The sequence below is a fragment of the Crotalus tigris genome, unplaced genomic scaffold (genome assembly GCF_016545835.1).
Source record: "Crotalus tigris isolate CLP2741 ecotype Arizona unplaced genomic scaffold, ASM1654583v1 scf7180000019298.7629538967:1458412, whole genome shotgun sequence".
NCBI lineage: Eukaryota > Metazoa > Chordata > Lepidosauria > Squamata > Viperidae > Crotalus > Crotalus tigris.
Window position 1 is genome coordinate 866,199 of NW_024097474.1, and position 286,027 is coordinate 1,152,225.

Below are 286,027 nucleotides of genomic sequence, written 5' to 3' on the forward strand. Positions count from 1 at the left end.
CTTTAAGAACCCTGGGCTGCACATTATGCACGCTGCATACTTTCCTTCCTAAGCATTTTTGGAAACGGCTTGTTCATTGCTTTTCAGCTATTAGTAACCTTTGGATGGACACGTTGGTTTTTTTTTTTTTCAGCACCAGGTGAGTTGGCTTTGATCCGTAGTGAAAGAAGTTTGAAATAAAAGTGTAAGGACTTAAAACAACCTCTGTCTTTTCTTGGAATAAGCACCCAAAAAGGTCATTAGAAGCAGGACTTGAGAAAGTTACAAACAGATTAAGAATCCAGATGGATTACCCAGAGAAAAGAATGTATTTAATCTTGTCTCTATTTTGAAATTGCTTCCGGATTTTGTGCTTGCAATGAGGAAAAAAAAAAACCCGAAACTTTGATTCTGTTGTTGTGAACTAGATAGGCTTATTGTTATAGAAGTGGCTCGTACATCTATTGTGTAAAAGCAAAAAAATGTGGCTGTAATGTTGTTGCCTTCTATTGTGCCAAAGAGAATCGGAAATCAGTGCCTTTTTATGCTTTCTTTTATCCTTTACACTATTCCCTCCTTCCCCTTCTTTTAGTTTTCCATGCTTTTTTTCTTTGTATATTATACTTTGATTTAAAAAATGCCCCTTGCCAGCTACGCCTTGGCCGGCGCAGGTTGGGGGTCGTGGCATTAAAAAGGTTGAGAACCGCTGCTTTCGAAGGTGAAGCTTCACTTCTGGGGGTTAAGCATGTAGCTTCTCGTATCCAGCACTTTAAGAATAAGTTTCTCTGCTTGGATTCACAGGCAAGAAAAAGCTTGGGAAACTCAAAGATACAACAAAATAAATCTTAGAGAAGTCTTTAAAAAAAAAACAAAAAAACGAAGACACTCCGTGATTATAGGACAGGAACAACCCTTGCGTAATTATAGAATAATCTGCATAGCATTTCCCTGCTGCCGAAAAAAAGAACAGAATGGCCGGTGGAGAAATTTGCTTTGGCCTCCAGAAAGGGTTGTTCTGTCCTTTCTCTATGGTTTCTTTCTCATTAGACAAAGAACCAGAATGTTTTTTTAAACAAAACAAAACAAAACAAAACACCAGATCATTATGGCAAATTTAATACGCTGCGGTGCTTTTAGTCTATCCTTCTGTTCTTTCCTTACTGCCAATTTTGCTAGGTGGAATTAAAAAAAAAAAAATTAAAGCACACACTATAAAGTTTAAATTAAAAAAAAAAACAAGGCAGGGGCAAAGTCTGCTTATCAAAGCAGATTCATTGTGAGATGATATTTATTACGCAGGATGGAGTTGGTTTCTCTTTAATTCCAGGTTGCTTCTCTCCTTGATTAGTTTCCATCCATTGTTTCTTGTCCTGCCTTCTGGTGCTTTGGAAAATAAGTTGACCCCTTCTTCTATGGGGCAGCCCCTCAAATTCTGGAATGATGCTATCATATCTCCCCTAGTCCTTCTTTTCTCTAGACTGGCCAAACCCAATTCCAGCAGCCGTTCTTCGTATGTTTTCGTCTCCAGGCCTTTAATCATTGTAGTTGCTCTTCTCTGCACTTTTTCCAAAGTCTCAACATTTGAAAAGATCCTTCCTTGAGCTTAAAAATTCTGAGCAGTTGTTGTTGTTATTACTATTATTATTATTATTATTAAAGATATGCAGCTGCTTCTTTGTGAAGCATCTTGAATAAGGTTCTACTACACTAAGCACAACTTCACTGGAGCTCTTTCAATCAAAATAGAGCTGGAAGGGACCTTGGAGGTCATCTAGTCCAACTCCCTGCTCAGGCAGGAAACCCTATACCATTTCAGATAAGTGGCTGTCCAGTCTCTTCTTAAAAAGCTCCAGTGATGAAGCTTCTGAAGGCACAGCCGTTCCACTGATTAATTGTTCTAACTGTCAGGAAACGTCTCCTTAGTTCCAGGTTGCTTCTCTCCTTGATGAGTTTCCATCTGTTGCTTCTTGTCCTGCCTTCAGGTGCTTTGCTTATGCTTACTTGCAACGTTAAGTGGTTTTGCATTAAGGGACAGAAATTCTCTTTCTGCAAATAATAAATGTTCCCTGTGGAAATTATGGCATTCTCTCTGTGTACCCATGCTGATATAACTGCATCCTAAACAACGGAAACGTCCAGTAGATTTCAGATGAGTCTGTGCGGTCATTAGCCAGCACAAGAATAACTAATGATATGAATCACCACTTCTCTACGGTCTGTTTTTTTTAAATTAAACCAGTGACTGTCAACTTTCATAAGCCTCCTTTCTTTATTCAGAAGCAGGATGAAGAAAAACGAGTTTTTCCTCGTAGTGGAAAATAATCCGCAGCCTTATTAGGACATTACATAAGAGATGGGCAGATGGGCAAGTGTCAATCAGGCAATGAATACAGGTGCTGTAATCCTCAATTGACAATCATTTATTTAGTGACCATTCAAAGTTGCAACAGCACTGAAGAAAAGTGACTTATGACTTACTCTTTTCATCTTTCAGAATAGTTTTGTGGCTGGCTTTTGCAGTTGTATGAGGCTAGCTCTTATTATGATTTGTTATACACTGACCTTGCAGCTTTGGAAAAAGGCACGAGAGACCTATAAATAGTTACACTTTCATCCCCATTTTCAGAGTTTAAATAAAAAAACCTTTTTACAGGGGTAATGATGATGATGATGATGATGAATGATGATGATGGTGATGATGTTGGAAGGGACCTTGGAGATCCTAGTTCAACCCTTTACTCAGGCAGAAAACCCTATACCATTTCAGACAAATGGTTGTCCAGCCTTAGTTCATTTGAGCCTTAGCTTTCCTCACTTCATCTTTGCAGGCTCGGACTATTCGCTGATATTCTGCTTTAGTTATGTGCCCCTCTTTCCACTTTTTATACTCGTCCTTTTTATCTTTCAATTTATCAGGGAGTTCTTTATGCAGCCATGAATAGAATAGAATAGAATAGAATAGAATAGAATAGAATAGAATAGAATAGAATAGAATAGAATAGAGTAGAGTATTGTAGAGTAGAGTAGAGTAGAGTAGGAGTAGCCGAGTTGGAAGGGACCTTAGAGGTCATCTAGTCCAGCCCCCTGCTCAGGCAGGAAACCCTATACCATTTCAGACAAATGGCTGTCCAGTCTCTTCTTAAAAACTTCCAGTGTTGGAGCATCCACCACTTCTGGAGGCAGGTTGTTCCACTGGTTAATTGTTCTCACTATCAGGAAATTTCTCCTTAGTTCTAGGTTGCCTCTCTCTTTGGTTAGTTTCCATCTGTTGCTTCTTGTCCTGCCTTCAGGGGCTTTGGAGAATAGCATGTGCACCTGAGCATGTGTATATTGCAGTTTTCAACAACAAAAAATCTTTGCAACGTGTACTATCTTTAGGAGAGGAAAACTGGATTAAATGCACGTGGACATTGTTCGTGACATCTCCAGTTCTTTACAAATGTTTGTCTTTTATTTTCTAATCTGATTCAGAACATGCCTACTGTACGGTTAGGGTTTCTTAGAAGAGGTAATATCCATAGAATAGATGGTCAAGTAATTTGGGTCACTCCCTCTAATCCAGTGGTTCTCCACCTGTGGGTCGGGACCCCATTTGGGGTCGAACGACCATTTCACGGGGGTCGCCAAACAACGCACTCCGCCATTTTTTTCCCCCTTTTCCTTAGCTGTGCTACTCCCTTTTATTCTATTGGCTTTTGAAAGCCAATAGAATAGACTCTCTTGAATAGAGTCTAATTCTATTGGCTTTCAAAAGCCAATAGGAATTGTCCAGGCTGTCTCTGCCCTGCTGAGCCCGCCAAAAGTCCAATTCTGCAAACGGTGCTGCACCAGTTGAGTAGTCCTCAACTTACGACCGGTTGAGTAATCCTTGACTTACGACCGGTTGAGGGTCGCGGCATTAAAAAGGTTGAGAACCACTGGTCTAATCAGAGGGTTTACAAGACCCACTTCCGTTTTGACTGTGAAACAGACTTATAATTTGGGAAGAGGTTTACTTGAAATACACTCCGTGGTGGTCCTTCAAAATTCATCAGGAACATCTCTTAAGAAATACAACTGTTGAATATTTGCCCGTAAACATTCCTGGCCAAACTTGATTTGCAAAATTGGGGCACTGAAAGGTGCTTGAACCCTAGTATGTATCGTTACCCTCTAGCAAAGCAAAATCTGCACAATTTCTGTTGACACAAAGTGGGAGCCGTGAACATACATGCCAACTACAGCTTAGTGACTTTTTAAAGCATACTTATAAATCAAGCCTTGGGAAGAATGCTTCCAGTCAGATTTTCAACTGGTGCAGCTTACCCAACCACTGAATAGAATAGAATAGAATAGAATAGAATAGAATAGAATAGAATAGAATAGACTGGGATGGGATGGGATGGGATGGGATGGGATGGGATAGAATGGAATGGAATGGGATAGAATAGAATAGAATAGAATAGAATAGAATAGAATAGAATAGAATAGAATGGAATAGGGAATAGAATGGAATAGAATAGAATAGAAGCAAAGATAACTTTCTTTTGGCCTCCGTTTCTTAGGTTACTCATATGATATAGAATATAGAATATAGAATATAGAATATAGAATAGAATAGAATAGAATAGAATAGAATAGAATAGAATAGAATAGAATAAGAAGCTTCATATTGATGTGGTTGTTACTTGTAGAAATACTAGAAAAATGCCTACATTCAATTGTTATCTACAAAAATACTAAGAAATGCACTAATTTAAGGTTGACAAAAGCGAACGTTATTGGAAGAAGAGAAAATCAAGGAAAGCTACTATGTGGAGCGTGGAATTACAGAAACTAATTGTTATCGATTGTTTGTAAATATAAAACCAGACAACACGCTGTTTACCAAATATTAATGGTGATTATGTTTAAAAAAATAATGAAATATATTTTAAAAGAAAGAAAGAAAGAAAGAAAGAAAGAAAGAAAAAGAAAGAAAGAAAGAAAGAAAGAAAGAAAGAAAGAAAGAAAGAAAGAAAGAAAGAAAGAAAGAAAGAAAGAACACCTGCTCAGTGCAAGCCTGCCAGGATTCCTCATGGGATTCTAGACACGACATCTCTTCAGCGCTAACTGTTTTTTGAACACCCTTCAGAAACAAAACTGTACAGGACAAAGACAGATGTTACAGGTTCTGGGCTTGGCGTGAGTCTTGTGCGTGCCTCTGCGGAGTTGCCACAGAAAGCTCGCCTTACCCGCCCTGATTGCAAAAGGGTGACATCTCTCAGCCTAACCTGTCAATTATCTCTGGCAGGGTTTCTCTCAAGCTGTCTTGCCCCATGTCGTGCCACCCTCGGCTCATCCACCCAATCTGGAACATCAGGCTGGCTCAAATGACAGTCCACCTTTGGCAAGAGATGTTCACATTGAGTCAGAAGAAGAGATGCAAGGCAGGGATTTCCAGGTGCTGTGAAAGTCAGGCTGGCTGGAAGTCACTTTCCTTCCTTCCTTCCTTCCTTCCTTCCTTCCTTCCTTCCTTCCTTCCTTCCTTCCTTCTTTCCTTCCTCCTTCCTCCCTCCCTCCCTCCCTCTCTCCTTTCTTCCTTCCTCCCTCCATCTCTCCTTCCTTCCTTCCTTTCTTCCTCCCTCTATCTCTCCTTCCTTCTGTCCTTTCTTCCTTCTTCCCTCCCTCCATCTCTCCTTCCTTCCTTCCTTCCTTCCTCCCTCCATCTCTCCTTCCTTCCTTCCTTCCTTCCTTCCTTCCTTCCTTCCTTCCTTCCTTCCTTCCTTCCTTCAACTCAGTGTCTAGCGCAGATGCTACCATCCAGGTGTAATATTGGGCATTTTATACACTAGTCTAGTCTAGTCTAGTCTATTTCAGTCCAGTCTATATTCTATATTCTATATTCTATATTCTATATCATATGAGTAACCTAAGAAATGGAGTCCAAAAGAAAGTTATCTTTGCTTTTTGATTTATGTTAATGCCTAACCTTTGCATTAACTTATCAGACTGGAAAAAATATTCTATTCTATTCTATTCTATTCTATTCTATTCTATTCTATTCTATTCTATTCTATTCTATTCTAGTCTAGTCTATTCTAGTCTAGTCTAGTCTAGTCTAGTCTAGTCTAGTCTAGTCTAGTCCAGTCTATATTCTATATTCTATATTCTATATCATATGAGTAACTTAAGAAATGGAGGCCATAAGAAAGTTATCTTTGCTTTTTGCTTTATGTTAATGCCTAACCTTTGCATTAACTTATTAGATTGGGAAAAAAATTCTAAACCCTGGAAAAAGAGTTAGGGTTAGGGTTAGGGTTAATTAAATACCACTGTATAAAACTATATATTATATCAGAAGAGAGAGAAGACCATAGGAGGCCACTAGGAATTGTTTAAGTGCTGGGTGGCTTAAAACTGTTGGATATAAATTGTGTAGCTTTCCGCACGCACTTTCTCACGCTTGCACAATGCAGTGTTGCTAATATTGATTGGTATTTCCAATAGGAATTACGTTTCATCCCTACGTTCTCCATCTCCCTAATCCTTCCCAGAAAAAGTCTGAGCAGTACAGATATGATCCTTGAATTACAATGATTCATTTAGCGTCCGTTTGAAGTTACAACAGCCCTGGAAAAAGAGATTTACGACAGTTTTTCCACACTTATGACCACTGCAGCATCCCCTTGGTAATGCGATCAAAATTCAGATGCTGGACAACTGACTCCTATTGATGACCCTTGCAGTGTCCCCAGAGGGGTCACACAATCTCCTTTTGCGAGCATCTGACAAGCAAAATCCAGGGGGAAGCCAGATTTACTTAACAACCGTGTTACTAATTTAACAATGGCAGTGATTCACTTAAGAACCGTGATGAGAAAAGTCGTAAAATGGTGCAAAATCCACCGAATAAATGTCTCGGAAATTTTGAGCTCAGTTGTCGTCGTAACTCAGGGACTACCTGTACTTAATCACCACTGAAGTTTACCGGGGAGAACAATTAACCGGCGGAACAACCCGCCTCCAGAAGTTGTGGGTGCTCCAACACTGGAGGATTTTAAGAAGAGACTGGACAGTAAATTGTCTGAAATGGTCTAAGGCAGGGGTGGGCAACCTTGACTCTTTTATGACTGGTGGACTTCAACTCCCAGAATTCCTGAGCCAGCCATGCTGAGGGGAAAGGGAGAGGTTTCCAAGCTGAGCCATGCTGGCTCAGGAATTCTGGGAGTTGAAGTCCACCAGTCATAAAAGAGCCAAGGTTGCCTACCCCTGCTCTAAGGTCTCCTGCTCAAGCAGGGGGTTGGACTAGAAGACCTCCAAGGTCCCTTCCAGCTCTGTTATTCTGTTCAGTCTCAACAAAGGAGATGGCAGATCCAGTTTCACTGAAACCAGCTAAAGGAAAAGCCTTGAAACAGATGTGATCTCCCATCATTCCAAGGCGGGCACGTCATGCCTGGCCCCAAAATATGAATCACGGGACATGTCAAGGACCAACACCTTGGCTTTCTGCCGTTCTAGTAATGCCAGTTAAGGAAGATAGAGGTTGCCAAGTGGTTGTTAATTTTTTTTTTTTTACTCCCCTTCCAGGATGCGGGAAAGCTTCCTGATCCAGGCAAAAGGAATGATCCTTGATCTTTCAGATTAGATTAGATAACCTTTATTGTCATCCCCCCCCCCCGTGGGCACAACGGCACACATGAAAAATGAAATTTAGTTGCTTCCTCTCAAAGGGTACAAAAAACACACTCTGAGAGCACACTATATATACAACATAGGTCTAGACCAGGGGTAGGCAACCTTGGCTCTTTGATGACTGGTGGACTTCAACTCCCAGAATTCCTGAGCCAGCCATGCTGAGGGGAAAGGGAGAGGTTTCCAAGCTGAGCCATGCTGGCTCAGGAATTCTGGGAGTTGAAGTCCACGAGTCATGAAGGGGCCATAGTTCCCCCACGCTGGCTCAGGAATTCTGGGAGTTGAAGTCCACGAGTCATGAAGGGGGCCATAGTTCCCCCATGCTGGCTCAGGAATTCTGGGAGTTGAAGTCCACGAGTTATAAAAGAACCAAGGTTGCCTACCCCTGGTCTAGACCTTCACCCGTACATGTAAGTCACATGTAAATGTTATTATCTATTATTTTATTCAGTCTAGGCGGTGCCGAGGAGCTGGGTTCCTAAAAATAGAAACAGCCCTGATGCAACCCGGAGCTGATGAAAGAAGAAGGATTTCTCCATCTATCTATATTACTGGCAATTACATGACTGGATTCCAGCCTTGCTTGTTTCTGAACTGCCCTTTGTTGCACTAAAGCATAAATCATGATGTTTATGGAAACGAATCCAGGAGAGAAGCAACCTAGAACTAAGGAGAAACTTCCTGATAGTCAGAACAATTGACCAGTGGAACAACCTGCCTCCAGAAGCAGTAAATGCTCCAACCCTGGAACTTTTTAAGAAGAGATTGGACAAGAATTTGTCTGAAATGGTATAGGGTTTCCTGCCTGAGCAGAGGGTTGGACTAGATGACCTCCAACATAGTACTCAAATATTGTCATGTCCTAAAAGTGGTACAATCTGTGAAAAGGTTGAAAAGCCCTGCTCTAGATAGAGTGCAGAGAAAAGCAATTAGGATGATTAAAGGACTGGAGGCTGAAAAATATAAGGAACGGTTGCTGGAATTGGGGATGTCTAGTTTAATGAAGAGAAGGACGAGGGGGAACATGATAGCAGCGTTCCAGTATCTCAGGGGCTGCCCCAAAGAAGAGGGAGTCAAGCTATTCTACAAAGCGCCTGAAGGCAGGATAAGAAGCAACGGGTGGAAACTAACCAAGGAGAGAAGCAACCTAGAACTAAGGAGAAACTTCCTGACAGTGAGAACAATTAACCAGTGAAACCACCTGCCTCCAGAAGTGGTGAATGCTCCAACAGTGGAAGTTTTGAAGAAGAGACTGGACAGCCATTTGTCCGAAATGGTATAGGGTTTCCTGCCTGAGCAGAGGGTTGGACTAGATGACCTCAAAGGACCCTTCCAACTTTATTATTATTATTATTATTATTATTATTATTATTATTATTATTCATTAGACGTGAACCTCAGTCAACTGAACATTCAAATTGACTGGGGGTGATTGTTGACATGGGTTGCTGCCAGCATCCTAGGTATCAACCAGGTACCTCCTGAAAATGTAAAGGGATTGCGTGATCCCGGGGTGCTGCGACTGTCACAAATAGTAGCCAGCTGCCCAGTGCCTTAATTCTGAACACGTGACCACAGAGACGCTGCAACGGTTTGGAAAATTAGCCGAGCAAAGGCTGCCTTCTCAACATGCAAAGGTCTCTCTTCATGTTATCTTTTTTATTATTATTGTAGTCAAAAGTTTTCATTTTACACACACACACACACACACACACACACCAGTGGTGGGATTCAAATAGGTGAACAACCGGTTCTCTGTGTGGATGCTGTTTCCGGAAGTCCATTCCGGGCCTCGGCCACTAAAAATTAGCTACTGGTTCTGCCAAAGTGGTGTGAACTGGCTGAATCCCACCACTGACACACACACACACACACAAACAAATACCAGTGGTGGGATTCAAATATGTGAACAAGTAGTTCTGTGTGGATGCCGCTTCCGGAAATCCATTCTGGGTCTGGGCCACAAAAAATTAGCTGCCGGTTCTGCTGAAGTGTTGCGAACTGGCTGAATCCCACCACTGACACACACACACACACACACACACACACACACCAGTGGTGGGATTCAAATATGTGAAGCAGTTCTCTGTGTGGATGCCGCTTCCGGAAATCCATTCTGGGCCTGGGCAACAAAAAATTAGCTACCGGTTCTGCCAAAGTGGTGTGAACTGGCTGAATCACACCACTGATATATACATACACACACGCACACACACACACACAAAAAATACCAGTGGTGGGATTCAAATAGGTGAACAACCGTTTCTCTCTGTGGATGCCGCTTCCGGAAATCCATTCTGGGCCTCGGCCCCCCCCAAAAAATAGCTACTGGTTCTGCCAAAGTGGTGCGAACTGGCTGAATACCAGCAGTGACATACACACACACACACACACACACACACACAGAGAGAGAGAGAGAGAGAGAGAGAGAGAGAGAGAGAGAGAGAGAGATTTTTTGACTTTCTAGGGAATCTCACTCGGAGGACAAAGTTCTTTCTTCTCTTGTCTCAGATTAACTGTCAAAGCTGACTCAGCCACATCATTGCTCACACCTTTCAGCTCCCGTTTTGCCAAACAGAACGGGGAGGGGAGGGCTAGTCAATTACCTAGGGAGGGGAGGAGGGCTAAGGAATGCACCAGAGCGCCTGGGAAGAGTTATCCGCCAAGGTCACATTCCGAGAACTGTTCGAACGGCAACCGACGGCTTCCAAGTTGGTCCCGTTAATTGAAAAAGTAGCTGAAGAGAGGCTAGCCCAAAGTTTGTAAAAGTCTTCGTGGTTTTGGAATATGTCATTTCCGTCGCTGTCTTGCCTTGCCTTTCTTTTTCGTCTTTGATATTCTCCGGCTTTTTCGATTCGGTTGTACGTCTTCTTATTTCTTAGAGAATAGCCAGAACCAGTAGACCCAAAGGTGCTTTTTCAAAAGGCAGCCATGAACTGGATGACTCAAGATCTCCACAGACATCAAGAATCAGTAGAGTTCAGTGGGGAAGGTCTGACTGGCCAGAAGAAGGGTGGAGTTCCTCCTCCTAGCTATGGAAGCTCCTTGGGTGATTTTGGCCCAGTTCTTCCCTCTCAACCAAAGATCAATGCAATGCAGTGGTGAAGATGTTGGATTCGGAACGGAGAGACCTCAGCTATGGATGTTCTGGGGAACCTGGAGTCATTCTCCCTCAGCCCAAGAACTAGCTTGGGTTGACGTGCTAAGCTATCACCGGAGACACCTAAGTTCACGTCCACCCTCACTGATGGAGACTTTGACTCAATCTGTCTTTCGGCCCAAAAGCTGTGAGTGTGTGGGATACGGTAGAGGAGGTAGTGATGGAGAAACAGGACCAGCAGTGGGTGGCTCAGCCCTTCCTTACTCTCCTGGAGAGCTGCCAATCTACAAAGGGAAAGAGGACAAGACCAGCTTAGGTGAGAGACAAGGAAAGCACCCACGATTGAGGAACACTCGACAGAGTGTTCCAGGAACATCTACAGATAATAAAGGCAATCTAACTTCTTCTAAAGCACATCGTGCCCACGTGACCTCTTATTTACCAAGGAATTGAGCAAGGCCAGTTGGCCTTTCTCTTCTCCACCCACGTTCTCCTTTAGCATCAGGGGATGAGACAGCAGAGAAACACGGGGGCAGGAGAGAAGTGAGCAACAGTTTAATTGCCACCTTTCCAAGTATTTCTCTCTCTCTCTACAGTTCCTAACGTTAATCCGGGAAGTTCTCTAAGTGAGAGGCTTTATTTCACTAGCTGGTGACTTCAAGAAATTTGTATCAGTCACAATGAGCTAAATACTCCCGTTGCCAGTTTCCCAGCTATTGTTGCATTGCTTAATAAAGAAGATAACATGAAATGAACACCCAAGGCTGTGATATGTGTGTGTACATGTGAGTTTGATGGGAAGGAGTGGATCAGTAAAATGATTGGCAAAGATCTGGAGATATTTAAGACACGTCTATTTTGAAGAGTTCCAGTTTCTACAGTGGCTAAGCCAGAGATGTTTGGTATTTTTTTTGAAAAAAATCTGATTTGCATCTATATTCTTGATGAGTCTGCTCTTACAAATGCTGGAAGTTCCTCCTAGCTAGCTATTCAAAACCAGTTCCTTGTTTAGTTCCTCAATAAATCCACATGATTGACAGCAATATGCTAGACCCACCCCAATCATCTTCAGAGTTTCCATTACAAAGTCATGCTCAACTGAAAAAGCAAAAAAGTGTCCTTCAGCTGACATTTGACTTTTGACCGTTTTTATGACTGTGGTTTCCTTGAAACCAACACAATGATCCTTAACTAAAAACAATCCTTTCTTTGAATCAGGCTCAACATGTATCCATCCGTGTATTGTCTTGGCAATAACATGGAAGTGGCTGGTCATTATCTAATCTTTAAGCTCTGAGATTGGTCCCTCATCCAAGCACTAACTAGTTCAATCCTGCTTAGCTTTGGGGGATCAACTAAGATCCACAAGAGACAACAAGACAATTGGCTGCCTCAGTAGGATGAAAAAAATCAACCAGTGGAACAGCTTACCCCCAGAAATCGTGGACGCTCCATCACTGGAGATTTTTAAGAAGAGACTAGATAGTCACCTATGAGATGGTATAGGTTCTCCTGCTTGAGCAGGGGGCTGGACTAGAAGACCTCCAAGGTCCCTTTCTACTCTACTCTACTCTACTCTACTCTACTCTACTCTATTCTACTCTACTCTAAAACCTACCTGCTCTATCTATTCAGCACCTGTCAGAACTGCCATCATATGCTTGAGCTTCGCATCTGCTAGTTGCCAGTCTGCCATGAACTATGGGGAGAAGAGGGCCAGAGGGGAGGGGGAGGGGAGCTAACTACTCATCATATCTTCCAGAATGCCAGCACAAGCTCAAAAAGCTGGGAACGGAATGTAACAGCTCACCAACTAGTCCACCCCACTGAAGACACCATTCTCAAAACAATTTATTCAAATATAATTGGACAATAAGGGTCAATTGGGTAGGTCTAGTTTAATGAAGAGAAGTACGAGGGGGGACATGATAGCAGTGTTCCAAAATCTCAGGGGCTGCCCCAAAGAAGAGGGAGTCAAGCTATTCTCCAAAGCGCCTGAAGGCAGGACGAGAAGCAATGATGGAAACTCATCCAGGAGAGATGCAACCTGGAACTAAGGAGAAACTTCCTGACAATTAGAACAATTAACCAGTGGAACCACCTGCCTCCAGAAGCGGTGAGTACTCCAACACTGGAAGTTTTTAAGAAGAGACTGGACAGCCATTTGTCTGAAATGGTATAGGGTTTCCAGCCTGAGCAGGGGGTTGGACTAGAAGACCTCCAAGGTACCTTCCAACTTTTATTTTTTATTATTGTTGTTGTTGTTGTTATGCAAGGGGAAGGAACTGGGGAGGAACTGGAGAAGGAAAGTTAACCAGGAAAGTTTGGCGCAAGAACTTCAGTCCTGGCTTTGCTCTACTCTCATCCACTTGGCCTTTAGTAAAGTACACCTTTCACGCCAAATGGAGTTGAGGATCGTTCTTGCTTAAGGGACCAAGTTGGGGCAGGATTGACAGCCCCTCTGCTCTTTCCTGCATTGTCACAATTTGATAGAATCTCCTTTGAACTGAGATCAATTTACTCCAGCTTTTTTTAAAAAAAAAAAAAATCAATGCCACGATCAGTGAGGGCCTGTTTTTCTTTTTTTTTTAATGCCTTGATCTATCCCACGCTTCTATTTCCTGGTGTTGTGGTTTTCCTTCCAAGTACTGGGGGGGAAAAAACTAACACAAAGGTTTGAACCTTTTCCCAAGGTTGGCCAAGGGCTGTGCAGCAAAGGAAATAAATTTCCCCCTTTAACCAATTAAAACACGCACGTGCAAGCCGAGCGAGAATGTTCCCTTGATGTATTTGCTTTCGGGAAAAGCAACTCTGAGAGATTGAGGCTGTCTTCATGCGATAATTTCCATCGTTTCTCAAGAATTCGCCACGTTTGGGTTTGCCTTGCGCCACGAATTCGGTTTCATCAAACTGGGTTTGGCTCCACTGACTGGGTGGTTAAATTCTTGCCCTCCTGGCGCTTTTCTGATAGTCAACTTTAGCTGTTCTTTGGAGGTTCGGGTGACCCCACTCCCTACTGTTACTGATGATGTTACTTAGTTGGGTCATGAAATGTCTGCAAGAAAACAACCCACTTCAGAGGACATGAAGGATCCTTCATTTCAAGCCTGAACTACCAATATTGCCCTCTTATCAATTCTAGGGACGATTTGATCCTGCTCATCCACCTTATCTAATTTGGGTCATGAAACTTCTTCTTCTTCTTCTTCTTCTTCTTCTTCTTCTTCTTCTTCTTCTTCTTCTTCTTCTTCTTCTTCTTCTTCTTCTTCTTCTTCTTCTTCTTCTTCTTCTTCTTCTTCTTCTTCTTCTTCTTCTTCTTCTTCTTCTTCTTCTGCTCCTCCTCCTCCTCCTCCTCCTCCTCCTCCTCCTCCTCCTCCTCTTCTTCTTCTTCTTCTTCTTCTTCTTCTTCTTCTTCTTCTTCTTCTTCTTCTTCTTCTTCTTCTTCTTCTTCTTCTTCTTCTTCTTCTTCTTCTTCTTCTTCTTCTTCTTCTTCTTCTACTTCTTCTTCTTCTTCTTCTTCTTTCTTCTTCTTCTTCTTCTTCTTCTTCTTCTTCTTCTTCTTCTTCTTCTTCTTCTTCTTCTTCTTCTTCTTCTTCTTCTTCTTCTTCTTCTTCTTCTTCTTCTTCTTCTTCTTCTTCTTCTTCTTCTTCTTCCTTCCTCCTCCTCCTCCTCCTCCTCCTCCTCCTCCTCCTCCTCCTTTCTGCAAACTCCACTCCCTTCTAGCACTGATGCTATTACCTAATTTGGGTCATGAAACGTCTGCAAGAAAACAGCCCAGCTCAAAGAACATCAAGGATCCCTCATTCCAATCCTGCGCTACAAATATATATCCTCCTCCATCAATTCGAGTCATGGTTTGATCCTGCACATCCACCTTACCCATGTTCTTCCCACACCTCTGCTTTCCTTAGCTCTGCCGAGGACAATAATTTCCCCAGTTTATTCTCCACTCCCATCACCCGCCCATAGCCGGTGAGTTTCTGCTTGTTGATCATCACCTGGAAGGATCAGCCTGGCTTTAATTGCTCCAAAACTGAGTAACTGGTTCTTTCTACGTTTCTTAAACCATCCAGGATTCCTTATCAGGGAGGTTGGCATCCCTTGCTAGTTGCCGGCTGGTGTTGGCAATTTGGAGACGCCTGACAGCTGGTGATTTAAGAGCGGAGAAACGTTCAGGTGGAAGGAGGCTGATGAAAGGAAGAGATAGAACAGGGGTCTATCTCTTCCTTCAACTCCCAAGTTTGAAGAAGAAGAAGAAGAAGAAGAAGAAGAAGAAGAAGAAGAAGAAGAAGGAGAAGGAGAAGGAGAAGGAGAAGGAGAAGGAGAAGGAGAAGGAGAAGGAGAAGGAGAAGGAGAAGGAGAAGGAGAAGGAGAAGGAGAAGGAGAGGAAGAGGAAAAAGAAAAAGGAGAAAAAGAAAAAGAAGAAGAAGCAGAAGAAGAAGAAGAGGAGGAGGAGGAGGAGGAGGAGGAGGAGGAGGAGGAGGAGGAGAATGACTGTGGGATCCTTGGTGCTCTCTGAGCTTGCTTGTTTTCTTGAAGACGTTTCATGACCCAACTAGGTAACATCATCAGTGCTAGAAGGGAGGGGAATTTGCAGACAGGAGGAGGAGGAGGAGGAGGAGGAAGATGACAACTATGGGGTCCTTGGTGCTCTCTGAGCTTGGCTGTTTTCTTGAAGACATTTCATTACCCAAACCAGGTAACAACTAAGCCCTGACCCACTGACAATTCACACCCTCCAGCTATCCTGACCTGAAGTAGGTGCCCATCACAAGCCTCTCTCTAATGACACACACCTGGCCCATCACAAGACCCTCACTTGACACACCCACACCCGAAGCCCTTATATAAGTAGGACCCTGACACAGATGTCCCCTAAACTCCGCTGAAGATGTTACCCAGCCTGGTAACTAAATGTTTGGAAACCAACCTGCAATCTTTACCTGAACGAATCTTCACTCTTATCCTACACCCAAGCTATTGTGTATTTGTTTTCATAATTTCCTTCACAACGTAGTAATATTTACGAAACTTTCTCTAAAAAAGAAAGAAAGAAAGAAAGAAGAGTTCCCATCAGCCTGAGCACTTATACTTGCTGGCAAAGGATGCGAAATAGCAGCAGATACTATTCAGAGTCAACGTTCAATGCGTGTTGTGGTTCATACTGGATTATCACAACATTCCAACCTTTTTTTAAAAAAAAAACAGTGATTTTACAGCTCTTTCTTGAGTATGCCCAGTTTTACGAAGCCATAAAAGAAACAATTGGACCTTGAGAGAATCTCTCAGGATGATATCAATGTAACTTTTTCCCCCTGTGACCCACCTTCGGGGCCTGAAGTAGGTGAAAAATAAAGACCAAAGGTAAGGAAAACTCAGACCAAACTCATGGATGTCCGCTGAAAAGCAAAACCGGAACAAGTTGTATGCCGGAAGAGAAACATAGGAAATTTATTTCTCTCTTCCGATGAAACTGAGCAAACCTTTAAAGTTTCTTCGTCTTGACTTACCTGTAGCAATCTCCGTTATCCTCCGAAATTCACGAAACTCAAGAAATCAGCCTCTCCAAGATGAAATAAGTTCCTGATGAAGGACTGGTCCAGTTGCAGCTTTTGTACTTGTAAAATGAGTAACCAATCAGAAATCTTGAGTCTTTGCTCAGTATCATGGGAAGAGATGAGCCATATTTCCTTTGTGTGTATGTGTGTATGTGCATGATAAAACTCAGGTCAGGGACCAAGAAGTTTCAACACACACTTCTGAGGTCTTCCCTGTCTCTGACTCTTGACGTTGATATAAGCAGAACTTGGATCAACCTGATTCTGCTCCATCTACTTGTAAATACTGAGTAATTCACTTCATGAATCATGGAAGTAGATGGCATTAACATGACGGATTAAACAAACTAGCAGCTGAACTTATTAGGAATAGCCATTTGCCATGTTTAGATTTCTCCATTTTAAAAATCGCATCAGCATGTGACTTTCAGGGGAGAAGAATTCTATTCCATAAGTCTCCATCAAGAAAGAGAATAACAGAGCTGGAAGGGACCTTAGAGGTCATCTAGCCCAACCCTTGCTCAAGCAGGAGACTAGTTTATACTGTGCCAAACAAAGCATTTTAAGAGCTTAGACCAGGGGTAGGCAACCTTGGCTCTTTTGTGATGCGTGGACTTCAACTCCCAGAGTTCCTGAGCCAGCATGGCTCAGCTTGGAAACTTCTCCCTTTCCCCTCAGCATGGCTGGCTCAGGAATTCTGGGAGCTGAAGTCCACGAGTCATAAAGCGGCCTAGTCCTACTGCAGGGATAGGCAACCTTGGCTCTTTTATGACTCGTGGACTTCAACTCCCAGAATTCCTGAGCCAACATGGGGGAACTATGGCTCCTTCATGACTTGTGGACTTCAACTCCCAGAATTCCTGAGCCAGCCTGGCTCAGCTTGGAAACCTCTCCCTTTCCCCTCAGCATGGTTGGCTCAGGAATTCTGGGAGTTGAAGTCCACCAGTCATAAAAGAGCCCAGGTGGCCTACACCGGGCTTAGACAGAACTACAGGGAGCTGTAAAGGACTGGTCTGATTTTTCTCGTTTTTCTCGGAAGATGTTTGGCTGCTCAGCCAAGCTCTGACTGGATGGTGGGGAATGGAAGGATTTATATTTTCAAAGAAAAACAAAGGAAGTCCAATTGCCTCCTGAAAAAAAGCACCTTTGGGACAACCATGACCTGGATGAAGGGGAGTCTCCATGGACATTAAGCCATGCAGTTTGGGATGAACACCCTTCGAACGGTGAAGGAATATGAACAGATTTCCAGAAAACATTACAGATTACGGGAACGGTCTGCGCTTCAGTTTGCGATGCAGACAACACAGATTCATCGCCAACCTCCTGTGCCCATCTCCAACAGGGAAGGGATCCAGGGCAGAAAACATCCTGCAGCCAAGAAGACTCCACACCCATTTGCACCACTCAGGTGACCCTGAGGACATAGATAAACCTCCAGGTGGCCTCAAGGACTCTCTAAAAGAAGGCAAATGACCAGCTGTCTGCAAGGAGTTTCCATTCCCCACTATCCAGTCAGAGCCGAAGAAGCTTCTGGGATGGGAAGCGAAACACCTTCAAAGAAAAAACAAAGTCCAGTTGCGTCCTGAAAAAAGCTTCTTTGGGAGAAGGATGAAAGGGAAAGAGGAAAAGGAGGAGGAAGATGGGATGAAAGAAAGGAAGGAGAAGATAGGAGAGAGAGAGAAAAAGGAGGGGGAAAGAAAAAGGAAGAGGAGGTGAAGGATAAGAGAAAGGGAAAGAAGGAAGAGGAAGAAGGAAGAAGCCTTTTCAAATGGCCTCAATGACTCTCTAAAGGATGCAACTGACCAGCTGTCTGCAAGGAGTATAAATCCTTCCCTTCCTCCACCATCCAGTCAGAGCTGAAGAAGCTTCTGGGATGAGAAGCGAAAAATCTTCAGAGAAAAACAAGAAGGTCCAGTTGCCTCCTGAAAAAGCTTCTTTGGGACAACCTTGACCCAGATGATGGAGAATCTCCATAGACTGATCTGATGGCACCTGTGCTAAAGTTTTCCCAGTTCAGGTCGGCCACAACAGTTCAAAGGATCACTTTCTTTGGAAAACCATGCCAACAAAGAGGACAAACTCCCTTTGTGATGTCTTCACAACCTAAGGATCTTAAAAACAACCTGATGCCCACCAAATAGTCCTACAGTTAATACAGGGCGGTTGTCATTAATTTAACCACTCCATTATTGTTGTGAGTGCCATCTGTAGCTCAAGATGTTTACACAGAAATGGCTGAGTCGTTGCCCTTTAGCTAACCTATTCTGTCCTCGGTTCAACAAGTTCTTGATTACACACCGACGCAATTCCTGAAAAGCCCAATTGATTCAAAGAAGAAATTCTGGATTTCACCATGGAACAGCCTCACATTGAACGTTACTTCACCTTCGACACTCCAGTGGGTTGTGCTTACAACATCCGGCTCTTTGTGGACCACATGCTTTGAATGAACAAGAGCCTGATTCAGTTCTTTGTGCAAAATTCTAGAGAAGATTGAGGAAAACGGGTTGACTCAAGATCTTCCTTCCCTTTGAACACAACCACAGTCCAATTGGGCCATGATTGGATAGCTAGTAGCTGCCCTTGTCTCCCGCCCATCCATGATTTGAGATGAAATTGCCATCGCCAACACTCCCAATGAAATATCATAAAAGGTAACAGTTGATGAAGCGAATATCAGAATTAGAATAGGGCTGGAAGGGACCTTGGAGGTCTTCTAGTCCAGCCCCCTGCTCAAGCAGGACCTTTACCATTTCAGACAAGTAGTTGTCCAGTCTTATTTTGAAAACCTCCAGTGATGGAGCACCCACAACTTCTGAAGGCAACTTCTGTTCCATTGGTTAATTGTCCTCACTGTTAGGAAGTTTCTCCTTAATTCCAGGTTGCTTCTCTCCTTGATTAGTTTCCATCCATTGCTTCTTGTCCTGCCTTCAGGTGCTTTGGAGAATAGGTGGACCCTCCTCTTCTTTGTGGCAGCCCCTCAAATATTGGAACATTGCTATCACATCACCCCCTAGTCCTTCTTTTCTCTAGACTGGTCATTCCCAAGCCCTGCAACCGTTCTTCATATGTTTTAGTCTCCAGGCCTTTGATCATCTTAGTTGCTCTTCTCTGAACTTTTTCCAAAGTCTTAACATCTTTTTTGTAATGGGGTGACCAAAACTGGATGCGGGATTCCAGGTGCGGCCTTACTAAGACTTTATGAAGCAGTACTAATACTTCACGTGATTTTGATTCTATGGCTCTGTTTATGCAACCCAGGATTGTATTAGCTTTTTTGGCTGCTGCCGCACACGCCTGGCTCGTGTTTAAGTGATGGTCCACTGGGACTCCAGAGTTGTCTCTCCCAACTGGATCAGAAAGACGTTCTCAGGAACAAGTGTCTTTTCCAATTCTAACTCACCCATTGGTTAAAAAAAAAAAACAGGGTTGTCCTTGTAATATTATGTTATTGTTTTGTTGTTAGGTTTACACTGTGGCTTTCCTTTAGGAAAGACATGTCAAACACAAGGCCCGGGGGCCGGATGCGGCCCGCGAAGTGGTTTCATGTGGCCCGCGAAGCCATCCTGGAAACAGTGAGGGAACAGCCCCCTCTGCCTTGGCCCTGGCCAGCTGGGAGCCAATGTACAATTTTGTGGTGGCCATCTTGGCACTTGCCCAGTGGACCATGCCTTGGCGCTTGCCCTGGTCCCATCCCCTTCTGCCAGAGACCCTCAGATCTGTCCCACTCCTGCCCAGGCCCCCACAGGCACCCTTGACGCGAACGATGTAGAGCTGGCCATGCCCACCCAGTAGGCCACACCCACTCCATCCATGCCCACCCAGTAGGCTGCACCTACTTTGGCCACACACACCCGACCCCCCAAGGGCAACCACAATGCTGACGCGGCCCTCAGTGAAATTGAGTTTGACACCCCTGCTTTAGGAGCTGAAGAGAGCATAACTAGTGCTTCCTCCTCCCGTTTCCACTGTCACCACAGCCCTGGTGATAGAGTTATGGGGGGACTGGTAAAGCTAAAACAGCCGAGTAAATATACTTTGCCATTTCAAGTGTCAGACCAAGCCAAGATTAAGTATGATTTGTGGTGGGTCATAGAGAAGAGGAAGCGGTCTTCAAAAGTATGCGGCGTATCTTCAGCATAATTGAGATTAAAATGACAGTCCTGTCGGACAGCAGGAGAGCAGGAATAGCTTCCCTTTTTGCACTTTTTTTTTTTAGGCCTCCGTTCAGTGGTTTTTGAAATGCCCCAGCGATGGAGAAATAAAACATAAGATAATATTGCGCACCGTAATGAACGATGAGGAAAAATATGTATGTTCCCGCTGCACCACAAGGGGTTCTTTTAGAAAATGGTTGCATTTGTCCGAGAAGATATTTCAGTAGCTTTGTTTCCCATTATTTTGCTTTTATGGGGCTGGTAGCTTTGCTTTCCCCTCCAAAAGGAAAAAAAATATATAGTGAAATCTTTAGATAGATGTGTGTGTGTGTGTGTGTGTGTGCGTGTGTGTGTGTGAGAAAGAGAAAGAAGATAGACAGATAATATACACAATGATACATACATAGATAGATAGATAGATAGATAGATAGATATAGATAGACATAACAGATATAGAGATGATAGAAAGATGAGAGAAATGATAGATAGATAGATAGATAGATAGATAGATAGATAGATAGATAGATAGATAGATAGATAGAGAAGATAAGAGATAGGAGACAGTAGAGAGAGATAGATAATAGAGATAGATATAGATGATAAGTAGATGACAGACAGACAAACAGATAATATAGATAGATGGTAGGTAGACGACAGATAGACAGACAGATAATAGATATAGATGGTAGGTAGATGATGGATGGATAAATAGATAGATAGATAGATAGATAGATAGATAGATAGATAGATAGATAGATAGATAGATAGATAGATAGATAGATAGATAGATAGATATTTTTTTCCTTTGGAAAAAACATCATACATCATATATAATACATCATGCACCATGCATCTTAAATATATACCTTTATTTTACCAAAGCCCTTTAGACAGCCTTCAGGAACCAAGTGGTTAGAGTTACGAAACATTCTGCATTTTGTTTTGCACGAACAATATAAAAACCTATTAGCTTTATTTCCTTAGCCAACTTTTGGCCCCAAATGTGTCACACCCACCTGATGGATTGCTGCAACTGGCTGTTTCCTTAGAAGGACAAAGTTAAGCAGACATTTATTTTTATTTTACTTTAACCATTTACATGGCTGCCCACTTTACGCAATTCTGGGACCGTGCTCGGATGCTGGAACGCCCCTGCAGAAGCTATTTTGCGCCTATGGGGATATCAAGAACGCCCCAGCGTATAATTTCCCACACTTAATGGTAGATAAAAGCTAGGATGCGTGACCTCCATTGTTCAAGGGAACTAGATTTGTAATTTTATTTATTCATGCGCACTTTCCTCGGTTACAATTGCTCCTTGATCCACCCTGGCCATGTTCGTTAGCCCAGGTGATTATCACAAAGGTATAAACACCCCTGCATCCTCACTGTTATTGTTCAGGTTGTTTGAGGTGCGCAGTGAATAAAAAAGTAAGATTCACACACCTTTTTTCCGTGAGCTCCAATCTCCATTAAAAAGAAAAAAGAAAAAAATAACAAGGAAGACACGGGTAGGTTTTTCTGAAAGAGAATCACTGACTCAGAGAACTTCTCTAGCTGAATTTGACTTGAACATGACTTTTTGAGCTTTTAATCCAGGTGTCTTATTCCAGCCACTGGATCATGATCGCACTTGCTACTGGATATCATGAGACACAGACTTGAATCAGCAAGCATGTATACCCATCGTCAGCTATTCACACCGCGGTACATCCCAAATATTGGTCAATGACAAACGCACCATTTTAGCTATTTATTTGGAGCCGGAAAATAGAGATGCATATTTGAGAAGTGCCCAATTTCTCTTGCAGGTGGTCACCTGAACTCCAGAAAATTGTCTGACCTTAAAACAATATGTTTCAGGGTTGTTAAGATCTGTAGGGCATCTCTGAACATTGATCTAGGGACCGTGAAGGTTTTCTATTCCACCACTCCTTGTCCAAGGCAGGAATCCTTACCCCCATCTTGAACAAATGGCCATCCAATCTTTTTCTCAAAGCTTCCCACGATGGAGCACCCAAAACTTTGGAAAGAGGCAAGCTGTTCCATTGATTAATGGATTAATTAACTCCTTAGTTCCAGATTGGATCCCTCTTCCAGCCGTTACTTCTCGTCCGGGGCTCATATTTGGAGAATAGGTCAAGTCCTTCTTTTTTGTGAGAGCCCTTCAAGTACCAGAAGACAGCTATCATGTACCCCCCCCCTCCCCAATTAACTAGTTGGGTAATGAAACTTCTTCAAGGAAACAACAAATCTCAGAGAGCATCAAAATATGACGTATTTTCTCCTATCAGGTTTTGCTCCAATTTCATGCTCAGTCTTAGAATACCAGGATTACCAGATTGTAAAACTGAACATGAAATTGAGACAAAACTATTGCATGCGCTCTATGTTTTACTACACTTCCCAAATGCCATCACTTAATCTGGCTGCACAGCTAACTTCTAATAGCAGGCCAGGCTGGCTGTCATCTTCCTGTTCCTCTAAATCAATGGTTCTCAACCTTTTTAATGCCGCAACCCCCAACCGGTCGTAAGTCGAGGACTGCTCAACTGGTGCAGCACCGTTTGCAGAATGGGACTTTTGGCGGGCTCAGCAGGGCAGAGACAGCCTGGACAATTCCTATTGGCTTTTGAAAGCCAATAGAATTAGACTCTATTCAAGAGAGTCTCTTCTATTGGCTTTCAAAAGCCAATAGAATAAAAGGGAGTAGCACAGCTAAGGAAAAGGGGGAAAAAATGGCGGACTGCGTTGTTTGGCGACCCCCGTAAAATGGTTGTTCGACCCCAAATGGGGTCCCGACCCACAGGTTGAGAACCGCTGCTCTAAATTCTCTGAAATCGATCAAGATTTGGACTTTCTGATTAAATCATAGAACTCTAGACCATTAAGATTTGTAGAGAAAGGGTTTGTGCTTCTATTATTCCCCCCTCCCCAAAGATCAACTACAGACATAACCTTGTGCCAAGACATGTAAGAATCTCAATCTTATCTCTTTTTTCGAAAGCAATACAATTTTACTACTCTTACGTTGGTGGAAAATCTGGGTCAATCTGACATTTTAGTTTAGAACAAACAAGTCACCGTTTGAAGTGTGCTACTACCTTTGCTCTTGAATGCTTATCTGTAGGAATTATTCTGCAAGATAATGTAAAGATCCAAGTGCATTCTAGGCCACTCACGTTGCTTGACAGTAGACAGGCAAAAAAAAAAAAAATATCTTCCAATCTACGAATATTAAACAGAGACGATCACTTGAAACGCGCTTATTGATTTTCAGCGAAACCAAAGTCAACCGCCCCCTGCCTTCCGGGCCAAGAAATACCTTTCTTTTATTCATAAAAGGATCAGGATTTCTAATTCTTCTTCTAAAATTGAGTTGTAGACTCACAAGATGGCTTTGCAGCGAGAAAAATTGATCAGTGGACTTTATTTCACTCCATCTGCAATGATCTTATGACTCTGCTAAATTAGAAGTCTGGTTTGTCAAGTTAGAGCCACAAGCTTTTTCTACATCTGTTTCGAGGACAGGTAAACACTTGGATTAATACTTCCTTAAGAGAGAGACAGACGTTCTGGCAAACTTGAAGAAGGCTGGAGTATGTTCCTTTCTGAAGAGGCCAATCCTGGATACAGGAGTTTTAGATGATTACATTCAACCCTTCTTAACCTGTTGGAATTCATTGTTGGACTGTATATTTGTGCAACAACTAGAGTTGTATTCAGCCAGTAGATGGCAGTATTTACAAGTTTGGGTCTATGGTATACTCTAAGTATCCTGTTTCCTGTTACAGACAAAACAGTTAAGCAGTAAAGCACATGGTGACAGTACACTTTGATCAATCTATGGTGCTATATATAAACAGAATTTCTAACATAACCAGTTCTACAGTACCTACATGAAGCAAATGACCTGGGCCCTTTTTGAATTTGGTTTCCAAACTGGGCAGAGGTTACATTAGCATTAGTTGCTCTTCTTTATGGACCTATTTTGGAAAGTAGAAATCTTTTATCCTTTTGGACCTCTCAGTGTCCTTCAATACATGGTATCTTACTGGTCTGCCTCCAAAGGGCTATCACTGTATAATACTGGGATAGAATAGAATATAGAATAGAACAGAACAGAACAGAGTAGAGTAGAATAGAATAGAATAGACCTCGGAGGTCTTCTAGTCCAGCCCTCTACTCAAGCAGGAGAACCTATACCATCTCAGACAGGTGATTGTCTAGTCTCTTCTTAAAAATGTCCAGTGATGGAGCACCCACGATTTCTGGTGGTCAGCTGTTTCACTGGTTAATTGTCCTCATTGTCAGGAAGTTTCTCCTTAATTCCAGGTTGCTTCTCTCTTTGTTCAATTTCCAACTATTGTTTCTCGCCCTGCCCTCTGGTGCTTTGGAGAATAATGTGACCCCCTCTTCTTTGTGGCAGCTTCTCAAATACTGGAATACTGCTATCATGTCTCCCCTATTTCCTCTTTTCTTTAGACTGGCCAAACCCAAGTCCTGCAGCCACTCTTCATATATTTTAATTTCCAGGCCTTTGATCATCTTAGTTGCTCTTCTCTGAATTTTTTCCAAATTCTCAACTGAAATGTATTGTCTTGATGTTCATGTAGGTACAAAGCTATTTCAATATCTATGTTGTTATGCCCAATTGTACCTTACCTGAAAATTTACTATATTCTGATTATAATTCTGTATCAAGAATTCTTTGACATTAATTAATCTTGTCCCAAGAGCGCTCCTTTAAAAATCCAGTTCAGATAATTTTTTTTTTTTTTGCTAGTTTGGAGTTTCCAGGAGAAATTGTACTGATTGATTAATATTAGTCGTCTTAGGTTAGAAATCAAACATTAACTAGTATTCGACACACACTTGAAGTAATTTTCCAACCTGAATTTAACTCACTAGATTTTTCTAGTTTGCATGGCATCTCAAGCTTTCAAACCTTAATTGTAAAAAAAAAAAAACCACACACACACACCCTTCATAATTCTTGACACAATGCTGGAAATTACCAGAAACTGAATGATGAAGTTTCTCCGAAGTTATCTAAAATGACATTCTTTTGAGACAGGTGACTACTTTTTTAGCAGCAGGCAAACACTAAAGTTGTAAAAGGACATTTGTTTTGGATTAAAGCAGCTGAAAAATAATTTGACGATGGAAGTGTCGATGAGACAGGGATTGTGAAATGAAAAGCGCAACCGAAAAGCACAATCACAAAATAATCTCTGTATTTTATTTTCCTTTACACCGCATTTTGAATACCGCCAAGGGTGATGGTGGGGTCATGGTTTAAGACAGGGGTCTTCAAACTTGGGCCTTTTATGACTTGTGGATTTCCACTCCCAGAATTCCTCAGCCAGCGTGCCTGGCTGAGGAATCCTGGGAGTTGAAGTCCACAAGTCATAAAAGGGCCAAAATTTGAAGACTCCTGGTTTAAGAGACTTCCCCAGCCATTCTCCACGTTACTCTGGCAAACTTGGGATAGTGACACATCGACAAAAAAACCGTGACATCTAAAAGAGACCACTTGTTTAGAAATCCAGAGAAGCAATGGAGTTTAGGAAACGGCGGGAATATCAAAAGCTGGACCATGTTGGCAGGAATATCTGAAGACTTGTTTGTTTCCAGTTGTGTTATTCAGACAGTGGACCATAACACAAGAAAGAGAGGTTGGCAGAATGTGAGTTTTAAAAACCAGACAGACGGAAAAGCACACAATTCTTCCATAACTTCATTTTCCAACAGAAGGACCACATGCCCAGTTCTTCTGCCTAATGTCCAAGACCCCGAAATGAACATTTCTTTCCATCTTAGAAGCTTGGTTGAGACCTCATCTACCAGCTCAGCTGAGCCAAGTGATGCACTTATTCTCCTTCAACCGTGTCTGTTGACTGGTTGAGTTCTTCTTGAGGTAGGCCGACAGCCTGAGGCACTTCCTCCTCTTCTTCATCCTCAGCTTCTCCATCGTCTTCATCCATTTCAAACACCCGGATGTGCCTCAGGTTTGAACTTAGCTAGGGAAAATACGAAGAACGGTTGAATGTTAAAGCCATTTGCCTCAGAACTGAACTTTCGGTACTTAAGACAGAGAGATGTCACCAGCTGGATGCTGTCACCCTAAAATTAAAAGTGATTTTTTTTTGCCCCAAGGAAGATAAACCGAGATGACTGAGATGAGGTTACAAGAACTGGTCCACTGGACTATTTATATCGTTCAAAACCAACAGCGCGTTAAAAAATCTTACAGATAAACAAAAAAAGCAATTATCAGAAAAAAAAAACAGAATTGTAAATAGTCAAAAAGGTCAAATACTTGGGAATATATTTGACAGCAAGATGTTCAACAGTAAAAGGAGATAATTACATTAAATTGTTAAATCAAATAAAGCTTGATTTGGAAAAATGGAAGACTCTTCAACTGTCGATGTTAGGAAGAACTGCTAGGGTGAAAATGAATATATTACCAAAAATACTATTTTTGTTTCAAACGATACCTATAAAACTGGAGAAAAAATAAACCTGATTTTTTTTTACTATGTATGATGCCAGAAAAACTTGATAAGCAAAATACATATTTGATTCTACGTGTGATAACAGTGGCAAAAATTATATTTGCACAATATTGGAAGAACGAAGAAACATCACCAGAAGAAGAAATAATCAAAAAAATACTAGACTGTGCGGAAATGGACAGACTTACTTTAAGGCTGAAAGAAAAAGAAGAAACAGAATATTTTCAAACTTGGGACCTATTTTATTAATGGTTAGAGAAAAGATTTAGGGATTAGGAATTTAATTTGTATTAGTGAATAAGATACTCAGACAACACGTTTTGCTGAATAATTATTATTGAATTCTGTTTAAAGATAAGATAAGATGATAAGATAACCTTTATTTTCATTTTTTATACTGTGGGCACAACGGCACACATAAAAAATGAAATTTAGTTGCCCGCTCTCAAAGTGAAACACATACATGACACACACCTAAACATACTATGAACAACATATGCATAGACCCACATCCCTACATATACGTAGCAAATAAATATTAAATATTGTCCATCTTGAATATAGAACGGGAAGCTTGAGAGTTCACAAGGTTAATGCTGTATGGAATGAAACTATGGCTGAATCTGGATGTTAAAAAAAATAAAACTGTATATATATAAAAAGAATTGTAATCCTGAAAGAGGGTAATAAATAATAAAAAATATAAAATCAAATCTGAAAAAAAAAATAAAGTAGAGATTTTGTATTTATTCTCTTTTTTTTTTCAAACTCCTTTCTGGGAACAGGCTAATTGCAACTCTCTTCACGGATAATGGAGAAGCTTAAGAGTGGTTATTTACAAACCAGTCCCCTGAATTGTTATCAGCCTAGGTCCGGTGATGATGACCACCAGTGTGTCTCCTGAAGTAAGCTTTTCAGCCTTTGTTGTTCAGAAGCAGTCCAGTTTTTATAATTTGTTTTTATTTCGGCCACAGGCCAGCGTGAAACAGAGGAAAATGAGTAAGCGCTCCAAAACAGAAGCAGAGGAGGAGTGAAATCTCATGTTGATGAAATAAGATAAACCATGGGTAGCTATGTAAATAAGATGGACATACTTCTCCTCCTAGTTCTTGACTTACATTAAACGGTTTAATGACCATTTGAAGTTACAGCAGCGCTGAAAAAAGGAACTTATGGACATTTTTCATACTTACGACCGTGGTCACGTGATCAAAATTCAGACGCTTGGCAACGGATGCATATTTATGACGGTCAGTGTCACCTGATCCCTTTTTGCGACCTTTTGACAAGCAAAGTCAATGGGGGAAGCCAGATTCACTTAACAACCACTAACTTATCCACTGCAGTGGTTCACTTAACCACTGTGCCAAGAGAGGTTGTAAAATGGGGCAAAACTCACTTAACTGTCTCGTGTAGTAATGGAAATGTTGGGGTCAACTACAGTCATAAGTCAAGGATTACCTGCAAAGGATTCTTCCTCCCCAGGAACCCCTGACAACGTCAATTCTCCTGAGGCTGATGGGCAAATTTTACGGCTTCCTGACGGGTCTGGGACAACTGAGTTACAATAATATCGTAGGAATGGTGGAATAGAATCGTTGGAGAAAGGATGCCGAAGGAGGGACAGAATGAAAGGGGAATGACAAAACTGAAATAACCTTTTAATTACTTTAAATACAGCAGCGAGCTCGCCTGCAATGAGTTGGCCACAGAGTGTTGTCCATTGTGAGTTGGGCACGATGAGTTGGCCATAGTCAGTTGGCCATGGCAGTTGGCCAAGGTCAGTTGGCTACAGCAAATTAGCCATGGTGAGTTAGCCACGGTAAGTTGACCATGGCAAGTTGGCCACGGTGAGTTGGCCACAGTGGTTTAACCACAGTGAGTTGACCATGGAAGTTGGCCACAGTGAGTTGGCCACAGCAAGTTGACCACCATGAGTTGACCATGGCGAGTTGACCACAGCAAGTTGGCCATGGTGAATTGGCCATGGCAAGTTGGCCATGGTGAATTGGCCATGGTGGGTTGACTACGATGAGTTGGCCACGGCAAGTTGGCCATGGTGAATGGGCCATGGTGGGTTGGCCATGGCGAATTGGCCACAGTGGGTTGACCACGGTGAGCTGGCCACGGTGAATTAGCCATGGCAACTTGGCCATGGTGAGTTGGCCCCACCAAGTTATCCCATTCTGCTTCCTAACAACCCAACCATCAAGGAGACAACCCATTTGTACCATTGGACAAGTAAGTCATCCTTGAAGGTGACACTCACCACACAAGACACCTTCCGAATACCGTTCACGGTGACATAGTGAGCCTTCATATTCTCCAGCACCCTGCACTGAGTCTCCGCGGTGACCGTACACGTAGGGATGCCGTCCCGCTGCAGGTCTAGCCTGGCATACAGACGAAAGCCAAATGAGAGGAACGTTCACTGTTGACCCCCCTTGCCAAAGACGTCCCAACAACCTTACAGGCAGTCCTCCACCTACAACAGTCTTGCGAGAGCCGCAGATGCTCGTGGCCTCATTTGCATGAGCGTCACAGGTGCTCTCAGCTCCGCTCACGCAAGCAATTGTGTGCGCATGCATCGGCCCCGGCCACAAAACCATCCCCTCTCCCCCCCCCGCCCTGCCCTGGTTGGGTTCACCGGAAAGGTTGGGGAACCCTGATAAAGAGACCTTTCAAATAAACAAAGGGCCAGTTAACCTGAAAAGGCTAAATGGCGTCCCCGTTTTGTCTCTCTCACCTTTGACCAGAATTCCAGTTAAACTCCATTCCCTGGTTTTGCTCCCTACAGATGGAGGACAGAGGCAGCTGAGCCAAAAGCCGTTCCTTCCCCTCCTGTTCTGAATTTTCCACCAGGATGACCGTGATGGTTTCGTTGTCGTAGAAGTGAGCATCCAGACAGCTGTAGGAGCTGGACTCCAAATAAATAACATCACGTTTCACACAGAGACATATAGATTTGGGAGAGTATCATTTAGTGGCCGTTCAAAATTACAGCGGCACTGAAAAAGGGCGTTTTTTTCACACTTACGACCGTTGCAGCATCTCCAGGGAGGGTCAGGCGATCAAAATTCAGCCAGTTGACAACGGGGTTCATATTTATGATGGTTGCCGTGTTCTGGGGTCATGTGACAGACTCCCTTTTGTGACCTTCTGGCAAGGGAAGTCAATGGGGGAAGCCAGATTCACTTAACGACCACATTTGAGTTCAGCATTTCTGTCGCTAAGCGAGGCAGTTGTTAAGTGAATTTTGCCTCATGTTACGACCTTTCTTGCCACAGTGATGAACTTAATAACACAGTTGTTAAGTGAATCTGGCTTCCCCCTTGTCCGAAGGCCGTAAAAGACGGTCACGTGAGCTGGGACACTTCAACCGTCATAAATACAAGTCAGTTTCCAAGCGTCTGAATTTTGATGACATGAGTACCAGGATGCCGTGAAGGTCGTCAGCATGAAAAAAGGTCATAAGTCATTCTTTTCAGTGTGCCGTTGTAACTTCAAATGGTTACTAAACAAATTGTTTAGGGTAAGTCGTATTTTTTTCCCCACCTATTCATTTCTACATGTTAACATTATTTTTTTATTATTATTTTTTTGCCAGGTTTTAAGTTCTTGGTTGTAGAGCTGAGCTAGTCTTCATTAACCAACACACCACAACTGAACATTTTTATAATTCAACGAATCATTCAAATTAAGTTAGTCGGATTTTGGAAGGTTTTCATAGACTGACCTTGTTTCCTTATTTTCGTTAACACTTTTGTTCAGGAAATTCCCAAACTCCACAGCAAGCAGCCCGTTATTAGCGGATCTAAACATCAGGGGGGAAAAAACAACACAAAACATTTGCACAGTATTGGAAAAATGAAGAAACACCAACGGAAGAAGATTTAATTAGAAAAAAATTTGGACTGTGCAGAAACGGACAGGCTTACATTGAAAATAAAAGGGAAAGAAGACACAGAATATTTTCAAACAAGGGATAATTTTTACAAATGGCCAGAAAAACGGAGTAGAGAGTAGGAATGGAAGATGTATTATTATTAATGCTAAATATGTGGACCCAGACAACACTTTGTTTATGAAGCACTAAAGATTGTAACTGTAAAAACCTAATAAAATATCTATTAAAAAAAAACACACACAAAACGGATACTGGAGGTTTTTCCAAAGATGTTTTTGGCAGAATTGTGTTTGAAAAAAGAAAACAAGACACGCTCAGTGCTACGGTTACCTTGATATGTCGGTGTGCCTTCTCAAGATATAAAGTTTGGAAACCGAGTTCTCTAACATGGTGAATAAAACGTAATGCAAATTGTACGATTTGTCGTGCCACCTGCAAAAAATAATTTCGACCGTTTGTGAGCAACGAAGCACCCGTGATGTATGGAACCGACCGTAATAAAGCACACATATACTCACAAAAAGGGCAGCTTAAGCAGCTGAGGGGTCGAGTCCTCACTAAAACAGGGAAGAAAAAATTAGCAAAGGATGTGGAGTTTTCATACGCGTACTGTGTATGCTAAAGGGGGACTGGAGGCTAAAGCATATAAGGAACGGCTGCTGGAATTGGGTATGTCCAGTTTAATGAAGAGAAGGACGAGGGGGGACATGATAGCAGCCTTCCAGTATCTCAGGGGCTGCCCCAAAGAAGAGGGAGTCAAGCTATTCTCCAAAGCGCCTGAAGGCAGGACAAAAAGCAACGGATGGAAACTCATCAAGGAAAGAAGCAACCTAGAACTAAGGAGGAATTTCCTGACAGAACAATTAACCAGTGGAACAACCTGCCTCCAGAAGCGGTGAATGCCCCAACACTGGAAGTTTTTAAGAAGAGACAGGACAGCCATTTGTCTGAAATGGTTAGGGTTTCCTGCCTAAGCAGGGGGTTGGACTAGAAGACCTCCAAGGTCCCTTCCAACTCTATTGTTGTTGTTGTTGTTGTTGTTGTTGTTGTTGTTGTTGTAAATACTGTAGGGATTTTTATACAGCCAGATCAAGTCTATTTGTAAACATAAGGCAGTAGGCTGAAGGAATGTCAAGATTTTGAACCCAGTAAAATATTTAGGAAAAAGGGGCCCAGAAATTGTCAAAATAACCTACTCAACGGTATAGGCTAGGTAGACGCAGAAAACTGATTCCCTACAAGCAGTTCTCAACTGACAACAGTTTGTTTAGTGTCTGTTTGAAGTTACAACAACGTTGAAAAAAAAGTGACATGACTGTCTTCACACGACAGCAGTAGGTAGGATGAAAAAATGATTGTAAGTCACTTTTTCCCCCAATGCTGTTGTAACTTCAAACGATCAGTAAACAAATGATTAGTGGTGAATGGTTGCAAGTCGAGAATTATCTGTAAAGGTGCTTTGATCTTTATTGGACTGAGCAGGATCATGAACTGTAGTATGAGAAATAGACAAAATAAAATAAAATAAATTGCCCACCTTTTTGAGGCTCTATACAAAGGCATGCAAATGGCCTGATGGACGGTTTTTCCGATCACATCCTGGAGAAGAGAACAATTTAAAAAAATAATCTACAAATCTGTAATAAAAAGAATTACTTGCAGCAGCACTAACAATAGCCCTGGCATAGTAATAAGGGAACTGGCTCTGTGGGAATAAAGGAAACTGGAACGCCTGTTAATTGTTGTCAGTGCTTCCTTCTCAAGGATTTACGTAAGTCAGAAATCTACAACGAATCTCTGATTTAACAGACCCCCCATTTAGTGGGCTTCTGATTCAACGGACCAATTTCCTTTCCAGCCCATCCACCAAAATAACGGCTAAGTTCACTACAAGTGAAGTAGTCTGGATGGCACAGTTAAATTTATGTTAACCTTGTCTTAGTTTTATAGCATTGGTGATGTTTTACGCCGTTTGTGTGATGATGTGAACCTCCTTCCTAAGAATGGCCTTACCTGAAGGAACGGTAATATTTTTGTGGAATCTGCTAGAACTGGGGATAATTAAAAAAAATGGAACTGGGCATTGTTGTTGTTGTTAATTGCGAAGTCGTGTCCAACCCATTGCGACCCCATGGACAACGTTCCTCCAGGTCTTCCTGTCCTCTACCATCTTCTGGAGTCCATTTAAGTTCACACCTACTGCTTCAGGGACTCCATCCAGCCATCTCATTCTCTGTCGTCCGCTTCTTCTATTGCACTCAACCTTTCCCAGCATTAGGCCCTTCTCCAGTAACTGGGCATTACTTTTCCTAAATCTGAGCTTTCTTCAGCTTGAACTCAAGGACAGGACTGTGACCTCGTTGTCCTATCATCTGGGAAGGACATCCAGAAGACAGAAGCTCAGTGAGTGCAACAGAGTGAGGAAAATCTAAATTTAAGGCCAATCTTTCCATCAGTTTGCAACGTGAGAAACCACCTTCTCCTTAACTTCGTTTTTATTCCATGCTGGATATCTTCTAATTTCCTTTCAAAGTAACGCAAGGTAGATTTTTCAGGTGTCTCTACCCTGTCCTTATCTCTGAGGGCCAGAGGCAAGTATTTTATTTATGCCGTTCCTTGTCTAAGAATTCCCAGCACTTATTAACAGCACCAATTCTAAGTTACTTCCTGGTTGGATCTGCCTCATTTTTACACCACTCTCCTTTAATCAAATCTGGATATTTCTTAGAGAGACATATCTGGGCCTATGCTTAGAAGTAATCAAATGGATTGCAGGTGACCCATAGATTTAAGCCCAATTCTGCGGCTCTGTTTTAAAGTTCACCACTTCTTTCATGAATTCTTCTTTCCTTCCGTGTTTATTTATTATACATTTAGTGTATGGCATTTACGGAGGTCAGGCAATCACGGATATGCAACACTAATAAAAAGCATGTGTTTAAGTAAAGCAGATAGATAGATAGATAGATAGATAGATAGATAGATAGATAGATAGATAGATAGATAGATAGATAGATAGATAGATAGATACAGAGAGATAGATAGAAATGATAGATGATAGAAAGATACAGAGAGATAGATGATAGATAGATGATAGAAAGATACAGAGATTGAGAGAAATCAAGATAGATAGATGATAGATGAAAGATAGATTGATATCAAGATAGATAGATAGATAGATACAGAGATAGATTGAGAGATATCAAGATAGATAGATGATAGATGAAAGATAGAGATAGATTGATATCAAGATAGATAGATAGATAGATACAGAGATAGATTGAGAGATATCAAGATAGATAGATGATAGATGAAAGATAGAGATAGATTGATATCAAGATAGATAGATAGATAGATAGATAGAGAGAGAGAGAGAGAGAGAGAGAGAGAGAGAGAGAGATTGAGAGATATCAAGATATAGGTAGGTAAGTAGGTAGGTAGGTAGGTAGGTAGACAGACAGATAGAGACAGACAGACAGACAGACAGACAGAAAACTATGTGGATAATACAATATATGATATAAAATATTTAGCGAAAGCAAAATCCTAATAAAATCATCTTAATACGGCACCATGGGATTGCAATAGGACAGATGTTATAATTCCTTGTGTATGAGAAACTTTTTTTTAATCTCCTTGGTCTTGGACCATAATAAAATTATCTATATTTAAACAAGCTGCGCTCAATTGGACGGCTTGCCGTACCCAACTCTGATAGACCTCCAGATACTCACAGCTGGTTTCTGGAGACACTGATCAATGATAGCTTCCATCCTCCTCTTTACAAAATGCAGCGATTTCTGAGGGTAGTATGGAAACAGCAACGGGCTTTCTAAGCAACATTTCAAAAAAGAAAAAAAAGTCAAATTATCGACACATGCGAGAAAAGGTTTCATTTTTAATAACACATTTTCTGTTATGAGATACATTATGGAAGACAACCAGTGTGTGAACATAAGCAAAAAATGAGCTTTGTAACGTTATAGATCAGGGGTGTCAAACTGCCGGGCCGGTTTCATCACACGGAAGCGCGCCCACCCCATTGCCGGCAAGGGAGTCGCGATACGTCACGACACGTCACATGACATGGCGAGTTTGACAGCCCTGATATAGATGACCCTTGACTTATGATCCTAGTGGAGCCTGCCCATCACGGTCATGAAGCCTTGACGGTCATACAATGACCTGATCTGCTTTTGACTACCTTTTTGCAGTGGTCACAAAACGAAAACTACAATCGATAGGCAAACCCATTGTTTGTATGGGCCATTCCCGCTGAAAACTTTAAAAGGCGTTTCTTCAGCCAGCCAGCCAAACAAAGTTTGTTTTAAAGGTAGTCGGTTCCACACTATCTCAGCCTAATGGTTGAGACTCTAGAAAGAGTGCAGAGAAGAGCAACAAAGATGATTGGGGGCTACAGGCTAAAACATATAAAGGATGTTTGCAAGAATTGGGTACGTGTGTTCTAATGAAGAGGAGGACGAGGGGTGACATGATAGCAGCGTTCCAGTATCTCAGGGGCTGCCCCCCAAAGAGGGAGTCAAGCTATTCTCCGAAGTATCCGAAGTTAGGACAAGGAGCAACGGATGGAAACTGATCAAGGAGAGAAGCAACCTAGAACTAAGGAGAAATTTCTTGACAGTGAGAACAATTAACCAGTGGAACAGCCTGCCTCCAGAAGCAGTGAATACTCCAACACTGGAGGTTTTTAAGAAGAGACTGGACAGCCATTGTCTGAAATGGTATAGGGTTTCCTGACTGAGCAGAGGGTTGGACTAGATGACCTCCAAGGTCCCTTCCAACTGTGTTATTCTGTAATCAATTCCTCCATCCAATAATTAGCCACATTTAGTAGTATGCCCAGTATCTACTAGATTATTTTTCCTACTCTAAAGTAGAAAAGTTTCTTCAGGTCTTTATTTGCCTTCTCTATTATACAGGTACAATGAGAGAATGGTTTCCCTTTCAGAATTAATCTCCGTTACATAATGGGTCAGAATGTACAATAACTCAGAGGCAGTTGTGGAATTCATTTATTTATTAAAAGTGCCTCCAACAAACTGGGGTTTTGCGGCCAAAAATATGGCTCAATTCCTCCCATGAACAGAAGCAGCTTTTCTTATACCAGCGACAGAATATTAAATTTACTTTACTTGTTCTAAAGGCTTAGGGTTAGGTCACCATGAACTCGTAGAGCAAAATGGACATCGCCAACAAATTCGGGGTGCTTGGGTATGGTTAGGAGGGCACTGACTTTTCTAGGCTGCCCTATCTATGTTTCCTGGTAAAATACATGGGAAAATCCCATTGGAGGAAAATTCCACTTAGGGTTAGGTCACCATGAACTCGTAGAGCAAAATGGACACCGCCAATAAACTCGGAGTGCTTGGGTATGATTAGGAGGGCACTGACTTTTCTAGCCTGCCCTATCTATGTTTCCTGGTAAAATACATGGGAAAATCCCATTGGAGGAAAATTCCACTTAGGGTTAGGGTTAGGTCACCATGAACCCGGAGAGCAAAATGGACATCGCCAACAAACTCGGAGTGCTTGGGTATGATTAGGAGGGCACTGACTTTTCTAGGTTGCCCTATCTATGTTTCCTGGTAATATACATGGGAAAATCCCATTGGAGGAAAATTCCACTTAGGGTTAGGGTTAGGTCACCATGAACTCGTAGAGCAAAATGGACATCGCCAACAAATTCGGGGTGCTTGGGTATGGTTAGGAGGGCACTGACTTTTCTAGGCTGCCCTATCTATGTTTCCTGGTAAAATACATGGGAAAATCCCATTGGAGGAAAATTCCACTTAGGGCATGGTGTCCTGTGTAATTTTTTTTTTCCTGAAATAAATCACAACTGCCTGTAACAAAACTCACACTGCTGCTTTGAGCACTGCATCTGGTATTCAATTGAGTGAAACCAATTGAAGGATTCACAGAATTAATTCCTCTTATAATTTTATAAGAGGTTCAGAGAACAGCAAGAAGCAACTAAGCCCTTGGAAGAGTAAATGAAACATTGCAAAATGTTAACTTTGGGAAGGCCAATGGTTAGAAAAGTACAATCCAGATTTATTTACTCTCGTTCCAAAATGCAAGACCCTGCATAATGAAAGCAGGAGAACCAAAGGATCAGCTAACCCATCTCCTGAGACCTTCACACCTCAACACCCTGAACCACCCCAAACTTCATCTCTAAAGGACGCACAACTTCCTTTTTGCTTTGGCCATTGTCAAGGATCTCGTATTAAAACCAGGCTGTACCTTTAAGGCTGTTGCTATTTTGAAGGAAATTAAACCACTGGTTTCCATCCGTGTTGGGCGGAGATACAAGATCATCGTCTTCATCTTTTAAATACTGAAAAGAGAACGGTTTTAATAAGTATCTGGGGGGGGGGGAATACGCCAGGACTTCAGTTTGCAATAAAATAAAATAAAATGTCAGATCTGATTTTACTCTTCTTTTCAACCGGGAAGCAGAAAAGCGGTTAAGAGGTCTAGTCATTTTGTGGTAAAGCCTTTGAAAACTGGTTTATTGCCCAGTTTTAAATCTGTTGATCGCAGCTTTTTCTCCAACCGGTCTGTTATCTTCGCAGAGTGGAACAATTTATCAGAAATGGCTATAAACCTGTGCTCCGTGAAACCAGCGGCTACAGTGCCTTGTGACTTTAAGAGTTGTTCATTAAGTGACACATTTTATGCTTCGAGAGGCACTGGCCATTCGGCCTGGCCACGGAAGAAACGCACAACTTTTCTCCGAGCGTTGTCGCCTTCACAAAACCCCACTTAGCCAGGTTCCAGAAGGCCGTACGTTTACATCTATCTGCAGGTTGTCCTCGGCTTACGGCCACCACTGAGCCCAAAATTTCTGCTGCTAAGCAAGACACCTGTTAAGTGAGGTTCGCTTCGTTTTACGACCTTTACGTCAAGCGAATCGCTGCGGTTGTTTAAGTTAGTAACGCGGGTTTTTTAAGCGAACCTGACTCCCCCATTCTGACCTTGCAAAAAGGGGATTGCCATCACAAAGACAAGTCAGTTTCCTAGCCTTTGGTTTTTGAACATGTGACCGTGGGGATGCTGCATGAAAAACGGTCGTAAGTCACATTTTTCAGGGCCGTTGTAACTTCGAACGGTCACTAAACAAACTGTTGTAAGTCAAGGTGATTCATAGTTATGGCGGTCATGGTGTCCCGGGGGGGGGTCACGTGATCCCCTTCTGCGGACTTCTAACAAGTGACGTCAACGGGGGAACCCAGATTCACTTAACAGCCAGGCTTCTAACTTTAACAACTGCAGCGATTCACTTAGCAACGGCGGGAAGGTCGTAAAATGGGAGATACCTGACTTAACGAGTTTCTCAGTTAACCACATAAATTTGGGGCTCAACTGTGATCGTAAATCGGGAACTTGGCTGTATCTCTTGTCGGGACTCAGGCTGCCCAACTCTTTGTTTCTCAAGGACTTCCATGGCCCAGACCGTCCCTCAAAAAACAAAATGGCGGCACCTTACCTGCCCAACTCTTTCCACATTAAAGTATTTCCCTTTACGGCTGTAGAGCTCTGGGGCCTAGAAAGCAAACAGGGAAGATGGCAGACAGACAGATGGCTTAAGGAGAACGGAGAGGCAATGGTTTTATTATTAAATTCTGAGAATTGGGCGAGCCTCGAATCAGCGGTCAAGACTTGACTGGGAAGTCGGTTTAGTCCCCAGCCTTTGTTTAATCAGTCAACAAATAGAACGTATATATATTTCATGCCTTTTTTTAACTGGGTTTTAACCATCCTACATAGCAGGGTGTGCCAATCTTGGCAACTTTAAGATGCGTGGACTTCCGCTCCCAGAATTCCCCAGCCAACCATGATGGCTGAGGCATTGTGGGAGTTTAAGTCCCTACGTTTTAAAGTTGCTAAGGCTGCTATATCATCACAAAAAAGAGCTTTAAGGGAAGTGGCATAAATAAATGTTTAGCTACGTCAAGATGATCTGAACATGCTCTTTTGAAAGGAAAATATCTGCAAATAAATAAAATAAAACAAAGAATAAAATAAAAGAATAAAATAGTAAAGTAAAATAAAATAAAAGAATAAAATAAAAGAATAAAAAATAAAACAAAATAATAAAAGAGTAAAGTAAATAAAATAGAATAAAATAATATAAAATACAGGATAAAATAAATAAAATAAAAGAATAAAAAATAAAATAAATAAAAGAGTAAAGTAAATAAAATAGAATAAATTAAAAATAAAATAAAGAATAAAAGAATAAAAAATAAAATAAATAAAATAGTCAAGTAAATAAAATAGAATAAATTAAAAATAAAATAAAGAATAAAATAAAATAATAAAAATAAAATAAATAAAAAAATAAAATAGTAAAGTAAATAAAAAGAATAAAATAAAATAAATAAAATAAAAGAATAAAATAGTAAAATAAAATAAATAAATAAAATAATAATAAAATAATAAAAAATGTAATAAATAAAATAATAAAATAGTAAAGTAAAATAAAATAAATAAAATAAAAGTAAGCTTACTTCATTGAAATGCTCCGTGAGAAAATCAGCCACAAAAGTAATGTCTTTCTGTGTCATCTTTGAGAAAAAGAAACGTAACAAATCATTACAACCACAAATTTACATTTCACGCAGCTACACAAAACGCAGCACAACCGAAACCAACAGCTGTCCCAATTCTGCAAATCGACAAAGCGCCAGGATGACCTTTTCAAATAACTTGGACAGGGGAAAAAAAACAAACACCCAAAGCAGTAATGCAATAATATTTTGAAAAGGAAACGTAACGAAAACATCATTAAGCTAATCCTAAAATCCTTTCGACGGCTTTTGTATTGAGTCGGCTTTTAAGATGAGGAAAACATAGAATCATTTTCTAAGAATAGAAACAGCCTGGCCAGTTTAAAAGGCTATTTTAATGTTTCGTTTACGAAAGGAACTGCTTGCAGATTGGAAGACACGGAATTTAACAGCAGGGTGACTTTGCAAGAAGCTTAGAGAGGGCTGTGAAGCGGTATATAAGTCTAAAGCAGGGTAGGCCACCTTGGCTCTTTTATGACACGTGGACTTCAACTCCCAGAATTCCTGAGCCAGCCATGCTGAGGGGAAAGGGAGAGCCATGCTGGCTCAGGAATTCTGGGAGTTGAAGTCTGCGAGTCATGAAGGAGCCATAGTTCCCCCATGCTGGCTCAGGAATTCTGGGAGTTGAAGTCCACGAGTCATGAAGGAGGGCATGGTTCCCCCATGCTGGCTCAGGAATTCTGGGAGTTGAAGTCCACGAGTCATGAAGGGGGGCATGGTTCCCCCATGTTGGCTCAGAAATTCTGGGAGTTGAAGTCCACGAGTCATGAAGGGGGGCATGGTTCCCCCATGTTGGCTCAGGAATTCTGGGAGTTGAAGTCCACGAGTCTTGAAGGGGGGCATGGTTCCCCCATGCTGGCTCAGGAATTCTGGGAGTTGAAGTCCACCAGTCATAAAAGAGCCAAGGTGGTCTACCCCTGGTCTAAAGGCTGTTGCTATGGCTACGGATGGACCAGAAATATTAGAAGCCTCTCATCTGTGCACATAAAACGGAGGACATGACGATTACCTTGTTCAGCTCGGGAGGAACATGATCCTCTGACATTCGCAGCATGGCTGAAAAATAAAACAAAAACAGTGCGACCCACCATTGGAACCCTAAATCTCCCTTTGCTAAAGGCGGCAGCTTTGCTCCCTTTTTACGACTTTCCTTGCCACAGTTGTTAAAGGAAACCACGGCAGTTGTGAAGTGAATTGTGAACTGTGCGGTTGTTAAGCGAATCCAGCTTTGATTTTGCTGGTCAGAAACCGGCTGGGAAGATGACAAACGGGGAATCAAACGACCTCGAGACAAGGCAACGTTCGTAAGCGGGAACCAGTTGCCGAGTGCCCGAATTTCGATCACAGAGACGCAGGGGGCTGGACTAGAAGACCTTCCAGCTCTATTCAGATTGATTGGTTGATTGATTGATTGATTTGAAATGATCCCTTCCAGCTCTATTCTGATTGACTAACTGATGGTCTAGGGTCTCTGCTTGAGCAGGGGGTTGGACTAGAAGACCTCAAAGGTCCCTTCCAGCTCTATTCTGATTGATTGGTTGATTGATTCATTGATTGGTTGGTTGGTTGAAATGGTCTAGGATCTCCTGCTTGAGCAGGGGGTTGGACTAGAAAATTTCCAAGGTCCCTTCCAGCTCTATTCTCATTGATTGATTGATTGATTGATTGATTGATTGATTGAAATGGCCTAGGGTCTCCTGCTTGAGCAGGGGGTTGGACTAGAAGACCTCCAAGCTCCCTTCCAGCATTATTCTGATTGACTGATACAAACAGACAACAAAACCCACACTCCTGTGCACTACTGATGTTATCAGTTGGATAAATAATATGTTTGCAAGCACACAACCCAGCTCAGGCAGCACAAAGATATCCCAAATAATATTGCCTTTCCTTTCACATACACAGAGGAACCTCAGTCGTTATAATTGGTCACTGAACTCAAAAGGCAGCTGTAAAGACCACTGTGTACATATTATTATTATTATTATTATTATTAGCGCTAATAATAGTAATAATAGTAATAACGATGATGATGATGAAGGAAGGGATCTTGGGGGTCTTCTAGTCCAACCCCCTGCTCAGGCAGGAAAGCATATATAGCAGTGGTGGCGAACCTATGGCACGGGTGCCAGAGGCGGCACTCAGAGCCCTCTCTGTGGGCACATGTGCCGCCGCCCCAGTCCTAGGCCTTCAGCTGGGTTTTATAAAACCTTTTCGCTTTAGGCCTCCGCCGCCGTGTGCAAAAAAAAAAAAAGGTTCAATCAATTTCAACTTCTTGTGGGAAAAAAAAAGATCTTGCAAAGATGGAATTGATTGATTGAACTTTTTAATCCCACCCAGTCTGCCGTTATCACGGTGGCCACGCCCACCCATTGGGCCACGCCCACCTGGCACTCGACGATGCATAAGTGGGTTTTAGGTTGCAGTTTGGGCACTCAGTCTCTAAAAGGTTCGCCATCACTGATATATAGCATTTTAGACAAAATCAATGCCTTCTCGTTGGCACAAATCACCATTAACTTAGATTAACTTAGTCAATCTAAGAAAGCTGGGCAGCACTTGCTTTGAAGCCAGCTTTTTAAGAGTCCAAATGGACAGAGAGAAGGCTAGGAGAAGAAAAAAAAGAGAGAGAGAAGTATTTAGAATTAGGAGCGTTTTTCTTACCTACATAAAGCCAACGGAAAAAAGCCTTGAAATTTTTCATGCTGCTGTCTATAACTCTGGGGGGGGAAAGAGAGAGAGCAATGTAAGGAGTATTCCTCCCCAGCCGATGGGATTTATTTCTATCAATCATTCACAGGTCGGTCTCAAGTTACGGCCACAATGGAGCCAAAACTTCATGCTGCTAAGTGAGACACCTTTGCAAAGTGAGTCTGGCCCCATTTTACCATCTTGTTAAGTGACTCACTGCAGTTGTTAACTTGGTCACCCGGCCGTTAAGCGAATCGGGCTTCCCCCATTGACCTTGCTTGTCAGATGTTCGCAAAAGGGGATTGCGTGACCTCGGGACACTGCGACCATCGTAAATATGAACCAGTTGCCCAGGGGTTGAATGTTGATCGTGCGATCGTGGGGGCACAGGAAAAGTCCTAAGTTTGCAACGATGGCGAATATCTGGAAAACATTCGCCATCGAGTCCGCACTAAGTCCTGCTATAAATACTTCGAAACCTCCTCCCAGAGGGGAACAAACGAAACAGACCATGAAGTGAGGTGTGTGTGTGTGTGGGGGGGGGGTGTCTCTAACAATGCTTTGAGCTCTAAGCACATCTGAGCACTTATAAGCAGCATGCTGAATACCAGGGAACGAGCTTCCTATGATCTTCTCGCTGTCCTCACCACTCTCTGCATGATGGAGGGGGGTTTTGCCAATCCTTTCAATGACTTACTGGAGCAGTTCGTTTGCTTTCAGAATGAAGGAGCCCACCGCAGTGATGGCGTCTGGAAAATGGAGAATAAATGTGAAATAAAGGCCGGCTGAAGGCACTCTCCACATCGAGCCAGCGAGAAACGACGCAATTACCTTCTATTCCCGATGCGTCCAGCCCGAGGGACTCGTACTTCTGCTTCCACAGAGCCATGCCTTTCAGCTCGCTTAAGTGGTATAGCAAGGCCTCCGAGCCGCTGTCAAAAGCAAAGTGCGAAGCCCATGAGCAGAGGTGGAAAGGAAGGGTACCGAAAGCAAGGCGTAAAGGCCAGGAAGGGAAGAACACACACACACAAACAAAATTGTGAATTTTTTTCTTTCTCCCCCTGGACTTTGTCTGACAGACTGAGAAAACAAATCAACATGAAAATAGGTTTATGAGGGTCTTCACTTTTCTCTTTCTTTCTTTCTTTCTCTTTTTTCTTTCTTTCTCTTTTTTCTTTCTTTTCTTTCCTTTCATCTTTTTGCTTCCTTCCTCCTGTCCTTTCCCTTCCTCTCCTTCTTCCACTTCCTCCTCCCCCTTCCTTCTCCTCCCCTTCTCCTCCCTTCCTTCCTTCCTTCCTTCCTTCCTTCCTTCCTTCCTTCCTTCCTTCCTTCCTTCCTTCCTTCCTTCCTCCCTCCTTTCCTTTCCCTTCCTTCATGACTTGTGGACTTCAACTCCCAGAATTCCTGAGCCAGCATGGGGGGAACTATGGCCCCTTCGTGACTCGTGGACTTCAACTCCCAGAATTCCTGAGCCAGCATGGGGGAACTATGGCCCCTTCGTGACTCGTGGACTTCAACTCCCAGAATTCCTGAGCCAGCCACGCTGAGGGGAAAGGGAGAGGTTTCCAAGCTGAGCCAGGCTGGCTCAGGAATTCTGGGAGTTGAAGTCCACGAGTGATAAAAGAGCCGAGGTTGCCTACCCCTGGTTTAGGGCCATAACTGAGAAAAGAGCAATAATAATAATATTGAGAACACTCCAAGTTAAAAAAAAACATCACAAACGTTATCTAAATCAACGCAGCTCCTGAATTTTTACCTCTGCAAGTGACTTATCACCAGCTTTTGAATACTGGAGTAGGAAGATTCCATGGACTGGCCCAGTTTTTTTAAACCCTGTGGGAAGAAATAGCACTTTTTGTCTGGCTTGACAAACCAACACAAACCACCATAATTTCATACTATATAAGCTGGCCTACCTTTACTGTTAGCTGATTCATTAGCAGTGCCTGAAGTTCAATACTTTTGGGAGAAGGAGAAGAAGGGGGGGGGGGAGAGAAAAAATGGACACAGCATTTTTTTTTCCTGTTGGAAGAACAGTCAAAATCTGGCCAGGGTTTGAATGCTCACCTTGCTTTGCCCCACAAAAGTAACTCCATAAATTCATCTTGCACAGAGGTGGTGGTATTCTTCTCCTAAAGAAAAAAAGAAAAAAAGAGAGATTGTTGCACCCAGGCATTTCAATCGCCACAAAAGAATACAGAGAAGGCAGATCTCAAGGTTTATAGGCAAGAAAAGAGCAGGCTGAGTCACCATCCAAATATTATCTCTGAATTTTACTCCTTTCCTGTCTTCCATATGAATTTTCCATTGTTATTCCCAGCTGATCTCCCAATAGCCAAGACGGTCGGACCTGACTGGGATGGAGACTTACAGGAAATCTCAATCTAGTGGACTTGACTGACAACGTCAGAAGAATCCTGGAAGATGGCACGGATAGGTCACCTTATAGGGGAGATTGCTAGCATAAGATTTTAATAAAATACAGGTAATCCTCGACTTACAACGGTCAGAACGGGATCACATGTCTCTGGGACGCTGCAACTGTCATAAGTACATGTCAGTTGCCATGGATCTGAATGTTGATCACGTGATCATGGGGTTGCTGCCGACGGGCATAAGTGTGAAAAACGGTCATAAGTCACTTTTTTCAGTGCTGTTGTTAACAATTCACTAAATGAACTGTTTAAATCCAGGACTATTTGTAATTAAAAAGTGTACTGGGTAATGCAGGATTAAAATAATAATTGGAGGGGATCGTTTTTTCACCATACCTGCACAAACTTGGTTAATCGCGAATCCATTTGCATCAATATTTCTTCCCAAGCTTCACACATACAACTCAGGGAAAGCTTGATGTACTGTTCACAAATAGGAGAAAAACCATCGTTGTTTTTTAAATAACGTTTTATTGATTTTCTATTATTACATTTCATTAGTGCTTAGATTTGTGATTTGCTTTGCTTAATAATACAAGTTAAGCTCTTTTTCCAGCCATTGATAAGTTCCACATATTTTGTATCTTCTTTTTCTTTAATACTCAGTTCATCAAATATTAGTGGGGAAAGGCATCAATTGTACATTTCCTTATAATCACATTCTGTTTAGCTTTCCCTTTTTTTCAAAGGGGGGGGGGGAACCCAGCGCACACAGCTATTACAGGATAAAAGAATTACAAATTGCAATAAACCCCCTGCTAAAACTGGCTTTATCATACCAAACTCATCATAATCTCTCTATAATGGATAAGAAATATTAAATGCCCACGTTGCATTGCTGACTTGAAAACACTGTAAAGCTTAGAGAGTGGCACGTCAGAGTGTGCACAGTCTTATCGCGCTGAGATAACCCAGGAGTAAAGACAGTAAGCAGTGGTTTGTATTAAATGGTGATTTATCTTACACTATCCACAATATACACTAGGAATAAAATACATACATGTGCTAATAAAGCAAGATCCAACACACAGCAGTTACAGCAGGAAAATGGAAGAGCGCAAGCACAGCAGCTGAACCTTCCTTTTTATACAAAAGCTCTTAAAGAGACACAGACCCTGCTGGCTCTTAAAGAGACGCAGACCCTGCTGAGTCATTCCCATCATTACATCTTACATTACATCAGCTGACATGGATTTTTTTTTAACATCCCCCCCTTTATAGAATATCTTTTGGTTGGTACAATATGCAAAGGTGTGAGATTTTATTACCGTACCTGCAGGAGAGTTGAAATGTGTGTAAATTTTCGGGCCATTCGAGTCACTTCTGGTAAATAGGTTGAGAGCAGGCTGGTATCCATCTAAATTAGAGAACTAGTTTGTAATCTGACAAATGGTATAGGGTTTCCTGCCTGAGCAGGGGGTTGGATTAGATGACCTCCAAGGTACCTTCAAACATCATCATCATCATCATTGCTTTCCCCTCCAAAAGGAAAAAGATAGATAGATAGATAGATAGATAGATAGATAGATAGATAGATAGATAGATAGATAGGTAGGTAGGTAGGTAGGTAGGTAGGTAGGTAGGTAGGTAGGTAGGTAGATAAATAGATAGATAGATAGATAGATAGATAGATAGATAGATAGATAGATAGATAGATGTTGTTCATCCATCAATTTCGATGAAGACCTTGACATCTTGTGGGTTGTGGGCCATCAACGATGTGTCCGTAGGTGGCTAATAAGACCGATGTTAGCACGGCATTCCGTGCTAACATCAGATAGATAGATAGATAATTGATGGATGATATAGATAGATAGGTAGGTAGGTAGGTAGATAGATAGACAGACAGACAGACAGACAGACAGATAGATAGGATAGATGGAGGGATGGATGGATGGAGGGATGGATGGATGGATGGATAGATAGATAGATAGATAGATAGATAGATAGATAGATAGATAGATAGATAGATAGATAGATAGATAGATATTAATAGATGGATGGATGATAGATGACACAGAGAGAGAGAGAGATGGATGGATGATAGATGATTAGGTAGGTAGATAAGATAGATAGACAGAGAGACAGACAAACAGAGAGAGAGATAGAGAAAGAAAAGGAGATAAAGATATTTAAAAAAGAAGTTTTAGCCTTCCTGTGGAGTTGATTTCTTGGTCTGGTCTACACAGCGGAGCTCACAAAACAAGCCAACCTAGGAACAGGATGGGAGTCACATAATCACATCCTGCTGGTGAATTTCCAGAAGTCGTTGGCTGAATAGCTTCAAAAGTAGCCTCTGATGGTCTCATCTAAATCAGGCCTGGAAAATTCTTAACAACGTCCATGAGAAATCAAAGGACCATTCAACTGGAAACACTCGACCCTTCCACTCACCTGGAAGTAGGTTATTTCTGGATCTCCATCCGGACCGGTGTCGACTTCTGTCACAACTGAAAGCGATTTCAAGTCACTGGATAAGCACAAGGCCAAGCAGGAACCTCTCACCTGGAACAACAGGGTCACAAAATGATAAAACCACATTTTCTTCATTGTTAAAAACCGTTCACAGCGCAAGCGGTTGAATTTCTTTGTCTCTCTTCTTATCTCGGTCATTAGCGATTTGTCATCATTGATCAAAACTTAGTTTGTTTTTATAATATTTTATTAATTTTCCAATTTTTACATTTGAATATTTAAAAAGCAACGTGGTGACTGGGTTAATCAATAGTTCAATAACAAAATCTTAGTGCAAATCTCAGGTTATAACCTCAAATATTTCTTCTCTTTTCCCCTTAACATTTACTGTCTCATATTCAGGTTAGTACATTTTTAATTAAATATTATGAATATGTTTGATTTATTGATTAACCCAGGCTATCTATCTATCTATCTATCTATCTATCTATCTATCTATCTATCTATCTAGTGGTTTTGATTTATTAAAGGGGATATTGTGTGATTAGGTAGATGATTTAATATGGTGGGAAATAGATAACTCTTAGGAAACAGAACAAGATTGTATTAAAATGTGTATTTTGGATGTTATAGTTTGTTATGAAGTGAGATAAGGGAAATTTTGGCTACCCAAAGTCTGAAAATTATAAATATCAAAGGTTAAATTGGAATATTAATAAGAAATTAAAAACTGAGTAAAAATCAGTAACAGGAGATGGATTGTTTATAAAGATTGAATATAATTAAGATATGCGCAAGCTAAAAAATTATTGATAAATGTAATAATGATGTTCTTATTGAGTTGATATAATTAGAAATGTACTAACCTGAATATGAGACAGTAAAACTTAGTAGTTTTAATCAGTGATGACAAATCTGTGAGTCTTTATTCCCGTCTTTATTGTTTATTCTGCTGTGTTTAGAGGTGCAACTTACAAACGTAACTGAGCCCAAATTTAAGGTTAGCCCAGCGAGATATTTTTAAGTGAATTTTGCCCCAATTTAGGACCTTCCCTGCCACCGTCATTAAAGTGAATCACTGTAGTAATTTAAGTTAGTAACACAGCTGTTAAGTGAATCTGGCTTCCCCCATTGAGTTTGCTTATCGGAAGGTCGCCCAAGGGGATCACATGATTCCCTGGGACACTGCAACCGTCCTAAGTACATGCCAGTTGCTAAGCCTCTGAATTCTGATCACGTGACCCTGGGGATGCTGCAACGGTCGTTAAGTGTGAACTCTTCTCTTCTGAAGAAGTGAAGAAGCTTCTCGAGATGAGAAGCGAAATGTTTTCGAGGTAAAAAAAAGAACCAATAAAGACCAGCTGACTTTTGGAAAAGCATCTTGGGGATTCTGAAGGGAAGAATGTTTTTATTTACCACCACCACCACCCCAGCTGAACAAGTGTGAAAGTGGGACCACATACCCCTGTTATCGTCGCAATCTTGTACATTCCGTAAGCATAGATCTCAATAAACCCATTGACGCCTCCGAGAACGAGAGCATTAAGCCTACATAGAAAAGGGTTTTTTTGTAAAAGAGAGAGAGAGAGAGAGAGAGAGGGAGAAAGAAAGAGAAAGAGAAAGAGACAGAGAAAGAAGGTAATCATGGATGCAGTCAGGTTAGAAAAAAGATCTGTCAGGCATGTATTATCATGTTTCGTGAACATGAGACAAAGCAAAGAACTATTGGAAAAAAGATACATACTTGGTATTATTTTTAATAGGTATAATGCCAAAAGACTAATAAACAAAGCTTATACTTGACTTTGCACGTTGCAATACCGCAAGAATATTTGCGCAAAACTGGAAGAATGAAGGAGTACCATCAGATGAAGAAATAATTAAAAAAATACTAGAATGCGCAGACATGGACAGATTGACTATGAGACTGAAAGAAAAAGAAGAAACGGACTATGATAACAAACCTGAGATTTATTTTACCATTGGCTAGAGGAAAGAATACCCAGTGATATTTAACTCAACGGTTATTTTAAAAGGTGTCATACCACTTTAGGTTAATCAAACTAACTGCTGCCGATGTCCCTTTTCAGCATCTTGGCTTGGAGTGCAAATGATAAATTTTTACTACACACCCAGAAGTCCTACCCAGCCTACGTTTGTAGTCCAAACCCCCAGACCCTCTAAAAGAGAATTTGTAGGAAGTTTTATTCCCTTCCTAATCAAAACTTGCTGGCTTTCCTATTAGACACCCACAATCAGAATCTAATTTCCCCCCCCCCTTTGGGGAAATAATAAAGAAGCTCGGTTACCTGACGTCGCCCATGAGTTTCATAATTTCATCGGATTTTTCTTCACTAAAACATAATATAGTCAAGATCAGTTAAAAGAAGCAAAAATCAGGAACTTTTATTTTGGGTTTAGTGGATAAAGACTTGGAGGGCGGAATAGAACTTGGATGTTAGATACGTTGACGGCAGCAAGATTACTTTATGCACAAAAATGGAAGGACGCTTTGATTTCCCACAATGGATGAATGATGGAAAAATTGACCGAGTTAAAAGAGGGGGCTAAATTGACTGCTTTGATTAAAGGGAGGGGGGGGGACCACAATTAGTTTTGTTTCTACTTGGAAACCACTTCTGGACTTTGTGCTCGAGGTGGGGGGAAAAACGAAACTTTGATTTTGAGTTTTACTGGCTAGATTGGTCTGTTGTTATAGAAATGGCTAGTTTATATTACTATGTAAAAGTAAAAAAAATAGAGGTTTGATGCTATCATCATATTCCACTACACCAGGGGTAGGCAACCTCGGCTCTTTTATTAGTCGTGGACTTCAACTCCCAGAATTCCTCAGCCAGCCCGGCTCAGCTTGGAAACCTCTCCCTTTCCCCTCAGTATGGCTGGCTCAGGAATTCTGGGAGTTGAAGTCCACAAGTCATAAAAGAGCCAAGGTTGCCTACCCCTGCTCTAAACTAATAAAGTCTACATTAATTAACATTAATTATGCTTTCATATGTTCCTCTAAGTGAGGGGTCTTCAGCCTTGGCCCTTTTATGACTCGTGGACTTCAACTCCCAGAATTCCTGAGCCAGCCACGCTGAGGGGAAAGGGAGGGGTTTCCAAGCTGAGCCATGCTGGCTGAGGAATTCTGGGAGTTGAAGTCCACAAGTCATGAAGGGGGCCATAGTTCCCCCATGTTGGCTCAGGAATTCTGGGAGTTGAAGTCCACCAGTCATAAAAGAGCCAAGGTTGCCCACCCCTGGCCTACACCAAAGGGAGTCAGAAACCAATGGCTTTTCTTTCGTTTTCCTCCTCTCCCTTCCCTTCTCCCTCCCTTACTTTCTCACTATTTTGTGTTTTATATTAGAAACCAGTAAAAAAAAAAAAAGATCAGTTAAAAGAAACATATCTTGTTGTCCAAATTCTCAGGAATTAACAAACAGAAGATGAGTTTTACCTGAAAATCTTTGCTGTGGTGCTGTAGCTGCATTAAAAAAAAAAAAAAAGGAAGAAAGAGAAGCAAATTCAGGGAGTGATGCCAAAGTTAATTAAACAAGGGAAGGAGAGATGAATGGATAGATCAGTGTTTCCCAAACTTGACAATTTTAAGGCATGTGGACTTCAACTCCCAGAATTCCACAGCCAGCGTTGCTAGCTGTAGAATTCTGGGAGTTGAAGTCCTCATGCCTTAAAATTGTCAAGTTTGGGAAACACTGGGATAGATGGATAAAACATCTTCATCTTCCCTGCAGTTATTACAACATAGCATACAAGTGGCATTATCATTTAGGATAAGTCAAGACTTATTCATTCTATTCCTGCTTAAGACTAAGGCAAAACCTCTTCTAGGCGATTCCATTCCAAGATAATCTGGAAATTTCCCCCCCCCCCAAAAAAATGAATCTTCCAAACTTGACCTATAATCACGAAACTGTCCCCAGAATGGTATGGTCCAAAAACATCTCTGACTATTCTTGTACCGGTGAAAAACCATCATGGATTTTAATAAACTGTTGCTAAGGTTGAAACACTATTTACCGTATTTTCCGGCGTATAGGACAACTCGGCGTATAAGACGACCCCCGACTTCGGCACCGATTTCCATGCCTAGAAAGTCGTCTTATACGCCGGAAACTACCGTAATTTCCGGCGTATAAGACGACTCGGCGTATAAGATGACCCCCGACTTCGGCGCCGATTTCCATGCTTTAGAAAGTTGTCTTATACGCCGGAAAATACGGTAACTCAACCAGGTTTATTCGGAGCCTCTGCACTGCCTAGGACAGGGTAGGCAACCTTGGCTCTTTTATGACTCGTGGACTTCAACTCCCAGAATTCCTGAGCCAGCCACGCTGAGGGGAAAGGAAGAGGTTTCCAAGCTGAGCTATGCTGGCTCAGGAATTCTGGGAGTTGAAGTCCACCAGTCATAAAGTGGCCTAGGCCTAGGCCAGAGGTAGGCAACCTTGGCTCTTTCATGACTCGTGGACTTCAACTCCCAGAATTCCTGAGCCAGCCATGTTGAGGGGACAGGGAGAGGTTTCCAAGCTGAGCCATGCTGGCTCAGGAATTCTGGGAGTTGAAGTCCACGAATCATGAAAGAGCCAAGTTTGAAGACCCTTACCCTAAGCCTAGAGTCTAGACCAGGGTTAGGCAACCTTGGCTTTTTCATGACTCGTGGACTTCAACTCCCAGAATTCCTGAGCCAGCCATGCTGAGGGGAAAGGGAGAGGTTTCCAAGCTGAGCCATGCTGGCTCAGGAATTCTGGGAGTTGAAGTCCACAAGTCATGAAGGGGGCCATAGTTCCCCCATGCTGGCTCAGGAATTCTGGGAGTTGAAGTCCACCAGTCATAAAAGAGCCAAGGTTGCCTACCCCTGGCCTCAGAGTAAGCCCATTCTACTCAACAGGCTTACCTCTTGCATAATACATGGTCTATTAAAAAAAACACCTGAAATCATAAAACAGCCAACAATCAGGGCACAAATTCAGCCGTCTGTTCAACGTCGCAAACAGCCTTCAGTTCCAAAAATGGCTTCCTTCAACTCTCAAAGGCTTGTGAAGCCGGCTCCGTACACACTTCCACAACCTCACTCTTCCCTCCCGACAACTTACTTCTTCGGCAAAGGAGGCAACTTTGGAAGGAGAAGGCTGGCTTCGTCTTCAGCGTTATAAAACGAAATGAGGACGCTGAAATGAAAAGAACAATTCTTGGATTTAGTTCCAGGAAGATCCTGGTGAAAATAAAACTACCTTTAGTTGTTTTTTTTCCCCCCAACACGATTCTCTTTCTAGGTGTGTTAAGGTTACAAACAGTCCTCAATGTGAAAAATGGTCGTAAGTCCCTTTTTTCAGTGCCATTGTAACTTGGAACAGTCACTAAGCAAGCTGTTGTAAGCCAAGGACCGTCTGTATAAAACAAACTGGAGCAGTCAGGAGACCAAAGACACATCCCAAAATTGTGGGTTAGTGACCCTGACGCACAGGATGGTATGGTCCAGATATTTGCCAGTTCTAATTGTAGTCTTGGGACTTTTCTTTTAAATACAGGAAGGCTGAAGAACAGAACTGAAATCCACATTTTACCCACGGTCTGGAAGCGATCAAAAGCTCTTCCATTTTAATCATTCTTGTCCAGTCAGTGAGCTGGGCAAAACCACAAAGGCCACGGACGAATCTTGACCTTCAACGCACCTGTTTTCCTCTGTAACTTCCATCCAGTACATGAACGTAAGTGGGACGTTGACCGAAAAAGAATGCAAACTCTCCGGCTTTTCCACGTCACACAGGATCACTTTCTTCGTATCGGCAAGCCCAAAAGCCAGAACTGCAAAAGCAATTGGAGGGGATTAAAAACACGCAATGCGTAGATTGAAGACGCTTCCTGTAAAGGTCTTGGATCAATCAGGATGAGAAAGCAGAAGGATGGAGGAGAAAAGAGGAAAGGAAAGATTGGCTTGGTAATAAGGCGCACAGAAGGGGTTTATAATAATAATAGTAATAGTAGTAGTAGTAGTAGCAATAATAATAATAATAATAATAATAATAATAATAATAATAATAATAATAAAAAAAAAAAGCAAGCAAGGGTAGTACCAATAGTAATAGGCTCCTTGGGTGCAATCCCAAAACAACTGGAGCACCACTTGAACACCATCATCGGCATTGACAAATTCGCTATTAAGTCAATTGCAAAAGGCCGCCTTACTAGGAACTGCTTCCATCCTGCGACGATATCTGTAATACCATCAAACATCCACATCTGCCTATCCCAGGTCCTGGGTAAGGACTCGATAGGTAGACAAAATGCCAAATCCAGTCTGAACATCTGGCTGACTGTGCGATGATTGATAATGATAATAATAATAATAAAGTTGGAAGGGACCTTGGAGGTCATAGAGTCCAACCCCCTGCTCAGGCAGGAAACCCTATACCATTTCAGCCACAATTTCTGGTGGCAAGCTGTTCCACTGGTTAATTGTCTTCCCTGTCAGGAAATTTCTCCTTAGTTATAGGTTGCTTCCCCTTCTGTGCGCCTTATTACGGTCGCTAAAAGAATTGTTATAAGTCGAGGACTACCTGCATAAGCACGCACACACACACACACACACACACACACCTACAACTATGAGTACATATTTATTGGAAGTGGGAAATATTTGAAAAGCTTTTCAGCAAAGCTTGTTGGACAAGATGAGAAACTGTAGCAGGACGCAGGATAATTTTTGCCCCCGGATGCGTAACGCTTCCCTTCCGGTCTGCCATGTTAAGAATTCTCCCACATGCAGAGGGTCTTCCTGTTTTGGGGGAAACCCAGTCATTTCAAAAGTGAATCTTTCATATACAGTTTTATTTATTACTTTTGCCATCTGGTCTCCAGGCCAGAGCAGACACTTCTTTGCCCGTGCTTTCATTCGGTGGCAAGCTCCAGACGCGCTGAAAGTTCGCCAGGCGGTGAAGCAACACCTAAGAAAAGAGGGGGGGGGGGAATTAAGTCACGTCCACCTTCAGAAAGTGAAGTTCTACTAAAACTCTACTATAACCTAAGGTTATTCCTGCTGCCCATCGCAGGGAGAGGCCGCCAGTGGAATCCACTGCCTGGCCCGGTTCCTAAAGCGTCTGCCACAGCAAACAAATCGGAAATGGATTTGCACAACTTTTTTTATCCAAGAAACGCTGGAACCAGGTAAGAAAGAATCATCCAGATGAGGGGTGGGGAAGGATGGGCCTTTTATAACTTGTGGACTTCAACTCCCAGAATTCCTGATCCGGGGGGGGGGACCACGGTCCTTTTACATGGACTTCAACTCCCAGAATTCCTGATCCAGTAGGGGTGGGGAACCATGGTCCTTTTACATGGACTTCAACTCCCAGAATTCCTGATCCAGCAGGGGTGGGGAACCATGGTCCTTTTACATGGACACCAACTCCCAGAATTCCTGATCCAGCAGAGGGGGGGACTATGATCCTTTAACATGGACTTCAACTCCCAGAATTCCTGATCCAGCCGGGGTGGGGAACCATGGTTCTTTTACATGGACTTCAACTCCCAGAATTCCTGATCCAGCAGGGCTGGGGGGAAACCAAGGTCCTTTTACAAGGACTTCAACTCCCAGGATTCCTGAGGCAGCCAGAATTCTGGGAGTTGAAGTCCACAAGTCCTAAACAGGCCAGCCCTGATCCAGACCAACCACTTCACCATTGCAAGGTCTTCTCTTTGAGAAGATTGGCAGCTGCTCCCAAGTTTTTTGGGTGCCCTACCACCGCCGTGCCCCACTTGCCACAGGACCATCCCCACTTACCTCTCCCACTTTGTTGGCCAAGGCAATCAGGTCCCTCTTGGGCGACCAGGCCATAAAAATAACTTCCTGAGGAAGCTGCTTCTCTCCAACTTGCCGGAAAGCTGGCATGGTGGGGGCATCGGGACCTGGAGACCAACATACATAAACCGTGATGAGGGGTAGCTCAGATGCAGTGACTCTGACTGAAGGGAGCCACTCTGGACAGCGGCTGATGGAATGGCGGACACAAGACAGGGACGGAGTAAAATGTTTGAGAATGAAGGTGCAAATCGCCAACTCACAACATGCCCTAAGGAGGAAGAGGAGCCGGTTTCAGGGGTGGTTTTGTAAGGAGCAGGAAGAGAAGGAGGAGGAAGAGGAGGAGGAGGAGGAGCTGACTTCAATGGCAGGTTTGTAAGGAACAGGAAGAGGAGCAGGAGGAGGAGGAGGAAGAAGAGGAAGAGGAGGAGGAAGAGGAGCTGACTTCATGGATAGCTTTGTAAGGAGCAGGAAGAGAAGGAGGAAGGAGGAGGAAGAGGAAGGAGGAGGAAGAGGAGCCAGCTTCAGGGGTGGCTTTGTAAGGAGCAGGAAGAGAAGGAGGAGGAAGAGGAGGAGAGGAAGAGGAGGAGGAGCTGACTTCAATGGTAGGTTTGTAAGGAACAGGAAGAGGAGGAGGAAGTGGAGGAGAGGAAGAGGAAAAGGAGGGAGAGGAAGAGGAGCTGACTTCATCGGTAGCTTTGTAAGAAGCAGGAAGAGAAGGAGGAAGAGGAAGGAGGAGGAAGAGGAGCTGACTTCATCGGTAGCTTTGTAAGGAGCAGGAAGAGGAAGAAGAGGAGGAGGAGGAGGAAGAGGAACTGACTTCAACGGTAGCTTTGTAAGGAGCAGGAGGAAGAGGAGGAAGAAGAGGAGAACGAGGAGGAGGAAGAGGAGCTGACTTCAATGGCAGCTTTGTAAGCAACAGGAAGAGGAGGAAGAAGAGGAGGAAGCCCCCCTTCCATTCAAAGCAGCCCCCCTTCCTCCCAGCCGGGGGGGGGGGAGCCTGTCTGCGAAACCAGAATTGGGGGGCGGGGGGCTTTGGCTCGCCCCGACGACCACCCTCCCCTCCCAGGGGGACCCCAAGCGGTAGCGCGGCCCGCATGGCGACCCCCCCTCCAGACCCGGCGCGCACCTGGCCGGCCGCCCCCGCTCCTCCTCCGCCTCCTCCGGCCGCGCCGCCCGGCTCCGCCCGCCTGGCCCGCCCTCCGGAAGCGGCCTCGGCAAACCCGGCCCTTCCCGGCCGAAGGGAGGGGAGGGAGGCCGGCTTTCAGAGAGGCGCGCTCGGGGTGGCCGCTCCGGCTTCGGTTCGCTCGTTTGTTTGTTTGTTTCTCCTTCTTCCTCCTCTTCTTTTTCCTCCTCCTTCTTATCCTTCTTCCTCCTTCCTCTTTTTTCCTCCTCCTTCCTCTTCCTCCTCCTTCTTCCTCCCCTTCCTCCTGCTCTTCCTCCTTTTTCTTCCTCTCCTTCCTCCTCCTCCTCCTTCCTCTTCCATTTTCCTCTTCCTCCTCCTTTCTCTTCCTCCTCCTTTTTCTTCCTCTTCTTCCTTTTCTTCCTCTTCCTCTTCTTCTTTTTCCTTCTTCCTCCTTCCTCCTCTTCCTTTTCTTCCTCCTACTTTTTCTTCCTCTTCCGCCTCCTCCTCCTCCTTCCTTCTTTTTCCTTCTTCTTCCTCCTTCCTCTCCTCTTCCTCCTCCAACCCGGAATACGTAAGATGGGATAATAGGGTTGGAAAGGACCTTGGAGGTCACCTAGTCCAACCCCCCCCCAGTTAAACAGAAGGTTCCCATCCCCCAATCCGTGGACCGGTACCGGACCGCGGCATGCCAGCAACCAGTCTACATAAACAAGCAAAGCCCCATCCGTGAGATGCAGGCAGCACACAAAACCACTCGCCCTGCAGTCCATAGAAAAACCTCTCTCCACAGAACCGGTGGTCCCTGGTGCCCCAAAGTCTGGGGGTCTCTGCCCTATATAATTCCAGATAAATGGCTGTCCATTCTCTTCTTGAAAACCTCCAGCGATGAAGCATTCACAACATCTGGAGGCAAAGTTGTTGCATTGACTAACTCAGAAAATTGGGTGTCATCAATCAAAGACGTTGTCTGTTTCCAAACGTGTGTAGGCCAATTGCCAAAATGGCCTTTGGAGGAAGTTGTCAAATGTGTTAAAATGTGCCAAATGCACAATCCTTCCCCAACTGCGAAACAAAACAACACAAAAGCCCCCAACTTCCTGGGGCTTCCTTGGCGATGCTGAGATACACAAAGGGATGTTGACATTTCTCTTCTTCAATTCCCAGCTGAAAGAACTGTGTGGGACACAGACCTTGTGTCAGAATGCAGAGGCTAACAAAAACACACAAAAGAGGTTTAATCACGGCCGTAAAACGTGCAAGCAGGGTGCACACCTCCCTTTGGTACAAAGACCTGGTGCAACCAGGTCCAAAGCGCCTGAAGGCAGGACAAGAAGCAACGGATGGAAACTCATCAAGAGAAGCAACCTAGAACTAAGGAGAAACTTCCTGACAGCTAGAACAATTAACCAGTGGAACAACCTGCCTCCAGAAGCTGTGAATGCTCCAACACTGGAAGTTTTTAAGAAGAGACTGGACAGCCATTTGAAGTGGTATAGGGTTTCCTGCCTGAGCAGGGGGTTGGACTTGATGACCTCCAAGGTCCCTTCCAACTCTATGATGATGATGATGATGGATCATCGCAGTCAGCCAGATGTTCAGACTGGACTTGGCCTTTTGTCTACCTATCGAGTCCTTACCCAGGACCTGGGATAGGCAGATGTGGATGTTTGATGGTATTACAGGTATCGTCGCAGGATGGAAGCAGTTCCTAATAAGGCCGCCTTTTGCAATTGACTAATAGCAAATTTGTCAATGCCAATGGTGTTCAAGTGGTGCTCCAGTTGTTTTGGGATTGCATCCAAGGCTCCTATTACTACTACTACTACTACTACTACTACTACTACTACTACTATTACTACTACTACTATTATTTAAGACAATCCATGGTTACAGTCTGAAAAGTCAAAATAGAACCCACGACAAGTCAATCAAAATTATATCTGCTAACCACCATTTACGTTGCTAAGTGGGACATTCGTTAAGTGAGTTTTGCCCCATTTTACGACTTTTCTGGCTACCTTTCTTCAATGAATCACTGCAGTTCCTAAAATGAGTAACACAGGTCTTAAAATCAATTCACTTTTCCCCAGAGACTTTGCGTGTCAGAAAGCCGCAAAAGAGAATCACGTGAGCCCAGGACGCGGCGGCCATCATAAATACGAGTCAGTTGCCAAGCGTCTGAATTTTGATCACGTGAGCATCGGAGGTGCTGCAACGGACGTAAGTATGAAAAACAGTCATAAATCTCTATTTTTAGTGCTGTTGTAAATCAGGGACTATTTGTATGAGCCCAAAGACATATTTGGCTGTTTCTAATAAACCTAATTGCCCCTTAATCCAATGACATTTTTTTTAATACCCAGATTAATAATGGGACAACAGTAAATAAAGGGAATGTTGTAAGCACTGAAATGTTGTTGTTTTTATTTTTTGTTTTTTCTTCTTCTCGCAGCTTTTTTCCAACACGTTGTTTTCGTAACAGCCTTCTTCAATTTCTTCTTTTTCTGTTTGGCCTTTTGGCTATCTCTGCAGAAGAAGTCAAGGGGGGGGGGGGACAACAACAATAATTGATGAAAGAAATGGGGGAAGCGGCATTAAATAAATTAAACGCGTGATGAAATTAGAAATCTGGAATTTGGAACTCTGTGGGCTTTCCAACGGGCAAAAATATCTACCCGAAACTCAACTCATCTGGTACCCAAAATGTTAAGCCATAATGTGGCTGTCCGGTTTGGGTTTACTGTGTGTTAACCCAGATATAGTGATTTACTGAATAGACCATGGTTATACAATGGAGGGTCACGGATAGAAGGGAATGTTTGAAGCCCTGGATTGGACTGTGGGGCCCTTGGTGCTGTCCGTGCTTGGCTGCTTTCTGTTGGATGTTTCATGGCCAAACTAGGTAACATCGCCAGCACATTGATGATGTTACCTAGTATGGTAATGAAACGTCTGCAAGAAAACAAGCTCAGAGAGCATCAAGGACCCCACAGTTCTTTACTTCCTCCTCCTCCTCCTCCTCCTCCTCCTCCTCCTCCTCCTCCTCCTCTCCACAAACCCCACCCCCTTCTAGCACTGATGATGTGACCTAGTTGGGTCACGAAATGTCTGCAAGAAAACAAGCAAGCTCAGAGAGCACCAAGGACCCCATAGTTCTCCTCCTCCTCCTCCTCTTCCTCCTCCTCTTCCTCCTTCTCCTCCTCCTTTCCACAAACCCCACACCCTGCTAGCACTGATGAGGTTACCTAGTTGGGTCATGAAACGTCTGCAAGAAAACAGCCAAGCTCAGAGAGCACCAAGGATCCAACAATGATGAGCCCAAAACCAGCCAATCTCATTTTTGCGAGATCAGCAGGCCAACAAATTCCTAGCCTTGCCCCCAAAACTTAACTGGTCAGCTCTGCAGATCTTCTGCCGCTTTGGACACGTGGTGCGTTTGTGATTGGCCTCTCCACAAACAAAGCACCCCGAACGGTCTTCTTTGCAAGGGTGAGTGGGAAGAGCACAGCGCTGGCAAGTGCCACAGTGAACCCAGGCTGCAAACACACAAAGGAACGATTCACGACAAGCAGCCTAAAACGTGTTTGAATTGTTTTGTCCTCAAAAAGCAAACCAGCATGCCGGCTGGGCAAATTTTGGGGAGCTGAAGTCCACAAGTCTTAAAATTGCAAGGTTGGTAAAACAAAACAAAAAAAAGGGAGGGGGCCTTAAGAGGGACTCTGTTGAACAATGTTTTTAAAGTTTTGCGAGAATCTGCAATAAAAGGCTTCAGGAAAAGGCCCAGAGCCAAAGATGAGAATCCTTATTGCTGTTCCCGGACTCTTTGGAAACCGTCACAAACCAGGATCAAAAGGAGGGAATGTTTCCTAAGATATCCATTGATCTCAGTTAAAGGATGGAAACTAACCAAGGAGAGAAGCAACCTAGAACTAAGGAGAAACTTCCTGACAGTTAGAATAATTAACCAGTGGAACTCCTTGCCTCCAGAAGCGGGGAATGCTCCAACACTGGAAGTTTTTAAGAAGAGACTGGACAGCCATTTGTCTGAAATGGTATAGGGTTTCCTGCCTGAGCAGGGGGTTGGACTAGATGACCTCCAAGTTCCCTTCTGTTATTATTTTCCTTCCTTCCTTCCTTCCTCCCTCCCTCCCTCCCTCCCTCCCTTCCTTCTCCAACACTGGAAGTTTTTAAGAAGAGAGTGGACAGCCATTTGTTTGAAATGATATAAGATTTCCTGCCTGAGCAGAGGGTTGGACTAGATGACCTCCAAGGTCCCTTCCAACTTTATTATTATTATTATTATTATTACTACTACTACTACTACTACTACTACTACTACTACTACTACTGTTATTAGGTGTCTGTTTTATGGCTAGGCTAAAGGTAGAGTCATCTTGCCCCAAAGCAAAACATTACAAACCTTTTAACAGCCGCTTGATCTGGCGTTCCCCTGATCCCAAACTGAAAAAAGATGTTGTTTAAAACAAACAAACAACAAACAACAAAACTTACAGGGCTTGACACATTTTTTACAGAGGTTACAGTGAGTCCAACGTCTGCCATCCTATTGCGGGGAAAGAAAGGGGGGGGGAAAAAGATTAACTTTGATCCGGATTAAAAGGGGGGGGGGAAGTATCACTTACAATCAAATTATTACACAACCGAGCTCAAAATGGCAGTTGCCAATCAAGACGCTTGTTGAGTGAGTTTTGCCTCCTTTTTACGACCTTTCTTGGTGCAGTTAAGTGAATCACTGCTAGTCGTTAAGTGAATCTTGACTTTCCTATCAACTTGGCTTTTCAGAAGGGATATGGCAACTGTCCTAAGTACATGCCAGTTGCTGAGCCTCTGAATTTGGATCACGTGACTGCGGAGAGGCTGCAGCGGTCGTTAAGTGTGAAAAACGATCCGGAGTCACTTTTTTCAGTGCCGTTGCCACTTCGAACAGTCACTAAATAACCTCTTGAGGACTAGTGGTGCAGTCCTGCTTTCCAAAGTCAAAGCTCCACTTCCATGACTGCGGATCCCAGGCTTACTTGCTAGATTGTTAGTCGACTATTTCATTGTTTCGTTCCCTTTTTTTAACACACAGCCTAGGTTTCGTATTTTAGATTTGAAAAATGTTTAATGTTTAATAAAAATATAGGACCTACTCACTTTGGAAGGGCAGGAACTGCAGATGTCGCAGTGCTGGTTCTGGGCACTGACGTATCGCTGACAGATGGGGCAAAACCTTGACCGAGAGAAAACAAGGAGGTTTTGCAAAAAACAAAACAAAAAAAGATGCGGCTAGTCCTGAGACAGAGGCTTGCTAAGCCACATCAGTGGGCTTTGTGGGTAATGGGTTTTCTTTTTTTTTAAATAACTCGTTCTATCCAGAAGTTATTCTAACATTGAACATTTTTAATTTAATTTTAATTTAATTTTTAAAAAGGGACTGGGCAACCATTTGTTTGAAATGAGCAGGGGGTTGGACTAGAAGACCTCCAAGGTCCCTTCCAACTGTTCTATTCTATTCTATTCTATTCTATTCTATTCTATTCTATTCTATTCTATTCTATTCTATTCTATTCTATTCTGTGACTGTTCTTTCTGTTCTATTCTTATTCCATTCCACATTCTATTCTATCCTATCCTATCCTATTCTCTGCTCTACTCTATTCTATTTCCTATTCTATTCTATTCTCTATTCTATTCTATTTTCTATTCTATTCTCTATTCTATTCTCTATTCTATTCTCTGCTCTGCTCTATTCTATTCTATTTTCTACTCTATTCTATTCTCTACTCTATTCTTTTCTATTTTCTATTCTCTACTCTATTCTATATTCTATTCTATTCTCTATTCTATTTTCTATTCTATTCTCTATTCTACTCTATTCTATTCTCTATTTTATTCTGTTCTCTGTTCTATTCTATTCTACTCTGTTCTTCTATTCTACTCTACTCTACTCTGTTCTTCTATTCTATTCTATTCTATTCTATTCTATTCTATTCTATTCTACTGTTCTCTATTCTATTCTATTCTATTCTATTCTATTCTATTCTATTCTATTCTATTCTATTCTATTCTACTCTAGTTTTCTATTCTATTCTATCCTATCCTATCCTATTCCATTTTCTATCCTATCCTATCATTCCTTCCCATTCCATTCCATATATCCTATCCTATTCTATTATTATTTTCTATATTTTCTACTCTATTCCATTCTCTATTCTATTTCTCTATTCCATTCCATTCTGTTCAACACAACGTTTACCTGTATCCTTCTTCTGCTGGAAGAACTATGGAACTTGGTGAAATGTTAGTAAAAATACGAACTGGGGATTGTTTGCGGCCTCTTTTCCCATGCTTATATAGCGCATGATTGTCATAATCAACCTAAAAAATAAAAGCGGGGACAGTTAATGAAAAGTAGGCTGTTAAATCTTCCAGGATACAGGAAGAAAGCTTTAGGTTAATTGTCTCTGCTATTTTCCACCCTCACTTCGTGAAAGAACAGAAGCGCCATGATCAACCAAGCTTCAGATCTTAACTGATCCAGTCTTTTTATGTAATCCATTGCCATTTAACTGCATGAAAGTAAGAGGACAGGCAGAGACGAGATGGAGTCAAGAGAGGAATCAGCCTGGAATCGTTACGTTCCCACAAGTGACCTAAGCCCAGCCCCTCTTGAATTCCATTGACTCTTATCTAGTGCTAACTAGAGACTGGACAGCCACTTGTCTGAAATGGTCTAGGGTCTCCTGCTTGAGTAAGGGGTTGGACTAGAATACCTCCAAGGTCCCTTCCAGCTCTATTCTGATTGATTGATTGATTGATTGATTGATTGATTGATTGAAATGGTCTAGGGTCTTCTTTCTTTATTTTTTTATAAAAAAAATTATTAATTTTTTTTTCATCAACATATGTTAATTTTTCCAATCAACAAGTTGTCTGGAGTTTGCTATGCTAATACATGTTCAATTCCTAATCCTTCATTCTCTTCTCTAACCAAGAATAAAATAAATTCCAAATTTGATAGTCGTCTGTATCTTCTTTATCTTTCAACCTCATAGTTAATCTGTCCATCTCTGCACATTCCAGTATTTTCCTGATTATTTCTTCCTCTGATGGCAGTCCTTCATTCTTCCAGTATTGTGCAAAAATTATTCTCACTGCTGTAGTGATGTGTAACATTAAATATAGTTTCTGCTTATTAGTCTTTTCAGGCATAACGCCTAGTAAAAAAAGTTCAGGTTTAAAATCCACTTGTTCGCCCAATATTTTTTCTAACCACCTATGAAATGGTAGGGTCTTCTGCTTCAGCAGGAGATTGGACTGGATGACCTCCAAGGTCCCTTCCAGCTCTATTCTGATTCACTGATCGATTGATTGCTTGAAATGGTCTAGGTCTCCCGCCTGAGCAGGGGGTTGGACTAGATGACCTCCAAGTTCCCTTCCAGCTCTATTCTGATTCACTGATTGATTGAGCGATTATGATTTGATTATGACACCATTGACCCTCCCCTCTCGTGCTCAGCCTGGTCAACTCCTACAGACGATGGATGCCATGTTGGGAATTTGAAGGACAAGGTTGGGGAGACATCATCCCAAAGGGGAACCTGGGTGGATTGCATGGCCAGGTAGCACAATAGCTTCATAGTTTTGTTTTGGGAATAAATAAATGTACTTTAGAAGAGAGCCACCGCTACCTTCGCTCCTATACTGAGGAGTGCTTTTATAGGGATTGGGATCAATTCTCTTACTGGGTCAGTCCAAGATATTGGACTGAGAGTATATTCAGTCCCTCACTTACTCAGATGAGCATGTTTTCATGCATAAGAGGACTGGACAGATGTTAGGATTTGAAAAAAAAATGCCCTGTGGTGTGCACACCACAACTTATCAGGAATGTTTTAAAGCAGCTGCATCCTTCCCTTGCCTCACTGCAAATTCTCTCTGGAGAAATGATTATAATTTTATTAGAAAAAGAAAAAGGACGGATTCAATCAAGGGTTCAGCATAAACCAAAGGAAAGCAAATTTATACTCGGAAACTGACAGATTCCAGAAGTCATAAAGAAATTGGCACTCAAAAGGTTTCTATGAAGGACTCTTTGTCCTTACCTGATAATCCAACATGGTGAAACTTGGAAAAAATTCAAGAATGCGGGACTCAAAAAAATACGGAAATATCCAAAGGATAGGTAACTCTTGGCTGGCAAAACCTAATGAGCAGAATATTCACAGTATTTTTTAAAACACAGATACAAATAAATGAAAATAGATATAAAATCGATACACACATGATATAAAAATAGATATAAATACATTTATATAAATATAATTCTGCAAGGAACAACACAGCAAACACATTTATTGCCTTTGCAAACAGTTTAGGGCGAAAAGGATCTATTTTGCAAATGAAACTTTGCAGCCCGCTCCCAACTGTGGCATGATAGTTGAAAAACTTTAAATAAGTTCTCAGTGGAAGATAGCCGTTAACGCTGTGATCCTTTCCTAGATCATGTCAAAATCCAAGCTTGTCACCTAGACTAGACTAGAGTGGAGGAATGAGGAATGGAATGGAATGGAATGGAATGGAATGGAATAGAATAGAATAGAATAGAATAGAATAGGAATAGGAATAGAATAGAATAGAATTAAGGAATAGAATAGAATAGAATAGAACAGAACAGAATAGAACAAAGGAATGGAATGGAATGGAATGGAATAGAATAGAATAGAATAGAATAGGAATAAGAATAGAATAGAATAGAATTAAGGAATAGAACAGAATAGAACAGAACAGAATAGAATAGAATAGAACAGAGGAATGGAATGGAATGGAATAGAACGGAACAGAATAGAATTGAATAGAATAAGAAGAAATAGAATAGAATAAGAGATAATAGAATAACAGAATGGAATGGAGTGGAGTGGAGTAGGGTAGAGTAAGAAGAGATAGAATAAGAGATAATAGAATAGAACAGAACAGAATTGAATAAGTTTAAAATACGAAGGGATAGAATAAAGAGAGATAGCATAGAGCGGAATAGTAGAATAGAATAGAATAGAATAGAATAGAATAGAATAATAATAGAATAGAATAATAGAATAGAATAGAATAGAATAGAATAGAATGGAATAGAATAGAATAAGAATAGAATAGAATAGAATAGAATAGAATAGAATAGAATAGAATAGAATAATAGAATAGAATAGAATAGAATAGAATAGAATAGAATAAAAAAAAATAACAGAGTTGGAAGGGATTTTGGAGGTCATCTAGTCCATGTGTGCCTGGCTGAGGAATTCTGGGAGTTGAAGTCCACAAGTCATCAAAGGGCCAAGTTTGAAGACCCCTGCTCTATAGCATCGTCCTGAGAAGCTGAAATAGTTTATGTCCAGGATGTGAGGGGTCTGTAGATGTTTTCACAGCCCTCTTTCTGGCTCATAAGTATCTCGGCAATAATTACCTGCAGCTCCTACTGAACTCCACATGGCCATCAGTTTTTGGAAACTAGAAGCCAACGCCTCCACCAAGCCCCCAAAGGGGGGATCGGCCACCAGGACCACGTGCCTCCCTTGGTCTTCCTGCAGGAATTCCTCACATACACGGGAAGCAGCCTGCAAGACAGCCGAGAGAAGACTGGTATTCCTGGAGATCTTGTCTTTTGCAAATTTTACTCTTTTAAAGGTATCTATTATATTCAGAATAGAACTGGAAGGGGCCTTGGAGGTCTTCTAGTCCAGCCCCCTGCTCAAGCAGGAGACCCCATACCATTTTGGACAAATGGCTGTCCAGTTTTTTCTTTAAAACCTCCAGTTATGAAGCACCCAGCAAAGCTGTTCCACTGGTTAATTGTCCTCACTGTTAGGAAGTTTCTCCTTAATTCCAGGTTGCTTCTCTCCTTGGTTAGTTTCTCCATCCGTTGTTTTTTTGCCTTGCCTTCAGGTGCTTTGCAAAACAACTTGATCCCCCCTCTTCTTTGTGGCAGCCCCTGAAATACTGGAAGACTGCTATCATGTACCCCCCCCCCCCAGTCCTTCTTTTCTCTAGACTGGCCATATCCAATTCCTGCAGCCGTTCTTCACATGTTTGAGTCTGCAGGCCCTTAATCATCCTAGTTGCTCTTCTCTGCACTTTTTACAAAGTCTCCACCTCTTTTTTTGTAATTTGTGGTAACCAAAACTGGAAGCTGGTACTCCAGGGGTGGCCTTACTAAGGCTTTCTAAAGCGGTCCTAAGACTTCACCTGATTTTGATTCCGTGCCCCTGTTTACGCAACCCAGGATTGTTAGCTTTACTACACTGGATTAGCCGATGTCTTTGGGGCAATCGTATAAATGATAAGCAGTGTCGTATAAAGGGATTGTCTGTCCCTCCCTGAAAAACCCACTCCCATTCCACTAGCTTGGCAACTAGGATAAAATGTGCATAGGACATGAGTGGCGCTTACCTCTCCAGCAAAGAAATAATGGTTAAACATGTTATAGTGGCAAAAGTCCTCCTGGGGATAGAACTGAGAGTACCTGTAAAGAAATTGTTTCTTATTAGGTTTACACATGAGATAACAGCAGTCAAAGTATAGATGGACAATCAATTGACTCAGCAGAAAGAAATCTTAGTTCCCTTTCTCCCTTGACAGTCAGCTATTCAAAGTCCATCCATCTGACTTTCTCTTCCTTTATTATCTTTTTTACTTCCCTCCTTCCTTCCTTATATTCCTTCCTTCCCTCCCCAATTTCCTTCCTCCCTATCTTCCTTCCTTCCTTCTTTCCTTCCTTCCTTCCTTCCTCCCTATCTTTCCTTCCTTCCTATTCCTCCTCCCTTCTTTTCCCACCCTTCTTTCTTTTTCTCTTCCTTTCTCTCTGTGATTGTAGGCTGAGAACTATCTGCGTAGGGATGACACAATGGAGAGGCATGGAAATAAAGCAACTGTTGAAAAGAGAAAGAACGGAGGAGAGTGTTATCCTTTAATAAAAACCCTACCTGAAATCAATATCAAGCAAAAGACTCTTCATTGCAATCTTCCCTTTGGGTGACGCTTCCAATTTGATCAGTTCGTGAAGCCTGGAAAATTATAGCTAATTAGAATAGAATAGAATAGAATAGAATAGAATAGAATAGAATAGAACAGAATAGAATAAATATTGGAGGATAGAATAGAATAGAATAGAATAGAATAGAATAGAATAGAATAGAATAAATATTGGAGGATAGAATAGAATAGAATAGAATAGAATAGAATAGAATAGAATAGAATAGAATAGAATAGAATAGAAATAGGAATAAAATAGGAATAATAGAATAGGAATAGGAATAGGAATAGGAATAAGAATAGAATAGAATAGAATAGAATAGAATAGAATAGAATAGAATAGAATAGAATAGAATAGAATAGAATAGAATAGAAATAGGAATGAAATAGGAATAATAGAATAGGAATAGGAATAGGAATAAGAATAGAATAGAATAGAATAGAATAGAATAGAATAGAATAGAATAGAATAGAATAGAATAGAATGGAAATAGGAACGAAATAGAAATAGGAATAATAGAATAGGAATAGGAATAGAAATAGAATTATGAAGAATGGAATGGAATGGAATGGAATAGAATGGAATGGAATGGAATAGAATGGAATGGAATGGAATAAGGTAATGGAACCCAGAATTATTGAGGAATTTCGTGACAGTGAGAGAACAATTTTTGTTGAGAGAAAAATTAACCAGTGGAACAGCTTGCTTCTAGAAGTTGTAGGTGCTCCAACACTGGAGCTTTTTAAAAAAGAGATTGGACAATCATTTATCTGGAATAGTACAATAGTACAAGGTCTCCTGCTTGAGCAGGGGGCTGGACTAGAAGACCTCCAAGGTCCCTTCCAACTCTTTGTTATTCTGTAACTTTGGCCTCATGTTTATTCAAGGCCAAAGGCCAAAGGCCATCCCTTGGTTAAGGCCAACTGTGTTGAGGGCACTAAGGGCTCACCTTGGCGTGCCCACACACAGCACCCTTTGGAAACCTTGCGCGACGAGAAGATCCAAGAGGAAGCGGCAACTCCTGTCGGTGAAGAGATACTGGGCGTTCATCTTCTTGTTCTCCAGAGCAGCGAGGAGTTGGCTAGGTCTTCCTAGCTGGGCAGCCGAGATACCAGTGAGTACTGGATGGCCAGTGTGTCTTTCCCATTCCGATGGCAACAGGAGCTGTTGACACTCCTGGCAAAACTTCCTTTTCGGTGGAGGTAGGGCGATGAATTCCTTGTACCTAACAGCAGAAAAGTCACTGGTGTAAGGGCATTGCCTCAAAATTCCCGCCCTTTAATTGAAGCGCCCGCCCACTCAGATTTCAAATTTGGGGGGGCAACGGTTTGTCTTCCGTTTATGGAGTAGCCCTTCCCTTTGTCCTCCCCAAAATATTTGCTTCCAATAGGAGAGAGGATCTGTAGCTCAGCGTTCAATTATGGAGTTTTTGAAGCTCTTTAAGCTCGATTGTTTTCTTACAGACATTTCACTACCCTACTAGGTACCATCATCAGGGTGAGTGAGTGTGGGGTTTGTCGTCTGTTTAGATGCAGTAGCTACTCACTCATGATGTTGAGGAATGAACTTTTCTGCAAGCAGATAATCCACCTTGGAGAGCACCAAGGATTCAACCCCACAGATTGAATTCAGGTTTCATTATTCCACCATTTACAACACAGAGGTGATCAAATTTCCTTTTAATTCTTAATTTTTTAAGGAATGATCCAGTGCCATTTACTACAGGAAGTTGAGTATCTATTTTAGGTAACCAATGAAAACAAAGTCAGCCTTTCAACTCAGACAATTTACCTTTTTACATTGTCCGAATGTGTTTTAGACGGCCGGTGACTCCGATTGTATTTTTCCCGGGCTGAAAGACGGGCTTCTGATATCTAAGGAAGATGTAGAGGGAAAAAAAAAAGAAAGAAAGAATGAGAAAGAATTACTACGAATAGTCCTCACCTTACAATGGTTCATTTAGTGACCGCTCCAAGTTACAACCGCACTGAAAAAAATAACCTGCGATTTTTCACGCTTACAACCGTCGTACCCTCCCCTTGGTCACGTGATCAAAATTCAACACCCTTGGCAACTGACTCATATTTGCAACGGTTGCAACATCCCCAGGGGTCACGTGATCCCCTTCTGCGACCGTGTTTCTAACTTAATAACTGCGAGGATTCACTTAAGAACAGTGGCAACGGAGGTCGTAAAAATAAAACTTTTGTTTTATTTTTAAGCAATTTATGCCCACTTTAGACTTTTGCTTTCCTTCTCCTACGTTCTGTTTTCTCTCTTCTACCAGAATCACCAGAAATTTATGGCTTTATATATATATATTTTTAAAAAGATCCCATTACCATCCAAGTTTTTTGAAATCTGCAAATTTCAAACACAGCCATTTAGGTGTAGGAATAATTCCTCCCCTGCAAGACACGTCCTTAAGGAGAACACAACCATCCCTTGAGAAGGAAAGGCAGAGTAATGCTGTTGTGATGTCTCTCACTTACCTTTTCATCCTCCCACTGGAAAAAATTGCAGTTTTTTCTCTCTCGGCACGCAGAACAAGCGTAAAATCTTCTTGCCTTTGCTTTTCCTGGGAGAACTCTCGTAAACAAAACTGTGGGACCTAAAAAATAACCGGAAATGAGGAAGTGGAAACCATAAAATTATTGCAATTTGTTGGATGCGTAATTTATTTACTCCGCTCAGATATTTGGAATAATTCCTAATAACGTCATTTCCAAAGGAATAAGAAATAAGGGGCCTTTAAATTAGCTCCCGTTTCGGTTGGTGCTTCGGAAAGGCATTTGAGGACACACAGAACCACCAGGGTACATGGAGTCCTCGTCTTACGACCGTTCGCTTTGTTCAAAGTTAGTTACAACGGCACTGAAGAAAGTGTGACTTACAATCGTTTTTCACCCCACTGTAGCCTCCTTGTGGTCATGTGATCAAAATTGGGGTACAGGTGGTCCTCGACTTATAACAGTTCATTTAGTGACCGCAATGGAGCCCATTGTTTTGCTGGCTAAGTGAGACATTTGTTAAGTGAGTTTGTCCCCATTTTACAACCTTCCTTGTTGTTAAGTGAATCGCTGCAGGTGTTAAATGAGTAACACGGCTGAGAAGTGAATCTGGTTTCTCCCCATTGGCTTTGTTTGCCAGGTCGCAAAAGGGGATCACATGATCCCGGGACACCGCAACCGTCGTAAATGCGAGTCAGTTGCCAAGTGTCTGTAAATATAAATCACATGACCACAGGGAACACTGCAACGGTCCGTGTGAAAAAAGGGTCTCAAATCCCTCTTTTTCAGTGGCATTGTCCCTTCGAGCTGTCACTAAATGAGCTGTTGTTAAATGGAGCGCTGCCTGCAGACAATTAGAGAAAACTTATGCAATTGCAGTTGCTCTGGAAGGGCTTCCCTGAGCAGTGAGTTTTTAAATAAGGCATCAGACAAAAAGAAATCTGGGTGAGCAAGCAAAGGAAAAAACACACGTATATACACACAAACACACACACACATAGGATGCAAACTGGCCATCAAATAAAAGGAAATGTGGGGTGAGCAAGCAAAGCAACACACACACACACACAAATACGCAAACATACATACAGAGTGCAAACTGTCCATCAGATAAAAGGAAATGTGGGTGAGCAAGCAAAGCAACACACACACAAAAACACACAGTGTGCAAACTGTCCATCAAATAAAATGAAATGTGGGGTGAGCAAGCAAAGGAACAAACACACACACACACACACACAGGGTGCAAACTGTCCATCAAATTAAAGGAAATATGGGGTGAGCAAGGAAAGGAACACACAGAGACACAGACCCACACACAGACCCACAAACAAAAACAAAAAAAACCGATGCAAAGTATCCATCAAATAAAAGGAAATATGGGGTAAGCAAGCAAAAGCACACACACACACACACACACACACACAATCAAAAACAAACACAGGGTGCAAACTGTCCATCAAATAAAAAAAAAATGGGTGAGCAAGCAAAGCAACACACAACCACACACACAGACACACACACAAACTGTCCATCTTTAAGCAACCGAGGCTCCATCCCAAGCTCTCTCTTGCCTACCTCGCAGGGTTGTTGTGCAAGGGGAGAAGGGGACGGAAAGGCAACCGACCCATCCGATCCCGCCCGGGCTCGACCCTCCCAGCTCTAAGCTCACCGTGCGGGCACTCGGGCGCCGGAGTTGCGGGGGAATCGCGTCCAACCAGCGCCGTCACGCCGGCCGGCTCCGAGGCGGCCTCCATGCCGACGAAGCGCCCTTCCTCCAGGCCTCGCATAGGAAGCGCTCTTGCCTTTTCCTATCTCTAGGAAAGCCGCCCGCAGGGCTTTCGCGAACGCCTCGCCCCGCCCCTTCCGGTTTCCCCTTTGGAATCCCTAGACTTTTAAAGGGCAGAAGCCTTCGGCGAAATTGCAGGCGCTGAAAGGCGAGGCCGCGCGACCTGATTTTGAATGGGGAAAAAAGACGCGGTTCCTTTTTCAATTTCTTTGAATATCTTGCGGGTCTTGAAGGAGATGGCAGGGGCTGTTTTTTATAGGCTTGTGAGATCAGTTAAGGCTGTGTTTCTCCACCTTAGGAACTTTTTAAGACAGGGGTTCTCAACCTTGGCAACTTTAAGACTTGTGGACTTCAGCTCCCAGAATTCCCCCTGCCAGGTAGACCTCTTCAAAGTGGCTAAGATGGAGAAAGACTGAGTTAAAAGATGGATTTGCTCTTTGGTCGTGAAAACAGGGCCACGTCCGTCTTTTTCCCACTTGGCAGCTTTTGAGATGGCTGGACTTCAACTCCCAGAATCTCCTAACTAGCCAGCCAGGCCATCCCGGCTAGGGAATTCTGGGAGTCTTCAAGCGGCCAAGCTGGGGAAAAAAAAAAACACCGAGCTGCAGAAAAGGTGACTTCAGCCAGGACAAGAAGTGGGCTGCCGGTCACATTAATCCTCAAATCTATTCTGGTTTATCCGTGAATTAATGGGGGCATCTTGTAAAGAGAGAACTTTACTAGGAACTGCTTCCATCCTGCGACGATATCTGTAATACCATCAAACATCCACATCTGCCTATCCCAGGTCCTGGGTAAGGACTCGATAGGTAGACAAAAGGCCAAGTCCAGTCTGAACATCTGGTTGACTGTGCGATGATCCATAATGATGATGATGATGATGACCCAGCTCCCTTTTTTAAGCCAGTCTTTATATGCAAACTATTAGGAAATGACCTAATAATACATTGCAATCTGCAAAAAAACTCAAATTGCATGCAGGAGCAGTGCTTTTGGAGTCAGTTTTTCAATCATTTCCCAGGAAGGCGCGCTACTCTTTGATTTGCTGATCTTTTCAAAAACCTCCTCTTTGCTTTTCTGGGTAGTGTTAAAATATCAGAAAACGCAAGATTTTTTTCATTGAAACCATTCATTTTAATGATAAAACAATCGGGCTGGCTAAAAGTGTTTGTCTTGTTATACCAAGTGCTAGGAACATTGTAAGATAGCAGCATGAGAAATACTGTAACTGGGTAAAATGAACCTCATCTTACAAAAGGATTCTCTGTTCTAGATGTTTTTAAACAACAGATTAAATGTAACCGGACAATTGTCGCAGATCTGCACAGACCGTGGTCTTTATTGTTTTGAGAAAGTCAAGTCCATCCTCTTTTCTTTTTAAATAATTTGCAGGAAGTGATCAAAAAACTGAAATCAGAACAAATTTATAAACCCGCAATACAAGTAAATTTTCAATATTAAGGCTTATACATTTTTAGTAGGTCAAGTAAATTATCCCAACAGGCTACATTGGTTTAACAAACTCTGAGATATCAAGGAAACAACAATGCAAGAACGCTGAGAGTATTGCTCTGCAGTTAAAGATACAGCATTTCTGAGGAAGCTAGGCACAACTTTTAACCCAAAAGACCCCCTATTATTGACACAGACGTTTTGAGCTTCAAACCCTGAAATTTAAAACAAGCTTTACTAAATTCCTGGTAAGTGTAAAGTTACTCCGATTATTATTCTTGCAACTGATCAGCTAAAGCCAAATTCAAAGTTTAGAACTGCTGAGGAATTGCCCGACAACAAGATGATTAAAAGCATTTTTTTCTGATTTGCAAGTTTTTCATCTCCTCAAGACCAAGATATGGGTGTTAGGAAGAGGCACTGACATACCATTAAATGTCTACTTTGGTTTCAAGTTAGTGAATTTCATTGGCTTTGGTAAAAGTTTCAAAACCACAACACAATGACAAAATTGCGGCAGAAATATTATTCTAACAAAATACAGTATTTCCCCAATTCATCGCCCTGACCAAAAAAAAAAAAAAATATCACAAGACCAAAGCATACATTTATCAATACGCATCATCTCAGAAAAATAATAATAATAACTTATGTTCATTTTTGTAGTGTTTCCCTCCATCCCGTTCTTGGTCCAGAACACCAACAATTCTTGGAATATGTTACTTCTTAGCACTAAGTAAAACAATGTTAAAGGTGTCTTTTATTTCCTTCCAAAGGATATTTTTCAAGCATCAACAAAGTCATCTGTAAATGGCTCAGTTTTTGTACCCAGAAAACAAAAGAAACTGAAAAGGAATGAAAAATTGGAACCGGATTCCTTAAACGGTGGAGCCCCAAAGAAAAAGACACACGTTTGTAAATTCTTTTTTTCTTCTTTTAGTACCGATGGAGCTCAAATCTATAAAGGCAGAGAGAGGCTGTGCAATAAATTCTGCATGCAACTGTGGGGTGGAAGCACTGACCAACCCTTATTCCTTTCCCAAATTAAATAATACACAGTGGAGTGTGTGTTAACTGGAACTTAGAACTGCCTGCACTCAATGCAAATAAACTGTAAGAACTACACTATAATGACAAATTATGTTTCCTCTGGACTAGCAACATGCATTTAACCCACCTCCAAGCCCTTGAATGCAGAAGGGGTTAGTATTGGTCCTGTGTAGTAGATTATATATGACTGAAAGACAACTGTGTAATGGAGTAAAACGCCAGGCATTTCAATCCTTACATTTATAAAATTAGACTGTAATTTCTGGTATTGTAGGCAACAGAATGTGGTTGTTGTTTTTCCCCCCAATTGAGTCAAAAGTAGTCTTTGGCATCTGTAAACTTTTATTCCCGCCCGCCCCCTTTCCAAACTAAATTAACAGAAAACATTGAACCGTCTATAAAAATATACAGTTTAGGACAAGCTCGTCTCCCTGATGTAAAAAGGTTCACAATTTTAAATAAAACTATAAACTGAGTTACATTCAATATATAAAAAAACTCTCTGAGGTTTTGGCAGTTCAGCATTTTTGGAGGGGAGAGAAATCTTTACGTACTAGTGGAAGGTCTTGCTAAAGCGAAGGTCTTTACTTGTCTTTTACCAGGAGGAGAAAAAAGGCTTCCGGCTGTGAAAAGTCTGAGTAAAGGCATTGCTCAAGTGAACGATCCTTCCTTGAGTCCCCCCCTGGCTTCTCTCCACAACCACCCGAGGCATCTGGACCAGCTGGAGGGGACTTCTTCCATCCTTCAAGGCCTGAGTAAGATTAAGTATCTGCAAAGATTAAACAAGAACGATGCGGAGATAGAAAAGAGTACTTTAGCTTAGCCCTAATGGTAGCAGAAACCGTCTGTCCTAAAAAGAGATGTAGGCTATGTATCCTCTAGGGTAGGGGTCTTCAAACTTGGCCCTTTGATGACTTGTGGACTTCAACTCCCAGAATTCCTCAACCAGGCACGCGTGCCTGGCTGAGGAATTCTGGGAGTTGAAGTCCACATGTCATCAAAAGGCCAAGTCTGAAGACCCCTGTTCTAGATCACTCTTTTCTTGTCTAGGTCCTTCAGTGGTTCTCAACCTGTGGGTCGGGACCCCATTTGGGGTTGAACGACCATTTCACGGGGGTCGCCAAACAACACAGTCCACCATTTTTTCCCCCCTTTTCCTTAGCTGTGCTACTCCCTTTTATTCTATTGGCGTTTGAAAGCCAATAGAATAGACTCTCTTGAATAGAGTCTAATTCTATTGGCTTTCAAAAGCCAATAGGAATTGTCCAGGCTGTCTCTGCCCTGCTGAGCCCGCCAAAAGTCCCATTCTGCAAACGGTGCTGCACCAGTTGAGTAGTCCTCGACTTACGACCGGTTGAGTAATCCTCGACTTACGACCGGTTGGGGGTCGCAGCATTAAAAAGGTTGAGAACCACTGTTCTAGATGGCTTCTGGTTCTCCAGCATCTCCAGCTAGGTTGGGAGGCGACCATGATGCTTTGAGATGAGAGATCTGTAAGTCAGGGGTCTTCACACTTGGCCTTTTTATGACTTGAGAACTTCCAACTCGTGCCTGGCTGAGGAATTCTGGGCGTTGAAGTGATCAAAGGGCCACGTTTGAAGACCCTTGCTCTAGGGTACCATGGGCGCAAGACCGCACTCAGCGTGTGGTCCTCAATGGAACTACTTCATCAATGACCAAGATGAGGGAATAGAAAGGGAACTCATCAAATCTGCAGACCATCCCAAGCTTGTTGGAATTAGGGTGAAGGTTCGTTTCTCTGAGCTTGTGGGTTGGTTCCCAAACGCTTCGTTACCAGGCTAGGTAACATCATCAGCAGAGTGGAGGAGGTGTCGGTGTTCTGTTTGTAAGGGCTTCGGGTGGGGGTGTGTCAAGGGAGGGTCTTGTGACCTGTCACAAGGTGGGTCCTTTACAAAGAGGTTCGTTGTGGGTCCTTTACAAAGAGGTTCCTTGGGGGTGCCTGACCTGCCAAGGCAGACTTTCAAAGGAGTGTAGAAATAAGAATAAATTACACCCTCCTAATTTTAGGAAAGAATAACTTTTCTTTTCCAAAAAGAAAGAAAAAACAGAACTGGATTCTACAATTAACTAAAAAGCAACAACTATATATGATGCAAAAAAAAAAAAAAATACGAATTTAAAACACATCGCCCCTTACCTGTCCTCTCATCACAGACATTTGGTTCTCAAATGTAGCTCTGTCAAACCCTTTGTCAGTCTTTATTGGAAGAAAAATAAATTGATTTGAGAAACCTTCATAATTCAAATCAGATCCACCTATAAATAACCAGACTTAAAATAATAAGGAATTATACCAAACCGTTCAAAAAGTCTTGTGGAAAGTCCAATGAACTTTCCTCTTTTTGACATTTCACTGCATTTCCAGCTTTGAACGACCAATTACGTTACAGGGCCAATATGTCCAAATAGGCTTTATTCTTTGCCGTGCTCCTTTAAACGCTTTTGCCCAAAGTTACTTTTGAAATTACCTTAAAGAGTTCGTAAAGGTCTTCACAGAGATCCTGTACAAAATTCATGTCAGAAATACGAGGGAGTATCAAGTCTCTCGTCTCTTGAGAAAAAGGGACCTTTGCTTGTGGAAGCCAAGCCCAGTGGAATGGATCTGAGAGGGGGGGAAGAGATAAAAAGAGGGAGGTGAATAGAATAGAATAGAATAGAATAGAATAGAATAGAATAGAATAGAATAGAATAGAATAGAATAGAATAGAATAGAATAGAATAGAATAGAATAGAATAGAATAGAATATGGAATGAATGGAATGAATAGAATAGAATAGAAAGAATAGAATAGAATAGAATAGAATAGAATAGGAATAGAATAGAATAGAATAGAATAGAATAGAATAGAATAGAATAATAGAATAGAATAGAATGGAATGGAATGAGGAATAGAATAGAATAGAATAGAATAGAATAGAAATAGAATAGAATAGAATAGATAGAATAGAATAGAATAGAATAGAATAGAATATGGAATGGAATGGAATGGAATAAATAGAATAGAATAGAATAGAATAGAAGAATAGAATAGAATAGAATAGAATAGAATAGAATAGAATAGAATAGAAAAGAATAATGGAGAATAGAATAGAATAGAATAGAATAGAATAGAATAGAATAGAATAGAATAGAATATGGAATAGAATAGAATAGAATAGAATAGAATATGGAATGGAATGGAATAGAATAGAATAGAATAGAATAGAATAGAATAGAATAGAATAGAATAGAATAGAATAGAATAGAATAGAATAGAAAATAATAGAAAATAATAGAATAGAGAATAGAAAATAGAATAGAATAGAATAGAATATGGAATAGAAATAGAAATAGAATAGAATAGAATAGAATATGGAATAGAAAATAGACTAGAATAGAATATAGAATAGAACAGAAATAGAATAGAATAGAATAGAATAGAATAGAATAGAATAGAATAGAATAGAATAGAATAGAATAGAATGGAATAGAATAGAATGGAATAGAATATGGAATGGAATAGAATAGTGAAGAAGAATAGAGTAGAGTAGAGTAGAGTAGAGTAAAGTAGAGTAGAGTAGAGTAGAACAGAGCAAGGAATAGAATAGAATAGAATAGAATAGAATAGAATAGAATAGAATAGAATAGAATATGGAATGGAATGGAATAGAATAGAATAGAAGTTGGAAGGGACCCTGGAGGTCATCTAGTCCAGCCCCCTGCTCAAGCAGAAGAACCTACACCATCTCAAGACAGGTGATTGTCTAGTCTGAAGGGAAGCCTTTCCAAATAAGCAGGCCGAGTGGAACTTTTCAGGTGTAACGCTCAATTAACCGACTTAGGACAAGCAGCTTCCTTATGCACGTAATCCTGGATTCATGACCACAACTGGAAGTGTAATCTTGGTCACTGAGTGAAGTGACTACTTCGGTCAATGACCACAATCCCGGCACGTATGCCAGCCTTTTGTTTGTTAGATAATATTATTTATTATTTTGTATATTAGATTTTTAGCACACGAGGCGTGGCGGCGCAGTGGTTAGAATGCAGTAATGCAGGCTAACTCTGCCGACTGCCAGGGATTCGATCCTGACCGGCTCAAGATTGACTCAGCCTTCCGTCCTTCCGAGGTCGGTAAAATGAGGACCCAGATTGTTGGGGGGCAAAGATGCTGACTCTGCAAACTACTTAGAGAGGGCCGTAGACACTGTGAAGTGGTATGTAAGTCTAAGGGCTATCGCTATCCGAAGTTTTTTTTACTTTATATGTAATTCAAGCTGGCAAACATATATATTATAGTTTTTTCTCCTCTTCTTTCTCCCCACAACAATCACCCAGTGAGGTGGTTTGAGTGAGAAAGAGTGACTCAAAGTCACCAACCTGGCTATCATGCCTAAGGCAGGACTAGAACTCACAATTTTCTGGTTTCTAGGCCAGCACCTTAACTTCACGCTATTGTTCATCTCTAGATATAATGAAATCTACCAATCACAATCCTTGCAATCTCGTGCATTCTTCTCTAGAAAAATCCCAAAACTCACACGCTCTCCACTCATCGGGATGTTTGAAAGGGAAAGCAAGGCCGTTATCAATGGCTGCAATCTTAATAATGGGCTCCTTTTCATCAATCCACTGGATCTCCTATTGGAAAGCAATTTAAACACAAATATAGAAGTAATCAAGGCGTACCCCTTTAACACAAACAAAAAAACAAAAACTAATATTTGAACAGAATATTAAGCCTGCACAGCATATGCCATGCAATTCTTTTCCATTTACAATTTGTCGATAATGTAGCACAGTGGTTCTCAACCTGTGGGTCGGGACCCCATTTGGGGTCGAATGACCATTTCACGGGGGTCGCCAAACAACGCAGTCCGCCATTTTTTTCCCCCTTTTCCTTAGCTGTGCTACTCCCTTTTATTCTATTGGCTTTTGAAAGCCAATAGAATAGACTCTCTTGAATAGAGTCTAATTCTATTGGCTTTCAAAAGCCAATAGGAATTGTCCAGGCTGTCTCTGCCCTGCTGAGGCCACCAAAAGTCCCACTCTGCAAACGGTGCTGCACCAGTTGAGTAGTCCTCGACTTACGACCGGTTGAGTAGTCCTCCACTTACGACTGGTTGGGGGTCACGGCATTAAAAAGGTTGAGAACCACTGATCTAGCCCGAGTGTATAAAATTGATAATTGAGGAAGCATCCCACATTATTTAATTCCGTCTTTTTGCATAAGAACACGGGATGAGAAAAAATTCTTTATAAAATCCACAAGTCAACCTGAACACAAATCACACCAATTCTTGATCATACAGTATCCCTGTGATCGAAACAGAAGACGTTTTGTCCTACCTTCTCAGGAAGATCCGTCCCATCGCTCTGTTTTTCATACTTGACTAACCAGTTATCGTTGCCTCTGTCTGCAAAGAAATTAGGGAGAATCACAATTAAATGAAATGCAAGGGTGCGGCAATAAAATCTGTCACAGTAATGTAATACAGTAGAGTTCAGCTTGTAATATTTAAAGAGCTGGACCTGTTATTTTGAACAAATTGTAGGAGGAGTACAACTCTGGAGGCGTCACGCCTTGAACCACAAGCTATTCTATAGTCTCCTTCAGAGATCTTCTGCCTTTTGGGGCGGATGGCATTTTGGTAAGCATATTATGGGTATTCTCAAAAATAGCTGCTGTGTTGGGCAGGGATAATCACAGCACACCCATCCCTCCGAAGGCAAGCTACTTAAACAGAACCCACAAGGTCATTTTTCTAGCCCGTTTTCCTCTGTTTGAATCTGACAAGAATTCAAGGATAATGTCGTAACCACTCACGAAAAGTTGAAGGGAAAAAGAAAAAAAACCAAAACGATTACACACCAGTATTTCTGATAACATAATCAAGCACAACCAGTTTTTCAAACTCTGACTGGAACTGTTTCCTTGTGTTCTCCGGCAGGGGGTCGGTTTCGAATTTCCTGAGCCAATGGTCGGCCTCTTTGTACCCTTCCACGAAGAGCTGAAAGGAGCCAACCTGTGGGTTGAGAGAAACCCTGCGTTGGTGAAACGGACCTGAACTCGTAGAGCATTCAAAGTGCTATTTATATGGGAAAGCCAATAAAAATACTACAGCAAACTGCCCTTCTTAAGTGCAGACAAAGAGTTAGTGGGAGACTAGTATAACTATTTCAAGCTCTTTAGCTCTCATCAGCTAGTCACACTCCCTGACTAGCTGATGAAAGGTAAAGAGCTTGAAATAGCTATACTAGTCTTCCACTAACTCTGTCAGCCACAAAAATTTTGAATTTACACTGTTGACAGTATGTGACGTCTGCCTGCAAAACATGCTCTTAGATTGGAGCGAAATGCAGAACAGACTGGGTAGACTGGGTGCTCTAGCCAAAACACACATGTACATACACACACACACACACACACACACACACACGTATGTATGTATGTAGGTCTTTGGTTATTCGGGTTTTCTCCCGCGTCAAATTGGAAGTGTCTTGGCGATGTTTCAACGAAGTCTCATTCGTCATCTTCAGGCTGGTGTCTTCGGCTTCGTGCTTCGAGGAGCACAAAGCCGAAAACACCAGCCTGAAGATGACGAATGAGACTTCGTCGAAACGTCGCCAAGACACTTCCAATTTGACGCGGGAGAAAACCCGAACAACCAAAGACCTACATACAAACACCCGCGAAAACCTCAGAAAACAAATATGTATGTATATATATGTGAATATGTATGTATGTATGTATAAATAAATAAATAAAACATTTATTGGGAAGGAAGATATCATTTTTAAGTATCAAAACTGCAGCTGGCTCGAGAATGCCTTTCAAAAAAGTATTTTTAATCTGAAACTGCCATTCAAGAATCAAAGGCCTTGAGGTGGGAAAAAAAATGACATCCTGATTTTGGGTTTTATGGATCAGACTGATTTGTCGATGGAGAAATGGCCAGGGCGTGCTACTCTAGAAATGTCAAAAGTTGAGATTTGGTTTTAAGGTCTGATTTTACTGCAACAGAGAGTCGGAAATCAATGCCTTTTGTTTCTCCCCCCCCCCACACACACACTTTCTTCACACCTTTTTTGTTTTCCCCTTTTCTACTATTTGCTTTTGTATTTTCGCATTTTATGTTATAAATGAATAAAACTAATTTTTAAAAAAAGAAAAGAATCAAAGGTCTCAAAGTCCTCTGATGCATCGGGAAGTAGCTCCGGGGCTTTTAACGAACGGGACTGAGTTTTGTCTGTGTCTTCTTTTCTTCAGTTAAAAAAAATAAAAAATAAATTCTACTGAGGAAATAACTTCACCGTACCTCGACGGGGTAAACAAACCTTTTCCGTCTTTGGCGTTGCGTCGGAATTTAAACTTCTCCTTATTCTTTATACTTTTATTGCTTACAAATTACCCCGGAAGAGGAATAGAAGGAAACAAAAACACACACACAGACACCCACCCACCAATACAACTGAAGCGGGTAAACGTTTTCGGGACGGCTGAGGAAAATTTACCTTAGGAGGTAGTCCAATTCGGTGAAACTTTTTGCCGACTTTGGGCACTTTTTCCAACGCGTATTTCTTGCCCCTGGATTTGGCACGATCGATGGCACTGTAGTTGAACGTCTCGCTGACAAAGCCGACCACCTGAGAACACGGAATAATTTGACGTTTCAATTTGACATTTTCATTCTGACACTGTCCTCACCACACCCACCTCTTTATCAAGCTACCCAGGTGGTCCTCAGCTTACAGCAGTTCGTTTAGTGACTGCCCAAAATCACAACGGCACTAGAAAAAAAAAACCTGACTTCAGACCGTTTTTCACGCAGCATCTCCGCAGTCACGCAACCGGGCACTGGGCGACCGACTCACACTTATGACCGTCGCAGTGTCTCCTGGGGGAGGTCACGTGATCCTCTTTTGCGACCTTCTGACAAGCAAAGTCGGTGTGGAATCCGGATTCACTTCACAACCGTGTTGCTAACTTAATCACTGCAATGATTTATTTAGCAACCGTGGCAGGAAATGTCGTAAAATGGGGCAAAACTCCCTTAACCAATGTCCCACTTAGCAACGGAAATTTGGGGGCTCAATTGTGGTCGTAAGTTGAGGACTCCCGGCATTTTGTCTTTGTCCCTTCTAGCAATAAACGAAGATCAAAACGTTCATTTCCCTCCCTCCCATCTGAGGCTCAGAGAACGGAGTGGCGATTGCATTTGAGCTGCTTCTTCTATAGTTGCTCGCTTCACATTCCAGCTGATATTTTTGATTAGGCCAGTGTCAACACTGATAACATTGGATGATCTTGCTTTGACAACATATGAAGTTGCAGCCTTTTTCTTTCTTATGCTTTACTCTCAAGAATTAGATGATGCTGGGGGAGGAGGCGGAATGTGACCTAACCATGTTGTACTAGTGTGTGAATTCAGAACTTGATATAAGAGATGATAAGGATTGGCAAGGCTGGAGAGCTGGAGGGGAAGCCTGCATTTCAGACTAATTGGGGAATGTGATTTATGACTGTTAATTGGAGGAGGGAATTGTGCTTTGATACTATGGGCTCAGGGGAGGGGAATCCAGTTTTTGGCTTTGAATATGTTAGTGCCGATGCTATGCTACTCAAATAAAGATTCTTTAAGGTAAACAACGTCTCCAAGTTCTTTGAAGAGTTTCACTTGTCAGAACCATGACAGCCAGTTTCGGAGAATTACAACCACAAAATTGCACGTTGTCAAAATTTGCAAGCTGCTGCAAAAAAGGAGGAGTGAAAAAAGTGTACGGTAAGGGGGGGGGGGAAGTGAGTGGCTGGATTCACCCTGAAATCTGCATGGTTAAGAGCGATGTTGGCAGCTCTGTATCTACAACATAAAAGGCTCACAAAATTACAATGGGACCCACAGGCCAAAAAAGGTAAGACCCGGTTACCTGAGCTAATTTTTTTTGCCTTATGCTGAAACTCCCACTGAGACCAGCGTCCTAGCTAGTCAACTCCAAAAGTCAAAATTTATTTCCCCAGTCTGAAAAATTAGTTTAAAAGGTTTTATTTGACTTTTTTTTTATTTACAGGTTTAACCAGAAATACTTTTCTTCGTGCTCAACCGATGTTGCAAACCACTCTTACCTTTGTTTTGGGTACCACTCCTAATCCTAGTTTACTGTCCACCAGATAGGCACCAGCTTCAGAGAGATATCCCTGATTAGGAACAAGACAGCCCCTGCCAAAACAGCAAGGGCAACAGAGTTTGTGGAAATATTTGGTCCATTTTGGATTTAGGTGACCGTAAGGCTCTTCGGATTTGGGCTTAAATACTCCGATAGTTTTCTAAAGGAGAAAAAGAAAGGGAGAATGAATAAGGGATCGTGAGGAATCAGAAAAGTGTGTGCTGGTTTGCTGGTGATATATAAAAATATAGAGACCCTGAAGTCACAGACGAGCCTCCAAGTCTCTAAAACAAGGGTCTTCAAACTTGGCCCTTTTATGACTTGTGGACTTCAACTCCCAGAATTCCTCAGCCAGGTACGCGTGCCTGGCTGAGGAATTCTGGGAGTTGAAGTCTACAAGTCATCAAAGGACCAAGTTTGAAGACCCCTGTTCTAGATCACCCTTTTCTTGTCTAGGTCTTTCTAGATGGCTTCTGGTTCTCTAGCATCTCCAGCTAGGTTGGACAGCGACCATGATGGTTTAAGATGAGAGATCTGTAATCCGGGGGTCTTCCAACGTGGCCCTTTTATGACTTGAGAACTTCAACTCATGCCTGGCTGAGGAATTCTGGGAGTTGAAGTCCACAAGTCATAAAAGGGCCAAGTCTGAAGACGCTTGCTTTAAAAGAAGGCAAAAGGACCAGCTGTCTGTAAGGAGTATAAATCCTTCCATACTCCACCCTCCAATCAGAGCTGAAGAAGCTTCTGGAGTGAAAAGCGAAACATCTTCAAAGGAAAAACGAGAAAGTCCAGTTGCCTCCTGAAAAAGCACTTTTGGGACAATCACGCCCCGGATGACTGAGAATCTCCATACACCTAAATAGAAATAGTTTACAAAAACACATATTTTTAATTTTTTTCGTCCCGCTTTTGTTAGTTTTATAAATCACTCAAGGTAGCAAACATAGCTAATTCTCCTTTCTCCTAACAACAGTAACTCTGTGAGGTGAGTTGGATGGGCCCCGAAGTCAGCCAGTTGGCTTTCCTGCCTAAGGTGGGACTAGAACTCAGCTCCTCAATTCCAACTAGACAAAATTAGACAAAACTAGACAAAGAAGGTAAGCTTTCGTGGCCTAGGGTTGTCTAAAGCTACCTGGTTATCTAAAATTCAATGTCCCTCGGCTCACAGCGGTTCATTTAGTGACTGTTCCAAGTTACAACGGCACGGAGAAAAAAGCGATTTCACGCTTACGACCACGTCGGCATCCCCAAGGTCACACGATCAAAATTCAGACACTCGGCAACTGACTTGTATTTATGTCAGTTGCGCGGTCCTGGAGTCCTGTGATCACTGTTTGTGACCTTAGGGACAAGCAGAATCAATGGGGAAGCTGGGTTCACTTAAAAACTGTGTAACTAACTGAACAACTGCAGTGATTCACTACACAAATGGGGCGGGAAAGTTCGTAATATGGGGGCCAAACCCACTTAAACAATGTCTCCACTTTGCAACAGAAAATCTGGGGCTCAGTTGTGGTTGAAAGTTGAGGACTACCTGTAATGTTAAGTGAATGCAATCCACCTGCTAAGGGACACAGCTGTTCTACATCTATGATCTAAAATGCTATATAGGTAAAGTAGAAGAACTCCATAACGCAGAAGCTATATTACTGGCTTTTATCAAAGGCCCCCAATGGATCCCACAAAAGGCCTCCTACAAATGCAGTATTTTCTCAACTCAAATCCACAGAGATTTTTTTTTTTTAAAGCTGAATAGAGAGCACAGGGAAGCATCACAATATTTGCCCCGAGATGTTAGAGTGATATAAATTCAAAATTCGTTACAGGTCAAAAGATAAAGGCTTCATATTTTTACAACTCCAACTTCCCCCAAAAAATACATCCTGGTATTTAAACCATAATCACTGCAAAGCATATTTTATTTATACAATGTCCATTAGCAGAATAAATAGCATTCCAAAAATAAATCAAAAATTCAATACGATGCTGTTGTTGTTTGGGACTGCCATTGATTTCGGATGGAAAGAAAAGAGGACAACGTAGCTACTGTTAAGTCCTGACTTTGAACGTGAAGGAGCAATAAAATGAGGAATTTGACTCTCACAGCAATGAGATTTAAAAGACCAGACACAGAATAAACCATCAGTTACCTCTGACAGATTTTTACTTGCCCTTCAACGCAACGTTCTCCAAATATACTATAAGATTGACTCTAAGGTGTCCCTAAAGTTAAGATGTATGTTTTGCCGCATGAAAAGCAGGCAGATAAAATAAAAACCAAATGGGCTGAAGTTGAGAGACTACAATAAACAAGAGCTGGTTTTACTAGTTATGCTGTTGCAGCATTAAGCTTTTAGTGCTAATTGAGGGCTGATGTGAAGCCAGAAGCCAAGCCTGTATAAAATTGTGAAGCAATTTGCCTTCTTTAATAATAAACGGCCTTGAGAAGGCAGAGACATTGATCTGAAATTTAAAATGGGGTTGCATGGATACAAGGGCAACCCCTGAATGATCTGAAATTAGAGACAAGGCCCAGTTGCAAATAAAATGATTTCATTAGCAACTGGCTTTGGTGCAGACAGCTGCAACACTTGTTTTCATGCCAGAATTCATTATAGACAAGTATTTCAAGAACTAGTATACTAAAAAAAACGTATTGTATTTAATATTAATGTCCTTTCATCCAAATTTCTTACGCCACCTAACATTTGTTGTGTGTCATGTCCGTTTCAAGTATTTATGAACTTTACTTTCCTCGTCCATAAAGCAATCTTACTTCCTTAATTTTATTTGATTCAGAAATTGTTGAGCAAGGCAAAGGCTCCTCTAACGCAAGGAAGTGATACTCAGTTATATTCTTTCAACACAAAAGATAGTTATGACCCACATTTTACTATTTGGTAGGGTCTGTAGGTAGATCCAGAACAAAATTCGGTTTCCCAGGAAAAAGATACAAGATATAAGGCTCTTATGGATTGGTGTCTTTTAAGTCAGGGGTTCCCCAATCCCTGGTCTGTGGCCCGGCATGCCAGCAACTGGTCCACACAAACAAGCAAAGCCCCATCCATGGGATGCAGGCAGCACATAAAACCACGCACTCTCCAGTCCATGAAAAAACCACTCTCCACGGAAGCGGTCCCTGGTGGCCAAGAGACTGGGGACCTCTGCTTTAAGCAACCTGCAATCATTTCAGGTTACGAAGGTTTTTGCAGTTAGATCACCAAAGTACTAAAAACCATGAAACCTGGCCTTTCAGCTTTTTCTAACCCAACTTCTTTTAGATAATATCTCCCAAATATTCAACTCAGATACTTTGAGGGTTGGAAATGAACAGGAATTAGGAATCCAACGTTGGAAAATGCGTGTGCGCGCACACACTTATAAATTGTGCCATCAAGCTGGCGTCGAGGCTTAGCAACCACCTATTCATACAGATTACAAACAGGAGCTTTTGAAGCACACCGTGGAAAATAAATCGTCAAAGACTGTTAAAGAATTCTGACCCTTTATTTATAAAGCAAGAGCACTGCTATAGGACAAAAATGAGACTTTTCTTCAAATTGGGTCATGACATTTTTCCGTATAGTATGAACTGAAGAAATGTTGACCCAGTAAGCTCCAGCTCCCAGTTTTGCTGGCTGAGGAATTCTGAGAATTGAAGTCCACAAATTTTAAAGTTGCCAAGGTTAAGAACCCCTGATATATACTCAACAAAAAAGGGTATATTAGTTAACCATGACTAAAAAGTCCAGGTCTGTGTTGTTTAGCATTGTGCATAAAGTAGGACTGTGTATTGGTTATTTTCCGAATAGAAAATCATAAGCCAAATACAAACTGCTGGCTACTGCATATTGGAAGAGAATGAAGGAGGGGATACTCAAATGTACACAATGTTCAGCAAACCACGGATTTGCTAGCAAGATACAAGTCCTGCTAGCAAGATACAGTGGTAGGAAGTGCCGCAGTTCTGATAAGCCGCAAGGAAAGGATCTCTGGTATCCCTGCCTGCAGCTATGCACGCTCAACCTTGACCGTGGCAAATGTTTTCACACAAGACCCTTCAAGCATTTTATCACACAATCCCACAAAGAAACCACAGCGCAACTCACTCTCTTAGAGTCTTTGACAAAATAGCTTCCGCTGGAGCCTTGGGAGATTCTTTCTGGAAAGACTTCGCTTTCAATGGCTTGTTCAGCTTGCTGCATGATTTCGGCAAATTCAGGGTCGTCCATGGAGAAGTTCATCTCTGCGATGCTTCTGACATGTCCTGTGTGGATTGTGACAATCATTTCAAAGGAGTGCCGGCAGCTGATTATTTTTTTCTCTTCCTCAACTCCATTTACCCCCTCCCTCTTCATCTCTCAATATACACTCAACCCTGGCTCACTCTCCAGTAAGACAAAAATTACGGGGGCACAATAGAAATGCCAAAATAATATGCACTGCAGTGGCTACGTTTGCATAATGCAGCCACGTGGTTGGCAATTTGACTCTTACAACTATCCAAATTACTGAGGGTGGTTCACACAGGCACGAGGACAGCGTGCGGAATGAATCATATCAGACCCAGATAGAACACTGTTCATACAGGACGTCTCCATCCCCTGCTTATCTCCTAAGAGACGGAATACGGCCCAGCGATTCGGTTTAAGTCTTCAAAAAAACAGACCTGAGGATTTCCCTGGAAACAAACCAAGGGCTCCAGTTCGTCTTGTACACTACTCTACTTGACTCTCCCCAATTCTCCCTAATTCCTACAATAACAGTGCCAACAAAGGAACAGCAGATAAAAGATTCCCTAAGCATGCATCCAGATTCAAAGAGTTGCCCCTGTTTAAACCACAACAAAAAAAGTTTAATTCAGCCACACTGCTCTCCCATCTTCAGCCGCAAAGAGCAAGGATATGGCCCCAAAGCAGCTGCGTCCCACCCCTAAATGAAACGCTTGAGGATCAGCTAGCTGGCTTCGTGCATAAGCTGCAACTGGAACTCTCAAGTTTCTAGCCCTGATGCCTAAGTAGTCCTCTCCTTCAAGTCAGTGCTGACTCCAGGCAACTGGCTGGATTACTCCCTGCAATTTTCCAAGCAACATACAGGTAACCCTCGACTTACGGCCACAACGGGGCCCAAACTTTTATGTTGCTAAGTGAAACCTTTGTTGAGTTTTTGCCCCACTTTACGACCTACCTTGCCAACGTTAAGCCAGTAACACGGTTGTTAAAGAGGATCTGATTTCTCCCTTCACGCTGCCTGTGAATCACGTGACCCCGGGGCACTGCAACCCGTCATAAATATGAGCCAGTTGCCAAAGCGTCCGCATTTTGGATCACGTGACCCTGGGGATGTTGCAACAGTTGTTAAGTGTGAAATACGGCCCCAAGTCCCTTTTCCCAGTGCTATGGTAACTTGGAACGGTCGCTAAACGAGCCGCTGTTAAGTTGGGAACTACATTTTGATCACATGACCAGAAGAACGCTATAATGGTTGTTAAGTGTGAAACGCGGCCCTAAGTCCCTTTTTTCAGCGCCGTGGCAGCTTCAAACAGTCGCTAAATGAACTGTTTGTAAGTTGAGGACTACCAAATTTTGATCAGAATACCGCAACAGTCGTTAAGTGTGAAAGACGGTCCTAGGTCCATTTTTTTCAGGGCCAAACGGTCGCTAAAAGAACTGTTGTTAAGTCAGGGACTACCAAATTTTGATCACGTGACCAGAAGACTGTTACAACGGTCGTTAAGTGTGAAATATGGTCCTAAGTCCCTTTTTTCAGTGTTGTGGCAGCTTCGGTCATTAAACGAGCGGTTCTTGAGGACTACCTGTATCCAAAATTTTGATTACACGACAAGAATGCCGCAACGGTTGCAAGTGTGAAAAACAGCCTTAAGTCTGTTATTTTGGCACCGTGACTGTTTCCAACAGTCACTAAACGAGCCGTTTGTAAGTAAAGGACTATCAAATTTTGATCAGAATGCTGCAACGGTCGTTAAGTGAGAAAAACTGTCCTAGGTCACACGACAGGAATGCTGCAATGGTCGTAAGTGTGAAAAACAGCCCTAAGTCCTTTTTTGGTCGCTAAACAAGCCGTTTGTAAAGTGGAGGACTACCAAACTTTGATCAGACTGCCGCGATGGTCGTTAAGTGTGACAAACGGTCCTAAGTCCCTTTTTCAGGGCCAAGCGGTCACTAAGCGAACTGTTGTAAGTCGGGGACTGCCTGTATTTACCCTCCCCCCAGACCCAAGCAGAAGCGACAGCAGGGGCATCCCACGTGTGGCCACGCCCCCTCCGGCCACTGCGCAGGCGCGCTCCGTTTCCTCACGCGTCAACAACACCGCAGCTTACCCGTCCCCTCACGGGCCCGCCGACCCCAGCCCGCCGCCGCCGCCGCGCCCAGGAGCGGCTCCGACTCCTCGCCGTCGCCCTCCTCCTCCTCGCTGGCCGCCTCGGATGGGTCCCGGCCGGCGGGGAGGCGGACGGCGCCGCCGGGAGCGGTCCGCGCCGCCCGTCCGGCAAGCAGCACGGCCGGCGGCTCCGTCTCCAGCTGCAGGAGCTCCTCGTCGGCCTCTTCCTCTTCCTCCGCCTCCGGGGAGAGCACCGGCCGGGCCTCCGCCATGGGGGCTCGCGGAGCCAACGGCCGCTCTCGGCCTCAGGCGCCGGGCGGCTGAGGGCGCATGCGCGCTGCTCGGGAGAGAGAGAGAGAGAGGGAGGGGGCGGGCGATCTCGCGCCTGCGCGGAGCGAGACCCTGGCGCGTGGGACGTCAGGGCGCTGGGCGGGGCCGAGGAGAGGGCGGGGCTTTACCTCCAGCTCCACCCTTCACCTTTTTCACCTGCCATCTATATTACAAAGGGAAGGGAATGCGGTTCAGCGCTGTCGTGGGAATGCGCTGCAGATGCGTGGCGTGTTAGAAAGTGAGAGTTTTTTTTTTCTTTCTTCAATACATTGAGGGGTCCATCCTGATTTGTTTCTGAGGGGAAAATGCTGGGTCTGTATAAGAACAGGGGTCTTCAAACTTGGCCCTTTTTATGACTTGTGGACTTCAACTCCCAGAATTCCTCAGCCAGGCAATGTCTGGCTGAGGAATTCTGGGAGCTGATGTCCACAAGTCATAAAAGGGCCAAGTTTGAAGACCCCTGGTATAAGAAAGACAGATAGGACATTAGGGGGGGTAGTAGTAGTAGTAATAGTAATAATAATAATAAAGTTAGAAGGGACCTTGGAGATCATCTAGTCCAACCCCGTACTAAGGCAGGAAACCCTATGCCATTTCAGACAAATTCTTGTCCAGTCTCTTCTTAAAAACTTCCAGCGTTGGAGCATACACAGCTTCTGGTGGCAGGCTGTTCCACTGGTTAATTGTTCTTAACTGTCAGGAAGTTTCTCCTTAATTCCAGGTTGCTTATATCTCCTTGGTCAGTTTCCATCCGTTGCTTCTTTCAGGTAGTCCTCAACTTATGCGCATAATGGAGCCCAAAATATCTGTTGTTAAGCGAGACACTTGTGAAGGGACCTCTCCTGCCACAGTTGTTAAGGGAATCACCGCCCTTGATCAGTTAGTAAGCTGATAATTAAGGGAAACTGGCTTCCCCTTGACTTTGCTTGTCGGGGGGGGGGGTCTCAACGGGGGGAGATCACATGACCTTATGACCCGGCCACGGACATAACTACGAGCCAGTTGCCCAGTGCCTGAATTTTGATCACGTGACCACGGGGACGCTACGAAGGTTGTAACTGAACAATGGTCATAAGTGATTTTTTTCAGTGCCATTGAGGTTGCTAAATGAACAGCCGTAAGCCGAGGACTTCCCATAATGCCTTTTGTAGGTACATCCTTCAATCTAAAGGACAGGAAAGCATTGCAGCCATCTTTCCCATCATGAATAAGGAAATCCTTCAGCAGTCCTTGAGTAAATGCACCAATGCACGAACGCCTTTCCTCTTTCCCAATCGCTACGCTGAGTAAGTCAACGTTGAAAATGTCACAGAGAGAAGGGTGGGGGGTTCGACCTGTCTGAAACGGTCTAGGCCAGAGTCTCATGCTTGAGCAGGGGGTTCGTCTAGAAGACCTTCAAGGTCCCTAACCAGTGGAATAGCTTGCCTCCAGAAGTTGTGTATGCTCCATCGCTCAAGGTTTTCAAGAAGAGATTGGACAGCCATGTGTCTGGAATGGTACTATAGGGTCTCCTGCTTGAGCAGGGGGCTGGACTAGAAGACCTCCAAGGTCCCAACTCTATTAATATATGTTCTAATGACTAGGGGTGAAAGGATAGCAGTGTTCCAATATCTATGGGGCTGCCACTAAGAGGAAGGGGTCAACCTATTCTCCAAAGCACCAGAGGGCAGGACAAGAAACAACAGATGGAAACTAGTCAAGGAGAGAAGCAACCTGGAATTAAGGAGAAACTTCTTAATTAACCAGTGGAACAGCTTTCTACCAGAAGTTGTGGGTGCTCCAACACTGGAGGTTTTTAAGAAGAGACTGGACAGCCAATTGCCTGAAATAGTATAGGGTTTCCTGTCCACCCGTCACATTCCGGCTCTCCGATGGTCCTGCATGAGCTCCTACGCCTTCCACATCAAGCTGAGCAGGATAAAATGAGGGCCATTAAAACGGGTTGTTAGTCCCAGAGAAATGGTCCCAAGCTTGAAATGGTTTGACCACGGAAGGGCACTTCCTGAGTTTCCTGCAGATCTTGTTTCAAGGCGGGATATTTTGCAATGAAACATTTGGCACACCCCTTAGTAGTCCTTTGGAAAGAAAACTCTGGGATTCAACTCTGCCCAACTGCATTTTCTTAAAGGGCCCAACCTGAATTAAAAGCATACTTGCAAATATTCTCCCACTTTTAAGTTAAGAGACTCTGCTGATAAATAAAAACAACATAAAAATCCTAGATTTCATTAATTTTATATTATTAACATAGATTTATACCGTTGATGCGTTGATTTCAAAGGCATTTAAGGCTCACGTTTTCTTTTTACGTGTGTGGTTATATCAGGTGCGGCTCCAACATCCCCTGGCAGTCGGAGAAGTAGCATTTTGCCATGTATAATGGAGACAAATTTTTGTGTGATAAATTGGCGCCCTCTTCCGTTTGTAAAATATAGAAACTTCCGCGCTTTTTATCAGCCTTCATTTTTAATTCACCAGCGTACAGCTAGCAATAGACAGGATTATATACCAAAGTAGAATCAAGGTGGGGGAAAAAAATTCCTATACATTTGTTAAAAGATTTACAATCATTTATATTACCTTTCTGCGTCAACTCAAAAGATGGGCATTTCCTAAGCGATGGTATTAGAATGAGAAGTAGACTATGATTGTGAAATAAACTAAGAATTTATCTGAATAAATAGTAAGTGTATTTTAGACATGATAACTATTTTGTAATGAACGAAGGGAACCGTGGGTTATCTGAAACCTAAATACTATGGACATTAAGCCAACTGGAATACTGTAAGTGAAATCAGATAAAAGTTAAAAACAGGATCTGGAGACATATAAGTCAAAAGTTGTTGATAAATGTTTTAAACGATTGAGTTATAACTAGCAATGTATTAATTTGAATTTGGTATAATAACTAAGGGAAACAGTGAGGAAATTTTAACCACCATGTTGCTCCCTCAATACCCGAAGCTTTTTAAAAACGGAAAATTAATAAAACTTGTTTTTAAAAAAAAAGATGGGCACTTCCAATCAAAGTCCATGTTTTTATCAATTCGGGGGGGGGGGGCAGATACTGTATAGCAATAGCACTTAAGACTTAAATGTGCAGCGTCACAGTGATTTACAGCCCTCTCTAAGCGGTTTACAGAGTCAGCCTGTTGGCCCCAACAATCTGGGTGTCAATACGGCCAACATCGGATGTTCTTGCTTTAACAACAAATGGGAATGCAGCCATTTTCTCTACTGCTTTTAGAATTAGTTGCTGCTGGGAGGGGGAATAGGGATGAGAGCCCAGCTAGTCATAACAATAATAACTCAACCGTGGGAACCCAAGGTCATTGGGCCCAGAGCTGATAGTGTTTTGGCTGGGCTGGGGAGCTGGGGAGAAAGCCTTGGCTTCAAGCTAATTGGGGTGTGTGATTTATGATTGTTTATTGGAGAAGGGAATTGCACTTTGTTACTTTGTTCCCAGGGGAGGGGAATTTAGTGTCTGGTTTCGACTATGTAATAACGATACTTTGTCTCTCAAATAAAAGATTCTTGAAGGTAAACAATGCCTCCATGTTCTTTCGAAGAGTTTCACCTATCGGAACCAGGACATCAGATCCTCATTTTAACAACCTAGGAAGGACGGAAGGCTGAGTCAACCATGAGCCAGTCAGGACAGAACTGCTGGCTGTAGGCAGAGTTTGCCTGCAATATTGCATTCTAACCATTGTACAGGGAAGGAAGGAAGGAAGGAAGGAAGGAAGGAAGGAAGGAAGGAAGGAAGGAAGGAAGGAAGGAAGGAAGGAAGGAAGGAAGGAAGATAGCAATAGCCCTTAAACTAGGGGTAGGCAACTTTGGCCCCTTCATGACCCGTGGACTTCAACTCCCAGAATTCCTGAGTCAGCATGGCTCAGCTTGGAAACCTCTCCCTTTCCCCTCAGCATGGCTGGCTCAGGAATTCTGGGAGTTGAAGTCCACGAGTCATAAAAGAGCCAAGGTTGCCTACCCCTGCCTTATACACTGCTTCACAGTGATTGACAGTCCTCTTTAAGCGCTTTACAGTCAGCCTATGGCCCCCAACAATCTGGGTGCACTATAGAGCAACCAATACTTTTTGTCATATTGTATTAAACAATGGAACTCATCGAGACTGGATACCCAGCCTGTAAATCATCCCCACTGGGTTCCAGCTTATATGCCTTACAAAAGGCAAGGTGAAGCCCCTAATTTTTTTAATTTTTTTGCTTTCTTTTCCCTCCACGGTGATGTTTAGCCCAAGAAAGAGCTCTGTGACCTTCCAAAGGTTGCAGCTTCTGTTGAGATTTGGAAAGAAACAGGTACAGCCACAGCGTGAATTTGCAGATATTTTGGATCAAGTCAATCAGAGTATTCAGAGCAGCCCGGCTGTATGGGGACGGAGGGCAAATGACAGGTGGGTAATGCCACCTGGTTGCCACCGTTATGCAAACCTCCCAGCTGTTGTACCTGTACCAGGTATGGGGACACAGGTGCCTAATGCTAGCTTTTGTTGTCATTTGGGTATAACTGCGGTTTGATACGGATACCTCTGTAGGAGGCAGATCTTTAAAAAAAAAAAAAAGACAGAAGAAAGAAAGTTCGACTCCTTTTCTTAGAGGCATCCACTGGTCCCTAGTGGTTTGTCACTGCCTTTTTATAGGATTTTCCCCCCCTACATCCCAATCGGGCCTCCAGCCTGAGGATCGCCAAGTGGTCTCCCAGCCCAGCACATTATGCAAAAGCCCCAGCTGCTGCACTTGTACCAGGCAAGGGGATACACACATGCCTAATGCCAGCATATTTGAGCGTAGCTGCAGTTTGACACGGATACCTCTGCAGAAGGCAGATTTTTTTTTTTTTTTAAAAAAAAAGGGACAGAAGAAAGAAAACACAACTCTTTTTCTTGGAGGCATGCACTGGTTTCTAGTGGCTCTTCATTGCCTTTTTATAGGATTTTTTTTTTCTCTCCCCACTTCCCAATCAGGTCTCCAGCCTGGGATCGCCTAGTGGTCTCCCATCCCAGCACTAAATCAATTAAATTGGACCGCCGCTGAGCTTCCTCCGCCTGGCCTGTAGAGGGCGCGCGCGCCGCCTTCACGCTGCGTCGCGGTGTGGTTCGGGCGGGCGGAGTTACCTGTCAGGGGTTTAAGTGCGCCTGCGCACCGGCCTCGCTCGAGCCCCGCCTTTCTCCTGCTTTCTTGCTCGCTCGCCCGTCGCCTGTCATGAACGCGGAGAACTTCCAGGCTGGCGAGAGGCTGGTGAACGCGGCCTACGTGCGGCAGGGAGCGCAAGGCCGACGCGCCCACGAGCTGCGCGTGCGGACGCTGCTGGAGCAGGTAACGCTCGGCCGGCTGGTTGGGGAAAGAGGGAGGAGGCGGGGTTTCGGAAGAAGCCCCGCCCCGGGGGCTGGTTAGGCACGCCCCCCGTGGGAGGGCGGCGCTTGGATCCAGGCGCTGCGTTTGCTCTAGCACGGCTGCCTCAGGAATTCTGGGAGTTGAAGTCCACAAGTCATCAGAGGGCCATGGTTCCCCCACTCCCACCCCTGCTGCCTCAGGAATTCTGGGAGTTGAAGTCCACAAGTCATCAGAGGGCCATGGTTCCCCCACCTCTGCTTTAGCTCCTAGTCTGGGCTGGTTGGTTCTTGGATGGGAGGCCACCAGGAGACCCTCGGGGTGTCAGATTTTTATTTTCATCCTTTTGTTTTCTAGACGCCCTTGGGAAGTAGCTCCCCACCTTAAAACTAGCCAGCTATGATTTAACCCAGTCTGCTGGGCTTGAGTCCATGAAATCCTAAGCTGGCTTGCTTTTGACTTTATTGAAAAGAATGAACCCCGTTGTTTTACGGATTGGCATAATATATACTGCTCAAAAAAATAAAGGGAACACAAACGTATAGGATCCTATACGTTTGTGTTCCCTTTATTTTTTTGAGCAGTAAATATTTACTAGGCCATAACAGCTGATATAATAACTCAGAGGGGGGGGGAAGAAATAATCAGGAAAATACTGGAATGTGCAGAGATGGACAGATTAACTATGAGGTTCAAAGACAAAGAAGATACAGACTATCAAATTTGGAATTTATTTTATTCTTGGTTAGAGAAAAGAACGAAGGATTAGGAATTGAACATGTATTAGCTTAGCAAACTCCAGACAACTTGTTGATTGGAAAAATTGAGATATGTTGATGAAGAAAAAATTAATAATAAACAATTACGTGGAAATGAAAAAAAAATAACTCACAGGGACCGAATTGTAACTTAGCTTTACATCTTATTTCAACCAGCATACCTGATTATATCTTTAACAAAACCGATTTTTCCCCTATATCTTATAAAAGGATAAAAAGAACAGATAGTTTTTTAAGCACTTTGCAATGAACAAGTATTGTTTTAAAATTAAAAGCCCAACTACTGTTAAAATTTAGATTTTTCCATATTTTAGCTTGGTTTAGCTATATAAGCAGTCAAACCTTTACTACGGTCTTTAAAACGCATACAGACTTTTAACAGAATAATGGAGCTGGAAAGGACCACCGAGATCTTTTAGTCCCACCTCCTGCTCCACTATTATTGCTTCTTAATAGTTTATTTTATAAATAGGCTTGTTCCTACGAATAAAGCTTAAAAATATTGCAGTCAAATGACACACATTTACATATAATAACTGTATTACAAAAGCAGTGGCAACCACCGAAATGTTTGCTAAACTTCAACGACAGTTGGGGCAGATACAACAAATAAAATAGCACCAAATTGAGCAGCCTGGAAAGAGATTGTCAGGATCCTGGTCAGAGAGAAGAAAAGAAGGTCGTGTACTTTTCCATATCTCATTTATATTACATTATATTGTGCTGGTTTTTTTTCCCCCTGAAGGGCAAATGTCCTGAAGATGGATGGGATGAAAGCACAATTGAACTTTTTCTTCACGAACTTGCAGTTATGGATAGCAATAATTTCCTGGGCAATTGCGGTGTAGGTGAACGAGAAGGAAGAGTTGCATCCCAAATGGTGGCTCGGAGACATTACAGGTAAAGGCGGGATTTTTCAAGTGGTTTGATCTGACCAAGGTTTGTTTGTTGGGCAAAAGCAGTGATACAATATAATGGACTCCGGGTACAAAACAGATCAGTTGGGAAAATGTTTTGGCTAGCGACAATCGAAGTTCGAACGAATCTTAGTCTCTGGCGTGCTATTATTATAATAATAAGAAAGTTGGAAGGGACCTTGGAGGTCATCTAGTCCAACCCCCTGCTCAAGCAGGAAACCCTATAACATTTCAGACAAATAGCTGTCCAGTCTCTTCCTAAAAACTTCCAGTGTTGGAGCATTCACCGCTTCTGGAGGCAGGTGGTTCCACTGGTTAATTGTTCTCACTGTCAGGAAGTTTCTCCTTAGTTCCAGGTTGCTTCTCTCCTTGATTAGTTTCCATCTGTTGCTTCTTATCCTGCCTTCAGGCGCTTTGGAGGATAGCTTGACTCCCTCTTCTTTGGGGCAGCCACTGGTTCATTGTTCCAACTGTCAGGAAGTTTCTCCTTAGTTCCAGGTTGCTTCTCTCCTTGATTAGTTTCCATCCGTTGCTTCTTTTTTAGGCGCTTTGGAGAATAGCTTGACTCCCTCTTCTTTGGGGCAGCCCCTGAGATACTGGAACCCTGCTATCATGTCCCCCCTCGTCCTTCTCTTCATTAAACTAGACATACCCAATTCCAGCAACCGTTCCTTATATGTTTTAGCCTCCAGTCCCCTGATCATCTTTGCTGCTCTTCTCTGCACTCTTTCTAAAGTCTCAACATCTTTTTTACATCGTGGTGACCAAAACTGGATGCAGTATTCCAAGTGTGGCCTTACCAAGGCATTGTAAAGTGATATTAACAAATCACGTGATAATACCACTTTACAGTGCCTTGGTAAGGCCACACTTGGAATACTACATCCAGTTTTGGTGACAGGATAGTAGTCTTCCAGTATTTGAGAGGCTGCCCCAAAGAAGAGGGAGTCAAGCTATTCCCCAAAGCCCCTGAAGGCAGGACAAGAAGCAACGGATGGAATCTAATCAAAGAGAGAAGCAACCTGGAACTAAGGAGAAATTTATAACAATTATAATTGTTATAAATAAAATTCTACCAGAATCAATTGTAGTACTTCCCTACAATTTCACCCAAGAGGAACTACTCCTTCATCGGCAAGGTTTCATCTGCTCCTTAGGTCTTTCCGGTTTTAAATCTTTCATATTTTCGGCAATATTCTGCTTGATTTCCAGGTTGATTCATGGGATTGGAAGGTCAGGAGACATAGCGGCGGTCCAGCCTAAAGCGGCAGGCTCCAGTCTCTTGAACAAGCTGACTAATTCAGTGGTCTTGGATGTTTTAAAGCTGGCTGGTAAGAATGGAGCAAGGTTTTCTGGCATCAAATGCATCTCCCTCTTTTGAGGGGTCCTGGGTGCTCTCTGAGCTGGGTGGTCTTCTTGCAGACGTTTCATGACCCAAACTAGGTAACGTCATCAGGGCTAGAAGGGAGGGGGGTTTGCAGAGAGGAGGAGGAGGAGATGGAGAAGGGGAAGAAGGACAAGAAGAGGAAGAAGAAGAAGACGGAGAAGAAGAAGAGGAAGAAGAAGAAGGAGGAGGAGAAGAAGGAGAAGGAGAAGAAGGAGGAGGAGGAGGAAGAAGAAGAAGAAGAAGAAGAAGAGGAAGAAGAGGAAGAAGAAGAAGAAGAAGAAGAAGAAGAAGAAGAAGAAGAAGAAGAAGAAGAAGAAGAAGAAGAAGAAGAAGAAGAAGAAGAAGACGACGACTGTGGGGTCCTTGGTGCTCTCTGAGCTTGCTATTTTCCTTGCAGACATTTCATGACCCAACTAGGTAACATCATCAGTGCTAGTAAAGGGTGCAGTTTGCTCTCAGTTTATATTCTGCTGGCTTGCCCTGTCAGTGTTGGTGGGGATAATGGTCTTGGTGGTTCTTTGGTTGGGCTGTTTTGACTTCTTTGGCAGTTTCTTGATTGGGGTGTTCTTTATTTGATTGTTGGCCTGATCTTAACCTTGGAGTTAACCTACATTGATCTGGGTGCTGATTGGAGAGATGCCTGGGTCTTTTTTGTTCCCTTTTGGGGCTGGGGTGGGGGTGTTGCCTCTTGGGTCATGAAACATCTGCAAGAAAGCCACCCAGTTCAGAGAGCATCAAGGACTCCTCCTCCTCCTTTTGGCAAAGTCCACCCCCTTCTAGCACTGATGACGTTACCTAGTTGGGTCATGAAATGTCTACAAGAAAACAGCCAAGTTCAAAGAACCACCCACGAGCCCACAGTCCTCCTCCTCCTCCTCCTCCTCCTCTCTGCAAACCCTCCTCCCTTCTAGCACTGATGACGTTACCTCGTTGGGTCATGAAACGTCTGCAAGAAAACCAGCAAACTCAGAGAGCACCAAGGACCCCTCCTTTGAACCCCGAGCTGCAAATATGATTATCTTTTCTTAAAAAGTTTAGATATGAATTCTCCTTTCCTTGCAGGGGTCAAGGCAACCAGTAGCTGCTTTGTGGTTCCCATGGCAACAGGGATGAGCCTCACTTTGTGCTTCTTAACCCTTCGGCACCGGAGACCGAAGGCCAGGTACATCGTCTGGCCTCGGATAGATCAGAAATCCTGCTTCAAATCAATGGTGACTGCAGGTACGTCGCAGTGGCCACCGCTGCTCCCGCGGTCACGTGATCTAAATTCAGAGGCTTGGCAACTGGCATGTACTTATGACGGTTGCAGTGTCCCCCGGGGTCACGTGATCCCCTTTGGTGACCTTTGGACAAGCAAAGTCAATGGGGGAAGCCAGATTCAATTAACAACCGGGCTACTAGCTTCACAGTGAAAGCGATTCGCTTTACAACGGTAGCAAGAAAGGTGGTGAAATGGGGCAAAACTCACTGAAGAATTGTCTCGCTTAGCGACGGAAATGTTGGGCTCAGTTGCGGTCGTAATCAAGGACTACCTTAATCTTCAAAAGCAAGGTCAGCTTGCCTGCAGCATCTGTGAGATTGGTCATCTTAATTTTTTTTTTCTTCATTTTAAGTACACTTATTTTGTTTTATCATAAAAGGCAATAGACAAAACAGGAAAACGACAAAGCAAAGCGAAAACAGATGTTCAGCACTAACAAAAAAAATGGTGTACAAAAAAAAAGCGAGAAAAAGGTGATCCAAATACCAAATTTAACATTTAACATATAGAATCCACCCTGCCTGGAGACTGAAAAAAAGAGAGGAAAAAAAACCACATTAAATTCTCCTCCTCTTATACAAATATATATGGAATATATGTATGTATGCATGTATGTATATTTGTAAAAGAGGAGAATTTAATGTTTTTTTCTTTTTTTCTGTGGACTGGGGGGGGGAGAGATACAAAGACAGAGATAGATAGATAGATAGATAGATAGATAGATAGATAGATAGATAGATAGATAGATAGATAGATAGAGATACAAAAAAAGTTTGATATAGATAGAGACAGACAGACAGTTTGATAGAGACAGATAGGTAGATATACAGATAAATGAGAGAGAGATACAAAGACAGTTTGAGATGGATGGATGGATGGATGGATAGATGAAGAAAGAAGAAAGAGTAGTCAACAGGTTAAGCTAAACATTACACAAATCTTCAAATCCCTCTGTTAACCATCTATTATTGTATTTAGCTCATAGAAAGTCCACAAACAGTTTCCAGTCTCTTATAAAGCTGTCTAGTCCATGATCTCTGATCAAAGCAGCCAATTTTGCATTCTCTGCTCATTCAGTCAATTTTAAAATCCCTCGTTCTTCAACAGTCGGCATCTCTTTTCCATTCCAGTGCTTGGCGAGGACAATCCTCGCAGAAGCCAGCATGTAAAAGGAATCAGCACCCCATTTTCGATTGCCTTTGTCCATCATACCTAAACGAAAAGCTTCTGGTGTCATTAATATTTTGTATCTTAACTATTTTCTGCACTGTCGTTATGTTCATACAGGACATTTTCACACATTCGCAAGATATATTTGTAAGCTTACATTTCCAAACGGGCTGCCGTCATACACAAATAGACCCCCCCCCCTAAAAAAATTAAAACCAGTGAAGTGGAAGGGAAGGTTTTGCAGGTAAAAGAACTAAATTACGGAAGGATCCTGGATTCATTCATTCATTCGTTCATTCTTTTTGTTGGCCTGGACCAGGTTTTGAGCCAGTGGTGATAGAAAATGTTTTGGAAGGAGACGAGCTACGGACCAATCTCCGGGCAGTGGAAGCTAAAATCCTGGATCTTGGAGCTGATAATATTCTCTGTGTTCATTCTACTACCTCCTGCTTTGCTCCAAGGGTGCCTGACAGGTAAATAAATCCCCAGGTAAACGTTTGGTGGCATTAAGAGATTGAAGGGGATGGTGAAGCTACTGGCAATGAGAGAGATAGACAAATAGGTAGGTAGGTAGGTAGGTAGATAGACAGACAGACAGACAGACAGACAGATAGATACAGAGATACAGAGATAGATTAGATAGATAGACAGACAGACAGACACAGATATACAAATAGACAGATAGATAGGTATACAGATATACAGATAGATATACAGACAGATAGATAGATACAGAGATAGAGAGATAGAGACAGACAGACAGACACAGATAATAGATACAGATAGATATACAGATGATAGATAAATAGATACAGATAGAGAGAGAGACAGACACAGATAGATAGATACAGATAGATACAGATATAGATAGATACAGATAGATAGATACAGATAGATAGATAGATACAGATTATAGATAGATAAATAGATACAGATAGATAGAGAGAAACAGACAGACAGACAGATAGATAAATCTTTATTGTCATTTTTTACTCTGGGCACAACGGCACACATTAAGAATGAAATTTGGTTGCTTTCAAAGTGTACACATACATAACACACATTTAAACATATTATATACAACGTATGTATAGACCTACACCCTTACATATAAGTAACCTATAAATATATGTTATTTATAACATAAATAAGTAACATATAAACTCTAGCTGAGTTTCACAATTGGAGAGGGACGAGGCAAGGAGAGACTTTGGCTTTGTTGGCTCCTCTCCCACAGGCTGATCCTAAATGCTGGAAAAACAAGGATTGATTCAAATCGGAGTAGGACAGGGATTATTCAAATGTGGGATTGGATTCTACAGAGGCCTAGTGGGAGGAGAGAATGGCCCAGAGTATAGATAGTCCTCAACAAACAATTTTTTAGTGACTGTTTCGAAGTGAAAAAAGAGACTCTTAAAGTTCTTAAAAGATAGCCTTATGATTACGGGAAAAAAAATATACCAAAATTATGAGGGGACCATGACATAAAGGAGGTAAGGCACCTGTCAGAGGACTTTGCCAACTTTGTTTCTAGTCCTCAACTCCCTGGGCCCAAAACTTCTGTCGTTAAGCGAGACCTTTGTTAAGTGAGTTTTCCCCATTTTACGATCTCACTTGCCACAGTTCTTAAGGGAATCACTCCAGTTGATAAGTTAGTAACCCTGTTAAATGAATCCAGCTGATTTTGCTTGTCAGAAGGTCGTGGGACGCTGCAACCGTCCTAAGTACATGCCAGTTGCCGAGCCTCTGAATTTTGATCACGTGACCCTGGGAACGCTGCAACGTTGTGTGAAAAAAATGGTCCTAAGTCACATTTTTCAGTGGCGTCGTAACTTTGAATGGTCACTAAACAAACTGTTGTTAAATGGAGATCTTGCCTGTACTGTTATGGCTCAATTTGGAGGAAGGGAAGTCTAGAAAGTGCGTCTCTTGAAGATCTAAAAGTAGGATGGCACTCACCTTATCTGCTCTCAAAGCTATTTGTGGATCAGCAGCCTCATCAGATCATTTAGTCTTCTCGTTAGGAACATGCATAAGAAATTCCATTAAGTCTTTTTATGCCAAGGGGTTGTTAATTCAGCAATAGTTTAAAGGTCTCTCTGGGGTGTTTTTTTGTTGTTGTTGTTTAATTTCATCAACTGCATCAAAACCCAAGCTGCACGCTTTGAGGTCAGCAAGAGTTATTTTAAAATAAAAGGAGAAACTCTGCCTAGCACAATACCGTAGCTAAGAGCCTTCACAACCTCTTTTCAGGGTTGAATTATATTCTCATTTTGTCGGTGATTTGGGCTTGTGCAAGGAAGCAGAGCCAGTGACTAAGCAAATCAATTACGCTTGCAGTCCCAGCATAATGAGAATAGTTTAATTGTTAAGGTTAAATTGTCTTCCAAGGAGATGTTGCTTAAAAAATAATGTTCAGGAAATTTTTTTCCTTACGTGCAAATAGGTACCTTTGCAATCATGTGGCTCGAAGCACAAGGAGAGCTTTTAGTTTCTACGTTGTAGAGTGATATTGATAAGACTTTATTAGTGATGCCACCGACACAATTTTTAGACCTATCTATGCAGGAGGTTCCAGGTGTAATTCAGCAATCAAATTGTCGTTTTTAGGTTTAAATAGTTGGTAATAATTTTTAGACCCTTGGCCTACCTATACAGGAGGTTCCAGGTGTAATTTAGCAAACAGATTGTCATTTTTAGGCTTAAATATATGGTAGTTTATTGCTACCATGGTGTCTCCAGTTATTGCATGAGTTTTCCCCTGAAAAGCTTAGCATTTGCATCCATCTAGACTCAAATAAAAATTAACTACCCCGGTAATTTTTGTCCCGTTTATTCTAAATGAGTCTAGCTGCTCTAAGCTATTTGTTTTTTTACAGTCGTTATTAATTTATAATATAAAATGCAAAAGCAAATAGTAGGGAAATTAAGGGAGGGAAAAAAGGAGAATGGAGAAAAGAGAGAAAAGAAAAAAGGCGTTGATTTCTGACTCCCCTTGTGCAATAGAATAAGATAACAACATATAATCTCAACTTTTTACTTTTACATAATAGTATAAACTAGCCATTTCTATAACAACAAATCTGTCTAATCAGTAAAAACCAAAATCAAAGTTTCATTTTTTTGTTCCACCTCGAACACAAAGTCCAGAAGCGGTTTCCAAGTAGTAACAAAATTAATTGTGTGCTTTTTTTCTTTAATCAAAGCAATCAGTTTAGCCATCTCTGTTAACTCCCATCAACTTTTGCAGCCATTCATCCATTGTGGGGATTGAAGCATCTTTCCATTTTTGTGCATAAAATAATCTTGCTGCCGTCAACATATATAACGTCAAAGTTCCAATTCTTCCCCCTCAATTTTTTTCCCATTAAACCCCAAAGAAAATTTGCTGCCTTTATCTTTATATTCCCATCTGTTTTAGAATATGAATGCTACTCCAATATTTCTTTGTCTTAATACATCTCCACCATAAATGATTAAAAAGTTCATTCTTTACCTTTGCATTTCCAACATTCATTCGAAATAGCTTTATACATTTCTGGATAATTTGGTGTTAAATACCAGTGATACATCATCTTGTAGAAATGTTCTTTTAAATTGCAATTTAATGTGCATTTTAATCCTTTTCATCCACATATTCCCCCACAGTTCAAGCATAACATTATATCTGAACTTCCTTACCCACTGAATCGTACAGTGCTTTTGCACATTCACTTTCCAAATTCAATTTCAATAACGTTTTATAGAGCTAATTAGCAATAATATGTTCATCACTGACATACGGTGAGATTTTTTCATAAATCACTTTTTCCCATGCCATTGTAACTTCGACCGGTCACTAAATGGACTGTTGTAAGTCAAGGACTGCCTTTATTAGATTTATAATCAAGTACCTCAGAAAGGTGGAGAAGCTGATCTGATCAGAGTTTAAATTTTAGTGAGCCTTCTGTTTATATATCCTCTTGTGAACACCCACCTTTAAACCAGTTTCCCTAATTCACTTAAAATAGTTATTTCATGTGACTCTTCAAATTCAATTTCCCTTGGTTTGGATATAACGTCCTGTTTCAAAATGTTTTGTTTATCATGTGTGTGTGGTAAAAATTCATAGAAGATTTTTTTTTCAGTTCTGACTTTTTTTTTTAACCTGTGTTTTGGTTTTTTTGCAGATTGGAGGAACTGGCTGAGATTTGCACAAAGTACGGCATCCCGCACATTGTCAACAACGCCTACGGAGTTCAGTCTTCCAAATGCATGCACCTCATTCAGCAGGTAAGGTGAGCGGGATCCCCACCACAGAAGGAAGATGGGGGGGGGGGAAAGGTGAGGGAGCTGGCAGAAATGACAAAAACTGACTTTCGGTTGGAGAAAAGTACCTATCCAGTTTTGGTTCTGCTTGGAAACCACTTCTGGGCTTTTTGCTCGGGGCAGGAAAAAAAAAAGGAAATCCTGATGTTGGGTTTTGCTGATTAATGTAAAAGCAGTCCTCAACTTTACAACAGTTTGTTTAGTGACTGTTGGATGTTACCACGGCACTCAAAAAAAAGGACCATTTTTCACACTGTTGCAGCATCCCCAGGGTCACGTGATCAAAATTCAGACGCTGGATAACTGACTCGTATTTACGACGGTCGCAGCGTCCCCCGGCGGTCACACGATCTCCTTGACAAGCGAAGTCAAGGGGGGCAAGCCAGCTTCACTTAACAACTGCAGGATTCACTTAATTGCTGTGGCAAGGAAAGGTCGTAAAACGGGGCAAAACTCACTGAACGGCTGTCTCACTTAGTGACGGAAACTTTGGGCTCACTTGTGGTTGTAAATTGTTCTGATAGAAATGGCTTATTCTGTACTTTCCTGGGCTAAAAACAGTTGGACGTCGGTGCTTTTTTCGTTCTTCCCCTGTACCACCACCCTTCTCTCCCTTTTCTTCCCCTTTCTCCCTTTCCTGTCACCTTTATTTCCCTCTGTACATGTGGTCCTCGGGTTACGACCACAGTGGAGCCCAGAATGTACGTCGTTAAGCGAGACATTCATTCAGTGAGTTTTCCCCCGTTTTTATGACTTTCCTTGCCACTCTTGTTAAGCGAACTGCTGCAGTCATTAAGCTAGTAACACGGTTATTAAGTGAATCCAGCTTCCCTGTTGCAAAGAGGGATCGCGTGACCCCTCCCCCGGGGACGCTGCAACCGTCCTAAGTACATGCCAGTTGCCGAGCCTCTGGATTTTGATCACGTGACCCCGGGGGACAGTGCGATGGTTGTTGAGTGTGACAAAAGGTCCTAAATCATTTTTTTTCAGGGCTGTCGTCATTTCGAAGGGCCCCGAAATGATCACTGTCGTAAGTCGAGGATTACCTGTAATTGCTTGTTAAGTGAACCTGGCTTCCCCATTGACTTTGCTAGTCAGAAGGTTGCAAAAGGGGATTGCATAGCGGCCGTCGTAAATAGGAACCCATTGCCAAGCATCTGAATTGTGATCCCGTGGCCACGGATGCCGCGACGGTTGTTAAATGTGAAAAACAGTCAGGTGTCCCTTTTTTTCAGTGCCGTTGCAACTCCGGTCACTAAATGACCTGTTGTTAAATCGAGCACTACCTATATTTTATAGTAGGATCATTTTAATAAAATTCCGGGGGGGGAGGGAAAAATACCCCAGGTAAGCTAACATTCACCTCAGACGCTTCCTGGTTACTGTTGAGATAAAAACACCTCCGTAGACCCCAGTTTGTTGGGTTCACGTAACGAAGGAAGCCCAAGCCAGATACGCGCGTGAGATTCTTGCATTGGGCGAACCCAACTTCATAACAGCTTCATTGCTTTTGTTCTCTTCCTGGTTTTTTTTTGGTTGTTGTTTGTTTCTTTTGTGCTTTTTGTCTTTGGTTGTTGTTTTTTAGGGCGCCCGTAGAGGCCGGATAGATGCTTTTGTACAAAGTCTGGACAAAAATTTTATGGTGCCAGTCGGAGGGGCTGTCATTGCTGGCTTCAGTGACTCCTTCATACAGGAAATCAGCAAAATGTATCCAGGTAAGTCGTGGGTTTTTTTGTTTTTAATTGATGTATTTTTTTAAAGAGATTGATTGATTGATTGATTAGGGATAGGGTTACGTCACCTGAACTCATATGGCACTGACTTTTCTAGCCTGCCCTATCTATGTTTCCTGGTAAAATGCATTGGAAAAACCCATTGGAGGAAAATTCCACTTAGGGTTAGGTCACCATGAACTCATAGAGCAAAATGGACATCGCCAACAAACTCGGAGTGCTTGGGTATGGTTAGGGGGGCACTGACTTTTCTAGGCTGCCCTATCTATCTTTCCTGGTAAAATACATGGGAAAATCCCATTGGAGGAAAATTCCACTTAGGGTTAGGTTACCATGAACTCATAGAGCAAATGGACATCACCAACAAATTCGGAGTGCTTGGGTATGGTTAGGAGGGCACTGACTTTCTAGGCTGCCCTATCTATGTTTCCTGGTAAAATACATGGGAAAATCCCATTGGAGGAAAATTCCACTTAGGGTTAGGGTTAGGTCACCATGAACTCATAGAGCAAAATGGACATCGCCAACAAACTCGGAGTGCTTGGGTATGGTTAGGAGGGCACTGACTTTTCTAGGCTGCCCTATCTATGTTTCCTGGTAAAATACATGGGAAAATCCCATTGGAGGAAAATTCCACTTAGGGTTAGGGTTAGGTCACCATGAACTCATAGAGCAAAATGGACATCGCCAACAAATTCGGAGTGCTTGGTATGGTTAGGAGGGCACTGACTTTTCTAGGCTGCCTATCTATCTTTCCTGGTAAAATACATGGGAAAATCCCATTGGAGGGAAATTCCACTTAGGGTTAGGGCAGTGGTTCTCAACCTTTCTAATGCCGCGACCCCATAATACAGTTCCCCATGTTGTGGTGACCCCCAACCACTTATACATCACCGGGTGTCAGGGGCGTGGCCAAAGAAAAGGGGGAAAAAATGGCGGACAGCCTTGTTTGGCGACCCCCGTGAAATGGTCGTTTGACCCCAAATGGGGTCCCGACCCACAGGTTGAGAACCACTGGGTTAGGGTTAGGTCACCATGAACTCATAGAGCAAAATGGAGATCTCCAACAAATTTGGAATGCTTGGGTATGGTTAGGAGGGCACTGACTTTTCTAGGCTGCCCTATATATATTTCCTGGTAAAATGCATGGGAAAATCCCATTGGAGGAAAATTCCACTTAGGGTTAGGTCACCATGAACTCGTAGAGCAAAATGGACATCGCCAACAAATTTGCAGTATGATTAGGAGGGCATTGACTTTTCTAGGCTGCCCTATATATGTTTCCTGGTAAAATGCATGGGAAAATCCCATTGGAGGAAAATTCCACTTAGGGTTAGGGTTAGGTCACCATGAACTCATAGAGCAAAATGGACATCGCCATCAAATCCGGAATGCTTGGGCATGGTTAGAAGGGCACTGACTTTTCTAGGCTGCCCTATCTATGCTTCCTGCTAAAATACATTGGAAAATCCCATTGGAGGAAAATTCCACTTAGTCCTTGGGCCATATCAAAGTGCAAAGGTCCTGAAACCAATTATTACCATATATAAGCGATTGAAAATGGAATTAGATAAAAAATACAATTTAAAACGAAATTGGAGTGAAATAAAATGAAATTGGGATCAAATGCCGTCTGAAATGAAATTGGAACAGAATACAATAATATAAGATATAGATGATATACGACAAAATTATATTTCGGGGTCACCCCTGCAATCTACCCCAATTGGTCCCACATACGCCAGTCTCAGCTGGACCATTTTGCTTAAGCCAGGGGTCTTCCAACTCGGCCCTTTTATGACTCGTGGACGTCAATTCCCAGAATTCCTCAGCCAGGCACGCGTGTCCTGGCTGAGGAATTCTGGGAGTTGACGTCCACGAGTCATAAAAGGGCCGAGTTGGAAGACCCCTGGCTTAAGTCCTGTGCTGGGTTAAATGTTATTTTCAGATTCTGGCCGCACATAAGGTAAGTTGTTTTGATATGGGGATCCCAATGGGTCATTTATTTAGTTTATAGGCCAAGGTACCTGTCTCTCCTTCATATACAGGCAACAATCAAATAGTATGTGAGCCAGGTCTTCTACCTTTGCCACCCCGCAAATATTTTTTTTAAGAGTGGAAATTAGTGTTAAAAAAAAGCCACCATATCCCTAGAGGGTTTTTTTTTTTTTTGCACAATAAGAGCAGATATGATCTCTCTCTCTCTCTCTCTCTCTCTCTCTCTCTCTCTCTCTCTCTCTCTCTCTCTCTCTCTCTCTTTCTTTCTTTCTCTCTCTCTCTTTCTCTCTCTCTCTCTGTATCCATCTATCTGTCTATCTGCCCATCCATCCATCCATCCCTATCTCTCTCTCTCTCTGTCTCTTTTTCTATCTCTCTTTCTATTTCTCTCTCTCTCTCTCTCTCTCTCTCCATATCCATCTATCTGTCTGTCTGCCCGTTCATCCATCCATCCATCTGTCTCTGTCTCTTTTTCTATTTCTCTTTCTCTGTCTCTCTCTCTCCGTATCATCTGTCTGTCTATCTGCCCATCCATCCATCCCTCTCTCTCTCTCTGTCTCTTTTTCTATCTCTCTCTTTCTCTCCATATCCATCTATCTGTCTGTCTATCTGCCCGTCCATATCTCTCTCTCTCTCTCTGTCTCTTTCTATCTATCTCTCTTTCTCTTTCTCTCTGTAGGAAGAGCCTCGGCTTCTCCGTCGCTAGATGTGCTCATCACGCTCCTGAGTTTGGGCACGAAGGGGTACCGGCAGCTGCTAAGAGAAAGAAAGGTAGCCCTCCTAGATTAATGGATCTGAGATTGGAGTTTTCATCTATTCAGAGATGTTTGTAGAGTTTTGGTCGCCTCTCTGAATTCTGATTTTAATGTTTTGGCTGACGACAATCGAAGTTCGAATGGATCTTAGTCTCTGGTGTGCTGTTATTATAATAAAAATAATAAAGTTGGAAAGGGACCTTGCTCAAGCAGGAGACCCTATATCATTTCAGACAAATGGCTGTCCAGTCTCTTCTTAAAAACCTCCAGTGTTGAAGCATTCACAACTTCTGGAGGCAGGTGGTTCCACTTGTTAATTGTCCTCACTGTCAGGAAGTTTCTCCTTAGTTCCAGGTTGCTTCGCTCCTTGGTTAGGGGAATGGAGGCTAAAACTTACAAGGAACAGTTGCTGGAGTTGGGAATGTCTAGTTTAATGAAGAGAAGGACGAGGGGGGACATGTTAGCAGTCTTCCAATCTCTGAGGGGCTACCCCAAAGAAGAGGGAGTCAAGCTATTCTCCAAAACCCCTAAAGGTGGGACAAGAAGCAATGGATGGAAACTCATCCAGGAGAGAAGCAACCTGGAACTAAGGAGAAATTTCCTGACAGTGAGAACAATTAACCAGTGGAACAATCTGCCTCCAGAAGCGGTGAATGCTCCAACACTGGAAGTTTTTAAGAAGAGACTGGACAGCCAGAGATTAGCAGGACTCTAAACAGCTTGTTTTCTTTCTCTTTTTTTTTTTTTAGGAAATGTTTTCTTACCTTTCAACGGAGGTGAAAAAATTAGCAGAAAGCTACAATGAAAGACTGTTGGATACCCCGCACAATCCTATCTCGCTAGGTATGGTTGCCTTCGTGGAATGAAATGCATAAACGACTTGCTGATTTTTCCCTCCCAAATCAGTATATGGTGTGTGTGTGTGTCATATGTCATATTCTGGGCAGAATGAAATTAAGACGCTGCACACGGGATGACTTGGTGGCAGCCTTGCAATATTTGAGGGGCTACCCAAAGAAAGAGGGGGTCAACCTATTCCCCAAAGCAGCTGAAAGCAGGACAATGGGTGGAAACTACTCAAGGAGAGAAGCAACCTGGAATTAAGGAGAAAGTTCCTGACCAGTGAGGACAATTAACCGGTGGAACAGCTTGCCACCAGAAGTTGTAGGTTCTCTGTCACTGGAGGTTTTTAAGAAGAGACTGGACATTTATTTGTTCTGAAATAGGGTCTGCTGCCTGAGCAGGGGGCTGGACTAGAGGACCTCTAAGGTCCCTTGCAACTCTGTTGTTCTGTTTGTTACACATTTGTAGTTGTGCAGGAGAAACCGTGTGGCTGGTAGCTTCATTCCAGCTCAAGTATCACAACTGTTGCTTTTGCACCAGCTGCTGGAAGGCCACTATTCCTGCCATTTGCCCACACTTTTCTAGTGCAAGTCCCAGTGCATCGTCTGATTTGAGTGATAAATGCACCGTTCATTTATCTGCCAGCTGATTGCTACTCAGCCTGTCTAGAGTGCCTCCTTAGCATCAGGAAGAGTTCACTCTGAAGAGGGTGAGGGTCTGCGTGAAATGTGACACTCTGCATTTCCACTCCCTCTCAAAACAAGAAGTAACGGATGGAAGCGTATCCAAAAAAAAAGAACCCCAGCCTAGAATTTCCCGACAGTTAGAACAATTAACCAGTGGAACTTCCTGCCTCCAGAAGCTGTGAAGGCTCCAACCACTGGAAGTTTTTAAGAGGAGATTGGACAGCCATTGGACTGGAGTGGTATAGGGTTCCCTGCCTGAGCAGGGGGTTGGACTAGATGACCTCCAAGGTTTCCTTCCAATACTGTTAGCGTGGGAATTTCAAAGCGGTTGTTGGTGATCTTTTAAGGGTTAAAAGGTTGGCATCAAAATCCTTTGGGAGTTCTGCTAAGAGAGTGAGTGAAAATCCACTTTTCTTTTTTCTGGAAAGAATAAAAGAGAAAAAGAACATAAGGGCATAAGGCTGTGCTGCTGACTCTTGATCTCTTAATTATCGGTTGAAACAACGGCAGAATTAACATCTGCAGCGGCCAAAATGTACTCAAGTCCCTGAAATATTGCATCTTTTTTTACTTAAAAAGGAAGGAAGGAAGGAAGGAAGGAAGGAAGGAAGGAAGGAAGGAAGGAAGGAAGGAAGGAAGGAAGGAAAGAAAGAAAAAGAAAGAAAGAAAGAAAGAAAGAAAGAAAGAAAGAAAGAAAGATCTATTGCCCTTGACTCTTTTTGTGCAAAATGAAAAAAAGACATTTTTTTTCTACTTGCCCTCCTGAACAACGTTCAGTGGAGCGCTTGAGATTCAAAAGAAGAAAGGTGTGGAGTGTTGCCACACACACACACACACACACACAACACCTGTGTTTTTGTGTTTTGTATTTGTGTTTTCAGCCATGTCACTGAGACAACTAGACGAGCAAAACCCCAAAGCCGTCACGCAGCTTGGATCGATGCTTTTCACCAGACAAGTTTCCGGAGCGAGGTCTGTCCATTGAACAACGTTTCGATTCAGGAATATCTGGGTTCCTAGACTGGCTTGTGTCCCGGAGCTTCTTGTGAAAATCTGGGGCAGTGGACCTGGGGGGGGGGGGGGAAGAGAAGGGACGGTTCTGTGTGAGTGGCGGACGAGCAGGCACACGTACGTGCCACCGTTTATTTGCGCAAGTGCCCGCTACTTGCGCAAATGGAAAATTGCACATACATGCACATTGCCAGTTGCACCGGGGCCACGGCCTGGGGATTGGAGACCCCTGTTTTTAAATAGTCAAATAAACAAACAAATAAATAAATATTGGAGACCCCCTGCTTTAAATGGTCAAATAAATAAATAAATATTGGAGACCCCCCTGCCTTAAATAGTCAAATAAGAAGAGATTGTCTCTTCCGTTTGTCTGAAATGGTATAGGATTTCCTGCCTGAGCAGGGGGTTGGACTAGATGACCTCCAAGGTCCCTTCCAACTTTATTATTATTATTGTAAATAAACAAATAAATAAATAAATATTGGAGACCCCCTGCTTTAAATGGTCAAATAAATAAATAAATATTGGAGACCCCCTGCCTTAAATAGTCAAATAAGAAGAGATTGTCTCTTCTGTTTGTCTGAAATGGTATAGGATTTCCTGCCTGAACAGGGGGTTGGACTAGATGACCTCCAAGGTCCCTTCCAACTTTTATTATTATTGTTGTAAATAAACAAATAAATAAATAAATCCAATTAATGCACAGCACCAAACATTCTGCAAATGTTATCAGGCATATTTATTTACATATCAACATCCATCCATCCATCCATCCAATCTATCTATCCATCCGTCCATCCATATCTCATGGTGTCAAAGAACTTATTCTCTGAATCGATCCCAAAGATGTGCAGACTCTGTCAAACAGAGCATACAGATAGTACTTGTTTTATGACCGAAATTAAGACAGATCTCCTTGGACGTCTCCATCACGGTCCGAGTGACCGACCTGATTTATACGGATTTTTTTGGGTGTGGCTTTCGGCAAAACCGTCTCTATATGACCCAGTTCTGACAGTCCTCCCCCCCCAGTCACATGACTCCAGGTCGCTCGCTCGGCAACTAGCCCCCATTTACAACCGCTTTCAGTGTCCCGCAGTCACACGACCCCATTTTACGATGGTTTTGCCGAAAGCCACACCCAAAAAAAAATCCGTAAAAATCAGGTCGGTCACTTAAACCATCACAACCTACGACCGTGATGGGCAGACCCCATTACGGTCCTAAGATGAGGACTACCTGTATACAGCTTAACCACTGATTTTTTTTATTATTATTATTCAGGAGCAAATCCTGCTGGTTTTAAAGGAGCGTCCGTTTGGGCCCTCCCACAGAAAATGGATCCGCTCTTGGTGGATTTAGATTTCCTTCAATTCCCAGAACTGACCCCTCACTTCTTCCAAGTCAAGTTGTCCTAGAAAGATGTTTTTGACTCCTGTTCCTTCCCTTGCAGGGTGGTTTCTCCTGGGACCGTGCAAACTGTGAGTGGCTACCCATTCCAAGGTTTTATGGCCCACACGGACCAGTATCGCTGCTCCTACCTCAACGCCGCCTCGGCCATTGGGATGAAGACGGAAGACGTTGAGGCCTTCGTGAAAAGGCTTGATAAATGCCTGAAGGCGCTAAGAAAAGAGAAGGGCCAGCCAGATGGACCAGGGCCTAACGCAGATATTGGTCCTGATATGGAAAAATGCAACATAGGTGGAGGAGACATCCAGCCTTAGATTATCCCAAAATTATTTCCAGCTCAGAATGTTTTTTTTTTTTAAATAGAAAAATAATCCGATGTCAATGACCGCAGGGCATTCTCCCGGCAGACGTATTTTTTTCCCATTGGAACGAATAAAGAGATCGTTACACTCACTTACTTGGGTGTAGATGTCCGAGAGGGCCTTTAAATTTAAATCCAGATTTAATTTCCACCTTGAATTGTGGACAGCTGAGTTGATCGTCTAAAACAGTGGTTCTCTACCTGTGGGTCGGGACCCCATTTGGGGTCGAACGACCATTTCACGGGGGTCGCCAAACAACGCAGTCCGCCATTTTTTCCCCCCCTTTTCCTTAGCTGTGCTACTCCCTTTTATTCTCTTGGCTTTTGAAAGCCAATAGAATAGATTCTCTTGAATAGAGTCTAATTCTATTGGCTTTCAAAAGCCAATAGGAATTGTCCAGGCTGTCTCTGCCCTGCTGAGCCCGCCAAAAGTCCCATTCTGCAAACGATGCTGCCCCAGTTGAGTAGTCCTCGACTTAACGACCGGTTGGGGGTCGCGGCATTAAAAAGGTTGAGAACCACTGGTCTAAAATGTTCAAAAAGGAATTTTGATAGTCCTACATGACGAGGACAGATAAATAAGAGTTTCAATTCATTCACTGGGGTATAGCTGCTCAAGGTTCAACAGCTGCTGTTCTGCATGTTATCTGCTACTTTTCCAAGGAGTTCGTTGTAAATTCTGTAGTTGGATAGTGCCTTTATTAGGACCGAATACGGTGGCCGCCAAAATCCAGGCAGGCTTGGAAGTTCTCCAGAACTTTTAATCGTATGTCTTCTTGAGACGTAAGTGCCTGCAGACAAACTGTGAATTCGAATTAACTGGCTAGGCGTAGCCTTTGAGACTGAATTCCAGGGCCACTTTCCTCAGGGTGAATTAAATTATCTCCTTTGAAAAGAGTTTGTCCTCCGTGTGTTGTGCATTTCTTCTTCTGAAGAACCTCTTCGTATGTGTGCAGACAAGAGTCTCAGATTCCCATATCCCTTTTATCAAAAAAGGAACTACTTTTTTTTTAATGTTGCTTCCTTTCTGGACAGGGTTCCAGATCTTAGCAGTAGCTCATCGTGATATTGGTCTGGATTCGTCATCCTTGCTAAGCCACCATTCTCTGTCTCTGGATAGAGACGGGCATGCTAAACCTTACATCGAATTGCCAGTTGTCGTGATCTTCTGTGGAACGGGAGGTGTACTGGAGATAAAAAGATACAAAGTGCTTTGCGTGCAAAATAAATAATTTCTATCGGCACAACGCGCATTGTTGGCAACGGCTGTCAAATACAAAATCACAACGTTTAAACAAAGCGGAGGGCAGGAGTACGTATCTGCTCAAATTCTAATTTTCTCTTGGAAGAGGCAAAGCAATGTTTACAATGTTTAGGTTCTAACCAATATTTTAGGTTTGGTTCCAGGAAGATGCTTTGGCATGTCGGGTGCAAACGTAGCATTGACTGGCAACTCATTAAAGCAGCCACATCTTTTCCCAACGTTCAAGCCCGCTGGTTCTGTATATGCCTCTGCTTTCTGGGAACCGAATCCAAGCTGCTACAAACGCCTTACGTACTATCCATAGGAAAGACGAGAAAGAGTTTGCATGTGGCTCCTTGCCTTAATATACTATTAACCCTTGCTTGAGCCTACTCAGTAAAGCAGGCTTCCTATGTAAATGAATTATATGTGAAACGGCTGTAATAGTCATTGGTAAACAAATGAAGTAGTCCTGTCAGCGGTGCTACAATCACAAAAAACGTTCTCAGGTGAGATACCTTTTGTTGTCCCAACCTTTGATGAAGTCCTTCACGTATCATTTGAGACCCTTTCTATGGCATGACCTGGAATGTCAGAGCCTGTCTCATTAAAGCATCCACCTCACCAAAATCATATTCAATCATATTTCAGTTCCTCTCGTGTCCTGAAATTATTTCAGAAAGCAAATTCTCATTTGTGGAGTTGTACCTCTTTCGCAGAGAACCAAAAAAATAGAACTTCTCAAAAACCTTGCAAGATTATCCTGGGTACCGAAGGATCCCTTGGTTTGTTAACGTTAAGGCTGCTCGACATGATTTAACACTGCTTGCTTTGCACAAAGCCAGTCTCAGCTGAAACTTGTCGGTTTTAGATTTTGGCTTCTCTTCAGATAATCAGAAATAAATTAAAGATTCATTTACCTTTGGTTTTTTGCGTGTTTTGTGGGTCGTATGCCCGTGCTGTTCTCGCTTGAACGGATTTGTATTTTGTTGGGGAGTTGATCTTGTTCATACGTTGACCTTCTGAAGCCCTTTAATACCGTAGTAGGTCACGCCGTTTCCTGCAGTGTAGGATAGACAGGAGGTCTCTGTGATAGGCTCCGGGTTTATAAAACGGAGAACTGGTAGTCCTCAACTTACAACAGTGGACTGTTCAAAGTTACAACGCCACTGAAAAAAGTGACAAGGAGCCCATAGTCATAGTCGTTCTCCTCCTCTTTACAAACCCTCTCCCTTCTAGCACTGATGATGTTACCTAGTTTGGGTAATGAAACGTCTATAAGAAAACAAGCTCAGAGAGCACCAAGGACCCCACAATAATAATCCTCCTCCTCCTCCTCTCTGCGAACCCCCCACCCTTCTAGCACTGATGATGTTGATGTCAAAGCTGCCAACATCGGATGTTTTTGCATTGACAACAGATGGAAATGTAGCCATCTTTTTCCTTTCGCTTTTACAGTTAATGATGTTGGGAGGGGTGGGGATGTGAACGAGAGTCCAGCTAGACATAACAACACTAAACACAGTGTGAGAATCAAGGTTATTGAGCCCAGAGCTGATAAAAGAATTGGCGGACTGGAGAGCTGGAGAGGAAGCCCAGGGCTTCAAGCCACATTGGGAGATGTGGTTTATGACTGCTAATTGGAGGAGGGAATTGTGCTTTGATGCTATGTGCTCAGGGGAGGGGAATTCAGTTTTTGGCTTCGATTATGTAAGTGCCGATATTATGCTACTTGAATAAAAGATCCTTCAAGGTAAACAATGCCTCGAAGTTCTTTTGAAGAGTTTCATCTATCGGAACCATGAACCCTACACCATTTCAGACAAAGGGTGGTCCAGTCTCTTCTTAAAAACTTCCAGTGTTGGAGCATTCACCACTTCTGGAGGCAGGTTGTTCCACTGGTTAATTGTTCTAACTGTCAGGAAGTTTCTCCTGACTTCTAGGTTGCTTCTCTCCTTGATTAGTTTCCATCCGTTGCTTCTTGTCCTGCCTTCAGGTGCTTTGGAGAATAGCTTGACTCCCTCTTCTTTGGGACAGCCCCTGAGATATTTGAACACTACTATCCTGTCCCCCCTCGTCCTTCTTTTCATTAAACTAGACATACCCAATTCCAGCAACTGTTCCTTGTATGTTTTAGCCTGCAGTCCCCTAATCATCTTTGTTGCTCTTCTCCGTACTCTTTCTGGAGTCTCAACATCTTTCCTACATGGTGGGGACCAAAACTGGATGCCGTATTCCAAGTGTGGCCTTACCAAGGCTTTGTAAAGTGGTATTAATACTTCACGTGATCTTGATTCTATCCCTCTGTTAATGCCACCTAGCACTGTGTCATGAAACATCTACAAGAAAACAAGCTCAGAGCATGCCAAGGACCCCATCCTCATCCTCTCTGCAAATTCCACTCCCTTCTAGCACTGATGATGTTACCTAGTTGGGTCATGAAACATCTACAAGAAAACAAGCAAGGTCAGAGAGCACCAAGGACCCCTCACTTTCAACCCCGTGCTACAAATATTCTCCTTTATTAGATGCATAGTTTTCAGTGAGGGTTTTTTTTTTTTAAATTCTCCCTGCATTGCTGCAGCACAGGACATTGACAGAATACCAAACGCAGCGATCAGATTTATATTAAGGAAAGCAAAAGAGCCGTTAAGTGGGAAAGGATGGCACTGCAGCTAAAGCTGGGCAGACCGACTGTTCCGTCCTGTACAATCAGCAATTTTGGAAAAAGAAGAAAAAAAAGCTGGTTGCACAGATGCTTACCCACCGATCTGCGTCGCCTCAGCATTTTGTTTTCTTTATTTCACTTTATCTTGCTTGGTCTTGCTGTGCCTTCTCCTTCCTCTGCAAAGATGCCCTACTTCTCAACAGTGTCTACTTCTGAGGAAATCAAAGGAGCAACCCGCTTGCAAATTTTGCAGCCTTCTTTCGACGTGGTCTAGGGGAAGATTTTGGAAGCAACGAAAGTTCAAAATTAGCCAAACTCAAAAAAAAAAAAAAACCTGTTCATTTCCCAAGGATTCGTCCATAGATGATTTATTGGATCCCGATCACAACTTGATCAAAAAATGTGCAGCGTTAGTCACTTAAACGTCATGTTCCTCCGAGCTTGCAAACAAAACTTACCATTGCTTTTCCTTTCAATTGGGGCTATCCAATTTTGGCAACTCTTCATTGAAGACCACAGGTTTTTAAGTTGCTAAGTTTAGACACCCCTGGTTTAAGTATTATTTAATGGCCAGGAATCGTTATGCCATATGTGATAATAATAACAAACAAGAATAATAAAGTTGGAAGGGACCTTGGAGGTCTTCTAGTCCAACCCCCTGCTCAGGCAGGAAACCCTAAACCATTTCGGACAAATGGCTGTCCAGTTTCTTCTTAAAAAACAACCAGTGTTTGAGCACCTACGACTTCTGGAGGTACTGTAAGTAGTTCCACTGGTTAATTGTTCTAACTGTCAGGAAATTTCTCCCTAGTTCTAGGTTGCTTCTCTCCTTGGTCAGTTTCATCCGTTGCTTCTTGTTCTGCCTTCAGGGGCTTTGGAGAATAGCTTGACTCCCTCTTCTTTATGGCAGCCCCTGAGATATTGGAAGACTGCTATCATGTCACCCCTACTCCTTCTTTTTATTTGAGGGCCTCCTACAAAGATGAGGGGGATCAAACTATTTTCCAAAGCACCAAAAGGCAAGACCAGAAACAATGGATGGAAACTAGTCAAGGAGAGAAGCAACCTAGAACTAAGGAGAAATTTCCTGACAATCAGAAGAATCAACCAGTGGAACAACTTGCCTCCAGAAATTGTGGGTGCTCCAACACTGGAAGATTTTAAGAAGAGATTGGACAGCCACGCGTCTGGAATAGTATAGGGTTTCCTGCCTGAGCAGGGGGGCAGACTAGAAGACCTTCCAAGGTCCTTTCCAACTCTTGTTATTGTGTTATATTGTGGGTTCATTATTTTACCCTATTGCTTCGTAACTATTTTAAAGATTCAACTCTGGGATATGTTATTGGAAGAAGTGATAGGTAAATACTTGAAATCACAAAGTAATGCACCTTATGGAACACTTAAATAAAGAGAAGGCTGATAAATTGGATATGATGACCACAGCATCCATTTCCCCTAGATGGGATCATTATTTTTTCATCCCATTCTTACACACATTTCTAGCCAGAAAGTATGTACTAAATGCTTTACTTAGCTGTTTTCTATTGGGACTTAGAATATAAGTGCAGTATGCAAAAGACTAGTAAAATTAGTACTGCTGTAAGTTCCTGCCCTTTTAAGGTTCAAAGGACTTAGAAAAAGCAGCAGGACTTCTTTCTAGTACAGTGGTTCTCAACCTTTTCAATGCCACGACCCCCCAACCGGTTGTAAGTCGAGGACTACTCAACCAGTCGTAAGTCGAGGACTACTCAACTGGTGCAGCACCGTTTGCAGAATGGGACTCTTGGCGGGCTCAGCAGGGCAGAGACAGCCTGGACAATTCCTATTGGCTTTTGAAAGCCAATAGAATTAGACTCTATTCAAGAGAGTCTATTTTGTTGGCTTTCAAAAGCCAATAGAATAAAAGGGAGTAGCACAGCTAAGGAAAAGGGGGAAAAAAATGGCGGACTGCGTTGTTTGGCGACCCCCGTGAAATGGTCGTTCGACCCCAAATGGAACCACTGGTCTAGTAGCTCCATCGTGTAAAAAGGCCTTCCTCATTGTTTTTCCCCTTCTGGGAAACAAAAAATGCAAACACACACACACACACACACACACACACACACACACGGCTTTTTTTGCTCCCTTTAAGTGTCCATCATTGTCTGCATATTTCACGTGCCTCCGTCTCGATTTTCTTGGATATAATTGTTTCCTTGGCATTTCCCCTCGGCTGAACCCCGTCCAACCCTATGATTAATAGTTATGGTGAATAAATACATGCTAAATAGACTTCTCCTTTTTTCCCTACATCTTAGTAAATGGCCCATTTGTGAAGCTGCCAGTTCACGGGGCTGTTCTGAGTGGGATCAAGTTGCCCTTTTCTGCTGTGGTGAACCGTCCATTTGGACAGGGTGAGGTGGACCCAGTGAAGAATGACCACATGAGGTAAGTTGAGCCGAAGGAAGAGGTGCAAATCTTTTCTCCTGTCGTAGGCCAAATGTCACTATTGCGGTGAACCCATATCCTAAGGTACAGAATAACAGAATTAAGATTTGTGGACTTCCACTCCCAGAATTCTGGGAGTGGAAGACCACAGGTTTTTAAGTTGCTAAGTTTAGACACCCCTGGTTTAAATATTATTGAATGGCCAGGAATCGTTATGCCATATGTAATAATAATAACAAACAACAATAATAAAGCTGGAAGGGACCTTGGAGGTCATCTAGTCCAACTCCCTGCTCAGGCAGGAAACCCTACACCATTTCGGACAAATGGCTGTCCAGTCTCTTCTTAAAAACAACCAGTGTTGGAGCATTCACCGCTTCTGGAGGCAGGTTGTTCCACTGGTCAATTGTTCTAACTGTCAGGAAGTTTCTCCTTAGTTCTAGGTTGCTTCTCTCCTTGATCAGTTTCCATCCGTTGCTTCTTATCCTGCCTTCAGGTGCTTTGGAGAATAGCTTGACTCCCTCTTCTTTGGGGCAGCCCCTGAGATATTGGAAGACTGCTATCATGTCCCCCCTCGTCCTTCTCTTCGTTAAACTACACCAGTGGTTCTCAACCTTTCTAATGCCGCGACCCCATAATACAGTTCCCCATTTTGTGGTGACCCCCAACCACTTATACATCATTGGGTGCCAAGGGCATGGCCAAAGAAAAGGGGGAAAAAATGGCTAACAGCCTTGTTTGGCGACCCCCGTGAAATGGTCGTTCGACCCCAAATGGGGTCCCGACCCACAGGTTGAGAACCACTGAACTAGACATACCCAATTCCAGCAACCGTCCCTTATGTGGTTTAGCAAGTTCACCCCTTTGTTTTTGTTTAATGTCTAAAAAAAAAAGTGAGGCTTTTTTTTCCCTCATTATTATCGGAACCAAGAAGTTGTCAGAAAGGCAAAATCGGTCATCAATCTTCAATCTGCCTCCTCAGGAGATCTTTTCCCCCATCTGTGTTCTCTCTTCCTGGATCTTGCGTGGCTGCAAGGAAGGCAAATAAAAGTGCACCAGCATGGCTTTTTCTCTGAAATTGCTTTGTGTAAATGTCTGGAAAATGCTGATATTTTTGTTTCTATAAATAGCAGCCCCTCTTGCGTGCCGTATTTCATCTGTGCGGTTCCCTTAGCTGTATTTTGCTCTTGGTCGCCAGGACTCGGGGGGGTAGAATACAAATGAGCTTCTCCAGCTTAGAATTTACCCAGCAACTAAATCTGAGAGAGAGAGAGAGAGAGAGAGAGAGGGACATAGACAGAGAGAGAGAGAGAAAGAGTGAAAGGAAGAGAGACAGAAAAAGAGAGAAAAGAGAGAGGGGGAGAGAGAGAGAAAGAGAGAGAGAGAGACAGGTAGAGAGAAAGAAGAGAGAGAGAGAGACAGAAAAAGAGAGACAGGTAGAGAGAAAGAAGAGAGAAGTTCGCAAAAGGAGATCACATGACCCCGGGACACTGCGACCGTCGTAAATATGAGTCAGTTTGCCAAGCATGTGAATTTTGACCACGTGACCGTGGGGAGGGTGCAACGGTCGTAAGTGTGAAAAATGATCGTAAGTCGCTTTTTTCAGCGGTGTTGTAACTTTGAACAGCCACTAAACGAACTGTCTTAAATCAAGGACTACCTAGATATCCCTATTAATCCAGACATCTGCGCCAGAATATTTAATTCCTGTTAACATACTTTCCTTTCATAACGTAAAACCACAAGAGCTTCTATGCTCTTTAATTTTTCCCAGGTTAAGTTTCTGGCTCTGTACCATCCTGTATTTTTAAATCGCCTGTTCATCAAGATATAATTCTTCCCAATTTTCTTATTTTGCCTTTCAGCTTTTCTTGAAAAAATGTAAGTGAATTTAGTGTTCAGAAAGTCTGTGACAAAAGCATTCCTCTCTAGGCTAAAATAAATAAATAAATGAGACGGTAATTGATTTAATTGATAAAAGTAAATGGCTTGATCTGGATTACGGTAACGTCGTGCGTTCTTGCATGTGGATTAGAATGACTCACAATTATGGCAAGGTCATGTTTCCGTCACTCTAGAGGATAAAGAATATTCTTAAATATCTCTAGCGCAAACGAGCTGGAATTAAAACCTTCCCCACGGCTTGCCATAATGAGGAGTCACGAAAGTCCACACGCGAATACTCAGCAGGGTCTTTTCGCTTTGAATTTTTATCCCTGAACGTGTCTTCGGGGACATCCCTGAGAGACGAAGGTCAGAAAAGTCAAGATGGCAGCTATGACAACAGGACCGAAGTCCCAAAACTGGTCACTGGGTGGTTTTCCAGCCATGCAACTGGTGTACCATTTTGACCAGTTCAATCCATAGTAACGAGGCTTTTAGTGGTATATAGAGGCAACTGGAACCAGAACTTCTGTTGTTCTTGTTGGGATTAACGGGCAACTAGAAGACATCGTGGAAGATTATTTTTATATGTGATGAACGCTGCAAGACTATTCTGTGTGCAGAAATGGAGGCTTCTAGAAAGACCCAGAATAGAGAAATGGTTGGTGCAAATGATGGAGCTAGCAGAGATGGAAAAATTAACTCATTTGCTTGGGAAAAGATCAATTAACCTCTCAAAGAAAGTGAAATACAGCAAAGCCCTTGTTTTTGAAAACTGCCTGGTCATCCTGTTATTTTTTTTTCTCTTCCTTAAACTATGTCGCATCATTAGTTATGTATTATTCATATAGCAACAACAACGTAGAGTAATGCCTTTACACGACGAGGAGGCTCTTAGGTCTTCATCTTTAAATATGCAGCTTAATGGGAACCGTGTAAAATGGAAAGGGCATGAGTGGAAATTTGGAGGCAAACAAAATTTGGTTAAATGAGGGAGGGAGGGAGGGAGGGAGGGAGGGAGAGGAAGGAAGGAAGGAAGGAAGGAAGGAAGGAAGGAAGGAAGGAAGGAAAAGATATGAAAAGCAAGAAGAGGAGGTCCATTGAGGTCCTACTTTGGTCTCAGCCCAAACCCAAGTGTCCTCTGATCCATGTGCTCTAATGTAGGATCTGTTTTGTCTCATCAGATCCGGTAGCTCTAAACCGAGAGGGATCCACTTTCATTCATTCCCAACGGCACTCCCCCCCCCTTTTTTTGTTTAATTTTAGCTGTCTCCTCCTGTCAATAGGCTCAGAGCATTTTCAACTGTGATGTGATCTCACCTTGGAGTATTGCTTTAGGTTTCACACATTCGGACACCGACTGCCAGGAGTTGTCTCAGCTAGAAGTCTCCACATTTGGAACCAGAAGACCTCCAAGGTCCCTTCCAATTCCATTATTCCATTATTGCTAGAGTGGAATCAAGGGTGCAAATCTGACAGTGAGGACAATTAACCAGTGGAACAACTTGCATTCTGTTCTGTTCTATTCTATTCTATTCTAGTCTAGTCTAGTCTAGTCTAGTCTAGTCTAGTCTAGTCTAGTCTAGTCTAGTCTTATTCCATTCCATATTCTATTCTATTCTATTTTCATATTTCTATTCCATTCTATTCTATTCCCATTTCCTAATTTCTATTCTATTCTATTCTATTCTATTCTATTCTATTCCATTCCATTCCATTCCATTCCATTCCTTATTCTATTCTATTCTATTCTATTCCTTATTCTATTCTATTCTATTCTATTCTTCCCTATTCTATTCCATTCTATTCCCATTTCCTAATTTCTATTCTATTCCATTCCATTCCATTCCATTCCATATTCTATTCTATTCTATTCTATTCTATTCTATTCTATTCTATTCTATTCTATTCTATTCTATTCTATTCTATTCTATCCCAAATGTCCTCATCCCATTCTCAATCTTGCAGATGCACAACTAGAAGGGGGGGGGGGAGTGGCAGCACAGCTATGCTGCTGGGTTCTCATTTTCACCACCCCTTGCTTGGCTTGGCCTTCCTCCCTCACGGGGTGGGGGCAGAACTCCCTAAGTGAAAAGCGTCCCTCGTCAGGTTGGACTAGGGTTAAAAAAAAAAAAAACCCGGGCAGGCAGGCAGGCAGGCAGCGCCCCTTCTCCTTGCAACAAGCAAAGGGGCTCTTTCCACGGAGCCTCGGGGAAAGAGCTGAATAATTCAGGAGAAGGGGCGGGGGGGAGGCGGGGAGGCAGCAGCGCCGCCGCCACAGCCGCAGCAGCTGCAAGCAGCTGCAAACCCCTTTTTGCAAGAGCGACTCGCGGCTGCCGGCCTCGCTGCCGCCGCAGCCGCAGCTGAAAGCCGCCGCAGCCGCAGCTGAAAGCGCGAGCGAGGAGGGCGCGAGCTGGGAGCGGCTCGGCCGAGCCCCCTTTGCAGCATGCTGCCTGGCTCGCGAGCCACTCGCAGCAACTACCAGCACAGCAGCACCGGCGGCTGCAGCAGCCTCGCTCAGCCCGAAGCAGAGAAGGAGGCGCCGGCAGCGACGGCTGCAAGGAGGGCACCATGGCCGGCGGAGGCTCCTTTTGGCCGCGGCTGCTGCTGTTGCTGCTGGCCGGGGCGGCGTGCCTGGTGCAGCGCGCCCAGCTGAGGAAGCTGCTCCGCTGCCCGGCCACTTGCAGCTGCACCAAGGAGTCCGTCATCTGCGTGGGGTCGGCCAGCGTGCCGCGGAGCCTCGCCGGAGACATCAGCTCCTTGTAAGTGGCAGGCAGGGCGAGGCCAGGCGAGGCAGGGGATGCAAAGGGAAGGCAGCAACTTTGCACCCCCACCTGGGAAGGGAGGGGAGGGTGAGACGGGGGCTGCAAGGGGGGGGGCAGCAACTTTGCACACCCACCCCCGCGTGGAGAGGGAGGGGAGGGTGAGACGGGGGCTGCAAAGGGGGGCCCAGCAACTTTGCACCCCCACCCCCACCTGGGGAGGGAGGGGGGGTGAGACGGGGGCTGCAAAGGGGGGCCCAGCAACTTTGCACCCCCCCACCTGGGGAGGGAGGGGAGGGTGAGATGGGGGCTGCAAAGGGGGGGGCAGCAAGTTTGCACCTCCGCCCCCACCTGGGGAGGGAGGGGAGGGTGAGACGGGGGCTGCAAAGCGGGGGCAGCAACTTTGCACCCCCACCCCCCCCGGGGGAGGGAGGGGAGGGTGAGACGGGGGGCTAGAAAGGGGAGGCAGCAACTTTGCACCCCCACCCCCACCTGGGGAGGGAGGGAGGTGAGACGGGGGCTGCAAAGCGGGGGCAGCAACTTTGCACCCCCACCCCCACCTGGGGAGGGAGGGGGGATGAGACGAGGGCTGCAAAGGGGGGCCAGCAACTTTGCACCCCACCCCACCTGGGGAGGGAGGGGAGGGTGAGACGGGAGCTGCAAAGGGGGGGCCAGCAACTTTGTACTTCCGCCCCCACTTGGGGAGGGAGGGGAGGGTGAGACGGGGGCTGCAAAGGGGGGGCAGCAACTTTGCAGCCCCACCGCCACCTGGGGAGGGAGGGGAGGGTGAGACGGGGGCTGCAAAGGGGGGGCCAGCAACTTTGCACCCCCACCCCCACCTGGGGAGGGAGGGGAGGGTGAGACGGGGGCTGCAAAGGGGGGGCCAGCAACTTTGTACTTCCGCCCCCACCTGGGAAGGGAGGGGAGGGTGAGACGGGGCTGCAAAGGGGGGGCAGCAACTTTGCACCCCCACCCCCACTTGGGGAGAGAGGGGAAGGTGAGACGGGGGCTGCAAAGGGGGGGCAGCAACTTTGCACCTCCACCCCCGCGTAGGAAGGCAAAGGAGGGGAGGGGAGGGCGAGGCAGGGGCTGCAAAGGAAAGATTTTGCTTGCGCATGCACACACACACACACACACACTTGTGCGTGGGGAGGTGAGGAAGAGGAGCCAGCAGGATTGGGTCCCCTGGATTCTTGGGCTCCAAAGGGCTTTCCATCTTCCTCTCCCTCAGGTGATGGGGCGGCCGGTGGGGGCGCAGGGCAGCTCCAGAAAAATCCCTGCCTGCTCGCAAAGGCCAGGGGCGTTCAAATGCTTCCGTATTTTAGAACTAAAAAGGCCCCTTTTAAGCGGAAAAACTTTAGCTGAAGAAGTTTTCAGCCAAAAAAACAAAACCCTAACACAATCCTGGGTTGCGTAAACAGAGGTGTGGGATCAGAATCACGGGAAGCATTAGTACCGCTTTAGAAAGCCTTAGTGAGGCCACCCCTGGAATATACTGCATCCAGCTTTGCTCACCACGTTACTAAAAAGGTGTTGAGATTTTGGAAAAAGAGCAGAGAAGAGCAACTAGGATGATTAAGGGACTGGAGGCTAAAACATACAAGGAACAGTTGCTGGAATTGGGTATGTCTAGTTTAATGAAAGGAAGGAGTAGGGGTGACATGATGGCAGTCTTCCAATATCTCAGGGGCTGCCCCAAAGAAGGGGGAGTCAAGCTATTTTCCAAAGCGCCTGAAGGCAGGACAAGAAGCTATGGGTGGAAACTAATCAAGGAGAGAAGCAACCTAGAACTAAGGAGAAACTTCCTGACAGCGAGAACAATTAACCAGTGGAACTCCTTGCCTCCAGAAGTTGTGAATGCTCCAACACTGGAAGTTTTCTAGAAGAGACTGGGCAGCCGTTTGTCTGAAATGGTGTGGGGTTTCCTGCCTGAGCAGGGGGTTGGATTATTCCATTAACTGGAAGCACCAGGCTGGGGAAGTTACGGTAATAAGTTCTGAGTTGGGCTGCTGCTGATTTTTCTCTCCTGCTGCCTCTTTCTAGGAGCCTGGTCAATGGAACTTTTCCCGAAATAAAAGAGAGAATGTTTTCCCACCTGCCGTCCTTGCAGTTGCTGTAAGTATTCAGAAGGTGGATACGTTTGGCTTGTTCTCTTCACAGCATGGTGGGAAAGGTTTAGAAGACAATGCCGTCCTTAGGGATAGATATGTGTGTCTGTGTGTGTGTATTTCCTTTCCTCTCCCACTATATATATATATATATATATATATATATATATATATATATATATATATATATATATATATATATTTTCTGAGGTTTTTGCGGGTGTTTGTATGTAGGTCTTTGGTTATTCGTGTTTTCTCCCACGTCAAATTGGAAGTGTCTTGACGACGTTTCGATGAAGTCTCATTCGTCATCTTCAGGCTGGTGTTTCAGCTTCGTGATTCGAGGAGCAATGTGCTTCGTGCTTCGAGGCACATTGCTCCTCGAAGCACGAAGCTGAAAACACCAGCCTGAAGATGACGAATGGGATTTCGTTGAAACGTCGCCAAGACACTTCCAATTTTACGCGGGAGAAAACCCGAATAACCAAAGACTTACACACACACACACACACACACACACACACACACATATATATATAACAGCAGTGATTCATTTAATGAACTGTGGCGAGAAAGATCATAAGACGGAGCAGAGCCACCTTAACACATATCCCCCTTGGCAACAGAAATTTATACCTGTGTTAAGATAGGAAAGATGAGTCACGGTGTGTTTTTTTATATCTCAAAGACTTCCCCTGTCTTGCTAATACTTTTTATCACGTTCCAGCGCAGCCTTTGGTGCCAACTTCAGATATTTTGGTTCTAGAAGTCCCAAAATTCTTCAGAAGCTCAGCCACGGGCCAAGTCCCAAAGAGATTCTGGCAGCAGCTGGCCCTTCATATCTGTGGAAGCTTCTCTAATCAGGAGTCCAAAATGGGTCCTATACCAAAAAAAAAAAAGCAGGATTGATTACTAACAGGCCACTCTAACTGTACAGATTGTCTTTGACTTACAACAGTTTAGTGACCGTTCGAAGTTACAACGGCACCCAAAGAGTGAGCTTATGACCGTTGTTCACAGTTACGACCCTCAGCAGCATCCCCGTGATCATGTGATCAAAATTCAGACGCTTGCCAACTGACTCGTACTTGTGACGGTGGCACTGTCCCAAGGTCACGTGATCCCCTTTTCTGACAAGCAAAGCCTATGGGGAAGCCGGATGCACTTAACAACCAGGTTACTAAATGTGTAGGGAGATTGTCAATTATCCAGGTCCTGGTTGTCCCAAAGCGGCTTTTTCAGAGGGCAACTGGACTTCCTTTTTTTTTCTTTGAAGACCTTTCGCTTCTCAACCCAGAAGCTTCTTCAGCTCTGACTGGAGGGTGGGGGAAAAGAAGGATTTATACTCCTTGCAGAAAACTAGTCATTTGCCTTGTTTTAGAAAGTCGTTGAGGCCACTTGGGGGTTTGTCTGTGTTCTCAGGGTCACCTGAGTGGTGCAAATGGATGTGGGGGGTTCTTAGGATTGTGTTCCACACCCATTTGCATCACTCAGCTGACCCTGAGGACACAGATAAACCCCCAAGTGGCCTCAACGACTCTCTAAAAGAAGGCAAATGACCAGCTGTCTGCAAGAAGTATAAATCCTTCCATTCCTCCATCCTCCAGTCAGAGCTGAAGAAGCTTCTGGGATGAGAAGTGAAACATCTTCAGAGAAAACACCTTTGATACAACCAAGTTGCTAACTTATCAACTGCAGAGATTCCCTTAGCAACTGTGGCAAGAACGGTCATAAAATGGGGCAAAACTCACTTCACAACGGTGTCAGAAATTTTGAGCTCCATTGTGGTAAGTTGAGGATCACCTATAGTGCTGTGTTTTAAGTTATGTTTTCTTTTTAAACTTTGAGATCTGCATTCCCGTTTTTTTTTTTAAAGGCTGCTGAATTCTAACTCGTTTACTGTCATAAGGGACGACGCCTTCAGTGGGCTTTTTCATCTGGAGTACCTGTAAGTCCACCTGCTTTTATTACGTCACATGAAGATTTAAAGGAATGAAGGTTTTGTGTGGGATTGTTTACAAGTAGCGACAGAAAACGTTTCTGCTTGATCGCTACTTGTGCCATGCCACAAATTCTGCCTTCTGCTGAAATTTGTGGCTGGGTGTTGCCTCTTTGCAACCCCAACATCCTGACGCTTCACATCTGCAGATGTTCTGGTGTCTGTGTGTCATGTGTGTGTGTGAGAGAGCAAGGATAGGGTCTTCTAATCCAGGGGTTCCCAATCCCTGGCCCACTACCGGCCCTTGAGCCATTTGGAACCAGGCCACGGAAGTGGCAGGTGAGCAACTGTTTGTGTGCATCTCCACTCGCGCAAGCAGCAAGCAAGGGAATGTGTGCACAATTCGTTTGCACAAGCAATATGTGTGAATAAAATAATAGAATAGAATAGATTAGAATTAGAAATAGTGAAGAAGAAAAGAGAATAGAATAAATGAAGAATAGAGAATAGAGTAAGAATAGAATAGAAATGAATAGAATAGAATAGAATAGAAATAGAGAAGAATAGAATAAGAATAGAATAGAAATAGAAATAAATAGAATAAGAATAGAATAGAATAGAATGTGAAGAAGAGAAGAGAACAGAATAGAGAATAGAATAAGAATAGAATAGGATAGATATCTTTATTGTTATTGTATAACTCACAACAAAATTAAGTGCTGTCCACAGTGCACACTACACACAAGTAAAAACCACAAATAAGAACATACATTATACACATATCCTTCACATTGTGCTGCCCTGTGTATATGTACATGACGTATCCATGTGTGCATTATCTATATCTATGGGTAGCTATATACTTTCTTTTGAGATCAGGCAACAGAATTTCATTTTTAATGCGAGCCAGGCTGCCCACAGTAAACAAAAATGACAATAAAAGTTATCTTAATCTACTTTATCTATCCCAAAGGGTCAGTAATTCTCCTCCTTTACATTTTCCCTGTTCTTTGCTCTTGAACATCCTGCAGTTTTATTGGTTTTTTTTTCCTTTTTTTTTCTTTAACCTCTTCTCTTTTTATGCCTCTTTATCCCTCTGCACAGATTTATTGAAGGAAATAAAATTGAAACCATTTCGAGGAACGCTTTTCGTGGTCTTCGTGACTTGACTCATCTGTAAGTTGTTGTTTTTAATGCTAATTTATTTCTTGCTTAAAACGGGACATGCTGTTACGTTCACGTATATGTAGTCCCCAATTTAACGCGGCTTGATGACCGTTGGAAGTGACAAAACTGACTTACGACCGTTTTTTCACACTTAATGACCCTCGCAGTTTCCCCACAGTCACCTGATCCAAACTTGGATGTGCTTGGCAGCTGATTCATATTTATGACGGTCGCAGCGTCCCCAGGGTCACGTGATAACCTCCTGACCAGCAAAGTTCAAGGGGGGGGGGGAAGCTGGATTGCTTAACAACCAAGTTACTAACTTCTCAGCTGAAGTGATTCTAACAACTGTGGCCAAAAAGCTTGCAAAATGGGACAAAATGCGCTTAACAAATGTTTCAGTTAGCCACATACATTTTGGGCTCAATTGCGGCTGTAATGCAAGGACTTCACCTGTATTACCTGGGCTGGGTTTGTGCAGGGGTAGGCAACCTTGGCTCTTTTATGGCTCGTGGACTTCAAGTCCCAGAATTCCTGAGCCAACATGGCTCACTTTTCCCCTCGGGACAGCTGGAATATATATATCCATCCCAGTTTCGGGCCATCTGGAATGTTTGGGATTTCTGTCCCCCTTTAAAAGTTGTTACTAATTTTGTCCATAAATCCTCTTATTTTCTACATCACACTGGGACTGGAGAACCCGCCAATGGTTCTCATTGATAATAACATCCCTGTGAGCGTGACTGAATTCAGTTTCTATCTACACAGCCTCAATGGTTTTCAAAATTATTGCAACGTCTAACTTTGCTTTTTCCAGCTCTCTCGCCAATAACCAGATTAAAGCTTTGCCAAGGGACATCTTTAGCGATTTGGATTCTCTGATCGAACTGTAAGTAAATTGCAATCCGTGTTGTTGTTGCTTTGTGGGTTTTAACCCTGCTCTCAGCATTCAGAATTTTTATTTTAGCTGTTTGGACTTGAAACAAACAAGGAGTTTGATTCTTCTCATCCATTGGCTGAGTCTGTGCTTGATTTGAATGCTTTTCCTTTGATTAATGTACTTATTTGAAATATATCAATATTGCTAGGATGTACCATATCATCCCCATGGTCATGGGATCAGCATTTGGATACTTGGCAACTGCCTTCTTGTGGCAAATAAATAACATCCACAACAGAAAGCACTTTTATTAATTAAGCTTCATCGACGAACAACGTCTTTAAAGATCCCTTCCTGTTGCTTCTTATTTCTTGTCCACTGTAAAATCTCCACCGTTTTCCGTATTTCTAAATGAAAACTTACAAGGATTTGTTGACGTTAGATTCCAACGCCTTTGCGAGGAAAAACGCTTTTATTTTTTAATGTGTTCTCAGAGACTTGAGGGGAAACAAGTTTGAGTGCGACTGCAAAGCCAAGTGGCTGTTTTTGTGGTTAAAGATGACAAACTCCACCGTTTCCGAAGTCCTGTGTGTTGGTCCGGCAGAATTTCAAGACAAGAAATTAAATGATGCCTTGAGCTTTGACGATGAATGCACCACTACAGGTACCAGGGAAACGAGACCTTGTGTTGCAATTTAGTCATAAATGAATGTTTGACTTTCCACGGGGCCCTTTTGTATTTTGGGCACGGTAGTATAAATGCGCTATTGTTTTAAATTGTCACATTATTCTTCACGTGACTACTGATTGCAGATTAATCAAAAGGATGATATTAAGAGGTGATTGGCTGAAGGTCTTGTGATGGGTCAGGTGTGAGTCATCAAAGAGGCTGGTGATGGGTCTTGTGATGGGGAGGTCAGGGTCATTGGAGGGTGTGAATTATCTTAGGCAAAGTTCAGAAATGAAAGGATTGGGAATAAAAAATGAAAAATATAAATTACAAGCATTTGCAGATGATTTGGTCTTTATACTAGAACAGGGGTAGGCCACCTTGGCTCTTTTATGACTGGTGGACTTCAACTCCCAGAATTCCTGAGCCAGCCATGCTGAGGGGAAAGGGAGAGGTTGCCAAGCTGAGCCATGCTGGTTCAGGAATTCTGGGAGTTGAAGTCCAGAAGTCATAAAGCAGCCTAGGTCTAGACCAGGGGTAGGCAACCTTGGCTCTTTTATGACTGGTGGACTTCAACTCCCAGAATTCCTGAGTCAGCCGTGCTGAAGGGAAAGGGAGAGGTTTCCATGCTGGCTCAGAAATTCTGGGAGTTGAAGTCCACGAGTCATAAAAGAGCCAAGGTTGCCTACCCCTGCCCTAAACTCTACTGAAGCTGTTTTACCCAACCTGGTAATGAAGCATTTGGAAACCAACCCATAATAAGCTCAGAGACCCAACCTCCACCCTCATCCTCCACCCGAACTACAGATATTCGCCACTATTTCCAATAAGCGATCAACAACTTCCTGTATCCTGCCGAGTTCCATGGTAACATGTCTGTTTTCAATTAAATATGATTACAGATTTTGTTGTCCATCAGATTTTGCCCTATCAATCAGTGTCGATCGACACATTCAACTCTAACAACGATGTCTATGTTGCCATCGCCCAACCCAGTATGGAAAACTGCATGGTGCTAGAATGGGACCACATCGAGAAGAACTTCAGGAGTTACGACAACATCACCGGTAAAGCCAAATGCCTCCGTCTTAAGTGTAAATGCGTACTTTGGGGTTATGGGAAGGTTGTTTTGAGGATTTGGAAAAGTCGCCCTATTAGGGGGTCTCTCAGGAAATTCAGATGGGACAAATTAAAATTAAAATCCATTCCCCACCACCCAGTCAGAGCCGAAGAAGCTTCTGGGATGAGAAGCGAAACGTCGTCAGAAAAAAACAAGAAAGTCCAGTTGCCTCGTGAAAAAAAAAAAGCACCTTTGGAACGAGTAGGTACACGGTGTGTATTTGGCTAACATTATTCCTCTGTTTGCGTCAACAGGTCAGTCCATCGTGGGTTGCAAAGCCATCTTGATCGACGATCAAGTTTTTGTGGTGGTGGCCCAGCTCTTTGGCGGGTCCCACATTTATAAGTACGAGGAAAGCTGGACCAAGTTTGTCAAGTTCCAGGATATCGAAGTTTCCCGCATCTCCAAGCCGAACGACATCGAACTCTTTCAGATAGAGAGCGAAACCTTCTTTGTCATTGCCGACAGTTCGAAAGCCGGACTGACCACCGTTTATAAGTGGAACAACAAAGGGTTCTACTCCTACCAGTCTCTCCACGAGTGGTTCCGGGACACGGATGCTGAGTTTGTGGACATAGAGGGGAAATCTCATTTGATCCTGTCCAGTCGCTCGCAGATCCCTATTATCCTCCAGTGGAACAAGAATTCCAGAAAGTTCCTCCCGCACGGCGAGATAGCCAACATGGAAGACGTGTTGGCTGTGAAAAGTTTCCGGATACAGGACAGCCTGTATATCACGCTCACCAGATTTATTGGCGATTCCCGAGTGATGAAATGGAACAGCAAACAATTTGTGGAGATCCAGGCTCTCCCGTCCCGCGGGGCCATGATCCTGCAGCCTTTCTCCTTTAAGGGCCATCATTACCTTGCTCTGGGAAGTGACTACACCTTCTCCCAGATATTCCAGTGGGACGCCGAGAAAAGCCTCTTCCAAATATTTAAGGAGATCTACGTGCAGGCACCTCGCTCCTTCACCGCCGTGTCAACGGACAGGCGAGATTTTTTCTTCGCTTCCAGCTTCAAAGGCCACACGCAAATATTTGAACACATCCTTGTGGACTTGAGTTTATGAAACAGCCGTGAGTGTGGGGACTCGTGTAGGAGGGTGACTTTGGCCTGAAAGCAAAAGAGAAAGGACAGATTATTCTCTTTGGATAGCTAGGCAGTATCTGTGACATTATTCAGCAAGTTTGTTTTTTTTTTTAACTTTTTAGAAGTTTGCCTATTTAATCAGGGAATGCATTAACTTGGTTAAGTGCATGCCGTGCCAATTTTAACCTTGACGAGAGGTGTTTTTAAAGCCTACTCTTGCTCAAAGACACTGTGCAAGGCATTCGTTTTAAAAATGATGCAGAACTGAAAGGAGGAAGTGGAACGGCTGAGAAAGTGGGATGAAACAAATCAATAGGAGAAGCTGCAGTCGTGACTCTGCTAGGGACAAAAAAAAAAAAAAGATTGTTTTTTCTTTTCTTCAGGACATTTAGGTTGAAAGCAGTTCCTTCTGCCGATTTGGGATTTGCAACCATTAGCGTCGTGATGAGAAAGCATCTCTCAGCAGGATGAAGTAGTTCTGTTTCTGGACCCTGGGAAATTAAGGGGCAGAGGACTCTCTAGGTGGCATTCTTACATTCTGGTTTGGAGAAAGGAGCTGATAATTCCTTTTGAATTGCCAGTCAAAAGGGATTGGTAAAAAGGGGAGGGAGGGGGGAAGGGAGGAGGAGAAGGGAGGGGGGAAGGGAGGAGGAGAAGGAAGGGCGAGGAGGAGGAGGAAGGGGAAAGGGAAAGGAGAGAAGAAGAAGGAGAAGAAAGAAAAAGGAAGAAAAGCAGGAGGAGAAGGAGAAAAGAAGAAGAAGAAGAAGAAGAAGAAGAAGAAGAAGAAGAAGAAGAAGAAGAAGAAGAAGAAGAAGAAGAAGAAGAAGAAGAAGAAGAAGAAGAGGAGGAGGAGGAGGAGGAGGAGGAGGAGGAGGAAGAGGAGGAGAGGGGATGGGGAGGAGGAGGAAGAAGAGGAAAAGAAGACAAAGAAGAAGACAAGAAGACGAAGAAGAAGACTACTCATTCTCCATTAATTAATGTTCTCTCCCCAGTTAGCTAGTAGATAAGAGACTTGCAGTCAATAGTCCATCAAAAGAAATACGGTAACATTGATTGCTAAATTAGATTTTATCAGACGTTTATAGCTGCTGAAGATGAATGCCTCTTTAATAAATGACAGCAAAAGAACAGGCATCTGACCTGACAGCCATGCATTCAGCCTTTCCTTCTCCCAATTATTTTGTGCCCTGTTCTCTTACCTGAGTGTTAGATACAGGCAAGCTTAAATTCATGATTTAAAATTTTGATCACAGTGATAAAGATGTACGCATTCCTCTAAAAGGTCTGGGAAATAATAGCTCCTTTGACTGAAACCCATTCTCCTCTCTTTCCAAAATTGTGCATTGACAACGATAAATAAATATCTGATAACAGAGAATGGACTTGAAGGCGATTTGATTGAGTTGAATTTGCAGGTCATGTGGATTGATCCGAAAGTTGATTTGAATTATTGAAGTAAATCGGTTGCCTTCTAATTGATTTCAATTATTTTCAGCACTTAGGTCTATCGATGGAAACTGGATGCAGAAATCCAGCTTGACTTTGACGTTTTAAATTGATTTATGCATAAATTACACACGGTCCTACCATTTGGATATGTGTGTGTGTGTGTGTGTAATTGGTCAATTGGGTTGCTTACCTATTTTATTCACCGCAACCTTGAAAAATTGGCTCGCACAAATGTGGCAGACATGATTGTTGCAAAAAAAAAAAAAACCAAACCAACAGCTTCTGATTGCTTTTATTGCATTAGAACAATAAAATTCAGAGCTTTGTGACATTCGAGGATTTAGTAGGAGAGAAGTCTTATTATAATTTTTTGAAATGACCCGGTCGGTTATTTTTTTACCAACTCATGTATTTCCAAACAAAAAATGAATCCTTATTATGGACATTATCAACGATAATGAGAGCATATTAACTTGTCCAGACCCATCCTTAAAAGGCTTTACAATAATAAATGTATAGTCTAAAATGCATTACCAAAATAAATAACAATATCTATGTGCTTTGCACTGTCCAAGCTTAAGACAATTCTTGGTTACAGACATCTGCATCAATCTACATCTCTTTTTAAGACCTAAAAAACAGAACGAGTGATACTTATCCACACAGTATTCAGTTTTGTGGTCTTTGCAACACAATGTTGTCTATTTTCCAAAAACCAGCTAGTCTCTGCAGGGATCCTGCTTCCTCCTTGCTAACAGTGGCGAATTAAGCAATTCTACACTCCTGCCCATAATGTCAGCAAAATAACGTTGTGCTTCTGAGCACCAAATCATATTTTCTCCTTAGGCTGAAACCTTCTCAGTTCCTTCTTTATTCCCAAGAATAGGACAACCAGCTTTGGACTTAAGGAAGCATCTCTTACAGTCGTCCCCATCTCCTGTCCTTCTCAACCCTCTGTTATATAAGATGTCTGCCGCTTGGGAACCCCTTTCTTGCTTACCTCTGTCCATCTGAGACAGTGGTTCTCAACCTTTTTAATGCCGCGACACCCAACCGGTCGTAAGTTGAGGACTACTCAACTGGTGCAACACCGTTTGCAGAATGAGACTTTTGGCGGGCTCAGCAGGGCAGAGACAGCCTGGACAATTCCTATTGGCTTTTGAAAGCCAATAGAATTAGACTCTATTCAAGAGAGTCTATTCTATTGGCTTTCAAAAGCCAATAGAATAAAAGGGAGTAGCACAGCTAAGGAAAAAGGGGGAAAAAATGGCGGACTGCATTGTTTGGCGACCCCCGTGAAATGGTCGTTCGACCCCAAATGGGGTCCCGACCCACAGGTTGAGAACCACTGATCTGAGACCTACTGCTGAAAAGTTTGCAACTTGGTGTTAAATGAAGCACTAAAACGTTAGCAGTTGGTCACCATTGGGTTACCACCAAAAACGATGCTCTCCCGTGATTCAGGAGGCAGATTTCAAGCAGGAAATGTTACAGATGGCAAAACATAGGCCATAACCTTCATTGATCAAAACTGGGCTGGCTTTTGCAGGACGAGAAGGCTTTGGCATGGCTGGCTCAAAAACAAAACACAACACAACGTGGTATGTCCATCTTGACAAGCAAGACTGGCTTCAGTTCAAGCTATATAGTGCAGCTGTCCTGTAGAGCAATGCTGAAGGTACCACACAAATGGTTGGGTGGGAATTAGGACTCAAAATACTAGTTTAGATACTTGGATACGTTCTTGTACTGCAGGAATCCAGGAGTTTTAAGAGTTCACTCTTCAGATTTAGTGGCAGGGGATGTTCTGACAGGCTGATCATGGTCCAGAGACAAAGCTATGAAATGATAGAGACTTGAAGAATTGGGAATGGGACAGGAATCTTCACAAATGACGTTCAATTGATTGTTTTCCCTGCAATCTAAAGGAGAGATGTTGGCCTCTCACCGGAAAAGTTCAGGAGATGTCAGTCTTCAGCTCCATTTCTTAGGTCCATAAAAGACACGATCTCCCTCAATAACTCTTCACTGTTGGTATCATTCCATAATTTTCCAATGCAGGAAAAACTTCTAATTCTAACTATTCATTGAAAGACAGAAGAAACCTAGTTTAACAATAAAACCCATGACTTGGTGGGTTCCCGTGTGTTCGAGAAGAGACTAAGCAGCCATGCCTTGGTAAGGCCACACTTGGAATACTGCACCCTGTTTTGATCACCATGATGTAAAAAAGATGCTGAGACTAGAAGAAGTACAGAGAAGAGCAACAAAGATTATTAGAGGACTGCAGGCTAAAACATATAAGGATTGGTTGCTGGAATTGAGTATGTCTAGTTTAATGAAGAGAAGGACGAGGGGGGACATGGTAGCAGTGTTCCAATATCTCAGGGGTTGCCCACAAAGAAGAGGGGGGGTCAACCTATTTTCCAAAGCAACACAAGATGATAGATAGATAGATAGATAGATAGATAGGATAGATGGAGATAGATAGATAGATAGATAGATAGATAGATAGATAGATAGATAGATAGATAGATAGATTTGATGGATGGATAGATAGATAGGATAGTGATGATGGATGGATGGATGGATGGATGGATGGATGGATGGATGGATGGATGGATAGATAGGATAGTGATGAGAGAAAGATATCTCTCTTATGTCTCTTGCTATCTCACTCTATCAGTCTATCTATACATACACACACTGGAACGAGTGCAGAGAAGAGAAACTGGAGGCTAAAACATATAAGGAATGGTTGTTGGAATTGGGCATGTCTAGTTTAATGAAGAGAAGGAATGGGGATGAAATGATAACAGACTTCCAATATCTCAGGGGTTGCCACAAAGAAGAGGTGATCAAGCTATTCTCCAAAGTACCTGAAGGCCAGATGAGACGCAACGGATGGAAACTAACCAAAGAGAGAAGCAACCTGGAACTAAGGAGGAATTTCCTGACAGAACAATCAATCTGTGGAACTGCTTGTCTTTGGAAATCACTGGAGGGTTTTGAAGAAGAGACTGGGCAGTCATTTGTCTGAAATGGTCTAGGGTCTCCTGCTTGAGCAGGGGGTTGCACTAGAAGACCCCCCCCCCAAGGTCCCTTCCAACTCTGTTACTCTGATATACAGTGTACGTGTGTGTGTTTATATACATAGACATTATAGACATAGACAAAGAGATGCATACAGCACACACAAAAAAAGAGAGTGGTCTTGGATCTGATGTTGAGTTTCTTGTTTCAAGAAAATTGTTCTCTTCCCTTTCCTCCAAACTCTAGGTTTCTAGGGCAAGCTTTGAGCAACCCTATTCATCGGGCAGATGTCAGATTAATCAACTGTAATGTTCGGTTGATCTCATTTGGACCAGTGTCTTGCCACTGTGACACACCTAGTTAATGGAACTTACATACAGTCACCACGTTGTTATCTGTAGTCAGTTAATGAAAAATAAACTACACCCCTATCCAGGTGAGCTGTCCATCTCTCACCACCCTTCTCCCCAAAGCAATACAGAATAGAATACAGAATAACAAGAGTTGGAAGGGACCTTGGAGGTCATCTAGTCCAACCCCCTGCTCAAGCAGGAGACCCTATATACCGTTTCAGACAAATGGTTGTCCAATTTCGTCTTGAGAACCTGCAGCGATGGAGCACCCACAACATCTGGAGGCAAGTCGTTCCACTGGTTCATTGTTCTCGCTGTCGGGAAATTTCTCCTTGGTTCTAGGCTGCTTCTCTCCTTGATCCTGGTTTGTACCCCACTATAATGAAGTTGAATGATTGGGGACAGGAGAGGCATAAAGGAACAGCCAAACGATCTTAGTTGGAATCTGCCCACAGGGTCTTCGGCTATGCCATGAGTTCCATGGACCATACCTCTCCCGACAGCAGATACTATACACTGAGCATGGGTTGGAAAAAGAGGGAGAGCTGTTTTGTTAAACAAGTACATTTTTTTTTTTTGTCTAAGGGGGCATTCTTTCCTCCCCCACCCATTAGAGCTGAAGATAATTTGATTTATTGGCCTTATATAACATCTTCTGTTTAGATGTCGGGTTTTTTTTTTTGTTGTTGTTGTTGTTTTCCACAATGTTCTATCCCAAACAAGAGCTTGCTAATTTATTTGGGAACATTTGAAAACCTGAATTCTGGCCAAAGCCGGCCAAAGATTCTGGAGAAGTCTAAGAAGCACACTACTATCCTGTTTCAGGAGGGGTGGGGGTGGGGAAGAGCACTTCCAGGGGTTTTTGGCAATGAACGCTCCAAGCTCTGGCAGGTCTCCATGTACCTGCTTTCAATAATTTAGAGTCTAGGAGAGAGGAGAAAACTCACAAAAACAATGGGAATGAGGTCAGCAGAGATCTACGGCTTTCAAACCATGGACTCTGGACGTCCTTTGGATTTCAGACAACCAAATTCTTAATCCTTCCTTCCTTTCTGTAGTGGTCAGTTCTTAGTAGTAGTAGGTGATGATAACCCCATACAACTCACTTCTTGTATTCCACTGATTTACATAGAATAGAATAGAATAGAATAGAATAGAATAGAATAGAATAGAATAGAATAGAATAGAATAGAAATAGAATAGAATAGAATAAAATAGAATGGAATGGAATGGAATGGAATGGAATGGAATGGAATGGAGTGGAATGGAGTGGAGTGGAGTGGAGTGGAGAGTGGAGTGGAGTAGAGTGGAATAGAATAGAATAGAATGGAATGGAATGGAATGGAATGGAGTGGAATGGAGTGGAGTGGAGTGGAGTGGAGTGGAGTAGAGTGGAATAGAATAGAATAGAATAGAATAGAATAGAATAGAATAGAATAGAATGGAATGGAGTGGAGTGGAGTGGAGTGGAGTGGAGTGGAGTGGAGTGGAGTGGAGTAGAGTGGAATAGAATAGAATAGAATAGAATAGAATAGAATAGAATAGAATAGAATAGAATAGAATAGAATGGAATGGAATGGAATGGAATGGAGTGGAGTGGAGTGGAATAGAATAGAATAAAATAGAATAGAATAGAATAGAATAGAATAGAATAGAATAGAATAGAATAGAATAGAATGGAATGGAATGGAATGGAGTGGAGTGGAATGGAGTGGAGTGGAGTGGAGAGTGGAGTGGAGTGGAATGGAATAATAATAATAATAATAATAATAATAATAATAATAATAATAATAATAATAATAATAATAATAATAGTAAAGTTGGAAGGGACCTTGGAGGTCATCTAGTCCAACCCCCTGCTCGGGCAGGAAACCCTACACCATTTCGGACAAATGGCTGTCCAGTCTCTTCTTAAAAACTTCCAGTGTTGGAGCATTTACTGCTTCTGGAGGCAAGCTGTTCCACTGATTAATTGTTCTATAGAATAGAATAGAATATGGAGTGGAATGGAATGGAATGGAACAAAACAAAAGAGAAGAGAATAGAATTAGTGTATATTCAAAGTGACAACAAAATTATTGTTCTGTTTCTGTTTCTATTCTATTCTATTCTATACTATTCTGCTCTACTCTACTCTCCATTCTCTTCTCTTTTTTCTTCCCTTCTCTTCCACTCCACTCCATTCCACTCCGCTCCATTCCATTCTTCTACAAAGGAGATGCAAGGCCAAAATTCACAACTTGGCTAACCACAACTTGGCTCAAATCTTGCTTGAAACAAAATGGCAGCTGGAGTATTTATTTATTTTTGAGGGCAAGTATATATAAGCTTCAAATTGACCTCTTAGGTGTTGTGAAGATCACCGGGGTCCGAAATCTCTTATTGCCCAATTAAATGGTAGAATCTTGTTGACCGTGGATGGCTTCAAAAAGTGGAGCAAATTTGGATCTTGTTAGGAGTTGGATGGGGATCATCAGAATCCTGGAGCTGTCGGCGAAACACACATATACACTCACATATCATGGGGGGGGGGGAAAGGTACCACAAACCATTTCTGTACTGTTGCTAAGAAAACGATATGGAAATATCCATGAAATTCCCAGGAGCTGTGTCTAACTTGATCAGACATCTTTTTCTAGTTTTAATGTCCTCATTAGGTACCACTTGATTCCAGGCAGGTCCTCCAGAAAATACGAACTCAGCTGTTCATTTTTTTTTCCTTTCAGCATCTTTCCAGTTAAGGCTTGCACTTTTCTGCAAATTCTCTTTTTTCCCTCTATTGCTGTCAGCATGAATCTCCAAAGGTCAATCTAGAAAGGCTTTGAGGATAGCTGGTATAATTTGTTGATTTGCGCTGATTTCTATTTTCCGCAGGGAGATTATTGCCAGATTGTGTGAAAAACCAGCCTTTATTTCCTCCACGTGGCCGTTTCAATTTTTGTGGATGTAGCTCTGCTATCTGAATCATTTTTAGTGGCAGGTGCCGTTTGGCCATCTCTGGAGTTTATTGTGGAGAATGTGAGGTCAGCGGCTAATAAAACACTCGCCATCTGCCGTATTATCAATGCACTCCTGATTTTAAACATCCAGGGGGAAAATTGGTCAGCGGAGATGAGGGGGTATCAAGTCCTCCAACTTACTAATTGCGATAATAGCCCGTTTTGTAATCCCGAGCCTTCAAATTAAGCCTTGGCAATCTCGTGCAAATCTAAAGTTAGCGCTTGCTGGCTACAGACTTTTTGACTTTCGCAAGCATTCGCTTTTTAAATGCAGCTCTGTGACGGGCAGTTCATTTTGTAGCCGGCATGAATTTCATCTCCTACGCTTGAAATCCAACAGGACGTAGCCAGGGGTGACGTTATTGGTCAAAGGTAACATCAAAATTTCATCTGCCGAAAAGAGGTAGGGTACCCACGAGGAAGTGAAAAAGGGAAGAGTCCTCGGCCAAAGACAGCTAAAGAGCCAGAGATGCAGAGAAAAATGACAGCAGAAATCATGCAGAACGGGTAATCCTCAAGTTACGACCACACTGGACCCCCCCAAATTTCTGTTGCTTCGTGAGACCTTTGTTAAATGATTTCTCTCCTCCCCCCTCCATTTTACGGCCTTTCCTTGCCACAGATGAGAAGTGAGTCACTGCAGTTCTTAAATTAGTAATATGGTTGTTAAGTGGATCTGGCTCCCTTATTGACTTTGCTTTCCCGTTAACCAGTGGGACTGCTTGCCACCAGAAGCCTCATCGGAGTCTTTCAAGAAGAAACTGGACAGCCATTTGTCCGAAATGGTGTAGGGCAGTGATGGCGAACCTTTTAGAGACCGAGTGTCCAAACTGTAACCCAAAACTCACTTATGCATCGTCGGGTGCCGGGTGGGCGTGGCCCATTGGGTGGGCATGGCTGCGGTGGTAACGGCAGACTGGGTGGGACTAAAAAGTTCAATCCATCAATTCCAACTTTGCAAGATCTTTTTTTTTCCCCACGAGAAGTTGAAATTGAGTGATTGATTGAACCTTTTTTTTTTTGCACACGGCGGCAGAGGCTTCAATCAAAAAGGTTTTTTTTTTAATTGAAAATTTTTAAAGTTTTTACAAATAAGAAAAAGAAAAGATAAAAAACAAAAAACAACCCTACCCAACCACCCCAACCCTCCCACTCCATCCCCCCAACCTTCCCAGAGCTGAATATAGGCTTAATTAAAATTTCTAAAAATCTTAAAAAGAAATTAAAAAAGTATAAACCATAAGTATATCTAAATACATTACATAAGCTTATAAGATAATTAACAATAATATATATGTAAAAAAGAAAAGCATAAATATTAAAAAAGAAAAATGCTTAAAAAAAAGAATAAAAGAAAAAAGAAAGAAGAAAAGAATATAGGTTATTGAAAAACTAAGTAATATTTATTTATATCCAACTTATGTTGTATAAAATCTATCCATCTTTCCCATACTGCAAAAAACTTCTCTTGCGATTGATCCTTTACAAGCAAAAAGGTTTTATAAAACCCAGCTGAAGGCCTAGGATTGGGGCGATGGCGTGCGTGCCCACAGAGAGGGCTCTGAGTGCCGCCCCTGGCACCCGTGCCATAGGTTCGCCCCCACTGGTATAGGATCTCCTGCTTGAGCAGGGGGCTGGACTAGAAGACCTCTGAGGTCCCTTCCAGCTGTATTCTGATTGATGAATATAATCATCATAATGTAATATTATTCCTGTATTATCCCCCCCCCCCAAAAAAAAACCATGCTGTGCAAACTTAGCCACTGGTACTAGTGATGTCAAACTTGAGGAAAAATAAACTGATTTAGGAAAAATGGCTTGGACAAAATTTCACCTGGACGCAAGGAAAAAAAGAGGTCAGATGGGGTGGTTTAGAAGCGGTCTGTGGTTTTTATGAGCAACTGAAGAAAGCCCTTAACGGTTCCAAGAGAGAGCAGCAGGGGGAGCTGGGCGTTGACGGAAAGATGAGCTGACACCTTTAGACGAAACCTGTGTATACAACACGTTGTCGGTAAATAACAACTGGGTCTCTGGTCTTGCACCTGGCCCTAACAGATGTAGAATCACAAGTAGGAGGCTGCAGAAATGCACGGAAGGAAAAGCTAACCCAAGCAAGGCGAAACAGACATGGACAGGACAAAAAGCATGGGAAACAAGATCTTTCTATCCTTTCTGCAATAAGAGGGGGAGAGGGAGAGAGAGAGGGAGGGAGGGAGAGAAAGAAAGGGGGAGAGGGGAAGGAGAGAGGGAGGAAGACGGGAGAGAAAGAGAGAGGGAGAAAGGGGGAGAGAGGAGAGGGGGAGAGAGAGAAAGGGAAAAGGAGAGAGAGGGAGAGAGAGAGAGAAAGAGAGGAGAGGGGGAAAGAGGAGGAAAATAGGTACTAACCCAGAAGAAGAGAAGAAACATTGGATAGTGTAATATTGGATCTAGACTGAAGAAGTTAATCTAGACCACTGAATTACAAATGGACCCACAGAAATAGTATAGGGTCTCCTGCTTAAGAAGGGGGGCTGGACTAGATTAGTGGTTCTTAACCTGGGCGATATTGCCCCCCAAGGGGCGATTTCATTTTTCAGGGGGGCGATGGAAGAAAAAGGGGTGATGCGGGGCGAAGGAATGAAAAGGGGGCGATATGGGGGCGATGGAGCGAGAAGTTTTGGGGACACTTTTGAGACTTTTTCGTACAGTGAATGGCTGTATATCTGTCGTACAAAAACATCAGATCGCTCGCCATTAGTGGATTGAATTGTGTTTTCAAATGTTCCTCCAGCTAGCTTCAGTACAGAACACCGTACATATGTGAATACGCATTGCTTATCTTCATGCGTGTTGCGCAGCAGCCTCTACCCATACAGTGGCGCGCCATTGGCCAGTATATGGGAGATATGGGGAAAAGACTGGAAATAAATTATTTGCATCGATATGTCCTGATGACAATTTTAAAGAAAACAAAACAAGTGTTTGCATAAATTGAAGAATTATTTCCTATGTTGTGATTGAGAGGTTATGTTGGGGGAGGGGGATGATGACAACTTCCTCATTGGCTCAAGGGGGCGATTCGTTCAAAAAGGTTAAGAACCACTGGGCTAGAAGACCTATGAAGTCCCTTCCAATTCTATTCTATTCTATTCTATTCTATTCTATTCTATTCTATTCTATTCTATTCTATTCTATTCTATTCTATTCTATTCTACTCTACTCTACTCTACTCTACTCTGCTCTATTCTATGCCAACATACTGACTTATCCCTTAAAGCGACTAAGGGACCAGACAAAAGAAAGGAACTGGAGGAGGAGATATCAAGAAAGGAAGTCAGCAAGGGAGCCATTTTGCACAATCACAGCTGATCCCCGCACAGCTGCACAAGTTATTTTGCTTCCCTAATTATAGACTGTGCAAGATGCTCATTAAGCCGATGCCTCCCCTCAGTTCCTTATAGTCGCAGGAATAAATGTGATTGCTTAATGTGCTTTAAAAAGGAGCACATATTCCTATACACAAAAAATTACCTCAGGGACCGTAGAGAAAACCAATCCGACAAAGTCGGAAACGGAGAGATTTGGCACTAGTTTTAAAACAGGGAATAAAATTAGCATTTCCACGGTGTTATTTCATTTTTTTTAATTATTATTTTTTAAAAGATATACAGATATTCTAAGGGTAACCATTTGCAGGAAACGGTCTTATAAGTGGGTTCTGGTCAAAATGACACACCGATTAATTGAGGCAAAGCTGCTTTTTTTAAAAAAAAGATTTTGCTTAATTTGATGAAGTAGAGGCTAACACATCACAATTTATAATAAATCTGTAAAAATCCAGCTCCTAAGAGGTAGACGTGTGATTTGTGTGTCACCAATCGTCCCTTAGCTTTAAATTTTGGAGCTGGAAGGTTGACAGATTTGCCCTGAAATGAAGAAAATTTGATTTTGTGTGCAGAAGTCTTCACACAGGTGCAAAGTGTACATCTGAATTTAGTGAACACAGACTGAATTCACTGATGCCTGACTTCCGGGGACAGATGGGGTTGTGTGAAGGGGGGGCTGCCCGCCAATTCAGAACATAATAACATAATTATTACTGTATAGTACTGTATTTAAGTAATATTGTATAATCATACAGCATTTCTAAACAAGTGAGACTGATCACTTTTTGTGTATAGGAAGATCTATCTATCTATCTATCTATCTATCTATCTATCTATCTATCTATCTATCTATCTATCTATCATCTATCATCACTATCCTACCCTATCCAGAAAGTAAGGAGGAAAACAGGTCATGAAGACGACGTGTAGCATCCATGACAATCCTGCGGGACGGAAGATGGAAAACAAGAGAGACAAACCATAAGGATCTGATGGAGAAAACGTGACAATAACTGTATTCCATTTTCCTTCGCCCCCCCCCACACACCCCATTCCGCCTCTGCCAGCAGAATTTTACTGGAATTAGATTTTCTTACAACTGGGCATGAAGCAGTTCAGCTGCTTTTGCAAGCATTGAAATATTCCCACGTCTGTTTTTTTTTCCTCCTCATTTGCGAAACAGCCACAAGTTGCCAGCCGTGGTGAATTGTGGCAGGAAATATGTCATTCTCTGGGACTCCTTTTTTTTTTTTTAAGCCTCAGAAAGGGCTTGCTTAGGCTCTAAAATAAGGAATGCGGATTAATTCCCAATAAGATAAGATTTCTTCCAAATCCAGAGAAGTAATTTGTTTGAAGCTTAAGTTTTAGTCTCAAGCTACCATGCTGGCTTTATCATTGGCCAAAGTCACATTAAACAAGCTGACTAGAGCAAAATGACACCCATAGTTGGGCTATTACCCTTGGAGAAACTATTTATACTGAATTTAATAGGCGCAGAACAGAGGAACCCTTAAGCTACAGTGGAGTTGATACCAGCTGAGTCTATCCCATAATTTCAGTCTCATACAGGCTAATTTTACTTATTAATATCATGTTTTGCTTCTACAATAACTACTACACTGATGGAGAAAAAAGTATTAAATCTCAATTTGATAACACTACCTTTCTTACTTTTTAAGGAAAAGCATCTAGGCCTTTTCACTGAAAACGTTTCAGATTGGATAGGCTGCTGCAAATAAGTAACAAGAAAACAAGGTTATAGAAACGAGTGGGGAAAAAAATTGGTTAATTCCATGCAATTTTTTTTTAATCGAATCACATTACAGTAGCTGGGTTTAATGCACAATGCGTCCTTTATTTGATAGCTCATAAGTGTGCCATCTGGTGGATTTAATAGCAATTTCATTATAGATAAATATAGAAATTGTTATAAAAGAAACAAAATGTATGCCCTCATTCTGGAAGCTTCAAAGCTACTACCCCTGATTTAGCCAAGATTCTGAAAATAAAAGAGCCATGTTTTAATCTTGCAGTCCATCGGAAAGTGAAGATATGAAGAAAGGAGAGAAGCAGCCTAGAACTAAGGAGAAACTTCCTGACAGTGAGAACAATTAACCAGTGGAACAACCTGCCTCCAGAAGCGGTGAATGCTCCAACACTGGAGGTTTTTAAGAAGAGACTGGACAGCCATTTGTCCGAAATGGTGTAGGGTTTCCTGCCTGAGCAGGGGGTTGGACTAGATGACCTCCAAGGACCCTTCCAACTCCGTTATTCTATTCTGTTCTGTTCTCTCCTGCCTTTGTAGTAAATTACATCGACACTGTAGAATTAAAAATGTAGACAGAGCCCTACAACGGAATATTATTCAGCTGCTGTGAACTAAAAGTAGTCACTCCAGAAAAGGCCGAATAAGTCAGCAAATCCCCTCTGCTCTTTCCAGGGGAATGTGCTCAGGTTTGAATATGCATCTTTTTTTGTGGGCCAAGGTACGCCCACGTGTCACCTATCCTCCGCGAGCTGCACTGGCTTCCTGTGGGTCTCCGGACGCAATTCAAGGTGTTGGTCATCACCTTCAAAGCCCTTCATGGCATAGGGCCAGGTTACTTACAGGACCGCATTCTGCCGCACAGCTCCCAGAGACCGGTGAGGTCCCATAGATTGGGCCTCCTTCAGGTCCCGTCGGCCAGACAATGTTGGCCGGCGGGCCCCCAGGGAAGGGCCTTTTCTGTGGTGGCTCCGACCTGGTGGAATCAACTTCCCCCCGAGGTTCAAACTACTCCCACCCTGCCGGCCTTTAAGAAAGCCGTTAAAACTCTCCTGTTCCGGCAGGCCTGGGGCTGATGTCCTCGGCGGGCCGGGATATGATCGGACTCGCGGTATGACTGGATTATTTTATTTTATTGTTTTATGACTGTTTTTAATTTTGTACGCTGCCCTGAGTCCTTTGGGATTGGGCGGCATATAAATATTTGTAAATAAATAAATAAATAAATAAATTGTGTTAACATAAACTCTTACGCGTTTCTGATCCCAACGAAGCGGAATACATTAGCCTTAAAAATGGGACGGGAGGAGGGAAAATTCGAATGAATTATTTCAAAACAAGCCTCGACCTACGTGGGGGGGGGGGAAGCGGTTTCTACTTTACAGTCTCTCTACACAAAATGTCGGTAGTTCATTTCTGTCTGTCTACAACTTGAAAGCAACTTGAAAGCACTTTCTGCCATTTACACTCCGGGTTATTTGTGTTGCTTTCCTTTCCGTCTGCAGGAGAAGCTCGGCGCAATATTAAAATACCGCTGCAAGCCGGAAGGCCAATGACCCAGAACAATAATATAAAAGAAAATCGAAACGTATGAAAAGCCATCAAGTGGGGGAATGTAGACTGAACGAGAAAATGGATGGATCAGAGAGATGTTTTGTTGTTCCAAAACAAGTAAGATAAAAATATTGGGACCATCTTTTCCGGTGTCTTCCTAGCTGCTCAGCAGAGGCGCTCCAGGCTTCCGATCCTCTTCCCAAGATTTGGAATTTTAAGGGAAAATACAAACTTATAACAGTTCATGTATTGACCGTTCAAAGCTACAATAGCACTGAAAATTATTATTTTTTTCACATGTGTGATCCAGATCTGCAGCATTCCCAGGGTCATGTGATTGAAATTCGGATACTAGTTTTTGCTATATGTTTCCTCCTTGAATATAAAGTAGATGAGTTCTTAAAACATTTTTTTTTCCTCTATCACAATCCATCTGCAATTAAGGAAACCCTTTGCTGGTTCCGTTTTGGATTTTTTCAAGCCGCAAGGATGACTTTTGAGAACACTTGTGACATGCAAAATTAGTTCGTTGGGTGACGACAGAAGACTTGGGACCGGCCTCAGAAACACAACAGTCGATTATTACGCTGCAAGAAATAATAATCCTGAGCAATTGAAGAAATAGAGAAATTATGTACTGGCCTTTCGTTTGGGGAGTCAAAATTCAGACGTGTTTTCTTCCTCAGCTGATCAGCAGACTCTATTGGTAGAAAGGGAAACTGAGAATCCTCTATTTTAAGCATAGAAAACATTTTACTTTTTAATAGCAGGACTTCCTTTTTCTTAAACATGCAGCTCAGTGGTTGAAACGCAGCATTGCAGGCAAATTCTGCCCATAGCCAGGAGTTCGATTGTCACCGGTTCAGGGTTGCCTCTGCCTTCTATCCTTCTGAGGTCGGTAAAATGAGGACCCAGATTGTTGGGGGGCAAAATGTTGAATCTGTAAACCGCTTAGAGAGGACTGTAAATCACTGTGAAGCGGTATACAAGTCTAGATGCTATTTCTATTCTTCCTCCCTCTCTTCCCTCCTTCCTTTTTTCCCTCCCTTTTACCTTTCTTTCTTTCTTTCTTTTTTCTCTTTGTTTCTTTATTTCTTTCTCTTTCTTTCCTTCCTTCTTTCTCTTTCTCTTCCTTCCTTCCTTTCTTTCCCATTCCATTCATCTTTTCTTTCATTCTTTCTTTCTTTCTTTCCCTCCTTCCTTCTTTCCCTCCCTTTTACCCTTTTCTTTCTTTTTTTCTTTCTTTTTTTCTTTCTTCTTTCTTTCTTTCTTTCTTTCTTTCTTTCTTTCTTTCTTTCTTCCTTCCTTCCTTCCTTCCTTCCCTCCCTCCCTCCCTCTCCTTCCGTATGGAGCATTGCAGGCATACTCTGCCCACTGCCAGGAGTTTGATCCTGACCGTCTCAACATTGATTCATCCTTCCCTCCATCCAAAATTGGTAAAACGAGGACCCAGGCTGTTAGGGGCAGCAGGCTGACACTGTAAACTGCTTAGAGAGTGCTCTAAAGCACAGTGAAGCAGTATATAAGTTTAAGTACTATTGCTATTTGCTCATTTTCTCCAGAAAAATTTGGGGTGACCCTTTGTGAAATCTAAGATACCTGTTCAACACTTAATTAGCCCGTGCCTGCATAACTGTCAGCAATTCCACAGTCAACTTTGTGACTGGAACATGTGCAGATGTGCTTTAAACCCCAGCCCTAATTCTTCCTCTGTTTCCTTTCGGATTGTTCTCATTTTATTATTGGGCCTGATGAAGAGAGTGTAGTAGTTTGTGGCTGGTTTACTAGAGGTAGCATCTTAATATAGATTTCATTTTCTTTCTTAGGGACAATATGAATACTTTTATTTTTTCATTGTAATATTACAGGACAGGATAGATCAAACCATCCTGATTAGCCCAGAAAGAGATTTGTGCTTAGAAAGCTTTTCTAGCCAGGAAGATAATAACTTCTCCACTGCAATGTTCAGCATTTTCCAGGGCTGCTAGAATACAAAAGACCCTGATGTGGAAGAATTAATACTCCAATTAAACTGTTCATAGCAACTTAAAAGTCATTTTGTTCGGCAACGATGGGCAGAAATTCATCTTCTGGTGTTCTCTGTCTAAAATCTTTTCCTCCTTTCTCTTTCTCTGCCATTAACTTTTTAGAGTTACATCAATCACCTCTTTATTGTTTTCAAGGGCTCCCTTTTAACATTTTTATTGTTCCTTATCCTGATCGGATTCTGATTCGTGCTAGCAGTTCCTCCCTCATATGCTCACATATTTCTTTTCAAGGGAGAGTCTTAAATGGCACTTCAAATTTGTTAGATTTACAGACCTAAAAGAAAGCCACACGACTTTCCAGAGTATCCTGAAGTTTGCTTGCTATTCCGCTCCTTCAGTTCACCAATTAAAGAGATTTGATTTCTTGAGCTGCCTTATATTTTAAACTTTCATCGAATCGGCTCGCTGGATTTTAGCTGCAACTGAATAAAACCATCAAGGCCGCGACAGTAGCGGGCTACTTGGTGAACGGCTTTGGCCCCATCCGTCACTGTCACGGTTCGCCAGCGCTAAAGGGACCCCCATCTTTTATCGCATCATGGTTCACATACAATTATTATGTTTTGCAGGATTTCAGTATCTTTTTCTTTAAAAAGTCTGTTTGTTTGCTCACACGTGGGTGCGACCTCCCCCCGTCCCCAGTTCATACATATACCCAGTTCATTTTAATGTGATTCTTAAGGTTGCCAGGAAAACATCTAAAACAAATAAAAATAAAAGCAATATCCATAGCTATGCAGCTTGATGTGAATATTGAAAAGGGGGTTATGATTGCCCCGAGTTAAGATTCTGAGATATTTTGAGGATAATCGATACAGACCTGTTAATTGACGATCAGGGGTAACTAAAGCATCCCCATGATTTCAGCCCATTATTGAATGGATTAAGATATATCTATGGATATCATTGAACGGATAAAGATATATATTGGAGAGAAGCATGCTGGCCTAGCGGAGAAGATGGTTGCCCCCCACTCAGGTTGAGAATTCAATCCTAGATAGCAGCCAATCATTTCTCTCCCAGGCAGACAGAAAAATAACATTTGCTGTGAACTCTGTGCGGGTGTCAGGAAGGGCATACAGCCAGTAAATGCTCAACTCCATCCAGTTGTCCTGACTCCACCCCGAATTAAAGGAGTATAAAGTCACATAAAGCCAGGGTTTGTTTTTTATCGAACGGATAAAGACGGAAGTACTAACAGAACGCATCCAGATTTCAAAAGGCACATTGCGTTAAAAAAAATATAATTAAACCAGAAGATGGATTTGCAAGGTTAGAAAAATTTAGCGGCCAACCTCAGAAAGAGAATACAAATTGGTTTCAGCATAAGAAACAGATGGCGTCAGGAAGACATAACAATTGATGGTGCAGAAAGTTCAGATATGCATGAATAAAAAATTACGGAGAGTTGCCTGATTCACCTGTTATGTAGGGAAAAGGAGAAAAACAGACCCATTACTCAAAGCATGTAGTTTGTAAGTCTCATGCAGGGTAACTGAGCCAAAACTTTACAAATCTGTCCTACTGGAAACTCAGGTTTCTCCCCATGCTAACTTCCTGAAGAGGCAGGGGGGGAAATTGCCTAAGTTTCACAGGTTATTAACCACTTCTGCTTCATCTCTAGCATCGTCAGTGTTATCGGATTAAATACCAAATGGAAATATATGTGTGTTGTAAATATGGATCAGAACGAGAATACAGAACCGCATTGAAGGTTCAAAGCCTACATTTTGGGCGTACTTCCTGTGTGCCAGTAGCTGTGAACAATTGGGTTTTAGAAATAAAATATGCACCTGTAAGAGACTGGATTGGAAGATGGAGGCTCTTTGTGTTTAATATTGTGCAGTAATTCCCACGTTCGCTCCGGAAGGAAAAGCAAAAAATTCACTCCCCCTGATTCAGAGCAAAAGGTCTCAATTGTGTAATTAAGAATGAAGTAATCTACAAAGCTCTTTTTTGGATTCCACTCTCATCTCTTTGATTAGCTTGGAAGGACTGTTTAGAGAACGCTAACTCAACAGTTTGAAGGGATTGTGTGCTGCAGTGTAATTGTACTGTACTGAAATTCAAAATCACTATGTCTTAAACTGCCACATTAAAACACCCAGATTAGGAGACTAAACCAAAGAGGCCTAGGCTATTTGTTCACAACTAAAGACACTCTGCAATCAGAGCAACAATTTATTCTAGTTTTGCTAGCATGAGGTAGAAGTTGGATCAATTCTACGTCAACACATTTTCACGTGGAAAAATGTTCACCATTGCCAGCTGCACTTCTACTAATGGCTTACAAGCTGGTGTAGGAAACGCCAGATCCTAATCAGAATCTTAACAGCAATATGTTCTACTCCATATTCCATTCCATTCCATTCCTATTCCTATTCTATATTCTATTCTATTCCAATTTCTGTTCTATTCTATTCTATTCTATTCTATTCTATTCTATTCTATTCTATTCTATTCTATTCTATTCTATTCTATTCTATTCCAACTCCTATTCTATTCTATTTTTATTCTATTCTATTGTAATTTCTATTCTATTCTATTCTATTCTTATTCTATTTTATTTTATTCTAAATTCTATTCCATTTCCAATTTCTATTCTATTCTATTCTGAAATAAATCCATCAAATATAAGGGGAATTTTTAAAGGAAACATCTGGGTAAGGTTGACCTTGAGAAACATCCAGCTGTAAACCACCATATGATACGCCCAAGAGAGTTTGATTATAGTTCCTCTTTGGCACTAGCATCTTATTTTGTGCAGATAATAGTAAAACATAAAGCTAGCAAACCCAGACTGAGGCTTTAAAACAAGAGGTGGGTTGAGAATGTAGAAATTGGTTTCCCGCTGTTTTGAAGTTTTGGATGTAAATTTGGGGATGAAAGAAGTCGGTGTCCGTGTTCTCCTTTGGGGTGACCTCTCTCTGCATGGCCCACCTTTAAAGATCTCCTAGGATCCATTCATGCTGCTGGATTGTTTTATACTATTTTACTGAAATCCTACTTGATTAGACAAAATAAAGATGGATGATAGGATGGAAAGATGAAGTCAAGATGAGGGTAAGGGCTTTCTTGGAAAATGCTTCTTACTAAATCTTCCCTTCCCATTCTAGGAATTCCCACGTGGTTTCCATCCCTGGACAGGAAGTCCTCAACTTACGACGATGCATTTAGTGACCAAAGTCCAACAGCACTGAAAAAAGGGACGTGGGCCCTTTTTCACAGTTAGCACTTGTTGCAGCATCCCCACGGTAACGTGATCCACATTCAGATGCTTGACAACTGACTCCTATTTATGACGGTCCCAGGGTCACGGGATCCCCTTTTGCGACCTTCTCACAAGCAAAGTCAATGGGGAAGCTGGATTCACTTAACGACCGTGTTAATCTTAACAACCACAGGGATTCATTTAACAGCTGTGGCTAGGAAAGTCGTAAAATGGGGCAAAACACCCTTAAGAAATGCCTCGCTTAGGAACGCAGATTTTGGGCCTCCATTTGTGACAGCAAGTCGAGGACCGTACAGGCGGTCCTCAGCTTACGACCACCATGGAGCCCGAAATTTCTGTTGCTAAGCGGGGCAGCCGTCGGGTGACCTAGGCCCCATTCGGTGACCTTCCCTGGCGCCGCCGTTCCATGAAGCACTGCAGTTGTTGAGCGAGTAACCCGGTTGTTAAGTGAATCGGGGCTTCCTGGTCGAGATCCCTTGTTCGGAAGGTCGCAAAAGGTGGAACACGAGACCCCGGCGGATAGTGCAACCCGTCCTAAGTATGAGTCAGTTTCCAAGCCTCTGAATTTTGACCGCCTGACTCTTGGGGACGCTGCAACGGTCGTTAAGTGTGACAGACGGTCGTAAGTCCCTTTTTCACGGCTCGGAGCGGCCAGGACCCCCGTGGTAACTTGGCACGGTCGCTAAGCGAAGCGTTGCAAGTCGAGGACCCCCTGGGTGAAGCCTCCCTTCCCACCCCGGCCTCCCCGCGGCCCTCCTCCCGAGGCGGGCGAGGCGGCGGCGAGGCTCCGGCAGGGACCCGCCTCCCGCCCGGCCGAGCAGCCCGCGTCGCTGCCTCCGAGGCGGCCGGAGGAGGCGGCGGAGGGCGGCCCGGCCATGAACGGCAGCCGCCGCGAGAGCGACTGGCAGGGGCTGGTGGGCGAGGTGAGAGGCCGGGCGGCGCGGCTGCCGGGAGGGACGGAGGGAGGGCGGGCAGGCGGCGCTCGGGGCCCGGCTCGGCCTGCTGCGATCTCGGCCCGGGAGGCCCCGGGAATCCCCTCCCCGCTTCGCCGCCGCCGCCGCGGCTGCCGGCCAGGCTGCTGAGTTGGGGGGCCTTGTTTAAGGAGGAGGCGAGGGGGAAAGGGAGAAGGAGAAAGAGGGAAGAGGAGAGGGAGAAAGGGAGGAGGAGGAGAAAGGGAGGAGAAAGAGAGAGGGAGAAGGAGAAAGGGAGGAGGAGAGAGGGAGAAAGGGAGAAGGAGAGGAGAAGGAGAGAAGGAGAAGGAGGAGGGAAGAGAAAGAAAGGAGAAAGAAAGAAGGAGGAGGAGGAGGGAGAAGGAGAAAGGGAGGTGAAGGAGGGGAGAAGGAGAAAGGAAGAACGAGAAAGGAGAAGGGGAAAGGAAGAGAAAGAGGGGAAAGGAGTAGGAGAAGAAGGAGAAAAAGAAGGAGAAAGGAAGCGGAAGCAGGGAGAAGGAGAAAGGGAGAACAAGGAAGGGGAAAGGAAGAGGGAGAAGGAGTAGGAGAAGGAGAAAGAGAAGGAGGAGGAAGGAGAAGAAGAAATGGAGAAGGAAGAAGGAGAAGGAAAAAGATGGAGAAGGAGAAAAAGGGAGAGGGAGAAAGGGAGAAGAAAGAGGGAGAAGGAGAAGGAGAAAAGTTAGAAGGAGGAGGAAGAGGGGGAAGCAGGGAGAAGGAGGAGAAGGAAGAAGGAGAAAGAGGAAGAAGGAGAAGGAGGAAGAGGGGGAAGCAGGGAGAAGGAGAAAGGGAGAATGAGAAAGAGGGAGAAGGGGAAAGGAAGAGGGACAAAGGGAAAAGGAGGAAAGAGAAAAAGAAAGGGAGAAGGAAGAAGGAGAAAGAAAGAGGGAGAGGGAGAAAGAGGGAGGTGGAGGAGCGGCCTGGGCCAAGCGCTCCCTTCTGCTCCCAAATCTGCAGGCAGAGGAGGGCTCCCCTTGCCCTGGGCCCTCCAAGGGATTCCCAGAATGCATCTGGGGCTCTCGCCCTGGGCCTAGAGTCGAGCCCTGGGGAATTCGGGGTGGGGGGGTGTTCATCCTTCAGCTGGCATGGGGGGGGGGGCTCTGCAGGGCTTTGGAGCTGCCACAGAGTTGCGGGCTTCTCCTGTGAAAGGAAACAAATTGAGAACAATTAGCCAGTGGAACAGCCTGCCACCAGAGGTTGTGGGTGCTCCATCACTGGAGGTTGGACAGTCACTTGTCTGAAATGGTGTAGGGTCTCCTGCCTGAGCAGGGGGCTGGACTAGAAGACCTCCGAGGTCCCTTCCAGCTCTTGTTATTCTGGATTCTATAGGATGCCTCGGGAAATCAATGTGCAGGTTGCGATTGTTCTGTAACTCACATGGTGTACTTTCCGTTGAGTGGCTACACACACACACCCAGCACATTGGAGCAATTGTTGAATGTAACCTTCCTTGTCAAGCCACTTGTTGACTTAAAGAACTAACCCAACAGGTTCTGGACAAGTCGGCCAAAATGCAAAAAAAACCCCCCCCCCCAAAAAAACAGCAGGAATCAGCTTACTCTGTGTGGACGTAGCGGCTCACTCTTGCACTATGGGAATTCCTCAACTTTACGATCACGGCTGGGTCGAGGATTTCTGTCGCTAAGCGAGACAGTGGTTAAGTGAGTTTGGCCCCATTTTGTGATCTTTTTTTGCCACAGTGGCTAAGTGAATCGCTGCGGTTGTTAAGTGAGCAACATGGTTGTTAAGTGAATCCGGCTTCTCCCCCCCCATTGACTCTGTTTGTCAGAACATTGCAAAAGGGGATCACGTGATCCCCAGGACGCAGCGACCGTTGTAAATATGAATCGCTTGCCAAGTATCTGAATTTTGATCATGTGAATATGGGGAAGGCTGTGACGGTCGTAAGCGTGAAAAATGAACATGTCATTGTTTTCCCTCCCTCCCTCCCTCCCTTCCTTCCTTCCCTCCTTCCTTCTTTCCTTCCCTCCTTCCCCCCCTCCTCTCCTTCCTCCCTCTCTCCCTCCCTCTGGTCCGTGGTCCTGGCCCTGGATGCCCGGGTGCTCATGCTAGCCTTGAGATTCTTTAAAGCTGCAGTCCGCAGTTGCCTCCTAGGAAAATGTCACACAAGGTTTTATGTGCACGGAGTGACTTTGAGGCCAGAGCAAATAAAGGTTCAGAGGAACCCCTGCAACAAAAGCAACAAAAGCAGCTTGTGTTTGCACTGTGTGTGTCCATAAAGCTGGGGTGTAATATTTAACCAACCTCCGCTTGATATCTAAGAGCTAAGCCGAGTCATACCTGCTTGGGATTTGAATTGAAAATTGCCAGGACGTTCCAGACTTGGACAGAAAACTATCCGGATGTTGGGGAATCCGGGAAATTGAAAACATCCTGCAAAAACAGAAGGCAAAGCTGTCGTTGCATTATTGCCAGAGAAACAATATAAACAATATAAATTCTGAAAGGAGAATTTGCCTCCTCACATTTAATTCAATTCGTTGTCCTTTTCTACTTTCGGGGACTTCCCTATCGATTTAATGTCTAATGCCAACCTGGGTCTGGTTATTTGGGTTTTCTCCCACGTCAAATTGGAAGTGTCTTGGCGATGTTTCGACGAAGTCTCATTCGTCATCTTCAGGCTGGTGTTTTCGGCTTCGTGCTTCTCCTAAAAGCAGGAAGCCGAAAACACCAGCCTGAAGATGATGAATGAGACTTCGTTGAAACGTCATCAAGACACTTTCAATTTGACATGAGAGAAAACCTGAATAACCAAAGACCTATATATATATATATATATATATATATATATATATATATATATATATATATATATATTGTTCCCAAGAAGATGGCAGCATTTAGCTGACCCCTGGCTAATTTTTTTTTAAAGAACAAAGAATTGGAGCTACTGAATGGGAGACCACCAAAAGATCTCAGGGCAGTAGCTTAAATTGGGAAAATTATGAAAATGCTGGGTTTTTTCTTTTAAAGCTGCCCTGGGTTGTATTAAAGAAAATTGGGATGAAATTCTAATGGTAAATTAAAAATAAATAACTGTGTTATTTATTTTTCATCTTTTTCATCCATTACCGAGAAAATAATATAATAACAGAGTTGGAAGGGACCTTGGAGGTCTTCTAGTCCAACCCCCTGCTCAGCCAGGAAAGCCTATACCATTTCAGACAAATGCTTGTCCAGGCTCTTCTTAAAAGCCTCCAGTGTTGGAGCATCCACGACTTCTGGAGGCAGGTTGTTCCACTGGTTAATTGTTCTCACTGTCAGGAAGTTTCTCCTTAGTTCTAGGTTGCTTCCCTCCTTGGTTAGTTTCCATCCATTGCTTCTTCTCCTGCCTTCTTCAGGTGCTTTGGAGAATAGCTTGACTCCCTCTTCTTTGGGGCAGCCCTGAGATACTGGAAGACGGCTATCATGTCCCCCCTCGTCCTTCTCTTTGTTAAACTAGACATACCCAATTCCCTCAACCGTTCTTTATATGCTTTAGCCTCTAGACCCCTGATCCTCTTTGTTGCTCTTCTCTGCAGTTTGCTTTTAGAGCCTCCGGTGTTTCTACAAACTAATATGAACATACATTCAGTAGCTTTCTGCATATATAGTCAACAGCAACACAGCATGTCAATGGTATCCAGTGTTATTCTAATGTTAACCGTTTTGAAAGCTCTGTGTTCCTTTTATGGCTTCTAACTGTACCAGGTTTCAGGCATCCAGAGATGGGAGGGCTGAAGGGGTCAAGGAAAACTGAGTGTATTTACACAGCTGAAAAATTGCCTTCATTTAAAGATGGGCAAAGCTTTTTCTGGTCTTCATTTCTGATGTTTAAATTGACATGCGTGTGTATTTTAACAGGACGGACACCAGAAGATTAGCCAATGCCTTCATCTGGTGTATAAACCATTTGCGTTTCAGAATTAATGAGGGCTAAACAGATTTATTGATAAAAATAGCTCGGCAGGAATAATTACGGTCTGATACAAAAGAGAACAAGTCCACTGCCTTGTTATGAACTAACTCACGGTCCTAATTCACAATTTTTCAGTGCCCTGGTGAATTTGAACAATCATTAAAGAAACTAAGGCAAAGACTACCTGTGTTGTGTCCAGCAGGGATCTTCCCTCGTGATAATAATAAAATAAAATAAAATAATAAAAAAAATAAAATAAAATAATAAAATAAAATAATAAAATAAAATAAAATAAATAAAATAAAATGAATGAAATAGAATAAAATGAATAAAATAAAATAAGTAATATAATAAAATAGAATAAAATAAAAGTAAATAGAATAAAATGAATAAAATAAAATAATAAAATAAAATAAGATAAAATAAAATATAATAAAATAATAAAATAAAATAAAATATAAAATAAAATAATAAAATAAATAAAATAATAAAATAAAATAGAATAAAATGAATAAAATAAAATAAGTAATAAAATAAAATAGAATAAAATAAAAATAAATAGATTAAAATGAATAAAATAAAATAAAATAATAAGATAAAATAAAATAAATAAAATAAAATTGATATAGAATAAAATGAATAAAATAAAATAAATAATAAAATAAAATAGAATAAAATAAAAATAAATAGAATAAAATGAATAAAATAAAATAAAATAATAAAATAAAATAAGATAAAATAAAATATAATAAAATAATAAAATAAAATAAAATGAATAAAATAAAATAAGTAATAAAATAAAATAGAATAAAATAAAAACAAATAGAATAAAATGAATAAAAGAAAATAAAATAATAAAATAAGATAAAATAAAATAAATAAAATAAATAGAATAAAATGAATAAAAGAAAAGAAAATAATAAAATAAGATAAAATAAAATAAATAAAATAAATAGAATAAAATAAAATAAATATAAAATAATAAAATAAAATAAGTAGAATAAAATGAATAAAAAAGAATAAAATAAATAAAATAAAATAGAATAAGATAAAATAAAATAAAAAGAATAAAATGAATAAAATAAAATAGAATAAATAGAATAAAATAAAATAATAAAATAAAATAAAATAACTGAGAAACTCACACAGATCCTCCCCAACGTGCTTTTTCAAAAAGGCAACTGGATTTTATTTTTGTTTTTGTTTTTCTTTCAAAACATTTCGCTTCTTATCCAAGAAGCTTCTTCAGTTCTAGCTTCTGAACTCAGGAGGCCTCTGGGATGAGAAGCAAAACGTTTTCAAGGAAGCTGTTTCGAAGACCCCCATAAACTTCTGAATTGAAAAAGCTTCTTGGGTGAGAAGCAAAATGTTTTCATAGGAAGAGAAAACACAAAAAAGTCCAGTTGCTTTTGGGGGGGGGGGGAAAGCACCTTTGGGACAACCGTGGCCTCGGATGACTGAGGATCTCCAGAGACCTTCCCACAGATCTTAATTTGGGGAAACATGCCTTCTCCTCCTCCTTTATGTCGAACTGTCTCTGAATTTTCATTTTACTTTCCAAGAAGCAAGCGCTAAACCTTTGCCTGGGTTTTCTTGCAGTACCTGGTGTGCAAACGGAAACTGGACAGCAAGAAGGAAGCGCTGCTGATTCTTTCCAAGGAACTGGATTCGTGTCAACAGGAAAGAGACCAGTTCAAGCTTATGGCTAACCAGCTACGAGAAAAGCACCAGTCACTAAAGAAGAAATATCAGGAACTAATTGTGGGTAGCCGGTTTGAAAATTTGGATAGGGTTAAAACCTTTTCCTTCATATAATGCAGTGAGGGAGGTTAAACATCCCGTTATCGTCTTTTAAATTCTGATTTTTCTAAAAACTGTGGTGGACCATTCCTGTTAGTAATATTGTGTGAATTTGGAACAGGCTTACAGCCGAAACATTTTGGTTCCATATAGTATTAACCTTGTGAATTCTAGAGCTTCCTCTTTCTGCTATGTGTTCAAGATGGACAGTGATTAATATTTATATGTTAAGGGTGAAGATCTATACATATGTTGTATATAGTATGTTTAAATGTGTTTTATGTATGTGTACCCTTTGAGAGCAAGCAACTAAATTTCATTTTTAATGTATGCCGTTGTGCCCACAGTAAAAATGACAATAAAGGTTTATCTATCTATCTATCTATCTATCTATCTATCTATCTATCTATCTATCTATCTATCATCATTGTCCGATCTATCTATCTATCTATCTATCTATCTATCTATCTATCTATCTATCTATCATCTATCTATCTATCTATCTATCTATCTATCTATCTATCTATCTATCTATCATCACTATCCTGTCTGTCTGTCTGTCTCTATCTGTGTGTTTATCTATCTATCTATCTATCTATCTATCTATCTATCTATCTATCTATCTATCATCACTATCCTGTCTGTCTGTCTGTCTGTCTCTGTCTGTCTGTCTGTTTATCTATCTATCTATCTATCTATCTATCTATCTATCTATCTATCTATCTATCTATCTATCTATCTATCTATCTATTTATCTATCTATCATCACTGTCTGTCTATCTATCTATCTATCTATCTATCTATCTATCTATCTATCTATCTATCTATCTATCTATCTATATCATGTTTAATGTATGCCATTGTGCCCACAGTAAAAATAATAATAATAAAGATTATTGTCATCATCATCATCATCATTTTATATGCCTATTTTTCGGTGACGCAATACTTTACTAAAGAGTTAGTCTTTTCTTTTTAGGATGGCGATCCCTCTCTTCCTCCGGAGAAAAGAAAACAGGTAGGTTTTATTTCAGACTAATGTAACTGACAGTTCCAGGTCCTGAATCTGGGTTGAATTGTTTCGAGTACAACATTGCATCCAGATAAATATATTGGTTTTGCAGAACGCTACCCCAATAATTCCATACACTCGTTTGCCAGTAATAAAGGACTTAACGTATAATCTCCTTTTTAAGTACAGGTAGTCCTGAATTTAGGACCACAATTGAGTACAAAATTTCTGCTGTTAAGTGAGACATTTGTTAAGTGAGTTTTGCCCCATTTTACGACCTTGCTTGCCCCAGTCGTTAAGTGAGTCAGTGCAGTTGTTAAGTTAGTAACAGGGTTGTTAAGGGAATCTGGCTCCCCCCGGGAAACACCGCGACCGTCATAAACAGGAGTCAGCTGCCAAGCGTCAGGATTTTGATCACGTGACCCTGGGGATGCTGCAACGGTCGTAAGTGTGAAAAATGGTCGCAAGCTATTTTTTCAGTGTCATTGTAATTTTGAACAGTCACTAAATGAATTATACTACCTGTATAATCCCAAGAGATTTAAACTTTTTTACTTCTTCTGTTTTAGGACTGTTAATAGACCAACCAAAGTTTTTTTTTTTTTTTTTAAGATGTCATTATCATTCTCAAGGATTGTTAATGTATCAGCAAAATACAGAAGAAAAAACCCCAGGGACTGACCCATTTCTATCTCACAAAAAAGCATCCTTAAGTTAACTATCTATAACCAGACCAATGGTCAGACCCTAAAACCAAGAATGGCCCATTAGCTTTGTGTCGCTATCCATTGCACCAATAGTAAAATAAAATAATAAAATAAAATATAATAAAATAAATAATAAAATAAAATAAAATAAAAAATAAAACAAAATAATAAAATAAATAAAATAAGTAAAATAAAATAATAAAATAAAATAAAACAACAAAATAATAAAATAAAATAAAATAAATAATAAAATAAATAAAATGTAAAATAATAAAATAAATAAATAAAATTGAAATAAAATAAAATATAATAATAATAATATAATATAATAATAAAATAAAATAAATAAAGTAATAAAATAAAATAATATAATAAATAATAAAATACAACAAAATATAAAATAAAATAAAGTAATAAATAACAATAAAATATAATACAATAAATAATAAAATACAATAAAATATAAAACAAAATAATATAATAAAATGAAATAATATATAATAAATAATAAAATACAATAAAATATAAAACAAAATAATATAATAAAATGAAATAATATAATATAATAAATAATAAAATACAATAAAATATAAAAAATAAAATAATGAATAAAATAATAAAATGAAATAAAATAATATAATAAATATAAAAATAAAATAATAAAATAAAATAACATATAAAATAGAAGTAAAAGCATGGTAGGATTTGCTGCCCTGAGTATTTATGCATATTTTGGGTTGCCCTCTGTTGCTATTTATCCATTACCTGCAAGCTATATATATGTGCACCTGGCTTGATTTATTTTACTCTTGCATTAATTTTAATTCTAGAAAAGCACCAAAAGCAAAACAGTTTTTTTTCCCCTCCGCTGCCTCTTCAGCTTCCACTTGTGACCGTTTGTTGTGTTTTTTCCCCAGGCGAATCTCACCCAGCTTCTGAGTGATTCTCGGGATCGAAATAAACACTTAGGGGAAGAAATCAAAGAACTGCAGCAAAGGCTGGGCGAAGTGCAGGGAGACAACAAGGTAGGGCAGGAATTAAACATAATTACGCCAGTAGCCCTTGCCTTATAACTATAATACCGCCTGGAGTTTCCATCTTATGTCGCAATGGTTGTAAGTCGAGGCATCTATGCATCTCTCCTGATTTGTCAACACTTTTTTGGTGGCAGTAGTTAAACAACGGCAGTGGTCATAAAGCAAACGCAGCAGTCACAAAGTCATTAAGCAAACCCATTGTCCGCAGTGAGCCTTTATGTAAATGCAGGTAGTCCTCGTATTACGACCATAATGGAGGCTAAAATTTCCATCGCTAAGTGACACATTTGTTAAGAGAGCTTTGCCCCATTTTACGACCTTTCTTGCCACAGTTGTTAAGGGAATCCCTGCAGGTATTAAATTAGCCACCCGGTTATTAAGTGAATTCAGCTTCCCCCCTTGACATTCCTCGTTGGAAGGTCACAAAAGGAGATCACGTGACCCCAGGGGACACTGCAACCGTCCTAAGTACATGCCAGTTGCCGAGCCTCTGAATTTTGATCACGTGATCACAGGATCATCAGTATGAAAACCTGCTCATAAGTCCCATTTTTCAGTGCTGTTGTAACTTCGAACAGTCATTAAAGAACAGAATAACAGAGTTGGGAGGGACCTCGTAGGTCATCTAGTCTAGCCCTCCATCCAATGAATTGCTCTAAGACTGCCTGTATTGCATCTTGATTGAAGAAATATCCTGGGAATGGAAGCCAGAGTTCTGGTTTGACTGAGTTGACCTTTTGGAGTCAGGATTAAACCTACCTTTTGTAGCAATCTTTGTAACAGAATAGAATAACAGAGTTTGAAGGGGTCTTGGAGGTCATCTAGTCCAACCCCCTGCTCAAGCAGGAAACCGTATCCCATTTCGGACAAATGGCTGTCCAGTCTCTTCTTAAAAACCTCCAGTGTTGGAGCACTCACAACTTCTGGAGGCAACTTCTGTTCCACTGGTTAGTTGTTTGATGGTAAGTGTGATTTCGGCTGTCTGCAACCTAGGGACCGGCCATATTGCTATGGCCAGTCTTTCGCCCACCGGTTCAGAGGGAACATTGGCTCCAGCGAAAGCCCCTCCTTGCTGGTCACCTTTATGGGGCGACTTTTCGACCCTTTTAGGCCCCCCAGCAATGCAAAACTGGACGAGGAAGACGGAGCTCGTCTTCCAAGCATCCATGGCGTCGGCAAACCGGAAGTCTCCATTGGTTAGTTGTTATCTTCTTAACGGATAAGGGAGCAAATATCTTTGCAATGTAGCTTAAAGATCATGCCTAGGTAGGTTTATTATTTGCTTGTGAATTGCAATTCTGGATTTTTGTTTTTGTTTTTTCTTCCAGCTTCTTCGGATGACGATTGCCAAGCAAAGACTTGGAGATGAAGAAGTTGGGGCCCGTCATTTCGCCCCCCACGAGCGCGAAGATCTCGTCCAGCAGCTGGAGAAAGCACGGGAACAAGTAATTGAACAAAACGGCCTCTTTTGTGAACGTGCATTCTGACCTCTTCCATCCTCGATTTCAGGTCTTGGTAGGGCAAGTCATTGAAAAGAGGCTTGATTTGATCAGACCAGGATATCCATCAGGTCCAAGAGTCTGTTTCCATCGCCCAAAATGCAACGGGTTGGTCCCAAGGATGCTTTTTCATGAGGCAGCTGGACTTTCTTGTATAAATAAAAAGGTTTTGTTTGCAAAGGACAAGCTGTCTGCAAGGAATATAAATTCTTCCATTCCCCACCATCCAGTCAGAGCTGAAGAAGCTTCTGGGATGAGAAGTGAAAGGTCTTCAAAGAAAAACAAGGAAGTCCAGTTGCCTCATGAAAAAGCACCTTTGGGACAGCCATGACCTGGGTGACGGAGAATCTCCATAGACCAGGGGTCTTCAAACTTGGCCCTTTTATGACTTGTGGACTTCAACTCCCAGAATTCCTCAGCCTGGCTGAGGAATTCTGGCAGTTGAAGTCCACAAGTCATAAAAGGGCCAAGTTTGAAGACCCCTGTCATAGACATTTGTTGCTGAAAATAGACCTGGGAGATAGAAGGAGTCTTGGCAAAAATTAGGGGACTGAGTTGGCCTGGAGAAACGCTTGGAAGTTCTCCTTATCTTCAGTAACTCTTTTGAGCTTGGCTCTCTTGCCAGATTGAGACTCTCCAGCTTGATCTTCAAGCTACGTTGGACGAACTCCAGGATGTGAAGGAAGAACGTTATTTTTACCAAGATAAGTCCGACAAGCTAAACCAGGAGCTGAACTATGTTCTCGGGGGCCACGTTGACCGTATTATCGACATAGATGCTCTCTGTATGGAAAACAGGTGAGTTTGCTTAGGAATCCATCGTGATTTATTAGGACGGGACGTAACGTCCCTTCAGAACTGCGTCTACACTAAGAGTATTCATCCTAGGGTCCCTCTTTGCTGCAAATATTGTAACGCAGCAAAAACAACCTAGAGAAAAAAATAAAGTGATGGTAAAATCAAAAATCAAAATGGCCGACTCACTGAAGAGAGGAAAAATTGCATTGACCTGTTAACGTAGTCAGGTAAAGTTTTACCCCTGTTTAGTTGTGTCTGTTTCTTGGCCAAGAGAGCCGGCGTTGTCCGAAGACATTTCCATGGTCATGTGGCCAAAGGCACATGGAGGGCTGTTACCTTCCCATCGAAGTGGTGCCTATTTATCTACTCGCATTTGAATGCTTTCAAACTGCTAGATTGGCAGGAGCTGAGGCCAGGACGGGAGCTCACTCCATCACACAGCGCTCAGATCTCAAACCTGGGCTGTCATCTTTCCAGCTGACAAGCTCAGGGTCTTTAACCACTGAGCCATAAGGGATTAATGTGGCTAAACAAAGTTTTGGCCCTAAACCTCAAATCCACTTTTTATTACAAAGAGGAGGAGGAGGAGGAGGAGGAGACGACGACAACGACAACAGGGAATTGCTGGGGAATATTAATTCAGGCTCCGAAGCCTTAATCAATATTCCTTACACCAGTGGTATGTGGGTGTGTGTGAGCGAGTGGGACAGCACAATTGACAATTGAATGCAAATTGTAGGGTTTTTGTCTCTGCTTGACTTATTATTTCTCATTTGTTCCTTTTCACCATGAAGCTCGTAGCTCATTTTGAAATACTTAATAAATGGCATCTGAGTAATGTATCACTGTTTTCATCCCTAAATTTCAGATACCTTCATGAGCGATTAAGACAAGTTCAAGAAGAGGTTAATATTCTGAAATCAAACATTGTGAAATACAAGGTAAATTACACTGTGAACTGTAAGGGGAGAATTGTATGGTCAATTTTTGGCCGTGTAATAGGTTTCAAATTTGTAACAAGGCTAATTAATGTGGGTTTTTAGCTTTGTTCGTCTTTGAAATATTTCTTTCACGAAAGAAAAAAACACCCTGCTAATATTTCTCCATAGTTTTTAAGTGCAATTAGGTAATTTAGTTGTTGTTGTTTTTTAAACGGAAGTTTTAGGCAGCTTTTAAACGTAATATTTTTGTTTATATTTATTCTATTTAAATATTTATTCTATTTATTCCCTTGCATAATTCATTCTGTGTTGTCTGCCTATCGAAAGATGAGTTTCAGTTCTCTTTATTCTCTGTGAAATTGTATTTCTTGCACAAGGAATTGCTGTATTTAATTTAACGTTCCTCTCCTAAACTTCCAGAATCGTAGAATTACAGTCAGGGGAAATGATCCTAGAGGTCCTCTAGTCCATCCCCAGACACTTTAGGGTCTCTCTGACAGAGTACCTCTCCTCCCGGTAAAAAACAAACCAAAATAACTTTTATCAAAGAAACAAAAATGTCACTGAGGCATAATTGGTTCATTCTTCGGCTCTCCACAATAACTTTTGTTTCATTAAATGAGAGTAATGGAACTTTCAGTGTGATATAGCATGATACATTTAAAAAAAAATTATTAGCACTCAAATCACAGTGCATTGTTTTGTGCTAGACACCATTTAAATTACTACATGCACAAGTGTTCATTGTGTCCTTGGTTTAATGTATAGTAAATTAGTGCCCGTCTCCTTGCTTTGTTGTGTTCAATTGTTTCTCCTGGATTTTGCGTCCACATATGCCCTCATTATTGTGCGATAAAAAAAAATATTCCACATTCTCCAAGTTTACATATATTACCGATGGAGCACCATGGTATGTAGATTGATGCTTGTAAATTGTGGTTTAGATTCAGTTGAACAAACTGCAAGACCAAAAGTGGACTTCTTAATTATTATTATTATTTTTTTAAAAAATAAAAATCTAGTTCTAGTTTTACCTGGTGTGGGTCATGAAATGTGTGCAAGAAAACAAGCAAGCTCAGAGACCAGCAAGGTCCCCACAATCTTCCTCCTCCTCCTCTTCCTCCTGACCCCCCCTCCTCCTCCCTATAAACCCCCCTCCCTTCTAGCAATGATAACGCTACCTAGTTGGGTTATAAAATGTCTGCAAGAAAACAAGCAAGCTCAGAGAGCACCAGGGACACACAGACACACACTTGTCAACCCTGAGCCACAAATATTCTTCTTTATTAGTAAAATAAGAATCAGATTTTCCTTTTTAATACACATTTTTCCTTGAGCCTTGACTCCTTTCTTTAGAACGCTCTAGAAAGAAGGAAGAATTCGAAGGGCCACAGCAAATCAAACAGCAGCGCCCTGACTGGGATCCTTTCTGCAAAGCAAGGTACGGCACAAGAGTTTTGCCTTTCTTCTAAAATTGAAAGTGGTGGTCCTAATAGGACATTTGCACACCAGGATCTTGTATCCCTTTGGGTTCGTCTCTGCATTGGGGGAGCAGGGCTGGTTTACTTCTGGTTCTGGTGGGTTTTGTTTGAAACGGCAGCACAGCTGGCATTTTCCTTGCAATTCACAGGGATCTGCATCTTCACAGATCCCAGGGTCTTTTAAAGGAACAGTGGAATGATGGCTGGGCAGCCTTTAAAGCTTCCCCTCAAAATAATCCCTCACATTTTTTTTTAATGAACCGACACATAACTGTACACAACACGTGATCAGAAATATAGACGAGGGCATTAGTAATTTATGTTATTAGTATTTCTTTCTTACAGAGTGGGAAGGGAGGAAGAGCAAGGGTTATTGTTTATTAAACCTATTCTGCCTATTCTACTTTATTCTATTCCATTCCCTATTCTATTCTATTCTCTATTCTATTCTATTCTATTCTATTCTATTCTATTCTATTCTATTCCATTCCATATTCTATTCTATTCTATTCCATTCCATATTCTATTCTATTCTATTCTCTATTCTATTCTATTCTATTCTATTCTATTCTATTCTATTCTCTATTCTATTCTATTCTATTCCTTATTCTATTCTATCCTATCCTATCCTATTCCTATTCCTATTCTTATTCTTATTCCTATTCCTTTCTGTTCTGTCCTTCATATTCTATTCTGTTCTGTTCTATCTTTCATGTTCTGTTCTATTCTATTCTATTCTATTCTACTCTACTCTACTCTACTCTACTCTACTCTACTCTATTTCATTCCCATTCTGTGTTCTATTCTGTTCTGCTCTATCTACTCTACTCTACTCCACTCCACTCCACTCCACTCCACTCCATTCACCATGTTGGTTAAAATTCTGGAAGTTAAACCTGCACATCTGGAAGTGACCGTGGTTGAGAAATGCTACTCTGGACAGATCTCCAATTCTTTGAGAGCTGAACACCCTAAAAAGATTCCTAAATTTGTTTTGACTTCCTTCAACTGTTTCTAGTGCAAGAACTGTTATCTGAAGATCACGGCTGCAGTTTACCAGCAACGCCTCAGTCCATTTCTGATCTCAAATCCTTGGCTACTGCTTTATTGGAGACCATCCATGAGAAGAACATGGTCATTCAGCACCAAAGGCAAACCAACAAGTAAGTGATTTTTCTGCACTAGACTGGTGTGAGACTTCTCTACAAGTCGTGCTGATCCACTTGCATTCACTGAGGTGTGTAGTGCTTTGTGGAACTGTCTAGGCTTAGCACAGGGGAAAACATTGGGGGGGGGGAAGGTGGAGGTGATAAACAGGCAGTCCTCTACTTAGAAGCATTCATTTAGTGACCATTCAGAGTTACAAAATGTATGTGTGTGTGTGTGTGTACATCACTGTTGCAGCATCCCTGTGGTCATGTGATCAAAATTTGGGCACTTGGCAACTGGCATATGTTAAGAGAAGAGAAGAGAATAATGAATAGAATAGAATGCAGAATAGAATAGAATAGAATATGGAATGGAATGGAATGGAATGGAATAGAATAGAATAGAATAGAATAGAATAGAATAGAATAGAATAGAATAGAATAGAATAGAATATAGAGTAGAGTAGAATAGAATAGAATAGAATAGAATGTAGAGTAGAAATAGAATAGAATATAGAGAATAGAGAATAGAATAGAATAGAATAGAAAACAATAAAGAATAGAATAGAAATTAGAATAGAATAGAATAAAGAACAATAAAGAATAGAATAGAATAAAGAATAGAATAGAAATTAGAATAGAATAAAGAATAGAATATAATAAAGAATAGAATAGAATAGAATAATGAAGAATAGAATAGAATAGATTTGCTTAATGACTGCACAATTCATTTAAACACTTGCAATGATTTGCTTAACAACCGTGGCAACCGCCTCGCTTATCAACGGAAGTTTTGGAATCAGTTGTGGCTGTGAATTGTAAGACAGAAGGGGATGACCCGTCATGGCTCACTTGCGGCCAACACTCCACAGCCCTAACGGTCACTGAGCAAACTGCTGTAAGTCAAGGACTTCCTGTAGTTCTTCCCCCCCCCCCTTGCTACTTTAAGAGGAAACATCTTGGAAAATCAGTTTTGAGCTCTATATATATATATACATATTAATGTGGGAATTGTGGGTGGTCTATTTTAAATTATAACAAAAGGTTATAATTACATCTTCGTGTTTGCATGCATCTGTGTGTCCGAGAGAGAGAGAGAGACGTGCAGATAGAATCTGTAAATCTGCATGTAAATCTCATTTTTTTTCTCCCTTTTATATAAAGTATTCAATCCTTGTTTCAGAATCTTAGGCAATCGGGTGGCGGAGTTGGAGAAAAAACTAAGAACTTTAGAAGTTTCTGGGCTATGGAGCCTCCCAGGTTAGTAGCATTTAGCAAAATCTCTTCTTAATTGCAAAAGACTGTCCTGCTTGGATCCACATATATACTATGCTAATAGAGGTAGCCCTCAACAGTTCATTTAGTGACGATTCAAAGTCACAGCGGCACTGAAAAACAGTTCACTTAGGGCCGTTTTTCACGCTGACGACCCTTGCAGCGTCCCCCTTGTTCACGTGATTTACATTCGGATGCTTGGCAACTGACTCGCATTTACGACGGTCCCGGGGTCACGTGATCCCCTTTGGCCTTCCGACACGCCAAGTCAGTGGGGGGGAAACCAGACTCACTTCACAACCGCGTGAGTGATTTAATACCTGAAGCGGCTCGCTTGACGAGCGTGGCGAGAAAAGTCGTTAAGACGGAGCGAATTAATAAATTTAAGGACATTAGTTTGCGGTCGTACATTGAGGACTACCTCTGCTCATTTGTGGTGAGTGTCAAGGAGGATTTGCCATCCCTGACAGAATCTGGGATTGGCCTCTTGGTTTGCGTCACGCTTAACCGGAGACGCTTTTAATTCGAATGTTTTCGAATTAAGGAATTCGTAAATCCGCTGAAGGGATGTCTGGCACGCCCTGATCTCTCTGAATGCCTTGCTCTGTTCTTGTTCCGACGACAAGCTAACATGGATATAATAACGGTTTTCTCTCCTTTCTTTTTTCCCTTGCTGCCCGAAGGCCTCAGCTACGATGTCTCGGTGGGATTTGGGAGTAGGTGCTCCTTGTTACGTTTCGAGTAACAGACCTTCAGTGTGCACAAAGTGTTGTCGCTGGCGCATATAATAAATAGAAATGTCATCTGAATGTTTTTAAATCTCTGCCTCCCACCCCGATTAAGATATTCAACTTAAGACAGTCGCAAGAGGAATAGAGGCTACTTGCACAATTGTTTCTAATTGGAAGGGAGAGCAATTAGGGAAGAAGGGTTTCTGAACGGAGGAGTTGCACGTTTGCATAATAGTTGGGGAGGGAGGATAGGGAAGAAGGGAGGAAGGAAGGAAGGGAGGGAGGAAGGAAGGGAGGACAGGGAGGGAGAGAGGTAGGAAGGAAAGACAGAAAAGGAGGAAGGAAGGAAGGAAGGAAAGACAGAAAAGGAGGAAGGAAGGAAGGAAGGAAGGAAGGAAGGAAGGAAGGACAGAAGAGGAAGGAAGGAAGGAAGGAAGGACAGAAAAGGAGGAAGGAAGGAAGGAAGGAAGGAAGGAAGGAAGGACAGAAAAGGAGGGAAGGAAGGAAGGAAGGACAGAAAAGGAAGGAAGGACAGAAGAGGAAGGAAGGAAGGAAGGAAAGACAGAAAAGAAGGAAGGAAGGAAGGAAGGACAGGAAGGGAGAGAGGAAGACGGAGGGAGGGAGGGATTTAATGGAGGCAAAACTCTCATTTCTGGGTCTTCAAAAATCCTTCTGACTTGACAGCTGCAGTAAGACGGGGGTCTACTAAACGGAGGTGTTAGTCAAAGGGTCACCTTTCTGTATTGACTGTGTCGAAAATTCAAGCGCATCAGCCATCTCGACGGCCGAGTTGGTGCCTCCAGGCCCGTTTTGATTAAGCGCTCTGTGAACGTATAATTATTTCTCCACCGGAAAGCTCAAAGCTAGGTTTTTACCAAAGTGATTCATGCTATTTATGTGTTTATTTGCACCACCGGAAAGAGAGGAAGAGTTGATTCTCGGAGGGGAAAGTGCCGACGTGGGTTTTGATCAAGGGCTTGCTCGGATTCCTGAGCGTGAGAGAGGAACAGAAGAAGGGAGAAAAGAAAAGAAAAAAAGAAAGAAAAGAGCCATTTCCTGGAATCAAGCAGGCTCTCCTTGTTTCACGAGGTTGAGATTTCTAAAGTAGCTTTTTTTTTGAGCCCGAAATTCCAGTTTTAATCCAAAATTACTGGGATTATTGGATGTGGCCTAAGGGTCGATTAAGCTCTAAACCAGTGGTTCTCAACCTTTTTAATGCCGCGACCCCCAACCGGTCGTAAGTCAAGGACTACTCAACCGGTCGTAAGTCGAGGACTACTCAACTGGTCGTAAGTCGAGGACTACTCAACTGGTGCAGCCCCGTTTGCAGAATGGGACTTTTGGCGGGCTCAGCAGGGCAGAGACAGCCTGGACAAGTCCTATGGGCTTTTGAAAGCCAATAGAATTAGACTCTATTCAAGAGAGTCTCTTCTGTTGGCTTTCAAAAGCCAATAGAATAAAAGGGAGGAGCACAGCTAAGGAAAGGGGGGGAAAAAATGGCGGACTGCGTTGTTTGGCGACCCCCGTGAAATGGTCGTTCGACCCCAAATGGGGTCCCGACCCACAGGTGGAGAACCGCTGCTCTAAACAATTAAACAAAGAGGGAGGAACAAAGGAAGCGAGAAAGACCAGGCTGCTATTAAACAGGATATCTTTGTTTTAAATGCTTAAGTTTGATTTTCTTGTTTTAATCTCTTTTGGTTTTGGACAGGATAAGAGAAATCTAAAAGTTCATGTCCTTATGATTGCAGGTGGCAAGGATACGATTACATTTAGCGAACCGGCTCTTCCCGCTATCCAGAGGTTACGTTCGCCGTTGCTAACATTGGTCGAGAAGCCACCACAGAATGTAGAAGGTAAGCAACCGGGGTCCTAATAACAGTAATCCCAAATTTAGGAAAAGCCCCAAGGATGTCGTCTTGGGACCGGGGTTATCTGAGGGGCCGTCTCTCGCCGGTCACATCCGCCCGACCCACCGGAGCGGGGAGGCAAGGAACGTTGAGGGTCCCGTCCCCTAAGGAGGTCCATCTGGTGGGAACCCAGAAGCAGGGCCTTCTCCCTGGTGGCTCCCTCACTTGGGAATATCATCCCTTTGGAAATTAGACGGCAGCTCCATGGTCACGCGATCAAAACGCAAAACCGGCTTGGCAACTGACTCGTGTTTATGACGGTGGCTGCGTCCCTTGGGATCACGGGATCCCCTTTTGGAACCTTTTGACAAAGAAAGCCAGCGGGAGAAGCCGGAATCGCTCAACCATCAAGGAGAAGTTCAGTGATCCACTTCGCAACGGGGTCGAGAAAGGGCGTAAAATGGGGCGAAAGTGGCTTAAAGAGAAATTTGGTGCTCCGTTGCGGCCATAAGCTGAGGACTACCCGTATTCCCCGTCTCGGGTGAACATTTAAAATATTCTGCGGAGCAATTAGCAGGAAGTAGCCGCAGACTTCTTGAGTTCCCCCGTTTCTGCCCTATTTTCCCCCGCCTGTTTTTTCTCTCGTCACAAACCCTTCCACATTCTAAGCGCCGCGGTTAAAAACAGTCACGCTAATTAATACTCTGGAGAGTTCAGACCCCTGAGCTGCTCCCAGACCCGTAGTAAGTGGGTTTCAGAAAACGGTATCCTAAGAATTGCCTCCCACTCGATTTTAGCTTAACCCCCCACTTCTTTATTGCTTAAATAATGTGGGAGGTGTTTTCCCCCCCCCCTCCGGTGTTTGACGATCCAGGAATCGTGACGGCCTCAGAGGTCCCCGGCTTATGGCCTAGCTGGGCTCAAACAAGGCTGGGAAAATAATTTAGGGCCTCGTTCTCCATGCCAATCAGGTGCCAGGAACATTTCAAGGAAGTGCTTTCTCTCCCCTGCCCTGAAGGTGCAGATTGAGCCCAAGGAGAGTTGAAAATGGAGGGGGAGATTCCACTTGGGATTTGCGGCTTTGGGCTAAGAGAGACCTAATGAGGTTGTTCCAAGAAACGGAAGATTTCTTGGTCTTGAAATACGAACTTGCTAGATTTTCCTCCTCCTCCCCCCCCCCTTTCTCCTCCTCCTTTCCCCCTCTTCCTCTTCCTCCCTTCCCTCCCCCTCCCCTCTTCTTCCTCTTCCTCCTCCTCCCCTCCTTCCTCTTTCCTCTCTTCCTCCTCCTCCCCTTCCTCTTTTTCTTCCTCCTTTCCTTCCCCCTCCTCTTCCTCCTCCCTCCCCTCCCCCTCCTCTTCCTCCTCCATCTCTTCTTTTTCCTCCTCCTCCTCTTTCCCCTCTTCCTGCTCCCCTTCCTCTTTTTCTTCCTCCTTTCCTTCCCTCCTCCCCTGATTTCTCCTCCTCCCTTCCCTCCCCCTCCTTCTCTTCCTTGTCCCCCTCCCCTCTTCCTCCTCCTCCACTTCCTCTCCTGCTCCTCTTCTACCTCCTTTCTCCTCTTTTTTTCTCCTCCTCCCCTCCTCCTCCTCCCCTTCCTTTTTTTCTTCCTCCTTTCTCTCCCCTCCCCCTCCTCTTCTTCCTTCTTCCCCTCCCTTCCTCTTCCTCCTCCCCCTTTCTCTCCCCCTCCGCCTCTTCTTTTTCCTCCTCCTCCCTCCCCCTCCCCTTGCTCCTCTTCCTCCTCCTCCTTGCATGCAATATTGCTCTGGTTGATTAAGCTACAATTTTCCATTACAATCAAGCCCGGAAAGGAAATATAAACATCAGTTCTTGAAAAAGGACGGGGGAAAATGATTACATCTCGGTCAATAGACCGAAAAGAACAAAAACGCTCAGATTTCTTTAGAGAGAAAGAGAGAGAGACTCGAAAATTCATAGGTGGCCTTGCATACCGCTGGTCCTCGTTTAGGGTCCGTTTCCAGTTAGGATGGGGATGACAAAAAAAAAAAAACCACTTCAGAAGAAGGATTCCTTGCCTACTATAGAAGAATGGTTTCTTAAAGTTTCTTATTTATCAGAAATGGCAAAAATTTCGGCCTATCTGAAAGACCATTCACAAGAGAGAGATATCTCGGTGTGGAAAAGATGGGTAAATTTTGTACAGAATAAATATGGGATTAGAAAGTATTATTTAGCTTTTGAATAATTTATAGTTTAAATTGGGTATGGTTGGATTTGTAGTTTCTATGTATTGGAGTTAAAGTACTTTAAATTTTTGGGATGTATGTATAGTGGATTGATGTTCATTTAATTTGTATGGGTTTTTTTTGTTTCTCTAACCCTGTATTCAGCTCTGGGAAGGAGGGGGAAGGGTTATGGGGTGGGAGGAGGGTATTTTATTGTAAAAAGTTTATGAAATTTTCAATTAAAAAAAAAAAAACACTTCAGAAGCACCACTTGCATTTATGACCCACTTGGCAGGCCTGCGAAGCAAAGGAAAGCTGTGGTAAGTTCATAATGAGCACAAGTTGCAGTTCCACTTAGCAGCCACTCCACTTAACGACCAAGTGTCTGGTTCCAGTTAGGGTCACTAAATGAAGACCGTCTCTATTGTTCTGGGGTGACAAATGAGAGCCAGAACTTTTATTTCTTTATTGTGAGGGGGGAGAGGAATCCTTTCATTTCTCTCAAACAGCTAAAAGGATAAGAATTAGAACTGGGCCTTGTCAAAAGCTCCTTCCCCCCCCCCCAAAGTAACGGTGTAAATCAGGGGTGCCCAACTGTGGCAATTTCAAGACCTGTGGACTACAGCTCCCAGAATCCTCCAGCCAGCATGGGGGATCCTGGGAGCTGTCCACAGGTTTTAAGGTCGCCAAAGTTGGACACCCCTGGTTTAAATTCTGCCCGTGACAATTACTTGTTCTAATATCTGTTGTTCCTGCTCACTGTCCAGACGGAAATGTACAACCTTTCCGTTTTTCTCTCGTGTAGAAGATCAAACAAGGCAGCCGCTAATCACGTGTCCTGCTAAAACGGAACGGACTCTTCCGGAAGAAGCCGCTCTCCCTGCAGAGGACTCGCGCGGAAACCTCAAGAGCGGCCCTCAAGCCAAGAGTTTCCGTTCGTCGTCGTCCCAGGGTCTGTCAGAAGAAGGGGACCCCGGCGGCCTTGAGGATGACCAGGCCAAGCGGACTGAAGATCGGTCGTCCACTGCAGAACTGGAGGACAGAGGAAGAGACGGTCCGACAGACGAACAAGGTGGAAGCCCGGGAGAACCGGACAGTTTTGCTGACGGGGACTCTTCCGTCTCCAGCCCTCCTCCCTGGAGTTCCAAGGAAGCATCCGAGCTGGAGAAGAGACCTCTGGCTGAAAACCAGACTGGAGAAGAACTGAGGGGCAGCCAGGAAAACGGGGTAGCATCGTGTAGCTGAAGACCACCAAAGGAAACCCATGGCCCTGCTGGATGTTAAAGACGCTCCAAAGTTCATTCTTTCAACTTCAAGCTTGAGTTACATTCCAAATGAGACCCCTGAAGCTACGAAGGTGGAAGATATTTCTCCTCTTCTTCCTTCTCCTCCATCTCCATCTTCTTTGTCTCCTTTTTCTTCTCCTTCCTTCTCTTTATCTATCTTCTTCTCCTTCTTCATCTCCTTCATCCTTAATCAATCTCCTCCTCCTCTTCTATCTTCTCCTCTTTCTTCTCCATCTCCTCCTCCCTTATCTATCTCCTCCTCCTTCTCCATCTTTTCCTTCTCCATCTCCTTCATCCTTATCTATCTCTTCTTCCACCTTCTCCATTTCCTTCATCCTTATCTATCTCTTCTTCCACCTTCTCCATCTCCTCCTCCTCCATCTCCTCCTTTATCTAGATCCTCCTTCTCCATCTCCTTCATCCTTAGCTATCTCCTCCTCTTCCACTTTCTCCTCCTCCTCCTTCTCCATCTGTTTCATCCCTTCTCCTTATCTATCTCCTCCTCCTTTTCCTTCTCCATCTCCTTCATCCTTATCTATCTCCTCTTCCTCCTTCTCCATCTCTTCTCTTCCCTTAACCTTATCTATCTCCTCCTCCTCCTCCTCCTCCTGGCTCTTGATGAACATTTTGACCTTATCCTCCTGTTCTCCATCTTTGACGTTTCTCCACTCTGCCTTTTTGTTTCCCAGATGCAGATATCGTTCCTCCCATCAATCCTAGAGTGTATACGAAATAAACAAATAAAGGCATAAATAAAATCCTCCTGTAAATATCCATGAAGGGGTGTCATGAGAGTGGTTTAAGACCCTAGATCCTAGATTCTGGCCTCTTCCATTTGCTGTGATGAAAACTGAAAGGTCCTTGGTGCTCTCTGAGCTTGTTTGGGTTTTTTTTTTGGGGGGGGGGCAGACGTTTCATTTCCAAACCAGGTAACGTCAGCAGGGCACTAGCATCTGCAAGAAAACAACCAAGCTCAGAGAACACTAGGGATCCCTCATTACAAATATTTGAGTTACAAATATTCTCCTTTCTGATTAAAAATCATGGTGATGGGCTACAGTTGTGTGGTACAAACCTGGTTCCCCCTGATCTTCTCAGGCTAAGGAAAGGAGATTTAGGAGTTGCACCTCCTCCTCCTATTAAAATTGACAGTCTACATTTCAATCAATCAGAATACAGCTGGAAGGGATTTTGGAGTGTGGAGTAATTCCCAAAGAGAGAAGACTTTCTTCCAAATCCAGAGAAGCCATTTGTTTGAAGATGAAGTTTTTAGTCTCAAGCTCCCATCCTTTGGCCAAAGTCAAAGAAAAGAAGCTGGGTAAAGCAAAATCAGTAAATCAGAATAGAGCTGGAAGGGACCTTGGAGGTCTTCTAGTCCAACCCCGTTCAAGCAGGAGACCCTATACCAGTGGTTCTCAACCTGTGGGTCGGGACCCCATTTGGGGTCGAACGACCATTTCACAGGGGTCGCCAAACAACACAGTCCGCCATTTTTTCCCCCTTTTCCTTAGCTGTGCTACTCCCTTTTATTCTATTGGCTTTTGAAAGCCAATAGAATAGACTCTTGAATAGAGTCTAATTCTATTGGCTTTCAAAAGCCAATAGGAATTGTCCAGGCTGTCTCTGCCCTGCTGAGCCCGCCAAGAGTCCCATTCTGCAAACGGTGCTGCACCAGTTGAGTAGTCCTCGACTTACGACCGGTTGAGTAGTCCTCGACTTACAACCGGTTGGGGGTCGCGGCATTAAAAAGGTTGAGAACCACTGCTAGACCATTTCAGACAGGTAGATGTCCAGCCTCTTCTTAAAACCTTCAGGGACCCAGAACTTTTGGTGGCAAAGCTGTTCCACTGGTTGATTGTCCTCACTGTCAGGAAGTTTCTCCTTAGTTCCAGGTTGTTTCCCTCCTGGATTAGTTTCCATCCGTTGTTTCTTCTCCTGCCTTCAGGCGCTTTGGAAAATAACTTGACCGCCTCCTCTTCTTTGTGGCAGCCCCTCAAATACTGGAACACTGCTATCATGTCTCCCCTGGTCCTTCTTTCCTCTAGACCAGGGGTTCTCAACCTTGGCAACTTTAAGACTTGTGGACTTCAACTCCCAGAATTCAACTCCCAGCTTTGCTGGCTGAGGAATTCTGGGAGTTGAAGTCCACAAGTCTTAAAGTTGCCAAGGTTGAGAACCCCTGCTCTAGACTGGCTATACCCAAATCCTGTAATCGTTCTTCACGGGTTTTACTCTCCACACCTTTAATCATCTTAGTTGCTCTTCTTGCACTTTTTCCCAAAGTCCCAACATCTTTTTTGTAATGGGGTGACCAAAACTGGATGCCGTATATTCCAGGTGTGGCCTTACCAAGGCTTTCTAAAGCAGTACTAAGACTTCACCTGATTTTGATTCTATGCCTCTGTTTATACCAGTGTTTCTCAACCTTGGCAACTTTACGATGTGTGGACTTCAACTCCCAGAATTCTCCAGCTAGCAACGCTAGCTGGAGAATTCTGGGAGTTGAAGTCCACACATCGTAAAGTTGCCAAGGTTGAGAAACACTGGTTTATACAACCAAAGATTGCATTAGCTTTGGGGGCTGCCGCTGCACACGGCTGGCTCGGGTTTAAGTGATCCTCCACTAGGACTCCAAGGTCCCGCTCACAATTACGGTTTTTAAGCCAGGTCTCGCCCAGTCTGTACTTGTACCTTTGCTTTTTTCCTGCCTGAGTGTAAAACTTTGCTTTTCTCCACATTAAATTTAGGGGTGGGAGAGGGGGGAGAGAGAGGAAATGCTGCTTTGTTTCTTTTCTGACCCATTAATTTTTGGTCCAGGGTTGAAATGATGCTCTTTGTGGCCATTTCTCATCTGAAAGGCTTTTCATGGGGACAATCAATTAACTTCCCGTAGGAAAGGGTTTTCTCACCCTGTGAACCGCTCATGGACCAATTTAACGGTGTCTGGGGGCGGCTCTGTGGTTCCTCGTAGGACGGGAGCTGTGCAATATTCATCGTGGAGGTCTCGTAGCTTTCGTGCTGAAGGGAAAGTCTGATTCCTGCCTTGTCGTGTTTCGTTTTGGTTTTCTTTCCAAAATAAGAAACACATCTGGGCAGCTGTAGAGCTTGTCTGGGCTCCGAGCCCTAGAGACAATTTTTCCTGCTGGTTTGGGAACCTAATTGCCTGTAAATGCTCATTACTCACTCGTAGGACTTAAAACCAGTTGGAGGGAGGATTAATCCCAATTTAGCGATAAGAATTACTTTTTTTTTTTTTTAAAGGAAATCCTTTCTGGTTTTGTCAGAATATCTGCCAGGTACACCAACTCTCAGTCAAATGTATGGGTAATGTTAAAAGGAGAGTAAACCAATTATAGAGTGTGAGGATGATGATGATGATAAGTGATAATGATAATAACAACAGTAGTAGTAGTAGTAATAGTAACTGTTAGGTTTTTAACCAGTCCCTGACTGAATCAAGTTGAAGATTAAATCTTTAATAATATACAGTATATACTCAGTATATACAGTATCTAGGACAGTGGTTTTCAACCTGTGGGTCGGGACCCCATTTGGGGCCGAACGACCATTTCACGGGGGTCGCCAAACAACACAGTCCGCCATTTTTCCCTCCTTTTCCTTAGCTGTGCTACTTCCTTTTATTCTATTGGCTTTTGAAAGCCAATAGAATAGACTCTCTTGAATAGAGTCTAATTCTATTGGCTTTCAAAAGCCAATAGGAATTGTCCAGGCTGTCTCTGCCCTGCTGAGCCCGCCAAAAGTCCCATTTTGCAAACGGTGCTGCACCAGTTGAGTAGTCCTTGACTTACGACCGGTTGAATAGTCCTCGACTTATGACCAGTTGGGGGTCGCGGCATTAAAAAGGTTGAGAACCACTGATATAGAGTATATACTCAGATGCTACCTTAATAACTCTTAGGTCCTTGATTAGGACTTGAACTGTTAAGTTTTTATCAGTCTCTGACGGTGAATTGAAATGAAATTAAAACAATAATAACAACAACAGAGTTGGAAGGGGCCTTGGAGGTCTTCTAGTCCAACCCCCTGCTCAGGCAGGAGATCCTGTATCATTTCAGACAAATGGTTGTCCAATCTCTTCTTAAAAATTAGCAGTGATGGAGCATTCACAACTTCTGGAGGCAGGTTGTTCCACTGGTTAATTGTTCACACTGTTAGGAAGTTTCTCCTTAGTTCCAGGTTGCTTCTCTCCTTGATTGGTTTCCATCCGTTGCTTCTTCTCCTGCCTTCAGGGGCTTTGGAGAACAAGTGGACCCCCTCTTGTTTGGGGCAGCCTCTCAAATATTGAAACCCTTAGTCCTTCTTTTCACTAAGCTAGACATACCCAATTATATTTTATTCTTGAATATTATGTTATTATCTTGAATATTACTAGGCCTGATGATGGTTAAGAAGATCCAGAAGCCTTGAACTGAACAAGCTGGTTGCATTCCGTGGAAGCTAAAGTTGACAGGGACGCTGAAAAGAGTCTCCGTTTGATGGAATTCTCTCAACAACCAAACGTGGCTTCATTCTGGCTTCTGATTGTCCACCAGAGAAGCGGTTAATGCTGTCTTATTTTTCTTCAGGAAGAGTGAAGAGTGATGGAGGCTTAATGAAGAGGTTGCGAGAAAACCAAAGGAAATCTTCAAAACCAATTCATCATTACAGTCTACCAATTTTGTAGAGGTTCTTTGCACGCTAAAGCACATTTTATTGATTTTCCCAAGCATGATAAGTATGAATGTTCCCCCCAAAAAATAAGTATAACGCCACAAAACTTTTCTCTGCTGAAAAACAAAAAGAAAAACTTCCCTTCAAAATGCCTTTTGCATAACGGGGCTATTTGCGACCCGTTCCTTTTGAGCAACCCTGGTTTATTCCAAATTAAATGTCTTTTCCATTAATGGTGCTAATAAAAAACGTTGCAGCGCTTATTGGCATGTATAATTCCATTCCTTTGTGTGTGCAGGAGGGAGAATTTCACTCTTCGTTCTTAAAATTGTGGCAGTGTTGCTTCTGTTAATAGAATCTCTGACAATGCTATCAACTTGACAAAGCAGTTGGGTTTTCATTGGAAAAAATAACCGATAGACATTATCTCAACATGCAGCTATCAGAATGATAAAATGATCCAGTGGAATAGTAATGAATCTTTAGACCAAACTCATAAATGATGCCGTATCCCTCCCCCTCTGTTGAGGGAGGGCCGTTCAATTTTGATCATCTATCTCCAGTCTACAACACAGTCCTTTCAGCAGTTCCAAGAAGGCTCCACATCCATTTGCACTGCTCAGGTGACCCTGAGGACACAAACAAACCTCCAGGAGGTCTCAACGACTGTCTAAAACAATGCAACTGACCAGCTGTCTGCAAGGAGTATAAATCCTTCCATTCCCCACCATCCAGTCAGAGTTGAAGAAGCTTCTTGGATAAAAAGCGAAATGTCTTCAAAGAAAAACAAGAGAGTCCAGTTGCCTCCTGAATAAGCCCCTTTGGGACAACAGTTTGGATGATACAGAAATAAAACCAGTCCCCAGTGGCTCAGATGTAACCAAGAAACATAACTTTTCTAAATCAATCCTGTGGTATTTTTTTTTATTTTTTATTTGGGAAGGGAGAAAATAAGATGCAATCTGAGATGCTTTGGGAAAGAGGAATTATCTTAACCTTGCCATGGTGAACATCTGTAGCTCAGGTGTAGGATGAGGGTGAAGGTTCGTTCTCCGAGCTTGTGAGTTGCTTTCCAAACCAACCCACAAGCTCAGAGAATGAACCTTCACCCTAACCTTAACCAGTGGTGGGATTCAAATAGGTGAACAACCAGTTCTCTGTGTGGATGCCACTTCCGGACGTCCATTCTGGGCCCGGGCAACAAAAAATTAGCTACCGGTTCTGCCAAACTGGTGCGAACCAGCTGAATCGCTCCACTGATCTTAACCTTCCCTGCAGAAGGCAAGTGGGAAGAGAAACACCAAATAAGTGTTGTTCAGTTGCATCCCTTGGGTGGGTCCTGCCAAGTCAAAAACAGCCACTATTTCCTACAGAGAGAACAGTTGGGATCAAAACTGCCCATTTCTGTTCAAGATGCTTCAGAGATTCCATCAACTGTTGTGTGTTTCTTGGCAGAGACACACAAACGATGCACACTTTGGGAGGTGGAACAACAATTAAGGCCTCACAAGTTGAGAACATCAGTGGGGGGGGGGGAAGGGATTTCTTTGTGTTTGCTAATCTTTTGAACGTTTATGTTGCCTTCTGGGGTATTTGTTCCAATGAGGGTTTTAAAATAATTTTAAGCGAGAGTTTACGAGCATTCTGGTTGTTGGTGGGGCAAAACTTGGTGGCTGGTCTTGTGTGCTTAAAAAGAGGGGGGGAGACAGATGTTCCCTCTTTAGATCGCTCGGCTGATCTCTCTGGGAGTCACATAGTGGGTGGTACATTTGAAGTTTTTATTTTTATTTCATGTTTTGGGCACGTTTGAAGCCCAGTTTCTTTTTTCATACAGCCAATTTTTTTCTTCTTTACAAATATTTTTGCATGTTTCCACAACAACAAACTAGCTTGTGGATAAAGTACCAGAGTGGTAAGTAGTGAGATCCAGAGTCCTGTTTCTCTTTGACCAAGGAGCACGTGGGGTTATTTGGGACCACTCCTTGTCTCTCAACCCAACTTTAAGGCAGAAGATTGCTATTGCAAGGAAAAAATAGGTCAGCATCATTCCCGTATGCTATATTGGGGGCATCACATAGTCAAACCTGACCAAGCTCAGAAATTAAACGGGTGGGAGAAGCTCAGGGCCATGGAGTCAACCAGGGAATTGAAAAAACACCCCTGGAGAAAGAGGTTGTAAGCCACTTAAATGTCCCTTCCAAGAAAACCATAAATCCTTGAGTTTGGATGGACCTTGGAAGTTTCCTGGTCAAGCCTTTATCCAAATTCTCAGGCAATCCCCAAAAAATGGCTGTCCAATCGTCAATCAATCAGAATAGATCTGGAAGGAAGCTTGGAGGTCTTGTAGTCCAGCCCCCTGTTCAAGCAGGAGATCCTGTACCATTTCGGACAGGTGGCTGTCCAGTCTCTTCTTAAAAACCTCCAGTGATGGAGCACCCACAACTTCTGAAGGCAAAGCTGTTCCACTGGTTGATTGTTCTCACTGTTAGGAAGTTTCTCCTTAGTTCCAGATTGCCTCTCACCTTGATTTGTTTCTATTCTATTCTATTCTATTCTATTCTATTCTATTCTATTCTATTCTATTCTATTCTATTCTATTCTATTCTATTCTATTCTATTCTATTCTACTCTATTCTACTCTATTCTACTCTACTCTACTCTACTCTACTCTACTCTACTCTACTCTACTCTATTCTATTCTATTCCTCTGCTCTCCCTATCCCATCCCATCCCATCCTATCCTACTCTATTCCTCTTCTCTTCTCTTTTCTGTCCTAGTCTAGTCTCGTCTACATCTTTAAGGAAAAACGAAGTCCAGTTGCCTTTTGAAAAAGCACCTTTGGGATTCTGGGGATTACAATATGGCAAAAATAAAGAGGAGGAATAAGCAGTTTTTTACTGCTGCTCCTGCTAAGGCTGAAGTCACAGGTGACCACATTCCTGCTCCACAGGACCTTCCACAGTGGAAACCTGGTGCCACCTAGTGATCCTCTGGATTTTTTGTGGCCATATTGAAAAGGCAGCATGCTTTTCATTGGCCATCTCTTTTTGCTCATACACAGCTCTCTTTCATATATCTGGAGGGTGCAACATGGTGGAAAATGTTGAGAGAGGTCTCATTAAAAGTTATTAAAATCCTTATGATGGGGATATAAATGTATCGGATTTTTTTTTGAAAACATTTAACTGCAGCTGGGAAGAGTTCCAATAATAGAAAAAGAAAGAGTTTCAAATTTGAGTCAATTTGTTTCACTGGGCAAGACACCATGTATCAGAAACTCTATTATAACATTTTAGCAGAATCCCTAGAAAGCAAAGCAAAACAAAACAAACCAGTCCTGGAAGAAAAAAAAAAAGACTGAAAAAAAATAACAAATTCAAAATAAAACCAAGGGCTGCCTGGCAAGATTGTGACAGGGTGGAGAAGATGCAAACAAAAAAAAAAAAAAACAGAAAAAGCTTTGAATTTTAGGTGGAGGGGAGGGATGACCTACCAACCAGAAGGGCAATCGGTTGCAAGAGAGGCAATCCCCACCCCCCACCCCCAAGGCTAATGGGACCTATAGTCCAAAGTATCTCCTATATACTGTGCATATAACCATAATTTTATTTTTATTATTATTATTATTTTGTATGCATTACATTTTCAGATGTTTTTGTAAAAACATTGAGCATTTTAAGCAGAGGGGAACCTGCTCAACAGGAGCAAAAAAAAAAAAAAAAGCTGTCTGTTGCAAGAAGGGACCATCCCTATTAATCCCCCCACCCCCACCCCGGAGGTGGCTGATGGGACTTGTAATCCAAAGCATTCCTCCAGAAGCCCAAAGTCACCTTCTGGATCTCTCACTGCTGCAAAAATGATGGGGATATTTTAAAAACTGGATCTTTGCAGCGGGGTGGGGGGAGGGGGAGGAGGCAACCTCCAACCCTATTCCGGCTTCTCATGCACAAGGGGAGACCCGCTTGCTGCCTGACAGATGGGATTTGTAGTCCAAAGGTCCCCGGGTGGGGAGAAGGGTCCCCTAGGTGGGGCGAAATCTTGATGGAGAAGGCATTACACACACACACACACACACACCCACGCACACCCCAATCAGCCTCGCAGCCGCCTAATCGCCTTCACCTGTGCGGCCGAGGCCCACCTGGCCGTGATGAGGCGCTTCGCGCGAGCCGCGGCCGTCTCCATGGCAATCGCCCCGCCAGCCGGGGAAGCAGCCGAGCGCTCGCACCTGTGTCTGAGCGCGCGCCTCTCCCGCCCAGCTACCTGGGACCGCCTCGCGGGCTCTTTTCTGCACGCCCATCTCGCCCGTTGATTGGCTGCTCCGAAAACGCGTCCCTCGGATTGGCCGAGCGGCCTCTCCCCTCTCCGAGAGGCGGGGGCATTTAAAAAGTCGGCGGGCTCCTCAGGCTGAGTGCAAAAAAAGCAAAGCGAGCGAGCGAGCCGCGCAGGCAGCAGACGCCGCTGCCGCGTCTCTCGGTCCCCGAAAGGGTCGATGCTGCGGGGCGCCGGAGGGCAAAAATGTCTCTCTCCGGCGCTCCCGCGGCCCAAGCCCTCGAGCTCGAGGCCGGGCAGGGCCTTTTGAGCTTTGAGGTAATTCTAGCGGAGGCTTTTCTACGTTGTTAAGATACGGAGGGGAGCGCGAGTTTTTTTTAGCGAATTAATAGCTTATTGTTCTCGGTGTGTGTGTGTGTGTGTCAAGATAGCACCTGTGGTAATTTTAAGCGCGGCGTGCATTCTTGGGAGTAAAACGCCAGGGGTGGCTGAGGTAATAACGGTGTTTTATTCAAAGGACGCCAATACCACAGGTCACTAAAGGTACTTAGCTCAGTCTGTCCCTCGGGGAATAACGCAAACCGCTGTGTCTTGAAGTAATTCTAGTCAAAGCTCACGTTCTTAAAATTGTGGTGGAACCTGTGGTAGTCTCAGCCATGTCCTTTTAAAAAAAGGACCAAACCACCACAGGTGAATAAGAGTTAAAATTAGCTTTAAAGATAAAATTGCCTCAAGAGCACACCTTCCTTTCAGGAATAAGGTGAATTCTTGGGGCCTGAGAGAATTTTAGCTAGGACTTCAAGTTCTTAGAATAAAATGTTGGTGGAACCTGAGGAAATCTCAGCCATGTCCTTTTAAAAAAGGACCAAGAGTTGAATAAGAGTTAAAATTAGCTAAAATTAGCTAAAATTATTCACCTAAAATTAGGTGAATAAGAGTTAAAATTAGCTTTAAAGATAAAATTGCCTCAAGAGCAGACCTTTCTCTCAGGAATAAGGTGAATTCTTGGAGCCTGAGAGAATTTTAGCGAGGATTTCAAGTTCCTAGAATAAAATTTTGGTGGAACCTGAGGTAGTCTCAGCCATGTCCTTTTAAAAAAGGACCAAACCACCACAGAGTTAAAATTAGCTTTAAAGATAAAATTGCCTCAAGAGCAGATCTTTCTCTCAGGAATAAGGTGAATTCTTGGAGCCAGAGGGAATTTTAGCTAGGACTTCAAGTTCTTAGAATAAAATGTTGTTGGAACCTGAGGAAATCTCAGCCATGTCCTTTTAAAAAGGACCAAACCACCACAGGTAAATAAGGGTTAAAATTAGCTTTGGAGTAAATTTGAAGTAATCATAGCCATGTGTTTGCAATAAGCTGAGGCAATTTTAGCCAGGTGCAGTTAAAAGAATTAAACTGCCACAGGTGGTGAAGCATTAAAATTAGCTTAAAGGCAAAATGGCTTCAGTCCCTGGAGTTGCCCTTTCTTGAATAAAATCAGCTCTTGGGACCTGAGGAAGTTTTAGTCAAGGCTCAAATCCTTAAAAGAAGAAAAACATGTAGCGGACTAGTGGCTTCAAGTAACTAAAGGCAAAAGTTAACTAAAATTACTTCAGGTCCTGAAGTTGATCGTACTTTCTTGAAATAAAGTCAGCTCCTGAAGTAATGTTGAGGTCATTTTAGCCAAGGCACACATTTTAAAATATTGGTGAATCTGAGGAAATCTCAGCCATGTCCTTTTAGAAGGACCAAACCACCATAGGCAAGTCAGAATTAAAAATAGTTTTAAAGATAAAGATACAATTACTCAGGAGCTGACCTTGCTCTCAGGAATAAAGTGATTTCTTGGGACCTGAGGTAACTTTAATTGGCTCAAGTCCTTAAAAGAAGCAAACTATGTAGAGGACTAGCTACTTCAAGTAACTAAACAAAAAAGGTAACTAAAATTTCTTCAGGTCAGGGAATTGGATTTATTTTCTTGAAATAAAGTCAATTCTGGAAGCCTGAGGTAATTTTAGCCAAGGCTCAAGTTCTTAGAGTAAAATGTTGGTAGAACCTGAGATAATCTCAGCCATGTCCTTTTAAGGACCAAACATCACAGGGAATAAGAGTTAAAATTAGCTTGGGTAAAGTCTGAGGTAATCTTAGCCATGTCCTTGCAGGCTAAAAAGTAAGTAGAGGTGAAAGTTAACTAAAATTACTTCAGGCCCAGGACCTGGCTTAACTCTCAGGAAATTTCTTCAGTACCTGGAGTTGTCCTTACTTTCTCCCAAGTCAACTCTTGGGACCTGAGGAAATTTTAGTCAGGGCTCGAGTCCCTAAAAGAAGCAAAACATGTAAAAGATAACTAGTTGCATGGTCTGAGGAATTCTCAATAGGTCAATGCTCCAATTCACTGTATATTGTCTTCTTTCACTCATAGGATAAAACACAAAAATCCCCTTTGATTGATTGCTTTTCTAGTCTCTGAACATAAGTTGGTCATTTGGTGATGTTGATTTTTTTTATTTCAAAGGCATGAATCCATATAGACGAAGAAGAAGACATCAATAGTAAGACAGACGGTTTAATTCACTTTTCGGTATATCATGAAAGTGAGGAAGCATGGCAAGTACTGTTTGCAACATGTTAACTTTGGGCCTTACTGAAGTTTACCCTAAGGCAGTGGTGGTGAACCTATGGCACGTGTGCCAGAGGTGGCACTCTGAGCCCTCTCTATGGGCACGCACGCCATCACCCCAGCCCCGCTTCCCCCCACAGCCGCCTCCTCTCCAGCAGACCCCTGGAGGAGAATCACCCCTGGGCGTGGCCCGCACGCAGCAGCCCAGCCAAGGACCTGGCAGCCGGGCAGTGGGGACAAGACTCCGCCCTTGCACCCTGTTGCATGCAGATGATGCTGTGGGGCACAGGCAGAAGGTGTGGCTGCCATGGCACTGCAGGGCCGCCTGGGAGATCTGCGACAGGCCATGGAGGCGGTAGGTGGCCCTGCGGGATGGCAGAGCGGGACGAGGAGGCGGGCGGGTGGGAGCGGGGGCAGGGCAGTTTTTGGACACTCTAAAAGATCTAAAAGGTTCGCCATCACTGCCCTAATGCGTGCTTTAGCAGTTTTTTAAAAAATGGCCTTGGAGGTTCTTTGTTGCGCTATTTTTTATTAGCTTCTTTGGCAGTTCCTTGATTAGGACATTGTTTACTTCTTGATTGTTGGTCTGATGTTAATCATAGTGTTAATCTATGCATATCTCAATGTGGATTGCTGGTGAGGAGGTGTTGTCTTTTTTGCAAAGTGGGTACATATTTTTTTGTCTGTCTATTGATGGCTAATTTGTTAGAGTGACAGGCTCCTAGAAATGTGTTAGTGTTTTTCGACATTGCTTGGTCTAGGACAGGGATAGGTAACCTTGACTCTTTTATGACTTGTGGACTTCAACTCCCAAAATTCCTGGGCCAGCCTACCCTGGTCTAGGATAGTCAGTTTCCCAACTGGAACTATGGTTAGGTCTTTGAATTTGTTGTGAAACTGAAGAGTTTTCATTATATATTCTGGCTGATACCTGGTATTATGATTGATATTAGATTTCATACCTTTATTCCCTAGCATAATTTTAGCCATGGTGATGGTTCTTAGAATCAGAAAGGAAACCTCAGTGGCCCATTTAAATGACCAGTGTGTGGCCAGTGCTTGGCAATAGAATTTATAACTTTCTGCCTGGCGTAAATTTAGCCATGGTGATGGTTCTTACAACCAGAAAGGAAACCTCAGCGGCCCTTTTAAATGACCTGTTTGGCCAGTGCTTGATAATAGATTTTATAGTCTTCTGCCTGGCGTAAATTTAGCCATGGCAATGGTTCCTAGAACCAGAAAGAAAACCTCATTGGCCCCATTAAATGACCAGTGTGTGGCCAGTGCTTGGTAATAGATTTTACAGCTTTCTCCCTGCTGTAAATTTAGCCGTGGCAATGGTTATTAGAACCAAAAAACCCTCCTCAGTGGCCATTTTTAATCCTAGGTATGGCTGTTGATGGATTATAGGTTTTAGAGTTTTCTGCCTGGCGTAAATTTAGCCATGGCAGTGGTTCATAGAACCTGAAAGAAAACCTCAACGGCCCTTTTAAATGACCTGTGTGGCCAGTGGTTGATAATAGATTTTATAGTCTTCTGCCTGGCGTAAATTTAGCCATGGCGATGGTTCTTATACCCAGAAAGCAAAACTAAACAGCCCTTTTTAATGTTAGCTGTGGCTGTTGATCTACAAAAGAGGGTAGGGGTTTTTCTAACTTTGCAGACTGAGCGGAGGAAGAATTGCACACCTGCTGTCAAAAGTTCCTCGAAAGAGACAACGCTTGCTGAGGAAGAAACAAAAGCAAAAGAAGAAAGAAGAAAGAGAAAATCATGAAAATGTCTCCAGCTCAAGCCCTGTTAGCCTTCGGCTGTGATGTGGCCTCCTACGCTGTGAGGTAAGTTTAGCTGAGTCTTGTATTCTTCAAAGTTTTAGGATATGGAGGGAGGGAGGGAGGTGGCCTTCCACTACTTGATAGTCCTTCCTAGGTAAGTAACACCTGCAACTGGGGTAACAGAAAGCACTGCGTACTGTGCATTCTTAGGAGTAAAACTCCAAAGGCAGCTGAAGTAATGTTAAGGCTTTTTTTTTTTTTTATCACAAAGACATTTACTTCGCACCACCTTAGAAGACAGAAGACTCAGTTGTCAGCCTGCAGCGTGGAAGGAAGAAGGAGGAATGGAACGCAAGAATGAATATGATCTCCATCAAGAATGCTACTTCACCAAGTCAATCACAGCTGACCATTAGATGATAGATTTTAACCATTCTTGCCTGCTGTAAATTCAGCCATGGCGATGGTTATTAGAACCAAAAAAACTACTTCAATGGCCATTTTTAATCCTAGGCATGGCTGTTGATAGATTATAGATTGTATAGTTTTCTGCCTGGTGTAAATTTAGCCCTGGCAGTGGTTCTTAGAACCAGAAAGAAAACCTCACTGGCCCTTTTAAATGACAGTGTGTGGCCAGTGCTTGGTACTAGGTTTTATAGTTTTCTGCCTGGTGTAAATTTAGCCATGGCATTGGTTATTAGAACCAAAAAACCCTCTTCAATGGCCTTTTTTAATGCTAGGTATGGCTGTTGATGGATTATAGGTTTTATAGTTTTCTGCCTGGCGTAAATTTAGCCGTGGCAGTGGTTCATAGAACCAGAAAGAAAACCTCATTGGCCCCATTAAATGACCGGTGTGTGGCCAGTGCTTGATAATACATTTTATAGCTTTCTGCCTGGTGTAAATTTAGCCATGGCAATGGTTCTTAGAACCAGAAAGAAAACCTCAGCGGCTGCTTTAAATGACCACTGTGTGGTCAGTGCTTGGTAATAGAGTTTACAGATTTCTGCCTGGTGTAACTTTAGCCATGGCAGTGGTTCTTAGAACCAGAAAGAAAACCTCAATGGCCCTTTTTAATACTAGATGTGGCTGTTGACCTATAGAATATGTTATAATTTTTGAGTCTTTGAGATTGAGGGGAGGAACAATTACACACCTGCTGCCAAAGTTTCCACGAAAGAGAGAAGACTTGCTGGCAAGGCAGAAGAAGAAACAAAAGAGAAAGGAGAAAATGTTTTCAGCTCAAGCCCTATTAGCCTTCAGCTGTGATGTTTCCTCCTATGCTGTGAGGTAAGTTTAGCTGAGTCTTGTATTCTTCCAAGTTTTGGGATATGGAGGGAGATTGATGGTCCTCCACTAGTTGATGACCCCTTATGCCTAGATAAATAAAGATAATACCTATGTCTGAGGTAATAGTAACCACTGTCTACTGTGCATTTTTAGGAGTAAAACTCCAATGGCAGCTGAAGTAATATTGATTTTTTTATTTCAAAGCCATGAATCCAAATTGACCTGTAGACGAAGAAGAAGACATCAACAGTAAGACAGATGGTTTAATTCTTATAACCGAAAGGAAATGTGATGGTGCAATTTAATATGACGAATACCAACAAAGGAGAATATTTGGGGCTCACGGTTCAAATGAGGCGTCCTTGGTGCTCTCTGAGCTTGGTGGTTTTCTTGTACATGTTTTATTACTCAACTAGGGAATATCAGTGCTAGTAGAACGGAGTGTGGTTTGCTGTCAGTTTATGTTTGAGTGGCTTCTCTCAGTGTTGTTGAAAATGATCTTGGAAGTCCTTTGTTGTGCTATTTGTTGTTAGCTTCTTTGACCGTTCCTTGATTGCGGTATTGTTTTCTTGCCATAGCGATGGTTCTTAGACCCAGAAAGCAAACCTCAATGGCCCTTTTTAATGTTAGCTGTGGCTGTTGATCTATAAAAGAGGGTAGGAGTTTTTCTAGCTTTGCAGACTGAGCGGAGGAAGAATTGCACCTGCGGTCAAAACTTCTTCGAAAGACACAACGCTTACTGAGGAAGAAACAAAAGCAAAAGAAGAAAGAAAAGACAGAGAGCAAGAAAATGTCTCCAGCTCAAGCCCTGTTAGCCTTCGGATGTGATGTGGCCTCCTACGCTGTGAGGTAAGTTTAGCGGAGTCTTGTATTCTTCAAAGTTTTAGGATATGGAGGGAGGGAGGGAGGTGGTCTTCCACTACTTGATAGTCCTTCCTAAGTAAGTAACACATGCAACTGAGGTAATAGAAAGCACTGCGTACTGTGCATTCTTAGGAGTAAAACTCCAATGGCAACTGAGGTAATGTTAGGGTTTTTCTATCTCAAGGGCATGTATTCTACACCACCTTAGAAGACAGAAGATTCAGTTGTCAGCCTGCAGCGTGGAAGGAAGAAGGAGGAATGGAACACAAGAATGAATATGATCTCCATCAAGAATGCTACTTCACCAAGTCAATTACAGCTGACCATTAGATAATAGATTTCAACGATTCTTGCCTGCTGTAAATTCAGCCATGGCGATGGTTATTAGAACCAAAAAAACTACTTCAATGGCCATTTTTAATCCTAGGCATGGCTGTTGATAGATTATAGATTGTATAGTTTTCTGCCTGGTGTAAATTTAGCCATGGCAGTGGTTCTTACAACCAGAATGAAAACCTTACTGGCCCTATTAAATGACAGTGTGTGGCCAGTGCTTGGTAATAGATTTTATAGCTTTATGCCTGGTATAAATTTAGCCATGGCAATGGTTCCTAGAACCAGAAAGAAAACCTCATTGGCCCCTTTAAATGACCAGTGTATGGCCAGTGATTGATGAAAGATTTTATAGATTTCTGCCTGGTATAAATTTAGCCATGGCAATGGTTCCTAGAACCAGAAAGAAAACCTCATTGGCCCTTTTTATTGCTAGATGTGGCCGTTGATTTGTAGAACATTTTATAGTTTTTGAGTCTTTGAGATTGAAAGGAGGAACAATTGCACACCTGCTGCCAAGGTTTCCACGAAAGAGAGAAGACTTGCTGGGCATGGCAGAAGAAGAAAAAAAAAGCAAAAGAAGAAACAAAAGAGCAAGAAAATGTCTCTAGCTCAAGCCCTGTTAGCCTTCGGCTGTGATGTTGCTCCTACGCTGTAAGGTAAGTTTAGCTGAGTCTTGTATTCTTCCACGTTTTGGGATATGGAGGGAGATTGATGGTCCTCCATACTTGATGGTCCTTCCTAAGTAAGTAACACCTGCAACTGAGGTAATAGAAAGCACTGCGTACTGTGCATTCTTAGGAGTAAAACTCCAATGGCAGCTGAAGTAATGTTAGGGCTTTTTTTTTATCACAAAGGCATTTACTTCACACCACCTTAGAAAACAGAAGACTCAGTTGTCAGCCTGCGGTTTTGATGGAAGAAGGAATGGAACTCAAGAATGAATATGATCTCCATCAAGAATGCTACTTCACCAAGAATCACAGCTGACCATTAGATAATAGATTTAAACCATTCTTGCCTGCTGTAAATTGAGCCATGGCGATGGTTATTAGAACCAAAAAACCCACTTCAATGGCCATTTTTAATTCTAGGCATGGCTGTTGATGGATTATAGATTGTATAGTTTTCTGCCTGGTGTAAATTTAGCCATGGTAGTGGTTCTTAGAACCAGAAAGAAAACCTCAACAGCCCTTTTAAATGACCACTGTGTGGCCAATGCTTGGTAATAGGTTTTATAGTCTTCTGCCTGGCGTAAATTTAGCCATGGCGATGGTTCTTAGAACCAGAAAGAAAACCTCATTGGCCCCATTAAATGACCAGTGTGTGGCCAGTGCTTGGTAATAGATTTTACAGCTTTCTCCCTGCTGTAAATTTAGCCGTGGCAATGGTTATTAGAACCAAAAAACCCTCCTCAATGGCCATTTTTAATTCTAGGCATGGCTGTTGATGGATTATAGATTTTATAGTTTTCTGCCTGGTATAAATTCAGCCATGGCAATGGTTCCTACAACCAGAAAGAAAACCTCACTGGCCCTTTTAAATGACAGTGTGTGGCCACTGCTTGGTAATAGATTTTATAGTTTTCTGCCTGGTGTAAATTTAGCCATGGCAGTGGTTCTTAGAACCAGAAAGAAAACCTCACTGGCCCCATTAAATGACCAGTGTGTGGCAATGATTGATAAAAGATTTTATAGCTTTCTGCCTGGTATAAATTCAGCCATGGCAATGGTTCTTATAACCAGAAAGAAAACCTCATTGGCCCTTTTTAATGTTAGCTGTGGCTGTTGATCAATAAAAGAGGATAGGGGTTTTTCTAACTTTGCAGACTGACCGGAGGAAGAATTGCACACCTGCTGTCAAAACTTCCTCAAAAGAGGCAGCGCTTGCTGAGGAAGAAACAAAAGCAAAAGAAGAAAGAAGAATCAGAGAGCAAGAAAATGTCTCCAGCTCAAGCCCTGTTAGCCTTCGGCTGTGATGCTGCCTCCTACGCTGTGAGGTAAGTTTAGCTGAGTCTTGTATTCTTTCAAGTTTTAGGATATGGAGGGAAATAGATGGTCCTCCATACTTGATAGTCCTTCCTAGGTAAGTAACACCTGCAACTGTGGTAATAGAAAGCACTGCTTACTGTGCATTCTTAGGAGTAAAACTCCAATGGCAGCTGAAGTAATGTTAGGGCTTTTTTTTTTTATCACAAAGGCATTTACTTCACACCACCTTAGAAGACAGAAGACTCAGTTGTCAGCCTGCAACGTGGAAGGAAGAAGGAGGAACGGAACACAAGAATGAATATGATCTCCATCAAGAATGCTACTTCACCAAGCCAATCACAGCTGACCATTAGATGATAGATTTTAACCATTCTTGCCTGCTGTAAATTCAGCCATGGCGATGGTTATTAGAATCAAAAAAACTACTTCAATGGCCATTTTTAATCCTAGGCATGACGGTTGATGGATTATAGATTGTATAGTTTTCTGCCTGGTGTAAATTTAGCCATGGCAGTGGTTCTTAGAACCAGAAAGAAAACCTCACTGGCCCTTTTAAATGACAGTGTGTGGCCAGTGCTTGGTAATAGGTTTTATAGTTTTCTGCCTGGCGTAAATTTAGCCATGGCAATGGTTCCTAGAACCAGAAAAAAAACCTCACCTCATTGGCCCCATTAAATGACCAGTGTGTTGCCAGTGCTTGGTAATAGATTTTACAGCTTTCTGCCTGCTGTAAATTTAGCCGTGGCAATGGTTATTAGAACCAAAAAACCCTCTTCAATGGCCATTTTTAATGCTAGGTATGGCTGTTGATGGATTATAGGTTTTATAGTTTTCTGCCTGGCGTAAATTTAGCCGTGGCAGTGGTTCATAGAACCAGAAAGAAAACCTCATTGGCCCCATTAAATGAACAGTGTGTGGCCAGTACGTGATAATAGATTTTATAGATTTCTACCTCGTGTAAATTCAGCCATGGCAGTGGTTCCTACAACCAGAAAGAAAACCTCATTGGCCCTTTTTATTGCTAGATGTGGCCGTTGATTTGTAGAACATTTTATAGTTTTTGAGTCTTTGAGATTGAAAGGAGGAACAATTGCACACCTGCTGCCAAGGTTTCCACGAAAGAGAGAAGACTTGCTGGGCATGGCAGAAGAAGAAAAAAAAAGCAAAAGAAGAAACAAAAGAGCAAGAAAATGTCTCCAGCTCAAGCCCTGTTAGCCTTCGGCTGTGATGTTGCCTCCTACGCTGTGAGGTAAGTTTAGCTGAGTCTTGTATTCTTCAAAGTTTTAGGATATGGAGGGAGATAGATGGTCCTCCATACTTGATAGTCCTTCCTAGGTAAGTAACACCTGCAACTGGGGTAATAGAAAGCACTGCGTACTGTGCATTCTTAGGAGTAAAACTCCAATGGCAGCTGAAGTAATGTTTGGGCTTTTTTTTTTTATCACAAAGGCATTTACTTCACACTACCTCAGAAGACAGAAGATTCAGTTGTCAGCCTGCAGCGTGGAAGGAAGAAGGAGGAATGGAACGCAAGAATGAATAGGATCTCCATCAAGAATGCTACTTCACCAAGTCAATCACAGCTGACCATTAGATGATAGATTTTAACCATTCTTGCCTGCTGTAAATTCAGCCATGGTGATGGTTATTAGAACCAAAAAAACCTACTTCAATGGCCATTTTTAATTCTAGGCATGGCTGTTGATGGATTATAGATTCTATAGTTTTCTGCCTGGTATAAATTCAGCCATGGCAGTGGTTTTTAGAACCAGAATGAAAACCTCACTGGCCCTTTTAAATGACAGTGTGTGGCCAGTGCTTGGTAATAGATTTTATAGTTTTCTGCCTGGTGTAAATTTAGCCATGGCAGTGGTTCTTAGAACCAGAAAGAAAACCTCTCAGTGGCCCATTTAAATGAGCAACGTGGCCAGTGATTAATCATAGATTTTATAGTTTTCTGCCTGGCATAATTCTAGCCATGGCAATGGTTCTTATAACCAGAAAGAAAACCTTACTGGCCCCTTTAAATGACAGTGTGTGGCCAGTGCTTGGTAATAGGTTTTATAGTTTTCTGCCTGCTGTAAATTCAGCCATGGCGATGGTTATTAGAACCAAAAAAACTACTTCAATGGCCATTTTTAATCCTAGGCATGGCTGTTGATGGATTATAGGTTTTATAATTTTCTGCCTGGCGTAAATTTAGCCACGGCAAGGGTTCTTAGAACCAGAAAGAAAACCTCATTGGCCTTTTTAATGCTAGATGTGGCCATTGATCTATAGAAGGTTTTATAGTTTTTGAGTTTTTGAGATTGAGCGGAGGAAGAATTGCACACCTGCTGTCAAAAGTTCCTCGAAAGAGACAACGCTTGCTGGGCATGACTGAGGAAGAAACAAAAGCAAACGAAGAAAGAAGAAACAGAGAGCAAGAAAATGTCTCCAGCTCAAGCCCTGTTAGCCTTTGGCTATGATTTTTCCTCCTACGCTGTGAGGTAAGTTTAGCTGAGTCTTGTATTCTTCAAAGTTTTAGGATATGGAGGGAGATGGATAGTCTTCCACTAGTTGATGATCCCTTATGCCTAGATAAGTAAGTATAACACCTGTGTCTGAGGTAAGCATAACCTCTGTGTATTGTGCATTCTTAGGAATAAAACTCCAATGGCATCTGATGTAATGTTACGGGTTTTTTAATCTCAAAGGCATGTATTCTACACCACCTTAGAAGACAGAAGACTCCGTTGTCAGCCTGCAGTGTTGATGGAAGAAGAAGGAATGGAACCCAAGAATGGATATGATCTCCATCAAGAATGCTACTTCACCAAATCAATCACCACTGACTTTTAGAAGAATCCCTGAAACTCTAAGAGAGTTTCACTAACACATCACACTGCACTTTTTAATGCTATCTGTTGCCTTTTGTAGATAACATCAGATTTTACACATGACCAGTGCTGATCATTCTCAGTGCAGTCTGTGAAACATGTGAGTCAAAAGAGATGCATTATTCCTCATTCCACGTTGCCCTCCCCCAGCCAGTCACCACAATCAATGGGCCCTTGGCCCTCTGCCCTTTGGCCCTCCAATTCACCTGACACTCTTTGTCCCGGGCCTTTGGCTGCAGGGGTAAGTAGCCCTCAGCCAATCGGGTGGCATGCAGAAGCCATGGTGCTGTGGGGGCAGCGTGTGACGAGTGATCACAGGGCCTGTGGGCTGCGGCTGCTCCACGAGATTTGGGCCCTTGCAGCTCTATCACTAGGACCGGAGGGAGGGGGAGTGATGGCAGGAGTCACAGCCTCTGGGGCCACTGGGGGGGGGGCAGTCAGGCGAGAGTGTGTTGGGGGACCAGGGAAGGAGGGGCAGGCCCCTCAAAGGGGCTTCACAAAGACAGCTTGGCTCACAACTCAAACAAAAGAGGGGAGGAGGGGCAAGGCCGCTGGGAGGGAAAAATGGTGAACGACAAGGGCTGGGGGGATGATGGAACTGCGAGCATTGTGGGAGAGAAGCGCAGCGAACTGCAAGGGCTGGGGGGACTGCTGGGACTGTGAGCGTCGTGGGAGGGAAGCATGGGCAAATGACAAGGGCTGGGGGGGCTGCTGGGACTGCGGGCGTTGTGGGACGGAAGTGTGGGCAAATGACAAGCGCTGTGGGGCTGCTGGAACTGCGAGCGCCATGGGTGGGAAGCGCAGCGAACGGCAAGGGCTGGGAGGCTGCTGGGACTGTGAGCGTCGTGGGAGGGAAGCACGGGCAAAAGACAAGGGCTGGGGGGCTGCTGGGACTTTGGGTATCGTGGGACGGAAGTGTGGGCAAATGACAAGTGCTGGGGGGCTGCTGGAACTGCGAGCGCCGTGGGTGGGAAGCGCAGCGAACGGCAAGGGCTGGGAGCGGCTGGGACTGCTGTTGTGGGACGGAAGTGTGGGCAAATGACAAGTGCTAGGGGGCTGCTGGAACTGCGAGCGCCGTGGGGGGGGAAGCGTAGCGAACGGCAAGGGCTGGGGGGCTGCTGGGACTGAGCGTCGTGGGAGGGAAGCACGGGCAAATGGCAAGGGCTGGGGGGCTGCTGGGACTGCGGGCGTTGTGGGACGGAAGTGTGGGCAAATGACAAGTGCTGGGGGGCTGCTGGAACTGCGAGTGCCATGGGTGGGAAGCGCAGTGAACGGCAAGGGCTGGGGGCTGCTGGGACTGAGCATCGTGGGAGGGAAGCGTGGGCAAATGGCAAAGGCTGGGGGGCTGCTGGACTGTGAGCGCGTGGGAGGGAAGCGCGGGCAAATGGCAAGGGCTGGGGGGCTGCTTGAACTGCGAGCTTTATGGGAGGGAAACACAGTGAACAGTGAAGGCTGGGGGGCTGCTGGAACTGCGAGCGTCATGGGAGGGAAGCGCGGGCAACAGCCTCTGTGCGTGGCCCCAGCCCATCGCCCCCCCACCAGCCTTGCTCCTGCTCCCCTCTTCCGTTTGAGTTGTGAGCCAAGCTGTCTTTGTGAAACCCCCTTGAGGCACCCGTCCCTCCATCCCTGGTCTCCCCAACACACTCTCACCTGATTGCCCCCCCCCCAGTGGCCCCAGCGGCTGTGACTCCTGCCACCACTCCCCCTCCCTCTGGTCCTGGTGATAGAGCTGCAAGGGCCCAAATCTCGTGGAGCAGCCGCAGCCCACAGGCCCTGTGATCACTCATCACACGCTGCCCCCGCAGCACCATGGCTTCTGCCTGCCACCCGATTGGCTGAGGGCTACTTATCCCTGCAGCCCAAGGCCCGGGACAAAGAGTGCCGAGTGAATTGGTGGGCTGAAGGCCGAGGGCCAAGGGCCCATTGGTCGTGGTAAGTGGCTGTGGGAGGAAGAAAGCTGCCTATAAATGGGCTGAGGCGAGTGGCGGGGTGACAGAGGCAAGGCCAAGGGTCCATGCCTAAACATCCCATTCCGCTCCTGATGGGAGTCTTCCAGTCCCTGAGTTACGTTCTGTGACACTCACACTGAGTGAGAAGGCCTTCTGCCGGCCCCCAGGCTCGTTCAGTCCCTGAGCAGACACTCTGTGAGACCCCCACTGGAAGACTCTGGGGTCGCCCTGGGCGACCCTGAGTGAGCAGCCAGGGAGAATCACCCTGGAGGAGACAACAGCGCTCAACTACAAGCTTCCTCCAGTGCGTGAGGATCTCCAGCTGAGTCTCAAACTGGAAGAGAATCCTTTCGGATCGCTTCCCTCCCACTTTTCTACCCTGAGAAATAATGTCAGTAGCAGCCAGATCTCTTAGAACCAAAAGTAAATCCGGTGTCGAACTTTGTTATGAAGTATTGCCATCTCAATAAATTAATAACTAGATTTTTTTTGCTAGGGTGAGACATTAGGTCCTCAAACTGGAAAATAAATCTGTGTGGCTCTAGATGTGGCCATTGAAACTCTGAGTAGATTTCTTGGCTGGCTTAATTTAGGCATGATGTTGGTTCTTAGAACTAGAAAACATATCAATGGCCCTTTTTAATGCTAGGTGTACCGGTGATTTATAATAGATTTTATAGTTTTCTGCCTGGTGTAAATTTAGCCATGGCAATGGTTCTTAGAACCAGAAAGAAAACCTCAACAGCCCTTTAAATGACCAGTGTGTGGCCAGTGCTTGGTAATAGATTTTATAGCTTTCTGCCTGGTATAAATTTAGCCATGGCAATGGTTCTTAGAACCAGAAAGAAAACCTCACTGGCCCCTTTAAATGACCAGTGTGTGGCCAGTGATTGATGAAAGATTTTATAGATTTCTGCCTGGTGTAAATTCAGCCATGGCAGTGGTTCCTAGAACCAGAATGAAAACCTTACTGGCCCTATTAAATGACAGTGTGTGGCCAGTGCTTGGTAATAGATTTTATAGCTTTCTGCCTGGTATAAATTTAGCCATGGCAATGGTTCTTAGAACCAGAAAGAAAACCTCACTGGCCCCTTTAAATGACCTGTGTGGCCAGTGCTTGATAATAGATTTTATAGTCTTCTGCCTGGCGTAAATTTATTTATTATTTAATTTTATTTATATGCCGTCCAATCCCAAGGGACTCAGGGCGGCGTACAAAATTAAAACAATAATCTAACAATAAAACTATAAAATAATACAATCATACAGATTTTATAGTTTTCTGCCTGGCGTAAATTTAGCCATGGCAGTGGTTCTTAGAACCAGAAAGAAAACCTCACTGGCCCTTTTAAATGACAGTGTTTGGTAATAGATTTTATAGTTTTCTGCTTGGTGTAAATTTAGCCCTGGCGATGGTTCATAGAACCAGAAAGAAAACCTCATTGGCCCTGCTAAATGACCAGTGTGTGGCCAGTGCTTGGTAATAGATTTTATAGCTTTCTGCCTGGTGTAAATTTAGCCATGACAGTGGTTCTTAGAACCAGAAAGAAAATTTCAGTGGCCCTTGTAAATGATTAGTGTGTGGCCAGTGATTTTTAAAAAGGTTTCTATTTTTCTGCCTGGGAATAATTTTATCCTTGGCTGTTGTTTAAAATGTATAAGTTATGTTTTGACTGGTGAATAACCATGACACACAGTACGTGGCTGTCACCTCAATAATTTTGATTTCTTCTACCACACACATTTATCTTTTTGTTTCTGAAATATCTGTAAATGGGATTCAGACTTGGTAACATTCTGTTTGACGTGTATTTTTTGTAATAAAGCTGAGTTTTACTCCTGATTTACTGTTGTTAAGTAGTTGTGATGCTTATGGTAAACAAGATATTTTATCTTTTGCCTGTTTTTATGTATCCTTTTTGTATCTGTTCTTATCACCATCTCTTCACCAAGAGATACCTGTTGTGATATTCATGTATTTGAACACTGAAGTTGCGTTTTCTTTCTCCTGAGAGAAATCTTTGTATGACAACTGTTGTTTCTTTTACACCTCACCTTTTTATCAAAAATGTCATTTTAAATTTGTGAACTATTTAACCCATCATGCTATTTTATCATCGCTTTCATAATTTTTACAATGATAAAAATGTGACTTTTTATCCTTAAACTATTGGATGATATTTTTATATATTTTATCTTTAGGACTCTATTATGTTTTGAATTGTACAAACTGTTGCAGCTGGGCTGTGCTTGGAAGATGTGATGCTTGTGTTAAACAATAAAGTATTTGAAACTACTTTCAACTATATTTGTAATCCTGCAGTGAGGAGCTTGGATTTGTGGGACACCGTATGCTCTTTGCTGAAGTTACAGGGGGTCATCTTTTGTAAGGGTTTGGGATGTATTCAGGAATGTCCTGTTCTACCAAAATAAACTTCCAATGAAATTATTTTTGCACTTTTCATAAAATTATTTTTGATTTCTCTCTATATATCTCTATCTCTATATATAATCTATCTATCTATCTATCTATCTATCTATCTATCTATCTATCTATACATCTATCTATCTATCTATCTATCTATCTATCTATCTATCTATCTATCTATACATCTATATTTATCTATCTATCTATCTATCTATCTATCTATCTATCTATGTGCAATAATGGAAAATCCTCAAACTCTGGGAAGGTTATAAATCAGCTGTTTATTTAATATTGTAAATAGTTGCTTTTATTGTTTTAGTTCCTTTTTAACAATAAACAGCTGATTTATAACCTTCCCAGACTTTGAGGATTTTCCATTATTGCACAAATATGTCTGGTATTTGTATTTTTATAGTAATTAGGGACACACACACACACACACACACACACACACACACACATATACACACATATATATACACATACATACACATACATATACACACACACACATATACATGCACATATATATATATACATATATATACATATACATATATATACGTATACATATACACACACATACATATATATATATATATATACATATACATATATACACACATGTTCTGAAGCGAATCTGCAGTTGTTTAGTAACAGGGTGGTTAAGTGAATCCAGCTTCCCACATTGACTTAGCTTGTCTGAGGTGACAAAAAATAATCACATGACTCCGGGACACTGCGACCGTCATAAATATGAGTCAGTTGTCCAGTGTCTGAATCTTGATCACGTGACCCTGCAGATGCTGCAATGGCCGTCGGTGTGAACAATGGTCATAAGTCCCTTTTTTCAGTGCCGTCGTAACTTCAAACTGTCACTAACTGAGCTGTTGTAGCTGTGTGACGATGCTTTGCAAGAATCCTCATATAGTGTGCCAAATTTGGACATCTAACAGTTCACTAACAAGAAATGAAAATGGGTCGGGCATGAAAGACCCGGATTCACATGTGGTATACTTGATTTATTACTAAAAAATTACGCCTAGGAATTTCTCAACTAATGCTTGGCACTTGGTTAGAGCTAAATAAGGGTCAATGGCGGTTAAGACAGATCGGACTTAATTTGTTTGTGGCTACGTAGTGATGCTAGGCTGATCCCCCTTTTCACTCCTCCCCCTGGCTCTGCCAGTTTTTCTTCTACAAAATGTGAGCATCACACCAGGATACTCCAGGGAGGGGTGTGGGGGTTGGGAGAGAGGGTGAAATAGTTAATTTCAGTTTATCCATTCCGAACGACTGGTTGCCGTTGTTTTCAAGTGAATAAACACAGGCGTAAGTCCTGCCAGCCTTCATTCCCCAAATATCCCCACTTATTTGCATTGTTCATTTTTTTAATGGACCCAAATCCATCGACTTAAATGGAGAGCGCCTGACCTAGTGTGAGCTTTTCCGAAAAACCAGGGAAACGGGAAAAAGCAGAGCAACTTTGAAATGAAAAATGCTATTCGCTCCCAGCTGTAGCTGCGTACTCGAATGTGTTTCTGGAGGACCGTATGAAGAAGAAAAAAAAAGTACTTATTTCTGTTGTGTAATCAACCTTGCCCAGGTTGACTGGACGAGTCCCCTATTGCAAGCTTTCCAAACAGTCTCGTTGGGGCTTTTATTTTATTGTATTTTATTCTTGACACCCTGCTAAAATCCAAGATTATGCTTGTAAAAGCCTAGTTTCAAATGTGAGACAGCTATCGGATTGCGGATAACTCAAACAAGTTAAGAAGATTAAAAAAAAAAGAGGAAAGAAGCCAAAACCGAACCTGTAGAAGCAGGATAAAATAACAGATCCGAAGGTTTAAAATACAAATCATGTACATACTCCGTTCCGACACGCTTTGGCACAAGCCGTTATCAGTCTGGTCCAGCCATCTTTGTCAAAGGAGAAAAGACGGGGAGAGAGAGATAAACCTATTTGTGCATTCCTGGAATGCAGGGAAATAGAGCTGATCACCTTAGTCAAAGACTTTTATTTTATTTCCCCTTTTCTTCTTCCAGCGGCACTGATAACTCTTGGGATGCTTTCAAGAGATACGGCACCCTAAAAACAGGATTGTGTAAGGTTTCTATACCGAAACATAAGCGCGTTCTTTTAACACCTAACACCTAACTCTTAAAGCTCTCCCACCTCAAAAACAAAGCACAAATATCAACTTTGACAGGCTAGCACTGCTCTTCTTTATTATTAACTTGCTTATAGAGTGAAGGATTCACTAAAGGAGAAGGGCCGCTTTTAACATTTTCGGAAGAGATGCCGTTGTCGTAATTAGCTTAGCAGAGACAAAACTCCGTGGATCGGCCTTCGGGATGCCAGCCACGCTCAAGGTTTTATAACCCTCCTCTTCCTTTTGACGGGGACTTTAGGCCAATGCTGGTCCCACAGGTTCTCCTTACAGGTGCCGATGACGCAACACGCTAGGCGCAGGCCAGCGTTCCCGTGCTCCAGGCTGCCTTTGTTGCCGCCCTTCCCGAGGTCGTCTTTCTGCTCGTGGATCACAACCGATCTTCCTAGAATTGTCTGGGGTCCAAAGAGGGTGGCTTTGAGGTTCAATTTCAATCTTCGAACCTTGCCCTCTTGAGGCTCAAAGTTTCCAAAATCCCCCGGATGGTGAGGGTGGTTGACTTTCCAAGGGTTGTAGTGACTTCCGGCCGAATCGCAGCCGTCGCTGAGGTCACCGTACTGGTGGACGTGAATGGCCCTGGCCGATGAGTTCGCAGGAAAGCCGTCCAGGTAGAAGATGACCTCCAGCTTTCCATGGGGGTAGCCCTGCTTGAACAAAACCGAACCCGTCACCTGAGGTTTCTCTGCCTCTAATTTGCTACTGGGCTTGACCGCGCAGCAAGCGTAGGCGGTCCGGTTGGCTTTGAAGATGTCATCGTACAGCTGGGGGTACAGCAAACTCAGCCACAGATCGTTAATTTTGTTCTGCATGTCTACAAGAGGGCTGATGGTAGACGGTGCGTCTTCCCATACCACGGTGATGTTGGTGTCACAAAGGACCAAGCTGGGAGTGAGCAGCAGCAGAAGGAGCATGTTGGACCAAGTCAGACCCTGGAGGGATTAGAGCGAAGCGGTGGGCTAGCAGAGCAAAAAGGAATGACACAGGAGTCACTTTTTAATAGTAATCTTGAGCATTTAGGATAGGATAGGATAGGATAGGATAGGATAGGATAGGATAGGATAGGATAGGATAGGAGAAAAGAATAGAATAAAATAATAGAATAATAATAATAACAATAGTAGTAGTAGTAGTAGTAAAGTTGGAAGGGACCTTGGAGGTCATCTAGTCCAACCCCCTGCTCAAGCAGGAAACCCTAGTCTATACCATTTCAAACAAATGGCTGTCCAGTCTCTTCTTAAACACTTCCAGTGTTGGCGCATTCATCGCTTCTGGAGGCAAGTCGTTCCACTGGTTAATTGTTCTAACTGTCAGGAAGTTTCTCCTTAGTTCTAGGTTGTTTTTCTCCTTGATGAGTTTCCACCCATTGCTTCTTGTTCTGCCTTCAGGCGCCTTTGAAAATAGCTTGACTCCCTCTTCTTTGTGGCAGCCCCTGAGATATTGGAAGACTGCTATCATGTCCCCCCTCGTCCTTCGCTTCATTAAACTAGACCTATCCAATTCCAGCAGCCGTTCCTTATATGCTTTAGCCTCCAGTCCCCTAATCATAGAATAGAATAGAATAGAATAGAATAGAATTAAAGTAGAGTAGAGTAGAGTAGAGTAAGTAGAATAGAATAGAATAGAATTAAAGTAGAGTAGAGTAGAGTAAGTAGAATAGAATAGAATAATTTAGAACAGAATAGAGCAGAAAAGAATAGAGAATAGAACAGAATAGAGTAGAATAGAATAGAGAAGAATAGAATAGAATTCTATTCTATTCTGTTCTGTTCTGTTCTATAAAATATGAATGATTGCATTTGCAGATTAGCCTTCTGAACTTCACCGGCTTACTAAGCATTACAGTTTCTCTTCAAAATCAAAGTTCTAATCATCATGATAAACTCGAACTCTTAAATACGGATGGGAAATATAAGAATATCGGATCTGTCCTTTTTCTTAATCTCTTTTCCACAACTTTCCTCCCAAACCAGCACCTTTTACAAACAAGCTTGTAGGAAACTCACTACGAAAGTCAGTCGCTGAAAACACAAGGTTCTCAGCAGCTAGAATGCCTTTCTCTTCTGTTCAAAAGATATTTTCAAGCCAGGAAAAAAAACAAACACCATGTTGAAATCACCTCTAAAAAAGCTTCGCTTAGTTTGTTTCTAACAATAAATACCGTCCTACCTTCATCCGAGGTTTTCTTCACCACAGATCTGTTTTCCGGTGACACAGTTCAGCGGCTTGCAATTTCGTCGTAGAAACGGTGGCAAGCTGTCAAATCCAGATTCCAGCCCTCTCTGGAGTCGAAGCAAATTGGCGCTGCCTGTTTATGGAAGAATTAGGAAATACTAACTTCTGGGAAGTGGTTGGCATGGACTTTGAGAGGTGGGGGGGGAACGGTGGATCCATTTAACAAATCCAGAGGAACTGCCTTCTCCCAAATTTGCGAACCCAAAGAAACGGCTTGTGATTAATCCTCACCTTTTCTGACCTTCAGAAATATTTCCACGGGTTGTACAGTCTGCTATTTTTGTTTGACTCAGCTGATTGATTTGCTGATCAGTTCCTTGAAAGATGTCTGGAAAACCCGTCCTAAGCCTTGCAAGTTGATTTCCCAACCAGCCTCAAAATCCTACTGGTTAATACCCTGATTAGGGTATTAGAGAAGCTTTAAGTAATACAGATGCTTTTGTGGGCAAAAGAGAGTTTTGGCATGTCAGGGAGATTTATCTGGGAAACTACAATCTCCAGTGTGGGTGTGTGGGTGTTGGTCTGTGTGGGGGGTGGGGGGGTGGGAAGAGGGTTGTATTGCATGAGTCATTAATATGCATCTTGATCATAGCTCCCACACGGTACAGTGAGTAACAGGCTGGTTATCAGAAGGTTAAAGGACTTGCTAAACAAGTTTAGGGATAAAATCTCTGGCAATGTTCACGATAACCAAGTTAATATTGGTATGGTGGTTGGCCAGTCACACATGGTTTCTGCAAAAGAAAATTCCGTGGGTGACTTCTTGCTGATCTCAAGAAAACCAAACAAATTCTGTCTGGATTTCTTGAGATCAGCCAGTAAGCTGGTCTGATCTCAGGAAAGACAGACAGGATTCGTCCTTGCTGGATGCGCGGAGGGATTGCTACCAAAAATTCCAAGACTGTAGACTCTTCCAGTCTTTCTCGAACGCCACCACTTCAAGATGGGTGGATTTCAATTCCTGGAATTGAATGGCTGGGGATTGACATCTACTCGTCATGTCTGATTGGCTGTTTGTTGTTGCTGGGCCATGGCCCTTTGTGTTTAAATATCGTCTGTGCGATGCAAATGGGGTTTGTTCATTTGGTTGCCTCTGAATCATGGTTTGGTTTTGGGTTATTTGGTTGTTGAGATGTGGTCCGGTTTTTGTGTGTGGGGGTGTGTGTGATTTTGGGGTAGTCTTTATCTCTCTAGTTCTTTTGTCAGTTCCCTAGGATTGTAGCATCTGAAATAAGTGTGGAGGCAATGCTCTGAAGGATTGGACCACCAATTGTCTGAAATGGTATAGGGTTTCCTGCCTGAGCAGGGAGTTGGACTAGATGACCTCCAAGGTCTCTTCCAAAAACCTCCTCCTCCTCCTCCTCCTCCTCCCCTTCTTCTTCTTCTTCTTCTTCTTCTTCTTCTTCTTCTTCTTCTTCTTCTTCTTCTTCTTCTTCTTCTTCTTCTTCTTCTTCTTCTTCTTCTTCTTCTTCTTCTTCTTCTTCTTCCTATTGTTATTGTTATTTCAGCAAATGCTTCAATAGACGGATTTATCTTTCTTCCACAATGTCATGTTCTACTTCCAGAAAATCAAGGGCAGTCCCTCTCTTTAAATCAAACAGCTTTTTTAAATATATATATATATATATATATATATATATATATATATATATATATATATATATATATATATATTTCACATTGGGGTGAGAGGTCTCCTTAAGGGGCTCGCTCTGGTGCTAGTGAGGGAAAGCAGGAAGATTCATTTCGGTGTAAACGTGAATGTCACTACTCTTGATGCCTATCTGGGGAATGTGGACTGGGACACGGGAAGGCTGTTCAAAGCAGGAAACACAGCTGTGAATTTTGGAAGGCCTTTGCTTAGTGTTTGTGTAACAGTGACATCAGCTGTTTTCCCAAGGATCTTCTCCGGAAGAAGAAGCCAAACCCAGTTACCCATGGGACATGTCCCTGGGACAACAGAGTTCAGAACTAAGCTGAGCTAACTAGGACTTGACCAGCTCACAAGTCACATTTTTTCCAGATAGGCTTCTGATTAATATCTGACTAAGCTTGGCAGCCTTCTTTGGAATTTCAACATGCTTGAAATTTCTCTGAACTCTGAGCAATTAAGCCTGTTGTGTGGATTAGCCAACAATTTTGGGCAGGCAATACAATAAGAAGTTTAACTCACATTTCCAATCCTCCCCCCCACCCCCCACCCCCCGGCTGATCCTGGCTGAGTGGAGGGAAATAAAATATATTGACTTCTGTATCAATGACCTAGAATTAAGGAGAAATTTTTTGACAATAAGAACAATTAACCAATGGAACAGCTTGCCACTAGAAGTTGTGGGTGCCCCAGCACTGGAGGCTTTTAAGAAGAGAGCGGACAGTCATTTGTCTAAAATGATATAGGGTTTCCTGTTGAGCAGGTGGTTGGACTAGAAGACCTCCAGGGTCCCTTCCCACTCTGCTATTCCATTCTACTGTTATTCGGGTGTATATTGGCTGTAAACAGAAACAGTTTTGTCTGTCTCTAGGCAATATCTAAAGGTTGCTTGCCAATGTTCAATCTCTAGAACTTCTCTGAAGAACTTGGTTGACCAATTCTTTGCATTGTTAGCTCTTAAGGGAGACTCCAGCTAGCTGTAACAAAATGATTGTCTGATGTCTTGTTGTTTTCAGTTGAGTTTTTTCCTACCCTATCTCTCTATCTATCAATATAAAACCAGTGAGCTAGAGATATAGTGAAGTGTTTACACCTGCAAGCCACCCAGTTAATTAATTCTGCCACTCACTCAAAAAGGGGGTTCATCTTACCCAAGCATCAGAGCTGAATTGTTAACCAGAAGCTCTCACCATTTCAAGGTGATCAGATAGCTCAGATGTGATAGCTGCTTTCAGTCTATTAGGGTTAGGGTTAGGTCACCATGAACTTGGAGAGCAAAATGGACATCACCAACAAATTTGGGGTGCTTGGGAATGGTTAGGAGGGCACTGACTTTTCTAGGCTGCCCTATCTATGTTTCCTGGTAAAATACACGGGAGAATCCCATTGGAGGAAAATTCCACTTAGGGTTAGGGTTAGGTCACCATGAACTCGTAGATCAAAATGGACATTGCCAACAAATTCAGAATGCTTGGGTATGATTAGGAGGGCACTGACTTTTCTAGCCTGCCCTATTTATGTTTCCTGGTAAAATGCAGGGGAAAATCCCATTGGAGGGAAATTCCACTTAGGGTTAGGGTTAGGTCACCATGAACTCATAGAGCAAAATGGACATCGCCAACAAATTTGGGGTGCTTGGATATGGTTAGGAGGGCACTGACTTTTCTAGCCTGCCGTATCTATGTTTCCTGGTAAAATGCAGTGGAAAATCCCATTGGAGGAAAATTCCACTTAGGGTTAGGGTTAGGTCACCATGAACTCATAGAGCAAAATGGACATCGCCAACAAATTTGGGGTGCTTGGATATGGTTAGGAGGGCACTGACTTTTCTAGCCTGCCGTATCTATGTTTCCTGGTAAAATGCAGTGGAAAATCCCATTGGAGGAAAATTCCACTTAGGGTTAGGGTTAGGTCACCATGAACTTGTAGAGCAAAATGGACATCGCCAACAAATTTGGAGTGCTTGGGTATGGTTAGGAGGGCACTGACATTTCTAGACTGCCCTATCTATGTTTCCTGGTAAAATACACGGGAGAATCCCATTGGAGGAAAATTCCACTTAGGGTTAGGGTTAGGTCACCATGAACTTGTAGATCAAAATGGAGATTGCCAACAAATTCAGAATGCTTGGGTATGATTAGGAGGGCACTGACTTTTCTAGCCTGCCCTATTTATGTTTCCTGGTAAAATGCAGGGAAAAATCCCATTGGAGGGAAATTCCACTTAGGGTTAGGGTTAGGTCACCATGAACTCATAGAGCAAAATGGACATCACCAACAAATTTGGGGTGCTTGGATATGGTTAGGAGGGCACTGACTTTTCTAGGCTGCCCTATCTATGTTTCCTGGTAAAATACACGGGAGAATCCCATTGGAGGAAAATTCCACTTAGGGTTAGGGTTAGGTCACCATGAACTCGTAGATCAAAATGGACATCGCCAACAAATTTGGAGTGCTTGGGTATGGTTAGGAGGGCACTGACATTTCTAGACTGCCCTATCTATGTTTCCTGGTAAAATACACGGGAGAATCCCATTGGAGGAAAATTCCACTTAGGGTTAGGGTTAGGTCACCATGAACTTGTAGATCAAAATGGAGATTGCCAACAAATTCAGAATGCTTGGGTATGATTAGGAGGGCACTGACTTTTCTAGCCTGCCCTATTTATGTTTCCTGGTAAAATGCAGGGAAAAATCCCATTGGAGGGAAATTCCACTTAGGGTTAGGGTTAGGTCACCATGAACTCATAGAGCAAAATGGACATCACCAACAAATTTGGGGTGCTTGGATATGGTTAGGAGGGCACTGACTTTTCTAGCCTGCCGTATCTATGTTTCCTGGTAAAATGCAGGGGAAAATCCCATTGGAGGGAAATTCCACTTAGGGTTAGGGTTAGGTCACCATGAACTCATAGAGCAAAATGGACATCGCCAACAAATTCGGAATGCTTGGGTATGGTTAGGAGGGCACTTACTTTTCTAGGCTGCCCTATCTATGTTTCCTGGTAAAATGCAGGGGAAAAACTCATTGGAGGAAAATTCCACTTAGGGTTAGGGTTAGGTCACCATGAACCCGTAGAACAAAATGGACATCGCCAACAAATTTGGAGTGCTTGGGTATGGTTAGGAGGGCACTGACCTTTCTAGCCTGCCTTATCTATGTTTCCTGATAAAATACATGGGAAAATCCCATTGGAGGAATGTTCCACTTATGCTCTTACTGCACTGGCCTACCTTAACATGTTTGGACCACATGATTCCTAAGAAGTCTAGCCTGTAAAAAGAAGTAGAAGGATTATCTGCATCAATAGACAGACAGAATCAAGATCACGTGAAGTATTAGTACCGCTTTATAAATTCTTAGTAAGGCCACACCTGGAATACCGCATCCAGTTCTAGTCACTCCAATATAAAAAAGATGTTGAGACTCTAGAAAGAGTGCAGAGAAGAACAACAAAAATTATTAGGGAGGTGGAGGCTAAAACATACAAAGAACAGTTACAGGAATTGGGCGTGTCTAGTCAAATGAAAAGAAGGACTAGGGGGAGGACATGATAACAGTCTTCCAATATTTGAGGGGCTCCTACAAAGACAAGACAATTTTTCAAAGCACCAGAAGGCCAGAGAAGAAACAACGGATGGAAACTAATCGAGGAGAGAAGCAACCTGGAATTAAGGAAAAACTTCCTAACAATGAGGACGGTTAACCAGTGGAACAGCTGGCTACCAGAAGTGGTGGTTGCTCCATCACTGGAGCCTTTCAAAAAGAGACTGGAATGATATAAGATCTCTCCTGCTCAAGAGGGGGTTGGACCAGATGACCTCCGAGCTCCCTTCCAACTCTGTTATTCTACAGAAAGTTTATCTCTGCGAGCAACAGAAATATATTCCCACTTTCAAACTGGCAAGATAGCCAGAGAGAAAAGCAAGCGGCGTCATCAAAGCCCTCAAAGGAAAGCTGGCTATCTTAGGGTTTATGGACCTCTTTGGCGTAGCTTAAAGGACTTTGGCTGCTGCAGAAAATAGAAAATGGGGTCAGCGGTGAGCCATCATTTCTTTTACCCAGACATATCCAGGCACCCGACATGCGTTTTTGTGACAGAGAGAGAGAGCTGAAGTTTTGGAACGGTGTTCAGTTGATTGAGCTCAAAAGCAATTTTGCAACAAGGAAAAAAGAGGCTTTCCGTTTTCTGCCAGTTGAAAACACATTTCCCCTCCCACAAAATACTGCTTAAAAAGCTTCCCACCTTTAAAAACAAAACAAAACAGTATTCACTCTAATGGGTTGGCGGAGTTGCAAGCATAATTTAAACCCTGGGAGACTAATGAAGTTTTAGCGGGATGTGTTAATTATTTTTCCTCTTCTCTCAAGGTCCTAAATCCTGTTTACAGCTTGAAACTTGAAGGGGAGGGAACATCTTCCCATCTCATGCAGCTTTCACAGGCCTTGCAGTGTTGTAACACACACATGCGCACACACACACACAACACAAACACACACATACCCCTGGTGTGGGCTTCTTAAAGATGCAGGGTGTGAAGATTTTTGCACTTGAGAACTTCAATTGTTTAAACTAATCCGGTCGACTTCAGAGAAAGCTTTGGGTGATCCATTGTTTTGACAGGGAATCAAATAAGATCATGCGGATTCCTGGATCCAGATCTCCCAGGGTGTGAGAACTACTTCTATCTCCTTTCGTGAAATAAAATCTAGCTAAGGATTAAAGGCAACGTTGATTATAATACAGGTAGTGACTCACAACCCCGGTTGAGCTCCAAAATTGATGCTGCTGAGCGAGACATCGGTTAAGTGAGTTTTGCTCCATTGTACGACCGTCCTTGCCACGGCTGTTAAGTGAATCACTGCAGTTGTTGAGCTAGTAGAACAGTTGTCAAGTGAATTGGGCTTCCCCCATTTTCTGTGCTTGTCAGAAGATTGCAAAAGGGGATCGCTGCAAGCGTCATGGGTCAGTTGCCAAGCGTCTGAATTTTGATTAGGGATGCTGCCATGGTCAAAAGTGTGAAAAAACGGTCGTAAGTCACTTTTTTCCAGTGCTATTGTAACTTCAAACGATTACCAAACAAACCGCTGTAAATTGAGGATTACGTGTATTCACTTTCAGGCATCTGCTGCCAAAAATAGAAAGGCTAGCTACCTAATCCAGGATCCTTGGAAGGAAGTGTCTGCTGGTGACAGGCAGTTTTAGAGAGCGGCCCTATTTGTCTCTTTCTTTAGGTATCAGTGGTGAAATGAGGCTCAGCAGCTTACAGAATAAAATTAAAAATCAGCTGACCCAGAACTACATGTTCTTGTTGGCTCTGCTCAACATTAAACCTTCTTTCCTAAGCAGCCAGCCTCCATTTTATTTCCAGGGTCTTACTCCCGGCTTGGAATGGGACCTGATTTTTCTTGCAACACAAACGTTATCAGTAGCCTCTGTGCTAGGCATTTATAGTGGAAGTTAATGGGTGGGTAAGTGGGTGGGTAAGGATAATATAGTCATGGTAAATGCTTGGGCATTTCCCCTATGCTGCGTTCATGTGTGTGAGAGGGATGAGAGGGGAGGAAGGAGTAGGGAGGAAGTAGGATGGTTAGGGGAAGAGAGTAGGAGGGGAGGAGAGAAAGAGGAGGGAAGTAGAGAAGGTTTAGAGATGGTGGACGCAGCCTGGGGGGAATGGGCAGGCGGTACCAATGGTTAATTGTATTTTGTATGAATAAATGGAAAATAAAAACTTTTTAATAAAAAAAGAACTGGAAAACTGCTTTATAGTGAGATGGGCTGCATATAGTATAGGGGGTACCTTGCTCAATAGTAGTAACTGTGAGAGGAATCTCAGAGTCCTAGTGGACAATCCCTTAAATAGGAGCCAGCTGTGTGCTGCAGCTGCCAAAAAGGCCAACACAGTGCTGGGCTGCATTAACAGAAGGATAGAATCAAGATCACGTGAAGTGTTAATTCCACTTTATTATTATTATTATTTCCCCTTGAGGATTCTCATCCATGGAATCCTTCCCAAGTCCTCTCTAAGTTTATTGAAATTAGCTCTCTTAAAGTCCAAGACTCTAGTTTGACTGTGTTCTATTTGCTTGTGCTTCCGTAATGTTGAATTCCAATATTGCATGATCACTTCCTCCCAGGGTTCCTGTGGCTTCAACACCGTCTATCATTTCATCTCTGTTAGTGAGGATTAGATCCAATATGGCTAATCCCCTAGTTCCCTTCTCTACTTATCTCTGAGCTGTTTTCTTGCAGACGTTTCATTGCCCAACTTCCTTACTTCATCAGTACAAGATGGGCAATAGAGCTAGAAGCGGAAAGAAAAAAGTTTACCTTCTAGATATATTTGTGCTTGTTATTTAAGATCAAAGAGAAGGTTTGGAAGAACATCATAGGATGGCCAAAACCGCAAAGCTTCAAGATGATAGAGCTATTAACTCTTATTTCTCCCATTGGATTAAGGAGATCAATTGCCTCCTGCTGCACAAACAGTATATTTTGTATTTCCTTTTGTTATAATAAAGTATCTTCAGTCCTTATATAAGCAGAAAAATAGGGCAGACATTTAACAATAAAGAGAAGAACAAAGTGTTAAACAAGGACATTTTAGCGATTCTGGGCAGGACAGATAACTCTGAAATCCAGACAAAAAATTTCACTTTATACATTTGTTTTGGAGTGTACTATAAACGTTTATCTAAACTTGGTATTTACGTTGCCCTGCTAGCACGCATTTTGGCGTTGAACATATTCCAACATAACATTTTCATTTACTTCCTGTCGGAAAAAGAGTCATAACAAGAATATAATGTCGGGGCTTTTTTTTACAGAGCAGAAGGAAACAAAGTTATCTAGAAACTAAAAGTGATTTTCTGGCTGCTTCTGCTATAATAGAGGTTTCTCAAATGTCGACTCCCACATTTTTTACACCACACAATGAAAAGAGACAAACACACAAATTAGCTCGCTGTCTTTCTCAAACACATCAGGGACACAATGCTGCTTATTAGCAAATCCCAGGGCTTAGTTCAGACTGAATAAAAGCAACAATCCAGCAAATGCGTGGACCATCAAGTGTGAATTTGTGTACCACAGAAAACACATTAAATGTGCTTGACCAAAACAGAGGTCCTTTTGGCTATGAATAATGAACGGCACATTGCAATCTTCCCTGGGATGAGACATTAAACTGAAGGTACATTTCTCTTCCACAAGAAGCAATGGATGGAAACTGATCAAGGAGAGAAGCAACCAGGAACTAAGGAGGAATTTCCTGACAGTGAGAACAATTAACCAGTGGAACAACCTGCCACCAGAAGTTGTGAATGCTCCAACACTGGAAGTTTTTAAGAAGAGATTGGACAACCATTTGTCTGAAATGGTCTAGGTTTCCTGCCTGCTCAGAGAGTTAGACTAGATGACCCCCAAGGTACCTTCCAATTCCATTTTTCAATTCCATTCTTAGTCTCCGATAGCTATCAAGGGGGAAGTGAGACTTTGTGTCATTTCATTCGACAATTGTGCACCCTCTCAAGCGTCCTGCTGAGATTTAAAACAAGCCCAGACCCCGAAGCAAGACGGCAACTCAATCCTCACTGAATACTAACTACAGATAGTCCTCAACGTATGACCACAATGGAGCCACAAAAGGTCTGTTGCGAAGTGAGAGATTTGTTAAGTGAGTTTTGCCTCACGTTATGACCTTTCTTGCCACAGTTGTTAAGTGAATCACTGCAGTTATTAATAACACAGTTGTTAAGTGAATCTGGCTTCCTCATTGGCTTTGCTTGTCAGACGGTCGCAAAAGGGGATCACATGACCCCGGGATGCTGCAACCGTCATAAGTACAAGTCAGTTTCCAAGCATCTGAATTTTGATCACGTGGCCGGGTGTGTGTGTGCTGCAACGGTCGTGAGTGTGAAAAACGGTCATAAGTCACCTTTTTCAGTGCCGTTGTAACTTTGAACGGCCACTAAACGAACTGTTGTAACTTGTTGTAATTGTAACAGGAATGGGAATGTTACTAACGATAGTATGATCATGTCCAAGGTTCACTACATTATAGAAACTCGGTTTTATTATTTAGTGCTGCAATTCAGATGCTTTTTTGGGGGGGGGAAGGCTCTAAGGGGCTTACAAAAAAAAATGCAAAGATAACAAACACACCAAGGGGGAAACATAGCAGCACAAACCAATAACAATAATAAAATATTTAATGGGTTTTTTTTATTCCCCTCCAAAATATCCTCAGGAATTTAAAAATCATTTGTATGGCTTTCATTTCTCAATTACAACTCCCCCGTTTTAAGTGTTTTAAGAACAGTTTTATTGGTTGATCAAAATGTAAAACATAAAGAGAAATTCCCAAAAAAGTAATAGAAAACTAGGAGGAGGGGAGGAGGAGGGGGGGAAATGGTGTAAAGAGGGAAAAGAAAAGGGCATCAACTTCCGACTCTCTTTAGCACAATAGCAGATAACAACATCACAACTGCCGCTTTCTACTGCTACACAACAGTACGACCAAGCCATTTCTGTCTAATGAGCAAAGCACGAAATCAGAATTGTATTTTATTTATTTTGTATGGCAAGCACAAAATCTGGAAGCAATTTCAAAATGGAAAGAAGGTTAGATGTGGTCTCTCCTTTGGATAAAAGGATCAATTGGACCATCTCTGCTTCTTTTTGCTCCGGGGAATAATATATACCCCCGTTTTAAATATTGACCTTTCTCCCTCTTCTTCTGCAAACTGGGTCACAGTTTTCCTACGTCACTAAGCAGGACTCAGGCAGTGCATGGGGTGGGGTGTGTGTGTGGGGGTGATGACCTGGCCCTATTCTGAAGTCTATCCAGAACAGTGACAATGTCTCCATTAAAATGTCTGCACGAACGCGAGGCTGTATTTAAACCGTTATTGCTAGTCTGTACAATAAGTAAGCAGGCACGGATATATTTTTTTTCTTTCCAGCAAACAAATTTGTGCTTTCCACACAGGCATACTTAGAGGGGGGAGGGGGAAAAAGTCTTATTTGTTTATTACAAATATGTTTGTTGATATATTTAGAGAGTGAGCTGGCCAGAGGGTTAGATACCCATCAGAAAGAGACCCATTCAATGTGACAGACAGGGAGATTGCCTTCCAGCTTTCGTGGTATGGCAGCTTTCCAGACGCTTCCAGATGTTTGATTCTAAGCACAATTAAAGCAAATGTTTGCACACAACTCTCTCTGGTTGCTGAGAAGAAATTTTCTTAGAACAGCAAGTGGGGGAAAAAAAAAATAAAGCATCGGAGATTCAGCTTCCAAAGAAGAAAGCATGAACGAAACCGCATCTGACCTTGAGCAAAAATTCTGCACGCTTATTTTTTATTTCCTTCTTGAGCCAATCTGCAAGTGACTGTTGGATCTTTGACGGGTTTCCAAAAAAGTCTTGGCTTCCAATTAAGGGGAAGGTCACGGCCCTCCAACCATTCGATGCAAAGCTAATGGCTTGAGTCTCCTAGATAAAAAAACAAACAAACAGAAATTTCAGTCGTGAGCGGATTAAACAGGACTGGATGTCTTTGTTCTAAGGTTCCTGCTACTTTGTCCCAATCCATTGGCTGGATGATGGAATGGAATGACACATAGTCCTCAGAATACGACCATAATCGGGCCCCAAATATTGTTTGTTAAGTGAGACTTTTGTTAAGTCAGTTTTACGACCTTTGTTGTTACAGGATTTCTATTCCTTGCAGACAGCTGGTCATTTGCATTCTTTTAGAGAGTCATTGAGGCCACTTGGACCCTGAGGACATAGATAAACCTGCAAGTGGCCTCAACGGTTCTCTAAAAGGATGCAAATGACCAGCTGTCTGCAAGGAGTATAAATCCTTCCCTTTCCGCCACCATCCAGTCAGAACTGAAGAAGCTTCTGGGATGAGAAGCAAAACGTCTTCAAAGAAAAAACAAGAAAGTCTACTTGCCTCTTGAAAAAGCCCTTTTGGGACAAGTGAGGACTCCAAGTGGCCTCAACGACTCTCTAAAAGGAGGCAAATGACTAGTTTTCTGCAAGGAGTATACATCCTCCCTTTCAGCAGCTCCCAGAAGGCTCCACACCCATTTGCACCACTCAGGTGACCCTGAGGACACAGACAAACCTCCAAGTGGCCTCAAGGACCCTCTCAAAGGAGGCAAATGACCAGCAGTCTGCAAGGAGTATAAATCCTTCCATTCCCCACCATCCAGTTAGAGCTGAGGAAGCTTCTGGGATGAGAAGCGAAACATCTCCAAAAGAATAACAAGACAGTCCAGTTGCTTCCTGAAAAAGCATCTTTGGGATCTGAATGGGAAAACTCTCCTGCACTAATGGGAAAGTCAGAACAAGCCTGTCACAGCTGGAATGCCTCAGAGAGAAAGCGGTAGTGCTGATCCTACACTAATGCTGGCTGAGCAAATGGCACCTGATATAATTTCTAAAATAAATGGAGGCAGCAAAAAAAGAAAACCAGGAAGGTGGGGGGGTGGGAGGGGTGGGCAGGGGGAGAAAAGCCCTGAGATTCATGTTTCCTTAAAACCACGTGATGCTGGCTAGGTTGCATCAAGGACAAGAGCAATTGTCTTCTCCAGACGATGGCGGGAACGTTTTGCTGACGTCGGCAAAGAGTTTCGTCTTTTGCTAGCATTTATGGAAGGAAATATCCGGGAGGGAACATTTTGCACCATCAAGGATTTTGGAGGGTGATAGAAAGAGAGAAAAAAAGGAAGGATTGCAGACACAGGAGCATAAGAGGAGGAAGTGAGGTGGGTGAGTAGTAGAATAAAAACTGGCTTGTTTGGAGGGAAGAAATCGGCAAATTTCATTTGCTCTTCCTGTGCTTTTGGTGGTTGCCGGCCAAGTGTAGCTCTCCGACGATGGAAACAGATGCCAGAGCAGGCAGGAAAGCAACTTGGCTTAGAAAATCACAGGTCTGTTCCTAGAATTTAATAACAATGAAATTTATCTCTCTGCTGAGAGTGTTAAAGAGTGTCCTGGATGGACTTTTGGGGTAATTAACATGGGATCTATAACAGAATATAGAATAATAGCGTTGGAAGGGACCTTGGAGGTCTTCTAGTCCAACCCCCTGCTCAGGTAGAAGACCCAGACCATTCCAGACAAATGATTGCCCAGTCTCTTCTTGAAAACCTCCAGTGATGGAACACCCACAACATCTGGAGACAAGCAGCTCCAGTGATTAATTACTCTCACTGACAGGAATTTTTTCCCCTTAATTTTAGGTTGAATCTCTCTTTAATGATCTTCCATCCGTTACATCTTGTCTTGCCCTCAGGCGCTTTGTTTGGAGAATAGGTGGAGCCCCTCTCTTCTCTGTGAGTCTAAGAGTCAGCATTGTCAGCAGGAGGGGGTCAGCCTGTCAAACCCACTTGATCAAAGTCCTACCCCCGTTTTTTTTTTTTTTATATATGCAACAGGATCACTACCTCATTCTCTTCACTTATGATTCATCCCCAGTTTCTCCTTATCTGGAAGTCCCTCATGTACATTGTTGTTGTTAGTTGCGAAGTCGTGTCTGACCCATCGTGACCCCATGGACAACGTTCCTCCAGGCCTTCCTGTCCTCTACCATCTTCTGGAGTCTATCTAAGCTCATGCCTCCTGCTTCAGGGACTCCATCCAGCCACCTCCTTCTCTGTCGTCCCCTTCTTCTCTTGCCCTCCATCTTTCCCAGCATTAGGCCCTTCTCCAGTGAGTCCTTCCTTCTCATTAGGGGGCCAAAATATTTGAGTTTCAACTTCAGGATCTGGCCTTCTAAAGAGCAGTCAGGGTTGATTTCCTCTAGGACTGACTGGTTGGATCGCCTTGCAGTCCAGGGGGACTCGCAAGAGTCTTCTCCAGCACCAGAGTTCATGTACATATACAGACCTTATTATCTAGTTCTATAGGAAATTTCAGTTTTGTCAAGTAGGCAAAAATCAATCATTTTTTATGCAGCAGTTGAAAATAATTTCAAGGGCCTCCTCCAGGTCACAAACAGTTGAGAAAGGCCGACCGACTTTTTGACAGCTTGATCAACTGTTGATCTGATTTTCAGATCAGTGATTTTCAGAAAATATGTAAAACTGTTACAGCAGATGTTATCCCCAGGCCCAAAGACCTCAGTTTACCTATTGTCAACCTTACTAGGTAATCTTTCTAGACCATGAAACCAACTCCACAGGAAGGCTGAAACACTGGCCAAGTGGTTAAGGCTCCGGGCTACAAACTAGGTGACTGTGAATTCTAGTCTCACCTCAGATCTGAAAAAAAAAAAACCCCAGGAAAGTGTTTCAAAGCCCCTGGTTTATAGTGTGTTGGGAGAAGGTAACGAAATCTGCAATTTTATGTGCATTAAAGCGGTTCTGCATGTGCCTGCAAATCACCTCAACCCACTGACGTCCCGACCTACCGGACTACAACTCCCATCATCCTCGGACAGCATGGCTTGAATCAAGAAAGGTCTGTCCATCTGTTTTCCAGAACACACACCTGCTGATCTGTGAAGCAAGCTGCAGAATCTGGGGTTAAAATTCTCCTTCTGCAGCTACAGATCTGCAGAGGACCACTCTCCATCAATGCAGCAGATGACAAATGCAAGGAGGGTGTGTGACTCACCGGCTGTGTGTTTTATTCACAATAAAAAAGACTGCCTTTACGACACTAATAGATCTTTTAAAAATGAACCGCTTTGAGAAAGCTGAAGCTTTAATACACAACACGCAAAATTATGCCTTCAAAACTATATAAATCCCGGCCAGGCAATAACGTAATTAATTTTCATTGCTGCGTTTGTGACCTACTTAGTCAGACCACAAACAGTAATCTTGCTGGGTAATTAAAAGAGAGTAAATATCATTTGTCCAGGCTCTGCAACGATTTGTTGCAGATGCTGAGTAAACTCGTGGCTATTTGTCGATAAGAATTCCTTGGTTGTATACAAGCTCAATAGCAGTAACTGCGAGAGGGATCTGGGAGTCCTAGTGGACAATCACTTAAATAGGAGCCAACCGTGTGCTGCAGCTGCCAAAAAAGCTAACACAGTGCTGGGCTGCATGAACAGAGGGACAGAATCCAGATCACATGAAATGTTAATACCACTTTACAAAGCCTTGGTAAGGCTACACTTGGAATATTGCATCCAGTTTTGGTCACCACGATGTAAAAAAGACGTTGAGACTCTAGAACAGGGGTGTCAAACTGCTGGCCAGCGGGCCGGTTTCATCATACTAGAGCTGCACCCACCCCATTGCCAGCAATGGCAAAAAAGCTCTGATACATCACGCGACGTCACGGGTTTGACATGTCTGCTCTAGAAAGAGTGCAGAGAAGAGCAACAAAGATGAACAGGGGACTGGAGGCTAAAACATATAAGGAACAGTTGCTGGAATTGGGTATGTCTAGTTTAATGAAGAGAAGGACCAGGGGGGACATGATAGCTGTGTTCCAGTATCTCAGGGGCTGCCCCAAAGAAGAGGGAGTCAAGCTATTCTCCAAAGCACTGAAGGCAGGAGAAGAAGCAACGGGTGGAAACTCATCAAGGAGAGAAGCAACCTAGAACTAAGGAGAAACTTCCTGACAGTTAGAACAATTAACCAGTGGAGCAACCTGCCTCCAGAAGCGGTGAATGCGCCAACACTGGAAGTTTTTAAGAAGACACTGTATAGCCATTTGTCCGAAATGGCATACAGGGTTTCCTGCCTGAGCAGGGGGTTGGACTAGATGACCTCCAAGATCCCTTCCAACTCTGTTATTCTGTTACTCTTAGACAGTCACTAATGAAACTCGTAGGTTCTTCAGACAGCTGGAAGATAACTAACTGTGCGTTATGACGCAGGGCAGATATATTCAGATGTGTTTTGATTGTTGTTGTGTCATCGTTAAGCTTTTGTTTTACTTTCAGTGGGGCTTCCAAGTTACTATCCCAAATTGGAAAGCGTCCTGCCTGTTTTACTGGCAGTCAGATGGTAACAGAATCCTTGGCTGTGAATCCTTTAATTATTCACAGTTTCTTTAGAATCAAAATTGCGTGAAGTCTTAGCACCACTTTATGAAGCCTTAGTAAGGCCACACCTGGAATAGTGCATCCAGTTTTGGTCCCCACATTATGAAAAAGATGTTGAGGCTTTGGAAAAAGGGCAGAGAAGAGCAACTAAAATGATTAAATGCACAGAGACAAAAATATATGAAGAACGGTTGCAGGATTTGGGTTTGGCCGATCTAGAGAAAAGAAGGACTAGTGGGGAAAGAAATACAGCAGTATTCCACTATTTGAAGGGCTGCCACAAAGAAGAGGGGTTCAACTTATTTTCCAAAGCACCAGAAGGCAGGACAAGAAACAAATGGATGGAAACTAATCAAGAAGAGAAGCAACCTGGAACTAAGGAGAAACTTCTTAACAGTGAGAAGAATTAACCAGTGGAACAGCTTGCCACCAGAAGTGGTGGGTGCTTCATCACTGGGGGTTTTTAAGAAGAGACTGGGCAGCCACTTGCCTCAAATTGTATAGGGTGTCCTGCTTGAGCAGGGGGGGGTGGACTAGAAGACCTCCAAGGTCCCTTCCAGCTCTATCCTGATTGATGGATTGAATTGTGCATGAACGTTTTCACAAAAGTCAGCCAGCATCTGTTAGAAATGGAAAAATAAGACCGAAGGGGACCTCTGATAAACCCAACATATTCCTTCTTGGATTAAGAACACAATGTAGGTTTCCTTTAATGGTGATCTAATCTGCAATCTGGTGAAAATGAAGGCACTTGAGGCTTGGGGATCAAGTGAGAGTATAAGCAGGAAGGAGGAAGACTTACAACAGTCCCCTTCTGCAAATGTATTCCTGCTCTGCTTTGAACTTTGAAGAATGTATTAGCATAGCCACTTCATTATGCTGGGTCTCTAAATGCTCGCTCCTTCGTTGGCAGGGCTGGAAAAGTGACAGTCGAATTTACGTTCACTATCTGTAGCTGGGCTGTATCAGTGTGATATGAGAGAGACATAGAGACAGACAGTAATATCTCTCTCTCCCTTCCTTCCCTTTTTTTCTCTTTCGTTCTCTCTCTTTCCTTCTCCCTCCCTCCCTCATTTCTTTTTTTCTTTTTTTCTCTCTTTCTTTCCTTGTCTCTTCCTTCCTTCCTTTTTCTCTTTCTTTCTTTCCTTCTGTCTCTCTTCCTTCCTTTTTCTTTCTTTCTTTCCTTCTGTCTCTCTTCTTTCCTTCCTTTTTCTTTTTCTTTCCTTCTCTCTCTCCCTTTTCTTTTTCTTTTCTTCTCTTTCTTCTCTCTCCCTTCCTTCCTTCCTTTCTTTTTTATTTCTCTCTCTCTCTCTCCTTCTCTCTCTCTCTCTCTCTCTCCTTCTCTCTCTCTTTCTTTCTATGCATGTGTTTGTATCTGTGTGCACACATGCCCCTGCACGCCATTTGTTCTGGCATGCCGGTTGTCATTTCTGAACAACAAAGCTGCTCTCTCTTGGGTACTAATTCTGTACGATGCTAAGAAGTTATTTAAGGTTATGCAGCTCGCCTTTGGAAAAAAATGACGCTTGTTAAATTTCACAAGTCCGGCACGATGCATCCGTACCCAATTTTTATTGCACCCATAAATAAACATGCACATTAAAGGTATATGGAGACAGCACCCTGTAATTGTGGGAAAGGTAAATGCAACTAACTGCTAGGAAATGCAAATTTGAGGGTGCACCGGGAGCCTTTAATATGGAGTCACAACGGGAGTTTTAAGGAAGCAGTTAATCACCTTTCATTTTGTGATGACTTATTGTGGGGGAAAAAATGTGCCACATGCCAGCCCTTGCTGGCACAGTTCATTCCTTCTAATTACTTGAGCCACAGAATTATAGAAGACTTGTTAAGACTTGCAAGGAGGACTGTAAGAATGCAACATTACTGAACCGGTACAGATCTGTGGTCACGTCTGAGCTGCTAAAATCTGGGGAACCAGTAGATGGCGGCAAAGCAACGCAGAAAACATTGCTGCTCTCTAAGATTCCATCAGCCCTACAAGGTAGTCCAGACAGAACAGCCAAACCATGGCTATTAACTCTTACCTTCATTGCAAGGAGACAGTAAGAGAATCTTGCCAGCCAAAAAAGCATATCTCTCCTGCTTTATTTTTAATTTCCTGAGAAATACGGAGGTTCCCTTCTGAAATGCTTTGTTTCCTTTCCTCGTTGTTCTCCACGCATTCCACAAAGTCTTGCACAAGTACAAAGCACATTTGTCACCTTACAAGGGAACGTTCATCCAAGCTACACAGGTGCAGGGTGCAAAGAGACCACCTGCCAGCATCTGCAAAGAGGGCAATTTCTTTGCCCCCGGTTGGAACAGAATGTTAAATCCTTTATAAGAAGAAAGAAAAACAAATTAGATGGAGGAACTGGGTATGTCTAGTCTAGTGAAAGGAAGGAAGGAGCAGGGGTGACTTGATAGCAGGGTTTCAGGATCCCTTCCAACTCTGTGATTGGGTTATATTGTGGATCCTGCAGCATTATCCTGGGACGCATATATTCACCTTCATTCGCATAGGAATGAAGTTGCAGGAATTGGGTATGTCTAGTTTAACGAAGAGAAGCAGTAAGGGTGATGTGATAGCTGTGTTCCAGTATCTCAGGGGCTGCCCCAAAGAAAAGGGAGTCAAGCTATTCTCCAAAGCACCTGAAGGCAGGACAAGAAGCAACGGAGGGAAACTCATCAAGGAGAGAAGCAACCTAGAACTAAGGAGAAACTTCCTGACAGTTAGAACAATTAATCAGTGGAACAGCTTGCCTCCAGAAGCAGTGAATGCTCCATCATTGGAGGTTTTTAAGAAGAGACTGGACAGCCATTTGTCTGAAGTGATTTTATGTTGAATGGGTACTGAAAGGTTCATAGAACAGATACAGCATCTAAGATAAGATAGCTCCTCATTAGGAATGACACGATAGCAGTGTTGCAATATCTCAGGGGTTGCCCCAAAGAAGAGGGGGTGGGGTCAAACTATTCTCCAAAGCACCTGAAGGCAGGCCAAGAAGCAACAGATGGAAACTCATCAAGGAGAGCTTCAGATGAATATACTTTGGTCCAGTACTGAATTAGAAATGGCAAATTATTTTATCCAACTATTCTGAAATCCCAGCAAGTGGTATATAGTAAAGAAAAATGATACTCAAACCTGAAAAAAAATTAAAAACAATAACAAGCCAGCTGTTTGCTCCCCATTAATCAGTTCCAAATAATTTGTAATTTGTAAAAAAGGGGTTTGTTTGGTTTTGTTTTTTTGTTGCCTAACAAAACTTCAACAATTAACAGGCTGGCCTATTCTATTCTATTCTATTCTATTCTATTCTATTCTATTCTATTCTTTGATTCAATTCTTCACTTATTTTATTATTCACTTATTCTATTCTATTCTTCACTTATTCTATTCTTCATTTATTCTATTCTATTCTTCACTTATTCTATTCTTCACTTGTTCTATTCTGTTCTATTCTATTCTATTCTATTCTTTGATCAAAGAGGAGGCTGGGTGCTTCTAATATCTTGTCTCTAATACAGAGAGAGACAAAGAAGAAAAGAGAGAGACACTAATCAAAAAGTTTTTCCCTTTTATAGCTAAAACACTTTCTCAGACTAAGAGATTTCTGCCTGGCTAAAAAGTTTCTTTTTTCATCTGAATACATGTTTTCTTTATCTGGTAACATCAGCTACAGATTGTTACAAGACTCCAATATACAATTGCTGGCACACAGCCCAGAGGCTTTTTCTTTGAGCAGATACATTTGCAAGTTAAGGGGAGAACGATACATGATTGCAGGCTAGCAAACACATTTAAAGTCACAGCTTTTTCTTCAGCACAATTTTAAGTTATCTCTGAGCAAAATACAGAGTGCAGACAACGAACAATGGCTGGGTTATACACAAATGATTATATTTTGATCTCTTCAACCTCCTTCTTCATTTGTTTAATGTTAAATCCACCAGGATGACTTGTTTTTCTGGATCTGGTTCGGTGCCAGTTTCAAGCCAGTTCATAGACTGGAGTTCATGCAGATCAGCCTGATGGATGAGGAAGCATCATCCGTCTCCAATTGTGCGCTTCACTTCTAATAGCGATGTCTATAGCACAGGTGGTCCTTGACTTACAACAGTTTTTTTAGTGAGTATTTAAAGTTACAACGGCACTGAAAAAAGGGGACTGATGACCTTTTTTTCACACTTATGACCATTGCGGCATCCCTGGGGCCACGTGATCAAAATCCAGACACTTGGCAACTGATGTGTACTTACGACGGTTGCTGTGTCCCCGGGTCATGTGATCACAACCTTGAGAAGCAATGGGGAAGCCAGATTCACTTAACAACCTTGCGAGTGACTTAACGTCTGTGCTAGTTCACTTAACACAGACCCATACTAAGAAATTAACTACTGTACACAGAAAGACCACACTTGGAATACGGCGTCCAGTTTTGCTCGGCACGATGTAAAAAAGATGCCGAGACTCTAGAAAGAGTGCAGAGAAGAGCAACAAAGATGATTAGAGGTCTGGAGGCTAAAACATATAAAGAATGGTTGCTGGTGAGGGACGTTAGTCCCCCGGAAGGGAATATTAAAAAGGAAAATATATTTTTCACCAAAAGGATTTTTTGAAAAGCAGAAACCAAACCTGGCCCCAAATTTCTTTGCCCCAAGCAAGAGCTAGCCTCATACAAATGCAGATTTAAGACCATGGTTGAAGCCAGACAAAAAAACTCTTAAGAGTCATTAGCCCAGCCCCAGGAAAGCAGGAGATGACTTTTGGGACATAATAGGACTAAACCACAGATACTAAGGCCTAGAAAAGCACTCAGATTCAGTTCAAAGTTCATGCCACAGGAACAGGAAACTATTCCAAACAAAAGGCTAGAGGGGGTATAAAAACCTACTGCCCCATGTGCTCAGCCCTTCTCTCCTCTGCTCTTTCCTGAAGAACCATCTTTCTGCAATAAACTGTAACCTGCTTCCCAAAGCAGTCGCCATGTTTGCTTATTTATTCCGGGCTTGAATGAACCAGGATGAAGACTTTACTTCTAACACTGGAATTGGGTAGGTCTAGTTTAATGAAAGGAAGGACTAGGGGGGACATGATAAGCAGTGTTCCAATATCTCAGGGGTTGCCCCAAAGAAGAGGGAGTCAAGCTGTTCTCCAAAGCACCTGAAAGCAGGACAAGAAGCAACGGATGGAAACTAATCCAGGAGAGAAGCAACCTGGAACTAAGGAGAAATTTCCTTAAAGTGAGAATAATTAACCCGTGGAACTGCTTGCCTCCAGAAGTTGTGGTGCTCCAACACTGGAGGTTTTTAAAAAGAGTTTAGACAGCCACTTAAGCGGGGGGGGGGGAGAGAGAGAGAGACTTGGCGTGCAGCCCGGAACCCTCGCGCACGCACGGCCGGAACCCTCGCGCGGGGGTGAAAGTTCCCCTGCCGGACGCGTCCTGGGAACGGACCTGGTCCGCTTTTTCTTTTTTTCCGTCTCCTCGCGCTCGGCGCTTCCGGCAGCGTCCACGGCTTTTTTTCCGGCCACCATTTTAGCTGCTCGCTCTCCCGCTCCCCGGCTGGCTGTGTCGGCGTCCCCAGCCGCGGCTCCGGCAGGAGCAGGGCAGGGGAGTCCTCCAGGCTGGCCGGGGAGGAGGAGAAGGACCAGGCCGGCCCTGTTTGGAGAGGCCGAGCGGGAGCTCCGGAGGCGGCTCAGCCACGACCGAAGTGGAGGCAGATTTCCCTTGGTCTCTTGGGGAGGCTGCCTCGTGGTCCCGGTTGTGCCCCCGCCTCTCCTACCATCCGTCACATATATAAATATAAAATATAAAAGTGTGTGTGTGTGTGTGTCAGTCTCAGATATCAATCGCATCACCTCTATTGCATTACATTTATTGTATTTATTATTATTAGTTGCCATGTGCGAGTAGGGGGCCATCTAAATAAAATATTCATAGAATAGAATAATAATTTTTATTGTCCCTTTGTACACTAATTGGCATACATTGCAATGAAATTTCGTTGCATGCAGCTCTCAAAAGGGTCACCATCTCCAATATACACTCTCTATAAATATGACAAAAATAAATACAGAATTATGCATATATCCACATATTCTGTGGCACAGAAACGCACACGTGGGTGTGTGTGTATCATTGTCATTCTAGCCGTTTATCCACTGCCGGATAAAGCTGCTTCTACCTGTTTCCAACCAATAAAGTGACAATTATAATAATAATAATAAAAGTTGGAAGGGACCTTAGAGGTCATCTAGTCCAACCCCCTGCTCAGGCAGGAAACCCTACACCATTTCAGACAAATGGCCGTCCAGTCTCTTCTTAAAAACTTCCAGTGTTGGAGCATTCACCCCTTCTGGAGGCAGGTTGTTCCACTGGTTAATTGTTCTCACTGTCAGGAAGTTTCTCCTTAGTTCTAGGTTGCTTCTGTCCTTGATTAGTTTCCATCTGTTATCTATTCTATCAACAAGTATGGTAAGCCCAATTGGTAAAAGAAAAACTCATAGGTTAGAAACGGGCGGAAGAGGCCATCATCCTGTAGTGGATAGACCATGGCTAGAATGATATTTTACATTATGTTATATTAATTATATTACATTTACTATATTATGGGGAGCTCTTGCTTTGTCTCCGAGCTTGGCAATTTGTCTCCATTTGGGGGGACATCTTCAGTGCGCTTTGAATTGCTTCAAAGAGCACAATTCAAAGCGTACAATTCAAAGCGCATAATTCAAGTGTACTAAAAATGTGCCCCCCCCCCGAATGGAGATGAAACATTTGCAGCCAAATCGCCAGGCTTGGAGATCTCCCCAGCTACTAATATTCAAACACATTTCAATATTACCTGATGCTATGTATTCTTATGTTATACTATATTTATTATATATTATAATATATTTTTATATTAATTTCATATTACATTGTGCAGGTCAATGCCTGTTTTTTATTGGTTTATTCATTCAATTTCTATTTGCCGCCCATCTCAATCCAATTAACTCCAGATTCCTCTCATGGATATGAGATACACAAGTATTTTCTCTGTCCGCCTGTGAGTCCTTAATGAGTTGAAGCAACTTGAAATTCTTCATCCACTGTCCTTTTTGATGGACTTTCTCTGCGTTGCTCCTGGTGATGTGATTAGCTTTGACTGGGCAATGTATCCTAAAAATTGTTTACTAACTTAGCAAGTTAGTATCATTTGGACAACCCAGTTCTCATCGGTTAGGTAATAGTTTCATCCATCCAGTTAGGAAGTCTTAAACCCATTATACCCTGGCACAGAAAGGTAGAAATAACAGGAATTTGTTTTTCATAAAAATCTTGAGAAGCTACAGGTTCAGCTGTAAAAAGTACAGGTAGCCCTTGATTTACAACCAATTTTGAGCCCAAAATTTCTGCAGCTAAATGATACATTTGATCAGTGAATATGAGTCAGTTGACAGATGTCTGAATTTTGATCATGTGTCCCTGGGAATGCTGGAATGGTCGTAAGTGTGAAAAATGGTTGTAAGTCACTTTTTTCAGGGCCGCTGTCACTTTGAACGGTCACTAAATGAACTGTGGTAAGTCGAAGACTAACCTATATTTGAAAAGAGGAAAAATAAAAGGGAAAACACCAATCATATCTTCAAGGAGAGTTCGCATCACAGAAGCAGATTTGCTTAGCTTACTTAGGGTTCCTGAATTAGCCATGTTTTGTAGTTTATACAATAACAGAGCTGGAAGGTACCTTGGAGGTCATCTAGTCCAGCCCCCCTGCTCAAGCAGGAGAGCCTTAGGGTTAGGGTTAGGTCACCATGTATTCAAAATGGACATTGCCAACAAATTTGGAGTGCTTGAGTATGGTTAGGAGGGCACTGACTTTTCTAGGCTGCCCTATCTATGTTTCCTGGTAAAATACATGGGAAAACCCATTGGAGGAAAATTCCACTTAGGGTTAGGGTTAGGTCACCATGAACTCGTAGAGCAAAATGGATATCGCCAACAAATTCGGGGTGCTTGGGTATGGTTAGGAGGGCACTGACTTTTCTAGGCTGCCCTATCTATCTTTCCTGGTAAACTACATGGGAAAATCCCATTGGAGGAAAATTCCACTTAGGGTTAGGGTTAGGTCACCATGACAAATTCAGGGTGTTTGGGTATGGTTAGAAGGGCACTGACTTTTCTAGGCTGCCCTATCTATCTTTCCTGGTAAACTACATGGGAAAATCCCATTGGAGGAAAATTCCACTTAGGGTTAGGGTTAGGTCACCATGAACTCGTAGAGCAAAATGGACATCGCCAACAAATTCGGGGTGCTTGGGAATGGTTAGGAGGGCACTGACTTTTCTAGCCTGCCCTATCTATGTTTCCTGGTAAAATACATGGGAAAATCCCATTGGAGGAATAGTCCACTTACCATCTCAGACAAGTGACTGTCCAGTCTCTTCTTAGCAACCTCCAGTGATGGAGCACCCACGATTTCTGAAAGCAAGTCGTTCCACTGGTTAATTGTTTGCCCTGTCTGGAAATTTTCCTCCTTAATTCTGAGTTGTTTTTCTCCTGGATTAGTTTCCACCCATTGTTTCTTGTCCTGCCTTCTGCTGCTTTGGAAAATAGGTTGACCCCCTTTTCTTTGGGGCAGCCCTTCAACTATTGGAAGACTGCTATCATGTCACACCTAGTCCTAAGAACATAGAATGTAGAATAACAGAGTTGGAAGGGACCTTGGAGGTCATCTAGTCCAACCCCTGCTCAAGCAAGAGACCCTACCATCCCAGACAAGTCTCTTCTTGAAAGTCTCCAGTGTTGGAGCATTTTCGCAACTTCTAGTGGCAGGTTGTTCCACTGGTTAATTGTTCTCACTCTTAGGAAATTCCTCCTTAATTCCAGGTTGCTTCTCTCCTGGATCAGTTTCCATTCGTTTTTTCCTTGTCCTGCCTTCTGGTACTTTGGAAAACAGGTCGACCCCCACCCCCTCCTCAACTAAAAAAAAACCTAAACAAGTTTAGTTTAAAGCGGTTGGTTAAGGAGAAGAATCCCCCAGACCAGCGCTAGGCAACCTTGGCTCTTTTATGACTGGTGGACTTCAACTCCCAGAATTCCTGAGCTAGCATGGCTCAGCTTGGAAACCTCTCCCTTTCCTCTTAGCGTGGCTGGCTCAAGGAATTCTGGGAGTTGAAGTCCACGAGTCATAAAAGAGCCAAGGTTGCCTACCCCTGCCCCAGACACAGAGGGGAAAGGAAAAGCCGGCTGCACCAAAAGCTGCCCGGAACCTCCGCGCGTAGGAGTGTGGTTTCCCCACCGGACGCCTCCCAGGAACGGACCCGTCCCGTTTTTTTCCCCTTCCCCCCTCCATTCTCTCTCTCCCTCCCCCGCGCGCGGCGCTTCCGGCGCCGCCGCGGCTTCCTTCCGGCCGCCATTTTAGCTGCTTCAACCTCGCTCGCTCTCGGCTGCCTGGCAGGGTCGGCGTCCCCCGCCGCCATGTCCAAGCGCCACCGCCTCGACCTCGGCGACGACTACGGCTCCAACAAGAAACGCGCCACCGCCGCCGCCGCCGATGGGTGAGCGGAGCCCTCTTCTTCCTCCACCCCACCTCGGGCCTTCGGGGGGGAGGGCGGCGAGAAGTGCGCATGCGTGTGTTTGCGGGGGGGGGGGGAGGCTGTGGACGGCGGGAGAGAGCGGCCTGTGGTCAAGGCCGTGCCCGCCTTGCAAGGCCTCCGGGCCGGGCTGGTTGCGGATCGCGGGCCGCGCACGTGCTCCCTCGCGGGGGAGGCCGGGCCTTCTGCGAGGGGCGGGCGGGCGGGCGGGGAGAGAGAGAAGCCTTTGGCTGGGTCGTCTGAGCTTCCCCCCCCCAAGGAATGGGTTAGGGTAGGTTAGGGTGAGGGTCTTCCCATAGTAGGTATCCCGATGGGAGTTAGGTTTATGATGCCTTTGGAATGGGAGGGATAGAGCTGGAAGGGACCTTGCAGGTCATCTAGTCCAGCCCCCTGCTCAAGCAGGAGGACCTATACCAGGGGTAGGCAAGCTTGGCTCTTTTATGACTCCCATGCTGGCTCAGGGATTCTGGGAGTTGAAATCCACCAGTCATCAAGGGAGCCATAGTTCCTCCATGCTGGCTCAGGGATTCTGGGAGTTGAAGTCCACGAGTCATCAAGGGAGGCCATAGTTCCCCCATGCTGGCTCAGGGATTCTGGGAGTTGAAGTCCACGAGTCATAAAAGAGCCAAGGTTGCCTACCCCTGCCCTAAACTCTACTGAAGCTGTTTTACCCAACCTGGTAATGAAACATCTCAGGGTCTGCCTTGGGTGGAGAAACCCTCGGCCCCAGAGCATGGGGAGGCCGGTTTTGGAATTCGGCATCCTAGTTTGGGTGTCCTGATATATTAAAAGAGGTTGAGATTCTAGAAAAAGAGTGCAGAGAAGTGCAACAAAGAGGATTAGAGCTGGAGACTAAAACACGTGGAGAACGGTTGCAGGAGTTGGGTTTGGCTAGTCTGGAGAAAAAAAGGATGATGGGGGGGGGACATGATAGCAGTCTTCCAGTATTTGAGGGGCTGCCACAAAGAAGAGGGGGTCAAATTATTTTCCAAAGCACCAGAAGGCAGAACAAGAAACGATGGAAATTAATCAAGGAGAGGAGCAACCAGGAACTAAGGAGAAACTTCCTAACAGTGAGGACAATTAACCAGGGGAACAGCTTGCCACCAGAAGTTGTGGGTGCTCCATCGTTGGAGGTTTTTAAGAAGAGCCTGGAGAGTTGCTTGTCTGAAATGATATAGGGACTCTTGCTTGAACAGGAGGGTGGGCTGGAAGACCTCCAAGGTTCCTTCCAACTCTACTATTCTATATTATGTGTTAAGAACTAGGAGTGACATGATAGTCTTCCAATATCTAAGGGATTGCCACAAAGAAGAGGGGGCCAATCTATTCTCCAAAGCTCCTGAAGATTAAAAAACAAAACAAAAAACAGGCATTATAAGAAGGAATGCATGGGAACTAACCAAGGAGAATAGCAACCTGGAATTAAGGAGAAAGTTCCTTACAGAGAAGACAATTAACCCGTGGAACAGCTTGCCTCCAGAAGTTGTAAATGCTCCATCACTGGAGGTTTTTAAGAGGAAATTAGACAGCTGCTTGTCTGGAATGGTATGGGGTCTCCTGCTTGAGCAGGGGGCTGGACTAGAAGACCTCCAAGGTCCCTTCCCTCTTCTGTTAGTCTTAAAAAAAACCCTTCCTGGCTGAGGAATTCTGGGAGTCGAAGTCCACAAGTTACCAAAGGGCCAAGTTTGAAGACCCCTGCCTTGAAGACTCTGGGGGTGAGGGACTTTCCGTGAAAGAGAAATCTTTTTTCATTTTAGTTTGCAAGAGTGAGGTAGCTGTGATGATGTAGCATTTGGATAAATGCTTATGGAGACTCTCCATCATTCAGGTCATGGCTATCCCAAAGATGGTTTTTCCAAAAGGCAACTGGACTTTCTTGTTTATTCCACACACCCCTTTAAAAACACTTTGCTTTGCATTTCCAACTGAGAAAGCTTCTTGAAGGAGAAGTGGCATGTTTCCAAATAAACAAAAAGACCAAGAAAGTCAAGTTGCCTTTTGGAAAAAGCACCTTTGGGGTATTATTTGGCTTTTCAGCCTGACCTTGGGTGGCTTCATCGCCTGCCATCTTTCATCCTATTTTATTGAAAGTTTTTAATCGTTGGGTGGACAAGAGTTGAGCAGTATAGAAGTTTAATGAATTATTGTTATTGCTGCTACTAAACCGAGGCTGACAAATTTGAATCGATACATACCTGTTCAGGCAAGGTGAACACCTCCCTCACTTAAGGTTGATTGGCTTTTGATTATGAGCCATCTTTCTCAAGGCTTGTTTACCACTAACTGTGGTTAACTATAGTTGCCTTGTGATGAGATGGGCAGCAAACAAATTTTTAAAAAAAGCAACTATGGATCTTTCCATTCCACCTACATCAGGGGTCTTCAAACTTGGCCACTTTAAGACTTGTGGACTTCAACTCCCAGAATTCCTCAGCCAACCCTCAGGCTGGGAGTTGAAGTCCACAAATCTTAAAAGTGGCCATGTTTGAAGACACCTGACCTACATTGTTCGCAGCCCTTGATAGCTGTCTACCCCTTTCCAGCTTTTTGCATTTGAAATTATTTTGTCTAGTGTCCATGATTTCCATGCATGCATTATAGTTTGTTTGCTTTTTTTAAAAATTAGTTCCTCTGCCCTCATTTGAATCCTTAATAAAATTAAGTGACTTGAAATTCTTTTATCAGCTGATCATTTTGGTGGGCTTTATCCGCGTTGCTCCTGGACATGTGATAAGCATTGCTGGGATATTTATTCTAAAAGTGATTGTGTCTTGGTTAGACACAAATGTAGGGAAGAAGCAACTGGTTATGTTAGAAATGTGGATTTGAACACCCCCAGCTGAAAGCGACAATTTAGTGACACAAAGAGATAACAGCATTTACATTTGGTCAAAGTTACTTTTGAAAATGTCACGTCTCTTGTTGCACAAGCTATTGTATAGCCTGTTTGATCACTTGAAAGTCAGGTCTCTGAACTTTATTTTGTGTCACATGGAATTGTGCTGCAGGGAGCTTTGTGTTTCTTTCAACAGATTGTCACTTGCAGAGCTCATTAAATTTCGCATCCACGAAAAAAAGATTACAAGGAGCAGTGTGAGAAATTTGGGGCTTCACTTCTGCAGCTTTATTCCCCATATAATTTGCAAAGAAAAGTATAAATATAACATATTGACAAATGTCAGCAGGATTTGTTCTGTTATTTCGGGGCCATTTTCTAAGTTGGAATTTCCCAATTATACCATTTTTTTTTTTAAAAAAATGAAGAACATGAAAGCTAGTACTTGATTAAAACTTCAGTACTTTCCCAGGATAATTGCATCCTGTGCAGTACAAAACGGCTATTGTTCTTGTGTCAGTTGTTATCATTTTGGTTTTAGTTGGATTTAATTTTTAACACTTTTTACTTTATTTAACTTTTTCTCCCTTTGAATCCTTACAGTTAATTTTTGGTAAGATGGATGTATCTTTTCCAGTGCTATAATGAACTTTTTTTAAAAAAAAAAAAGTGTTCATCTGAAAATACAGGTGAGAAAGGTTATTCAACATATGCCCTGCCACTCTTAGTTTATTTTTGGGATAGCGATTAATGTGATTTGCAGGTTTAATAGGAGTCCTGGCCTCATAAAAATATTGTACATGGGTGCTTGTACTAAAAACAGGATTTCTGCAAATTAATATTATTTATATGGTCCTTAGTCCTTCTTTATATGGTCCTAAATTGTGAATGCTCCAACACTGGAAGTTTTTAAGAAGAGATTGGACAACCATTTGTCTGAAATGGTATAGGGTTTCCTGTCTGAGCAGGGAGTTGGACTAGATGACCTCCAAGATCCCTTCCAACTTTGTTATTCTATATTGTATATGGTGCTTTTTCCTGTTAGGAACTTTAAAATTGCTTGCTTTAAATTCTATTTGTGGAAGGCACTACAGACTTTTCATGGTCATTTAATCATTTTGAAAGTTATAAAACAAAGTCATTGAGGCCTGAACAGCCCCCAACCCCCACCCCCACTCCCAATATAACAGGCATAAGCAGCATTTTAATTCAGGTAGAATATTATTTACTTTGTGAAATTAGAGGAAACGATACACTTTCCCCTTGCATTAACATTTCTTTGTAGAGATTAAAACTCCCTGCCCCAGAATTAAAAGCTGAAGCAACGCGCTTGGTTATTTCTATTAACAGCCCTCAGTCATGCAGTCAATGCTATTTTTTGCTCTTTGTACTTAGATGGGTTTGTTCCAGTAATCAAACATTTTGAGTCTTCTGGTGTGAATCATAGAAGAGGTATAATGTTCAACGGAACCGGTTTTGCATTTTTCCCTCTAATTCTTGAATGCCGTAGGTCAGTGTGTCTCAACCTTGACAATTTTAAGGCATGTGGACTTCAACTCCCAGAATTCCACAGCCAGCAATGCCTGGCTGTGGAATTCTGGGAGTTGAAGTCCACAAGCGTTAAAATTGTCAAGGTTGAGACACACTGCCGTAGGTGATAAAAAGCTTAATTTCCTCTCTGGAGTTTGAACTGTCTGTAGCTTAAATTAGGCACATGTAGCTCATTCTTCCCAGACATTTGCAACTCATTGTAACACCACCTCCTGTTATTTTCTTATGGTTTAAATCAGGGATGAGGAACTTTGGCCCTTTTGTGACTTGTGGATGGCTCAGGAATTCTGGGAGTTGAAGTCCACAAGTCGTAAAAGAGCCAAGGTTGCCTACCCCTGGTTTAAACCTAAGCAGGCAAGTCCATTTTATGGAGCTCTGAGCTTTTAAACAAGTGGTGGTGAAATGGAAACGGAAAAATTATATTTTGAGGTCGGCTTTTTAAAAAAAACTAAAACCCTAAATATTTCCCCCTTTGAGGTCGTTGTGCATTTCATGGACATCCTTTCTTGTTTCAGCTTTTTTTTTTTTTTTTGGTGCTGTTGAAGGTAGCTTTATAGTCTTCAACTCACCAAATGAATTTTGCATGCATCCTTTTCAGTTAGGAAATAGTGCTACCATTATTGCAACTCCATAATAATTCTTGCAGTTTAATCACTTCAGCTTTATCTACTGATGTTATACCTCACCTTTCTGTTTATAACAACACTTAAGGCAGCTGACCAACATGACTCTTATGGCCAATAAGATCATCAACACTTAAGTGGGTTTTTTTTTTAATTTCAGAGTAGACGTTTGGTTAATTAAAGAAATCCCACTTAATTAAATCTCTGTTAATTTAAATGTGAATAAAAAACAGAAGGTGAACATATCCTTCAGTTTTAAATGCTTTATTTATACCTGTATGGCCGCCCCCTCTGTCCAACAAAGCAGCATGGTGACAACCATAAAATGAATCTTACTCCATTAAAAAAAAGAAATCCAAGTTGAGGTTCCTATACAAATATGAATTCTCCACATACAACTTACATATATGCACACTAGAGCTTCAGTAATTTTTAGCATTCTTGCTCCAAAGTGTTGTTTAAAACTGCATATTAATATTACATCTTTGAATTATGTATTAATATAATTACCTTACAGAAAAGGAGAAAGATAGGTAAACAATATCCCTGTTTGAAAATAGGTTTAAATTTTTGGTCTGCTGTACAGTGGTATTTTCACCGTTGGAATTAATGGGAACATCTGTCAAATATGTTGTTCATGTTTGATATTTCAGACAGATTTATGTTCCTGTGGTACTTGGGAAATATCCCATCAATCTTCTCCTGTCAGAGGCAGCAGAAACATTACTTTCTCTATCATTTCCCCCGTTGTTTCATTTTGCACAATTCAACTTGGTGGGCTTCAAAAAAAAAATGCTTAAAGCATTGCTAGCATGAGGAAAAACCACCAAGGAAGTACATTTGGGGGGGGGGGGAAGGAAGCTGCAGTGCAGAAATGTTTTGCCTGAGACACATCTGTGTAGGATACGCAATGTATGTTTATTGTAAATACCCATGTTTTCCCCCAAAATAAGACCCAAACGGAAAATCAGCTCCCAAATAAGCCTCAGTTAAGATCATCAGCCAGACCAATGCATTTAGTACCGTATTTTCCCGAATATAAGCCCTAATCGGAAAATAAGCCCTAATGCGTCTTTGGGAGCAAAAGTTAATATAAGACTCGGTTTTATTTTTGGAGAAACACGTCATCAGCCAGTATCAGTCCATTACAGGATAAAAGCCTTTAATTGAAGGTTATGGACCATCATCTACTATGTTGGTTCAATGCTGGTCAGTAGAAACCATTTTTTGGGGGGGTCTTGCTAAAAGAGAGGGACTGGCCCCAAATCAGCTGGCTTCTGTGCCCATCGGAGGATTAGAATCTGGGTCTTCCTGCTTTGAATACCCCATCACGCTTCCTTTCTCTCGTATGTATGAGGTCTGTGTGCGTTACTTGGATTACATGTTGCGTTACATTTCTTGGAGTGAGTGCAAATCGTAGTTTCTCTTGTTAAGCGAGACAGTGAATTTTGCCCCCTTTTACGAACTTTCTCGCCACTAGTCCCTGCTAGTCGTTAAGTAAGTAACACGGTTGTTAACTGAAACTGCCTTCCCCGTTGACTCTGTTTGTCAAAGTTGCAGAAGGGGATCACGTGGGGCTACTGTAGTACGATTGCCTTGGCTTGGTTTGGGCTTTGTATGTTGAATAAACTTAAATCTGATGCTCTGTGAACATAGCTTATGCTTTCAATCTGGCATTCTTAAAAGCTTAGTTAAACCATCATTGCTTAGGACAATATCTGAGTATCTTCAACCTTTGTTTTGCGGTCACCAGGTTTAACAGCTTTGGTAAAAGTCATATGTTGCATACAGAGGCAGAGCGACATAAAAAATAGGAATGGTAAAATGGTTCTCTTTTCCATAATTTGGGCGCAAAAATGAGTGCCTGCAGGGCCCAAGTTCTTGGCTTGGGATCCCAGCCAATGCAAAACCTAGTAGCAAACGGATCAATTCCTTTCCAATGGCTTGTTTGGCATGCCGGCTTGCTAAATAAATCTCTGAATCAAAACATTGGAAAGCTGATTTTAGTCAGAGGGTCCCTTGATCCGTTTGTCAGTAACCAGAGATAAACTGAGATTATATAGAGCTAGTAGGAGTGGATAGTTGCATCTTCCTCAGTTTGTTTTCTAGTCACTTGGAACTTCGTGTTTGGCAGAGATCCTGCGGAACCGTCTGCAACATGTTCTCAAAGCGTATCAGATAATGACCCCTACTCAAAATATCTAATATCTTGTGGAAAAAGACACAAGAATACGTCGCTTCCCCAATAAGTATCTGGGAGAGTCAAATCTCAGTCTTTTGCCAGATTGTCTTCACTTAAAATTTAGATTTTCGTTTAAAAAAAATATGATCCTGGATGTGTTTTTAGAGTCTCTTTTCGGTAATCAAATGTTGATCAAGAAATGGAACACCAGCCCTTAGGTCAGTGTTTCTCAACCTTGACCATTTTAAGGCATGTGGACTTCAACTCCCAGAATTCCACAGCCAGCATTGCTGGCTGTGGAATTCTGGGAGTTGAAGTCCACATGCCTTAAAATGGTCAAGGTTGAGAAACACTGCCTTAGGTTAATTTGTTACGCTGAGCATTCAGAGAACCTGAATCGCCCACAAATCTGTCTATTGGGTTGAAATCATGTATAGCCCTAATCCACATTTTGCTCGTAAGCAGTTAGTATGTACAAGAATAAAACATTAAAACGAATGCAAAACCCACAAAAAAAAGCCCCAAGCAAACAGCAAAATTACCATGTAAAAAAGATGCTGAGACTCTAGAAAGAGGGCAGAGAAGAGCAACAAAGATGATCAGGGGACTGGAAGCTAAAACATACAAGGAACGGTTGCTCAAGTTGGGGATGTCTAGTTTAATGAAGAGAAGGACGAGGGGGGACATGATAGCCATGTTCCAGTATCTGAGGGGCTGCCCCAAAGAAGAGGGAATCAAGCTATTCTCCAAAGCGCCTGAAAGCAGGACAAGAAGTGATGGATGGAAACTGATCAAGGAGAGAAGCAACCTGGAACTAAGGAGAAACTTCCTGACAGTCAGAACAATTAACCAGTGGAACCACCTGCCTCCAGAAGTAGTGAATGCTCCAACACTGGAAGTTTTTAAGAAGAGACTGGACAGCCATTTGTCTGAAGTGGTATAGGGTTTCCTGCCTGAGCAGGGGGTTAGACTAGATGACCTCCAAGGTCCCTTCCAACTCTGTTGTTGTTGTTATTATTATTATTATTATTATTAATCAGTAACTTCACAAATTGGGCAAGGGGAAACAAATCTCTGGAAACATTTCTAGGTTCTTAGAAAACAATTGAGGATTGGTTCAGTCCCCGGGTTGTGTTTTTGTCTCCCCCCCCCCTTTAATTCACTTTTTTTAAAAAAAAATAGCATAGAGTTTTCATTCCTTTCAAAAACGATGTTTTTGTCGTCATTTTAGGAAGGATCGAGATCGTGACCGGGATCGCGATGATCGCTCCAAAGACCGGGACCGAGAGAGAGATCGCGACCGGGAAAGAGAGAAGGAAAAGGATTTACGCCCTTCGGCCAACTCGGCCCTCCTGGCTGGCGTCGGGCTGCCCCCTCTGAAGCCCACCTTGTTCCCACAGGGCATTAATCCCTTTACAAACCTGCCCCACACCCCCCGTTACTATGAAATCTTAAAGAAACGCCTGCTGCTCCCGGTGTGGGAATACAAGGAAAGATTTACCGACATCCTCATCAGACACCAGTCCTTCGTGCTGGTGGGTGAGACGGGCTCCGGTAAAACCACCCAGGTAAGGTTTTGGTTCGGCCGGTCTTAATTTTGGTGAACCTTGCGCCGATTCGCGGGCAGCACCCTGTAACTTCGAACGTTTTTCTGTGAAATTACTGAGCCTGCTGTTAGCCGTATTTTAGGGGTCCTTAAAAGAAATCCATTGTGCACTGACACATCACAAGACGTCGCCTTTTGAGCGAGATCTGTTAAATGAGCCTTTTCTGTTGTTTAATGACTAGAAAATGATGCAATGAGCTTTTGCTATCTCTCCCCCCCCCACAACTCTAGCATTTTCAGGGTCTGTTACGTTTTCATAAAAGGTTCAGTGAGATTTGAATTGCTCAGTGTAAACCTGTGTCAAGCTATAAATATCTGCTATTCTGGCATCTTGCAAAAGTTAGACTGATAATGTAGCACAATGAAGACAAAGTTGTTCTCTGTCTGTCTGTCTCTCTTTCTCTGTCTGTTTCTCTTTCTGTCTCTGTCTGTCTCTGTCTCTCTCTACCTGTCTCTCTTTTTCTCTCTCTCCCTCTCTTCTCTCTTTGTCTGTCTCTCTTTCTGTCTCTTTCTCTCTCTCTCTCTTCTCTCTTTTTCTGTCTCTGTCTCTGTCTCTCTCTCCTTCTCTCTGTCTGTTTCTGTGTCTGTGTCTGTCTCTTTCTTTGTCTGTCTCTTCCTGTCTTCTCTCTCTGTCTGTCTCTCTTTCTGTCTCTTTCTATCTCTCTATGTCTCTCTTTTTCTGTCTCTCTGTCTCTCTCTGTCTCTCTCTCTCTTGAATGTGATTATTGGCTGGCTTAATATCTATGGAGATTCTCAAGTCATCCAGGTCATAGTTGTCCCAAAGCTGTTTTTTTCAGGAGGCAACTGGACTTTCTTGTTTTTCCTTTGAAGACATTTCGTTTCTCATCCCAGAAGCTTCTTCAGGTCTGACTGGATGGTGGGGAAGGGAAGGATTTATACTCCTTGCAGACAGCTGGTCCTTTGCCTCCTTTTGGAGAGTCCTTGAGGCCTCTTGGAGTTTTGTCTGCATCCTCAGGGGCCACCTGAGTAACGCAAATGGGTGTGGAGCTTTCATGGAACTGCTGAAAAGGCCGTGTTGTGGAGCTGTGCTTTCTGCAGAATGTTTTTCCGCCCTGTGTCCCTTCACTGTCGAACACAGGAACAGGCTGTTGGGGATGAGTCTATGTTTGTATTTCTGAGGATAGAGACAGACCTCCAAGTGGCTTCAAGGACTCTCTAAAACAGCGGTTCTCAACGTTTGTGTGACGGCGACCCCGTCACACAAACGTTATGCGCGGTGCGCATGGGGGTGGGGCCCCCGCGCGCAGCGCGCATGCGCGGTGCCCCCCCGCACGCGACGTGCATGGGGCGGGCCCCCGCACACGGTGCGCACGCGCGGCGGCGCCCGCACGCGCAGCGCGCATGCACGGCGCCACCCCCGGAGGCATGGCGCCGCCCCCATGCGCGTAATGCATGCGCGGCGCCGCCCCCCAGAGGCGCGCCGCCACCCCATGCGTGGTGCGCATGCATGGCGCCGCCCCCCGGAGGCGCGCCACCGCCCCCACGCACGGCGCACGTGCGCGGCACCGCCCCCCCCGGAGGCACAGCACGCCCCCGGAGGCGACAAAATGGCGGATCGCCGCGTTTGGCGACCCCACAAAAGAGGTCGATCGACCCCAAATGGGGTCGCGATCCATAGGTTGAGAACCGCTGCTCTAAAAGAAGGCAAATGACCAGCTGTCTGCAAGGAGTATAAATCCTTCCTTTCCCCCACCATCCAGTCAGAGCTGAAGAAGCTTCTGGGATGAGAAGCGAAATGTCTTCAAAGGAAAAACAAGAAAGTCCAGTTGCCTCCTGAAAAAAAAAAAAAAGCACCTTTGGGACTACTGGCTGGCTTAAGAAAAAAAAGTAAAACGGGGCGCCCTTATTTGCATTCTAAATCGAATTCCCTGAAAACTCTAAATGTTAATAAGAGCAGCTTGGCTTGCAGATCTGTTTGCCTTTACTTCCCGGCCAGCTATAACCTCTTCGTACGTATTTGTCATAACTGAGACTCCTTTTTTCCGACCCCCGTTAGATCCCTCAGTGGTGTGTTGACTACATGCGGTCCCTGCCCGGACCGAAGCGAGGGGTCGCGTGTACACAGCCGAGGAGAGTGGCTGCGATGAGTGTGGCCCAGCGAGTCGCCGACGAGATGGATGTGATGCTGGGCCAGGAGGTCGGTTACTCTATTCGATTTGAAGACTGCAGCAGCGCCAAAACCATTTTGAAGTAAGTATGTGTGCTGATGCGTTTTCCTCTCTTCTCCTCCCCCCCCCAAAAAATGACTTGTGGATTTCAACTCCCAGAATTCCTCAGCCAGGCACAAGTCCACAAGTCATAAAAGGGCCATGTTTGAAGACCCTTGATCTACAGTGAATGGTGAATATTTTACATGTTAGCATGTGCACAGGGCCACGAGCACGCGCGTGCCACAAACAGGCAGGGCTAGTGCTTGTATGATACTCGCTAGCCCTGTCTCGTTCTGCGTGGCGCACTGGTATCCCACTTCCATGCCCTGTGGCGGCCCATTTTTGTGCCCTGTGGCACGGTGGCATCCCTTTTTTGCACCCAGAGACGCAGCGGTGGCCTGTTTTTGCGCCCTGTGGCCGTGGCGCTAGCACCAGTGAAGGGATGTGTGCACATACGCACTAGCTAGCCTGTCTTGTAGCCCAGTGACCAGCAGGCCACAGCCCACAGCCCACGACCCTGGGTGAAGGGAATGAAAAAGGAGATTAACCCCTTTTGGCTGTAAAAGCGTGGAGCCTAAGTAATATGTCCCAGGTGTGTGCCTGCTTAATAATAATAACAACAACACCTTTATTGTCACTTTGAAAGTACACCAATCGGCATACATCAAAATGAAATTTCGTTGCATACAGCTCAAAAAGGGTCACCATCTCCGATATACACTCCTTGTTTGTGGCCAGCTCAAGTTACAGGTCTTCCATTTTAGTCTCTAGGGAGCGAACGATGTAGAAAGAAAAGGTTTGTATGTGCACCTTTTTGTAAATTTGCAAAGGGAATAAGAGTAGAGCTTACTCCGAACTGCCTGTAGAGAATCATTTTCCATTCCGTTCATGGGGTTGGCAGCTATTAAACCTGTGAGAGGTTTGTTGTTAATTGCGAAGTCGTGTCCGACCCATCGCGACCCCATGGACAACGTTCCTCCAGGCCTTCCTATCCTCTACCATCTTCTGGAGTCCATCTAAGCTCACGCCTCCTGCTTCAGGGACTCCATCCAGCCACCTCATTCTCTGTCGTCCGCTTCTTCTCTTGCCCTCCATCTTTCCCAGCATCAGGCTCTTCTCCAGGGAGTCCTTCCTTCTCATTAGGTGGCCAAAGTATTTGAGTTTCAACTTCAGGATCTGGCCTTCTAAAGAGCAGTCGGGGTTGATCTCCTCTAGGACTGACCGGTTGGATCGCCTTGCAGTCCAGGGGACTCGCAGGAGTCTTCTCCAGCACCAGAGCTCAAAGGCCTCCATTCTTTGGCGCTCAGCTTTTCTTATGGTTCAACTTTCACAGCCATACCTTGCAGCTGGGAAAACCATGGCCTGGACTATACGCACTTTTGTTGGCAGGGTGATGTCTCTGCTTTTTAGTATGCTGTCTAGATTGGCCATAGCTTTCCTCCCCAGGAGCAAGTGTCCTTTAATTTCTTGGCTGCAGTCCCCATCTGCAGTGATTTTGGAGCCCAGGAAGATAAAATCTGTCACTACCTCCATTTTTTCCCCAGTGAGAGGTTTAAGAGGTTCTATTAAAAACTGAAACCCTTGCTGGAGTTCTTGCGACGTACCTTTACCTTTCTTTTCGATAAATATTACAAATCAGAGTCTTAAGCTTTGTTTCTTTGTTGGCTGCCAGAGCACGGGCACGCATGGCGCCATAACTGTGTAGATACGATGTTTTAAATGCTGTTTTAAATGCTTTTTTAAATGTTTTCAATGCTGCTTAATCAAGTTAAAGTTCTTGTTATTTTTTTCCCAATGAAAAAATAAATAAAATAGAGAAGAAGCAAAACTTAGCCACCCTGGATTTTAATCCCCTCTGGTTTTCCCCTCAGGTATATGACTGACGGTATGTTGCTACGTGAAGCCATGAATGACCCTCTGCTCGAACGTTACGGGGTCATCATTCTTGACGAGGCCCACGAAAGGACCCTGGCTACGGATATTTTGATGGGAGTGCTGAAGGAGGTTGTAAGGCAGAGGTCTGATTTAAAGGTCAGCGGAATATATCAAGCGGCCTGGGGGGGGTTGCAAAGGGAAAAAAAGAAAGGAAGAAAAAATAGTATTTTGTTTCAAGGCTGAAACAAGCTGTCGGGCTGAGAAAGCTGCTGCTTGAGGCCTTGAGAGTATCTCTAGAGCATTGTTTCCCAAACTTGACAATTTTAAGGCATGTGGACTTCAACTCCCAGAATTCCACAGCCAGCGTTGCTGGCTGTGGAATTCTAGGAGTTGAAGTCCTCATGCCTTAAAATTGTCAAGTTTGGGAAACACTGCTCTAGAGCAGTGGTTCTCAACCTGTGGGTCGGGACCCCATTTGGGGCCGAACGACCATTTCACGGGGGTCGCCAAACAACGCAGTCCGCCATTTTCCCCCCCTTTTCCTTAGCTGTGCTACTTCCTTTTATTCTATTGGCTTTTGAAAGCCAATGGAATAGACTCTCTTGAATAGAGTCTAATTCTATTGGCTTTCAAAAGCCAATAGGAATTGTCCAGGCTGTCTCTGCCCTGCTGAGCTCACCAAAAGTCCCATTCTGCAAACGGTGCTGAACCAGTTGAGTAGTCCTCGACTTATAACCGGTTGGGGGGTCGCAGCATTAAAAAGGTTGAGAACCACTGCTCTAGATGATTTTGAATCAGAATGACAGACTGGGAGGGGACCTTGGAGGTCTTCTAGTCCAACCAGGAGACTCTAAACTAGAGGTTCCCCATCCTTTGGGGCACCAGGGACCGCTTCCGTGGAGAGAGGTTTTTCCATGGACCGGAGGGTGTGTGGTTTTGAGTGCTGCCTGCATCCCACAGATGGGGCTTTGCTTGTTTGTGTGGACCGGTACTGGACCCCTGCCCTAAACCCTTTCAGACAAATAGCTGTCCAGTTTTCTTCTTAAAAGCCTCCAGTGATGGAGCATCCATGACTTCTGAAGACAACTTCTTGTTCCACTGGTCAATTGTCCTCCCTGTCAGGAAGTTTCTCCTTCATTCTAGGTTGCTTCTCTCCTTGATTAATTCCCATCCGTTGCTTCTTGTCCTACCTTTTTTTTAATATATAAATCTTATTTTACTGGTAGGGTGATTAGACAGGGCTGGTTGAAGCCGTTCCCTCTTCTGCCACCTGGGCAGCATTTGTTCTGTATTAGAGTGGTCTCTGGTCCCCCAATATGGCTGACCACCTCATCTTCAGGGCAGCTTCTCTCCTGGTGTGTTGGGGGGGTGAGATGTGTGCTATGGGGGGGACATAGATCCGCTTCCTATTTCCCTGTTTCCTCCATCCCCATAGCCTTGGCAGATGCCGTTGCCATGGATACTTTGCCATCTTGGCCATTTCCCATTCTGACCCCCTGGCAACAGCTGGGCTTCATTCTTGTACTCGGGTCTTCAAACTCGGCCCTTTGATGACTTGTGGACTTCAACTCCCAGAATTCCTCAGCCAGGCACGCTGGCTGAGGAATTCTGGGAGTTGAAGTCCACTCCTCTTAACGTCTATATCGGGGGTCTTCAAACTTGGCCCTTTGGTGACTTGTGGACTTCAACTCCCAGAATTCCTCAGCCAGGCATGGTGGCTGAGGAATTCTGGGAGTTGAAGTCCACTCCTCTTAAAGTCTATATCAGGGGTCTTCAAACCTGGTCCTTTGATGACTTGTGGACTTCAATTCCCAGAATTCCTCAGCCAGGCACATGTGCCTGGCTGAGGAATTCTGGGAGTTGAAGTCCACAAGTCATCAAAGGCCCAAGTTTGAAGGCCCCTGTTGTAACTGAACAAACTATCCTGATTTATTTATTTTTTCCCCCCCCAGTACAGGTAAGTCCTCAACCTACCACCAAATTGAGCCCAAAATGACCCTCGAAAAGCGAGACCCTTGTGCGTTTGAAATGTAAGCCTTTGTTACCCGAAAGACCCATTTTTTTTCATTCTTCCTATCTTTTTTTTTTTTTAGGTGATAGTGATGAGCGCCACTCTAGATGCTGGCAAGTTTCAGATTTATTTCGATAACTGCCCTCTGCTCACCATTCCTGGCCGTACGCATCCGGTGGAGATTTTTTATACTCCGGAGCCCGAACGGGATTACCTCGAAGCAGCCATCCGTACAGTAATACAAATCCATATGTGCGAGGAAGAGGAAGGAGACCTGCTTCTTTTTCTGACTGGACAAGAGGTATTTAAATTTGGAAAATCTGATTTTCCTTGGTGGTGGTATTTTGCCTTTTCTACACTGAGATGTTTTCTTGTTCCTCTAGATATAATCAGGGCTCTTCCAACATGGCCGTTTTGTGACTTGTGGACTTCAACTCCCAGAATTCCTCAGCCAGCGTACCTGGCTGAGGAATTCTGGGAGTTGAAGTCCACCAATCATAAAAGGGCCACGTTGGAAGACCCCTGCTCTAAACTAATAACGTCTACATTAATTAACATTAATTATGCTCTCATATGTTCCTCTAACTCAGGGGTCTTCCAACGTGGCCCTTTTGTGACTGGTGGACTTCAACTCCCAGAATTCCTCAGCCAGCATGGCTAGCTGAGGAATTCTGGGAGTTGAAGTCCACTAATCATAAAAGGGCCAAGTTGGAAGACCTCCTGCTCTAAAGTAATAACGTCTACATTAATTAACGTTAATTATGCTTTCATATGTTCACTAAATGAAAGAACACAAAAAAACCCAATCAACTTGATAGCGATCACATAACACACCGACCAATGTTCTCCTCTCAACTTCAATACACGACATCAATCACTGGATCCTGCTGTGACCTGATTGGCTCATGGCCAAAACAAGATGATACCCGATTGGCTCTCTAAACACTCATGCTCATTGGCTACAATCGGATGAAGGAAAGCTACCTGAGATCAACCTAAGCAAGTTGGGCTTCCTTTTTCTGGTTATTTGGCCATAACTTTTCATGGAATACAGTACAGATCATTGAACAAATTTTGTTGCATTATGTTCTTGATTAAATTATCTTTCCATTGATATATAATTTTACAGTACTGCTCCAAAAGAAAAGTGGTGTTATTAGCCATTAAAGCTCAAAAATACCCTTTTCCCCAAAAGGTTTCCAGAAATTTGGCCACTACTGTAGACACAAGGGCAGTTTTTTCCCCCCGTGCCGTCACTCTGCTGAACACTAAATTCCCTGTTCATTTCTCATTTTTTTCCTTCTCATCTTTCCTACTGTCTTCTCCCATTGGTTCCTTACAATTTATCAGTTGTTTGTAACTTAGGGTTAATGATTGTAACTACGATTTATGACTTGTCACTTAGCTCTTTGTACGTATGCTGCGAGCTTCTGCACTGGAGACAAATTCCTTGTGTGTCCGATCACCCTCGGCCAATAAAGAATATTCTATTCTATTGAAGAATTCTGTTCCGTTAACTATTATTAATAAGATAAGATAAGATAACCTTTATTGTCATTTTTTTTTTACTGTGGGCACAACGGCACACATCAAAAATGAAATTGAGTTGCCCGCTCTCAAAGTGAAACACGTACATGACACACACCTAAAACATACTATATACAACGTATGTATAGACCCACCCCCCTACATATACATAACAAATAAATATTAATCACTGTCCATCTTGAATATATAACGGAAGGAAGAAGCTTGGGAGTTTGCAAGGTTAATGCTGTATGGAATGAAACTGGCTGAATCTGGACGGTGATGGCCACCATTTAAATGGGCTTATAAAGAGGCCAGGATTTTGGAGGCACAAGTGATCTTTATGCCTTAAATACCATTTTGAAGGAAACAGTGAAAGGCTGTGGTGTTTGTAGGCTGTGTGCGCGAGGTTTCTGAATAGCGCTGATCGGTGTGACCAAGAATTACGAACTGAAAAGGCTTTTGACTAGATGAAGTAATTCTGTTTGGTAGTCATATTAATAATTATTATTATTATTATTATTGAGAAGATAACAAAATACAAAGACCTACAAATAGAAATAGAAAGACTGTGGCAAAAGCAAGCAAGGGTAGTACCAATAGTCATAGGCTCCTTGGCTGCAATCCCAAAACAACTGGAGCACCACTTGAACACTATCATTGGCATTGACAAATTCGCTATTAGTCAATTGCAAAAGGCAGCCTTACTAGGAACTGCTTCCATCCTGCGACGATATCTGGAATACCATCAAACATCCACATCTGCCTATCCCAGGTCCTGGGTAAGGACTCGATAGGTAGACAAAATGCCAAATCCAGTCTGAACATCTGGCTGACCGTGCGATGATCCATAATAATAATAAATGTTTACAGCCTAGGAATTTAAATTTAATTTTCACTTGTGGAAGATGAGGCTGGTCCTGGAGTTCTGAAGCAAGGCTCTGGGCCTGATTGGAGTGCCTTCAATCCAGGCGTGGGGAATTGACGGCCATGAAATTGGCTGCTTCTCTAAAACATCTGTTGGGATTAAGCTGGCATTCTCTTGTGTTTATCTATCCTTCAATGCAGAAAATGGAGGTTTCTGGGGTTGAAATTCTAAACACCCCACGCACGGTTGCTCCTGGTTAGCCAACGAAATATTCTCCCATTGTTGTAGGGGTGGGTGAGTTTATTAAAACAACGCTCCGTGGTTTTTTTAGCCGTTTCTGGAATTCTGCCATTGAGAATCCTATTTCATGTTTTTACAAAACAGTCTGTTGTAGTGGCGAGTTGGAAGGAAGGAAGGAAGGAAAGGAAGGAAGGAAGGAAGGAAGGAAGGAAGGAAGGAAGGAAGGAAGGAAGGAAGGAAGGGAAGGCTTTTGTTTTTCCATTTTCAAGGGTTGAATCCAGAAGGGATGAGTCTTCCCTTAAGAAGAGGCTGGACAGCCATTTGTCCGGAACGGTGCAGGGTCTCCTGCGTGAGCCGGGGGGGTGGGGTTGGACTAGAAGACCTCCAACATCCCTTCCAGTATTCTGGGCTTTGGATTCCTAGTTGGTGGCTGGAGAAATTGGAAGGTTTGGACCATTGGCAACAACAAGCAGAATACGTGAGACGGGATGTGGACGAGCTTTGCGTGCGCGGGATGCCTTGAGGCCAGGCCTGCGTGCGGCACCCGCACAATTTCAAATGTGACTGCTTGTACATTTGCCAGTGTTGCTTTCCGCCGCTGGTAGCCTGGGTGGAAAGTACAAAGCCACGCATGGCGAGGGAACACAGCTCAGGAAAATAGCTGCCTTCCCTTCTCCTTGGGGGACGGACCCTCCGGATTACTGGGGCTCCCAGAGGAAGAAAGATCTCAAGTCCATCAGGGTTGCTAAGCAGCTCCAAGTGCCCAGCGAGAAGGAGTTGCCTTGGTGGCCCTCTGGGCTTCTTTGAAGTTACGACTGAGCCGGTTCATCCGCAGTTTCCCTTCCCTCTCTATCTCCTCCCCTTCCTTCCTTCCTTCCTTCCTTCCTTCCTTCCTTCCTTCCTTCCTTCCTTCCTTCCTTCCTTCCTTCCTTCCTTCCTTCCTTCCTTCCTTCCTACCTACCCACCCTCCCTCCCTCCCTCCCTCCCTATCTATCCCTCCTTCCCCTCCCTCCCATTCCCGTCTCCTCTCTCCCTCCCTATATCCTTCCTTCCTTCCTTCCTCTCCATCTTCTTTCTTCCCTCCCTTTCTCTCATTCCCATCACCTCCCTCCCTATCTCCCTTCCTCCCTCCCTCCCTTCCTTCCTCCTCCCTCCCTCCCCATCTTCTTTCTTTCCTCTTTCCTTCCCTCCCTCCCTTCCTCTCATTCCCATCTCCTTTCCTTCCTCCCATCCTCCCTCCCTCCCTTCCATTCCCATCTCCTCTCTCCCTCCCTATATCCTTCCTTCCTCCCCATCTTCTTTCTTCCCTCCCTCCCTTCCTCTCATTCCCATCTCCTTCCTTCCTTCCTCCCACCCTCCCTTCCTTCCTTCCTCCTCCCTCCCTCTCCATCTTCTTTCTTTCCTCTTTCCTTCCCTCCCTCCCTTCCTCTCATTCCCATCTCCTTCCTTCCTTCCTCCCACCCTCCCTCCCTTCCATTCCCATCTCCTCCCTCCCTCTCTCAGTATTGTCGTAGGTTTTGAGACAATTCTGTACAGGGAATGCTTCACAATTCTTACCTCTAACTTCTTGCATTTATTTTTGGTCTAATATAAATAGTTCTATTCTGCTGCTGTCTGTCTAATTCATCCATTTCATGTGGATTAACCTGCAAGTAGTACAAGGGCTCTCTTTGTTAATAGGCGAAACTACTTGTTGAAATTGTTTCTTGGGTTTCTTAAGAATGATTTAAGTGGCACGTGTTTTGAGATTCAGATTACTTGCAGCACTTGACTCAGAGATGCCTAATGTTTCCTGGTGAAGCTCCAAAGGTGTGCTCTGTGTCCTCACAATGTAGAGAGGGAGAGCCCTTCTTTTTGGAACAACAATGTTTATACTGCCAAGGTGCTTGTTCTCATTAGGTACGATAAAGCAAATTTCCCCTATAATTGCATTAGTGATACGTGACATTCAGGCTTAATTGGATATTATTTAAAATATCGTGCACATTAATTTCCTTCAGATTGTGAAAATGGAAAAGGTCACGAGTGCGGTTTCATATTCCTGGGTGAGAGATTTCAATTTTAGTGCAATTTGTCGAGAATTAATTAGGAAACATGACCAAAAGGAAAAAAAAAAAAGGCTGTTGAATACAAATAAGGCTGGTACGTTCCCCGATTCAAAAACAAAAAACAAAACCCTTGGACCGTGAGGAAAGCCCTACTGAAAATTCAATCAGTGTACAAAGAAGTTTTAAAGCAGTGGTTCTCAACCTGTGGGTCGGGACCCCATTTGGGGTCGAATGACCATTTCACGGGGTTTGCCAAACAACGCAGTCTGCCATTTTTTCCCCCCTTTTCCTTAGCTGTGCTCCTCCCTTTTATTCTATTGGCTTTTGAAAGCCAATAGAACAGACTCTCTTGAATAGAGCCTAATTCTATTGGCTTTCAAAAGCCAATAGGAATTGTCCAGGCTGTCTCTGCCCTGCTGAGCCTGCCAAAAGTCCCATTCTGCAAACGGTGCTGCACCCGTTGAGTAGTCCTTGACTTACGACCGGTTGAGTAGTCCTCGACTTACGACCGGTTGGGGGTCGTGGCATTAAAAAGGTTGAGAACCACTGTTTTAAAGCATTCTGTTTTGCAGCAGAACTGCTTTAAAACAATAATTGTACAGCCATTATGCCTTTAAAAAAAATAACGTTTTCCCTGGACTTTTCTTTGTAGGAGATAGATGAAGCCTGCAAGAGGATAAAGCGTGAAATTGACGACCTGGGCCCTGAAGTGGGTGACATTAAAATCATCCCCTTATATTCCACACTTCCCCCTCAGCAACAACAGAGGATTTTTGAGCCCCCACCTCCCAAAAAGCCCACTGGTGGGATAGGACGAAAGGTAAGTTCGCTAAAGCTTTATTTATTTATTTTTTAATCCCTGTTTTTAGCACTATACTCCAACAGGACTTGACAATAAAAAAAAATGCATAAAAGGCCCAATAAGGTAGTTTCCGACTGGAAGATGGGGAATAATGGAAGGATTTATACTCCTTGCAGACAGCTGGTCCTTTGCCTTCTTTTAGAGAGTTGAGGCCACTTGGAGGTTTGTCTGTGTCCTCAGGGTCACCTGAGTAGTGCAAATGGGTGTGGAGCCTTCTTGGAACTGCTGAAAGGACTGTGTGTTGTGGAGTGGAGATAGAGGATGTCATGTCCTTCCCCCTCTGTTCAATTTTTGACCTAGATGGCCTCTTTGACCCCTCTCTTAGGAGGAGTGAATAATTTTAATTCCATACCAGTTGCGGCATTGGGAGCCCACGTGTGTCTTACAAGCAAAGCCCAAAGTCTTTACAGTGTAAGGCCCCAAAGCTGGGAAGCAAGTAAACAGAGAAGAGGTTTTTCCCATCAGCCACACCTGACCTGCAATTTCACAGTTGTTTGTTGAAATGCAGGTCTCCTGGGACAACCCTAAAAATACTTCTAATAGTATTATTACAACTAGATAGATAGGATTTGTAATCAGAATATCGTATCTGGGCATGAAAAGGGAAATAAGAATATGCTAAGAACTTGCACTAAGGGAAGCTTTGGGTTCCCCAAATGTAACCTGTTCTGAAATTATAAATGACTGGGATATTTTGAATGTGGATGGGGAATTAAAATGAAAAGAAAAAAAGCAAAAATAGGATATGGACGAAGTAAATGGAAACTGAGTGTCAATGCAACTAAGATATGTTTTGGTTAGAAAAGATATTCTGAACTGATATTATTGACACTTTGAGAAAAATGTAACAAATGTTGATACGCAGTTGCATATTTACTAACAACAGTAAGAATTGTATTTGCTCAGTGGGGAAAAATGCTTGTTGCCAGAAGCAAAGTGGATGTCCTGGAGGGTGTAACATCGGACTTAGTCTGAAGAAGCTCACGCGTAGCACGGAATCACTAATGGAGTCAGTTATCACGTTGTCTGATGGGCCCGCGATTGTGAAAATAGAAGATTAATGAAACATTTATTTTTAAAAAAATACTTCTAAGGTCCAACTGGCCTGGAATGGGATTGTTTGACCTAAGTGACAGTCCTGCATTTCACAGAGTCCTGAATTCTAAGTAGAAATGTGAAGGATTTTGAAAGGGGCACCATTGTGGTATGATCAGTGTAGGAGCACCCAGCCAATACGAGACAACTGCGCGTTGCAGGGTTTCTCTTTTAATCTGCTCTTTGGTTACTCCACCGTTTTTCTGCCTGGTCTGAGGGACCTCCTCTGCCTGGAAGTTGCACCTGGCTTCCAAAAGTCACTTTTTTAACGTGCCCCCAACGTTTAACGTTTCTGTGCAACATGGGCAGCAGAAAACCCTCGTGTCTTTTTTCGACAGGTGGTCGTATCAACTAATATTGCTGAGACATCATTGACAATAGACGGGGTTGTTTTCGTCATTGATCCTGGCTTTGCGAAACAAAAGGTAAATAAAGTTCTTTTATACATATATAAACACACTCACTCACTCACTCACACACAAACATACATACACACATATATTTATACATAGACACGCACACATATACACACAAACACATACACATACATATTTATACATACACAAACATACATACACGCACACACATATATACACAAACACATATACACACTTATTTATACATATACACACACATACACACACATATACACACATACATATATACACATACACACATATATACACACATAAACACATACATATATATATACACATACACACATATACATATACACACACACAAAAACAATATACGCACATATATATACACACATACACACAAATAATACATGCACACACATACATATGTGTACACCCACATACATACAAACACCCACACCCACACAAATGCATAACACACACACAACTCCCGCCTGACCGATCCCCTTTAGGATGAAACTGATGTAGATTTTCCATTCTGCTTGTATTGTTGTGGATTTATTATTTGGATCCATGGAAGGAACAAATTGTTTACTTCACAAATGTATATAAAAACTCCGTCGATTAAATACGCGGCATTGAAATACATTCAATATAACGGGGAACACAGGGCACAAAATATGTGGACAGCAATGTCCAGGGGTACCAGAGCAGTACTGTTGTGAGTTAAACGCTTACAAGTTAAAAAGGTTTTTAGCGTGGACTTAAATTGTTAGTGGAGGCTTAATCTCTAGAGAGGTGGTTTTCCAAGCAGGAGATGCCACAACAGAAATTGTGATCATCCCTGGGATGTGACACAGCCAGGAAGCCTCCATAATCTTAACTGACAGGCAGATTAATGGTGGTTAAAGTTCTTTCGCGTGATGGCTTTTGGCTTTTGATGTTCAGTATAACTCTGTCAGCACCTCCAGGTTGCCTGCTGTTCCTTCGCACGGTCATCTGCGACAGATAAATAGGGCAGCCACCACCCATATATAAAGTTTCTATCTGCCTAGGATTCAAATACTATTTATTTGGCACCATCCATGCGTTCCGTCCAGCCTTTTGCTGTAGCCAAGCCCCAACCCAACCTGCATATATTCAGATTTAAGCCAGAATAAATCTGGGTTTTGCTGCTCTCCCAAGGATGCCATGCTTCAAATCTTCCGATGTACTTAGATGTGGCTTTATTTCACGACATCTTAAACCTTAATTTCTTCCGCCGTCTTCACATTCAAGCTTGATTTCTGAAATAAGCTTTCCAGGCTTTTGGAATTACCGAAATGCTACTCCAATGGGCTCCTTTGTTCAGCTTTCCTTAAAATTACCATCATCAGCCGCGTCTCCAGATTCTGTTTACGGAAAGAGAATGAATTTTAAGGCCAAACGTTAAATTTAGGCAGCTTATTGGCTGGCAGGGTTTATCTGTTAACGATTCCTGACCTCTAACAACATTTCCAAGGGCTTGAGCGTACAGGAGAAATAATTTCACATAAAGTGTACAGGTGGTCCCTAAATACATAGGATGGGGAATGGATAAATAGTCCTAAATAAACACTGGGATATCCGTACATCAGGCTATGTCAAGCAACCTGACCATGGAGAATATATTTTGCTCACAATTGAAGAGAAGGAAAAAAAAAAAAACATTTTGGCAGGCCTATTATCTCCTTTACCTCTTCTCCACATTAGGGAAAAGCTTCTGGAATAATAGCAGCGTGCCTTCAGATGTCAGTCTTTCAAATAGAGTTTCCATCTTCCGCTTGTGAGCAATTCAGATGGGTCCATCAGAAATTAGATGGTGGACAGTGACCGAGCTGGTCTGTTCCTAGGATCCTACCACCAAGAATGAGCTGAAAGGGAGGGGGGGTATCTGATTCAGATCCCCACTTTCAATTTAGAGTTTTTCCTCTGACTTTGGAGGGGAAAAAAAATTCAAGAACACTCCACAAGCTGTAGCATAACTCTTTTTTAAAAAAGGTGTTATATTAAAGGGGAGAAGATCAGTCAATAAAAGGTCAACAGACTAATAAAATAAGAGGCCTTTTTTTTTTAAGATGAGGCTGAAGATTTTTAGAGGGGAAAAATGCAGTGTGAACATTTTAATATAATAATAATAACAACAACAATAATAATAAGCGTACAGCTGATTGATATCGCTGTACCAGGAGATGCCAGATTTGAAAAGAAAAAACTGGAAAAAAATTATGAAATATCACGACCTGGCCATCGAAACTGCGATTATGGATGAAACGTGTAACAATGATATGCATTGTCATCGGGGCACCATGTCCAAAAACTTTGCAAAATACATCAGGAAACTGCAGCTTCCTGCAATACCTCCAGTAATGTTACAAAAACCTGCGCTACTCGGAACATCTTATATTTTAAGGAGATACCTGGTTGACACCTAGGATGCTGGTAGCAACCTGTGTCAACCATCAGCGCCAGTCAATTTGAATGTTCAGTTGACTGAAGTTCACGTGTAATGAATGAGCCGAGGTGGTGCAGCAGTTAGAGTGCAGTACTGCAGGCCACTTTAGCTGACTGTGTTCAGCAGGTCAGCGGTTCAAATCTCACCGGCTCAAGGTTGACTCAGCCTTCCATCCTTCCGAGGTAGGTAAAATGGGGACCCAGATTGTTGGGGGCAATGTAAATATATATATATATATATATATATATATATATATATATATATATATATATATACACACACACACACACACACACACACACACACACACACACACACACACATTGCTTACTGGTGTACACCGCTTAGAGAGTGCTTGCACTTAAAGCGGTATATAACTCTCATAAATAAATAAATGAATGAATAAAAGGTATGATGATGATGATGATGATGATGATGATGATGATGATGATAATAGCAAAGTTAGAAGGGACCTTGGAGGTCATCTAGTCCAACCCCCTGCTCAGGCAGGAAACCCTATACCATTTCAGACAAATGGCCGTCCAGTCTCTTCTTTAAAACTTCCAGTGTTGGAGCATTCACAGTTTCTGGAGGCAAGGAGTTCCACTGGTTAATTGTTCTCACTGTCAGGAAATTTCTCCTTCGTTCTAGGTTGCTTCTCTCCTTGGTTAGTTGCCATCCATTAAATACCATGTGAACATTTTATTTTATTTTTTTTAAAAATATGACTCTTCTTCCCAATAGGTCTACAATCCACGAATCAGGGTGGAATCTCTGTTGGTTACCGCGATTAGCAAAGCTTCCGCTCAACAGAGGGCTGGCCGTGCTGGTCGTACTCGGCCCGGCAAATGTTTCCGGCTCTACACAGAAAAAGCGTACAAAACTGAGATGCAGGTTGGTAAAGTTGCAGCTCATTAGCTTTTGATCGGAAGCGATGGTTGCGCAGAATTTGGATCCATGGAAATATATTTTTTTATCGCAAGCCATAATAATTTATCTTCTGGGCTAGGAAACAACGAGACCCAGTAAATGAGCGAGCGGTTTATTTTTCTGGATTGTAATATTCTTATTCATCCACCATGTTTGCTTCTCTGGTATCAAAAAGATTTATTTGCTTTTACACCCTCCTCCCCCCCTTTTTAAAAATTATTATTGTGCTCATTTGCTTTCATTCTCAATTCAAAATTTCATGACTCTTTCACAATTGTAGATATAAATATATTTGCACTAAAATGGCTGCCACTGTTAGCAAGCAAGGTAGCCGTTTTCAGTAAATAGCTACCATTAAACGTGAAATGAGCTTTTAAAATTCCATTTGGGTTAGCCGCTTTCTGTTACCCCTGTACTTTTTAATTGAAAAGAGAAACTGAATTAAAATATATAAACTATTTGTTTTCAGGACAACACCTATCCTGAGATTCTGAGGTCAAACTTGGGTTCTGTGGTATTACAGCTGAAGAAGCTTGGTATAGACGATTTAGTTCACTTCGATTTTATGGACCCGCCAGGTATATTTTTTTTAAAAATTCCTAAAATTGTGGACCTAATGTTCAGCAATAGCAAGATACATTTTTCTTTTTTGTATCATGAGTTCTCTGAAAGTGAACGTACCAAATTCATTGTAGTGTAACAAAGACCATCAGTTAGTGCCAAAAGCTGTTTTTTTTTTAAAGGTACACTTTATTATTAAAAAAAGTATCTGTGATCCATTTTGTAGTGACTGGAGAGTCTTTGATAGCAAAGGATGTTAAATACACTGACCAGTCGCTGTAAGAATAATAGCAATGTATTTGATAGGAAATAACTTTATTGGGTCATCAACCAGTATGTATCGTAAGACCGTTCTACAAATCGTTTGGTTTGCTTCTTAGATGTGGATTTAACTTTTGTTCCTGGAATTTGAAATGGCAGGAAAAGGTTAGATCCAAAAAGGACCAGTTTTCATACACTAAGTTGTATCGGTAGAAGTCCTCTTTTTCATCACTCTGTCTGTGAAAGGATAATTGAAGGCATTAAATCTTGCGCATACAATATTTTGCATTCCTGCTAGCAGTCTTCCCCAGCCTAAGGGCTTCTGGCTGGAAATTTGGAGAATTCTTGCTAGATTGTCAAAATGTGTCTGGGGGGGGGGTCCCATAGCGGGGAAGAAAGACTGGGTCCCTAGAAGTCTGTATTATATATTGGGGAGAACCAGGTTTATCTCATACATCTTGATATGCTCTGCTCCAGTTGTGCTTCTAACATCTCGATGAAGGTCAGAGTTATAAAACTACAGGTCCTTTTTGGCAGTAAATTTCAAGCATGTTGAATAAATTCATAGGTTTACAATAGATTTACTGTACTATGGGTGAAAATATGCCGAGAGGGGGGGAAAAAATTAAAATGAAGGTGTCTGTCCAAATGTTTGGATATCGTTTTCTGTTAATTGGATAGACCCAGGGGTTCCCAATCACAGGTCCATGGACCAGCGCCAGTCTGCAGCAAGCCAGAGGCAAAAGAGGAGGAAGAGGAGAAGGAGAGCAATAGCCCTTTGACTTATGTACCGCTTCACAGTCCTCTCTAAGCGGTTTGCAGAGTCAGCATATTTACCCCCAACAATCTGGGTCCTCATTTTACCCATCTTGAAAGGATGGAAGGCTGAGTCAACCTTGAGCCATTAGGATCGAACTCCCAGATTGTGGACAGAGTCAGCCTGCAGTACTGAATTCTAACCATTGCACCATCAAGGAAGGGAAGAGAAGGGAAGGAAAGGAAAAGAAGGAAGCAATAAATAGCCCTTAGACTTATATACTGCTTTATGGTGCTTTCACAGCCCTATCTGAGCGGTTTACAGAGTCAGCCTCTTGCTCCCAACAATCTGGGTCCTCGTTTTACGAACCTCAGAAAGATGGAAGGCTGAGTCAACCTTGAGCTGGTTAGGATCGAACTCCCGGCAGTGGGCAGAGTCAGCCTGCAATACCGCATTTTGACCACTGCGCCACCATGGCTCATATAATACTTTAATAATAATTAGAATGTTAAGAACCTGTCCTAGTCCAGGAAAATGGATTCATCTCAAATCTAGCGGAATAAACCTTTCCATTTACAAGCTGGAAGACGCTCAGTAAGCCTGTCCGTCTGCGGCCAAGTCTCTGGGATTGCCCACTAGTCCAAAGCCAACTGCAGCTCTGTTAATTGCTACTTATTGCTGAATTAATTTGAGGGCCATTTGTTTTTGGTTTTCGGCAGCTTCGGGAACGGCATTGCTTACAGCAGCGTGCGTGTGTCTCTCTTTGTGTGTGTGTGTGTGTCTGTGTGTTTTGCAGCTCCAGAAACCTTGATGAGAGCCTTGGAGCTTCTGAATTACTTAGCGGCTTTAAACGATGACGGAGACCTGACTGAACTGGGGTCCATGATGGCCGAGTTTCCCCTTGACCCACAGCTGGCTAAAATGGTTATTGCAAGTTGCGACTACAACTGTTCTAATGAGATTCTATCTATTACTGCCATGTTGTCAGGTAATAGCAAGGACAGAGATGCCAGTCAAAACTCAGCTCTCCAATTAGGGGAAGCTTGTAATATTCCTGCAACAGGACTGACGGTCTTTAAAAAGCTTGATTTTTTTATGCCGATCAGACGCACTCTCTGTAGTAGGCTTCACCACGGAGTAAAGTTCGTAAATGAAATCAACGTTGAAGCTACAGAACTCATTGTGTGTGAAATGGTGACCTAAACTCGTCTCTCACGTCCAGAAAAAAATAATAATAATAATCCTTGCCCGTTAAAAGGATTTGCCAAAAAAAAAAAAAAACCATAGGAAACATACTTCTTATTCATTAGAAACTGTAGTTCTTTTAAGCTCATTTCTGGCTGTGAAAGTGAGCCGTGGTAATAATAAGAACTGGCTTTGTTTTCTTGGTCCTGTAAATTGTGACAGCCTGATTCACAACTAGTAGGTTATAAAGACACGCAAGAGAATTCTCACGAGGTTATGCAGAGTTGAAAAATATATCCATTGTTTAAAGGGAACGTTGGAGGGAAAAGCATCAGCTTAATATTTTCATTGCATACTATTTTTTTTAAAAAAGTAGAAACCAATATGATTGGGGGAAAAATGAGTTTGAACCACAGTCACTTGTCTGAAATAATATACTTGAGCGGGGGGCTGGACTAGAAGACCTCCAAGGTCCCTTCCAGTTCTATTCTATTCACGGTCTTTGGTTATCTTGGATGGTTTTTCCTAGCTAGTATCCAGATGGTTCCTAGAGCCTGACCATGCAAATTTAAGAGAGAAAAATAAATTAAAAGCATGCACTGCTTCGAAATTTGAGTTCCCAGAGAAGCGGCCGTTTCAGTTATCCAAACCTAACAACTTTTTGACCATGAAGAATTAAAAGTGTGGTTCTTTGGGCCTTGGCTTAAACCTTTGAATTGCCCCCTTCTGGATAACACCGGTTCGGTCCCAGAAAAAAAAAAAAAGCAAGGGAAAGAAACGATGTGCTTAAAGCCTCCATAACTAAATAAATAGATATTTGGGTGGGGCGACGGGAATATTAACCAGTTGAAGGAGCGTTAGAGGAGACATATTTTGCGGGTCTCAAAATGTGCCAAGTTCGCGGTAGAGCATAAAGGTAAAGGTTTTTGGTGAGATGAGCAAATCAAGTTATTGCAGCATATTCTTTTTCTTTTTTTCCTTTTCCTAAAAAAAAACTAGCTACAATGTTTATTGCCGAATTTTGACAATTCAGACTCAGAGCAGATGGGCAGGGCAGAATATCATGGTGTTGAGCAAATTGTAAGGTTATTTGCGGAGATGGTGGCAGGTTGAACCCTGCCTCTTCACGCAATCACCGAGGAGCTGAATTCTTAAATGCAGGGGTTATGTTTTATCCCCTCTAATTGTATATGTTGAGTATGTTGATCATTTTCCTTAAAAAAAAAATCACCTTCTCAAACAGCTGCAAAATGTTTTATACACCTATATGTAAAAACGATGAAGTTACGGTTCTTCAAGCTGTAGCATACATACACAGTGGAAAAGAAACTTGTGTGGAATTTTTTTCTTGGACATAATTGAGGAATAGTTGTCTCTACACTGGTTTCCAGAAAGTGCCACTAACTATTCCCCATTCCCTCCCCCCCAAAAAACAGTAAACATAATCAGACTGAACCAAAAGAATATGGGAACCATCTAATAACAAGGTTCAGAATATTCTCTTCCCAGAAATAATTCAGTATATTGAGACCTTCACTCTAGGAAGAGTTGCGATGGCAATCTTGAAACAGTCTTAAGCTTAACAGATGAAGGAGAAACAGTCATTTGCCGACCAAAACTGTCTAAATTGAAATAATCCCATTCTCCCCCCAACCTCCCCCCCCCAAGAGCTTCACTAAATGGTACTAACAAATTAGTACTGCTCTTCATTATTCAATTTGCAATATAAACATGACTGTACATGTACTTAGTTTTTATGCTTCAGTATTAATGGATTTCGGCCACCTTAGTGCCACACAGTTTCCTATATTTTCAGTTTCTGGATGTTGACTTCCATTTGTTTTTTGCAGAAACATTTCACTTTATACTTTCACCACCTTTTTTTTTTTTAAATTGTGCTATAAGCAATAAAGCCTTTTGCAATATTGCTGTTGGCATATTGCAGTTGTTCGTAGTATTCAATTTCTGTGCTGTTTTTTTTGCAGTCTTCTCCCAGTGGTTCCTAAGAGGCCAATCTAAAAACTGTGCAGATTTACATTTAAAAAGAAAACCTAAAATGGACATTTTTTGAATTTGGGTTCTGATCAGGGTCAACATTGCAAGGCATTGAAAGAGCAGTGTTTTTAACCTGTTCTCTTCTCTCCAGGGTGATTTAATTTCATTTAAAAGCCTACGTAAAACAAGTGGGGAATTTTTACAGGATCTCTTAATGAAAAGATTCAGCTTTTCCTACATAAAAGTCATCTCTTTAAAAAAAAAAAAAGGAACCGATTTTTAAAGTCTTGAATGAACAGCTTTATGGGATATTTACCTACTCTAAATAATGAAAGTATGGTTCATGACCTCCAAAACGATAAAATGGCATTATATAAAGAGAAGGCTCTGCCTAAAGAGAATAAGCCACAATACTGCCGCTGTAGTCCTAGCCCTGGACCACCAAGTGCCATCATCTCTTGTTCACCCGTGTGTTTGACCTCCAGTGCTGATAGCAATGCTTGCTGATGGTGATGGAGCTATAATGCAATGCCAACAAGGGGGATGTTTGAGGGATCCTCGTTGCTCTCCGAGCTCGCTTGCTTTCTTGCAAACGTTTCTTGCACTACCCAAATGAGGTAACGTCATTGGCGCACTGATGACGTTACCTAGTCTGGTAATGAAACGTCTACAAAGAAAACCACCAGGCTCAAGAGAGCACCAAGGACCCCCTCATATCAACCCCGAGCCGCACATATTCTCCTTTAGGAGAGGGGACATTTGCCTAACTGTTTTTAGGGGGGCTTATTTTCTTGAATACCCTCCCCCCAGGTTGCTCTTGACCATGGGTTATTCCTGTGAGGATGTTTGGTCTCCACAGCGCTTGGCAGAGCTATCAGCATTTGATCCCGTGCCGAGGTCACACCGCCCTTCCAGTTGATGGTCTTCAGGCTAGCCCGTGGGTGGGCGACCTTGGCTCTTTCGTAACTGGTGGACTTCCAACTCCCAGAATTCCTCCACCGGCACGGCTCAGCTTGGGAACCTCTCCCTTTCCCCTCAGCCAGTGGCTGGCTCAGGAATTCTGGGAGTTGAAGTCCACCAGTCATAAAGGAGCCATAGTTCCCCCATGCTGGCTCGGGAATTGTGGGAGTTGAAGTCCACCAGTCATAAAAAGCCGAGGTCCCCCACCCTTGGGCTAGACTATACTTATTCTGATTATTTTTTGGATGCCTACTTCTAGTCAAAATAACCAGGCCTTCTGTAGCTTTGAAACCCCCTCTTGTCTTGCAGATGTGGTTAGGTGTTGATGTCCCAAATCAAGGTAGTAGACAGCCCAAGATCCAGTTGGAGGCCATCCTGCCCTGCCCTATGCTCTGTGAACTGACCTAGCTAGGCCTTGTACCTCTGTCTGTGAATGCGTGACTCATCGATATGGGCGTTTGTGTTGGGCCCATACCAACCTTGTTTAGTCCCACAGTGTTTTGTTCGCCCCACGGAAGCCAAGAAAGCTGCCGACGAGGCCAAGATGCGATTCGCCCACATAGACGGAGATCATTTGACGTTGCTGAATGTGTACCACGCTTTTAAACAAAGTGAGTAGTAGATCCCACTTGGCCCGGCTGGGCCTCAAGAGTTTGAATCGAGGTTGCTTCCAGCAAGATTGTTGTTGTTGTTAGTTGCAAAGTTGTGTCCAACCCATCACGACCCCATGGACAACATTCCTCCAGGTCTTCCTGTCCTCTACCATCTTCTGGAGTCCATTTAAGTTCATGCCTGCTGCTTCAGGGACTCCATCCAGCCACCTCCTTCTCTGTCGTCCCCTTCTTCTCTTGCCCTCCATCTTTCCCAGCATTAGGCTCTTCTCCAGGGAGTCCTTCCTCCTCATTAGGTGGCCAAAGTCCTTGAGTCTCCACTTCAGGATCTGGTCTTCTCAAGAGCAGTTAGGGTTGATCTCCTGTAGGACTGACCAGTTGGATCACCTTGCAGTCCAAGGGACTCGCAGGAGTCTTCTCCAGCACCAGAGTTCAAATGCCAGCAAGATTACTTCACCTTGACCTTGTCCTTGTGGGGCTTCAGGGCATTTTTCACACAACCAGTTGCGTATGCATCGCATAGTTTTAGGCAGCTTATAACCGGGTTCCCAGTTACTTTGAGGGTGGTGCTGACTCTGTAGCCACGCCACTAAATTTATTTTTAAGGCCACTGTTATCCCGATCCAAATTCTTAACTTGCTCTCGGGACCGATGATCTGTAATGGAAGTGGGGGGAAAATATCATCTTTAGAAATATCAGTAGGGGAAGAATATTCCTAGGCTACGGGTAAACGCTGGCTAAAAAAGTGAAAAGCAGTCTTATTTCCACATTAACACGGGGGAAAAAAAAAGGGATGGTTTCATAAATAATTCACTCTGATTAAGTGTACAAGTTATACATTGCCGGATGGATTTTGCGTTTGTCTAGACTAAAATACTAATTAGTCACCCAAGGGAAAAACTGGTTGACGTAGATTCTTGATAGTCTTACAAGAACATCGTTGGTGGGAGAAATTGATCCCAATTGTTTAGTTGGCCAGGCCTTGTGGGGCTGTACGAGATGCCCACGGCAGATTTAATTTTTATATCTACCAACCCATAATCACTTCCTTCAGTTGATTTGATTCTCCCTCGTTGCTTTCTATTGTCCTGGCTTCCTTGGGAAAAAAAGAAAGAAAATTAAAACAATTTGGGGTTTATTTCCTCGGCGCTGCAGCAAATGTAGCTTTTGCGTATTTTTATTTTTACATTTTTTTTAAAAAAAACCCCATACAACTGAAAAGACTTATCAGTTTAATTGGTTTGACTCAATTTGGCCATCCGGCTGGGTTCCGATTGTGCGTTTGTGTTAAATTTGGTCCAAAATGCTGAGTTTTGGATGATTCGTGACTTTTTTTTTTCCTTTTCTTTTTTTAAAACGTTGCAGATCATGAATCGGTTCAGTGGTGCTATGACAACTTCATTAACTACAGGTCCCTCATGTCTGCAGACAACGTACGCCAACAGCTGTCACGAATCATGGACAGGTTTAATCTGCCACGCAGAAGCACAGACTTCACCAGCAGGGACTATTACATCAATATACGAAAGGCCTTGGTTACCGGTTACTTCATGCAGGTACGTTCCCCCCTCCCCCCCCAAATAAATTTTCTGTTTCTCAAATCTTTTGTTGCTGTTAAAACACAGTGTGAGTTGATGGTTGAGCGACTTGGAGGGGTTTTAGTCACGCTTCCACAAAGCGGGATATCTTAGCAGGAACACTCGGCCTTCCGTCCTTCCCAAGTCGGTAAAATGAGGACCCAGATTGTTGGGGGCAAATATGCTGACTCTGCACACTGCTTAGAGAGGACTGTAAAGCACCGTGAAGCGGTATATAAGTCTTTAAGGGTTGTCCTTCCTTCCTTCCTTCCTTCCTGTTAGAATGCAGCATTGCAGGCTGATTCTGCCCACTGCCAGGAGTTCGATCCTGACCAGTTCAAAGTTGACTCAGTGTCCGGTCCTCTCAAGGCTGTTAAAATGAGGACCCAGATTGTTGGGGGCAAATATGCTGACTCTGCAAACTGCTTAGAGAGGGCTGTAAAGCACGGTGAAGCGGTATATAAGTCTTAAGTGCTACTGCTGTCTTCCTTCCTGTTAAGTGAGGTGTGAGTCCTCAGTGAGGGACTTGTGATGGGGAGGTCCCATCAGGTGAGGGTCATTGGGAGGGGAAGTGCTGGTTGGGGGTGGGTTGTGTGGGATGGTTGAGGGTCGTGCAAGCCCCCCCACCCACCCAACCAGGGATGCTTAAAGCGGTCCAAGGCATGGGAGTGTTCTGCTTGAGAAAAATCATCTTCTCAGATTTTGATTTTTCATTCCTGCTGAAAAGATTTCCTACCACGAGAGGCTTCTAATCATACGAAAAATTGTTTTCAGCCTTAAGCACGACTGTCTTGGCTGGAGAAGTGACCTGTGACCTCGTTCTCCCCTAGGTGGCCCATTTGGAACGGACGGGGCATTACCTGACGGTGAAAGATAACCAGGTAGTTCAGCTGCACCCCTCGACAGTTCTCGACCACAAACCGGAATGGGTGCTTTACAACGAATTTGTCCTTACCACAAAGAACTACATTCGCACTTGTACAGACATCAAACCAGAATGGTAAGCCTGCTTTTCTTCAAAGCTAGTTTATTTTTATTTTTTAACCATCTCCACTTGACCGTGAAGTGCGTACACTTCGTTTTTTCTTTCTTTTTTTTTTTTGAAGCAGTACAAACTACATTCTGTTTAAAACTTTAGGACACCCGGACCAGGAAGAACCCCTCTTTGCTTTAATTAAATTTGCCTTAATCTCGGCTGTTTTTCCTTTGATTCAGATGGGGCGGTGGTGGTGGGGGGGGAGGGGGGGTCAAAGCCACCACTGACGAAGGACACAGCCCAAATGCTGTAAAGAGAAAATGGGTCCTGCTTCTTTGTAAGCAGAGAAAATAAAATAACACCAGTGGTTATTAACAGCAAAGGTTTTTTTTTTTTTAAAGGGATACTATTTTCAGTAAGGTTTGGATTCTTTTGTGAAGCATAAAACGGGATTTTAAGAAGCCGAGGATTAAGCTGAAATCTAAAACGGGGAATCAGAACTGAAAATGTCTGTATTGTCTTCTTAGATAACATCATATTTTGTTATTTGGAACATGCATAGTGATGGATGGCTAAAAGCTTTTGTGGATGTCTCCCTTGATAGCCACCAAATTCCCTACCTTGTCTGATTTTTGTTACATTATTTACATGCTTTCGGATTTTTTTTTTAAAAAAAATACGAAATGCATGCAGCAAAGCATGATTTTCCAATTCTGCCTTTATTCTGTTTTTCCCAATTTCTTAATTCCGCCTTTATCTGCAAGAATACCTCTAGGTGCACATGGGGCTTGGGGCGCGCACTAGTTTTCTAGCTACTGTGCCCTCTGGCCCATTCCTCCATGGCTGCCATCTTGTGACAGCGCCCACAGCAGGCTCTCCACATTCCAAACAGAACCCCAGAAGTGTGGCTGCTCTTGATTCGCTTGCTTTCTTGGTATCTTGTAAAAATATCCTTGCAAACTCTGGGAAATGTCTTACTGGTTTCTTCTTCTGCTTAAGAGAATAGCCTCAAGGGCTTGGATTCTACCCAGGAGTGATTGTGGCAGAGATTTGTGTCACACACGCACGCACGCACATCCCTTGACTTCCATCTCTTTCTGATATCTATCTGTCTGTCATCTTCCTATCTATCATCTATCTGTCTGTCTCTATCTATCTCTCTGTCTCTATCTCTATCTCTGTCTCCATATCTATATTTATATCTATCTATCTATCTATCTATTTATCTATCTATCTATCTATCTATCTACAATAGCAAGTTGTTTTCCTACAGCATTATAATCCAAATATGGGCAAATAAAATACAGGGAAGGAGTATTTGTTTCAGCAAAGGCCGTTTGATAATCTATAAAATCTAAACTGTGGCACCTGAGGGCAGGACAAGAAGTAACATGAAAATTTATCAAAGAGAGATTCCAAGTGAGAACGAAGGAGGAATTTCCTGACAGTGGGAACAATTAACCAATGGAACAACTTGCCTCCAGAAGTTGTGGGTGCTTAAAACACTGGAGGTTTTCTAGAAGAGATTGGGCAGCCATTTGTCCAGAATGATATAGGGTCTCCTGCTTGGAAGGGAGTGGGGTTGGGCTAGAAGACCTCCAAGGTCCCTTCCAACTCTGCTCTTTTGCATTGTATATGAATCATTACTGACTTCTATCGCCTGAAGATTAACCTTCCAGTTGAAGGCATTAAAAAAATAACAGCGTGTTTACATGATGTAGGAGGGATTAAAACTCCTTTGATTGCGTGGTTACCCTTTACTGTGAGATACTGCTGCTCCTAGCCGAGCCATTGCTACAGCCGGCATCACATTCGGGTGTTTCGCTCAATGTGACGGACTTCCCTTTCTTTGGCAGGTTGGTGAAAATTGCTCCCCAATATTACGACATGAGCAACTTCCCACAATGCGAAGCAAAGAGACAGCTGGACCGCATCATCGTCAAACTCCAGTCGAAGGAGTACTCCCAGTACTGATTGGCCTTTGAGCTGAACTTGCTCAGAGAACAGCTTCAAACGATAAATGGCGTTCTTAAAAGTTCCAGGTTGTGCTCTTTGCCTTTATTTGGGAGGTTTCTAATTTCTTCTACACAGTAAATATTCCATTTTAATTTCATACATTAAATATGTATGCCTCTCTTTTCTTTGTGTGTTGTTCACACTGTAACTCATACCGGGGGGGGGGCGGGGGGGGGGAAAGCTGATCAATGTTTTGCAGTTTATGAAAAGTAGTTTCTCTCTTTCTCTCTCTCTCTCTCTCTCTCTCTCTCTCTCTCTCTCTCTCTCTCTTTTTCTCTTAACAATGTTGTAAGCATTTCTTTAGAAATGGTTGGAAATGCTTCTGAAATGTGAGTCTCCACCATGGCGTGCATGATCGTTGTAATTGTTGACATTCCTTTTAGAAGTGAAATGTTACAATGTGCTTATGTAGACACAACCTTCAGCTTCACTGCAGAAGTGTACTGACTTCAATAAAGTCTATTTATACTAAAATCTGGGCAATTTATTGTTTCATCTCCCTTAGTCGAGAAATAAACTGTGGCATAAGTCAGAGGTCCTCAACCGTGGCAACTTTAAGACTTGTGGACTTCAACTCCCAGAATTCCTCAGCCAGCTCTGAGGTTCCAGCACCAATTCATAGGCTTAAACAATAATTTTCCCAGCCAAACCCCTAACGTCTTACGTAGTCCATATAAACAAGTTCAGCTTTGTTATGGGAACCATCTGCTTCAAATCCGCACTTGTTCTGGTGTCCTTGAAAAGGTTTCAGGCTCTCACGATCTTCAGCGGAATCGTAGAACTTGTGTTTCTCCATCTAACCCACTTGAAAGTAACACCTCTATTGTCTATTACTTTGTACACAGAGATAGAGACATTTGCCTATGTTTCCTTCAGAGGGGAATTTTGCCGATGGTGGTTTACCATTGACAATTACCTTGCTCAGAAATGTAAATAAATATTTTAGGCATTTGCTATAATTAGACTCCATGCTACAAAAATTACTGTTTCTGTATGCTTCAGCCGCATTTTTGGCAAATCGCATTTTTCAGCTGAGTTGATCAATTTTCACTTTATATTGCTACATAGACATAGATCATTGTCCCCGGAAACCTAACAAACGACTTTCAATATCAATATCAATATTTATGTAGTCTGAAGTACCACGACTTTTAAGTTTCTTTAAAAGCAAAGCAATCATAACAAAAACAGAAAACCAAAACAGCCTCTGGACATCAAATGTTGGAACAGTATTTTTTGACATGTTAAAATCTCTTGCCAAAATTAATACATTTCCCCTAGTTATTTTTAGATTGTTGTCACAAAGCTTAATGAGGAAGGCTTTAATGGAATTGTATAGGACTATCTTAGCAACTATAACTTAAAAGAAATCTACAAAACAGTTTTGTAGAAAAGAAAAACCAAAGTGTGAAGGAAAAAGATTCAGCACCTCTTTTTCTAAAGCACTGATTTACCAAAATTCTTACTACAGCTAGTCCTCGTTTAGCAACTGTTTGTAATTACGACAGTGATGAAAAAATAACTTGACAGCGAGCCCATGTACTTAACAAGCTTCACATGTCTGTAAAGCAAAGGAAAGCTGAACAGCAGTCCCAATAGTGCTCAGTAAAATTATTGGTGATGTTGGAAGAAATTTCCACTTCTGTGACACTTTTGATTTTAATATTGTAGGAAAATATAACTGAAAATTAATGTTAATGTGCCCCATAAGTAGAGTTGGGGATTTGGGGAAATACCTTCATTTTCATAGCTGTCATTCACTACATGGAAAATTGGAAAGTGGTAACTTCAAGTTATAATAAATTTAATACATACTGTATTTTCTAGCATATAAGATGACTCGGCGTATAAGACGACCCCCGACTTCGGCGCCGATTTCCACACTTTAGAAAGTCGTCTTATACGCTGGAAAATACGGTATGTTCTTTAAACAGCAAAAGGCCTTTCCATCTTCCCCGGTCAATAAAACATTTTAATAGAATTCTGCATGACGTTGCAAAATGTGCCTCGTTGATGTTTTTTTAATCATCCCTGAAAAACTGAAGAACTGCAACATTCTAATAAAACTCGTCCCGTCGATTTCAAAGGCCCACCCAAACAGCCTGTCCCTTCTCTTAATTTTTAATCATTCTATTACTCTATTTGCTTAAATGCCTTTACAAATGAAGTATGGCAATTTACCGACGAAGCTTCTTCTGTAAAATAAGTGACATGCTCCGAAGCCAGATAAACTCATCTTATTATTGCAGACCATGGCAATCGGCACTTTGGAGTGGTAAAAACCAATCCCGCTGAAGAAAGGAAATGTGTTAGCGCAAACTTGAAATTTAAAATATATAGCTGGACTTGAGTTAAACTGACATTCTGGGATAAAAGGCCTCGTTGCAAATATTCCCTGCAAAAGGGATCTTGCAGGCAATCCCTTGAGGATTAGTTTAATATATAAAAGTTTTAAGTCTCCTTCAGGATGAGCTTGACCCCCTTTCTGACTTCAGCGATAAAGTTCTGGTGTTTCCTTGGCACAAATGCAGAACAGGTTTGCTCCTGCCAATTCCTGAGACATTTTTTTTGTTTTGTTTGGACTTTCTAGATTACAGTTCTAAAATTTTCTGCTAGGCTCCTGTCCAAGTATTAATCAGGCTTGACATAACTTAGTTTCCAAGCTTGAACAAGGTCAATCAGCTGCTGCTCCTGGCAGGAAATCGTTCTAATTCATTAGGTGGGTAATATTTGTATGAATTTCTGATGCCTCGTGACCGGTTCACAAATCACATTTTTATTTTCCGAGCTGAAGCGGGAGTTTATAGGTACTTTTATAGCCTCTTTTGAGTTGTTTATGGAGTTGTCAATATTTTTTCCGTTCTCCTTCTAAAGGAGAGAGTTACTAGTAAAGCACGGATCCAAGAAGAGGCGCGTTTGAATCTCCAAAACATCCAGAGTGTTTTGACAAAAGTCAGATTAGAGTAAATCGATGAGAAGGGGGTACACTGAAGAAGCTGTCCTTTGATTTTGGATTTTTCTGAAAACAACAACAAAAAACCCAGCGAGATAAACATCTTTTCTCCAGCATTGAAGGTAAAAAGGGAATTGAAATGCCTAAAATAAAAGTAGAATATATTACAAAGGAAGCCAGTTAGGCTTAATGGATATGTGAACAATAATGTGCCATCAAGCCACTTGACTCTTAGTAGTGAGTAGATAAAATTTATCTGTCCTCAAGATGCCCCTTCAGATTTTCCAACAAGGCATCCACCACTGTTGTAATTGAGTCCACCTGTCTTGGTCTGGCTGTCCTGTTATTCTAACTTCCCCCAGCATTATGGGTAGTCCTTGAATTACAACTCTAATGGGACTTGCCCATCGCAGTCATAACTTGTTACCGTTGTTAAGTATGATTTTACGACTTTTTCTTTTGTAGAGGTGGTTAAGCGAGCACCATTGGCCATTAAGCAAACCAACGGTTCAACACGACTATGAATTTTGCCCCAAACCAGAACCAAATGCCAATTTTGGGCAAAACCGTCATAAGATGTGACCACATGTCTGCTGCAAATAGCTATCAAAGCGAATGGTTGCTGGCTGCCCAAATCTGATCATGTGACTGCAGTGGGAGGGAAAGGGCAGCCATTGAAACATAGAATCTGGGTGGTGAGTATACCCCAACTAGGTCTGTTGGAACTTTGAATGATGGCTAAGTCATCGGTTGTAAAACAAAGGACGACCTGTATAGATTTCTCCAAACAGTTAAGCCTTCGCATAATGCATGTGAAGTATACACGTCTGGCCCTATATACGTATATGTATATGGTCATTTGTATATGTATCATGCTTGACTCACTATGCATCCCGCCCCCCTCGGAAGCAGACAACAGAAACGGAGGTTTGGCATGCAAGAGAGGGAATTGTGGAATGCAAGAAGAAAAAAGGAAAAAAAGAGAAAAGAGGGAAAAAAGACAAAAAAAAGAAGAGAAAAAAGAAAAAAGAAAAGGCAAGAAAAAGAAAAGAGAGAAAAGAAAACAGAAAAAGAGAGGAAAGAAGAGTCCTGGTGCTCAAGGTCGAAAGACGGGAAAGTTCCAAGGCGTTGAGATCATTTCCCAAAACAAATTGACTGTAATTGACGATGGACAATGAACACCGGGTGGCCCAGGAGAGAAAAGGGGATTTTTAACTATACCTCTTTGTGCGCGAAAACTTCAGAACTGGCTTCCTCTTTTGTACCTATGTGGAATTGTCCGTAAAGTTATACTCATGTGGAAGGTGATACAACAAAGGAAATTGAAAGGCATGTTAAGTATGGTTGGCAGGAATTCTACAAGCTAAGCGTAATTTTCAAGGACATCCTCCCCGTGCCTGAAAAGTTTTCAATCAGTGTGCGCTACTTGCTCTTAACATATGCCGGTGAAACATGGACACTAACTTCACAATCAATACAAAAGCTAGGAGCCATAGAGAGAGACAACGCTCGGCATCCCAAGACAAGACAGGAAGACCCAGATGTGGATTAGAGAACAAACAAAAGAATAAGATGCCGTTAAGAGAGTCAAAGAACGGAAATGGAAACGGGCTGGTCGCATAGCAAGGAGGACCAAGGCGGTCATAGAACGGATCCCACTGGATAAAAAGCATCCACGAAAGAGACCGAAAAGAAGATGGAGCGACGATATCGTCAAGTATGGAGGACCGAATTAGCAAAAGAAAGCTCAGGACTGTTTTAATTGGAAACATGCGGAAGAAGCCGTCATCCTTTAGTGAAGAGACCATGGCTTGAATGATGAGGGTGGTGGTGATTAACCCACTATTTCTTCTGGAAGTTGGTTCCCAGCTTCCACTGCTCTTTCTATGAAGTCATGCTTTCTAACATTACTTTTGGACTTCCCTCCTGTCGGTCTGTGGTGATGCCCGTGTTCTTGATTTTTGCTTAATATTGAAAATACCGCCGTCTACAACCTTATTCATGCCTTTCAATCATGTCTCCCCTTTTCCTTCTGTCCTCCAGGCTGTGTATACTCAGTTCCTCCTAATAGGTTTATCCCTCAGATTTTGCATCCATTTTGTCGCCTGTCTCTGGACTCGCTCAAACTCATCGACATCTGTTTTGAAGTGAGGTCTTCGGAACTGGACGCAGTATTCCCAATGGGGTCTGACTAAAGCCCTTTATAGCGGGATTAGGAGGTCGCCGTTGTTAACCAAATCCCGTGGTTGTTAGGCAAGGTAACCTCTTGTTGACTTCCTATAAGCAAAGTCTGCTGGCTGGGGAATTCTGGGAGTTGAAGTCCACAAAGTCTTGGGAGTTGCCAAAGTTTGGACACCCCTGCCTTAGATGTTCCTGCTTCATTTCTCTCCAGAGACAAAGGGCTACTTGGCCAAGACTGAAGACAAGCTGTTTTAAATGTTTCTGAAACAGATAAATGTTTATATGTTTTTAAACCGAGAACATGACTCATTCAAATGCCCATATATCTTTTTCTGGAGAAAGTTTTCCTGCGTTTATGGCTGTCACTGCACTATCATGCCGTCTGTTCTCTGTGTGTACACTGCAATTCTTTTTTTTTTTCCCAGTACAGCAGCTGTCCTATTCTCCTTGAGCTACAGAAGAGTAACAATAATAGTAATACTTTTCTTTCTTTATTCGCCTATAGCTAAGCGCCTTACACAGACCGGGGGTTGGGGACCCTTGATTTAGAGCAGAGGTCCCCAACCTTTTGGGTACCAGGGACCGATTCTGTGGAGAGAGGTTTTTCCACGGACCAGAGAGTGCGTGGTTTTGTGTGCTGCCTGCATCATGCGGATGGGGCTTTGCATGTTTGTGTGGACCGGGACCGGTCCATGGCCCTGGGGTTGGGGACCCCTGCCTTACAGGATACGTAGCACAAATGACAATAGTTCACATGCAAATTAATTCAATATATAATTATGCCCCCACACCATAAACTAAAGTCGCTCCATAAGTGAAAATCAAACTGGTACCACAGAATACACATGCAAATGACAATCAACAATTGACACAAACCACTTAAAGTTTCAGATTACAACCGTTCATTTAGTTACAACCGTTCGAACTTACAACAGCACTGCAAAAAGTGATTTATGACCGTTTTTCACACTGACACATGATCAAAAATTTGGACACTTGACAACTGACTTCTATTGTTGACGGTCACAGCATCCTGGGGTCACGTGACCCCCTTTTGTGACCTTCCGACAAGCAAAGTCAATGGGGGAGCCAGATTCACTTAAGAACTGCGTCACTAACTTAATAACGGGAGGGATTCATTTCACCACCACGACAAGGAAAGTCGTAAAACGGGGCAAAATTCAGTTAACAAATGTTTCACTTAGCAACAGAAATTTTGGGCTCCATTGTGGTCGATAAGTCAAGGACTACCTGTATTTTTAAAAATTTTCAATCTCCATTAGCTTCCAGAAGGAACCGAACACAGTCCTGGGGAGATTACAGGAAGCTGGTGAAATCACAGCAGCACTTCTAATAATATCAGGACATCCAATAATATCATCTTTATTCCCCTTCTAAATAGGATTAAGGCCATCCATTCCACAAAACCAACACTAAGGACGTAAAGGTCCACAGTGAACAGAACTGATAAAAGCTCCTGGCCCAGGATAAGATAAGATAACCTTTATTGTCATTTTTTTTTACTGTGGGCACAACGGCACACATCAAAAATGAAATTTAGTTGCCCGCTCTCAAAGTGAAACACATACATGACACACACCTAAACATACCATGAACAACATATGCATAGACCCATACCCCTACATATACGTAGCAAATAAATATTAAATACTGTCCATCTTGAATATAGAACGGAAGGAGGAAGCTTGAGAGTTCGCAAGGTTAAGGCTGTATGGAATGAAACTCTTGGCTGAAGCTGGATGTTCTGCTATGGATACCAGGAAGCCCCCTCCTCCCAGAAGGTAACAAAGAAAACAGGTCGTGAAGAGGATGTGTCGTGTCCCAGATAATCCTACGGACCTGCTCAAGCAGCACTTCTGTGCTATGTCCTGGATGGGAGGGAGGGAACTGCCAATAATCTTTTCTGCCGTCCTCACCACTCTCTGCACCGCCTTCCTGTCTGAAGCAGGGATGCCTCCAAACCAGACGTGATGCTGTATGACAGGATGCTCTTGATTGTCTCCCTGTAGAAAGTGGTCAGGACAGGGGAAGGAAGATGTGCTTTTCTCATGCGATGCAGAAAATGCAGGCACTGCTGTGCCCGCTTCACCAGTGTCTGGCTGTTGAGCGACCAAGTCAGCCTACTTGTTACCTGCACACCCAGGAATTTGATGCTGGTAACCACCTCCACAGGTGAATCATTAATGCACAGAGGAGTGCAGCTATGCCTGCCTTTTCTGAAATCAACAAAGATCTCTTTGGGTTTTCCGGTATTTAAAACTAGGCTGTTTTCTTTACAGCAGTTCACCAGCCCCTCAACCTCCGTGTGGTAAGCTTCCACCGTCATCCTGAATAAGGCCCACTACTGTTGTATCATCTTGCAAACTTCACAATATGGTGGGTGGCAAACCTAGCACCACAGTCATGGGTCAACAGGGTGAACAGCAGCGGACTTAAGACGCAGCCCTGAGGAAAACCTGTGCTCAAGAAAATGGTAATAGAGGTATTTGTTCCAACTCGCACACATTGGGTCCTATTGATAAGAAAATCAAGAATCCAGGACCAGGACATGTTTGGAGATGTAGGGAATTAATCAAGTTTCAGGTTTCACGGGAATCACATAGACAGATGACTGACAGACAGACAGATCAGCAGGAGGCAATAGATTTTACTTAGGACGCTTCGGAGTTGTCCATCTTATTATATATACCAGTCTAAACAGAGACCTGAACAGCAGCAGCTGGACAGCTCCCAAAGCTAGAGAATCATCTAAAAAAAAAAAATGTAATGGTCTTTGAGTTCAATTTCTGGTAGCGAGTTTAAATCCCCTAGTAAGATTTGTGGCTCCCTTTAAAGCAGTGGTTCTCAACCTGTGGGTCGGGACCCCATTTGGGGTCGAACGACCATTTCACGGGGGTCGCCAAACAACGCAGTCCGCCATTTTTTCCCCCTTTTCCTTAGCTGTGCTACTCCCTTTTATTCTATTGGCTTTTGAAAGCCAATAGAATAGACTCTCTTGAATAGAGTCTAATTCTATTGGCTTTCAAAAGCCAATAGGAATTGTCCAGGCTGTCTCTGCCCTGCTGAGCCCGCCAAAAGTCCCATTCTGCAAACGGTGCTGCACCAGTTGAGTAGTCCTCGACTTACAACCGGTTGAGTAGTCCTTGACTTACGACCGGTTGGGGGTCGCGGCATTAAAAAGTTGAGAACCACTACTTTAAAGAGTCTCAAAAGAGGATGAAAACAGCCACTTATTGCTTCCTGGTGGCGAAGTAAAAAAAAATAAATGCCAGTGTATGTATAATGTATAGAGGAAATCTACCCGCTTCCCAGCGGAGCGGTGGGAGTTGTATTCATGAGGATCTGGTGTAATCACGCAACATCTGTCTGAGAGCTTAAGGGACCCGGTGTTTCTCACCCTCAGCAATTTTGAGGCTTGAGGACTTCAACTCCCAGAATTCCCCAGCCAGCACCATGATGGCAAGGAGCAAAACAATATATAGTGTATTTTATGTATCTTTTCTGGGAAGATTAAAGGGGTATGTTTATCTAACTTGGAGAATGAGAATCTTTTTTCTCAATTCTCTTTTCTTTTTCCTCTCTTCTCTCTTCTCTTTTCTTTTTCACCTTCTTGTCTTTTTTCCTCTTCTCTTTTTCCTTCTTTTTCTTCTTCTCTTTTGCCTTTTTCCTCTTCTTTTCCCCTCTTCTCTTTCCTTTTATTTTTTTCTTTTTCTCTTGCCTTTTTTTTCCTCTTCTCTTTTGCCTTTTGTCTTTCCTTTTTCCTCTTCTCTTCTGTCTTTTCTTTTTCCTTTTTCTTTCTTCTCTTTTGCCTTTTCTTTTTTCTTTTTCCCCTTCTTGTCTTTTCTTTTTTTCCTCTTCTCTTTTTCCTCGTCTTTTGCCTTTTTCTTCTCTTTTCCCTTTTCTTTTTCCTCTTCTCTTCTCTTCTGTTTTTTTTTTTCCTTTTTCCTCTTTTCTTTCCTCTGGTCTTTCCCCTCTTCGGTTTCGCCTTTTCTTTCCTCTTTCCTCTGGTCTTTTTCCTCTTTCCTCTCTTTCTTTTTCTTTTCTCTCTTCCTCCCTTTTTCTCTCTTCTCCTCTGCCTCAGAAGCCTCCCTGTCGGATCCCGGGGACCGCCGCCTGCTCTTCCCGCTCGCCCGTCCCCGCTTCCTAATCGTGGGGGCAACCCAATCCGGGGCGTCTGGCACTCTGTGCATGTTCAGAAACCCTCCTCGCGGGGGGGGAGGGTCAGAAGCCGCAGGGGAGGCGCCACGGGGCGCGGAGAGCCGGCGAGGAGCACTCTGTGCATGCTCAAGGGCGGGAGGCGGAGCGGCGGCCCGGTCGGGAGCGCGCCCACGTGACGCCGGCGGGGCTGCCGGCCGCCGGTCTGGCGGAGGAGCCGCGCGGGAGCCCGAGGCGGCGGGGGCGGCATGGCCGGGCGCGGGCTCTGGGGGGAAGACACGTGCCCGGGCCCCTGCTGCCGCCCCTGGGACGCCCCGTCCGCCGCCCCTCAGGTAAGCCGCCGCCGCCGCCGCCGCGCGCGGGACATCCCGCGCCCCGGCCACGGGGTTTCCCGCGCCTTTAAAAGCGGCGCCTCAGGGCGGGCGGCGCAGAAGGGAGGCTGAGGGAGGGGGGGCTGCAGCCCGGGGGAAGGGGGCGCCGGCTCGGTCCCCCCTCTGGCTGGGAGGGTGGCTGAGGGAAGAAGTGCGCGCCTGGCCGGGCGGGCTGCCCCTCCTGGGCTGAGGAGGGGAGCCCCGCGGAAGGAGGGCGGAGAAGCCCCAGAGGGGTAACCGGTCCCTGGAAGAAGGGGACTGAGGGAGAGAACGAGGGGGAGGGAGGAAGATGAGAAAGGGGAAAATGGAAGGAGAAAAGGAAGGAGGGAAGGAGAAAGGGAAAAGAGAAGGAAGGAAAATGAGAAAGTGAAAAGAAGGAAGGATAGAAAGAAGGGACAGAGATGGGAGGAGGGAAGGAGAGGAAGGGAGGAAGGAGAAAGGGAAAAGAGAAGGAAGGGAAGGAAAATGAGAAAGTGAAAAGAAGGAAGAAGAAGGAAGGATAGAAAGAAGGGACAGAGATGGGAAGAAGGAAGGAGAGGAAGGGTGGAAGAAGAAAGGGAAAAGAGGAAGGAGGAAGGAAGGAAAGAAAGGGAAAAGAGAAGCAAGGAAAGAAGATGAGAAAGGGAAAAGAGAAGGAAGGAGGAGAGGAGAGGAAGGAAAATGAGAAAGGGAAGAGAAGGAAGGAGAGAGAAGGAAGGAAAGAAAGAAGGGACAGAGGTGGGAGAAAGGAAGGAGGGAAGGAGAAAGACGGAAGGACAGAGATGGGAGGGAGAAAGGAAGGAGAGAGAAGGAAGGGGACGTGGAAGGAAAGAAGGAAGGAGATGGAAGGAAAAAAAAGGAAGAAAGGAGGGCGAAAGAAGGAAAGGAGGAGGCTAGGAGAGAAGGAAGGAAGGGAGCCAGTGCCTCGGGGCTTAGAGGTCACCAGGTGGGGAAAAGGGATCTACTAGGAGGAAAAGACCCCCGGTTTGACTTTGGGAAAGAGCCGGGACCCCCCACCCTCCAATGAGGGATGGATGGAGGCCAGTGAGGGCCACCTGAAGAGAGTTACAGCCTCCTTCCTTCAGGGGTCTCACCTTCCTAACCACCTTGGCTGCTTCCATCGCCCTCCACCCTTCCCTTCCCTTCCGGAGGGAAGGAATCCATCCATCCATCCATCCTTGCCTTCTGCAGAATTGTGGTCTTTTTCTTCAGAGCAATGTGACCCCAGCCCCAAATTGCCCAATTTCCCCCCATGATTTCCCTTAAATTACGGTGTTTCTCAACCTTGACCATTTTAAGGCCTGTGGACAATGCTGGCTGTGGAATTCTGGGAGTTGAAGTCCACAGGCCTTAAAATGGTCAAGGTTGAGAAACACTGCCTTAAAACGTAAAACTTTTCCCCAAAAGCTCCTCCAGGCAACCTCTCCCCAAATCCCTGAAGATTTACCTTCCTGTGGGCACCATTGGGTGTTTGGGTGTCGAGTGATCTGGTTTCCCTCTCTTTGAGATGCCTTCTTAACTTTGGCTGCTTGTGCAATGCAGCGGGCGCGTTCACGGATCCCCCCATTAAAACCCCTTTTTATTTTTCTTCATTTTTTTTAAAAAAAAAATTCTTGAGATGTCTGACAAGAGTTTTCTTAAACAAAGGGGAGAGAAAGTGTAGATCGGATTCAGGGGGAGGGGGTGGTTGATGTTGCAGATGTTAAAAGAGCGAGGATGGGGGTTGAGCTGCCCACAAGCATTTGGGATCGAGTGGCGAATATCACAGTGGGCTTGTGCTGCCCCCAATGCTTGCTTGGTGGAAACTCTACAGGCGTTGGGGGAAAAACAAACAAACACAAAACTGGTTTGTTTCGCAAGCTTGTGCAGGACAAAAGAGAAGTTTGGTGGTGGAATAACGGGGCAAGGAAGAAGGTGAGATGCTCCAGCTGGCAGAATTGGCAAATTGACTTCAGAGGAAGAGAAAGAGGAGGAGGAGAGGGAGAGAAGAAAGAAAGAAGAAGGACGGGAAGGAGAGGAGAAGGAAGAGAAAGAAAAAAGGATGTGAAGAAGAGAGGAGGAGGAGGAGAGGGAGAGAAGAGGAAAGAGGAAAAGAAGAAGGATGTGAAGGAGAAGAGAAGAAAGGAGGAGAGGAAGAGAAGGAGAAAAGAAAGATGAAAGGAAGAAGGATGGGAAGGAGAGGAAGAGGAAGAGAGAAAAAGAAGAAGGATGTGAAGGAGAAGAGAAGAAAGGAGGAGAGGAAGAGAAGGAGAAAAGAAAGATGAAAGGAAGAAGGATGGGAAGGAGAGGAAGAGGAAGAGAGAAAAAGAAGGATGTGAAGGAGAAGAGAAAGAGGAGAAGAGGCAGAGAGAGAAGGAGAAAGAAAGGAAAAGAAGAAGGATGGGAAGGAGAAGAGAAGAAAGGAGGAGAGGGAGAGGAGAAAGAAAGGAAAAGAAGAAGGATGTGAAGGAGAAGAGAAGAAAAGAGGAGAGGGAGAGAAGGAGAAAGAGGAAAAGAAGAAGGATATGAAGGAGAAGAGAAGAAAGGGAGAAAAGGAGAAAAACGAAAGGAAGAAGGATGGGAAGGAGAGGAAGAGAAAGAAAAAAGGATGTGAAGGAGAAGAGAGGAAGAGGAGGAGGAGAGGGAGAGAAGGAGAAAGAGAAAGGAAAAGAAGGATGGGAAGGAGAAGAGAAGAAAGGAGGAGAAATCTCCAGGTTCTTCCCTTTTCCTCCTCACTTCTCTGGAGCGCAGAGCACTGCTGAGCTCATGGAAAAACATGCCTTCCGTAGCTCCTGTTTCCAGGAAAATAAGCTTCCCCCAAACTAGCAGCTGTCAGTTCAAGGTTACACCTCCCAGCTCGGGATCAAGATGCTACCCGTCTCCTCCTCCTCCTCCTCCTTCCCTCCTCCTAAGAGTTGTTTTTACACCAGGAAGTCTGAGAGATCATTGGATGTTAACAGCAAGAGAAAGAAAGAAAGTATTGAACTCTTGAGTGTGTCTCTGGCCAGGAGGAAATATTTATTAGCCTCCCCCCCCCCCCATGAGGAAGGTGCTGGCTGTCGAGGAGTCAGCGTGATAGATGACTTTGCAACTCTAGGGTGGGCAGTGAAGAAGTGGTCCTAGTTAAGAGCTGGAGATTGCCACCTTCTGATGCCCATTGGCTCTTTTTAATCTCTTCCTCCATCTGGCTAATGTTAAAAGAAAACGTGTACAACGAACATTACAATCCAGCTGATTCTATAACGACAACTTTAGGAAACATGGCAGCGTCTTTTTCCTGGCAAACATAAATGTACAAACAGAGTAAAGATGGAGGAAATTCTCCCTTAGGCAATTAGGAGAGGACAACTCCTGGTTTTGTTTATTTTTCTTCCCCCCATCTATGCAGCAACTTATTTATTGTCTACGAATCTCTTCACCCGCTATTAAGGCAGTGGTTTATGTTTAACAATATCAAGTTTAAATCAGATTCTTTGAATTAAAAACGGTTTCGCTAACTAATTTTGAGCTTTAAATACTAGTGCATCTAACGTGGTTTTTTACAAATCATCTTTTTAATAGTAAAATTGTATTTTAATTGGGAAAATGATAAATCTGCCCTGCTTCATTGTCAACCTGTTTAATTTCTATTGAAAGTCAAAATGACAGTGTAGTAGGATGCTCTATTTTTAGCAGGTCTACAAACCTTTGAAAAGTTTACATTTTACTTAAACAAGTGCAGGAGGTTAAGGTTAGGTTGAAAAAAGGGAATGTATTAGCACAAGAAATGCAAGCTTTTTGTTTTTCCTTTTCATAAACTATCCCAATTATCTTCTTTTTTTTAGAAACAAGCTTTCGTAGCAGCCCGCACAATCTAAAAACAGGCATTAAAATAATAAGTTTTCCTAATGAGAACACAATTTCCCAACTGAAAAGCATTGTCAGAATAAAAGAACCAACTTAATTAGCAATAAATTAAACCAAGCAGTATTTTCAAGCAGTTGTTTACACAAACTTGCTTCTATTTGCTGTGAAGGTTACTTCTCACATGTTTAACAGTAAACAAACTGTTGGTAGATCAGTCCAGATGATGCCGTGTCTTTTGCCCAAAGGGGATTTTGCTTCTACAGTGCTTGGTTACGTAGAGTGGGAAGGAAAAAGGTGCAAGAAATTTAAACTGTGTTTCTTATGGAGCTTCCATTTGATGCGACGACAGCCCCTGGAATCCTTTAGTAATGGTTTCTGAGTTTTTCTACAGTAAAATGTACATACCAATTGCTTGTGGATTCTTCCGTGCTTGTTTATGCAGTCTGTTGGGTTAAGCTCAACACATTAGTTACTATAAATAAAAACAAGTTGACTTTTTGATACAAAAACAAATAAAAACTGCATGGATGAATCCACCAGCCTGCAAAAACACATTATGTTTCATTTAACGTGCTTCACATATTGCTCAACAGTCAACAATATTTAAAATGATACATTTCTTTCATACAAAGGTTTTTGTGTTCCTTCTTATCTTAGGCTTCAATCAGATATACGTGTGCTATTTTTCAAGGATGCATAGGTGGCTCTTGCAAGGTGTTAGTATCCTGCTTGTATTCATTACTGTGGAGAAAGTCATTTCTCACATAATGATTAACCAAATCCTTTGCATAGATCCAAAAAGCGTATACTTTCTGATCTTAAAGATAAACAGATTCACAGTGGCAGAAGGAGATTCCTCAAGCAATTCTTCAGGTTAAGGTCATCATAATAATCTGCTTTTTAATTGCATTTGTAGACCATCGCAGTCAGGGCAGTGATACAGGAAAAGAATCATATAATCCCCAAAACTTTGCACCAGTCAGAATTTTACTGGCAGGATTCTGGGCTACTTAATGTTTTTATCAGTGGTAGCCACATGTAGGCCGTATTACAGATGGCCAAAACCTAAATTACACTTGTAAATTAAAAGAAAAACGTATAGACAAGATACCTTCTAAATTTTGCTGGTCTTACTATCATGTTAGAAAATAGCAGTTGAATGCTCATTACTTATTTGCAATGAGAAATGAAAGAATTATTATTTTTAAGCGACGGTTTAGCGTAATCTAGCCACGGCTTAAGTTTGAGATAGGTTGCATTATTTTACTTTTGCTTGCTGCAATTCCGGAAAGAAAGCCAACTGATCTTATTTCTAAATATAGAAGGAAAAAAAAAGCATTTGCTGCAAGTAAGCAATGCAATTTGTTTTAAAGGAGGAAACCCTCTACATTTCAATATATCACACGAAGCCTTATAAAAGGGGTCCAGAAAATAAGATTTCTGTCCTTAAATCAATACGAGCACTCTGTGAACATCTAATACCATATAAAAGCAGCCTTTTTAAATATCAATAGACGTTCAAATAGAGCTTGCTAAATATTTCCTGGCAGAGCAGGGAACACAATAAAATTGGACGTAAACAAAACACTGCTTACATAATACAAACACGACCTAAGGCTTGCAAATTTGTTAGCAGAATCCCCCCCCCCCCCAAATTTGAGTGTTAATGCTACAGAGTTTAACTTTTGAATCTCCGTGTACAGAGGCATGGAATATCTCAAGAACCGTATCTAGGAAATTCTATTTGATAAAGCAAAACCACACTTAATTTTAATGCAGAAAGTCTTAGATAATAATTCTGAAAAGTCTAGTTTTGGTAGTCTTTGCTTAATGAGACCAGAATTTCTAGAATCATAGGTGACTTGATTGCTTTAGTGGCCTTAAGCTCAGCACTTGCTTTAGCTATCCTTAAGTAAGGCTCAGGTGGGTTCCAAGCTGGCTGACAGGCAGGTAAAGGTGTGGTGTGGCTGTGTTGCTGTGCAGGGCAGGTGTAAGTGACTTACTGGAGCAATCTGTAACTTCTCTGCCAGGTTCCCCGTTGACTTTGCTGGGGTTACCAAGGGTCACCATGTGTCTCTTGGACCTTACAAATATTGTGAGGGACAGTTGCCAAGCACCATGTGGCTATGGGAGTACCCAGATGGCCAGAACTTGGAGAATTGGTCCTAAGTACTATACATTGATCACCATTGTAACTTTGGTGCTCAATTAGTGGTCATTAAAAGAGGACTGCCAGTGTTATTTGTTAAGTAAGATTCTTTGAGCAGAGAAATAGGAGTGTCCGAGTCACTCGAACCTAAGGATTCAGATTTGCAGTTTAGCAGCACATCGCTCTGTAGGCAGATCACCCCAAATTTCTTTACTGTCCCAAATCGTAATTTATTTATTTTTTCTCCGATGTTCAGAAAACTCACATACCTGTTCCGGTCTTGAAAATTCTGCACAAACCCCAATTTGCTTTATAGAAACCCAGGATCAGTTCTTTTTTGTTAACACCCAAACTCATAATTCTTTGTTTAGGACAGGGGTTCTCAACCTTTTTAATGCCGCGACCCCCAACCGGTCGTACGTCAAGGACTACTCAGCTGGTCGTAAATCGAGGACTACTTAACTGGTGCAGCATCGTTTGCAGAATGGGACTTTTGGCGGGCTCAGCAGGGCAGAGACAGCCTGGACAATTCCTATTGGCTTTTGAAAGCCAATAGAATTAGACTCTATTCAAGGGAGTCTATTCTATTGATTTTCAAAAGACAATAGAATAAAAGGGAGTAGCACGGCTAAGGAAAAAGGAGGAAAAAATGGCGGACTGCGTTGTTTGGTGACCCCCGTGAAATGGTCGTTCGACCCCAAATGGGGTCCCGACCCACAGGTTGAGAACCACTGCTTTAGGAGGTCTGATTGGTATTGTTGTAGGCAGAAAAAAAAGCCATTTTTTTTTTAAATGGGCTTTTACTTCTCCGCTTTCTAAAGGGTTCAGAAGGCAGATTAATTCCTTTCATAATTTTTCATCTTTTGGAGATACTAACTTTTGCTGTTCCAATACTGCTCTTTGGGTGGTATGTAGTATATAAAGGCAATTCCTGTGTACTTCCACGCATAAATTAATAAATTTCTTCTGTGGCTGTCTTTCACGATTGGTATTTTATCTCTAACTAGATAGAAGAAAAACATACCAAGCTAACTGCACTCATTTTTTACCGCTAGAGCAGTTCTAAGTTTTACTCAGATAAATTCTTTTAAAGAATTTATAAAAGCTTTAAAACTGAGATAGGCTGCAAACTTGCCTAGATAATAGAAGTTTTATAGAAAAGATTTTTTTTTTGTTCTGCGCCTCCATGAAAAGGTCTTTTGCAATGTTACTTTTTGTTGACATTTGCAGTCTTGTGTTTTTGTTTTGTTTTTGTTTATTTCAACACAGGCACTGATGTCCTTAGACCTTTATTAGCCTGCATATCTCAGGTTATCTGTTTTCTTCCACAGCAGAGCAATAGCTAAGGAAGCTAGAAAGAGTTTGCAAAAAGCTTCTGTGCCTAAACAGCTCAGGCATGCTTGTTATTTACTCAGAAAAGTAGCTTTTTGCAAGTATGCACTCCCCACATGTTATTTAAACTATCCATTATTTACAGAAAACAGATTCAAGTCCCAGAAGAAACAAAGGGAAAGTGATACAGTGCAAGGCTATTTGAGTTCAAAATCAAAGCTTCAAAGAATTGATATGAAAACAGCACCTGCACACCATTTAGTACAGTGGTTCTCAACCTTTTTAATGCCGCGACCCCAACCGGTCGTAAGTCGAGGACTTTCCCTGCCTGGGAGTGCCGTGCATGCGTGGTGCCGCCCCCTGCACCGGCCAAGGCTCGCCTTCACTGCAGACAACTTGCAGCACCGTTTGCAGAATGGGACTTTTGGCGGGCTCAGCAGGGCAGAGACAGCCTGGACAATTCCTATTGGCTTTTGAAAGCCAATAGAATTAGTCTCTATTCAAGAGAGTCTATTCTATTGGCTTTCAAAAGCCAATAGAATAAAAGGGAGTAGCACAGCTAAGGAAAAGGGGGAAAAAATGTCGAACTGCGTTGTTTGGTGACTCCCGTGAAATGGTCGTTCGACCCCAAATGGGGTTGCGGCCCACAGGTTGAGAACCACTGTTGTAGTACATGAATAAATCTTCTTTTAATAAGAACGTTCAGGTTAGCTTATAATGGTCCATATGGATATAAACATATACAGGTAGTCCTCAGCTTAAGACTATAATGAGTTTAGGCACTGGAGATAAATTCCTCATGTGTTCAATCACATTTAGCCAGGGGTCTTCAAACTTGGCCCTTTTATGACCTGTGGACTTCAACTCCCAGAATTCCTCAGCCAGGCACGAGTCAGTTGCCAAGGGTCTGAGTTCTGATCATGTGACCGTGGGGAGGTTGCAACGGTGGGGGAAAACCAGTGACAAGTCACCTTTTTGGTGCCACCGTCACTTCGAATAAATGAATGGTTGTTATTTGCGGAATATCCGCAATTCATGGCTTGATATGCTAGAAAGTAGCATTCAAAATGGAGGAGAAGGCGGGAGATCAGTCTGCATGCAAACGAAGGAAATCAGGAGTGTGTAGAAGGTGGAGAATACCTCGCTGGGTCACCTGCTTAGGTAGATTAGCCGAAATGTAAAAATGTGGGGTGTGCAGCACAGTGAGAATGGGGGTCACCCACCCCTTTGTTCCCGTCTTCAGCATAGCAGGAGTTTCTTCTTGCGTGTCCCCAAGAAATCAATGAATACACTTGGCTTGTGTGAAGATAAAAATGCATATTGCTGAAAGGTATTAAATGCACAAAGGCAGCCTTGGAATGATTCGAGTTGTGAGTCTCATTGTGGCAAAGAGGATGGTTTTTGATCTGCTGAGATCAGTTGTTTTTTTTTAATTTGGGGACACAGATACATGTCTACCTATTGTCCTGTTCCCTTTGGGAATAAGCAGCTTTATGTAAAAGGACAAAAAAAAGTGTGTGTGCGTCTGTGTGTGGGGTAAGGAATAGTAAGCCAAGGAAATAAAGGACAGGCGAAAAAAGAAACACAATCTGAATCTAGTTCACACCCAAATCCTTCCTTGTAACTCTCCTTCACTTCATAGGGTGTTCTTTGTTCTTGATTTTTTTTTTTTTTAAAGAGGGAGTAAACTCCACCGGACCTTGTTCAAGCTCTTCTGTCTTTGGAATCATTTGGGTTTTCCTTCACGTGTTCCTTTTGTAATTTGATTCTCGGTGACTGAGTCGGAAGAACAGGATTGGAAGGGACCATGGGGGTCTTCTAGTCCAAAATAGCATAGGAGACCCTATACTATTTTAGACAAAGGGCTGTCCAATCTCTTGAAAGCCTGGAGTGATGGAGCACCCACAACTTCTGGAGGCAACTTCTGTTCCACTGGTTAATTGTCCTCACTGTGAAGAGGTTCTCCTTAGTTCCAGGTTGCTTCTCTCCTTGAGTAGTTTCCATCCGTTGCTTCGTGTCCCACCTTCAGGTGCTTTGGAGAATAGGTTGACCCCCTCTTCTTTGTGGCAGCCCCTCAAATATCCATTGGACAGCCGTTGTCCAATGGACAGCCAATTTCCTCTTAAAAGTCTCAAGTGATGGAGAACCCACAACTTTAGAAGGCAAGCTGTTCCATTGATTAATTGTCCTCATTGTCACTAATTTCCCG

At 42.8% G+C, this 286,027-nt stretch overlaps 8 protein-coding genes and 1 long non-coding RNA gene across 13 annotated transcripts; 5 read left to right on the forward strand and 4 right to left on the reverse strand.

Annotated features, from left to right (window-relative positions):
• Positions 1–25,665: 25,665 nt before the first annotated feature.
• On the reverse strand, positions 25,666–56,100 carry ANAPC4 (anaphase promoting complex subunit 4). The gene is made up of 29 exons (XM_039361493.1): positions 55,962–56,100; positions 54,815–54,939; positions 53,873–53,978; positions 52,707–52,839; positions 52,128–52,202; positions 50,474–50,500; positions 49,326–49,370; positions 48,480–48,564; positions 46,996–47,106; positions 45,875–45,958; positions 44,938–45,024; positions 44,234–44,298; positions 44,083–44,125; positions 43,923–43,999; positions 42,998–43,098; positions 42,864–42,915; positions 42,140–42,195; positions 40,485–40,531; positions 39,416–39,472; positions 38,392–38,448; positions 37,146–37,239; positions 34,613–34,710; positions 32,416–32,477; positions 31,397–31,435; positions 31,209–31,310; positions 30,708–30,785; positions 29,718–29,888; positions 29,241–29,364; positions 25,666–26,473 (listed from the first exon to the last, which is right to left on the reverse strand). The coding sequence occupies exons 2-29, from the start codon at positions 54,920–54,922 to the stop codon at positions 26,324–26,326; spliced, it is 2,334 nt and encodes a 777-aa protein (XP_039217427.1). The 5' UTR covers positions 54,923–54,939; positions 55,962–56,100; the 3' UTR covers positions 25,666–26,323.
• Positions 56,101–58,353: 2,253 nt separating this feature from the next.
• Positions 58,354–71,323, reverse strand: ZCCHC4 (zinc finger CCHC-type containing 4). Of its 2 annotated transcripts, none has more exons than XM_039361496.1 (13): positions 71,167–71,323; positions 69,477–69,595; positions 68,776–68,858; positions 67,934–68,209; positions 66,935–67,015; positions 66,402–66,474; positions 65,419–65,569; positions 64,067–64,167; positions 62,218–62,339; positions 61,116–61,191; positions 60,379–60,419; positions 59,350–59,494; positions 58,354–58,484 (listed from the first exon to the last, which is right to left on the reverse strand). In XM_039361496.1, exons 1-12 carry the CDS (start codon positions 71,282–71,284, stop codon positions 59,353–59,355), a joined length of 1,383 nt encoding a protein of 460 aa, XP_039217430.1. In that variant the 5' UTR covers positions 71,285–71,323; the 3' UTR covers positions 58,354–58,484; positions 59,350–59,352. The 2 variants fall into 2 exon arrangements, with proteins under 2 accessions (XP_039217430.1, XP_039217428.1); XM_039361494.1 differs by lacking the exon at positions 60,379–60,419 and adding an exon at positions 60,471–60,522.
• Positions 71,324–72,393: 1,070 nt separating this feature from the next.
• PI4K2B (phosphatidylinositol 4-kinase type 2 beta) lies at positions 72,394–89,643 on the reverse strand. Of its 2 annotated transcripts, XM_039361498.1 has the most exons (11): positions 89,291–89,643; positions 87,060–87,217; positions 82,910–83,110; positions 81,301–81,432; positions 79,658–79,811; positions 79,135–79,202; positions 78,327–78,426; positions 76,275–76,408; positions 75,944–76,003; positions 74,340–74,554; positions 72,394–73,693 (listed from the first exon to the last, which is right to left on the reverse strand). In XM_039361498.1, the coding sequence occupies exons 1-10, from the start codon at positions 89,559–89,561 to the stop codon at positions 74,381–74,383; spliced, it is 1,452 nt and encodes a 483-aa protein (XP_039217432.1). In that variant the 5' UTR covers positions 89,562–89,643; the 3' UTR covers positions 72,394–73,693; positions 74,340–74,380. The 2 variants fall into 2 exon arrangements, with proteins under 2 accessions (XP_039217432.1, XP_039217431.1); XM_039361497.1 differs by having other exon boundaries at positions 72,394–74,554.
• A 4,908-nt stretch (positions 89,644–94,551) lies between these two features.
• SEPSECS (Sep (O-phosphoserine) tRNA:Sec (selenocysteine) tRNA synthase) lies at positions 94,552–113,894 on the forward strand. Its single transcript, XM_039361528.1, has 11 exons — positions 94,552–94,955; positions 96,495–96,649; positions 97,879–97,997; positions 99,116–99,274; positions 100,804–100,957; positions 104,654–104,756; positions 106,378–106,507; positions 109,203–109,294; positions 110,028–110,121; positions 111,689–111,779; positions 113,272–113,894. Exons 1-11 carry the CDS (start codon positions 94,842–94,844, stop codon positions 113,540–113,542), a joined length of 1,482 nt encoding a protein of 493 aa, XP_039217462.1. The 5' UTR covers positions 94,552–94,841; the 3' UTR covers positions 113,543–113,894.
• Positions 113,895–124,080: 10,186 nt separating this feature from the next.
• On the forward strand, positions 124,081–134,148 carry LGI2 (leucine rich repeat LGI family member 2). The gene is made up of 8 exons (XM_039361525.1): positions 124,081–124,573; positions 126,617–126,688; positions 128,558–128,629; positions 129,725–129,796; positions 130,605–130,676; positions 131,162–131,331; positions 132,240–132,404; positions 132,712–134,148. The coding sequence occupies exons 1-8, from the start codon at positions 124,383–124,385 to the stop codon at positions 133,527–133,529; spliced, it is 1,632 nt and encodes a 543-aa protein (XP_039217459.1). The 5' UTR covers positions 124,081–124,382; the 3' UTR covers positions 133,530–134,148.
• Positions 134,149–154,112: 19,964 nt separating this feature from the next.
• CCDC149 (coiled-coil domain containing 149) lies at positions 154,113–176,154 on the forward strand. Its single transcript, XM_039361514.1, has 12 exons — positions 154,113–154,270; positions 159,813–159,974; positions 160,993–161,031; positions 162,650–162,757; positions 164,098–164,214; positions 164,894–165,066; positions 165,935–166,007; positions 167,364–167,448; positions 168,507–168,651; positions 169,820–169,896; positions 172,394–172,498; positions 175,478–176,154. The coding sequence occupies exons 1-12, from the start codon at positions 154,223–154,225 to the stop codon at positions 175,915–175,917; spliced, it is 1,572 nt and encodes a 523-aa protein (XP_039217448.1). The 5' UTR covers positions 154,113–154,222; the 3' UTR covers positions 175,918–176,154.
• Positions 176,155–190,101: 13,947 nt separating this feature from the next.
• LOC120316211 lies at positions 190,102–193,290 on the forward strand. The gene is made up of 4 exons (XR_005558887.1): positions 190,102–190,569; positions 190,774–191,418; positions 191,618–192,425; positions 192,624–193,290. It is a non-coding gene; the product is annotated as an uncharacterized LOC120316211 (long non-coding RNA).
• A 9,923-nt stretch (positions 193,291–203,213) lies between these two features.
• Positions 203,214–205,908, reverse strand: SOD3 (superoxide dismutase 3). 3 transcript variants are annotated; one of them, XM_039361539.1, is made up of 3 exons: positions 205,651–205,908; positions 205,354–205,492; positions 203,214–204,143 (listed from the first exon to the last, which is right to left on the reverse strand). In XM_039361539.1, exon 3 carries the CDS (start codon positions 204,096–204,098, stop codon positions 203,385–203,387), a length of 714 nt encoding a protein of 237 aa, XP_039217473.1. In that variant the 5' UTR covers positions 204,099–204,143; positions 205,354–205,492; positions 205,651–205,908; the 3' UTR covers positions 203,214–203,384. The 3 variants fall into 3 exon arrangements, with proteins under 3 accessions (XP_039217473.1, XP_039217471.1, XP_039217472.1); XM_039361537.1 differs by having other exon boundaries at positions 203,214–204,116; positions 205,651–205,907; XM_039361538.1 differs by lacking the exon at positions 205,651–205,908 and having other exon boundaries at positions 203,214–204,116; positions 205,354–205,616.
• A 24,566-nt stretch (positions 205,909–230,474) lies between these two features.
• DHX15 (DEAH-box helicase 15) lies at positions 230,475–267,326 on the forward strand. Its single transcript, XM_039361511.1, has 14 exons — positions 230,475–230,635; positions 239,098–239,434; positions 241,490–241,683; positions 243,515–243,674; positions 245,612–245,830; positions 250,865–251,032; positions 252,508–252,594; positions 255,767–255,916; positions 256,422–256,530; positions 258,328–258,519; positions 262,160–262,282; positions 263,649–263,839; positions 264,691–264,860; positions 266,693–267,326. The coding sequence occupies exons 1-14, from the start codon at positions 230,556–230,558 to the stop codon at positions 266,808–266,810; spliced, it is 2,298 nt and encodes a 765-aa protein (XP_039217445.1). The 5' UTR covers positions 230,475–230,555; the 3' UTR covers positions 266,811–267,326.
• Positions 267,327–286,027: the final 18,701 nt, after the last annotated feature.

Coding starts and splice junctions, on each gene's coding strand:
- SEPSECS (XM_039361528.1), top strand. CDS start 94,842: ATGAACGCGGAGAACTTCCAGGCTGGCGAGAGGCTGGTGAACGCGGCC. Junction 96,650..97,878: donor GTGGCTCGGAGACATTACAG/GTAAAGGCGGGA, acceptor CTTGATTTCCAG/GTTGATTCATGGGATTGGAA. Junction 110,122..111,688: donor GCACAATCCTATCTCGCTAG/GTATGGTTGCCT, acceptor TTGTGTTTTCAG/CCATGTCACTGAGACAACTA.
- CCDC149 (XM_039361514.1), top strand. CDS start 154,223: ATGAACGGCAGCCGCCGCGAGAGCGACTGGCAGGGGCTGGTGGGCGAG. Junction 162,758..164,097: donor AAGTGCAGGGAGACAACAAG/GTAGGGCAGGAA, acceptor TTTTTCTTCCAG/CTTCTTCGGATGACGATTGC. Junction 165,067..165,934: donor GCTCTCTGTATGGAAAACAG/GTGAGTTTGCTT, acceptor CCTAAATTTCAG/ATACCTTCATGAGCGATTAA.
- ZCCHC4 (XM_039361494.1), bottom strand. CDS start 71,284: ATGCGAGGCCTGGAGGAAGGGCGCTTCGTCGGCATGGAGGCCGCCTCG. Junction 65,570..66,401: donor ATTATTTCTTTGCTGGAGAG/GTAAGCGCCACT, acceptor GCTGTCTTGCAG/GCTGCTTCCCGTGTATGTGA. Junction 64,168..65,418: donor GAGTTCAGTAGGAGCTGCAG/GTAATTATTGCC, acceptor TCTGCTCATTAG/GTTTTGCCAGCCAAGAGTTA.
- DHX15 (XM_039361511.1), top strand. CDS start 230,556: ATGTCCAAGCGCCACCGCCTCGACCTCGGCGACGACTACGGCTCCAAC. Junction 230,636..239,097: donor ACCGCCGCCGCCGCCGATGG/GTGAGCGGAGCC, acceptor TCGTCATTTTAG/GAAGGATCGAGATCGTGACC. Junction 243,675..245,611: donor GGCAGAGGTCTGATTTAAAG/GTCAGCGGAATA, acceptor TTTTTTTTTTAG/GTGATAGTGATGAGCGCCAC.
- PI4K2B (XM_039361498.1), bottom strand. CDS start 89,561: ATGGCGGAGGCCCGGCCGGTGCTCTCCCCGGAGGCGGAGGAAGAGGAA. Junction 79,203..79,657: donor TTATGTTATCAGAAATACTG/GTGTGTAATCGT, acceptor ATTTCTTTGCAG/ACAGAGGCAACGATAACTGG. Junction 74,555..75,943: donor TGTCTGTGATGAGAGGACAG/GTAAGGGGCGAT, acceptor TAATCTTTGCAG/ATACTTAATCTTACTCAGGC.
- LGI2 (XM_039361525.1), top strand. CDS start 124,383: ATGGCCGGCGGAGGCTCCTTTTGGCCGCGGCTGCTGCTGTTGCTGCTG. Junction 124,574..126,616: donor GCCGGAGACATCAGCTCCTT/GTAAGTGGCAGG, acceptor GCCTCTTTCTAG/GAGCCTGGTCAATGGAACTT. Junction 126,689..128,557: donor CTGCCGTCCTTGCAGTTGCT/GTAAGTATTCAG, acceptor TTTTTTTTAAAG/GCTGCTGAATTCTAACTCGT.
- ANAPC4 (XM_039361493.1), bottom strand. CDS start 54,922: ATGCCAGCTTTCCGGCAAGTTGGAGAGAAGCAGCTTCCTCAGGAAGTT. Junction 45,959..46,995: donor CAGAAATAACCTACTTCCAG/GTGAGTGGAAGG, acceptor TCTCTAATTTAG/ATGGATACCAGCCTGCTCTC. Junction 37,240..38,391: donor ATGTGGAAAGAGTTGGGCAG/GTAAGGTGCCGC, acceptor TTCTCTTTTCAG/TATTTAAAAGATGAAGACGA.